The sequence below is a fragment of the Nomascus leucogenys genome, chromosome 20 (genome assembly GCF_006542625.1).
Source record: "Nomascus leucogenys isolate Asia chromosome 20, Asia_NLE_v1, whole genome shotgun sequence".
In the NCBI taxonomy this organism is placed as follows: domain Eukaryota; kingdom Metazoa; phylum Chordata; class Mammalia; order Primates; family Hylobatidae; genus Nomascus; species Nomascus leucogenys.
The window spans coordinates 80243053-80511539 of NC_044400.1; the positions used below are offsets into that span (position 1 = coordinate 80243053).

The 268487-nt window shown below is 53.5% G+C and overlaps 4 protein-coding genes and 1 pseudogene across 17 annotated transcripts in view; 1 reads left to right on the plus strand and 4 right to left on the minus strand.

Annotated features, from left to right (window-relative positions):
* Positions 1–8442, plus strand: part of LRPAP1 (LDL receptor related protein associated protein 1) — a 25451-nt gene extending 17009 nt beyond the window's left edge. The window contains exons 7-10 of one of the 4 annotated variants that reach the window (XR_004027212.1): positions 237–413; positions 2110–2209; positions 5889–5921; positions 8296–8442. Coding sequence is in view for 3 of the 4 variants with exons in the window: in XM_030800838.1 (XP_030656698.1) it covers positions 237–413; positions 2110–2172 (240 nt within the window). In the remaining variant the exon portion in view is untranslated. Of the gene's footprint in view, positions 1–236; positions 414–2109; positions 2578–3440; positions 4069–5888; positions 5922–8295 lie in introns of those variants that run through there. The other 3 variants (XM_030800838.1, XM_030800839.1, XM_030800837.1) reach the window with 3 other exon arrangements.
* Positions 8443–13115: 4673 nt separating this feature from the next.
* Positions 13116–54467, minus strand: DOK7 (docking protein 7). Of its 2 annotated transcripts, XM_030800842.1 has the most exons (10): positions 54344–54467; positions 54227–54272; positions 44156–44386; positions 41229–41429; positions 32254–32373; positions 28257–28376; positions 21137–21861; positions 17712–17754; positions 14167–14319; positions 13116–13912 (listed from the first exon to the last, which is right to left on the minus strand). In XM_030800842.1, exons 1-10 carry the CDS (start codon positions 54395–54397, stop codon positions 13779–13781), a joined length of 1827 nt encoding a protein of 608 aa, XP_030656702.1. In that variant the 5' UTR covers positions 54398–54467; the 3' UTR covers positions 13116–13778. The 2 variants fall into 2 exon arrangements, with proteins under 2 accessions (XP_030656702.1, XP_030656700.1); XM_030800840.1 differs by lacking the exons at positions 13116–13912; positions 14167–14319; positions 17712–17754 and having other exon boundaries at positions 20079–21861; positions 41240–41429.
* Positions 54468–68275: 13808 nt separating this feature from the next.
* HGFAC (HGF activator) lies at positions 68276–75860 on the minus strand. Of its 2 annotated transcripts, XM_030801115.1 has the most exons (15): positions 75684–75825; positions 74890–75070; positions 74656–74752; positions 74384–74463; positions 73644–73766; positions 73361–73492; positions 73070–73180; positions 72810–72984; positions 72454–72539; positions 71866–71886; positions 71468–71720; positions 70128–70267; positions 69726–69866; positions 69485–69633; positions 68289–68534 (listed from the first exon to the last, which is right to left on the minus strand). In XM_030801115.1, exons 1-15 carry the CDS (start codon positions 75795–75797, stop codon positions 68352–68354), a joined length of 1986 nt encoding a protein of 661 aa, XP_030656975.1. In that variant the 5' UTR covers positions 75798–75825; the 3' UTR covers positions 68289–68351. The 2 variants fall into 2 exon arrangements, with proteins under 2 accessions (XP_030656976.1, XP_030656975.1); XM_030801116.1 differs by lacking the exon at positions 71866–71886 and having other exon boundaries at positions 68276–68534; positions 75684–75860.
* A 1880-nt stretch (positions 75861–77740) lies between these two features.
* RGS12 (regulator of G protein signaling 12) lies at positions 77741–225043 on the minus strand. 8 transcript variants are annotated; one of them, XM_030801065.1, is made up of 18 exons: positions 224955–225043; positions 199891–201872; positions 174622–174738; positions 131615–131636; positions 103354–103523; positions 102761–102853; positions 101538–101681; positions 100605–100784; positions 100155–100308; positions 96997–97073; positions 95118–95312; positions 94528–94601; positions 93886–94012; positions 91652–91748; positions 89159–89238; positions 88616–88769; positions 86374–86922; positions 77741–78199 (listed from the first exon to the last, which is right to left on the minus strand). In XM_030801065.1, the coding sequence occupies exons 2-18, from the start codon at positions 201769–201771 to the stop codon at positions 77970–77972; spliced, it is 4344 nt and encodes a 1447-aa protein (XP_030656925.1). In that variant the 5' UTR covers positions 201772–201872; positions 224955–225043; the 3' UTR covers positions 77741–77969. The 8 variants fall into 8 exon arrangements, with proteins under 8 accessions (XP_030656925.1, XP_030656929.1, XP_030656927.1 ...); XM_030801069.1 differs by lacking the exons at positions 174622–174738; positions 199891–201872; positions 224955–225043 and adding an exon at positions 171302–171350; XM_030801067.1 differs by lacking the exons at positions 174622–174738; positions 199891–201872; positions 224955–225043 and adding an exon at positions 147303–147627.
* Positions 204777–205320, minus strand: LOC105738307 (annotated as a pseudogene). Its single transcript, XR_001114096.1, has one exon. The product of XR_001114096.1 is annotated as a X antigen family member 3 pseudogene (transcript).
* Positions 225044–268487: the final 43444 nt, after the last annotated feature.

The following is a 268487-nucleotide window of genomic DNA, read 5'->3' on the forward strand; positions in this document are numbered from 1 at the left end:
CCATTTGCAGAGACAGGGAAGGGGTCGGCTTAGGGCTGCCGAGGCAGCGCGGGCTGGGACCCGTTGCTGGTGTGATGGCCTCCCAGCTGCTGCCCCCTCATAGCCCATGTCACCGCAAGGCCTGTCCTGCCCCAGGTATGGCGCCGTCCCTTGGCGTTCTTGCAGTTCACCCGGGGCCACAAGATGGCGTGGCAAGCACGGGAAGGGAACGCTCACCTGTGGAAACCTTGTTCCAGGAGGAGCTCAAGCACTTCGAAGCCAAAATCGAGAAGCACAACCACTACCAGAAGCAGCTGGAGATTGCGCACGAGAAGCTGAGGCACGCAGAAAGCGTGGGCGACGGCGAGCGTGTGAGCCGCAGCCGCGAGAAGCACGCCCTGCTGGAGGGGCGGACCAAGGAGCTGGGCTACACGGTGCGCTCGGGTTCTGGGACCGGGAGGCCACAGATCCCCTGCAGGAAAGATGGGGCCGCCCACGTGCAGCCCAGGGCTTCCTGTAGACGGGGTGTGGGCCCCACGCCGTTGTCTTCCCTGGCCGAGTTGAACCCCAGGGCCGCAAGTGTGTGGGGCACTGAAGGCCACAGCAGCTGTGCCAGGGGAGCCCCACGGGCTTATAGTGCAGTCCCCCGACCCTCAGGTGTGAGCGCAGGCCCTGGCAGACCACTGCCTCGTCCTCCTGTGACCAGGATGGGGCATGACCTGGATACAGCCAGCCCACGAGTCAGGGCACTCTCCAGCCCTTGAGACAGGCGAGCCCCCTTCCCCACAGCCCCTGGGATGTGAGGAGAGGAGGGGCAGAGCCCAGGAGAAGCTGAAGCCAGCAGCACGGCCTTGCCACAGAGGCACAGAAAACCCTGGAAGCTCATGCCAGTTCCTTCTGGAGGGAGCTGGGGGTCAGGAACCCCATCTGTGCCTTTTAAACTTTGAACTACAGGCATGTGTTACCGATTCAAAAATAGGAAAGGCCTAAAAAATAAACGAAGGTAGAAGTTCTGATAGGAGAGGGTGGTGCAGGTCTGCCTGGAAGAACGTGCAGGAGAGCAGCCTGCGGCCCTTGCCCGTGGGCAGGAGCTCAGGTCCAGGGTGAGCACCACCATGTGGGGTTTGCAGGGCGCTCCCACGAGACGCGGGGATGGAATGCTAGCGTGAACCTACCTTCACCTGACCACGGCAAAGCTCGGTGTTGGTTAGGAAAGCTGTGTGGCGCCCACACCGTTGGGGCGGAGGTCAGAGGGCGGCTGAGAGGAGAGACCTTCGGCGAGTTATTCACCCTGAGCCATGGGCTCGTATGTGGAGAGGGAGGCGGCGCCCACGAGCGGGGTTTTGTGAGAATCTGGGAAGAGCTACAGTGGCCCTGGCCCAGGCTGGGCTGACGCAGCACCTGCTGCCACTGGGGTGGTATGTGTGGGGATGCTCTGGGCGGTTGTGATGTGAGGAGCTGGAGGTCCCTCCCCTTCCTCCCAGGCCCTGAGGAGGAAGGCGCCTTTCCCAGAGCTCTGTCCCAGTCTCTCCAGTCATTGCTTTTAAAAATAATACTGTGGGGCTGGGCGCAGTGGCTCACACCTGTAATCCCAGCACTTTGGGAGGCTGAGGTGGGTGGATCATCTGAGCTCAGGAGTTCGAGACCAGCCTGGGCAACATGGTGGAACCCCATCTCTACCAAAAATAGAAAAAATTAGCCAGGCGTGGTGGTGGGCACCTGTAGTCCTAAGTACATGGGAGGCTGAGGTGGGAGGATCACTGGAGCTTGGGAGGCAGAGGTTGCAGTGAGCTGAGATCATGCCACTGCACTCTAGCCTGGGTCACAGAGCGAGACCCGTTCAGTAAGTAAATAAATAATACCATGGGCCTATCACAGAGACCCTGAGCTTTCCACTTCAGCATGAACTGCTGGCTGGTGGCTCTTAGCATTCTTTGGTGGGATTTTCTAGTTAGCACTGAGCTGCTTTTGTGATTTGAGCATTTCTGGATGGGTGTGGAATTGGAAAGTCAGATGTGCAGGGCTTGCACCTTTTCCTTTTGGATCACGCATCTCCTGATGTGAGGCTGAGCTCACAGAGCCGGCCTCGAGGCGCGCTGTCCCCAGCTGATGAGATGTTTCCGTCCACAGGTGAAGAAGCATCTGCAGGACCTGTCCAGCAGGATCTCCAGAGCTCGGCACAACGAACTCTGAAGGCATTGGGGAGCCCAGCCTGGCAGGGAAGAGGCCGGTATGAAGGACTTGGGCTCTTGGCTGTGGCATTTCCGTAGACAGCCCGCCGTGAGGGTGGCTGGGGCTGGCACGGGTGTCGAGGCAGGAAGGATTGTTTCTGGTGACTGCAGCCGCTGCCGTCGCGACACAGGGCTTGGTGGTGGTAGCGTCTGGGTCTGAGATCGGCCCAGCTCTGACTGAGGGGGCTTGGCTTCCACTCAGCATCAGCGTGGCAGTCACCACCCCAGTGAGGACCTCGATGTCCAGCTGCTGTCGGGTCTGATAGTCCTGCTAAAACAACACGATTTACATAAGAAATCTTACACATCTGCCACCGGAAATACTATGTTCAGAGTCCTTAAAAAATAGAGTGCAGTGTTTAAACCACCCACTTGTTGGCTGGTCACTAAGTGTCCTGGCGGCTGGGGTCAGAGCCAGTGCTTGTGAAGGGGTCGCGTCATAGCCAGCTTCCCCTCTGGGCCCCATGAGTCTTTGCAGCCAACCTCCTTTTCCCGTGAGACGGCCCGGCCTGATTTAAAGCCAGGAGCACTTGAATTGAGTTTGAGGGGAAGATGGCAGAGAGAGGAGCGTGTGGTTCCGTGGACAGTCAGAGACTGTGGCCTGGGGGCAACATCTTTCAACTCTCACCTCTGCAGCTCAGGGACCTCGGGAGACCCCAGTGAACCTGCAGGGCCTCCGTGTCCCTAAGTGTGCCGTGTAAATGCCCCATCTCACGGGGGTAGAGACAGCCATGGAGGCCTTCCTCTGACCATAGCTGATGGGCTGGCCGTTGCTCAGGTCCGGCTCCCAGCATGTTCCCATGTTTGAGCCTGGAAGAGGCTCAGGTCCGGCTCCGAGCGTGGTTCCCGTGTTTGAACCTGGAAGAGGCTCAGGTCTGACTCCGAGCGTGGTTCCCTTCCCGTGTCTGAGCCTCGAAGAGGCTCAGGTCCAGCTCTGAGCGTTGGTTCCCGTGTTTGAACCTGGAAGAGGCTCCACCGGGCGTATTGTGTTTTGGCTGCAGCTGGATCTTGGCTTGACTGTTGAGATCTGCCAAACATTGGCTTAGCTATCATTTCTGAGAAAGGTCAAGGCTAGAGGCAGCATGTCGGGAGTTGGCACATCAGGGTTGGAAGGGCCCCAGCGTATGGCATGTGGGTGCCTGTTCCTATGTGGAGTCCTGGGAGGGTGGCCTTCTGCCTGGCCCAGTGGCACCGGCCCCAGCAGTACCCCTGTGTCTCCCCTCCGCATAGGATCCTAACCAGGCCGCCCCACGGTGTCCACCATACTATCCATCTCGGGCAGGGCTGGGGTGACCGTCCACTCAGACGTGGCCTCTGAGGCCCAGAGAAGCACTGTCTGCCAGGATCTCCACGTTGGTCCCGTCAGGGCTCTGAGCTCCAGGGCAGGAACCCATGTGCAGAGCACAGCCCTGGGACCTTCACAGTCATGGGGGCGGGGGTGCAAGGCCTAGGGTGGGGCTGGGCCCGGGACACAGCGAGTAGTGGAGGTCCCTTGGCTCAGTTTGCCCTTTTCGGAGTCGGCAGCAGAGGGGACTCCCTCTGCAGGAGAGACTGATGTGTCCTTCTGAGCTGTTACTGCCACCCACCGAGACAGCACCTGTGACTGCATTTTCCTCTAACTTCCAAATGATCATATAAAATAAAACGTGTTCATAAAAGCGTGCGAAACACACATGCAGCTTGGTGAAGTGAGCTGTGTGGGGCCCACAGCCCAGTGAAGTAGACCCTGGCAGGGCCCTGGCCGCCCCAGTGCACCCTGCCCATCCATCTCTCTTCCCTGGAGTGGAGTGCGCCTCTTGACTTGGGTGCAGTTCAGTTGTGCTGTTTGAACTTCATAGAAATGAAATGACACCGTGTGTGCTTGTGTGTGTGTGTGTGTGGCTGGTGGGGCAGGGGGTGGATTCTGGTTCTTTTCTTTTCCCCATTATCCTGAGAGCCTTAAGGTATCTGGTTCTTGTATTCAGTGTGTTGGTGAGACTCAGCCCTGTCATCTAGCAGAAGCGTGTTCCTTTTCATTGCTGTATAGTATTCCATTGCGTGATTTTAATGCACGTTATTGTGGGTGGATATTTGAGTTGCTTCCTTTCTGGGGTAATAACACTCACTTAGAAATAGCTGTGGTGGACACTCATGTGTGGGGGTGGGGGTGGGGGCCAGCTCTAGGAGTACCTAATGGATCTTGCGAAGTGTGTTGTCCAGGTATAGAGATGATTCCAAAGTGGTTGGACTGTGTTCCTTTCTCCCGGCTGGGTGGAAGGAGAACACTAGCAGATTGCTGAGACTTGGTGCTCGGTATTTTTTTTTTTTTTTTTTTATTATACTTTAGGTTTTAGGGTACATGTGCACAATGTGCAGGTTTGTTACATATGTATCCATGTGCCATGTTGATTTCCTGCACCCCTTAACTCGTCATTTAGCATTAGGTATATCTCCTAATGCTGTCCCTCCCCCCAGTGCTCGGTATTTTTAATTATGGACAGCCTGGCTGGCGTTTCGTGGTGTCTAATTGCGGAGTAGCGTGTCTTGTTGTATGACAGGCTCTTTTGTATGTGGGAGACCATGGTGTCGAGGGGAGGCAGTTACACAAAAAGCCCAGATACCCAGTGTTAGTTCCATGGGTGTGGCTGGTCATGGTGCGCACTCACAGAGGACATAGGTGACGCCCTCCACTCCGCAGAGCCAGTCCCACAGGGGTACCCGTTCTGACTCCCACCACCGCAGCTCCCTACCTCCCGCCTGCCATGGGTTCCACGTGCATGGCGCTGGGCAGTCTGTTGTCTTTGCGTGCGTCTGTGTGTATGTCTGCGTGTATCTGCTTATGTTCGCTCAGCATCTGAGATTCACCCAGGCTTTTGCGTGGCTCAGCGGCGGACGCCTGATTGCTGCGTGGCGGCCTGTCGTGTGGGCGTGTGCCGCGTGTGTATGCAGTCCCTACTCAGGAGCGTTTGCGTCTCCAGTGTGGGTTGCAGTCAGGATCCATTTCCCCCCTTACCTTTCAGCATTATTTGCTGCATAGGCTTTTTTCTCCTAATTTGGCGCCTTTGTCAGAAATCAACTGACCTACCTGTGTGGGTCTGTTTCTGTTTGTCCTTATGCTATTGCCATTGTCACACTTTAGACAAGGTCTTGCTCTGTCCCTCAGGCTGGAGTGCAGTAGCGTGATCTCAGCTCACTGCACCCTCGACCTCCCATGCTCCAGCAGTCCTCTTGCCTCAGTCTCCTGGGTAGTAGCTGGGACCACAGGCGTGTGCCACCACACCCGGCTAATTTTTTTTGTTTTGTTTTGTTTTGTAGGGACGGGGTTTCCCTATGTTGCCCAGGCGGGTGTTGATCTGGGCTTAAGTGATCCTCCCGTCTCAGCCTCCCAAACTACTGGGATTACAGGTTGTAGGTGTGAGCCATGGTGCCCGGCCACCACACTGTCTTGGCTATAGTTGGGTTTATAATAAACTCTGAATCAAGGTGATGTGCATTTTCCAACTCTTCTTTTTAAAGATTCTTATGGCTGTTTATGTCCTTGGTGTTTCCATATACGTTTTACAATCAGCCTCTCAATTTCTACCAAAAAAACAAGCCTTCTGGAATTTCAATAGCAATTCCCTTGAACGCATTTTTGAATACTTTTTCCGAATGTCTTAAATACACGTTGGGAAGAATCGGCGTCTCAACAGTGTCCAGTGTCCACGCGTTCACTGCCGTGTGTGACTCCAGGTATTGAGTTCAACTTCTCCTAACAATGGACTGGCGTTTTCTGTGCATGCGTCTGGCATGTTTTCCTTTAGGAAATATGCTGTTGAGGACTGGGTATTTTTATTTCATTTCTCACTTGTGCGTGGTGCTTTAATCCTGTGCCCTAAACTCCGGCCTTAGCCATGGCGGTGTTTCTGTGGACTCGCGGGGTTTCCTTGGGCGTACGCATGTCCTCTGTCTGACCATGGCTTTGCTTCCCCTTGTCAGTCTGTGCCTCGGCTTCTCACTGCACTGGCGAGGTGAACCAGCGCTTGCTTATCTTATTCCCAGTCTCGGTGAACATGGGCTCGGTCTCTCCCGGCTCAGTGTCGGGTTTGCACTGGTGCACTTACAAGCGGAAGAGCTTCCTCATTTGCTGAGGGCATTTCCTGAATCCGTGTTGAATGTGGTCAGCTGCCTTTCCCGCACCTAGTGAGATGCTCACGAGGTTGCTTCCTTATCGCATTACTGTAGTGAATTACGCTGACTTTCATATGCCAAGATGACGTGGTGTTTCCGGGTAAGTCCCTGTGGCCGTGGTGCATTGGCCTTTTCTCTGCATGGCCAGATGAGATTTGCTCATACTGGGCTAAGGACCTCCTGTGTAGGAATGCTCATGAGGGACACTGGGCTCTGATGTTGTCTTGTCATGTGATGTGTCTGTCATGGTTTGATATTGCATTAAGTTGGCCTCCTGAAACAAGTTCTGCCATAGTTTGTATAGGGTTGGCATTATTTGTTTCATAGAGATTTGATAGGTGAAGCCATCTTTGCCTGCCATTTTCTTTTTGCTTAGGTTTTTCATTAAGAACTTGATTTTTTAAAATAGAAATGAGGCCGGGCATGGTGGCTCACGCTTATAATCCCAGCACTTTGGGAGGCCGAGGTGGATGGATCACCTGAGGTCAGGAGTTTGAGACCAACCTGGTCAACATGGTGAAATCCCGTCTCCATTAAAAATATAAAAATTAGCTGGGTGTGGTGGTGCGTGCCTGTAATCCCAGCTACTCTGGAGGCTGAGGCAGGAGAATCACTTGAACTCGGGAGGTGGAGGTTGCAGTGAGCTGAGATCACACCACTGCACTCCAGCCTGGGCAACAGAGCGAGGCTCTGTCTCAAAAAAAAAAAAGGACATGAGGCTTTTGGATTTTCTGTTTCTTCCTTTGTCATTTTTTTAAAGATAGGTTTGTCGCAGAATTTCATCTAAGTTAACAAAACAGTTTACGTAAATCGTTCACGGTATCCTCTGGGCCGTTCGTGTTTTCTTCCCCCCCGATCAGACTAGCTGAGAGTTTATCATTTTCACAGGTATTTTCCCCAAAGAAACCTACTTTTGGGTTCGTTGATTTTTTTTCTATTGTTTTCTTTTTCATTGACTTTGGCTCTTATAAACTTCCTTTCTTCTACCTATTTTGTGTTCAATTTGCTGTCCTTGTTTTAGGTTCTTATGATAGAGGCTTAGATCATTGATGAAGAATATGAAAGAATGGGATAGTGCAGTTAAAAGCTTGGTCTACTTGTGCCCATTAGAGAAAACATTCTTAAGCACACATGGAATCTTTTAAAAATGGAGCAGGTACGAGGACCCGAAGCAAATGTCAGTGACTCGCAGACGATAATGTATAAATACATGATATGTAGGTAAATAATACAAATCACATTCTTTGGCCAGAGTGCAATTGAGGAGGAAATCAGTAACAGACAATTACATCCATTTGATTTTTTTGTTTTCGTTTTGTAGTAACTTGCACTTCCCTGGTGCCAGAGGCGCAACACCTTTTTGTCTGCTCTTGGCCATTTGGGCGTCTTCTTTGGGAAGGGCCTACTTAATTCTTTTGCCTATTTAAAAAACTGGGTCTTGGAAGTCTTGTCTTCTTTTTTTTTTTTTTTTTTTTTTGAGTCAGGATCTTTCCCGCACAGGCTGGAGCGCAGTGGTGCGATCATAGCTCACTGCATCCTCAAACTCCTGGGCTCAAGCGAGCCTCCCACCTCGGTCTCCTGAGTAGCTGGGACTACAGGCATGCATCACTATGCTCTGCTAATTAAAAGGTTTTTTTTTTTTTGTAGAGACTGGGTCTCGCTGTGTTGCCCAGGCTGGTCTCGGAGTCCTGGTCCCAAGTGATTCACCTGCCTCCCCCTGGCAGAGTGCCAGGATTACAGGTGGCGGGAGCCACCACCCCCAGCCTGGTCTTAGAGTTATTTCCAGGTCTAGGTGTGAGTCCTTCCTCAGATATGTGTTGTGAATAATTGCCGATCCTCTGGCTTGCTGTTTTACTTTTTTAATGGTTATCTTTTGGAAAGCAAAGGTTTCCAATTTCATGAAATCTAATTTTTATTTTTTATTTTTCCATTCTAGTGGTCTATTTTCTCATCAAATTGAGATTTTGGGGAAACTACACAGCAGCAAACCAGGATATATCCTCTTAGAAACAGCTCTAGCCGGCCGGGCACAGTGGCTCACGCTTGGAATCCCAGCACTTTGGGAGGCCAACACGGGCGGATCACATGAGGTCAGGAGTTTGAGACCAGCCTGGCCAACATGGTGAAACCCCATGTCTACTAAAAATAAAAAATTAACCAGGCGTGGTGGCAGGCACCTGTAGTCCCAGCTACTCAGGAGGCTGAGGCAGGAGAATCGCCTGAACCCAGGAGGCAGAGGTTGCAGTGAGCCGAGATCGCGCCACTGCACTCCAGCATGGATGACAGAGCAAGACTCTGTCCCAAAAAAAAAAAAAAAGCTTGAAAATTAAAACATATCTCAATAAGTATGAGATGCAGTGATTTTTTTTTCTTCCCTAAGCGGGGTTTCGAGAGATCTCTAGGTTCAGCTCCTCCAGGCTGGAAGTACATGAAGGGCAGCATCGCCCACCTTGACCACAGCAGGCTCGGAGCAGGGCAGTGGAAGAGCTGGGCCCAGCTCAGCCCAGCCTGCTGAGTCAGCATCCATCTGAAAGGTCGTCTCTACCCAGGAACTCGGTGGCTTCCAGCTCCACCCTAACAGAAACCTCCCCAGCATCTTGCAGAGTTGTAATCCAGGGTGGTGGTATAGACGGTCTTGGGGTAGCTGATAGTGGTGCTGAGGAGGCATGTGGGCTGGTGGTGCAGCTGGAAGCACACCTCAGCCATGGTGTTGTGCCAGGTGCAGTTGGGGAGGCAGGGGACCTTCCGGCCGCAGGAGGCCCCTGCCAGGCACAGGCAGCTGCACGGTGTGGAAGAAGTGCCGCTCAGAGTTGTGCTTGACGAGGAAGTACACCTCACTCCTCTCAGTGGTGAGGGGTCAAACCACTCCTTCCCAACGATGGGGCCAGCAGCCTGACAAGGGCTAGGCACCGGGGAGGGATGCTGGATTTGGAGCTGGGGGGAAGGGTCACCCTGCATTGGGCTCCAGTGCTCCGGGTGCCATGCCTTCTCCCCCACCACTGCCACCGCAGCCGCCACGGGACCCCAGGGGCTGGGGCTGAAGAGCAGCCTCGAGCCAGGCTGTCCAGGACGTGGTCGCCCCTCTTCCTCGTGTCCATGAGCTCAGGCACAACCTGCAGCTCAGCCAGCCCACCATGGCTGTGTGTGTGGTAGGGTGCATGATTATTTTCGCCTCTGGTATCGCTAGCCATCCCTAAAGTCTCCATTGGTCTGTTCCTGTCTTTCCCTCTGGTTCGGTTCACTTGTGGGGTCATGTTGTCTTCTGTTCTTTGTTATTTCTTATTTTTTTCTTGAGACAGAGTCTTGCTCTGTTGCCCAGGCTGGAGTGCGTTGGTGTGATCTCGGCTCACTGCAATCTCTGCCTCCCAGGTTCAAGCGATTCCCCTGCCTCAGCCTCCCAAGTAGCTGGGATTATGGGCACCTGCCACCATACCCGGCTTGTGTGTGTGTGTGTGTGTGTGTGCACACGCGTGTGTGAGACGGAATCTCACTCTGTTACCCAGGCGGCAGTGCAGTGGCGCAATCTTGGCTCACTGCAACCTCCACCTCCTGGGTTCAAGCAATTCTGCCTCAGCCTCCCAAGTAGCTGGGATTACAGGCCCCACCACCACCACAGTGGGCTAATTTTTGTATTTTTAGTAGAGACAGGGTTTCACCATGTTGGCTAGGCTGGTCTCGAACTCCTGACCTCAGGCAATCCGCCCACCTCAGCCTCCCAAAGTGCTGAGATTGTAGGCATGAGCCACCATGCCTGGCCTAATTTTTCTATTTTTAGTAGCGACAGGACTTCACCATGTTGGCCAGGCTGGTCTCAAATTCCTGACCTCAAGTGATCTGCCCACCTCGGCTGCCCAAAGTGCTGGGATTACAGGCATGAGCTTCCGTGCCCAGCCTGAACTGTTCAGTGTTTGTGAAGAATTATTTGGGGGCTTATTTGGGAGCTGTTACATGGATCATCCTCCTGGAGAGGGTTCTTAGCCTCTGAGATCGGGTTTGGGGCTGAGGCTTTCTGACCCACACGAGTCATGCTGAGCCCTGAAGGGCCGCAGGCCAGATCTTGCCAGGTGAGCACTTTCCCCGCTCACACTCAGGATAGGGCGAGGGGGTTGGTACCGATTCACCCTGAGGGCCTAGATTTGAGGGCTTCAGCTTGCTGCAGATAGGTGCTCCCTTCGGACTCTCACCTGAGGCTGGGCTGGAGCCTGGTGTCCGCCCCACCCTGCTGGTCAGCCCCCCAGGACCTGAGCCCCATAAGCCTGGACTGGCCACGCCCTGGAGCAGCAGCACTGGGTGCTTGGCGCTCACAACCTTCCTGGGCCCCTGCGTCCCTCACTTCTCGCTCGTTTCTACCTCCCTGGCTTGTCAGATTCCCACAGCTCTTGAGAAATTCAGTATGTACTGCAGCACGTCTGTTTTCGGTGTGATGGTTCGTCCAGGTACCCTAGCCTGTCATTGCTGGAATTAGAAATCTCTGTTGTCTGCTGTTGTTTTATGAAACAAGCATGTGAGGTTATAAGTTTCCCTCAACGTACCACGCTAACCACATTTCCCTAAGTTTTGATGTGTAGTATTTTCACTGCCATTCAGTTCAAAATATTTTCTCATTTCAAGTATGATGTCTTCTTTGATCCACGTGTATTTTTAAGTTTCTAAGGGTACTTACTTTGGCCGGGCGTGGTGGCTTACGCATATAATCCCAACACTTTAGGAAACTGCGGGGGAAGGATCGCTTGAACCCAGGAGGCTGAGGCTGAGGCTGCACGTCACAGGGAGAGACGGGCCACGGTGATGTGACGAGCTTCCTGTTGATAGGCATTTAAGTTGGTTCCGGATAACGTGGCCTGCCTGGCACTGGTATTCCCAGAGTCACAGATGCTCACCCGTGCCAGCGTTGGCTGCTTGGGACGTGGGGGACGGCGAGGTCCCCACACCCCACATGTGAGCTGCTGGTAGCTGGGCTGAGTCCAGGTCCCATCCGTGTGTGGGGTGTGAGCGTGCGGCGCCATCGGGTCTGCACGGGCCCCGCCTGGTCCCGAACGCTCCAGGCTTCCTGCGGCACGGGTGCCGAGAGCGGCCAGCCTGGGCCTGCTGAACAGGGGCGGTCTACGGCAGCGGCTCCTGCTCTGACAAAAGGGAAGGTGAAAGGCAGGAGCACCAGGAGGGGCAGCACGAGGACAGGGTGCGGGTGGCAGCCGAATGGGTGGTGCAGCTCGAGGGCAGTGGGCCGAGCAGGGGCAGGCTCAGGCCCAGGGATGGAAGCCCCGTGCAGGCACAGGTTGGAGTGAGTCCAGGGTGCCTGAGACACGATGGCCCGTGTGCTCCACCTCCTCACATCTTCAACAGTTTTGCAGAGATGACCCTGTCGGGCTTTGGCTGCTCGTCACAACTCCGGGGGAAGGTAAGGCATTTGTCCAGTCACAGCTCTGGCCTTGAGTGGCTGTCCTGGGCCAAGGGCAGCTGCCCTGAGATCAGAGTGACCCCGCCTTGGCCAGCATCATCCCTTCCCACGGCCCCTTCCCACTTCCCACGACCACACAACTGGGACCCACGGGTGCCCGATACAGCGTGGGCCATCACAGCCTCCCCAGGCACTCTGCTGGAGGCCTGGGTGTACCTGAGCCCCATACCACGCCCACCCGTGGTACCCTGGCCAGGTCTGACTCTGACCCCTGCTTCCTGGCTTCCCACAGCCGTGGGACTGGCCCCAGCCCCACATCCACACTCTTCATGCGGCCATTTCCCCAGGACATGGCCTGGCCACTCCATCGTGCCGAGGGGATGTGGCCCAAGGCACACCCAGACACACTGGGTCTAGGCTCCAAACCCGACCCCACGATCCCATCAGCAGCAGAGGGGCTGACCCTTTCTCCCACTTTGTGAACAGGAAGCCTGAGCTCCAGCAGGCCAGGGTCACGGGGAGGGGTGGGGCTGTGCCACCCAGGTTGCGTGTCTGAGCTGGTGCATGCAGCCAGCCCCGGAGGTGGACATCTCAACTCAACTCTGCTACCCTAAGGGCCCGACACGGCTGCAGCCCTGGATCAGGGTGCAGGCCATGCCTTGCCCCAACTTGCAGCCAAAAGTCTTGTCCATGGACCCTCCAGGCTGAGAGCCCAGCCCTGCCCTGTCTGTCAGAACGCTCCCCAGGGCCTTTGCGTCTAAGCAGGAGATCTCTGTCCTGGCCCCACCTGGCTCCGGGTTGTCCCTGCATCCTGCCACCTTGATGCCAAGCGTCTTCAGCAGTCACATGCGGAGTGGGGGCGCCAGGAGGGCCAGTGCTCTGAGCCTGCCCACTGAAGGCCCCGCTGAGCAGCAGTGGCAGCTGCCTGCCGTCCCCGGGGCAGGCCAACCACAGACTCTGTGGGTCCTTGGTGGGCTCCTGGAGTAGGGGAGGGGCGGGGGAAGGACGGGCAGGAAGATGAAAGGGACGAATATGGGTGGAACCATGCAGAGCAGAGAGCCCCATCTCCAGGAACAAGGCAGGGGGCCCGCCCGGTGCTTCCTCCTGCCACAGGGGTTGAGGGCATGCAGGACGCCCACCACCTATGCACGTAGCCCCATCGGCTCACCAACCCCCAAGCCACAGCACCGCACTGACGCAGGAGGAAGCCCCAACCCCGTGCCACCAAGGAAAGTATCTCTGCTCACCCCAACCCCGAGCACCCCCATGTGAAGACATGAGACCCGTGTCCAGGAGCAGAAACCAGGAGAGAGAAAATAGGCATTGTCAGAAACAACAGTCAGGATTGTAAGCTCTTCACATGACTGGCTGTATGTAATAGGTCCCAAGAAGTGGAGCAGCCAGGCGGCTGGGAGAGTCCAGGCTCCGTCCCCAGGTGCAGGGTGGCGGTGGCCCAGGCAGGATGGCCGGGAGGCGGGGAGGGGACGCCGGGAGTGTCTGAGCCGCCAGTCTCAGGAGCGGGCATGGTGCCGACAGTGGGAGCGGGCACTGGCTCCTGGCTCTGCAGGACCACAACACCCAGGTGAAGGGATGAGCATTTTGCCAGGACACGGCTGTCATCCGTGCAGTCACCCCCAGGGTGAGAGGGCAGTTTGCATCCCAGGCACCACAAATCATGCTCCCAAACTCACTCCTGGGCAGCGGCCTCTGCCTGAGACGCCACAGCAGCGACCAGAGCTGCCTGATGCCTGGAAGCAGGGCCTCAGTCGGCGTGGGGTCCAGAGCAACTCTTTCAGGCCAAAGGAAGGGTCAGCCCCAGGCACCCGCGAGGCGGGAGGCCTGCCCATGGGCCCTGGAGACTTCTTCCTGTTTGCACCATGGCCCGGAGACTGGCCATGCCCGCTCCTGCGACTGGGGGCTCCCTGGGGACCAGGCCACGGCCAACAGAAGGGGCCGGACTGCCAGGGGCTGCGGGGCAGCACAGCACGCTGGGTTTGCAGTCAGCTCCTGGCACTGTGACCTCACTGCGGGGCTGCCTTCCTCTGCTCCAGCTCCGACAGCAGCTCCTCCCGGGCCCGTGCATGCCGCGCCCCCACTCTGTGCGCCGTCTCGGTGGCCGTGATGTCGATCTGGGCGTAGAGGGAGGCGCCAGCCCCTGAAAGAAGTCTGCGGTGAGCGGCAGCCTGCACCCCCGAGCTGCCCAGTCCCGAGACCCTCCCCTCCACACCAGTACCCCAGCCAGGCCCTCGGAAGCATCTGAGTGGGAACACCCTCGGGGGATGTGGCCCAGCCAGGGATGGAGTTGGGGACGTTTGCCTCCTGGGGGGAGGCTGTAGGAAGAGCTCCCTGGCCAAGGGCTGTGGTCCCAGACCCCCACTGTCAGGGCCTCCACGCAGGGCGGGGACCCACCTCGGACACCCTCACTGGCCTCCTGGAGCTCCAGGCCCATGTAGTGTAGCTGCTTGCTGGAGGAGGGGCTGACGGGGATGTTCATGTACGTGGGCGACTCGCCGCGTGGCCTCTCTGGCCCTGGGCTGTCCACAGCCACGGGTCCTGGGGATCCTGTTGGGGGAGTGGCTGTGAAGCCCCAGTGGGGACCGAGAGTGTCACTGATCCCAAAGATTGTGCAGTAAAGAGCTGCCCACCCTGCCCAGCCCCTCCTCCCTGCTCCGCCTCTCCTGTGCCTTGGAGGTTCCCGCTCCATTTTCCTGACCGTCCATCTTTGGCCCAGTGCTGCCCCATCCTGAGGCCCCCCCACACTGTCCACTCCACATCCAAGTGCCCACAGAGCAGAAGGAAGCGCTGCCCCCTCCACTGTGCCACCTCTCCTGCAGGAATTGCTGACCCCCCATGGGCCCCCCAAGGCCCACTCCTCTGTCCCTGCGCCCCTCGCCCCGCACCTTCCCGACTCTCTTCCCCACCAGCCATCCCTCCTTGGCTGTCCCAGCACCTTCTCTCCCTAACCCTCCCGGGCCAGCAGAGCCCTGCTTTGTCCTGGCCCCCAGCACCTGCCCCTCACTGTCCTCCTGGATCACCCTACCTGCTGCAGGCTCCGGGGACCCCCTCCTGTCCTGCGCACAGGCCCACGCTCCCTCTGTGTCCCCTCCAGGACACCCAGGTGCCCCACACCCTCTCTCCCCTCATAGGAGCTACTCCCTTCCCCCGACCCCCGTCCTAATGGCCGATGGTTCCGTCTGCAAACCTCATTGGTGCTGGGGAGGGCAGAGCAGGAGCAGGATAGGAGGGGAACCCACAGGCCCGGCTGGGTGGGACATGAGGCAGGCTCCCACCTTAGGGGGCTGGACGCACACTGGCCCCTCCTCTGCAGGCCTGAGGGCTCTGCACCGTGGGCACCGAGGTCCTACAGGAAGGACCCCGTTCTCCAGTGCCTCCTCCCACTCCTGTCATCAGGACCTCATGAGGGAACGCACAGCCACGTGAGGCAGGGGAGGTGACAGCAAGTCCCCCACCTCATTCCCTGAGCCAGTGGCTGGGAGACACAGCCAAGCCCCACCCACGGTGACCTCCCCACCCCCAGCACACTCCGAGCCCTCAGAATTCAGGTACGGGCTGGGATCCAGGGGGTGACAGCCCTGCAGGTTGGCCTCCCTGAAACACCTGCCTGTCCAGGGGGAGGGGCCCGACTCAAGGCTGGGCCTGCCTGCCCCAGGGATGCATCTGCAGCAGACCCAGGTTCTCCTGTGGCCACCCACTGCCCGGCACCTGCAGCAGACGTCCACTCTGCCTGGCTCCTCTCACCCTTGTCCCTGTCACTCCCTGCAGCAGGGCTAGGGGTGGGGAACTTTCACTTGCTTGCTCCCAGTGGGGAAACTGAGGCCAGAGAGACCTGACTCGCTGGTTCTGCAGGCAGCAGCTGGGACAGAGCGAGATAGAGCCCAGGTGGACGCGGGTTCGCTCACCTAATTCCATGAACTAAAGCGACCAACACAATTCTGCCCCAACCCTACCTGGCCCCGAGGCCCTGGGGAGACCCCCACCCCCACTCCTGCAAATGTGTGGTCCTAGAGGGCTGGTCCCCTCTCAGAATGCCAGGACCCTTTCATCGAGATGAGCCACAGAACATAGCCGCCAAGTTCTGGTGCCCAGGCAGGCACCTGGGCCAGCAGGGACAGGGGCATCAGGGCCAGCTGCCTAGAGGAGGGGGCACTGCTGAGGGGCTGAGGCCAAGAAGGGGTGGTGGGAGAGGCAGGTGTGGTGAGGGCCTGGGGAGAGCTGAGGGAGTGCCAGGGCCTGGCGTCTGGAAAGAGGGCCAGGCCCCCTTTCAACGGGGACATCGAAGCCAAGGGGCAGGGCTGGGGCTTGCCCACGGCGGGGCTGGACATCCCCCTGCAGCCCGGTACCTCGTTTTAGGATTGCATCTGTTCTTCCAAGGTTGCTCCCAAGGGTGGGTGGTGAGAGGCAAGGGTGGAAGCAGGAAGGAGCATGAGGCCTGACTGCAGGGAAAGGGGACGAACGTTCCCACCACCACCCGGAGTCGCACAGGGGCTGTAAGCAGCGCTGGGCCAGCGGTGTGTCCATATCTGCATCTCCCCCAAGGCCACTGGCTCCAGGGACCTCAGTGCTCCTCCTCCCGTCCCCTCCTTGGGACTTGGATTTTGCTTCCGCTTGTGTGACCATCACTTCCTGTACGTCGGATACTCTTGGTGAAGGAGCAACGGGGAATCGGCTGGCCCTTCTGCACCCTCCTCCCAGACCCCGCCCTGGGTTGGCGGCCCAACACTACCACTCGGGCCTGGCTCACCTCTGTCCCATGACAGACCCTGGGCGCCCCTCCTGAGCCCCCGGCCTCTTGGAAAAGATTCACATCCTCCAGCAGATACTGGGCCTGTCCCCTTGACCCCTACACCTGTGTCCCAGGGCACCCCTGTCTGGGTAAAAGACATCTGAATGGTATGGGTGGCCTCGGGGAGGCAACAGCAGGCTGCCCAGGAGGACCCTTGGGGCAGGGCTGGCCCCACCACCTCTGGTCTGGTGGCCGCCTCAGCCCTCTGGACTGCAGGGATCGGTGTCCAGCCCAGGGCGAAGGCCAACTGACGGGGGCTTTCCCGAGCTGCCCCTGCCTGCCTGTGGCCCCGCCCCCATCCCTGGGTGTCCCCTCCAGGCCTGCCTGGACCCTGCCCCCCGTAGGTGCCACCTGCCTGAGAAGAAGGGATTGAGGAATCCAAGGTTCAGCCCTCAGTGGCTCCTACTCCACAGGGAAACTGAGGCATACAACTGGCCCTGATGCCACCCATCCACCCCAGGCCAGCCGCCCTCATCTCCAGCCTCTCAGCCTTGCCAAGCCTTCAGCAGGGCTCTGTCCCCAGTGACTGCCAGGCTTCTCTAGGGAGACCCTGGGGATCGGCACCTTCCCACTGCCTCCCTGCGTGGCCCTCCCTCCCCACCTGGCCCCAAAACTGCACCTGCCAGGGCACCAATGCCCTGCTCCTCACCGAGTCGCTTACCACCAGCCCAGCCTCCACAGGCCCCCTCTGCTCTCTGAGGACACAGCCCCTCCTACTGAACTGGGGCCCCTGGACCCCAACCCTGACTGCCTTCTCGCCATGCCCCTCCCAGGAACAGGTCCACACTCAGGGCTTGGGGGCCCACAGACCCCAATCTGTGTCTTCCAACCTTCAGTCCATCCTCCAGCCGCCCACTGGCCACTCTCAGCAGGTGCTCCTGAGACAGGCCACACTCATCCAGGCCACATGGAGCCAGCAGCCTGCCCTCTACCCACTGCCCTGCTGTCCACACCTGGGCTGGGACTCACCCCCACTGCCACCCAACATCCACTGTCACCCAACGACCACTTTCACCCCATTGCCCACATTCCCCGCTGGCAGTGGGCCCCCCACCCTCCCCATCTAGCCAAACTCTGGCTGCCATCTGCGCCCACCCGGACTCCCGCCTCCCTGTCCCCAAGCTCTGGGGGACTGGCTCCAGGTGCCTACCTGAATGTGCTGTCACAGGTCTCGGGGCTGAGGCGGCCGCTTCCTAGACCAAAGAGAACCCAGGTCAGTGTACCCATCAGTCTTCCCCTCATCCTATGCCCGGGGCCCCTGAGAACAAGGACACTACCCCCACAAGTGACACAGGCTGGGGGACCTGGACCACCTGCAAGGAGTCCAGCCCACCATCCCTGATGCCTTCTCTCCAGGGCCCTTTGCCCCACAGCCCCCACATCTCAGGCCCACCCACCACCTTGACCACCCAGCCTGGCGGTAGCCCCCATAACCACCCATGGGGGAGCTGGAGGCCTCGGCATCTGGGGAGGGGGTGGTTCCGAGCCCCAAGGCCCAGGCCAGCCTCACTATTTTGCTACTAGAGCTTTATCGGAGGAGGACCACGCCCATGTAAGGTGGTGTCTGGGCTCCGACCTCAGAACTGAGCGGCTGCTCCGAGGGCGGCTGTGATTTCCTTTCCCGTTCTTGAGGGTGTGGCCCTGCTCTCAGCAGCTGGTGGGGAGGGCTCCGCAGGGGGTGCCCCTGGAAAATGCCCCACGGGGAGGCCCCAGGTGAGATGAGCAAAGTTCCCTGACACTGCAGGCGACCTCCTCCTGGGCCTCTGAAGTGGGCCGTGCCTAATGGGGTGCCCCGAGTCCCTGGAGGAGCCTGGGGTGGGGTCTGAAGGCCGCTTGCTGGAGGGACGGCGGCCCACGGCTGAGCACAGAGGCTTCCTGCCCGCCTCCAGCCCAGATGAGCAGAAGCGGGGCCAACCCAAGAGAATGTCCCACGTGGGCTCCGGCGGCCAGCGACCAGAAAGAGGGCGCAGCACCATCCTGTTCTGAGGGGCCTCGTGGGTGGGGGCTGGGAGGCTGGAAATGGGGGCTCAGCACCTAGCTCTGGTCCAGGCCAGACTCAAGGGCAGTCAGTCACAGGACTAGGACCCTCACACGAGGCCTCCTGAGCAAACTGGGCTGGTCTAGACCTTGAGAACCTTCGACAACAGGCCGATACTCCCCGAGCTCATCACACACACAGACTCCTGAGGGGGCCCCTCCCCAGCTGCTTCCGGGGGGCCAGGCCGGCAGATACAGATGGTGCAGAGCCTGAACCAGCAAAGGTCCACCCTGTCCCCTGCCTGGCCAGGCCCAGGTGCTCCGGGGGCGTCAAGAAAACAGAACCAGTGTCTGCCCCATTTGGTTGCCCCTGGCCTGAGGAGAAGCCCCCAGCCCGTTGGCCACCCACCTGGGAACTGGGTACCGAGGCTGGAGACCCTGAGCTGCCGTAGCAGGCGGTGGCTGGAACCTTCAGACGCCTGGAGCGAGGCCCACTCACGAGCATAGTGAGGAGAGGCAGACGGCCCGGCCGCATCCCCACAGGGAAAGGCTGTCCAGGGGCCCAGCCCCTCCAGGCAAGAGGCCCCAATGACCCCAGGTTACCGTGGGGTGCCTCAGTCTGCTCTCGTCAGAGGGACCTTGCCCCCACTAGCCTTGGGCAAGCAACCCATGGGAACACAGAGGGCTGAGCGTGGATGAGGAGGACTCTGGCAGGAAGGGCCTGGCTCCCCAGCAAAGGAGCCACAGCCTCACTCGTCCTGCAACAAGACTGGCACGGCCACCTCCGGAGGTGACAGCAGCAGGGGCAATGGTGACGGGCAGCTATTGAGCGCCTGAAGAGTGACCTCATCAGACCCTCAGTGCAGCCCAGTGAGGCGGGGTCTGTCATCCCATTTGCAAGAGGAAACTGAGGCTCAGAGAGGGACGGGGCTTGCTAGGGTCACCCAGCCAGCAGGTAGTGGATGTGGCCCAAACTCAGTCCCCAAAGCCCACGCTTGCTCACCAGGCACTGCTGCAGAAGCCCTCCAGAACTCTCCTCTCAAGAGTCGGTCTCCAACAGGGTGGCAGGCAGGCACCCATAAAAGGGTGGCAGGCGAGGGGGCAGGCAGGCACCCACACAGATGTGCAGGGGTGACTGAGACAAGCCTGGAACTCGGCCCCATATGGGGGAGAGGGCAGGGCCCCTGGGCTCAGAGCCAGCCCCCTCCTGAGGTCCGCCCTCACCGGGACCTGAGGAGCCCCGTGCTTGAGCCTGAGGGACTTGCAGACCCCACTGTGGTTCCAGGACACACCCAGGAACGTGCCACACATGCACACACACACCACACATGCACATCCCAGCCCGAGGGCTGCCCGGAGCTGCCTCTCCGCACAGCACAGCATTCAGGCCCAAGGCTCACAAAACGGACGAGGCCTCTCGCACTCTCTGAGAGAAAGGCCAAGGAGGCCGGGCCCGGGTACTTCGGATCCAGGCAGAGGCCCCGTGTGGAGGGCGGGCAAGGAGGCGGAGAGGGCTGGGCAACGGATGAGGACAAGGTGGTAAGAAAAGAACATTTTATTTCCAGTCTAAGAATGCATTACAGTGTCTGGGTTTAGAAACGGCCGACAGTGAAGGGACAAAGTGAGGTGTTCACAGGGAGCTGCTGGGCCGTGGTCAGGGGAGGCTCCAGGCTGTGCAAGAGGAAGCCACCCAGGGTGGGGGACAATGGGCCCAACACAGCCCCGCCCCCAATACAGGTGAGCCGAGCTGCTGAGCACCAAGCGGGGCTGAGCCCTGGGCCAGGGGAAACACAGGCAGAGCCCAGAGCCTCCAGATGCCAAGGCAGCCTTTGGCCCCGCGAGGAGGTGCAGATGGGAGCCAGTGGGGCTCCCACCAGGGGCCTGGGGCACACGGCCTCTCCCAGTGGGGTCAGCAGGCGATGCTGCTCCGAGGACAGCACCCGCTCCCAGAGCCTTCCCACAAGGGCTGCAGTGGGGCCCAGAACCCAGAGACCCCGCAAGCCACGCAGGCTCCTGAGCTTCAGTTTCCTCCCATAAATGGGGATGAGGCCCAGCGCACACAGATCCCAGGGGGCTGGGCTGGTGGAGCCCAGGTGTCCAGAGCCTTTGTGGTGGCTTGGTGCTTAACAGGTGGTGCACCAAGAGGTGACTGCACCAGAGAGGTGATGGGGAGAACCGGCCACCCACGAAGGGGGCGTGAGGCCCAAGGAGGACAAAGCTAGCAGCGGGGCCTCCACCCTTGGCACCCAGTGTGAGGCGTGAGCCAGCAGAGGTGCAGCACTCGCCTGATCCTCAGGGGTGGGGGACACGAAGTGAAGCAGCTGGGCCTTGGGGCTCTGGTGACCCCGACCTGCCAGACCCAGGGCCCCTGCCTTCCAGAACTCACCTCCCCAAGTCAGCCCCTTCCTCCACTGGCAGCCACAGGGCGCTCCCTCCAGCTCCCCTCTCCGGGAGACCCCCCCCCCCCCGTCCCTCCCACAGAGCGCAGAGTGCCTGTCTGAAAGGAGGCCGGCGCCACCTCCTCTCCCGTCTGGGGGCAAATTCAGCCCCTTTGCAGCCGCGGGGCCGGATCTGCAGCTCTCAAGGAGGGGGATTTACCTTGAGTCCTCCACAGACTGGACATGCCGAAAAGAAAGCCGGGGGTGGCCCCGCGTGGGGGCCACCTGCTTCCCAGGGCTCGCCAGGGGCCGGGCTGGGCAGTGTGGCCTCGCTGCCCTGGGGGGCCTCCATCGCCAGGCCCCGCCGTCTTGTGCCCAGCCAGCCAGAGGGACACCCGGCAGACGTCTGGCCGCCTGAGTCCCCGGCCGCACTGTCGCCGGGGCTGCCCTGTGAGGCAGGGCTGTGGTCCCTGGGAGCCAGGCGAAGGCTGCGTGGTGTGTCGTAGTGGGGCCGCAGGGAGGTGGGCACCTGATACTCGACTGCCCCGGGCAGGCAGGCGCACAGGCTGAGCTCGGGGGCCCCCGCTGCTGGCAGGCTGAGCAGTGAGCCCAGTTCGTCCGTGGCCCGCCACACGTCGAGGCTGCTGCCCGCGTAGGACGAGAGGCTGCCGGAGTAAGAGGAGTGGCTGCCAGTGGCAATGCCGCTGTCTGAGGAGCTCTGGCGGCCGACCTCCTGCAGCTGCCGCGGCCGAAGCGGTTTAGAGGGTGGCCTTGAGGTACCCAGCATGGCTTCCCCGGGGGCCTGGACAGCTGCTGGTCTAGGCCCCTCCTGCGACGTGCTGGTCGACGACAAGGATTGCTCTGGCCATGTGGTGAGCCGGCTGCTGGCACTGACGTCCAAGTGGCTGGCCTCTGAGGATGAGCTGGACAGGCTGCAGTCATCCCCTGAGACAGAGCAGGAAGCCAAGGCAGCTGGGGGGGTGCAGGGGGCGGGGCAGGGCTCAGGGTGTGGCTGACACCTGGTGAACCCCCACAGGCCAGCACTCTCTGGTCTCGCCCCACCCCTCCCAGCCCCCAACCCCCGGGGGCTATAGCAGAAATCTGGCTTCACCAACAACAGCCCCTCTGCCCCTCATCCACTCCTGTTCTTTGTCCGTTCCTGCCCTTTCGCCACCTGTTCTCCTAGGGCCTGCACCCCTCCCTCTCAGCACCCCTGGCACTACCTTGGTGCCAGCCTCCTCCCCTGCCCTAGAGCTCCCCACCCTCCCTGCCTAAGAGACTTGCACTCCATACCCAGCCATCCCGACTACCTTCCAGGGCCACCTGGGGCAGCTTGCCCTCCGCACCGTCACGGCCCCAAGGCTGGCCTGGACGTCCCTTCCCTGAGAACTTCCCAGGCCCTGCCAGCCTGGACATGAGGCCCCAGCTCTGCCCACACATCTCGACTTGCCCCCTGCCCTCACCACACTGGCGTCCTTGCCTCATTCCCGGTCTCCCTTCCCACAGGGGATGAAAAACACACCCAATGCAGATCCCAGGCTGCCTCCCACCTGCCAGGCCGGGCCTCGCGCGCTCGTGGGAAAGCCACTTTCATCTCTGCTGCGTCTCTAAGCTGCCTGCTCTGCCTTCCAGGGCTCCCAAGCGGAAAGCAGTTGGGAGTCACCCTCAGGAAGGCACAAGCTCACTGCAAACCTGATTCCCCTCCTCCTGGGGCAGGGCAGGAGGGGAAATGACTACCATCTGCTCAGTGCCCTCTGGGGGACAGGCAGTGATCAGAGGGCACTGGCCGGACCAGCATGGCTCCTGCACTTGGCTCTGGGAACACAGGTCACACATGCAGCCACTCTTCTGGGAGCACAGCGGCCCCTCCTGCCTTGCCAGCCCCTTCCACCGCCTCCTCTCCCCACAATGGCAACAGAGCCAGAGCCACTGGCAGCTGAGGAGGTGCCTCTGCTCTTGGGCAGCCAGCTCACCTGCCTGAGAGCCTTTTGTCTGAGCACAGAAGGTAAAACCAACACGCAGGGCCTTGGTCTCCCCCGGCCACAAGCTGGTGGGCAGGAAAGGATTCAAAGGCTCTCAGAGCAGAACAACCCTTCCCATCAGCACCTCAGACGAGAGTTTAGTAAATGTGGAAACATAAGTGAAGGAAGGAATGAATGAGCTGAGCAGGGGGAGAAGGAAGAGATGAATGAACAGAGGGAGAAGGAAGGAAGGAAGGAGCAGGAGGGACAAGGAAAGAATGAGCAAGCGAGAAATGAAGGAAAATGAGCAGGAGGAAGAAGGAATGAATGAGCAAGAGGGACATTAAGACATGAATGAGTAGGGGGAGAAGAAAGGAATGAATGAGCAGGGGAAGAAGGAATGAATGAATGAGCAGGAGGGAAATGAAGGAATGAATGAGCAGAGGGAAAAGGAAGGAATGAAGCAGGGGGAGGAGGAAGGAATGAATGAGCAAGATGGAAATGACTGAAGCAATGAGCAGGGGGAGAAGGAATGAATGAGCAGGAGGGAAATGAAGGAATGAATGAGCAGGGGGAGAAGGAATGAATGAATGAGCAGGAAGGAAATGAAGGAATGAGCAGAGGGAGCAGGAAAGAACAAACGAGCAGGGGAGCAGGAAGGAACGAACAAGCGGGGGGGGGGAGCAGGAAGGAACGAACGAGCAGCGGGGGAGCAGGAAGGAATGAACTAGCGGGGGTAGCAAGAAGGAACAAATTAGCAGGGGTGGTGGGCGGTGGCAAAGGCAGGAACCAATGGGGGGGACGTGGAAGGAAGGAACCAATGGGGGGGGCGAAAGAAGGAACGAATGAGCAGGGGGAGAAGGAAGGAATGAATGAGCAGGAGGGAAATGAAGGAATGAATGAGCAGGGGGAGAAGGAATGAATGAATGAGCAGGAAGGAAATGAAGGAATGAGCAGAGGGAGCAGGAAAGAACAAACGAGCGGGGGAGCAGGAAGGAACGAACGAGCGGGGGGGGGAGCAGGAAGGAATGAACTAGCGGGGGTAGCAAGAAGGAACAAATTAGCAGGGGTGGCAAAGGCAGGAACCAATGGGGGGGGGGCGAAAGAAGGAACGAATGAGCAGGGGGAGAAGGAAGGAATGAATGAGCAGGAGGGAAATGAAGGAATGAATGAGCGGGGGTGGGGGGAAGGAAGGAAGGAATCAGCTGGCGTGGGGGGAAGGAAGGAATGAATGAGCAAGGGGAGAAGGAATGAATGAACAAGCGGGAGGGAAATGAAGAATGAGCAGGGGGAGAAGGAAAGAAGCAGGGGGAGCAGGAGGGAAATGAAGGAATGAGCACAGGGAAAAGGAAGGAATGAATGAGCAGGGGGAAAAGGAAGGAATGAATGGGGGGAGAAGGAATGAATGAGCAGGGGGGCGGAGAAAGGAATGAGCAGAAGGAGAAGGAAGGAATGAAAAAGGAGGAGAGGGAAGGAATGAAAGGAGGAGAGGGAAGGAATGAAAGGAGGAGAGGGAAGGAATGAAAGAGGAGGAGAGGGAAGGAATGAATGAGCAGGGGGGAGAAGAAATGAAGGAACGAGCGGGGGGAGAAGAAATGAACGAGCAGGGGGGCGAAGGAAGGAACGAACGAGCGGGGGAGGGGGGCGAAGGAAGGAACGAACGAGCGGGGGGGCGAAGGAAGGAACGAACGAGCAGGGGGGGGGACGAAGGAAGGAATCAATGAGCGGGGGGACAAGTAAGGAGTGAATGAGGCGGGGGAGAAGAAAGGAGTGAATGAGCAGAGGGAGAAGAAATGAAGCAGGGGGAGCAGACAGGAATGAATGAGCAGGAGGGAAATGAAGGAATGAGCAGAGGGGGAAGGAAGGAAGGAATGGGGGGAGAAGGAATGAATGGGGGGGAGAAGGAATTAATGAGCAGGAGGGAGATGAAGGAATGAATTAGCAAGGGTGGGGGAAAGGAAGGAATGAATGAGCAGGGGTGGGGGGAAGGAAGGAATGAATGAGCCAGCGTGGGGAGAAGGAAGGAATGAATGAGCCGGCGTGGGGGGAAGGAAGGAATGAATGAGCAGGGGGAGAAGGAAGGAATGAATGAGCAGGGGGAGAAGGAAGGAATGAACGAACAGGGGGAAGAAGGAAGGAATTAATGAGCAGGAGGGTAATGAAGGAAGGAATGAGCAGGGGGAAAAGGTAGCAATGAACGAGGAGGGGGGAAAAGAAAGGAGTGAATGAGGGGGCGGATGAAGGAATGAATGAGCAGGGGGACGGAGGAAGGAATGAATGAGCAGAAGGAGAAGGAAGGAATGAATGAGCGGGGGGAGAAGGAAGGAATGAATGAGCAGGGGGCAGATGAAGGAATGAATGAGCGGGGGGAGAAGAAAGGAAGGAATGGAGCATGGGAAGCAGGAAGGAATGAATGAGCAGGGGGAGAAGAAATGAAGGAATCAGCAGGGGGAGAAGGAAGGAATGAACGAGCAGAGGTCGAAGGAACGAACGAGCGGGGGGAGAAGGAAGGAACAAATGTGCAGGAGGAGAAAGAGGGAACGAATGAGCAGGGGAAGCGGCAAAGGAAGGAACGAATGAGGGGCGGGGGCGAAAGAAAAAACGAATGAGCAGGGGAGAAGGAAGTAATGAATGAGCAGGGGCGGAGGAAGGAATGAATGAGCAGGGGGAGAAGGAAGGAGTGAATGAGCGGGGGGGGGACAAGAAAGGAGTGAATGAGCAGGAGGGAAATGAAGGAATGAATGAGCCGGGGTGGGGGGAAGGAAGGAAGGAATGAGCAGGGGGAGAAGGAATGAAGCAGGGGGAGCAGAAAGGAATGAATGAGCAGGAGAGAAATGAAAGAATGAGCAGGGGGAGAAGGAAAGAATGAAGGAGCAAGGGGGAAAGGAAGGAATGAATGGGAGGGAAGGAAGGAATGAATGGGAGGGAAGGAAGGAATGAATGGGGGGAAGGAAGGAATGAATGGGAGGGAAGGAAGGAATGAATGGGAGGGAAGGAAGGAATGAATGGGGGGAAGGAAGGAATGAATGGGAGGGAAGGAAGGAATGAATGAGGGGGGAAGGAAGGAATGAGGGGGGAAGGAAGGAATGAGGGGGGAAGGAAGGAATGAATGAGCAGGGGGAGAAGGAAGGAATGAATGAGCAGGAAGGTAATGAAGGAATGAATGAGCCGGGGTGGGAGGAAGGAAGGAATGAATAAGCAGAGGGAGAAGGAATGAATGAATGAGCTGGGGTGGGGGGAAGGAAGGAATGAATAAGCAGGAGGGAAATGAAGGAATGAATGAGCAGGGGGAAAAGGAATGAAGCAGGGGGAGCATGAGGGAAATGAAGGAATGAGCAGGGGGAGAAGGAAGGAATGAATGAGCGGGGGGAGAAGGAAAGAATGAATGAGCGGGGGGAGAAGGAAGGAATGAATGAGCAGGGGGAGAAGGAATGAATGAGCAGGGGAGAAGGAAGGAATGAATGAGCAGGGGGAGAAGGAAGGAAGGAATGAGCAGGGGGAGAAGGAAGGAAGGAATGAGCAGGGGGAGAAGGAAGGAAGGAATGAGCAGGGGGAGAAGGAAGGAATTAATGAGCAGGGGGGAGAAGGAAGGAATTAATGAGCAGGGGGAGAAGAAAGGAATTAATGAGCAGGGAAAAAGGAAGGAATTAATGAGCAGGGGGAAAAGGAAGGAATGAATGAGGGGGGGAAGGAAGGAATGAGTGAGCGGGGGAAGGAAGGAATGAATGCGTGGGGGGAAGGAAGGAATGAATGAGCAGGAGGAGAAGGAATGAATGAGCAGGAGGGAAATGAAGGAATGAATGAGCAGGGGGAGAAGGAAGGAATGAATGAGCAGGGGAGAGAAGGAAGGAATGAGCAAGAGGGTAATGAAGGAATGAATGAGCAGGGGTTGGGGGAAGGAAGGAATGAATGAGCTGGGGCAGGGGGAAGAAATGAATGAGCAGGGGGAAAAAGAAGGAATGAATGGGGGGAAAGGAAGGAATTAATGAGTGGGGAAAGGAAGGAATGAATGGGGGGAAGGAAGGAATGAACGACGGGGGAAGGAAGGAATGAACGACAGGGGAAGGAAGGAATGAGGGGGGAAGGAAGGAATGAATGAGCAGGGGGAGAAGGAAGGAATGAATGAGCAGGGGGAGAAGGAAAGAATGAATGAGCAGGGGGAGAAGGAAAGAATGAATGAGCAGGGGGGAAAAGGAAGGAATTAATGAGCAAGAGGGTAATGAAGGAATGAATGAGTGGGGGTGGGGAGAAGGAAGGAATGAATGAGTCCACATGGGGGAAGGAAGGAATGAATGAGCAGGGGGAAAAGGAAGGAATGAATGAGGGGGGGAAGGAAGGAATGAATGGGGGGAAGGAATGACTAGGGGGAAGGAAGGAATGAATGAGGGGAGAAGGAATTAATGAGGGGGGAAGGAAGGAATGAATGAGCAGGTTGGGGAAGGAAGGAATGAATGAGCAGGTTGGGGAAGGAAGGAATGAATGAGCGGGAGGAAGAAAGAAGGAATGAATGAGCGGGAGGAAGAAGGAAGGAATGAATGAGCAGCGGGAGAAGGAAGGAATGAGCAGGGGAGGAGTGAAGGAATGAATGAGCAGGGGGAAAAGGAAGGAATGAATGGGGGGAAGGAAGGAATGAATGAGTTGGGTAGGGAAGGAAGGAATCAATGAGCAGGGGGAGAAGGAAGGAATGAATGAGGGTGGTGGGGAAGGAAGGAATGAATGAGCAGGAGGAAGAAGGAAGGAATGAGCAGGGGAGGAAGGAAGGAATGAATGAGCAGGGGAGGAAGGAAGGAATGAATGAGCAGGGGAGGAAGGAAGGAATGAATGAGCAGGGGAGGAAGGAAGGAATGAATGAGCAGGGGAGGAAGGAAGGAATGAGCAGGGGGAGAAGGAAAGAATGAGTGTGGAGAAATGAAGGAATAAATGAGTGGGGAGAAATGAAGGAATAAATGAGTGGGGAGAAATGAAGGAATAAATGAGTGGGGAGAAATGAAGGAATGAGTGGGGAGAAATGAAGGAATGAGTGGGGGGGAAATGAAGGAATGAATGGGTGGGAGGAAGGAATGAGTAGGAGGAAGAAGGAAGGAAGGAATGAGCGGTGAGGGGTGGGGAAGGAAGGAATGAATGAGCAGGGGGGTGGGGAAGGAAGGAATGAATGAGCAGGAGAAGAAGGAATGAATGAGCGGGGTGGTGGGGGAAGGAAGGATGAATGAGTGTGGGTGCACGGTCGGGGGGAGGAAAGAATGAATGAGCAGGAGAGAGAAGGAATGAATGAATGAGCAGAGGGAGCCAGCAGCCCCCACACATGCATGGACGCCTCCTGAGCTCTCCCGCTGGAGGCTTAGCCGAGGTCCCACAGCCCAGGTCAGCCCCTGGCCATACCTCCACTGCCAGGCCTGCCCGCATGCGAGAGGAGGCTCAGCCGCTTCTCCAGCTGCAGGGTTTCCAGGGCTTCCTGGGCCACACGCTCCTCCACGGTCGAGGGTCCCGGGTGACTTGGGTCTGCAGGAGAGAGAAGACTTGGTAGAGGAGGTGGCCCCCACCACCCACCCTCGCCCGCAGGCACCAGGCCCAGCCTGACTCGGTGGTTATTCCCCTCTGTGGAGTGACAGTCCCCTGGGAGTCCCCGCTCCTCCCGATGCCTCATCCCAGACGCTGGGCCTCAAATGCAGGCACCCACACCACCCCTATCCAGGCTACCATCCGCCCAGCTGGGTCCCTGTGCCCATGGATGGCCCTGCCACCTGTCCACTCACCAGGACCCCGCGCCAGCCAGACCCCTCTTCCTCACCACCGAGTTTTTCAATTTTCTGTTCCAAAAATGACTAGCCCCTCCCCCATCCCCAGGGCCGGCCTCGCTGCAAGAGGGGCTGCCTGCCCCTGATTCACGGTGCCTATTTCTCACAGGCTCCCCTCCACCTGGGGAAATGCCCGCCCACCTTGTGGCGGCCCCACCGTTCCCTGGGGTCTCGGAAGGAGACTCATACTGTGCCCAAGCCTCAGAGCATGCTGGTCTGCGGACCCTCAGCCCCACCCAGCCCCTCCCCTCAGGGCTGCATCCAGGGAGCACCAGCCTCGCCCTCTCTAGTCGTCATCCATGTGTCCTCTGGGACTGAATGGCAGGAAACCTCCCCTTCCTGCCCAGGCAGGGTGGGACCTCTCACTGGCCGCTCAGCACCGCTGCCGCCAGCCTCAGCATCACTGCCCTGGTCCCCAAGCCCCCGCCCATGCTGGGATGTCCCAGGCACTAAGTGATGTGAACACTGGGCCGAGTGGCTGCCTTGCTCCAAACAGCAGGGCTCAAGACCCTGCCCCTTCCACATCCACAGCACCCACGGCCACAGCCATCCCGAAGAGTTTCCCTGGCAGGGAAGCCACAGCCACACCCACAAGAGCAAACCGACCCCGTCCTGCTCCAGGTGGCCTCCTCTGGGCCTCCAGGACACACCTCCTGCCACCCACCTTGGGGGCACCTGCAGGACTGAGCCGAGACAGGTGCAAGGACCTGCTCTCCCCAAAGTCCAGGAGAAGTGGCAGCATGAAAAGTTTACACCAAATTCTGCAGCACACAGAGAACCAGAAGGTACAGTCCCCAGCCTGGGACACCTAGATCAGAGCGTCGGCAGACAGAACCAAGCCTGGCGGAGGCTGGAGCTGGATGTCCCAACCCCATAGTCGGGGTTCCAGAGAAACAAACAGAAAGCAATGGTGTCCCTGTCCAGGTTCACGTCTAGGCTGAAGAGGCCCCGTCCCTGATAGGACACTGTCCTCTGCTGACACCTTCAGCCCACACAGGTGCCCAGCTGGGGCCCTTGAGCACAACAGGAGGCCCCAGCAGGACCTCAGAACAGGGCCCTCCCCACGGGCAGGCGAGAACTCACAGCACCGGGCCCAGGAACGCAAGAAGGGCCTGGAGGAGCCTCCCCCAGCCTCTGGGTATGGCCGCTCCAAGGCACTGCCCCGGTCAGCCTGGGGCCCTGCCAGCCCAAGACCCTGTGGCCCCGTCTGTAGCATTGCCAGGGACAGGGATGGGGGCGGCACAAGCCTCTCTCCTGTCCCCTCCCTGCCTGTGCCTGGGAGGGTGGAAGGCGATGGCAGCCAAGGCTGTGCCAGCTCAGGCCCCAGTCCCTCCCGACACGGCCTGCTGGTGGCCGTGGAGCCCACAGGCCACGCGGCTTAGCAGCTTCTGGCACTTTCACAGACACATTCAGCCATGTGGGCAGGACAGCAGGCACCAGTCCTGGCTCCTTGGTGTGCTGAGGGTCCAGGCTGAAGACAAGCACAGTGACAGGACAGCACCACTGCCCCTCAGCCCTGGGACATTCCGACTAGGGCCACCCCCAAAGCCAATGCCCCACAGTTGGGATGAAGAGCGGCCCCTCGGTGACACCAGGGTCAGGACGCAGGACACAACCTCCCACCATTTCCCGTCCAGTAGCTGGTGGGCCAGCAAGACACGGATCGACTCCCAGCTCTACCATGCACCCCGAGCCTCTCACCCTCATCTGCAAAATGGGGTGCAGCAATGGTGCACCCCTGTGGAGGCCGGGCCAAGAAGGTAACATGCACACCGTGCTCGGAGCATGGTGGGCCCCGGACCTCTGAGCCCTTCCCTCCTGCTCCTAGCGGGTCTGAGTGCCTCTGGGCCTCGGTGTCCACATGCGGAAGACCAAGGGGCTGGACTTCCTGCATCTCTCGGCCCCTCCAGTGGGTCACAGCGGGCTCAGCACAGGAGGACGGCAGAAAGCCCGGAGCGTGAGGACGCCGCCCACAGGGCTCTTCTCGTGGGAACCCTGTGATCACGGGGCCCCAGTGTGCTGCCAGCGCAGGCAGACGAACCCATCAGCCCAGACCCTCCTATAAGTCCAGCCTGCGGGGGCTGGGCCCACGGCTTCTCTGGCAGGATACCGCCCAGCATAGCATCCCAGCTCAACCAGCACCTCCGGGTGGCCTGAGGCCCCCACACACCTGCAGAGGCACAGCTTAGGGGCACGGCTGCAGGCCGAGGCCCTGACAACAGAGCTTTCTGAGATCTCCCAGCTGACTCTGACAAAGACGTCCTGTGGAGTGGGGTCTGGGACTTCTGGTCAGCCCAACCCCCTCCGGCCGTCAGCAATGGCCCTGCCTGGGGCTGGCCCGCTTGCTGCCTGCGGTGGAGCCTGTCCCATCTAGTGGCTGTCCCAGGCAAACCCTCCCTGGCATCCTCTGCCCAGTACTGCTTCCCTGCTTCCCTCTGCTCCCCGGGAACCGCCTGAGGGGAGCAGGAGAGAGAAGGGAGCCCTGCTCAGCCTCCTGCTGCCCCTGCCCAGCACTGTCCCCGCCCTGCGTCCTGCACACCCTCGCCTTGCATAGCCAAACACGCCGACCACGTCATCCACGCCGACCACACCATGTACACCTGCCTGCAGCCGCTAGGCAGGAAGACACCTGCAGGGGTGCAGCCGCACCATCCAGCATGGCGGGGCAGCGGGGAGGGCGCTGGCCACAGGTGCCACCTCCCCATTCCCAGGGCTGCCCCCAACGGGACTTTGGTGTGGGCAGGGGGCTGTGGCCAGGAGAAGGGAGGCCCAGGTCCCGCGCCACATGCCGCTCGCCACTGCCCTCCCGGGGGTGCCAGTGCCAGGAGGCGCCACATGTGAGCTTGCTGCTCACCCGCCACATGGCCTAGGCCTTGGCCTCACTTGGATGTTGGGTCAAACGCTGCCCTCGTGGAGCTAGAGGAGCGTTCGAGAGAGCCCATGGAGGCACCTGGCCCAGCACCTGCCCCGACCTGGGGAGCCCCACCGTGCCCAGGCACCAGAGCCCCTCCGGGGTCCAGCAACATCCCTGGCCAAGGACTCCTGCAGAGAGTGCCGCAGCCACAGCCAAGGAAGTGTGGGTGAGACAAGACGAGACCCCACAGCCAGGGGACCTCCCGAGGTGGCCTTGGGCCTAAACACCAGGCTCAGGCAGAGCCAGTCCCGACCCCAGCTGCAGAGTCAGACCAACTGTCCCCGGGCCACCGAGCTCGGGCAAGGCCTTCCCCGCTCCTGGGCTGGAAGATGGTGGTGGTGGTGGGTCAGAAGGTCTCTTACTGCACAGCGGCAGCTGTGGCTGGCTGACCCAGCCAGAAAGCTCTAGGCCCAAGCATTCCAACAGCTCGGACCCCCGAGGGAGAGCACCTGCAGGTACGAGCCCAGTCCCTGCTGCTCTGAATCCCTCAGCAGGGCTTGCGGAAGCCCAGGCTGCAGTCCTGGCCTGGAAAGGCTCTGGTTCCTTAGCTGGGGGTGGGGAGGGCAGCCACCTAACTGGGCTGACAAATCACCACGGCCCCCGGCCCCAGGACATCGCACAGCCCGCCAAGCGCACCCTCCCCGGCCGGCCAGGCTCCCCCACGCACCTGGGAGAACCGGCCGCAGCCCAAAGGGGCCCTTGGTGGGGGAGATGCCTCGGACGATGCAGTCGAACAGGAAGCTGATCTGCTCCCCCTCAGCCGAGGACAGGAAGAAGACGCCAGCCCCTGCAGAGGAAGGACAGAGACATGTCAGCCTGGCCCGAGCACGGGCTGGGGACCCTGAAGAGGAGGAATGCAGGAAACCAGAGCAAACTCCACCAAGAGCCGACAACGACAGCCCGCCTGGCCCCGCAAAGCTGGGTCCCCAGAGCCTCTGGACTCCCCAGGGACCCCGCTGCACCCTTCAAACTTGGGAAGCATCTTGGAACGGCTTGGGCTGCTGGGCGCTGGGGTGAGTGCTGCCCCGCCCATCCTAGGTCCTGCAGCCCACAGGGCATGGGGAGGAGGAGGGAGGGGGTGCCCTGCCCTGGACAGATGGGTGCCCCCGTCCACAACCCTGCCTTCCAGGCTTGCTTGGGGGGATGGGGGGATGTGGCTGCTCTGCCCCCAGCAGGCGCTTGATCAGTCCCTCCTCTGCCCCAAGGTCCCAGCGACCCTGCCCCCACAGCCGTCTTGAAGGCAAATGAAGCAGCCAGGAGACCCCAGAAACATCAAGGAGGGTCCCCTCAGGGCTCCACAGCCACGGGAAGGGAACTGTGCCACCTGGAGCTGGGGTCACATCCCAGGACGGCTGCTGTGTGACCACACTTCCTTCCCCCGGGCTGTCGTGAGGGCTGCTTTTGGTTGTTTGTAAAAGGTGTAGCACGGCACCTGTCCACACATGCCGCAGCCGTCACTGCTGGCCAGCACCGCGTCCTCCCCACCTCCTCAGTCATCTTTCAGGGGGAAGCTGGAGCTGCCAATGTGTGGGTGCCGCCCTGAGGCTGTGTGCAGCATCCTGGGGCCAGCACCCACCCCTGCACCCCCACAGCAGGAGGGCCCCCGGGGACCAGCCCGGCGTCAACTGGCAGAGCGATGCGGCCTCCACCCGTGGAGAAGCCCCAGCTGCGAGTTACGGGGACACTGCCCTCCCAGCCAGGGGTGAATGAAGCCCTGGCAGCCGCGTGAATGGGCCACTGGGCGGGCGGCACCCGGCTGGACACTCGGACTGGCGTCACCTCACAGGAATCCCGCCCGCTCCGGGGCCTCTGCCCATTGCCCAAAGAAAGGCACGCAGGAGGGAAGGCGCCGGGGTGGGCAGGAGTCGGGGGGAAGGGAAATCTTGGCATTAGAACCCCCGATGCCTGCCTCCCAGTCACGCTCCGCCTTCACAGAACACAGGCTGTAGATTCCAGGGACACGGAACTCAGGCCAGCCCCGACACGTGGCGATGCTGCTGGCCCCTTGGCAGCCACCCCGGGCACACAAGGGCGAGTGGCACCTTGTGCTGTGGATGCTTCCTTCCACGTAGTGTCCCCAAACCAGGTCACGGGACAGCGCCATTCCTGCTTTAGCGACAAGGACACAGGCCCAGAGAGGGCATGCCACCTGTCCACTGTCACACAGCCACGAGGTGGACTCAAGTCCAAGTCCCCTGGCCCCCTGGGCACCTCCTGGCCCCACGGAGCTTCCAAGTCCTGCTGTGGGTGAGGGGTGCTCCTGACCAGAAGTGGAGGTGGGGCACGGAGGGGAGGCCAGTACCCACCACGATGCCATCCAGGAGGACGCCCCCAGAGGCTCAGGAGGGCTGTGATGGGGTGGGGCCCCCAAGCCGGGTAGGGTGGGCAGAAGAGAGCCCGCACCAGGCTCTGGGGGCAGGCAAGGAGAAGGCCGTCATGCTCTCTGCTGGCTGGCTCACTCAGTGCCAGGCAGTCGCTCCCCGTCCCCGTGGTCCACCCCTCCCTGTGAAGGGCTCAGCCGGCCCAGCCCCAGCTCTCACGAAAGGCCGGGCTCTCTAATCCTGAGCTTACAGACAGCTGGCAGTGGCCGCGGGACAGTGAGTCCCCCGACTATAAAAAACCGCATTACGGAAGGAGTGGAGCCGGCCCCGCATTCCACGGGGCGTCTGCGGAGCATCACTCACCCCGAAGACACGGTCAACCGGGCAAGGCCTGGAGCACAGCCCACCGCCAGCCGCCAGCCTCGGGCTCCCACGTGCCCGCGCGGCATCCTCGCCAGCCACCCCCATCCACGCCAGCAGAGCTGACATCAGTGGCCCTGGAGGAAGATGCCCATCTCCAATGCTGGCCTGCCAAGGTCTTGGGCCATGGCCTCCCAGGACACCGCATGGCTGGGCTCTAGCTGGGCCTCCCTGGGTTCAAGTCCACCCCTGCCCGCAGGCTCCCCGCTCCCACCCAGCCCCCCACAGTCTTGGGAATGCTCAAAGCTCCCTCTGCACACCAGATCTGCCTGCCATCTCCACTCAGGAGGCTGCCGTCCCCACCCTCCACACCCCTACATCTCCCCTCAGGAGGCTGCCATCCCCACCCTCCACACCCCTGGCCCCCTAGAACACCCCGGACCTTTCCAGACTCAGGCCACATAACGACATCTTTCACGATGCTTTTCTTGGCCCCGGCCCCCTTCAGTCCCCTGACCCCAACAGCCCCTCTGTGATGCTCTCACGGACGCCTCCTCTGGGGCAGAGCCCCGTCTGCTGCTGTCCCGGCCGCCAGGCTGAGCACCTTGCAGGCAGGGAGCCCGAGCCGTCTGTGGTCTCAGTGTCCACCCAAGCGCCCATAACCAGGAGACCCCCAGTGCTCAGCCTTGGGTGGAAAGACATAGGTGAGAGGCTGCTGACCGCCTGCCCCCCGCCACCCCAGCCCCTTCCCCAAGACAGCGTGCGCATGTTTCCTGTTTGCCTGTGTTTGGGGAAAGGGGGGAAGAACAGCACCTGCCCCATTTTGCCGTATCACACAGGTGTGGCTGCAGCAAAGCCGGCCACTGTTTCCCCTATCCCTGCCCTCGGAGGCTGCCCTTTCTCGAGAGGCTGGTCCACTCCCTCCCCAGAATCGGAGCCAGCAAGTGATGGCTCTGGCATAAAGTGTCACAAGGGATGCTCTCCCAGCCCTGCCCCAAGACCATCAGGGGCCTGGCAGCTTCTGCTTCTGCCCTCTTGGAACCTATTGAGAAGCCCAGGGTGTCCTATCGGAGGGTGAGGTTCCTGGAGGGAAACTGAGGCAACCCAGCCAACAGCCGGCACAGCACTTTCCTGGGCCTTTGGGCCCCACCATAGCCAAATGCCACTGCCTGAGGGACCCCAGGCAGCACCTCATGGGGCAGAGATTAGCTGCCCCACTGAGCCCCGTCCAGATCCCTGGCCCACAGAATCGCCAGCCAGGGAACAGCCGCCAGCCGCTAGGTGTGGCAGGGTGAATAGGAGTTAGCTCCGCTGTCAGAGAATAAGGGGTGGAGGGGGGTGAGAAGGGCACTTCAGACATCTTTGGGCACAAACGGGTGTCCCAAAGGGCAGTGTAGGAGCCCTGTTGGGGGGGTTAGGAGGCATGAGGGTAAGAGGAAGGAGCATGGGAGACGCAGAGAAGCAGGACAGAGTCAGCAGAACACAAGCAGAAGGCCAGGACCTGCGGGGGCTCAGGGTGGCCCCAACCCTAGACAGAGGCTGGGGTTGCTGAGCTGCAGGCAAACCTCACCCACGTTACAGACGCACCTGCTTCCTAAGAAACACGTCTCCAGTGAAAAAGCTGTTGCACTAACTCCAGGACTCACCGGCTTGAGAAAGAAAATGCTCTTCCACACAGACATTCAGTGAGCCAATTAGATCTAAGATGGTTTCCATTTGAATAATCTTGAGTGTCCTCGTGGCTTCCACGCAGACATTCAATGAGCCAATTAGATCTAAGATGGTTTCCATTTGAATAATCTTGAGTGCCCTCGTGGCTTCCACGCAGACATTCAATGAGCCAATTAGATCTAGGACGGTTTCTGTTTCAATAATCTTGAGTGCTCTCGTGGCTGCCCCTTGATGTCAAAATCTTAAGTGCTCAGAATCCCAGCTCCTCAGAGAACAAACATCGGGGTGACCAGGGTGTCCTGGATGGCTCATGCCAGGTAGGCATGGGCAGGACTGAGAAGTCTTGATACCATGACCCTTAGCCCTCTCCATCCCCCAAAGTGGCAGCTTCTTTTACACTTGGGAGTGGCCCCACCTGATGGGTCTCGGGCGGAGGAAGGCCTGGAGCCTGGCAGTGGGTATTGGCCCCCACCCCTCCTCTGCCCTCCTGAAGCAGCCTCAGTCCAGGGGCACCACTCTAGAAGGCCCCCCTTCCCGGGCCGCCCCTCCTTCCCTTGTCCATCACCACCTTGTTAACATTCCTGAAATCCACAGGGTTCCCATCCCCCAACCGGGCAGCTGCTGCCTGGGGCAGCCTCGCCCTCCATCTTCTGGACCTCAACCAGAACCTTCTCTGGCCCCTGCCAGCCTCTTCCTCCACGCTCATCTGCACCCTGGGGTCAACATTAGCATATAAAATACTCCCCCTGCTCAAGCACCTTCAATGGCTCCCTGCTACTCCAAGACAACAGTGCAAACGCTGGTCCAATTAGCCAACTCTCTACAACCCAGCCTGTCTCCTCCTCCTCCTCTACCCTCGCGCCTCCTATCTCCACCTAACAGGGCTCCTATACAGCCCTTCGGGACACCCATTCGTGCTCAAAGATGTCTGAAATGCCCTTTTCACCCCCCTCCACCCCTTACCCTCTGACAGCTGAGCTAACTCCTATTCACCCTGCAGAAGTCCCCTGAGGCTCACCCCTCCAGAGAGCTTCCCGCAGTGCCCCAGCCTGGGGTCTGTGCCCCTCCTGGCTCCCCTCGCACCCTCTGAGGACTGAAAATGCTTCATTCAGTCTCACACAGGCTCTGAGGCCGGAGCATCTGATCCCTAGGCCCAGTGCCCGGCCACAAGAAGCCGCTGAAGCACTCCCTGCTGCCTGACGGGCCAGGGCTCCAGCCAGCTCTGTCCAGGCTGCCCCCGCAGGCTGCAGTGGCCAAAGGCGGCCGGCAGGGGACTCTCCAGAGCTGGACTGCAATGGCGGGACCTCAGCTCACTGCAACCTCCAACTCCCAGGTTCAAGTGATTCTCCCACCTCAGCCTCTGGAGTAGCTGGGATTACCGGCACCTGCCACCACACCTGCCTAAGTTTTGTATTTGTATGAGAGATAGGGTTTCACCATGTTGACCAGGCTGGTCAAGAACTCCTGACCTCAGGTGATCCTCCCACCTCCGCCTCCCAAAGTGCTGGGATTACAGGCATGAGCCACTGTGCCTGGCCACATTCTTAATCATTTTTAAAAGTCAAAATGAGTTTCAAATGCTCCTGGTGGCCCCCAGAGGCTGGGCGAAGAGGCAGATGTGGTCCTTGGACTGGACCCAGCTGGAGAGAGCAGGTAAGGGGGGAAAGGGAGCACCTCCAAAAGCTTCCATTCACCCTCGAGGCCCAGCTCAAACGTCCCCCTGCCCCTCCAAAGCCCTCCCTTCCTGGACTCTGGGTGGGCTCACCCTCTCTGGGGCCCACCGCCCTCTGTGCTGCAAGCTGAGCCTGTCCCAGGGTGAGTGGCCCTCTCTGCATCACTCTCCACCACGCACAGTCCATCCCCGCAGGCGGGGCCCAGTCACTCGCCCGTGTATGAGGCTGGAGCCCGCAGCCCTGAGCTGTCCACAGACCGTCGCTTGTCATGTGCCAAGTGCGCTCAGGCCAAGCTCCAGGAGTTCACACTACAGGCCCGTGACCGACAGAGACAGGGAATTGGGCCACGCTGGGGACCCGGGGGTTGCTGTCACCAAGCCACCTCCTGTCCCATTCTGAACAGGCAGCTGTCCACAGAGAGACCTCCGCCCCCAGGCACCAAGCCCAGCCAGGCCTGTCTCCACCTGACCCCCACCAGGGCCCCTGTGATGCACAGCCATGCCCAGTGTCTCAGGATGAGTGAGGCGTGGCCATCGCCTTGGGCCAAGGTCACCCTCTCTGCTCTCTGCAGAGCTGGCTGTGGCGGGGCCAAGTGAGGCGGTTCTGGGGATCGGGGGCCAGGCTAGGACCTGTCCCTGGGGAAGGAGGGAATGCGAATTTCCTACACCCAAGACCTTCCAGGGCCTTTCCACGACTCCAGCCCAGCTGTGACCTCCAGACTGAATGTGACAACACCCACAGACTTATTGGGATTCAGATTCTGGATCTTTCTCCTTCCCAGTGGCCCCGGTTGTGGGCCAAATGGTGGCCTACAAAATGTGTTCACATACCAGGGCCTGTGAACAGGGGCCTCTGCGGATGGAATTGAGGGTCTCGGGATGGGGTCTCCCTGGGTCATCCAGGTGGACCCTAAGTCCACAGACTGCAAGAGACTGAAGAGGAGGCCCACGCAGGAGCCAGCAGGCTCAGGGGCCGGAGAGGCGCAGCCATGAGCCGAGGCCGCCGGGGCCACCAGCGGCTGGAAGTGGTGGGAAGGACCTTCCCATGGGTCTTCCCCAAGAGCTTTTGGAAAAAGCCGGCCCTGAGGACCCTTTGATTTGGGGCTTCCGGCCTCCAGGCTGCAGAAGGAACCCATTCTGGACACTTGGCCCTCTCTTGGGGGTCATTTGCTACAGAAGCCCCAGGAAGCTGATGCCGCTGCCCCTGGACCACCCAAGTTGCCGGCTCCCTCCCGCAGGAGGCCCAAGACTGCCCACACGTGCCGCAGACGCCCTGTCCCTCCAGCCACACGGCCTGCACTCCATGTTGCCACACAGGGTGGTGGCCACGCCTGTCTCCAGGAGGATACAGCCCAGCAGGGCCTGCTGGGAACAGGGATGGGCAGCTCGGCCAAGCCTTCCAGCATGGCCTCCAGAAGCCACCTGCCCTACGGGGTGTGCAGCCGTCAGTGACCGAATTCCCAGAGCCCTTCCTCTCTCAGGCCAGGGTCCCACCGGGTTCGAGAACATTCAGCACTGAGCTGCAAAGGCGGGTTCTGTGGGGCCAGCCCGGTTTGCAGGTTCTGTGGGGCCAGCCCCCATTTGCGGGTTCTGTGGGGCCAGCCCCCATTTGCGGGTTCTGTGGGGCCAGCCCCCGTTTGTAGGTTCTGTGGGGCCAGCCCAGTTTGCAGGTTTGTGGGTTCTGTGGGGCCAGCCTGGTTTGCAGGTTTGCAGGTGGGGCTGCTCTAACAGCTTGCCCCGGAGAGGCAGCAGCGAGACAGACGGCCCCCCAAGAGTTCCCCCTGGCCTTTGAGCAGCCCAGGAAAACGGCACAGCAGCCTCACCCTGGGGAGAAGCACAACCCCAGGTGTGGGATTGTTTACCTGCGGAAAAGGGGCCACCCACACCTGGGCAGGGATGTGAACCTCCACGGCCTCAGAGGAAAAACATCCAGTGGCCCCATTCCATTATAGTCCAGACAAAATAAGCAGGTCTCCAAGGAAACGGGTCCTCCTGCCGTGCCCTGGCTTAGAGGGTGAGCACGCGGTGCCACCCCGGCCAGCTGCCTGCCCGTGCCAAGGAATTCCACAGACAGAAAGGAAGGTATGGGTCCCCCTCCTCCAGGCACCCCCAAACCTAGCACACCACAGCCAGGACAGGCTGCCCGTGCCAGGACAACTACAGCCTGCAGCTCTGGCTTCCCACACGACAAAGGACAGGGATGCTGGGCCCACCCACTGTGCCCAGCCACCGCCAACCCACTCCCCAGTGGCTCCCGAAGCCCCAGAGCTGAACCTCCGGCCTACCGCAGGGAGGGCCTGGGGGCAGATGGGACCCCGACAGGTGTTCTAGCTCTCCCGGGAACCACCCCCCCCCACCCCGCACCAGCTCAGAGCTGGCATAGGCAGCAGCCCTGCCCATCCATACTGGCTCTCCAATCCCAGAGGGGCCAAGGCCCTTTGGACTCTGGCTATGGCCCCTGCCAGCCCCGGGGGCTGAGATTCCGGGCCAGCTCTGCCCCCCGCGCCTCCTGCAGCTGGCTGTGCACGCCCCTGCCTCCGTGGAGCCTGAGCCTCGCTGCCCTGTTCCCCTTTCAAGGGTCAGATGTCATCTCCTCAAAGGCCCCAACAGAGCTGGGTCCTGCCACAAGACCCACTGGGTTTGCTCCCAGCGCCCAGCGCAGAAGGTGGCGGAATGCGGTGCCCAGATGGGCTTGCGCCCGTGCCCCAGCTGGCCTATGCAGGATGACGTCCCAGGCGGCCAGTGTGGCCCATGTCCTTGCGTTTCCTCCACCCAGACACATCCAGGCTCCACCAGAGCCCCCGCCAGTGTGAGCCAGTGTGAGCCAAGTGCAGTCCCTCAGTCCTCTCAGCCCCAAACCAGGCCCACAGGAGGTCCCTCTGCCCGCCTTCAGCCCGGCCAACGAGCAGCTGCCCCTCCAGAGAGAAGAGAGGAGGCGTCACACCCTCCGTGGGGACTGCAGGTCCACAGGGCAACCTGGCGCGTCTGCACCCAACATGGAAGAAAGTGGAGGGGGTTGCTGGAACAACCTGCTCCTGCAGGAGCCCTGGCGGGCACCTCAGACTCTCTGGGGAGGGCCGGGTGCCTTCCTGCTCCCGTTTGCCTCACTCCCCTGGCCGAGGGCGGCTCTCAGGCCTTCACAGGCCCAAAGGACTCAGGCCATCCCCACCCATGGCCTGGCCACCTCACTGGGGACATTAGGGCAGCTCTGGGCGGCCCACCGGGAATTCTTGGTCCAGGAATGTGTTTCTGCGGTGCTCATGCGGGAGCTCACACTCCCCGCTGCTAAATGCGTTTGTTCTTTGTTTTTTCCTGTCCATGAAATCTGGATATGAGCGGCTCTGTGGCCTCAGGCCCCTCCTCGCATCCGTGAACTCCCTCCCTCCAGTGAGAAAGAGCAGAGGTAGCCGAGGCCCAGCCTCGACACTCCACACTGAGGTTCCTGTGGGCACAGGACCTCGGACATCGAGCACGGGGAGACTCCGTCCACCTGCCGGTGCGTTCTGGAAATGCCAGCAGGCCGGCCTGCACATGGGGTCGGTCGGCCCGAAGCCAGCAGTTCTCGGGGGAAGCGAGGGGTGCTGCTGCCGCCCAGTGACCCCACGCATCCGTACTTACAGTACCCACACCTGGTCCCGCCTTCAAAGATGAATCCGCTTGGCACGGCCCCGTAGCGCCGGAGGTCAGACAGCTTCCACTGCCCTGTGACAGCTGGGGGGATGTCCCTGGCCAAGACGAGGATGTCATTGCAGAGGTGCAGGGTAGCTGGGCCGCTCTCCAACTTGGTGCCTGGAGCCACTGTCACATGGAACCTGTGCACTGTGGGCGGGCGGGGCGAGAGGGCATCACGGGCAGGCGGGGCGAGAGGGCATCATGAGAGGAGGCAACAGGGGCCACTGTGGACAGGTGGGGTGAGAGGGCATCACTGGAGGAGGCAGCAGGGGCAGGGGCCAGGCTGGGGCAGGTGGGGGCAGCCGCCCAGGTGTCAGCCGGGGAGGCAGCGACAGCAGGGTGAGCAAATGGCACTCCTCACAGCCACGAGGGGGACTGGCGGCTGCACTTCTCTCCTCGCCATCCTCCCAGGAACTATCTTTGTTCAGGGGCAAGCAAGTCCCAGAGGAGCCTGACCTCGGACCTCCACCTCCTTCCCCTCCCACCACGGAGGTGCTGGGCAGGACAGGGCAGCTGAGTGCCCTGGCTGGGCTCCCGCCCCCAGCACCTCCTCTCCAGGAAGACTCTCTGCACAGCTGTGTGGCTCCATCACAGAAGGGGAAACCGAGGCTCAGGGACCCCCAGCCTCCAGTTTGGGTGTGGAGAGTCTGGAGTCTGCATCGAAGCCCCAGCCTGGCCACGGGAACCTCAGGGCACCACAGGCCCTCTCTCCATCCAGGTGGCCATTCACCCGAACCCTGAGCACCCCCATGGTCCTGTCCACTGGCTCTGCCCAGGCCCCTGCCCCGGCCCCTGCCCCCGAAAGCCTCAGAGAGGACAGTGGTCCTGAGTGCTGTCCCCACCTCCCCTCTCTTCCCAGGTCAGCACACCAGGCAGACAGCAGCCTACCCACCAGGGGCTCCACCTGCTCCATCTCCAACCCCCAGAGCCAAAGGGACCCCCGTTCCTATCCCACCTCCCCCTTCTCTGCCTCCTCCACCTGCTCCAAGCTGTGGCCTCAGGTGCATCCTTGTCAGGCCACGTTCTATCAAGATGAAGCTGCCTGGGCAGAGCCCAGCGGCCTCTGTGCGATGGCCCTGCCCCAGCGGATGAAGGAAGCAGACCCATGCCGCTGAGCCAGGCTGGAGGCAACCCCCAACGGGAGAACTTTCTGGAAAGATGCAGTTCTTCCCTCCTAATGTCTCCTTCCCCTGCGCCCTCCTGCAGAGCCGACCACACCTCCTCCCACTAAGCCCCCAGCTTCTCTCCCCCTCAGTGGAGCAGGAGGGGCTGCTGCCTTGCGGCCAAGACTGGGGGAGCAGGACACTCACCTCCAAGGCCAAAGAACCCAGCCATCAAGGGCCAGGATATTTTAATCAATACTTTAAAAAGTAAAGTTATGCAGAGTCCATGCTGATCAAAATAGCAAGTTTTTTTGTGTTTGTTTTTTTGAGACAGTCTCACTCTGTCGCCCAGGCTGGAGGCCAGTGGCACAACCTCAGGTCACCGCAACCTCCACCTCCCTGCTCTTTTTTTTTTGAAATGGAGTCTTACTCTGTCACCCAGGCTGGAGTGCAATGGCGCGATCTCAGCTCATTGCAACCTCCGCCTCCCAGGTTCAAGCGATTCTCCTGTCTCAGCCTCCTGAGTAGCTGGGATTACATGTGCCCACCACCACACCAGGCTAATTTTTCTATTTTTAGTAGAGACGGGGTTTCACTATGTTGGCCAGGCTGGTCTCGAACTCCTGACCTCAGGTGATCTGCCCGCCTTGGCCTCCCAAAGCGCAAGGTTTACAGGCATGAGCCACTGCACCTGGCCATCATTTTTGTATTTTTAGTAGAGACGAGGTTTCGCCACGTTGCCCAGGGTGGTCTGGTCTCTATCTCCTGCACTCAGGTGATCTGCCCACCTCAGCCTCCCAAAGTGCTGGAATTACAGGTATGAGCCACCGCGCCCGGCCTAAAATAGCAAGTTTTTAAAGCGAGGGCAGCTGGGGCTCCTGGGATTACTGGGTGGGTGCCAGTGTAGGACCAGGACTCGACTCAGGGGACATTTTACTGTTTACAGGTTTTTTGGCACTGATTTGGGTTTCTTAGGGGATGCAGGATTATGCTTGCTCTGCGCTGAGTGCCCAGGGCCCCATCACCACCCACCTCTGCTCACAGCCCCAGGGCAGCTTAGCCCCCAGAGGCCCCCAGGCACCCATTCGAAGCCCCTGCAGGGCTGGGACTGAGGTTCCACCTCTTCCAGGGCCAGCTCTGCAGGGGAGCACTCCCTTCCCCTCCTCTCCCCTCCCTCTATTCCCTCCCCTCCCTGTATTCCCTCCCCTCCCTCTATTCCCTCCCCTCCCTCTATTCCCTCCCCCTATTCCCTCCCCTCCCTCTATTCCCTCCCCTCCCTCTATTCCCTCCCCTCCCTCTATTCCCTCCCTCTATTCCCTCCCCTCCCTCTATTCCCTCCCCTCCCTCTATTCCCTCCCTCTATTCCCTCCCCTCCCTCCCATCCTGTGTGGGGGAAGCTGGGGTGGGACCGCCCAGCCTGGGGCTCTCCTTCCTACCCAGGCTCTGGGCTCCACTGTCCAGTGTAGGAAGTAAAGGCAGGGCTTTGAGAGGCCACATCCCTCCAAAGGCCACCAGCTTGGGTTAAAGGCTCCAGTTGTAACTAACAGTCAGGCTAGGGAGCTCTAAAGACACCATAGCCCAGCAGACTCCCCCTCCCAAACCCTCGTGGGCACCCCCAGGCTGGAGCTCAGTCCACCCTAAGGCACCCATGAATGTCCCATCTTCCTGCACAGTTCCCTGGAGCCGCTGCCGCCTCTGCGGCCCACTTTGGTGAGGGGCCCTGGCACCTGAGCAGGGAGCCCCCGCCCGGACCCGGCCCCCATCACTCACCCTCGCCGAGCGCATAGCGGATCCGGGTGTCCCACGCACACATGGCCTCGTGGCTGTCGAAGCCCAGCATGATGGCCTGGGACAGGCAGACGATGGCCAGCGTGTGGGCCAGGCCCTCGTAGGGCAGGCCGGGCTCCAGCCCACAGATGTCCTCTAGCGTCAGGCTGCTGCGTTCCCGCAGGCCCTTGGTGCGCTCCGACTTGTCCTTGTAGACCAGCATCAGCAGGCAGTCTGCAAGGAGCACGGCCGTCAGGGACGCCAGCCAGCGCCGCCTGCCCTCGCCCTTGGCGTCCCCAGGGAGGCCGTGACAGTGCAGAGACCCGGGCTGGGGTCATGACCTCAAGCCAGCCACTCAGCCACACCAAGGCTTCGACTTCTGGCATACAAAATGGGGCGATCCCCTCCCCTTGCAAGACCTACAGGCCGCAAGAGCAGAAACGAACCCAGAATATTCATGTCTGTGCCCGGCCCCCGACGCTGGCTCCCATGACTGGGTTCTGGACCTTCACCAGCGGATTCGCCCTGTCCCGGGCCCTGGAGCCCCCTGGGCCACACTGAGGACTGCAGGATCTGTGGTCAGGGGCTTGGGGGCCCAGTGTGGGGCCTGCCCGGTGGCTGATGGTTCTGCCAGCCCGCTCCTACCCTGCCACCCTGCCAGCCACACCTGTGCCTGCTCCCTGCCGCCTCGAGACCCACCGCCCCTCCTGGTTCCTTTAGTTCCCAGGGTGTGGCTGAGCTTCAGCCCCAGGGAGTGCGGGAGGTCAATGGGCCTTGGGTCCCACCCCCATCCACCCAGCCACTGCCCAGCGCAGCAGGCCCTGGTCTCTTCCTCGGCTGCTGGGGACCTGCCTGCATTCTGCCTCCCGGAGCCTCCAGGGCAATTCGGGTCCCCGTCCCCACCCCCACCTTCCCATTTTCCAACGTCATTGTCAACACAAGCAACCGGCGGGTGCCGCCCACTCCACCGGGCGCAGCTCAAACCCAGCACAGCACAGTCCCTGTGTGGCCTTGGGCGAACCACCTGGCCCAGGGACACTCCTGTGATTGGCGGGGGCAGCAGGTCTGCCCGAGAGAGGAGAGAGGGCGGCGCAGGAAGACTCCCGGCCCTCCCGGCACGGCTCCAGGCTTGACGACCAGGCCTCCTCCCACCTAGGCCCCAGCAGCTGGGCTCCAGGATACCCGGCTTCAGCGAGGGTGTAGGTTTTGGGACCACATGCAAACACCCCAGATCCCTGTGAGCATGCAGGAGGGGATGGGGCAGAATGTCCCCGAAGAGAATTGCAGAATGACGTGTCATCTGAAGCTCTGACTAGCAGGTGCTCACTCTTCACACAGGCCCCACAAAGCCACATGAGAACCAAAATCCCAAATGAATTTGACTCAGACACTCATTTTTGCAATGGAGTCCAGAGCAGACATGGTGCTCAGCTTCCCTCCCCAGCCGTGCCCACCTCCCCGGGCCACATGGCTGCAGCCTGCAGAGCCAGGGGGCCTATGTGACCACGGGGGCCAGTAGTCAGCAAGCTTCCTCTGCCAGGGGCCAGAGGGCAAGCATGCAGCTTTCAGGGCCACACGGGCTCTGCTGCCTCTACTCAGCACCTCCACCCTTGCTGCGTGAACGCAGCCTCAGACCGTGTGTAGACCCACGGGCACAGCTGCATGCCAGCAACCTTGATTCACAAAAGCAAGGCGCGGTGTGGGCGCGGCAACAGGGCGTTCACTTCCCTTTGGAGGATCTGTCCGCAGTGTCTGAAACGTTTACAGCTAGAAAAAAGCTAGGCATTCCCAATTTGAGAAAGAAGCCCCCGGATTCCCGCACCTACAGAACTCCGCCTGCCCAGCTGAGGCTTTCCAGACAATCTCCTGGCCCCCTCTGGAAACTCCAAGGCGGGAAGCAGGACGCCCGGCCCCGAGAGAGAAATCAAACACAGCGGCGTAATCAGAATTCGCCATAACAGCAGTGTCCCCCAAATGCGTCACCAGAGCACCCAAGAAATGACGGTGTGTGGGAACAGCATGATCACGGGGGTGGCTCCGCGCAGGACGGGGACCCCAGGGCCACTTGAGCCGGAGGACAGCCCGCAGCCCCCGACTCTGTGACTGCACCGCAGCCTCCACCCTCTGCAGTTGAAGTGTGTTGTGAGATCACTGCAGGGGCCCGGGCCACCTCTGCCTCTCGGGATCCTAAAAAGCTCAGCCACACCCATGCGGAGAGTGGCAGAAACTTCCACCGAGGATAATCACACACCACACAGACCATCCCTTCACTCCCTTCCCCTAAGGGCGAGGCCCCTGGGAATCCCTGCTCTGACCTCCCAGCTGCATGGCCTTGGGCCCTTGGCCTCAGTTTCCTCATCTGTGTCCTGGGGACAGTGGCACCCGCACCTGCAGCAATGCCGTAAGAACCACCTGCAGGAAGGTGTGGAGGCCCTGCGTTCAGTAAGCGCTCAATACATGCTTGCATATTCAGGTACACGTCTGTCTGCATTACCAGCTGTAAGGCCGGGCTGGCTTCCCTGCAATCTGGCTGCCCATGCACAGAGGGACCAGGTTGCCCGTGGCTCACCCTCAGCGCTCAGCAAGGGCTCACTGGCCAACCATCTGCCACCTTCCACCTCGAGGGCCTCAGCTTCCTCGGAGCCTTGGTGGGTTGATCGCCCAGAAGCCAGGCAGGGACCTTTCCTCCCCTGTGGCCTGCTCTGTGGTGGTGGCACCTTGGCCACACCCTGGCAGACAGCTCCGGCACCTGATGACAACCAGTTCGTTCCACTGCCCCCAAGCAGCGCCTCCTTTGTTCAACAAGTCACATTCCCAATAATACAGTCAGGACTGGGGTCAGGAGCTTGCCTGTAAAGAGCCCAACATCACCCTTTTGGCTTTATTGGGCTTAAAGTCTCCATTACGATCAGATGACATGTGTGGGAATGGCTGCGGAGCCAATAAAACTTTATTTACCAAAACAAGTTCTGGCGGGATTTGGCCCAGAGACCACAGTGAGCCGACTCCTGGCCGAGAGTTGATTCTGCCACGACGGCTTCTCACACCTTCCACAAGCCAGCCGGCCCCACCCTAGACGTCTACCGCTGCAAGGCTGGTGGTGGGGCGCATGCTGAACCCACGCTCGACTCTCAGACCTTTTTCTGACTCACAGACGCCACCCCTCGGCCTGTCTGATTTTTCTGGACTCTGTCTACAAATGCAGACTCACAGCCTGCACCTTGGGAACACCTGAGAATCCAGCAGCGCTTACGTGCAGGGGCCCAGCGTGGCCCCCAGCAAGATGTGTGCACTCCTGGAACCTGTATGTCCTTATTTGGGAACTCGTATGTAATCAAGTTGAGGATGCTGGATTATCTGAACGCAGCAGCAAGTGTCCTTGTAAGGGGCACAACAGGAGGCACAGACACAGGGAAGGTCACCTGAATGGGGACGGAGGCAGGGACTGGAGCGCTGAGGCCACAGCCAAGGGACACCTGTGTCTAGCAGGAGCTGGGAGAGGCAGGAAGGAGCCCCTCTGGGAAGCTTGGAGGGAGCGTGGACCTACGGCCCCCTCGACTTCAGAGCTCTGACCCCCAGGACTGAGAGGGCGAATTCTTGTAGTTTGAAGGCCCAGCTGTGGTGCCTTACTCTGTCGGCCACAGGAAACTGACGACCACCCAAACCACCGATTTCATTTTCCAACATGAACAGAAGCAGAGAGGTCAGAGCTGGGGGCCTGCTCGCCCCTCCTGCCTGGCGGAAGCTTCTCCGGCAGCTGACGCCCACCCCCTCATGCTCAGGCCGCCTTCTCCTCATCACAGTCAATAAATCGATCCTGTTTTTAAAGTGCATTTCTCGGGGAGTGCCAGGGGGCAAAGCGCTGAAGGAACTGGCACCAGAGAGACGGAAGCTCCAGGCCCAGGGCTGAGACCAAGCCAGGTCAGGGCCTGGACACCAGAGCTCCAGGACACAGGGGCCCTCCCTGGGACACAGCACATGTGCCGGGGAGACACGGGGCTGAGGGACTCAGGAGTGGATGGCCACGGCCAGCCTTCCGGGGGCCAGGCCCAGAGTACCCCAGCCACACCCTCCCAGGAGCCCTGGGCACCTGGGAGTCTCTCGCCCAGCGGCTGAGGAACCACCATCAGCCCTGCCCACCCACTCTCTGGCTGCTCCGCACCCTTGGGCATTGGCTGCAACCTGGCCAGGAAAGGCTTTTGCAGGACTTGGAGGGTCCCCGGGACTCTGGCAGGCAGCACTGGGCTGGGTGGAGGGCACCGGGTCATGATGGTGAAAGGAGACAAACGAGGAAGAGGCACCAGGAGAGGCCAAGGCACGGAGACCAATGTGAAGCAAGCAGGCACACACGCACACACACACACACACAGACACACACATACACTCAGACACACACACACACATGCACATTCATACACACAGGCACACACACGCACACACACAGGCACACTCATACATGCATATTCATACACACAGAGGCACACACATACATGCACAATCACAGGCACACACACTCATACATGCACACATACACACACAGACGTGCACACACACATACACAGACACACAGGCACACACGTGCACACACAGGCACATACACTAATACGCACACACAGGCACACACACTCATACACACACGCACACAAACATGCACATACACAAGCACACATACATGCACACACATACACACACATACAGGCACACACACTCATACACACATACAGGCACACATACACACAGGCACACACTCATACACGTGCACAAAGGCACACACACTCAGACACACACACACAGGCATGCACACTCAAACAGGCATACTCACATGCACACACACAGAGACACACTCATACATGCGCACACACACATGCACACACACTCCTACACGCATACACAGGAACATGCACACTCATACATGAACACACACAGAGGTGCACACACACCCATACATGCACAGACTCAAACACACACACACTCATACACACAGGCACACACACTCATACACACAGACACACACAGGCACATGCACACTCATACATGCACACACAGGCATGCACACACAAACATGAACACACACAGGCACACACTCATACACTCAGTCACACGCACACACTGGCATACACAAACATGCAGACAGAGGCACACTCATACATGCACACACAGGCACACACACACTCGTACACGTACATTCACACACAGGCACACACACTGATGCATACCCATGCAGACACCAGCACACACTTGCACAGACATGCAGACAAGCATTTGAGCTCACACATATACACACACTCACACAGGTATTCACATGCATGTGCACACGTGCACATGCACACTCCCACAGGTATTCACACGCAGGCACACACCCCCACACACAGGTATTCACATGCACACACACACACTTGCACACACACAGATATTCACATGCACGCGTGCACACACACTTGCACACACACCCACACACAGGTATTCACATGCACACACACACTTGCACACACACACAGGTATTCACATGCACGTGCACACACACAGAAATGTGCACTCATGCACTCAGTGCTGGGGTCTGAATCTGAAATTCCGGTGTTGAAATCTTCACCCCCAAGGCGATGGGTTAGGTGGTGGGGCCTTTGGGAGGTGATGAGGTCATCAGGGTGGAGCCTCAAGAATGCAACCAGTGCCTGATGAGGGGACCCCAGGGTGCTTCCTCCCCCTACACCATATAAGGACAGAGAAAGCGCCACCTATGCAGCAGGACATGGTCCTCACCAGACACCCAGGCTGCCTTGATCTTGGGACTCCAGCCCCCAGAACCATGAGCAATGACTGGCTGTTGTCTGAGCCGCCCAGGCTGTGGCATTCGCTAAGAGCCACCTGAGCTAAGAGAGCCACACAAGCGCACAGTCACACATTCACTCTTACACACCCAAATGCTCACACTTGCTCACACATGCACACGCTCCCACGGTGTGGACAGGTGCACATGTACATCCTCACACACACACGTGCACACATGCTCCCTCTGCATTCACCTCCACAGCCACAGGGAAATGAGGGATCCAGGATGAGTCCTGGGACTTGGGTGGGGGAGGGATGCTTGGGGACCCTTCTGGGGTAGGGGCTGGAGTGGGGGGTCTTTCCTGGACACGTGAGGCTGAGAACCCCACCAGATGCCGGGCGGCGATGCGCACAGGCAGTTGGACGCAGGCGTCTGAAGATGTAAAAATAACCGTGAAGTCATGAGCACACGGAAGGCCTCACAGCCAGGGCGGAGGGCCGGGGAGGGCGGGAGGGAAGGAGGAGGAGGGGAGAAGCCGCAGGGAAAATGGAGTGAGCAGGCGTGGTGGCCCAGGGAAGGCAGGGGCGTGTGTGGGCCGGGTACACAGTGGGGGAGTCCCCGCCCACACTGAACACGATGGGAGTCCGCAGAAGCGGCTGTGGGACAGCCCTTGGAGGTCACAGTGTCCTTGAGGCTGTGCCCTTGGCAGCGCAGGTGGTAGCCGCCTGAGGAGACCCTGCTGGGGGTGCAGCAGCCTGGAGCCACCCCCAGAAGCTGGGCAGGGGCGAGGGGGGCGGCCATCGACCAGGCTGGCCTGCTGGTGCCTCCTCGGGCCAGGCCACAGCCAGGGCACACAAGACCAAGATCCAGTGCCTAGCCCCGGACCAATTCACAATGTGGTTCGGGAAGGAAACACATGAGGGCGCCCCTGCCCGGCACAGGTGTTGCAGGTGTGGTGCAGGTGGACCCCCCCCAGACCACAGGCATCACCAGGGGCAGCCCAGGACGAGGCTCCGGATGCCAGGACCGGGCCCTCGCGCCCACCTCTCCATCGCCCTCAAGAGCCCTGTGAGTGGACGAGGATGCAGGCAGGGAAGCAGCCGTCCCAGGTCACCGCTCCCACACGTGGAGCTGAGAGCTGAACTCCAGCTCTCTGATTCCCTGTCCTGACACAGGGGCTGAGGGAAGGTCGCCCTGTTCTTGATGTTTCTATGGGGACAGGATAACTGGCCACCACCCACGCCCGGTCTTCAGCCCGCAGCTGGGATGTCAGCCCCAGTCCCTTGGGGAAGGAGGCAGAGGCACAGGAAATCCACGGCCAGAAGGCTCCGCTCAGGAAGGGCTGAGCCAGTTTCCACCCCCAGCCCCTCATTAGCAGAGCTGCCCACTGTGGAGGGCAGGGCCCCAGCACAGCACTAGCCGTGGGGCAGCTCCGGGGCTCACGGGGCACCTGCCAGGGGGCTCCCGGCTCCTGCGCTGTCTCCGTGGGGTCCCTTCTGCAGGCTGCTGGGCTCAGTCCTATCAGGCTGCCTTTGAGGGCGACGTGGAACTGGGGACCCTGCCCTCCAGGAACTCAGCGTTAGAACCGAGAGCAGGGATGGAGGGACTAAGCAAGCGCCCAGCCATCAGCCCGGGGGCAGGCGCGGAACTTCCAGCCAGCTGTGGGGGGCGAGGTTTGGGCTGGTTGCGGGGAGCTGGGCTCTGCCCATTAGTCTGTGTCTTGGGCCAGATCCCTCGGGTTTCTGCACCTCAGCTTCCCCCCCACGGTGACTCCAAGACCCTGCCAGCTCCAGGACTTGGGCCCTCCCGGTGGCTTTTCTGAGCTGGATGAAGCCCCCAGGGGCAGCCCCATGGGAAGCGGGTCCCCTGCAAGCGTCTGGCCTAGGGCCACACCCTCCACACAATGCCAAGAACACTTTCCTCGTCACCCCCAGCCGCCGCACCAGGGAGGAAGAAGAGAGGGGCTGCGCCAGGGGCCGGCATGCAGGGCCACCAGCAGTGAGTCCTGGGCCACGACCGGACACAGACCACCCTCCTCTCCCGGGGCCCTGCCCAGAGAGGGGACGCAGACACGCGTTCCGCAGTGAGGATGCGGTGGAGACCTCGAGGAACGTGGTCCCACTGCAGGGCACCCTACAGTCCCACACCGAGGCAGACGGCCCGACGTCCACTGGCCATGCCGGGTGCTGCGGCTGAGCAGCCCTTTGATAAAAGGGGTTTCCCTTTCATTCGCTAAACTTTGTCATAAGAGAAAGACGTGCTCATGATTGAGAAAAACGCGAGGAGAAAGGTGCCAGTGGAAACGGTGCACATCCGGGCCTTTCCCAGAAGGAAATCACCGCTGGTAACAATAAGAACCCTGCCTGTCTTACAAGGAAGCAGACGGGACCCTTCCTCTCTCCCTCACACCAGAAGCACGGGGTCTGTGCTGTCTGCTCCTCCAGGGCTGGGGCCTGCTCCCCCCACGCCGGGCCCATCCACAAGGGAGGTGGTCTCCAGCGCTGAGCGGGAAGGCAGCTGGGTGAAGGCAAAGGGGGTGGCATCCAGGGAGGCTCATGAGGGGCCGGGGGAAGAAGCATCAGGGCCTCTGTGCAGAGAGGAGGTGCCAGGCTGGCCTGGTCAGGGTGGGGAGGTAGGTGTGAGAACTCTGTTCTGTCCCATCGCCTCATCTGACCCACCTCTGGGCAACCCCACAGGGTGTCAGTTTCAGCCCCGGGCTGCTGGAGTGACCAACACAGAAAGCAGGTGTCCAAAGCAATGAGTCCCAGACCAGTGAGTCAGTGGGTGCTAGGGACACCTGGCCGCAAGGGTCGGAATGAACATCCACTCAGAGGGGGCATGGCGCCTTCCACTACCCCACATCACCTCCCACGCCAGCCCCACAAGGCTGCAGATCTCAGCTGCGCGGGATACGGGGTAACCCAGCGGACGCTCGGGAGCCACCACGTTCACGCACAGACTCACAGATTGTCCCACCTGGGGGACCCATTGCAAACTCCTGTCACTCCACTCAGGCACTCACCGGCCCGGGGAGCACACCCTCTTGAGGCAGGCAGGCCCTGCCTCCTGGGACTGTCTGATCCAGAAAGAAAAGCCCTCCAAGAGGGACAAAGACCTCTCCCCTGACGCTCCTCTTTGGGGGCTGCTGTCCCAGGTGCCTTCCTGGGCTGTGGCCTCTCTGGAGGGTCTGCACCAGCTCCAGCCCAGCACCATCCACCAAGCATCACCTGCCCCACCACAGCCCCAGCCCAGCCACAGCTGACTAAAGCCTGTCATCCGCCCCAGCCTGGCAGGGACTGTCACTCTGCCCAGATCCCATCCCTTCCTATACCAGGTCCCCTGCAGCCCCCGAGGACAAAGACGCCCTCCCAGGCTCTGTTGGTGCCCCCACAGCTCCAGGCAGGAGGTCTGGGCACAGAGGGCTGAGTGGAGAAGTGACCAGCGTGCAGCCCAGGCCCTGCAAGGGGAGGTGGAGGCAGGCAGGAAGTGCCTTCCTCCAGGACCACCGAGGCCCTGCAGAGGGGACCCAGAAGGGATCCCTGCCCCACACCCTCCCTGGGAGCCACAGACACCCATCCTGGAGGACGCTCTGGCAGCCCCACGGCGTACAGCCCCCCATGCACGCAGGCCGAGCATCCCACCCAGACCAGGGCCTGGCTGGCTCCTCCGCACCTGTCCTCTGGAGCAGCTGCAGGCCCGGCTCAGCCCTCCCTACAGGCCCAGCGCTGCAGGCGGCCTGGGCTGCCAGACCTGGGGGCTCCATGCTGGCCCTCCCCAAGCTGGGGTGCTGGCTCAGGGCAGGGACTGCGGGGGACCCCTGCCCCCTCCCAGAGGACTGTTCCCCCAGCAATGTCGCAGTCTCTCTGCCCTGCCCCACCGCAGCCCAGCCTCTCCTCTGCCTGGGAGGGGCCCAGGGTCAGCGCTCACCCACGCAGCACCCCTGGAGGCTGGGTTCCGGGGCCCTGCTCTGAGCGTTTCCACAAGCACAGCTCAACCCTCAGGCATGTGGGGCTTTGCTTCTGGGGGGCCCCTTGCTGCTCTGCTGGGGGGCTCAGGGCCTGCATCCCCTCCGCCTACAGGGCCTCCCAGGCAGCCCCTCGGGCCTCAATCTGCCCTGCTGGAAAGAGGGTTCTTCCGTCCTGGGCCCCCACCTGCGCTCCCAGGGGCGCCATGGGGTCCGGGTCCGCACGGGGCTCTCGGGTTTCCCGGCAGGGTGACAGCAGCGGCGATTTCGGGCGAGCTGGCATTACTGCCCCGGGCCTCTAGGCCCCCCACGCCCACCGTTCCCCACCCGCCCGGCTCACCTGCTACCGGCGACGGCTTGCGCAGCACCAGCCACCTACTCTTCCACTGCGGGGACAGAGGGGAGCGTGAGCCGCCGCCCGCGCCCGCGCCCCCCCGCGCCCCCGACGCGCCCCGACCTTCTTGCCGTCCCGCAGCTTGACCTGGCCCTCCACCAGCGCCGCCTCGGTCATCTTCTGTCATGGTTCCGCGCCGCCGCGCTCGCCCCGGCGCCCCAGCCCAGGGTCACTTTCAAAATAGCTCCCAGGGCCCTGGGCTGGGCCAGGAGGGCGGGACCGCAGGCAGGGCGGCGACACCGGCGACTCCAGGGCCGGCGCGGGCGGGGCCCCTTCTCCTGCAGGCGGCTCCCCCACCCCCACGGGCCCCTCTGGCCCCACCGTCCCGCGGCGGCCACCGGAGCCGCCCGCCCTCTGGAGCAAGCGCACCATCTGGGCTCAGACGCTTAGACCAGTGCCTGGGGGCGGGGGGTCGGGCGGGGGCTTGTTTTTCAAAAAGCAGAGAAAACCACCCAGCAGACATCCGCCGCGCTCTGGGCAGTGCTCCCAACTTTCAAGTTGGTCTTCAACCAATCCGGCTTCCCAGACTGGCATCTACCCCTCCCACTACCCCAGGGGTCACCAGACACCCCGACAACAGACTGGCCACAGGCAGCCCAGGCCTAGGATGCTCTCACGTCCCCAGGCTTCCCCCACACTGAGGTGACCCCTCCCCAGGCAGGCAGTAGGGGTCAGGGAGCCCCTGGCAGCCTCTGTCTCTTCCTCCATTTCTGTTCCCATTAAAAGGCTGCAGGGACCCCAGTGCGGGTGGGCAGGTCCAGGACCCACAGTGCCGCCTCGGGGCCCCAGGTCTCCACCTCTTCTGCCCCCAACCCCAGGCAAGAGCAGGCCCTGGTTAGGCCAGCCGGCTCCCATGGGCAGAGGAGCTGCCTGCTTTGTAAAGGACCCGCCAGCAGCCCTCCCAGCTGGGTGGACTTTGCATTTCTGGACTCCCCCTCCTTGACCCTGTGGCTCCAGTCCAGCTGTCCCCAAGCTCTGGCCTGGGCATCAGATGTCACACCCAGGTCCTTCTGGAGACAGGCCATGTGCTTTGGGGGACCTGGCAGGTCCATGCCTTGGGTGTCAGCCCCATCCGAGAGACGGCCTCCACCACCCTGGGGTTGGGGACACCCGGCAGATGCGGGTACAGCAGTGGGGAGGGGCGATGGCACCCTAGAAAATAAGCACCTGGACAAACAGCGAAGCTCCATCCACATGCCCTACCCTAGACCCCGTCCTCACAGGGCTGACAGTTCTCAGGGGAGAAGAGGGAAGGGGTAGACCGTGTCCCATTAGGGAGGAGACGTCTTCATTTCATCCCATCCAGACCCTAGGCTGGGCTCTGTCTGCCTCGTACTGAGGAGGAAACAGAATCAGGGCAGCGTGAGGCCTCACAGCCAGGACTGAGCCACATCGGCTGACCTCAGAGCAGGGCTCAGAGGCATCGGGAGCCCTGGGCGCCCCTCCCCACTGCCCCTGTGATCCAAGAGAGAGGTCTCTGGTGGGCCACAAGGGTTGGCTTTGATGCTTCGGTGATGTCTTGTCAGGGTCTCATACAAGGCGGGGGACACCAGGCCCAGGAAGCAGATCTTTGCATCCCCCACCCACCCCCGCAGTCACCTGTGCAGCCACCAGCCGCCTTCCGCGGAACAGTTGCTGGGCCACAGAGCCCCATTCATGCTCCCCACACATCCCAGGCCCCCAAGGGGCTGGCCCAGGACAGCCGGTGCGGAGGCGGGGGCCGTTGGGGCTGTAGCCGCAGACACATCCGCTGCCCTGGGCGCCTGGCACTTGCTCATCCCTACAGGGAGGGGCAGGGCCCCGCTGCATTCCTGAGTGCTGGCCCGGGCCCAGGCTCCTGCCATGCCTGGCAGCTGCACCTGCTCCCACACAGCCTGGAACACACAGGATGCCGGAGGGTAGACAACTCCCTTCCCTGCTCCATGCGGCTCCAGGGCTGCTGAAAGGTGGAGGAAGCTTCCTGCAGGAGGAGGAGGTGGCCTGGCTGCCACTCCCAGACTGGCCAAGAGCTCTGTGACCCTGGGCAAGCTCCTGTCCCGCTCTGTGCCTCAGAAGTTATAGCCAGAAGTTTCCCCACAAGTTATAGCCAGGGTTGCTTGTTGCAAATGGAGAAATAGGCTGGCCACTGAGTACAAAGGGGTTGATTGGAAGCAAATCAGGTCTCCAAGAACCAAGGGGAAGGCTGGAGAGCTGGTGGGCAGTGAAAACAGAGTCACATCCTGAGACAGGAGGACACCATAGCCTGGCCCCACAGCACGGCTGGGCTCCACACAAGGGGCAGGGTCATCACCTTCAAAGGAGCCCACAGTCTCAGGTCACAGCGGCACCCCTGTCTGACCACAGAGCCCTCTGCGGCTGCCATGCTGCTGCTGGACACTGTGGCCAGGCACACTGCCACTCTGCCAGACCCCATGGTCGTGGCGCACTGCCACCCGCCAGTGGCTCTGTGGCCAAGGGACCTGTCCCTGACTAGCCACACCACCTTTCGCCACCGTGTTATCTTACTGGTCTCAGCTTCCTCTTCTACCTTGATACTGTGAGGAGCCCCAATGAGATGACGTCCATGAGCGTCTTTCAAAATGATCCAGGGTTTTCCAAGGTGATTCCAAGGGGATGATGGGGACCAGGGGTGGGCTGCTTTGTCTTGCATCTCCAAGTGGCCTGGTGTGTGGGAGAGAAACACGTCAGCTGAGCGTGGCAAGCACCGTACCCTGTGGTCACACCCATTCGTGCATCCACGTTTCCCAGTACCACCCCCCCCCCCAATCAGGTAAGGCTGAATGAGTGAGTTCTGGCCAGTAAAGCATGGGTGGAAGGGGTGACCAACACTTCTGACCTGCCCATAGGATGCCTAATACAGTTCGGCTGTATCCCCACCCAAATCTCTAATATTAGCTCCTGTAATCCTCATGTGTTGTGGGAGGGACCCAGTGGGAGGTAATTGAATCATGGGGGGTGGGGTTTTCCTGTGCTCTTCTCATGAGAGTGAATAAGTCTCATGAGATCTGATGGTTTTATGAAGGGCAGTTCCCTGCACATGTTCTTTGCCTGCCACCATGTAAGAGGTGCCTTTGCTCCTTCATCTTCCACCATTTCCCTTTGCCTTCAGCAAGCACCTCAGCAGTTCATGTTTTTTTTTTTCCTGGTGGAGTGACCCAAACCTTCATTCCTGAAGGGTCTGGGTGATTTGTAGTCCTGCCTGGATTGGGCTGTTGTAGTTTCCCATTGACCTTAATCACAGGGCACGGTAATACTAACAGACGCCCTAATGGATCTTTTGTAATTCCATGCATACTCTTCCTTACCTCCTTTGTGGAGTTGTAGACTGATTCCATCTCGATAGTCTGGGTCAATCACTCCAGCCAACACCGTAATTCCTTCCTAGCCTGTTGACTTAAAGGTAGGAGGAGCCCAGAGTGTCCAGGTGGCAATCTTAACTTCTAGCTTAATGGAATAGTTGTGTCTCCTGGTGACACCATTCCTCCCTCTGGAACTAAGACCTCTAGGCCAGCAGAACATAATGTCATGGGAACAGGAAGCAAACATTTTGCTAGTGGATCACCAGGGGTCATGGTGAGTGGTGCCACTTCCACTTCAGTGCCTTGATTCCTGGACCAGTGAATCCTGGCTAAGGGAGAAACAATATCATATATTGGATGCTGATTCAGAGCATACATGGCCTTCTGGAGAACTTTGCCCCAGCCCTGCAAAGTATTGTCACCAGTTGGCGTTGTAATTCTGACTTCAAAAGGCCATTCCACCATTCTATCAATCCAGCTGCTTCAGAATGATGGGGAACGTGGTAAGATCAGTGAATTCCATGAGCATATGAGCCACTGCCACACTTCTTCAGCTGTAAAGTGAGCGCCTTGGTCAGAGGCAATGCTGTGTGGAACACCATGATGGTGGATGAGGCATTCTGTGAGTCCATGGATGGTAGTCTTGGCAGAAGCACTGCGTGCAGGATAGGCAAACCCACATCAGGAGTAAGTGTCTATTCCAGTGAGGACAAACCTCTGCCCTTTCCATGATGGAAGAGATCCAATATAATCAACCTGCCACCAGGTAGCTGGCTGATCACCCTGAGGAATGGTGCCATATTGAGGCTCAGTGTTAGTCTCTGCTGCTGGCAAATTGGGCACTCAGCAGTGGCAGGTCAGCCTTGGTGAGTGGAGGTCCACGTTGCTGAATCTCCATGTGTAATCTCCATCCCTGCCACCATGGCCACTTTGTTCATGGGCCCATTGCGCGATGACAGGGGTGGCTGGGGAAAGAGGCTGAGTGGTGTCCACAGAACAGGTCATCCTACCTACTTATTAAAATCCTCCCCTGCTGAGGTTACCCATTGGTGAGCACTACAGGGGATACAAATATCTTCAGTTTTTGACCACTCAGAGAGGTCCATCCACATACCTCTTCCCCAAATTTCTTGGTCACCAATTTTCCAATCATGCTTCTTTCAAGCCCCTGACCATTGTCTTCCAAGCCCATTCTTCCAAGCCCCATCCAGTCAAACCATTGTCTACAGTCCATGAATCAGTACATAATCACACACCGGGCTGATTCTCCTCCCATGCAAAGTGCACAACCAGGTGCACCGCTCCAAGTTCTGCCCACTGGGAAGATTTCCCTTCACCACTGTCCTTCAGGGATGTCCTAAAAAGGGGCTGTAGTGCTGCAGCTGTCCACTTTCGGGTGGTGCCTGCATATCGTGCAGAACCATCCGTGAACCAGGCACTAGTCCTCTCTTCCTCCGTCAAATGACTGTTGCAGGCCGAAAGAGTGAGGGTCATGATCAACTCAGTATACCACTGGAGGCTCTATGAGCAAACAGCAAACTGTTCTCATAAAAGCAGGTTGTTGCTGAACTGACAAACTGCATATGCCGCCCAGAAGGACTGCTGAGAGCAGTCACGACCCAGGCACAAGTGTTTCTTGTGATTAGGCAACTATGAAGCCTGTTAGCAATCATGTGAACCTGTGATCAGTTAAGGAGCTGACCAATCATTACCCCCTGCTCCCTGCTCTTTCTACCCAATATGAAGGGCTATAGAAGCTCAGGGTGGCTGCCCTTGCTCACTGGAAACTGGGCGCCTTCTTCTTCCCCTTGCCCTTCCTTTAAAATAGTTTCTTTTGTTTCTTGTTTTCATTTCTACATTCATCCTCCTTTGTTCAGTCCCTTAGTAACCATGGCAAACCGCAGCAAATGAACATAGGGAACTCCCCATGAGGCCATTGGTGCAGGCTGGGGGAGAGGAGGCAGGGTGGCAGGAGTGGAGACCATGGGCATTTGAGCCACTTCCTCATGTAAAACTTGCTTGTGCCTTCAGGACCTGCTCGAGCCCAGTCACATATATACCACTTCTCTTTGATGACGGAATGCTGCTGTGCATGACCCACTTTACAGCTAGACGGGTCAGAAAGCACCCAGTTCATGATTGGCAGTTCAGGTCGCATGGTGACTTGATGACCCATAGTCAAACGTTCAGTTTCCACCAAAGCCCAGTACACCAGGCCAAAAGCTGTCTTGCAAAAGGAGAATAGTTATCTGCAGAAGATGGCAGGGCCTTGCCCCAAAATCTGAGAGGCCTCTGCTGTGATTCACCTATGGGGGCCTGCCAGAGGCTCCAGACAGCATCCCTATCTGCCACCGACACATCAAGCACCATTGGATCTGCTGGGTCACATGGCCCAAGTGGCAGAGCAGCTTGCACAGCAGCCTGAACCTGTTGCAGAGCCTTCTCCTGTTCTGGACCCCACCCAAAACTGGCAGCCTTTCGGGTCACTTGGTAAACGTGCCGGAGTAACACACCCAAATGAGGAATGTGTTGCCTCCAAAATCCATATAGGCCCACTAGGCATCGTGCCTCTTTCTTGGTTGTAAGAGGGTCCAAATGCAGCAACTTACCCTTCACCTTAGGAATATCTCGACAGGTCCCAAACCACCGGACCCCTAGAAATTTTATTGAGGTTGAAGTTCCCTGAATTTCAGTCGGATTTGTTTCCCATCCTCTGGCACACAAATGTCTCACCAATAAGTCCAGTGTGTTTGCTACTTCTTGCCCACTGGATCCAGTCACCATCATGTCATCAATGTCATGGACCAGTGTGATATCTTGCAGAAGCGAAAAGCGATCAAGGTCTCTCCAAATAAGATTATGACACAAAGCCGGAGAGCTGATGTACCCCTGATGGAGGACAGTAAAGGTATATTGCTGGCTTTGCCAGCTGAAGGCAAATTGCTTCTGGTGGGCCTTATGGACAGGAATGGAGAAAAAGGCATTTGCCAAGACAATGGCTGCATACCAGGTACCAGGAGGTGTGTTAATTTGCTCAAGCAATGAAACCACATCTGGTACAGCAGCTGCAATTGGAGTCACCACTTGCTTAAGCTTACGGTAATCCACTGTCATTCCCCAAGAACCATCTGTCTTCTGCACAGGCCAAATGGGAGAGTTGAACGGGGATGTGGTGGGAATCACTACCTCTGCGTCTTTCAAGTCCTTGATGGTGGGTGGCACTAATCTCTGCAATCCCTCCAAGGATGCAATATTGTTTTTGGTTTACTCTTTTTGTAGGTAGAGGCAGCTCTAATGGCTTCCATTTGGCCTTCCCCACCATAATAACCCTCACTCTACCAGTCAGGGAGCCAGTGTGGGGGCTCTGCCAGCTGCTAAGTATGTCTATGCCAATTATGCATTCTGGCACTGGGGAAATGACCACAGGATGAGCCCGGGGACCCACTGGACCCACTGTAAGTCAGATCTGAGCTAAAACTCCATTAATTCCCTGACCTCCATAAGCCCCTACTTTAACTGGAGGACCACAGTGACGTTTTGGGTCTCCTGGAATCAATGTCATCTTAGAGCCAGTGTCCAGTAGTCCCCAAAATGTCTGATCATTTCCCTTTCCCCAACACAGTTACCCTGGCATAAGGCTGGAGGTCTCCTTGGGGAAGGATGGGAGAAAGATTAACAGCATAGGCCGGGCCTGGTGGCTCATGCCTGTAATCCCAGCACTTTGGGAGGCCAAGGCTGGCGGATCACGAGGTCAGGAGATCGAAACCATCCAGACTAACACGATGAAACCCCGTCTCTACTAAAAATACAAAAAATTAGCTGGGTGTGGTAGTGGGAGCCTGTAGTCCCAGCTACTTGGGAGGCTGAGGCAGGAGAATGGTGTGAACCCAGGAGGCAGAGCTTGCAGTGAGCCCAGATTGCGCCACTGCACTCCAGCCTGGGTGACAGAGCAAGACTCCATCTCAAAAAAAAAAAAAAAGAAAGAAAGAAAGATTAACAGTATAAATTGTCAGTAGTGTAGTGGAGTCCTTCCTCAAGGGGACCCAGCCTCCCCTTCATTCAAGGGGTTATGGGTCTATAAACTGTCTCAAGTCTGGAAATTGATTGAAGGGCTGTGATTCTCTGTTTTTATAATTCATATTAGTCTTTTGTCCATTTGACCTAAAAGTTTTCTGCTTATATAAATTAAGCAGGATTACAGTAGGCTCTGTATCAATTTCACTTTTAGGAACACCATGATTAATTAGCCAATGCCAGAGCTCTACATGAGTCAGACTATTCTGATTGCCACTTTGCCTCTGCTGTCCATTACAGTAGCTGTGCCCACCTTGCCTTTGACGGTTAAGTGCCGCCACTTGGCCCCTGCCACCTCAGGATCCAGTTATTCCCATCATCCCATTAAATCATATTTAAATTTTGTAGTTGAGTGACTGTGGTTCCCACTGTTAGATCTGACATACAGAGAAGAGCAATTACAGGGCCCTTCAAAGATGCAGGTGCTGCCCTCAAAAATCTATTTCACAAGGTATTGGTCAAGGGTATATCTTCTGGACCCTCCCAGCTGGGGTGAGTAGGTCTAAAGTGACTAATCCACTCCACCATCCCAATCTCCCTAAGCCTTTGGATCCCTTCCTCTAAGCCAAGGGAGATCAGGCATATCCGGCTCACTCGCAGTGGGCCATCTTTTAATCCATATTTCAGCCAACCAAGCAAATAAACTATTAGAACCTTTTTGAACTCCTGAGTTGTGACATTCAATGCAGAGTCCCTACTTAGTGGGCCCAAATCAATAAATCCAGCCTGATCCAACTCTATGTTCCTTCTACCATTATCCCGCACCCTTAATATCCATTCCCATGCCTGTTTTCCAGATTTCTGTTTATATCAATTAGAGAACTCAAATGGTTATTTTCGAGTGTAGCACACCTCCTCATGGGTCACACTCTCAACCTCACCTCTAGGCACCCACTGGGACTTTAGTCTAGTTATAGGTCAAGAAACAAACAGGGGTGTTAGGGGTGGCTCCTCAGGAGAATCAACATTATCTTGCCTGGCAACTGCCTCAGGGGAGGCCATCACTGTTGCCTCAGGCAGTGCATGATTTATTTCCTCAGACAAAGGTGGAAAGGCTGATGGCAGCCTGGGTTGGGGAGGGAATGTTGCCACTACTGGGGATGGGGAAGCTGTTTCTTCTGGTGAAAAAGGTTCATCAGAGTTTACAAACTCAGTGTCCCCAGCTTCATCAGGGTCCTCTCACACATCCCCATTCCAAGTTGCAGGGTCCTATTCTTTTCCAATCAATGCCCTCACTTTAACAGTGGGCACCTGGCGAGGCTGTGCACGTACCTTTCATTGCAGGTCAGTCACTCCCATGGTAAGAGCTTGTGTCTGTTTTTCCACGATTTCAGCTCTTTCTCTACAGGAGATAAGACTCTCACTGAGGGCAATCTTAGAAGATTTGAGGCTCAGTATCTGCTTCTGAAGCTGAGAGTGAGAATCCCTGAGTTCATCATTTTCTTTCATCACTTTGTCCACTGAACTTTAGGAGCAACCAACCAGCTTCATTAGTTCTTTGGTTCTCCACATATGGTCACAGATATTATGTATAGAGTCACTAAACTCCTCGCCTCTCATGAGTAGTGAATCAAGAGCGTCAAATGCATTGAGTTTGCCTAACTCTCTAAATAGTTCATGCCAAGGACTATCATTGTTCTCCATACCATTAGAAGTAGAGTCCTTAGCATTTTTGGGCCGAATCATATTAAGCAGCCAACTCCAGAAACCCCAAAACCAACAAAAGAACTCCATCCTTAATGTTCTGTTCTTCTAGAACCACTCCTGGTACCAAACTCTGTATTAGGGTTCTCTAGAGGGACAGAACTAATAAGATAGATATATACATATAAAGGGGAGTTTATGAAGTATTAACTCACATGATTGCAAGGTCCAACAATAGGCTATCTTCAAGCTGAGGAGCAAAGAAAGCCAGTCTGAATCCCAAAACTGAAGAACCTGGAGTCCAATGTACAAGGGCAGGAAGCATCCAGCACAGGAGAAAGATGGAGGCTGGGAGGCTAGGCCAGTCGAGTCTTTTCGTTTCTGTGCCTGCTTATATTCTAGCCACACTGGCAGCTGATTAGATGGTGCCCACCCAGATAAAGGGTGGATATGCCTTCCCCAGCCAAATGACTCAAATGTTAATCTCTTTTGGCCACACCTCACAGACACACCAAGGATCAATACTTTGTATCCTTCAATCCAATCAAGCTGACACTCAGTGTTAAACATCACAGTGGACCTTCCTGAGAGTGGATCTTCCTCTCCCAGTCCACTGACTCAATTGTTAATCTCTTCTGGCAACACCCAGAAACACCCAGATACACTCAGAAACAATAATTTATATCCTTCAACCCTTTAACTTGTCAATTAAGTCAAGTTTACACTTAATATTAACCATCACAACCAGGAACAACTTTATGTCAATGAATATAAAAAATTAGACAGATGAATTTTTTTTTTTTTGTGAGACAGAGTCTCGCTGTGTCTCCCAAGCTGGAGTGTAGTGGCAGGATCTCGGCTCACTGCAACCTCCGCCTCCCAGGTTCAATCGATTCTCCTGCCTCAGCCTCCTGAGTAGCTGGGATTACAGACACCTGCCACCACGCCCGGCTAATTTTTGTATTTTTAGTAGAGATGGGCTTTCATCATGTTGGCCAGGCTGGTCTCAAACTCCTAACCTTGTGATCCACCTGCCTCGGCCTCCCAAAGTGCTGGGATTACAGGCATGAGTCACCACACCTGGCTGACAGATGTATTTATAAAAGCATAACTTCCTGTAACTGGCTCAAGAAGAAATAAAACTAGTCCCATAACTATTAAAGACATTGAATCAGTAGTTAAATATAATCCTGTAAAGAAAACACCAAGACAGGTAATTTTATGGGAGAATTCCATTTAACTTTCAAAGGATAGATCCTTCTAACTATATAGAGAGTTTTCCAGTGAATTTTGATAAAAGGAGAACTTATTTTATGAGGCTAGGATAGCCTTGATAACAGTCATTCAGAGAATATAGGAAAGGAAAATTATAGGCCAATCTCATAAACGTACGTGCAAAATCCTAAATAAAATATAAATTTTAAAAAGTTTTTTAAAAAAAGTATCAGTCAGGGTCCCAATAGGTGGGCACACACGGTGGAACAGTTCAAGGAGGGTTTTTATGTCCACATTTTTGGTCAAAATGTGGACAATCACAGTCAGAAACTCGGGAGCCCAGGGCTGGTTAAGGTGGAGGGGCCACACCAGTTCTAGAATGCTGGCAATGGCGGGAGCGGACCCCGGAGCCTCAGAAGGAGAAAGTCATTTACATCTTGAGAGCAGCGCTGACCTTCATTCCCAGGACGCAGCCAACCTGAGGGTATTTGTTTGCTACGGGACCATAATAAACTACCACAGATTGGGTGCCTTCGACAAGAGAAGCTTCTCACCTCGCAGTTCCGGAAGCCAGAAGTCCAAAACCCAGGTGGCAGCAGGCTTGGCTCCCTTGGAGGCCGGCAGGGGGCACCTGCTCCCGGCCTCTGGCCCTGGTTTGTGGACGGCCATCTTCTCTCCAGGTGTCTCCCATCGCCTTCCCGCTGTACATGTCTGCGTCCTGTAAAAAGAAGCCCTTCAAAACCAAAGCTGTTGGAACTTTAAATTATTTTGCATCTTCAAGTAACATGATTATAGGGCCTGAGTTGCATATGACAGGCAGCTGTAGCTTAGGCAGCTGTAACCTTTATTCCTCTGATTATAGATTAGCCTTTCCTTTACCTACGTTGCTTTGTAAAGTGTTATAAAAGGCTACAGGATACCAGGGAAGACCCCTTCCGTCTTCATGTTGATCTTCACTGTGGATTTGCTCCCCTCTGACTTCTCTTACACAGAGACCTCACTGGCCACCACGTTGTCTAAGACAGAACGTTCGATAGACTCTTTCAAATTGGAAAAGGAAAAGAAAACAAGCTGATTAATCAAATTGCTGCGACTCATAAACCAGCCTTGCATGGGAAGCACTGTAACCCTGTTCAGTTTGTTTATTTTCTGCCTGTAGAAGCAGCACCTTCACTTTTTGGCTTTGGGGTGCGGGCCCGAATCCTCTGCAGTCTGTGTGTCCCACGTGGCTGTTTTCAGCTTCACGCCTGCACACGCTCTTTTAAACTGGATTCTGATCTTTTTATTTCAGGTGGACAGTCCAAATTTCCTCTTCTTATTAGGACACCAGTCATACTGAGTTAGTGCCCATCCTAATGACCTAATTCGAACTTGATTGCCTTTTTAAACATTCTATCTCCAAATGTAGTCACATGCTGGGCTACTAGGGGTTAGGACTTCAACATATGAATTAATTAATTTATTAAAACAGGATGCTGCTCTGTACCCAGGCTGGATTGCAGTGGCGTGATCCTGGCTCACTGCAACCTCCACCTCCTGTGCTCAGGTGATCCTTCCCCTTCAGCCTCCTGAGTAGCTGAGACTACAGGTGCGTGCCACCACACACAGCTAAATTTTTTGTGGGGACTGGGTTTCACCGTGTTGCCCAGGCTGGTCTTGAATTCCCACCTGGGCCTCCCAAAGTGCTGGGATGACAGGTGTGGGCCACTGCGCCCAGCCATCATATGAATTCTGGAAGGACATAATTCCACCTGAAACACTGAGGTGACCCCAAAGAAAGGGAGCCAGGAAAATACACGCCCAGTCTCTCTCCCCTGCCTCTGATCTCCTGCTGGAGCTCCCAGTAGCCCAAGAAGAAACCAGAGAGTGCACAGCCCACTGCAGACCACAGAGACCAGCCTCCCACGGCACAGCACAAGGGGAACAAGCAGGGAACACGCGGGAGGGGCAAAGGGAAGACCCCAGCTCGCACTCCAGCTCAATACCGTCCACTCCAGGAATGCAAGGCCAACCTGAGTTAGAAAACCTATCATGTGCCGGGTACAGTGGCTCACGCCTGTAATCCCAGCACTTTGGGTGGCCAAGTCGGGTAGATCATTTGAAGTCAGGAGTTCAAGACCAGCCTGGGCAACGTGGTGAAACCCCATCTCTACTAAAAATACAAAAATTAGCTGGGCGTGGTGGCAGGCACCTGTAATCCCAGCTACTCAGGAGGATGAGGCAGAAGAATCACTTGAGCCTGGGAGGCAGAGGTTGTGGTGAGCCGAGATCGTGCCACTGCACTCCAGGCTGGGTGGCAGAGCGAGACCCTGTCTCAGAAAGAAAGAAGGAAAAAGAAGAAAGAAGGAAAGAAAGAGAAGAAAGAAAGAAAGAAAGAAGAAAGAAAAAGAGAGAGAGAGAAAGAAAGAAGAAAGAAGAAAGAAAGGAAGAAAAGGAAGGAAGGAAGGAAGAAGGGAGGGAGGGAGGAAGGAAGGGAGAAAGGCCGAGAGGGAGGGAGAAAGGGAGGGCGGGAGGGAGGGAGGGAGGAAACCTATCGTGGAAGTCATCATGTTAGTAGAGCCAAAGGGAAAATGTGTACATTGATCTCAACAGAGGCGGGGGAAGCGTGTGAAAATGCTCACCGCTCATGGGGGAAGGGTCAGGGACGGCTCACATCGGATGTGGGTGAAGTGGGGCTGAAGCCGTGCGGTTCAGAGCCCCAGAACCGGCTGCTGGAGGCCCCCACACTCAGAAGGAAGAGCAGCTCCACTCTCAGGATCCTGGGGCAGGGGCGCCAGCCTCAGTCCCCCAGCCACTGCCCAGGCTGCACCAACACTGTGGCGGGGGCAGGGGTCTTCAGTGACGAGTTCGTTCCATGAGCTCGAAGGCTCTGAGGCCCGTGCACGGCAGCAGGGGCCGTGGGGAGAAGGGCCTGGCCGTGTCTCTCTTCCCTCTTTGCTCAGAATCGGGCTTTGCTTGGGGCAGTAACTGTGTGGCCCCGATGCCCCGTTTCCTGCCCTCCCAGCCTCCTGTGCAGCCAGGGTGGCGCCAGTCTGCTGGGGAAGGGGCGCCTGACAAAAGGGAACAGCTGTAACTGCAAACCACTGCCTCCCCGAGACCAGGACGCCAGGAAGGAGGTGAGGCCCAGGAAAGAAGGTCCTGGGTGCCTCGGAGCAGGGAGGAGACCTGCCCCCCACCCGCCACACTCCCGCCCTCTCTGCCCTCTGGCCCCACCTCCTCCTGTCTCCTGTCCTCCCTGGCTGGAGGGAGGGTACAGCCTCCGCCAGCCCAGCAATGACCCTCTAACTGGGCCCCATCTGGCACGTGGGCCCCTCCCTCAGCCTCCTCCCTCCCGGGAAGTGCAGCCCAGGCTCGGTCAGGCGGGCTGCCATCTGGAAGGCCAATGACGGCCTGCAGGTGTTCTCGTGGGGCTGCTCTTCTTCGGGTTCAATACTCCGTGCACCACGTGGATCGGACCCCTCCACACCTGGGGGCCTGGACTTGGTTTCCACTTCCTGCCCTGGGACAACCCAGGTGCTGAGCCCCGGCCTGGTGCTGGCCTGGGAGGGGGCTGGACTCTGCTGGGGCCTGAAGAGACCCAGACCTGATCCCCTGACAACTCTCTGGGCCGTGGGGCCAGACCCCGCTGTGGGGCCACAGGCTCCATCTCCACTGAGAACCGTGCGGGCTCCAGAACGGCAGCCTGAGGCCTGCTGCCCATAGACCTGGGCCCCAGTCGTGGCCTGGAGGGGAAGGCGGGGCCGCAGGCAGGGGCCAGGCAGCGTGGGCCAGGTTCTTGGAAATATCTTTATTGTCAGCAAGGCAGGGAATGGTGGGAACCAGGGTGTCCCGCTGGAGGGTCAGGAGGGAGCCACAAGCCGCCTGGGAGGCCGTATCCGGTCGTTGATCCAGTCCACATAGTTGGCCACGCGGGTGTAGACCCCTGGCTTGTGGAGCCGCCCGCAGCCATCTCCCCAGCTGATGATGCCGTAGAGATAAGCCACGCCATTCTTCTCGCAGGCCAGGGGCCCCCCTGAGTCCCCCTGGGCAGAGACGCTGGTCAGAGCCACCCTCCCAGGGGCCTGGCTCAGGGACCCCCCTCTCCCCCAAGTGGCAGCTTGCAGACAGAGGACAAAGGCATTTCTGAGCAAGGGAGCTGACCCACTCTCCCGAACCTCATGAAAAGTGTCTCATTCCCTGGGGAAAGCACTGGCTGGGCCAGGGCATCCAACCACATTATTCCCCTTCCTGAAGCCACGGTCCCCCTCTTCCCACCAGCACACACCCTGTGTGGACCATACAGCCACCCTGTGTCCCAGCACCTCCTGAAATGACTTCTTCACTCCCTGGCAAACTCCTACGCATCCCTCAGGACCAGTGCAAACACCCCCTCCTCCAGGAAGCCATCCTGATTTCCGCTAGTGAGGTCCAGTGACAAGCCCCACCCACTCTACCACCCCTGGGCTTTGTGGCCTTGGAAGAGTGAATTGACTGCCTGGGGCTCAGGCTCCCCAGCTATAAAACAGGGGATAAAAGAGCTTTCGCATGCCAGGGTTGCCGTGCCTCCTGAGCACACAGGCCTGCAGAGTCCAGGATGTGGTTGGGCTGTTGGGCTTATTGAAGGTTGAAGAGCTGGTTTGAGAGAACTCGGGGCAAAGGGGGCCTTTGGTGCCTGGTGTCACACGGACAGCACTGCCTTGGGCTGGACGACCGGGAACTGTCCGGGCTCTGTGGGACCCCAGGCCCCTCTCAGAGCCTGGGTCTCCTCTTGTGCGTGAGGAGGACGCCCTTCCGGCAGGGGTCTGGGTGGCCCGGGGGTACTGGCCACCGACAGTAAGTGTGCTCCCTGCCCAGGGGTCCCTGGCTGGCCCTGCCAGGTTGGGGTGCCACCAGGCTCTGGGCTCCCGAGGGGCAAGCATCTCGGAGACTCAGGACCAGCTGAGCCCCCACCGGTCAGGCCAGTCAGGTCCTGGTGGGGCGGGGACCAGCTCACCTGGCAGGCGTCGGACTTGCAGTCAAAGTAGCCGGCACAGAGCATGTTGGGGCTGATGTCGGTGCCGTAGACCTCAGGGCTGCTGCACTTGTGGTCGGCGACCAGGGGGACCAGGGCCTCCCGAAGGGAGCTGGAGTAGCCGCTCACGTCTACAGGACACAGTGCCCTCAGCGTGACACGCACACCGTGGCTGGCCACTGTCCACCCTGGCGGGGTGCTGGGCACCCCCCTCCCAACTCACTCTCGTCCAAGTGGCCCCAGCCTGCAATCTGGCACTTGTGTCCGGCAGGGAAGGTGCTGCCGGGCTCGGGCAGGCAGATGGGCTGCACGAACTGCGAGCGTGTGGCACAGCGGTCCCCTTTCTTCTTCAGCCGGATCAGGACTGATCAGAAGAGCGGAGGGTCAGCCTGTGGTGTGCAGGCTGAACGGGAGGCTGTCGGGGCCCGTGATGGAGGGAGGGTAGCCAGTGGCTTCCAAGGGGCAGCCTGGGAGATCTAGAAGGGAGTGGTGCCCTGTCCTCCTTGCCCTGCCCCCAGCTTCCCCCACACCACATGTCTGCCCAGCTCCTGCCCCTGTCTGGGCCTGGCCTGGGGGACACAGGGCCCACTTGCCCAGAGTGCGGCCACGACACGCTGGAGCTCACCGAGGTCGTGGTCGCTGGGGTTGAACACTGAGTACAGGGTGTATGGGATGTATTTCTCGATGCCGAAGGTCTGTGTCACGTCCGTCGTGCGGTTGAAGAAGTGCTGGCCCAGCACCACGGAGACACTCTCCCTGGGGGGGCTGTGCAAGGGGGGCTGGAGGCTGCATGGACCAGCCCTCCCCTGGCCACCAGGGTCACCTCTCCCCACCCCCTGTCAGGCCCACGGAGGCCAACGGTGTGGGACCCTGGTCCCGGGGAGAGGTCTGAGCAGGTGCCTGGGTGTGGGCTGTTGATATGGGGGAGACGGGGGTCACCAAGCAGGGGCTATTGCCAGTCACCCCCAGATCCGGGCATGGGAGCTGAAGTGCGGTGCCATCCCTCCGGACAACACTGGTCACAAGCCCTGGGGGGAGTCTCAGGCTAAGCCCAGGCAGGATCGGCTGCAAGGCCGGACCCGAGTGGGTAGAGACCTGGCCTGCTAAGGCCCTGCCCCAGCTTCCATCCACATCGTGGGGTCCCCAGATGCAGCCCTCACTCCTGCTGGGCACACAGCCCGGGCCCCAGGGTCAGCCTGGCTCCCATCTGCTGTGTGGAGGTTGCTCCACCCTGCCTCGGCCTCCTGCCCTGGGCTCCATGTGGGGAACCCCACTTCTCCACACTGAGGAGGGCTCTGACCCCATTTGCAGGCCCAGGAGCCGCCCACTGCAGGTTCCGCAGGCCACGCAGGACCCCACCCTGGGAGCCGTGGTCCTTGAAAGGCCGCCAGACCCTCGGCTGGCCGGACCCCTGCTCCTAATTACTGGGGTGCCCATCGAAGGTGGAAGGGCGTCTGGCCCAGGCTGCTCCGTCTCAGGGTCTCCCCACTGGAGGCCCACCTCCCAGAGTGTGCGCCTGGGTGGCTGTGCGCCCCCACTGAGGGGGGCCAGCTGAGTGGGCTGGGCCTCAGTTTCCCTGGCTGTGCTTGGGCTCCTAGGGCTCTGACGCGTTGTCACTGCGCTCCTTGGCTCCCTACTGACAGCCAGGACTCTGGGAGGGGCGGGGCCTGCGGGGAGGACAGGACCTGACCCACTGCACCCTCCACAGGCGCCGGGTTCTCTGTGGAAACACCCCGACCCCTGGGCTCCCTAAATAGGGACAGGGTTTCTGGAGTGTCCATCCATGCCCAGCTCAGGGCTGAGCCCCAAGTCCCAGAGAGGTCAGAGAGGGTGACCGGGGACCCCGGGAAGGGGTCAGCGGAGGCACCAGGATGGGGTCCGCAAGCGGGTGGGGACAGGAGCGTAGTGACACTGGATGGCGTGCGGGGCCTCAGGGCAGGTGACTGGGGCCCAGAGGAGGTGCACCTGTGGGAGAAGCAGTGGGCGGCCGACACCACCCAGCAGGTGTGGACCAGGCTCCCGGCACAGAAGCTGTCCCCGATGTAGATGGCGGCCAGCCATGGGTGCGAGCCGGGCAGCGAGGAGGAGCCGCCGATGATGCGTGGCCGCAGGAACGTCCTCTTCTTGTGCCTCCTGCCGCAGGCCTGGCGCCCCGGGGAGGCTGGCTCAGGGAGGGTCGCCAGGAGATCCGGTGACAGTTGGACTCTGGTGAGGGATTCTGGGAGCAAAGGTCACCGGGTCACACCCCTGGGGTTCACAGGGCCAGCCCCCTTCCACACACAGGCTCTACCCGGCAGGAGGCGCTGCAGAGGGCCGTGGCCGGACCCCCTGTCCACGCTGCTCAGGCCCTGGCGCCCGCCCACCTCTGCCCTCAGTTTCCAAATCTGTAGAATGGGGTTCAATGCCCAATCCCAAGGCTCTGTGAGAGCCAGAGGGGCTGGACACACGGAGGCCTTTGTGACCCCCTCAGCAGCCTGGAACCCCACAGCCAGCCCCAGCACAGTCAGAGACCCCCACATGAGAGCCCCGGGCTGGCCCCGCCTGGGTCCTAGGGAGCCGGGGGGCCTCTCCCCAGGGCAGGAAGCAGGTGGCCTCTGGGGGGGCTGCCCGCCCAGGGTCTGATGCCAGGGGTGCCTGTGGGGAGCCTGCACACTGTCCCCCCTGCACCTCCCTGAAAGGCTTCTGGGGCCATCCTGGGCATGGTCCAGGCTGGGCAGGTGTCACCCCGAGGCCGTCGCCTGGTGACCAGGCCCCTGCAGCGGGCTGCTTCCCCACTGTGACCCCAGTACCGACCCACTGCGTGACCTTGGACCAGCCTGATCCTGTGAGCTTCAGTTTCCCCATCTGTCAGAGGTGCAGTAGCCAGGTGTGGGGAGGGGCTAGGAGGATCACGGGGAAAACTGCTGTGACCTCGGTGGGGCCCGAGGCAGCACCCCCCACCAGCGGCGCACCGCAGGCCTCCAGGCGGCAGTACTCCCAGGAGAGCGCGCTGTCCTTCACCACGTAGCACCAGGGCCTCTCGTCATTGTCCGGATTCCTGCGGTGCATGAGCGGGGGCTGGCGGGGAGTCACACTGCCCCTCGAAGAGGGCATGGGCAGGGGGCATCGGAATCCCCAGCAGGGTGGCTCCCCACACCTGGAGCAGTGGGAAGGGCGCGGCCCTCCCTAGGGCAGCCTCCCAGGCAGAGGTACCGGGGCCTGTCTGGACGGAGCTGGCCCCGCCTGGGTCCTAGGGAGCCAGGGGGCCTCTCCCCAGGACAAACCCTGCCTGCCCCGCGTGCGGCAGCCTGAGTGGCGTGGTGCTGACCGGCAGTAGGCGTGGGGTCCCAGGCCCAGCAGGGCCGCAGTGCCCACTGAATCCACGTGCAGCTCCTGGTAGAGCAGATCGGAGTTCCAGGCCAGGCAGCTGAGGCCCGAGGCTGAGGTGCTGGCCACGCCACGGTACCCAGTGCCATTCCCCAAGAAGCAGCGCTCATCAGGCTCTGCGGGCAGAGGGGCAGTGAGGCCGGCCCACGGTGGGTCCACCCGGCACTGCCCCAGGGCACCCAGGGAGGCTGACCCACTCACTGATGTTGCAGAGCCGCCCGGCCAAGCCCGGTGGGCAGGCACACACGGTGGTCCCGGTGGCCACGATCAGGTGGCAGGTGCCCCCGTTCAGGCAAGGGCTGCTCAGACAAGCTGGGGGCAGGGCCAAGGAGCTGGGCCAGGGGCCACACAGTGCCCCACAACAGCGGAGTCGGGGCCGGGGTCCACCCCTTGTCCCTCGTTTCTGGGTGACCTCAGGCCATTCCTCCCACTCGGGTGGGGACAGGGACACCCGTCAGGGGTCAGTGGCACGGCTCACACCCCATGGCGCACCTGTATGTCGGGTGCCTTCGCACCGAGCCCGGCCCCCCAAGCACTCGCACTGTTCCACGTGGCCCTGGCGCACACGGACCCAGCGGTCACCCCCATCCAGGTACTCGTAGCGGGTCTCATCAAAGCATTTCTCTGAGGGGTGCACAGTAAGCCCTCACACCCTGGCCACCCGCTGTCCCTGTGCAGGGCCCCTGCCCTGCACTGGGGCAGCCACCTGTTCTCCCATCCTCCCGGGACTTGCTCCAGCCCCTGGACCCCTGCGGACCTCCGAGGCCCAGCTCACCCGTGCCGCAGTCCTTGCCAGTGAAGGCCCGGGGGCAGCTGCAGTGGTAGGACTGGGGGTCCTGGGTATTGGAGCACGAGCCTCCATTGAGGCAGGGGCCGGAGGCACAGGGATCCAGGGCAGCTGGGGACATGCGGGAGGGGCCGTGAGGGGCAGGCTGGGAGCCTCAGGGTCCCTCTGCGACATCCCCTGCTTGCTAAGGCCTCCATCAGGCCCCAGTGAGGGGTTCTGAGAGCAAAGGGGCCCTCTCCACGCCCCTCGGGGTGCAAGGTCCCTGGGAGGGGCACAGACCTCCCCTTCCTCCCAGCGTCCCCCACGCAGCACCTGGGCCACTGGCCCAGCTGTGCACGTGGCTTTCTGGAAGCCCGGCACCCACACTGTCAGGCAGCAGCCCCCTCCCATGTGTCCCGGGACCCGTGTGAGCAGGGCGGCTGGCACCGCACCCCACAGACCCTGCCCACCTGTCCCCTGCCCGGGGCACGCCTGTGTGGCTGCAGGGCCTGGCCTCACCACCAGGCGGCGCCTTGGCCCCAGCGATGGCCGCCCAGCCACCATGAGACGCAGGTCCGGCCTGGGAGAGGCTCTGGCCCTAAGTGGCACCCACCGGGGTTAACACTGGAGCTCTTCTTCTGCTCTGCTCCAGCCAGGACCCCTGCCCAGGTCCGCCCCATCCTCCCCTGGCCCCTCTGGCCTGGCCTAGCGCCCCCTGCCCGCCCCAGGCTACTCAACCCAGCACCCACCTGGGCCCCCTGGAGGCGGGGTGGCCTGCACACAGTAGCCCCAGGCCCTGTCCCGGTCGTAGTTGTGAGTTGTGGCACACCTGGGGGGCGACACCTGCGTGCATGGGGGTCCCAGGCAGAGGCCCCCCACCCCACCCTACCACCCTGGAGGGTCTGGGTTCACTGGGTCTGCCTGCTGCGTGGTGAGTGCCTACTGTGTGCCCGGCTCCCAGAGAAGTAGGCAGCGTGGGGCAGGTGACCCCAGCTCGGGTGCCCCGGCCGCCTGGACCCACCACTTCCTGTGGGCACTGCCCTCCGAAGTGCAGGCGTGGAGCATGCGGCCCCCGTAGCGGAAGGGGAACCTGCAGGGCCTCCCGTCCTCGGTGAGTGCTGTGGGGAGGGGGTGGCAGGGTCAGGGCTCCCTCGAGGGGCACCTGAGCCCCTCAGGACGTCCAGCCGCAGCCATGCTCCTCCCACCCAGCCCCAAGGTGAAGCACGACACCCCCTCCCGGGCCCACCTGACCCACCTTGGGCCTGGGGGCTACTGCTCGAGGGAACTGCCCTGGGCGGGGGCGGGAGCCTCCCACTTTGGGGTCCCTCTGCCTCTGGAGCACTTGTTGCTGGGGTCTCAGAGGTCACAGAGGTCACCAGGACAGTGGGGATCGCAGGGGTCGCTGTGGCATTAGGTTCTGGGGACTCCGTACGGTTCTAGGAGGAGCAGAAAGGGTGTCAGTGTGGGACGGATCCTCACACTGAGGTCCTGCCGGGCAGGAGGTCACAGCCCTGAGCCTGTTTCCATACTGGGGCCCCCAGATCTCGGAGCAGGTTCCAGGAGGACACACGACATTCCTGAGGCCTCAGCCAGGCCCTGACACCTTCCCCACCCTCGGCCCCTAGTTCGCACCTGCTCAGGGTCACTGCCCAGGCCCAGGCACTGCTACCCACCAGGCTTCAACCCTGACGTCAGTTCTCGGTGATGGGAGCAGCTAGGAGGCCCTCGGAGGTTCCCCCAACCTCACGCATCCAGACCCGACAGAGGCCCAGAGAGAGGGGGCAGCTCCCAGACCCATAGGGGCCCAGGCCAGGCCGCACAGGGATGACAGCCCCCAGGCGGGGCTCTGTGAGCCCAGGCCCCAGCCTCCAAGGCCAGCACAGCACAAACCTGCCCTGTGAGGGCCAGCTTTCAACGTGAGCCCCCTGCTCGGACCTCCGCCCCCTCAAATCCCCACGCTCTGCAGTGACCCTCCCTCTGGCCTCCTCCCAAGGACCCCGAGTGGCCACAGGGAACCTCTGGTCGCACTGCGACAAGGTCACTGCTCACCCCGCCAGGCTGGGGCTGGAACCCCCGCGGCAGCAGCAGCAGCAGCAGGAGGAGGAGGAAGGGGCCCAGCCCCGGTGGGGGGCAGGGGCTGGGGACCCAGGCCCAGCGCCCCATGGCTCCTGAGCTGGCCTGAGGGGCAGTGGGAGGCGGGAGCAGAGCGGCCAAGGCAGGAGGGGTCAAGGCTTCGTGGCAATGATTAACCCTGGCTGCCTCCCAGGTCAGGCGGGCCCAGCCGGAGAGGAAGTCCCCGAGTCCCCTGGCCCCCACACCTGCTGCCCACCTCACTTTGACCCTACCTGGAAGCCCAGTTGTCTCTCTGGCCTCGGCCTGCATGGGTCCTAGTCCTAGACCTGACATGGTCCTTGGGGCTCAGCTTAGAAGCCTCCTCCAGGAAGTCTTCCAGGATAATACAGATAGGTTGGGGCCTAGATGGTCTGGCACAGCTCCCAGTCCCTGCAGGCCACAGAGCTGGCCACCATCTGCCTGTGAATCATCCATGATGAGAGCCGCTACGGGTGCTGAACCTTGGAGGTGTCCAGCCCTGCGCCCAGCACAGCACAGACAGTAGCGGTGGGGATGGGACTGTCCCTGTCCCACAGACAGCAGCACTGGGGGCTCCTGGAGGGTTCGGTGCTGCCTCCTCTCGGTGGCCCCAGGGCTGGCCAAAAGGCCAGGCACAGGGAGGAGAGGGGCCATGCAATGGCTGAGTGCAGCACATGATGACCTGAGACCGGCCCCACCTGCCTATCCTGACTCTGGGGGTGGCCAGGGCCCCCCAGCAGCCCCTGGCGATGTTCAGAGTGTCCCTTCCTCCCCAACTCCCACACAGACCCAGGAGTTCACTCCAAAAGGCTTTCCAACCCCAGCTCCCCACCGCCACCTGGATGGTCCAGGCCAAGTCTGTGGAAGCACAACCCTGGGCCAGGTACGCTGGGGCCTGGGATGGGGACGCCACTGCCACCCGGATGGAGCTGGAGTCATGGAATTCGTGACTTGGGGCTGTGGGCAGAGCTGCCTGAGGAACCTCTTCTGCAATATTGGGGCAGCTGCCACGGCGCCTCAGGTTCCCCAAGTCAGCAGCCGCATCCCAGGGCTGCCGAGGTGGGAGGAGGGGCAAGTGAACCACTGTGGCCTGGAGACCAGCGAGGGCTGAAGGTGCCTCCCTGTATACCCTAAACCCCCTCTCTCTGTCCCCCATTTGCCTATCTGTGCAGAGGGAGAGAGAATGGACACCCACCGACCACCCAGCTTGACACCATGGGCCCCAGGGGACACAGTGGACATGGAGGTGTGGTGGGCCCTGGGAGCAGGGTGGACGTGGGCTCGTGGTGGGTCCTGGGGGCACAGTGAATGCAGAGGTGTGGTGGGCCCTGGGGCCACAGCGGGCACCGTGGTGGGTGGTACACACAGCTGGTACTGGGCTTCATCTTCCATTCCGACCCCTCCCCCAGCCCCCTTCCTAGAGCACCACTAAGTGGGGTGCATCCACTCCCTGGAAGCTTCTAGAACAGCCCCAGGGGACTGGCTGTGCTCTCAGGCCTCTAGGATGCTCTCAGGAGCTCACCAACCACCCTGGACTGAGGGTACTCGGCGTTAGGGGTTCCATCAAGGCAACCTGGGGAATGGCCCTGCCTCTTCTGACTCGACCCAGCCCCCATGGCCCCGGCCTCCCCCGCAGCCACACGGGGCTCCCTTTCTGTAATCAGACCCTCCTTAGCCCCAGGGCCTCGGCACAGGCCCAGGGCTCTTTCTAGACTTCCTGTGCCGTCAAGTTGCAGTTTACATGGTCCCTCCCCAGAAAGGCCCTCAGACCACCCTGCTAAACAAGGCCGGGGCAGGGTCCCCACGTGACGGCGAGAGCCACAGTCTCTGCCATCTGGTCCTGGCCCTCAGGCCCCAGGAGCCAAGCTTCCCTCTCCTCAAAGCCCCCTTGACCTTACCCTGGGGCACTTCTCCTCCTCAGGCCCCTCTGTCTCCTGCACGACCTCCTGGGGATGTGCTCGGAGTCCCCGAGAATGAGGAGTCTGTGTCCCCAGCACCCAGCACCAGGCCGACGCTTGGGTCCTCAGAAATGCTTTATTGGGCAGCAGGGGGCCAGGGCCAGAGAGCCCCATGGCCAGCATGGTGAATGTCCGGGGCCAGTGCCTCCAGCGAGGTCACCCCCTGCCCTCCTGGCTGGGCTCCTGAGGGTGTGGTGGCCGGGGTGGCCCCTCTGAGGCCCACAGAATCCACCTGGGCTGCCCCACCCCGACGTGTCCACAGGAGAGTTGGCCAGGCCAGGGCAGCTCAGACGAAGGTGGCGTGGTGCGCGCTGGCCTTGGGCTTGGCAGGCTCACCTGAGACGGGGCTCAGGCCAGGGAGGTCTGACGTAGGAGGCCCACCACTGGCCTGCGACCTCCCAGGGTCAGCCCGTGCCCCCGCTATGCCACCATCCCGCCCGGGCGCCGAGCCAGTTACAAGATCCACGTCGATGATTCTGTTGACCGGGAGGCCTTGGCTGCCATGGGTCCCACTTCCTGTCACAAGGAGAAGAGAAGCTGTCACTTGCCTGGCCGGGCCCTGGGCCCCCGGAACCCACCCGCTACCCCGAAGGCCCCTGCACAGACACTGGGCATGGGACGGGTTCCTGAAATACCCCCAAACACATCCCAGAGGCAGCTGGCCTCCCGCTGTGGGCCTCTGGGCTGGGGCAGGTACGCCCAGGGGAGGTGCAGTGTTCCCAGAGCCCTCCGCAGAACACCTGCCACCAAGTGGGGGAGCCGCCCCACTCAGAAACCCCACCACCCTGCTTCCCCACTGTAGCTCAGGAACAGAGCTGGGCCCCCGGCAGAGCCCCCGCCCCAAATGCCCCCCTAATTCCTCCTGGGGGCGTCCTCAGGGCCCACCCCCAGGCCGAGGGCCCATCTTCAAGGGCCACCCCCAGGGGGCTGAGCACTAGGGTTCAGTTCCAGATAGGCTTGACCCTCTTGGCCTGGTGGAACGGGCCCTGAGCCCTGCGTCTGCTGCCCCATCCCACCCTACCAGGCTGGCCACCTGCTCGCCCACCTGGCTCGCTGCCTCGGCACCGTCCTCACCGCACACACCCTGCTCTGGGCCTGCCTGTCATGTCCCCTCCCCCTCCATCCCTGACCCCCCTACTGAGGCCCCTCTTTCCGGCTGGTCAGTGACTCTGGCCCCACTTCTGGCTCCAATGCCCTCTCCAGCCCCAGGAGATCCCAGCTGCCTGAACCGGCCTTGGAAGCTTCTAGACCCAACATGGGTAGGCCATCTCCTTGCCAGCACCCCCAGGAGGCCTCCCTACCCAGGGCGTCACTGCTCTGCCACATCTGGTGACCTCCACGTGGATCCCTGGAGGACACAGTCGTGTCTACGCCAGGGTGGAGTCCCCAGGAGCCAAGGAAGGGTGGGGCCAAGGAAAGTGAACGGTACACGCAGAGTGGCTGGGCTTACGCGCTGCCCGGAGCTCCATGGCAGGACCCCAGGGCCTGGGCAGGGGCAGTGAAGCCCCCCGGGCTGGGAGAGCCCAGCCCTTCCCCGCCCAGTGACCCCACCTCCCCATCTGTACAGTGGGGGTGACGTTGCCGACCCACCCAGTGACCCCACCTCCCATCTGTACAGTGGGGGTGACGTTGCCGACCCACCCAGTGACCCCACCTCCCCATCTGTACAGTGGGGGTGACGTTACCGACCCGCCCAGTGACCCCACCCCCCCATCTGTACAGTGGGGGTGACATTACCGACCCGCTCAGTGACCCCACCCCCCATCTTTAAGTGGGGGTGATGTTACCGACCCGCCCAGTGACCCCACCCCCCCATCTGTACAGTGGGGGTGACGTTACCGACCCAGACGAGCGGGCTTTGGGGGCAGGTTCCTGCGTGCCCAGCGTCTCTCCCAGGCAGGGGTCCAGGAGCTCCCTTCCTCAGTGAGCCTGGGGCTGAGGCCCTGAGACAGTCACATCTATGCCAGGGTGGAGACCTTGAGGTGCCTATGGGGTGGCAGGGGCACCAGGCCTGGGCCCACAGCAGACAGACTGCAGGAAGAGCCAGCCCCTGGCAGATGAGAACCAGGGACAGGGTGTCCCTGTTACCAACTGCTGCCCTCTGCAGGTGAACCGAAGGCCTGGGAAGGTGAAGACCCTCCCCGATCTACAGTTCTGAGGTCCCTGAAATGGCCGCAGGGTTCTTGCTGCCCCAGCGGCTCCGTGGCCACCAAGGTCCCCAACCCCAGTGTGCCCCTCCTCACCCTCACTCCAAGCTTCAGGAAGCAGCCTCCATGAGGCACCTGTGAACAAGTCCGGGCTGCAGGAAGAAGGTGTGGCTCCCCCATTCAGCATGCCCAGCCCGTCCTCTTGAACAGGTCCCAGCAGTGGCCCCAGAGGCCCTCATTCTGGCCTCGATGCAGCAGCCCAGCCAGTGTGTGGGAGCTGCGTGGGGCCTGTGTGTGTTACTCAGCCAGGCCCGGTGGAGATGCCACCTGGGGGTGCACGGGTCCATGTGGAGCAGCTGAGACTAGAAACTTCTCCCAGTCAGGCCTCTGCTCATTCAGTAAGTGTCCTACTAGGTTCTGCCAGGGCTAGGAGCTGGCCCTGCCCCCAGGGGACAAGGGGACAGCTCTGCCCATCTCCTTCTTGTCACCAGGTCCCCATGGCTCCGGATGCCACGCTGCAGGGCTGGGAGATATCAGGTGTGGGGAGAAGCAGGGGTTTGCCCCCCCTCGCCGGTCAATACCACGGGCATTTGGGCATTTGCCTGGAGTGTTCACAGGGCTCTGAAGGGGCCTGCAACCCCACACATGTCCAGAAGCCCGGCTCTACCCCGCCAGCCCCACATGGACAGATGGGAGGACAGGCCCCTGTGGGCCCCAGGAAGCTAGCATGCTCAGGACGGGATAAACACTTGTTTCTGGAGACAGGACAGCCCTGTACGGACCAAGGATGTCCACATTACAAGGAGGGGGCCACAGCCAGGCCCTTCCTGCCTGCGGGACCCAGCCTCGCCCTCCTGTGCAGGGCAGCCAGCCCTGAGCTGCGCGCAGCCTCACCACCTGCATGCCAGGGCCTGCCCCAGGAGCACCTTCCTGCCCAGCATTTCCCTGGCAGGGAGGGCAACACAGAGGACCCAGCAGAGCCTGCACCGCCTCCAGAGGGGCCTGGCCTCCTGGTCTAACTCCCGGTGCCGCATCTCCAAACATCCAGACCTGAGGCCACGCTGGGATCTTGTTCCCTGTCGCTTGGGCCACCTGTGAACCTCTCCACTCCCTGGCACCCCACGGCTCCCTGCCCTCTGCTGGCTGGTCCTGCTGGCTCCGACTGTGCTGTCCAGCCTTCCCGGGAGGGGTTCCTGCTGGAGGCCCCACAAGATGCAGCAGGAAGGCCCCTCTTTCCGCATGGGCGGGCCCCTCACCGGCTGCCGGTCGCCCCCAGGCCTCCCAGACACTTGTCCATGAATGTCTCTGTGCCAGCCACTGCCAGCTGCTCTGGCCTAGGCCTGGGGCAGGACCCCGCCCCACCCTGGTCCTCAAGGCTGAGTCGGGAACCCTGGCAGGCACAGCGGGAGCAGGGGCACGGCCTGAGCCCTCCCAGGCTCTCCTTCCAGACCCAGTCCTGGCACCTATCCCACTGCCCTTCCTCCCCCCCAGAGGGACCCCGTCCCCCAGGCACTTTGCTCAGCCTCTGCCTCCATGCCCCAAACCATCTGTGCTGCCAAGCGCAGCCACCTCCTCTCTTAAGCCTCCCCAGCACCCCTTGCAAGCTCGCAGAGCACAAGGACACCCAGGCATGGCTGAGCCGGCTCACACTGAGAACATGGCAGGAAGAGGGGAGCAAGGGGAGCCAGAGGCTGGGACCCCACAATCCACTCTGGCTCCCAAGGCCCCTTCCCTTCCCAGCCTTATCCCCACAGCACACCCCACGGACTCCTGCCGAGGCCTGTGCACGCTGCTGATGGGCCCCCATGGGAAAGAGAGCCCCCCAAGAACCCTAGTTCCAGTGTGACCCCCCCCTCCAAGGTCCCCCTGTCCATGTGGGTCCCCAGCCAGGATCATGACTGTGTGTGACGGGCTGGGGCTGGGATAGAGCTCCTCAAATATTTGCTGGGCATTGGCGAGGGAGTGGACAGCGCCCAGCAGGGTGCACAGTGTGGTGAGCGGGGAACAGGGGAGTGGGGCTGACTCAGGGCACAGGAGTGCATGTGGCAGACCCCAGGGAGGGGCTTCAGGCTGGAGCTCCAGCAGTGCCAGCTGAGATGGGCACAGGGGGCCAGTCTTGGAGGGAACGTGGGGGTGGGCCAGGTCACAGTCACTTGCGCCTTCAAGAGACTTCCACTCTGCAAGACCTGGCTGGAATTCAGGTGGAAGGCAGCCACTTCAGGGGAGGAGGGGGGGCAACCTAGGGTGGCTTGTGGTGGGATCCAGGAGGATCACGTGTCACAACCAGGCTGGGGGCTGTGGAGGAGGGCCCAGGCCAGCTGGTCAGTTCAGGAAGCCCCTGGGGAGCCATGGAGCTGGGCAGGAGCCAGGAGGTGCTCTGGGGAGAGGGGGCTCTGGGGAGAGAGGGCTCTGGGGAGAGAGGGCTCTGGGGAGAGGGGGCTTTGGAGAGGCACCTAGCAGATGCCCTCAGCAGCTTTGCAGGCCTGGGCCCAGTGGCAGGCTCCCAGGGCTGTGTCCCCAAGAAAGCCAGCACTCTCAATCCACATTAGAGTGAGGGGGTCTAAGCTGCATCTGTTCCTGTGGAGGGCTGGGCACAGGAGCTGCCGAGGAGGCCTCTCTCACAGGAGTGGCTCTGGACAGAGCAGGAGCCAGGTGGGGCTGCATCCTCATCCGGGCCTCAGCAGGTACAACACAGTGGCCATGCCACGGGGGGTACTTTCACCCCCAGGGTGAGGGGGCGCGACCTCACTTCCAGGCTGCGGAAGCCCCGGCAGGCAAGCATCGCACACCTAGCGGGTGGCTGAGCTCCGGGCGCCCTGAGAGCAGCCACTGGGCCCAAATGTGTCCCTTGGGGACACTGGCAGCTGTGACACTGGGGCCTCCATGTTGAGTGACCCCTGCCCCCACCCAGTGAGCTGCCCCAGGGGACCCCAGCCCCAGGACAGCTATGAGGGGACCCCTCCTGGGGCGATGCCTAGCATCTCCCTGCCGGCAGGTGGAGTCTGTCCTCTTGGGACATCTGCCCCAGGAGCTCAACCAGGCCATGGGGCTGGGCACTCAGCCTTACCAAAGGGGCTGGGAGGAGCCACTGGCCTCCAGCCCCCAGCAGGACCCCTGTCACCTTGCAGCCAGCTGGGCAGCAGTGAGACCACCCAGCTCCCGGGCTTTCTGTTGGAAACCAAGCAGATCTAGTTAAGGCGGCAACTGGGAATTATTACCAACGCCAACTGTAAGAACCCGTTTTAAGACGGCACGTACGGAAGGAGCACTGTGCGTTGGAAACTCGGGTGTGGGTGCACGCGACCTTTTGAATGCCTGTCTCCTTTGTGAAAATACAAAGCGCAGACGTCTGCTTCAGTGCAGGGGTGGAAGATGACTGCTAAAGGCGGGACACAGCAGTGCTGGAGGGACAGCTGCTCCCTCCCCACGAAAACAGAAGGTAAGCATTTTCGAGGGCCCCTGTGTCAAGACACAGATATGCACAAAACATGTGCCATGCAGACACATGGCAGGTGCACACACTGACACATGCCACACGAACACACACCAGGCGTGCACGCACACGGGCATATCTGCCTGACACACTGGTATGGTTTGGCTCTGTGTCCCCACCCAGATCTCACCATGAACTGTGATGATCCCCAGGTATCAAGGGTGGGACCAGGTGGAGGTGACTGGATCTGGGGGTGGTTCCCCCCACGTTGTTTTCATGACAGTGAGTGAGTCTCAGGAGAGCTGAGGGTTCTGTAAGCGTCTGGCATTTCCTCTGCCGGCTCTCTTACTCTCTCCTGCCGCCCTGTGAAGAGGTGCCTTCTGCCATGACTAAGGTTCCTGAGGCCTCCCAGCCATGCAGAACTGTGAGTCAATTATACCTCTTTTCTTTATAAATGACCCAGTCTCGGGTATTTCTTCATAGCAGCATGAGAATGGCCTCATACACACAGCACCGTGTGGACACATGCACACCCCTGCCAGCATGCCCTGCAGCCTCATGAGGAGGGGTCTGGCACTTCTCCCGCTTGCAGCCTCTGTTGTGTGTGTCAGGCAGCTAAAGCTCAGGGCCATTAGATTGGGTGGCCAGGCAGCAAGTGGCCAAAGGGAAAGGAGACCCACCCACACGCCTCCGGGGATCAGACACGCATGGGGGCACTGGCCAGCCTGCAGGGCCTGACAGGTCTCGGTGCATGGTGCTGGGGCTACACAGACGGGGTGGAGTGCCGCGTGGCGTGTGGCGCTAGGGCCAGAAGCATGGGGTGGTGCAGTGCATGATACTGAGCTAGAAGGGCGTGGTGGAGCACCATGTGACGCTGGGGCTAGAACAGGGTGGCATGGCACTTGGTGCTGGGGCTAGGATGGGGTGGTGTGGCATGTGGCACTGGGGCTGGAATGGCAGGGGGGCATGGCACAGCTCTGTGGAGACTCCCCCTACCTCAGGGCTGTTGCTGGCAGCCCCCACGCGTAGCCGGCATGCTGCCCACCGTGGCAATGGGGAGGGCGGGAGCCCGTGGGCTTGGCTGCACCTCCTGTTGTGTTTCTCACCCCGGATGCTGGGTCCAGGGCGGCTGCCACATTGTGAGGAAGCATCCCACAGCAACGGTCAGCGGCGGAGAGCGTGACCCGGGATGACCCCCAAGCTCCTAAACCCTGACAATGGACGGGTCAGCACTCAGTCCAGGCTCGCCCCGGCCCACAGATGTGAAAGAGGTTCCATCAGGCCACCATGGCGTTCACAGCCTGTTTCCTTTGCCGCCATGGGCAGGTGAACTCTCCAATACAGAGAATCCCATTAGAGTGGGGGTTCCAGAAAGCAAGCTGCACAGAGCAGCTTCCGTCCCAAGGCCCCCCAGCAGGCTGAAGCCAACATCACCAGGAAGACTGGGCAGGTCCTCAGCAGTTGTCCTGTGTTGCCACCGACAGGCATGTGGAGGATACACACCTAGGACCTACGGCCAAAGCCACTCCCACCTCCTTCTCCCCCTACGTGGGTCTGTCTTGCCCTCCCAGGCAGCCTGACACACACCTGTGCACAGAACCAACCACAGCCCCAGGGCTGCAGGGTCGGGGTGTGGGTGCGGGACTGCAGCCCGAAGGCCAGCAGGCCAGCTCATCTCAGCACCCGCCACAGGGCCACCAGCTCTTCTGCTGTCCCGCCGCACGGCTGTGCTGCTGGGAGCACACTAGGTGCTCAAGAGTTCTGTTCAGTGGATGGTATACTTTTAAAAGCCAGTAGATTACGGTAAATCCACTTAATCTCCTAAAAATGTGTGATATTTCCCCTAGATTAAAATACTTTTATTATTTTCTAAAGTGGAAACAAAGTTTCAAACGAGAAAGAAAAGTTGTAAGCCAGTCCAGTGATGATGTCCAGAATTTATTACTCCTGGAAGAACAGACTCAAAACGCAGGTGAGAGCCACCACATGGGTGTCCACCAAGACGGATGGAGGGGGACTCAGGCCAGGGGTGGAGCTGCAGAGTGGCACTGGTGGGCACGCTGGGCACCTCAGGCTTTCTTATCCAGGCGTGTCCTGGCTGGGAAAGGGGCCAGGGAGCCCCTCCCATGCCACACGTGGCCTCCAAAGGCCCAGATATGTACAGATCTACGGACGTGCACTCCCTGGTCCCCCGACGAGGTCCAGGCTACAGGTCTGACAAGACCAAACCCTGTGGCCGGCCTCTCACTGCCATCAGCATCCTGGACCAGGGCGCAGGACGGAGAGGCACTCCCATCGCCCCCAGCAGCAAACCACAGCAGAGGCGTCCACGCACCCCGAGCACGCTCCATGACACGCACCCTGAGCGGCTCCTCTCTCCAGGGGATGGCCACGCAGGCCACAGAGGCCACGGCCCTCGGACCCCTGCAAACACTGTTCCCTACTGGCTGCTGGGAGCCTCGCCTCAGTTTCTGGTATTTGTGGCTCACGGAAACATCCGCACTGCCAGGCCATCCTGTTCACCTTCACACTCACTGAATCCCCTGCTTCCTTTGAGAAATGCCCGTGACACCCGCGGTCAGGGAGCCCTCCCTGCTGACGTCACCTCCACTCCCGAGAACCCACACCACCTGCCATGGGGGCTGCCGGTGGGTCCCAGCTGCACTCTCAAGGCTCTTCCGAGAGCCTGTGTCTGGGAGCCCTCTCCTGCTATGAACACAGGGGCCTTCACTTTCTCACTCAAGACAAACGCTATTTTTTCCAGTCTTGAGACTGAAACACTAAAAATGATAGCTGTCCAGATTTGGAAAGGAATGCCTCCATTTTCAGAAACCCCCAGGCCTCACCCAGGGTGTTCCCAGACCTGGCTGCAGGCACTGCCACGCATCATTCCTGCAAGAGCCTCTTGGGATACCAGGATGCCTGCCCGGAGCGCCTCGGGGGGACCATCCTGACAGACACTGGCCTGGGGCCCCACGAGCCCATCCTTTCCAAGAGGGCCAAGGAAGTCCCCAACCAGCAAACAGTGGCAGCTGGGGGCCCACTGTCCTTTCTGACTGAGCAGACCACGCTGACGGGGCCAAGGTGGAGGGATCAGAACCTGGAGGTACCTGGTCTGGAAGGTCCTGGCACGTCCTGGGGGGCAGAGGGCGGCGGCAGCAAGCTGCTGTTGGGGCTGCTGATGTCCCCCTCCCCCATCAGGGTCAGCTCGGCCACGTGCTCATCCTCCACTGTCTGGATGCCCCCGGCCTCCACTTCCTGAGACTGCCTCTTCCAGATCTGCGCAGTGCCCTCCTGCGCAAGGGAGACGGGGGACTGGGCAGTGCAGAAGGGCCCGCTGGGAGACTTCTGCCCAGGGGGTGTCGTCCCGGGAGGTCCAGGGGGGCTGGGGGCTGAGCCCGGGCTGGTGGACGGGCTGTCGCTGCTCTCCTGGGCTGGCTCCCACTGCTCGCTGGGCTGGGAGGTGCTCTCCTGGCCGTTGCCTGTGGCGCTTCTCTTGCTAAAGCCCTTGGCCACAGCAGCTGAAGTGGGGAGGGTGAGTTCTGTGGAACCAGGAGGTAAACGGAGGAACTCTGGCAACACCAGGTCTTCCTTCCTTAGCAGCCCACGTTGGTCATCTGCTCTGTTGCTCTGAGCTTTGGAAATAAGCTCAAAAAACTCTATTGGAAGAAAACCCAGAGTGACCGTATTTTAGAGAGTTTCACATTAATGCCCGTCACAGCAGAACATTCTAGAAAACTCTCATCCTGGGCTGTCCTAATGCCCTATCAGCTGTGGGTCAACAAGAGCCCTTTTCCGTCCACACTATCTTCCCACAGACAGCAGAAGGGACAGCCCTGGGGCTTCTAGCACACTCTGTCTTCAGGAGTCTGAAAAAGCTGTGTACTCCCTGAAAACCACGCTGTGTGAGGTCCAGACTTGAAAAAACGAGACACTCGACTCAACACGGTTATGTGCTGATGTCATCTGAGTGGGAAACTGTGGGACTCTCTGGCCTGGGCTTTCAATCTAACACTTGGGGCCCTCTGAGGACTGGCCCCCTCCTCCGGTTGGTCAGCATCTGAGGCACCCCCACCGAGTCCCAGCTGCAGCTGCAGTCCTCAAAGTCGGGAGCAGAATTAACCCAAGGAAGGGAGGAGAGGAAGGCCCTGAGACGGGTGGTCTGGGAAGGGGCACCCTCAAATCCACGCCTGCCTCTCGGGGTCACTGCCTCTGGGCAGAGGGTGGTCCTCCCAGGCCTAGGGCAGAGGGGGCAACACGTGCTCTCCCTCTCCCTGCCGAAGCTGCACAGCCCCGAGGGGCCAGGACAGGTACCCTGGGCCTCCCACTGCCCAGCCACTGCAGGGACCTGCAGGCATCTCCAGCTTCTTCACTGGCTCCTCCAGAACTCTCCTTTTCTTACCTGGGCTGGGTTTTCTAGTGTCGCAGGCCCCAAGACCACCATTCCAGGAAGATGGCATCTAAACTGGGCTTTCTCTAGCATTGGAATTACGCTCAGAGTTTTTAACAACTATAAGGAATCTCAAATGTCCGACTTCACTGGTTCTCAGAAACATACAAGCTTCAAAGAGGGCGTGTGATTTACTTGTGCTCGGTGGCCAACAAAGGCTGGAGGTGTGTTTTAGTTTTACCGTGAGGTCAGACTCCACAGCCAGCTGTGACAAAGCCGTGACAAGCCAAGTGGACTGGCAAGTACGCCCTGGATGAAAATTCAGGTCACAGTGACAGCTGTTGGTTTTGATTCTGTTTTCAATGCTTCTCTTTGTTATAAACTTCTGGAGAAAAAGCAGCTTCAAGAAAGGACTCATCTCTCCATCTCAGTTTTCCAGTGTACCTGTTGTCTCTCCCGGAGGCCAGGGGTGTGCAGGCTGAGCTTCCTCACTGACCCCCGTGGCCAAGAGAGCTCAGCAAGCCCACGGTCCTTCCAGGCCAGTGTGCTTCACCTCCCCTCACCTGGGCTCCCAGCTCTGCCTGGGGTGGACTCTCTAACTCTAACTGTGCCTCCAGCCATGCTGGGGACCCTGGCACAAGCCAGTGGTAGGGCCATAGGGAGAAGCCGGGGTGAGAGGGAGGCGGAGCCTGTGGGGGCCTCTGTCATCTCAGGGCAGACAGTGCTGCTCACATCGGCTGCCCCTGACGCCCTAGGAGGCCTGGCACTCAGTCTCAAAACTGGGGTTTCGGTGAAGTGATCCCAACAGCCCACAGACTGCCCCCAGGAGAAACATGTCTTCCAGGCCACAGGGACGGACCGCAGTCACCCAGATGCTGACAGCTCAGAGCAGATCTACTGACTATACTGGAAACTAACTGTGCATTTACTAAAAACGTGGAAGTTTTAAAAAGTTCACATACCCTCTGCTTCGTCCAAATTAATTTTCTGATATTTTTTTTTCCCAATCTTTGCAATAGATTCTTCTCTCTTTGAAAGCCGGGGATCCCTAGCATTTTTTCCATTTTCTCCTTTTATTTTAATAGAATTAGACTTGCCTAGTGTTCTTTCCTCTCCCTGCATTAGAAGGAAAGTCAAAGTTCTACTTTCATTTCAATACACGACAATATATCATTCATTAGTTAGAGAGTAGAAGGCTCTATGAAATAGACTGCATTGATAGAGAATTTACATGCATTGCAGAAAAACCATTGCAATGATAAAGATTACAAACAAGAATAGCATTTAAGGCACAACCACTCCCACCTCAGAAGAAAAGAAAGCCAGTCCTTTACAGGCAAGAGGGAGCTGGGCATCGGCAGGGACGAGAGAGACCCCACCAAGGAGCGTGGGGGAGACACACAGTGATAAGCAGGCGGTGACGAAAGCACCAGGGCACTGCGCAGGGCAGGCAGGGGACACAGCGAGAGGAGCGGGGCACAGGGTGGGCCAGGGTGGGGAATTACCGTAGCCGAGTGGTTTCTGGAGCTGGAATTTACAGCTATGTTCTGTTTGACTGGCACACCTTTCTGTTTATCTGTGGATGCTAAACATAAGAAAGCTTTATGACTTCAGGGACTCGCAAATCCATCTGAATGTTTCGCAGACAACCTGCTCCTACTGTCTCTGAGAGCAAAGCTGTAGAGAAGCCACAAGGCATCTGCTGCCCTTATTCACCACGCACAGCCCGGAGGGGAGGCCCCACGGGACAGGAGAGAGGGCCCGTCCTCCACGCGCACAGCTGGACTCCGTACATCTAACTAGGGACTTGCTGGAGGAGTGATGTTGAAATGGAAAAGCTCATTTCATATACTATTTGGCATAAATATTCTCTAGAAAGTCAGAGTCTTATATTTATGACATATTTTCTTTCTCTTTTCTTTTTTTCTTTTTTTGAGACAGAGTCTCATTCTGTCTCCCAGGCTGGAGTGCAGTGGCACGATCTCGGCTCACTGCAACCCCCAACTCCCGGGTTCAAGCGATTCTCCTGCCTTAGCCTCCCATGTAGCTGGGATTACACGCATGCGCCACCACGCCCAGCTAATTTTTGTATTTTTAATAGAGACGAGGTTTCACCATGCTGGCCAGGCTGGTTTCGAACTCCTGACCTCAGGTGATCCGCCCGCCTCGGCCTCCCAAAGTGCTGGGATTACAGGCGTGAGCCACTGCGCCAGTCCGTGACATATTTTCAAATACAGCCTTTGCCCCATGTCAGGGCCACAGTCTGGCCTCTGCTGGCACTAAGGGTCTCAAGCCCATTTCTGTGGCCCAGATGTGACTGGAGGAGTCGCGCTCCTGCCCCACACACAGCCCTACAAAAACGCTGAGCGCCAAGCTCCACCACAGGACTTGCCTGTACACAAACAGGCCCCGAGGCCCAGCAGGCCCTGGGCACAGAGGGTCAGCCAGGGCAGAGCTGCTGGCCGCCCTGCTGGGTTACACATGCTATGCCTGCCCCACCTGACTGGGTGTCAGGGCCCGGGGCGAGGCTTTCCCTAGAGCAAAGGGTGGGCTGGGGGAAGGGTCTCTGCTTTGTGAGGAGTTGGGGAGGGGAGCAAGAGTTGGAGCTCCAGGGCTAATGGCCTCAGCGCTTGCTTCTGACTGGGACCCATGGCCCAGGTCTCCCTGGGTGGGGACAAGTGAGCCACGTGCGCCCTGCGTGACATCATCAGGGCCAACAACCTGAAAAGCAGAGGGGCAGCCCAATGTCACCTGAAGTGGCTCCTCACAAAGTGAGCTCTCTACCTAGAACATCTGCAGGTGGGTTTCCAGAAAGCTCTTTCCAAGACACACCTCCCTACGGCACCTGCACCTGCAGGCCCCAAGGCCATGCCTCTGCCTGTCCCTGGGGACAGCTACAAACAGGACCCACCCTCCTGGGTCTGAGTAACCTTCCTCACGCATGGTTCTCAGCAAGGGCTCTAAGGAGGGCCGGCTCCTGCGCGTCAGGATGAGGTGGGGGCCGGGCAACGAGCCCATCTCTGAAGGCTGCTGGCTGGACCCCAGCTTCCCCAGGGCAGGACGGTCATGACCAGGGCAACATGTGGGAAAGAGCTCTGTCGACCACCCGATTCCCTGCACACAAAGAACTGCAGAACCAGCCCAAACGACCGAGCCTGCAGCCTCCGCTTTGCCGGGCAGAGCACAGCTGCCTACTGCCCTGGCTTCCTGTTTTGTGACCGGAGGGAAGGGCGCCAGATCAGGGCACCGAGGAGGAACCGGGGGCCCAGACCATTTCTCTTTTGTGTACTGACTCCAAAGCCTCCCCCTCCCCTGGGCCAGCCCCGCCTGCCCTCTCTCCTGCGCAAGCCCCATTCACCCTCTCCCCTGCACCGGCCCCGCTCGCCCTCTCCCCTATGCCAAGCCCACGGCCCCCTCCCATGCACTGGCCCCACCTGCCCCCTACCCTGTGCAGGCCCCACAGCCCCCTCCCCTGCGCTGGCCCCACCTGCCCCTACCAGGTGCAGGCCCCACAGCCCCCTCCCCTGCACTGGCCCCACCTGCCCCCTACCAGGTGCAGGCCCCACAGCCCCCTCCCTGCACTGGCCCCACAGCCCCTCCCCTGCACTGGCCCCACCTGCCCCCTACCCTGTGCAGGCCCCACAGCCCCCTCCCCTGCACTGGCCCCACCTGCCCCCTACCAGGTGCAGGCCCCACAGCCCCCTCCCCTGCACTGGCCCCACCTGCCCCCTACCCTGTGCAGGCCCCACAGCCCCCTCCCCTGCACTGGCCCCACCTGCCCCTACCCTGTGCAGGCCCCACAGCCCCCTCCCCTGCACTGGCCCCACTCACTCTCTACCCTGCACAGGCGCCGCCCACCCCTTCTCCTGCGCAAGCCCCACCCATACCTCCCCTGCACTGGCCCCACTCACCCTCTTCCCTGCACCGGCCCCGCCTGCCCCCTCCCCTGCACTGGCCCCACTTACCCTCTCCCCATCCGCTGGGCTGGCCCTACTCACCCTTTCCTCTGGAAGGATCCTTCTCCTCCAAGACAACCCGCTGTCCATCCAGACTCGATATAGGGGCGCCAAGGTCCAGGGGCTCCTTCTCTCCACTCTAGGGCAGAGATGGGCACTGAATAATTTACCCAGACTGGAACTTCAGGGAACAGATGTGTGTGATCCCACCTGACTGCACGACCGTCCTAGGCTCGACGGAGTCACGCAGGAGATGGCCCCGAGGTGAGGCCTGCCTGACTGAGGTATATGAGCTGGGACTGAGCCAGGCTCCTGACATGGGTAATGAACTCTGGACACCGTGGTTGGCCCTGGGGAGAAGTGCCCTGAGGAACTGAGTGGGCAGCGTCTCCCACAGCAGCTCCTCCAAGGCCCAGGGGCAGGGTGACGTGTCAACAGCTGAGGCACCTTCACCCACATATCTAATGCTATCAAATGCGTGTAAAATACTTGGAAATAGGAAGTAAAGCCCGTATGAGTCTCCACATTCCTCACAACCTGGATGGTGGCCTCCCTAAGAACCCACTCACTGACCCTCGGACACTCGAACACTGCTACGAGGGGAACACTGACCCTTGGTCGCTGCTACCAGGGGAACGCTGACCCTCCAACACTGCTACGAGGGGAACACTGACTCTTGAACGCCGCTGCGAGGGGAACACTGACCCTTGGACGCTGCTACAAGGGGAACACTGACCCTCGAAACTGCTATGAGGGGAATACTGAGAGCAGATGTTCCCCTTTGTAAACAAGGAAGCAAAGACAGACAACTTTAGGACCAGGTCTAAGGCTGAAATGAAGCACCACTAGCCACAGGGCTGGAGTTCTTGTCTCTGCATCAGAGCTCTCCTCTAGCAGAGAATCTGACTCTTCACCTGCCATAGTCACTGTTAAGAAAAGACATCTGAACGTGTTTGGCGTTCACAATCTGTCAGTCAGGGGAATGACAGCCGTCCAATGCCAGGCAGGAGAGGCTCTAAGCTCCTGAAGGGGCCAGTCTGCTGGGCAGGCGCGGTGGGCCCTGCAGGGGAAGCACAGAAGCCGCCCCAGGTCCCGCCTTCTCCACCACATTCGTGGGCACAGGGGGCCACAGAATTCACTGGAGAGGTCAGGAGAAAGCGTCCGTGGAAAAGCCACGTCCCAAACAACCCATTCCACACGAATCCTCCATAGCCCCCACAGCCCTAACCCTGCCTGGCCCAGAGCCCTCGGCAGCCGACGGCCACAGCTCACAGGAAACGAGCCTGACAGCAGCCAGCCCTTCCACCCTGGCGCCCCCCAACCACGCCACGAGCATGCTGCCACGACCAACCCCATTTTACAGTCAGGGAAACTGTGACATACAGAGACTAAACAACTGCGTAGCGTCTCCACAGAGTCGGCCAGAGGAGCACACCTGGGAGCCAAGCCAGGTCTGTCTCCGACCAGCAGACTCCAGGATGGAGCCTGCAGTGCGGGGAAGAGGCTTCAGGTTCCCCTCAGAGGTGGTGTCTGTAAATAATTTAATAGGTTCTTCTTGTTCACTTCAAAGCTCTTGAATAATTTTGAGTGTAGTTTCAGGGAAAATTAAAATCCTGAAAATACTGGAAATCATTGCCCCAATAAAGTTGACAAGGAAAGAAGACTAGGCGGACGCTGTGCCCTGAACCCCCATGCTCTGGAGCACACTCAGTGGGGCCCAGCTCTCCCTGTCTCGCATGGCCTGCCCAGCGCCTGTGGTCACCACCCCACGTGGTGTTTTCTTTCTTAACCCCATTCACATCATAATGGCGCAGCCTGGAAATGCCAGCTGAATCCTTCCATTTACAAAGTGCAGGTGAGAATCAGGACATCTCCACGTGACTGTGCACTGGGGGCATCAGCACAATACCCGGGCCCAGCAGGTGCGGTGGGGGCAGGGCCATCCGCACTCTCTTATCTGATCACATCTGCCAACAGCGGGGGATAGTCCAGGGTTGGTTGGTTTGTTTCTCATTTTGGCCTCCCTGGAGCAAAACCACATCTCAAATATCAATTCTTTTTGGAATGACCAAGGTACAAATAAACCATGATGGCTCCCACTGCACAGAATGAGAACCGGGGATGGCAGAAGCTGTGTCCTCTCCTCCAAGGGGGACAACCAGATCGGGGGAAGACACCGCTTCTTGGTGTGCCCTCTTCAGTGAACAACACAGAGGCTGCCAAAGGGAACAGACAGTGCCTGCAGTGACGATGCCCGGGCCCCATGCAACACTCACCAGCCTCACCAGCAGGCCACTGAGGTCCAGGCCGTACTTGGCCACCACGGGCCGCAGCACCTCCGTGACGGGCTTGGTGGGCTTGGCCTTGAGTCCCACTGACCGGTTAATTGGAACAAGATCCAGCCTGGTGGGGGATGAAAAAATTCACTACAAACTCATGTCAGCCCTCATTAGCTCAGTCTCATAAGCAGAACTATACAGCACAGCCCCAGGCCACCCTCGAGGCCTTGGTGTGCCCCCCAGTTCAGCCCCAGCTGATCAGAACGTGCCTTCCTCCACGTGGGAAAAGTCAGGCCAAGTAAGGGCCGTGGCCTCCTCCTCCCGGGACAGCAGCACCCTGCAGAGCAGCCTACAGAGAGCACTCCTGCCCCTCCCTCTCGGCATCTTAGGGGGCTGGGCTCACCAGGCCAGGGCAGTCCCTGTTCACGGGACAGGGAGGAGAGGGCCCCTCTCACCCCCAGGCTTATAGGGGAGGCTGCCTCATGTGGGCCTCCACCCTTCACCCCCCACACCGACACCCCATCGCAGCCCAGCATGGAGCATCCACAGGCTACCCGCTAAGTGCAGAGACCAGCAGGTGGTGGGCACACGGGGTTGGCTCTGGGAGCCTCAGGTGAATGACAGCGATCTTCCTCTTACCGAAACAAGGTACGCTTTTCTAGGCGCAGGTCCCTTGACTCCAAGATGCTACTGTCTTGGTGCAGCACCAGAGGCTGAGGAACAAAGAGACCAGAATCAACGTGGGCACAGCAGGCAGCCCCCGAAAGGCAGAACGATGTGCCCCAGGCGCACAGCTGTGCAGAGCAAAAGAGCAGCTTCGAAAATAGCCATCGAAAGAAAGCGATCATTCTCCACACCAACCTAGCACCCACATGCAAAGTGAAGCGATCACCCTTTCCACACCAACCTAGCACCCGCATGCAAAGTGAAGCGATCGCTCTTTCCACACCAACCTAGCACCCGCATGCAAAGTGAAGCGATCGCTCTTTCCACACCAACCTAGCACCCGCATGCAAAGTGAAGCGATCACCCTTTCCACACCAACCTAGCACCCGCATGCAAAGTGCTCCCAGCAGATAGCTCAGTTCAGATAATCCGGCCTCCACCCCAGGCGCTGTTGTAATGAGGAGCACAGGAGGGGGCAGCCTGAGGACTCTGACAAAGCTGGGGGTCAGGGAGCGGGGAGGTCATGGCCTGAGGGCAGTGCGAAGGTCAGGCGGGCCCAGTACCTTGTCCCCGCCCACCAGGAAGAGGTCCGCGGCTGCCCCGTTGATGCCATGCCGCTCACAGAGTCCGGACAGGATGTCTTTGATGGAGAAGCCCGCCCTGACAGCCACCACGCAGGATGTCCCATCTGGGAGGTGAATGCAGCAGTGCTTGGTGGCCTTGTCCTTCTCAGGTGCCAAAGTCCTGCAGGCCTCCGACTGGGGAGCGGGGAGACAAGCAGCCGTGAGGGAACCAGTGTCACAGGGGTGCGGGGCACCTCCCGGAGCAGCCCAGCTGGCCCAGGCCGCACGTGCTGGGGAGGCTGGCGCCCTGCCACTGTCCCACCTGCAGCTCCCCAGGTGCACACATCTCAGGCTCAGTCCACAATGCCTGAGGCGCTGGGTTTTGTGAATTAACACAGGAGAGCAGTCATCATTCTCTCAGCTCTGGGCCTCACTGGCCATCGTGCTCAGGACAGCACGGGCCCTGGCGCAGCTCTGCTCAGAAGGCACATTTGGGCTTCTCCACCCAGAAGCAGAGCCGTCCTGCGGGGCCCACTGAAGCTGCCCTGTGAGGACCACTCCCTCCTGGGGCTCTGGGTTCCAGCACCCTATCCTCTCTCTACACAGCTCCCCGTGCACGTCCTACCAATGGAAAGCTTGCCTGGACTGTGACTTCGTCAGCACTGCCTTCCGGTAGTCTGAGGTCTCTTTTCCCTGAGCATTATTTCAGGAAACTAGTTTGTACAGCGGTAGGCTGGCTGCACAAATGGTCCCAACCATCCCCTTCCCTGTATCTGTGCCCTTCATAATACGGCTTTGTGGCTCCTCCCATGAAGAGGTGGAGTCAGCCCCAGCCCAGACCTGGGTGGGCAGAAGGAATGGCTCCAAGCCTGGGCCTCCAGAGGCCGTCCTGCTCTGCTCACTGTCAGGGTCCCTAGACGGCTGTGGGACAGGGTGAACCGGCCTCTGCTGAGTGAGGCGAACGAAGGGTCCTGTCAGTGCTCCTTCCCCAGCCAAGGGCCAGCCACGCAACTGAGGACCTCCGGGACCAGCCAGCTGGCTCATGTGCCAGGTAACCAGAAACACAGGGGAAGGCCAGCCAGAATGGGCAGAACCACCAAGCTGACCCAGAGACCCAGCACAGCGGTAATTGTTTTCAGCCTCTGAGTTTGGGGGTGCGGAGGTATTAGGCAACAAGAGCTAACTGATACCTGGTAAATCCTTACAGCTTTCAGTGTTACTTGGAACAACTGAAGAAGAAATTATATTCTACATTCATTCCTGCCTGGAAATTTCAAATGACTAGGATGCTGGCAACCAGCGAGGTTTTCCAGAATTCCCATCAAACAACATCTAACGAGCTCACGAGTCCTGCCTGCGCCTGCTCATCTCCCTCATCTGCTGGAAACTGGGGCCAGGACGAGCACCAGCCAAGCAGTGAGCAGGCGTGAGAGGGTGTGGGTGAGACAGGCGGCCCGCAGGCAGAGGGGCAAATCCTGCAGTGTGGGAGTGGGTGGGCTGCTCACGCGCTGAGACGGAGAGCCTGCTCTCGACACCTTCTGTTGATTCTTAGTGGGAGTTCACAAAAACTAAATTACAACAAAAAGACTTAAGAAAGAAATCCAAAGATACTTTGAGTTCCCTCCCTCGTATAACTAATAGTTTTTCATGCCCTCTCAGGAGCCCTAGGCTGGGGGACCATGAGGCCGGGGCCTGATGGGGCTCTGGGCCACTCTGCACTTTGCCACTGTGCCTGGGCCGACCCCTGAGCCTCGTCCCCCAGCTTTACAAAGTGAATGCTGCGTTTTGTAAACACAGGTTTCCATGAGAGAGAGGTGTCATCAATCAGCCAGTGGGGACAGCCCTGAGGCCTGTGGGATGAGGGGAGACAGTGACTCACCAGGTCCAGGCTCCCCGCAGAGGACACAGAGCCCTGAGACTCTCGGCGACACAGGCCTCCATTGGCATGCAGGGCGTCTTGACGGGGAAACACAGTGACTCACGTCAATCAGAACCCTGTTTATTTGGTCACATCTCCCAACCCTCTGCCCCCTTTAGGCTGAGCAGACAGACGCCAGGAAGCCCCCACCCCCACCCCTCCCCTACCAGGCACCACCTCGCCTCGCCTGGTGGAGACAAGTCACATGTGTCTTCCTAACCCTGGAAGCCAGTCAGGGACCAACACGGCTCTACCCACCACACAGCAGAGATGCCACTCTCTGCCCTATCCACTGCCACATCCTGGCTCCAAAACATGCTTGGCTCATGGCAGGTACCCAACAAGTCACATCAGTACGTGCAGTTACACAGCACGGACCCAGGTGCACATCCCGGCCAGGGCCTTTCCTCCATTCTGTCTGGAGCTTTCATCCCCAAATGTAGTTTCTGGGCCTAACTGGAAACCCCCAGCTGTGGCAACAGCCAGCGCTCTCAGCCAGATGCAGCCTCCAGACCCACTCGGTCCACGTCCTTTTCCTCTGACGTCCTGACATGAACCATAATGAAGTGTCAATTCTCACCAACCTCAACTAACGATATTCTTAGGCTAATCTACAAATCATGAACATTCTGACACAGAAAGGACTTTTCAAACAGCACCTGCTCCCAAACCACGCCGCTGCGCATGGGCTCTGGGGCCTGAGGTGAGAGGGGAAGGCACCTCCCAGATGCACTGGCCTCCAGACTGCGGCCACCTTCCACAGGAACAGATGCCCAGGCCACATCCTGGGCCAAGATCAGAATGTGTTAGTTCTGGGAGTGCCTGCATCTGGGTTTTATTTTTTGGTTTGCTTTGTGTTTTTTAGAGACAGAGCATCGCTGTGTCCCCCAGGCTGGAGTGCAGTGGCACAATCATAGCTCACTGCAGCCTCCAACTCCAAGACGCAAGCAATTTTCTTCCCACCTCAGCCTCCCCAATAGCTAGGACAACAGATGCACCACCACACTTGGCTAATTTTTAATTTATTTTTGTAGAGATGAGTGTCTTGCTATGTTGCCCAGGCTGGTATTGAACTCCTAGGTTCAAATGATCCTCACACCTTGCCCCCCACGCCAAAGCATTGGGATTTAAAGGCATGAGCCACTGTGCCCCACTGCTATCAAGGTTTGGTTTTATTTATTTATTTTTTGAGACAGTCTTGCTCTGTCACACAAACTGTAGTGTAGTTCTCGGCTCACTGCAACCTCTGCCTCCCGGGTTCAAACGATTCTCATGCCTCAGCCTCCCGAGTAACTGGGACTGAAAGTGCCCATCATCACACTCAGCTAATTTTTTTTTTCTTTTTTTGAGACAGAGTCTCATTCTGTTGCCCAGGCTGGAGTTCAATGGCACAATCTCAGCTCACTGCAACCTCCGCCTCCCGGGTTCAAGTAATTCTCCTGCCTCAGCCACCCGAGTAGCTGGGATTACAGGCATGCGCCATCACATCTGGCTAATTTTTTTGTATTTTTAGTAGAGATGGGGTTTCACCATGTTGACCAGGCTGGTCTCAAACTTCTGACCTCAGTTGATCTGCCCACCTCAGCCTCCCAAAGTGCTGGGATTACAGGCATGAGCTACTGTGCCTGGCCCCTAATTTTTTTTTTTTTTTTTTGTATTTTTAGTAGAGCCTTACCATGTTGCCTAGGCTGGTCACCAACTCCTGAGCTCAGGCAATCCGCCCACCTTGGCCTTCCAAAGTGCTGGGATTATAGGCGTGAGCTCCCACGCCCGGCTCTATCAAGGTTTTAAAAGCCCTTTGCGGATCTGCCAGGTATGGGGATGGGCACGAGCGGATGGACTGTCTGAAGCAAACACTCCCATCTCCCAGGTACTCGGGAGGTCTAGCCACACCTAATAACGTAGTGTCCATCTCCCAGGTGGCCTCCGACAAAGGTGAACTCTACAACTCTCAGCTGCCTTTGCTTGGAGAACAGCACCTCACAGCATGGCCGGAAACTCAGGGCTGCCCACGTCAAGCCCTCACCAGTGCCTCCTTCAGCGCCCCGGGAACAACGCTCCCCTCTGCAGGTGGGGAGCAGCCATGCACAAATGTTTGGCATTGCAGGGCACACACAGCAGCCGCAGAGCACCCTGCTGACCTGCCTCCACTAGGGCCAGGCCGGCTGGTGCTAGCGCAATCACCTCACTGCCTGATTTAAACTTGGAGACCACAGGCTTAGTGCCAGTCCCCTGCCTTCAGGCAGGACACTAATTCCTGAAAACTAATCCCTTTCCCAAAAATCTCTACAGAAGAAAATCTTCCCAGTTCTCCCCTGTGTGCTTTTCAGCCCTGGTACAGAACAGCCTCATCTTCGCCAGCCTTCAGCATGGGCATCTCCATGCCCTCTGCCCTGCCGCCCACCAACACCACCCGGCTGGTGTCTGGAGCTCGGCCAGGAGCCGCCAAGGGCCCTGCAGCCCCACCCCTGGCCCCCTGGGAGCCGTCTCTCTGCCTAACTTTTGTTACAGGAAGTCTCAGACGTGCAAAGAGAAAAAAGGGACAGAGCACCCAGAATGGGCAGCCCCCAATATCCAATACCAATCTTAACTTGAAAAATGCTCACTACTCCACTATGCTACTACATTTTAAAAAACCACACACACGTAAAAGGCACATGGACCCTGACATCTACCTAGGAAACAGCCTCAGCAGAGAACCAAGCTGCCACTGGGGGAGACGCCCAATAGCACATTTGTGTGTTCCTATTTTTACTTCATTGTATTTTCCAAATTTTCTACCAAAAGCACCTATTACTTTGACAGCGAAAAGCAGGGGAGGACACAGATGTTCAGCTGCCACTGTGTGGGGTAGGCCTGAGGTAGGCATGGGCTGGAACGTATTGAGCCCTTTTCTCTGGCAGATTCTGGAGCAGCCCTGCTGCCCTCTGGCTGGCTGACAGGTCGTGTCCCCAGACACAGCGGTATTCCTTATTCATTCAGAGAAGCCTCCTCGACCCGCCCACAGGGCCTCTCACTGCACACATGGCCCAAGGTCACCGCCAACCCCCAGAGCAGCGCCGGGACGGGGACGCAGCTGCCTGGCCTGGACACCGCGGCCCAAGAGCCACCCCACAAACCGTCTGCGTGGTCCCCGTGCTCCCTCTTCTTCTGGGACCTCCCGGTGCTCCTGGTCCGTGACCATGAGAAAAACGCGCCTTTCCGCTTCTTCTCGCTGTCCTCATCCCCCACCTCTTCGTTCAGGGATCGGCCGGATTTTGATTTTCCACTTAACTGTCATCAAATGGAAACCTTGGTTAAAACAATGTGAAGTTATCTTTCTATTACATTAAGTGCAAAGGAGGCAATACTGAGCTGTAGACACAAGCACTCTATGGGATGATATCACTTATACAGGTCATGGTGTGGCCCTGACAGGACTCCAGAAACAGCAGCTGGAATTTTCCAGCATGGAGCGTCACCCACACTGGTGAAGACGGCGACAGGGCCTCTTTTCACTTCCCACAGAACAGCTCTCAGCTGATGACACACAACCCACAGGGGCGTGAGGCCAGCCTCGGGGTGGTCACCTTTTTTGGTGTGGACACACTGGAGTGGTCTGAACCGAGGCTGTGCTTAGAAGCCGGGCTGCTGGGGACCTGCTGTGAGTCCGGGAGTGCGCGGCCCTCCACTTCCGCCAGGATGCATTCCTGGTACAGAGGGGACTTCAGAAAGCGAGTGTAGCTATCAAACTTCATGAGATTGAAGATCTGGGGAGAAGACGTAAGGCAGGAGAGTCACAGGAGGGACCCGGACACGCAGCCTCAGGCGCAAGGCTGCTTGGCGACCTGTAGGCAACCACTGGCCCTGTCCTGAAAGGCCATCGTTTCAGTCCATTTTCCCCCGCCAGCCCTGAGGGTACTTAAGAATTATTTCTAGTGTGCCTCTATATCTGAGTCTTCTTTCTCATAACGAACCAGCCTTTATCACTCTTAAAATTAGTGAATTCTGACAACTTACAGAAGCCATCAGCACGAGCAGACTCCAGAGAACTTTTATTTTGTTAAATAAGATTAAAACCAAAAGCAACTAGAAATCTAACAGCAGACTGCTTTGAAAATGCCACCCTATGCTTCTGTGAATGTGACTCATGTGCCACAGCGACGTGCAGAGGCATGTCTCGAATAGCATGGGGCCTAATGCACATCACCACAGCAATGTCCTACAATGCAAAACTTCAAACGCAGATGCGCCATCACCCATGCAGGTGTGATTCCACACAGATGCATAGGCATCGAAACATGAGCCAGTGTGAACAGCCGGCTCATTGCAGACAGGCACAGTGGTTCGGGACTTATTTCATGGCCCTACTGAAAGCCCCACTTTCTGTCTGCGTTTCTCCACCTGCATCTGTGACGCTCTCAATCCACTGGCCTGCCTGATACCACATGTTCTTTGAAGGTGGGCCCTATACCCTGAGCCCTAGCCTGGACTCCCCACAAGCTCCCACGGCCTGGGGTTACCTGGAGCTGCTGCTCCTTGAACATGTCCGGGTGAGGTGCGCGGAGAACATCGTCTGCTAGCTGGGCCTGGCTGTCGATGTTGACCGGGGTGGTGGCTTTGCTGCAGAGAAACTTACTGAAAATCTCCCGGGCCCTGTAGGAAAGCTGACAGGAAAGGCACCTGAGCAGCCCAGCACGGCTTCCTCTCCCTGCACTCCTGCTGCCTGCCAAGGCCCGGCACGCCCGGGCACTAGAGATGTATTCTCACGGGCCCCAGTAAATACCTCTTGCTTGAATAAATAAATAAATAAATAAATAAATAAATAAATAAAAGTGCGGCCAGAGTGCAGCAGCACTGCACGGGCTCCTCTACGATTGTTTAAACGGATACTTAAAGTGTCCCAAAGACCCGGGCGATGCTAGCCCAGCAGCAGCTGCGCAGGCAATACTGCCGTGTGTCGACACGCGCCTGGTCTTGGCAAGGTGGGAGTGCAGGAGAGCAGCGCCCTCTGAGCATCGGGAGCAGATGAAAGCAGCCCCGGAGCCTGGAAGCAGGGCCACAGGCCGACTGAGGAAACAGCAGCCAGGCCAGGCCAAGGCGTCTCTCCCAGGCTTCTCCTGCACCTCCCACGAGGCGCAGGAGGAGAAGCTGTGAAACCATGGCCTGGGATGCCCTCCTGCCTCCCATTTGCTTTCAAATTCCCCTAAATACACGTTCCTCCCTCAGAATTCCAGCACACTGAAAGACAACCCATCTGCTGGTGAAAGCTGTGGCTGAGGGCGTTTATACAAACCAGGTTTAGGCAAAATTAAATATCATGTATGTTTAAAAAATTTATTCTGAAAAAGAAATGATTTTTTTCAAGCCACGTGAAAATATTTTAGCATCTACTTTCCAATTGCTCTAGATGCTCCCTGCACCGAGACAGCCTCGAATGAGGCCACACGGCCCTATCACACGCCGCCCTCTCACGCGCTGCTCTCTCACACACCCCTCACACACACCCCACACACAAACCCCTCACACACACCCCTCTCACACACCCCTCACACACACCCCTCTCACACACCCCTCACACACACCCCTCACACGCCCCTCTCACATGCCCCTCACATGCCACTCACACAGCCCTCACACTCCCTCACACACGCCCCTCACACACCGCCCTCTCCCACCCCCTCTCCCACGCCGCCCTCTCCCACGCTCCTCTCACACAGCCCCCACTTCCCAAGAGTGGACTTACCTCCTTTTTGTCATGTGCAGGAACATGGTTAAAATATTCACAGGCCTGCCAGAATAAAATGTTTTCTTCACTGAATTCTTTCCTCAGAAAATCCTAAGAAAGACACCATTTATTAACATTGACACAGGGTCCTCCTTTTTCCTACTTCCCCTTCTACAGAAACCACGGGGTCACCAGCTGCTCAGGGAGCTGCCTGAGGGCCTGGAGAGAAACCTCATCGCTGCCCAGCACTTTAGGGAACCGCGCTGCTGCTTCCAGCTGTTTCCCCAAAAGGGAAACATCTCTTTGAAGGGCTGGCAGCAGGCACCTGGCTTCTTAATGCACACAGGAAGCTCCAGTGCTGCAGGCTGCAGAGAGACCCCAGGAGACAGCGGAAGGCCGGGACGCTCCCTGGGGGCAGAACCAGGGGCAGGATTCCACCCACCCTCCTCTGAGCTCTTGAGAGGGGGGCGGTCCAGGGAGGGGAGACCCCTGCCATGGGGCTGCTCAGGGCCCGCGGGGTGCCGCTGTCACTAGGGCGGCCCACGGATCCTGCTCGGTATTCTCCGCAGAGCACAGACCGTTCCGCCACTCCTGGGCTCTTCCCTACTCACAGAGAAGTAGCGGACACCGACGGGGTCCTGCAGCAGGCGCTCGAAGGACACGGCCCAGCTGGCGACCCTCCTCTCACGCAGGCGGCGGCAGCTCTGCACGCTCGGGAGGCTGGCATTGCTGCTCAGGCTGTTGTTGCTGACACAGTCCTTCAGGTCGGCGCCCGTCAACTCTGCGGGATCAGCACAGACAGCACCTGCACCCCTGCCCTCCGCCGCAGCCCAGTGAGTGCTCTGCCTGCCCACGGGAGACCCTGGGACATGCAGCAAGCTCTGTCCCCTCCAACACCCATTCAGTCAACAACCATGCACGGCACACCTACCACCTGCCAGTGCATTCTACACACGGGGATGGAGTAGGGAACAAAACACAGACCCCAACCTTGAGTGGCTGCACGTGTGTGCACGAGCACACACATTCACATGTGCAGGCCCACACAACACCCTTGCACGCACACTCATACGCTCACACGTGCACACTTGCCCAAACAATAACAAACCACAGCCACAGGGTTGAACAGGAAAAGCAACTAACCTTACACGGGAACATGCACATAGAGCACTAAGACCATCATGGCAACGAGACGTTTCCCAAACGGACTTGCTAGAGCAAAAGCAGCCGGGCGCAGGGTGCTGTGTATCCACATGTGTTACATCCTGACCCGTGGTGCCCTCGGGGGCGTGCGCAGTCGAAGGGGGCACAAGGCTCACCTTCCGGATGCGGAGCCACACACCCGTGACTGTGCACTGCTCTGCACGTGGGCTCCTTCTCAACACGCAACTCTCAGGTACAGCGTCCAGAGCTAAGCCCTCAGCCACGCATGTCAGCTCGGTGGCTCATTTACAGGTGACCCGACGTGGGATATGGCACAGCACGCATCCCAGGACACTGGATCCTGCCTGATGTGTCTGCAAAATGGCCCTCAGTGGCCTTTGGTTCCCAGTATCTCTTGAGCTCTTGAATAAAGAGAAGGGAGGTCCCCAGGAAATCCCTGTTCATCATCCTTGTCCACCGGACACAAACAGTGTGGGGGGCACCCCCGTCCCTCCTGACATGAGCAGTGTGGGGGCACCCCAGTCCCTCCTGACACGAGCAGTATGGGGGCACCCCAGTCCCTCCTGACACGAGCAGTATGGGGGCACCCCAGTCCCTCCTGACACGAGCAGTGTGGGGGCACCCCTGTCCTTCCTGACGCGAGCAGCGTGGAGGTGCCCCTGTCCCTCCTGATGCGAGCAGTGTGGGGGTACTCCATCCCTCCTGACGCTAGCAGTGTGGGGGCACCCCATCCCTCCTGACGAGAGCAGTGTGGGGGCACCCCATCCCTCCTGACGAGAGCAGTGTGGGGGCACGGTGCGCAGGATAAGCCGCCCAGGCTGGCACTGCCGTAACGTCAAGGCCACAGGACTGATTCCAGTGGACGAGTTGATGGGCTCCAGCTCCAGGCCAGCAATTAGAACACATCTTATTAGCAGCAAGGGACCAGAGGTAGAAAGAGACCAGGAAGGGGTCAGTGAGGCAGCATCAACTCCTCTCAGGGGCAGAAGCAACACTAAACCTTATGGATTCAGCCCAGTCTGCAGACTTGCTCTAGGGGACAGGTAGAGGCCTGGCCGGAGGCTTCCAAGGAGGCCACGGTGTGGGCCCCACTAATCCAGAGAAAAGTGGAGCCCTAGGGCCCAGGAGACCAAACCAGGGATTTGATCCAACAGCGTCCCTCATGGTCAGCACGGCAGCCAGAGGCTACGCTCGGCAGGAGTCATTCAAAGTGCAAAGAGCATTTAGATTAAAAAAGAAAATTTTAAAGAATAATCAAATAATTTAAACTGCTGTAGAAAAAAATTAAAAGAAGACCGAAAGGAAGTTCTAGGATAGGATCAGAAACACACAGTGTTAATGTTTCCTTGAATCCACCATGCTGTCGATCTGTTATAGATCAAATGTGTGATCGCAGTGGCCGCCAGCACACACTGAAGTCTCAAAGGCCTGCGGCTGGGGCTCACACGGAAGCCCTGACTCCGAGCTACGGTGGAAGGGGCGGCACGCACTGCAAGAGGACGCGCACCGGCGCTCACACTCAGGACAGGGTGGCCAAGCCAGGCGCGCTGGGGCCAAGGACAGAAGGACAGGGGCCATGTGAGGCTCCCTCTGCACCCAGCACCTCTGCCACCATGTCGACAGAACTGTCTGGAAATGCCTTGCTTAAAGAATCCCAACATCCAAGGCTCCCCTATGTGGCAAGTGCCCCGTTCTGCATGTAAGCCAGCTGTGAAACTCTCACGCACTCACTTGCACACTCACTCTCTCTGGGGCAGGGGTCCTCGGAGCAGGCTGACTCTGTGCTTGCCTAATATCCTGTCACCAGGGAACTGAGGAGCAAAACATCACAGGCAGGAATTCTCCCTAAATGGACATATCACGCTGATACTTGCCTACGGGTGTCTTGTTAGAACCACACAAGTGGAGTGTGAAAGCTCCTGTGGAAAGCTACGCAGAAATGAGGGGAACAAACAAGACGAGCAAGACACCAGGCCAGGCCAGCCTAACACGAGAGCACACGCAGACCACGATCCCGAACACGCAGGGCCAGGCCAGCCTAACACGAGAGCACACGCAGACCACAATCCCAAACACGCGGGGCCAGGTCAACCTAACATGAGAGCACACCAGACCACGATCCCAAACACGCGGGGCCAGGCCAACCTAACACGAGAGCACACGCAGACCACGACCCCAAACACGCGGGGCCAGGCCAACCTAACACGAGAGCACACGCAGACCACGATCCCGAACTCACAGGGGACAGCATCAGTGTCACCTGCAGGACACAACAGAGTACAGAAACAGATCCTGAGTGTCTAAGTCACGATCAGGGTAGTGGGTGGGGTGCACGGAGAAGATGACCTCTGAAAAACTATCTAGTCGGATCTCTTCCTTCCAGCACCAACTGAAACAAATCCCGATGAATCAAATATTTAAGTGTAAATTAGAGAAATACCAGAAGAAAATGTGGGATAATTTTTTAAAACATAGGAGTGAGGAAAGCCTCTGGAAGGAAGACACCAAGCCCAGAGCCACGAAGGCAACGCTGATACAGTGCACGGCACAGAGGTGCAACTCTCAGTAGGGAAAAGCACCATCAGCCAAGTCCCCGGACAGGAAACTGTGGGGCACTGAAGACACATCACACAGGTGGCGGGCTGGCTCCCTTTTCTACATCAGAGCACCTACATGCCAAGAAGAAAACCATCAACAAGCCAAAAGGAAAACAGAAGGGTACAGGCGGCCACCAAGTAGGAGGAGGCCCCTGGACACTCGTAGGTGCACCAGCCTCATCACAGAACGCCAGCCATGAGCCTAAGCCTCAGGCTGTATGTAGCCATCCTCCTGGCCAAGATCACGATGGCAGTGAAGTCTGAGCCAAGAGGCACCTTCTGCACTGCTGGGAGGAGCAAACGCAGATCAACCCCTCTGATGATATTGATCAAAACATAAAGTATAAATGCCCAGGGCCAGCTACTGCTGCCGGGGTGCACTTCGTTCATCAGTCCTACGGTGAAGCTGTAGGACCTCCTGCCTGGTGCTAGGAGATGGAAGACCAGAGCTGGCTGGACAGCCCCCAGGCACAGAACGCACAATGGCACACCCTGCATCAGAAACAGCCTCGGGGGCCCATCCTGTTCTGTGTACATTCCAGCGTATGGGCACATACTACCTATTTAAAAAATAAGATCATGCAGGCTGGATGATCACTTGAGGCCAAGAGTTTGAGACCAGCCTGGGCAGCATAGTGAGACCCTATCTCTACAGAACATGAAAATAAATTAAAAATCAGGTGGGCAGGGTAGCACACACCGGTGGTGCCAGCTATTCCAGAGGATGGCTTGAGCCCAGAATTCAAGGCAGCAGTGTTGCTAACCTTGCTATATTTTACGCTGACAAATGCGGCGATCCTCATGAATGAAGTTTCTGCATTATGAGCACCATGACATTTTTCTTCTAGCTTTTTTTCCTGAGACAATAAAGGCTAGCTGAGAACTGAGGGAGAAACAGAAGTTAACTGGCCTCCAGGGAGCAAGGGAGAGCTTCCATGACAGGACAAGCCACGATGAGCTGGGCAGAGCAGAGAGCCAGCACGGAGCAGCACGAAGTTTGCCCTGGGGGACAGTGATGAGCAAGGGACTGCAGGGTCCCTCTGGCTGCCTGGGGGATGGCCTGGAGGCTGCCTAGGTAAGGCCCAGCTGAGGGGCCCTGGGAAGAACCAGGACGGGAAGACAGGGGAGGCAGAAAGGAAGCTGCCCCACTGCACGCTGTGGCCGGCACAGCTCAACCCCCCACAGTTGCTGACGCTTTTGCTCCTGGAACTAAAGGTGTTTCAATTCCAACACACAAGCACAGTGACGTGAACCGTCTGCCTCCCTTGCTGCCAGTGGAGGGGAGATGGGCCTCTCCCTGGTACCACGTGGAAGTCCCACACCAGCCCCCGGGCCCACCTCCCCTGTTCCCTGGCTACTCCCTAGGCCTTGCTGCCTCCCTCAGCAATGGGGCCAGCTACCCACAGGGCTGCTCTTCCCGTTCCTGCGCTGGTGTATTTGTGGAATGAATGAATGAATGGTGACTGATATAAATTCTGAGTGAAAGATGACTGGTATATTGACTAGCATCATATTCAAAAGCTTTGGCAGATACTAATTATTTTCTAAGACTCACAAATCAATAATTGATTCTTTAAAAGTCTAATCAAGAAAGAAACATGATTGTATTTCAAACAGCAAATGATTACCTGTCTGGTGTGCTCGGCTCCACTGTGCCAGGTGTGCCCGCCCAGGGAATCTGCATTCCCTCCCCGGTGTGCTCCTACTCCTGCCCTTGGGGTCCTGCAGAGGCAGATGCCATGTATAGGAACCCACATGGCAGACCCTCCTGAGAGAGCACAGCCTCGGGTACAGAGGAGCATGGCAGAGAGCAGATGCAGGCACGGCTTGGGGACAGTGTGGGCGCCTGACCCTCTCCTGGGCCTGCCCAGGCTCCGGGACCCACTAAAGTGAGAGTTGCTTTAGCTGCAAATAAACCATTTCCAAGGAAGGGAGAGAGGTTGCAGTCCGTGCTCTTCTCTGGTATTGCAAAGACAGGAGGCATGACCTTGCCAATTGCTCCCAGCACTGCTGGGGGTGAGAGCCACACCCCCTTCACATAATCTCACTTTGTAGCTTTGTGCTGACATAGGAATCGTGCTCCAGTAATTCCTCCCAGTGTGAGGCCACAGCAAGGTTGGGGGCGGGGGGGTTCAACTCAAGCATGGGAGCCTGGAGAGTGGAGGAAGCAGACACATTACCTGGAGGAGCCAGAAAGAGAAGGCTCTGGGCCACAGCCCCAGCTGCCCATGCCACCTCTGCCTAAGGATCAGGATAGAAAACTCATGACCCAGCTCCTCAGCTTCCCGAGGGCACAGACAGGACCTGCTGGGCACACGGACCTTCCTGAGTCCAGCCATTCGCAAAGGACAGTGGAATCTCCAGCAACACACACGTTTTTCAAAAACTGGCTACCGGAAAACGTCCACCCAGAATTTTTGTAATCATTAAGCTCTCCTGGTGAATTTTTATGATTCCATTTGGACAAAATTCATGCAGGTGACTTGCAGAGGAACACAGCAGAGCCAGGCGCGACTGCAGAGCCCCTTGAGCACCATTTTTCTTTGTGACATGGCTCAACACACACGGAAAGTTGTCTCCTCTCTGACATCCACTTTCAATTATGGATTTCACAATTCACAGAACTTTCATGTGCTCTGGAGTTGTTCTCATCACGTGGAAAATAGTGCACAGTCACAGAAGGCCTGACCTTGAACCCTGAGCAGCACTCACCTAAAATAAAATTCCTTGCAAAAGCCACCATTCCGACCCCAGCTCCAAGGCCAGAACGTGGGAGGGACGCCACCACGTCTGCAACTCACTGGCCTGTTCGCAGTGGCCTGCCTGATTCTCCAGTGCTGAGCATGCGAGTCAAACCCACACTTGTGATCTAAGCCAAAGAAGAAAAGAGATCCACAAAACACACCCCACATCCCAACACCACCTTAGAGAACACGGTCCAGTGTATGGTACTGTTGTGGGGTTTTGTCTTTCAACTGACCCATCTGAGTCAAAGAAATGCTTTCCTGGTGAAAAAGAGTTTAAAGTCTGTTCAGATTTGCTGCTAACTGGAAAAGCCGCCATATTTACATTGGTGGGTCAAAAATGTAGGTTACGTTACAAATGTTAATACCGTAAGATTAAAAGTTTGCAGTTCTGTAACACACGGCCTGGGCCCATTATTATCTCATCCAAACCATAACCTCAAACCCTCTGACTGTTTAAGTCACAACTCCAACTCAGGTCACGAAACGCGTCACTGCACAGGCACCCCACGGGCCCCTCACCCCCAACACAATCCCGCCGCAGCAAACATACCTGAAGACCACACAAGTCAGTGTGCCCCTGACAACGCGACAAGGTATGCAGATGGGGACAAGGGACTTTACCTGGGTAGAGCTGATAAGAGCCACTGTGATGCCACTTAACCAAATACTTCCAACCATGCACTGCAAACCACCCCTCTGAGTCCATACCAGGGTCAGCCGGCAGAGCCCGGGCGGCCCCGAGCAAAGGCCTGGGCCCCACACAGGGACATTGTTCCTGAGCTCACACTCCCAGGAGGGCAAATTATTGCAGTTTCTCCCGCGATCCCAGCACACGGCTGACAAAGACGGCTCTGCCCTGCCTGCACTCAGGCTCGCGGATGGGAAGCCAACGGGAGACGTCGCACGAAGCCTTGCTGAAGACGCATGCATAATTCACAGCAGCCCCTCGGCTGCTGCCGCCACGGAGCCTGAATTATTGAAGGCGGGCTGAGCACAGCTAGGTGACTGCACACGCGGCATAAACACTGCAGATGGAACCCCGGCCTCCCGACACGCTACTCCACTTCAGCACTTTGTGCTTTATTAAAAAGTACTTGTAGGCTTTTTGTATAGTTCTTAACTCTAATTTCCACAGGTAACTTAAATTTAAAAATTTTTAGTCCCATAAATATAAAACCTATCTTTTTAATAAGCAGGTGATCACTCAAACAGCGTGTTATCAGGAATATGTATTTAGTTAGGAAATAAGCAACTATACCAAACTGGACCACCTGTGAACCATAAGGAACATTTTTACCACCAAGCAAAACATGCCAACTCGCAGACATTTCTGAAGAACCCGTGGGCATCCTGGAGGCGGCCTGCCCCCTGCAGGGGGTGTCCCTTTCCGGGGTGGGGTGCCACACCCACCTCTGTTGCTCCTGCCCCCAGGCCGAGCAGGGCCTCATCTCTGAGAGGATCTCCTGGGTCATCAAGGGTTAGGAAACATCCGCTAGCAGCACAGGTGAGACCCAGCAAAGTTCCCTGGAGAGGGCGGGTGACACACAGTCTCCGTTTTTCTAGGACACTTAGGTCTCTGCAGTTAGGACAGAGGTGGCCTCTGACAGCAACTGCAGGAATGGGCATCGCCATCCCACTGACACTGCATTACACAAAGTTGGTGGGCAGGGTTTGGCTGGAGGTGCCGTTTGCTGACCCCATCTACTGACTCCGGGGTGGACACTTGCCACGTAAGCAGCTCTAACTTGATGGCAGCTCCACTAAAAAGGCATCAAATCAAGCTCAACATTTTCCAAGAAAAAAGTCCTGAAAAGGCTGTAGAAGGTGGAGCTTGGCCTCATTCGGCCCACTCTTCCATCATGTGCTTCTTGGCCTCCAGTTTCTGCGACACAGGAAGCCCTTCTCCACCGCTCACAGGGCGGCCCAGGCAGGAGGCGTGGGTGCAGGCTCTGAGCCCGCCTGGCCTGAGTTCTGCGCTCCTTTCTGGCTGGTCACCTCGGCGGGGCGCCACAGTCCCACGGGCCTCAGTCCCCGTGTCCATCTGAGGCTGGCAGGGGCTTGCAGGGCTGTTGTGAGGGCCAGGAGAATGAAGATGGGCGAGTGGCCGAAGCTCAGATGTAGGCACTATCAGTGCAGCTAAATGTGCCTATGGGGGAGCCAGGACATACAAGCACCGAGATGCCACAGGAAACCTTTGTTCACACCCAAACCAGCCCTCTCCTGGGCAACGTGTGCCATCCTTTTTGGGGGGCAACTTTTTATTTTGAAATAGTTTCAGACTTGCAGAAAAATTACAAGGATAATAAAAGGGACTCCCATATCCGTTTGCCCAGATTCACCAAATGTCCGCATTCTTCCAGCTTGCTGTATCATCCCATCCCTCTCCCGTCCGCCCATTCTCCCTTCCTCTAAACATGTTCACACCTGCACACGTGCAACCATTTTCCAGACTATCTGAGATTAAGTTGGAGACAGCGTGCCTCTTTGCCCCTAAACACGTCAGTATAGATTTCCTAAGAAGGTGGACGTTCTCTTTCATAACCAAGTACCAACATCGAAATCAGGAAATTTAACAAGCCATCTTCCAGTTTCATCGATCCTGTCCTTTCTAGCTCTTTTCCCCAGAGCAGGGTGGAACTCAGGGTGGCTGCTGCCATGTGTCTGCAGTCTCCTTCCATCTGGAATGTTCCCCAGCCTCTCTGTGGTTCCAACCCTGACAGAGGCCGGTTATTTTTAAGACTGCCCCTCAGTTTGGACTTGGCTGATGTTTCTTTGTAACTGGCTGGAATGCCCTGGAAGCCATGTGGTGTCCCTCCGGGACCTCCTCTGAGGAGGCACGTGGTGTCAGTTTACTGCAGGGTGGGTGACGCTGGCTCTCATCATGTGGCTGGGGCACTAGGTTTGTCCGCTGTCGTTTCTAGGGTTCCCTGGTGATAATAAGCTTCGTGCAGAACTACTCTGAGGCTCTCTAAGTGTCTTGCTTCACATCAAGCCTGAGTCCACAACTTTAGCACCCTCTGATGATTTCCTGATGCACTGTTCAGCTGTATTCTGCTCTAAGAGCCCCCCTCCTGTTACTACAAAGCCATTTATCTGTGTTAGTGTGGACTCGCTGGGTTTTTATTTTAGTCCATGGCTCACATCCCATGAATACCTTTCTTTTTTGGAAGCTCAGTCCCTCCTTCAGGCTGGCACCTGTATCCTGCTCATGTGTCCTCATCATGCCTTAAGCACTGCCTTATTTTCTGGTGTAAAAAAAAATAAAAGCGAAGCTCCAGCTTCATCCTGTGTTTTTCCCACTCCAGCCCAGGAATTAGTCTTTGCTCCACGGAGCCTGACTCCCTCTACAGAAAAGAGGTATTAGACACCAAAATCTGGACATGCGGGTGCTCACTGCTACTGGGGTTTCCCTGCCTCCAGCCCCACCCTGGTGGACAGAGCTGGGAAATGTGGATGCACACGCACACACCGCTATGTCTACTTCTCCATCCACACATCTCTCTATTGAAAGCCATCGGTTCATACTGACGCCTCCAATGCCAACCAACACCCTGAGCACATCCTCACCTCCTCTTCCATCTCTGTAACTCCCTGCTGGCAGTGGGGAACTGGCTCCCATGAGCTCTGATGTGTTTGCCCCTGTGCTCAAGCCTGGCACACACAGAAAGCAGCTTAAGAACGACTGACCCACACCCCTGCACAGACAGACCTACTTACTCGCCCAGCTTAAAATCATACCACCTACGGTTTAAAGCCTGCACTTGATCACCAAAGTGAATGTGTTTCCCCTTCGAAACAGCCAGGCCTTGTGAATACCTACCATGCGGTCACCACAGCAGCAAAAGTCAGTTTCAGGGAAAATCCACATGTGCAGACTTGTGCCTCAGGACAATCCTTCTGTCTCTGGCTGCCATGATGTGATCGATCACACCTTGGTTTTGTCATGGAAGAGAGCTAATCTTTGCAAGGCTTGGGGCAAGTGTAGACGAAGGAGCTTACCCCATATATCTAAATGCGGGAAAATGATAACAAAGGCTAACGCATTGTTAAATGAGCTATATTCCATCTCGCTACCCTCCAACAACCTGGAAGGCCAGGTTTAATTTACAATTCTGGAACTTGCCTAAGTTCTGCACAGAAGTGTGGTAGTGCAGGGAGGGCTGCCACAGCCCATAGCCCCTCCTCACTCCCTTAGCTTCACACCCCAGCCTCATACTGGGGTGTGAAATTTTGTATCCAAATTTTGTCACATCACCCCATGTCAATAGCCCCCTTTGGGTCTCAGAGTATCTATTTCATTCCCCAGTTATCAACTGGAAGATGCTTTTCAAATTTAAAGCAATGAGGCCTTTCTTCCCAGAGAAATCTTACGGGAATCCCGGTGAGGGGTTGGCTTGCGGAGGAAGGAGGACGTGTGGGGCAAGAACAGGTAGGGTCGGCTCAGGCCCCTTCTCTGCTTCAAGCAGCACAGGCTGTGGAGGCCGGCCCAGCTCTGCATCTCAGCAAAAGCCTGCCACAACAGCAGAGCCTGCTGAGGGTTAGAAAACAGGGATCTGGAATAGCACCTCCTCAGAAAAGAGTTTACATGCTATCGATCTCAGTCAATCAGCCCATTTTACAGATGAAGCTGCCGAGGTCCAAAACATTCCATGACCTTCCTGAGCTGACATCAGTGACTGTGCTGGGCCCAGACTCCACATTCTCCATGGTGAGGTCCCGGTGTCCCCAACAGCACTTCCTGGGCTCACTGTGAGTCTGGCCCCTACAGCCAGACCTCACAGCCCTGCAGAGGAGCTGCCACGCCTGGCAGGTCTCACAGACCCCTTGAGGTACAGTGTACTTCCTGTTACCTCAGAGGGCCAGAAGAAATGTGGGCCCAAACAGGAGAAATCTGAATTCTGGGTCTTTCCTGGAGTCAGTACTAGAAACGTGTGATTTATAACTATTCTGGCAGAGCCCAGCAAAACAAACTCTCTACGTCTGAAGTGACACCAAGTCCTTCTGGAGAGTGAAATGCCAACAGGCGGGGGTGAAATGCTGCCAGAGCCCATGAGGCCATGCGAGTGAGCAGAGCCGCTCCTGCGAAGGTCAGTGTGGGAAGTGTTAGGCGATGTGCAAAGACGAGTGAATTCTGTCACTTGTCACTCTGAATTTTTAGGATTCTAGGCTTAGAGCTACCAACTATGACCACAAGTAGTTGGTGAGGTCACATCTGACCACGGGGAGCCCTCAGGACGCTCCAAGAAAAGACACAGGACATTTTTCAAAGATCAACCCTAACGGACTTCATTTATTATGCTTACTTCAGCTGAAAAAACTTCACATTACTCATTTAGTGGTTAATTCCTTTGTGAAACTGATTTACTTCATTTTGATGAATAAAATATTTATACTTTGTGAAGACATTCTTCTTCTATTCTTGTGCCAGTGGCCACACAGGAAGTTCAGACCTTCTGGTTGTGGCTTGGCCCCACCAGAGGACACCACCCAATGTAGAGGACGCCACCCAACGCAGAGGACGCCACCCAACGCAGAGGACGCCACCCAACGCAGAGGACGCCACCCAGTGCAGAAGCCCAGGGGCCCCAAATGCTGACCTCATGAGGAAGACTCAAAAGTGGTCCTAAACCCTTCCCTAAACACAGAAAACTGAAGACACAGTCCTGGGGCCCTGTGCTTCAACTGAAAGAGTCCAGGGATGGAGACGACGAAAGGGCACCCTTCCCAGCAGGACTGAGGCCAGAGGACCAGGCTTCAGGGAAGGAGGAGGGGTCTGAGCATGTAAAATCATAAAGGATTTGTGACATTTAGAGGCCACCCCCACAAGCCAAAAAGAGGTAACACAAGACAAGGAAAAAAGGCCTACTCTACAGATCGGGGCAGACGGTGGATGCCTTCAGCCATGGTGGCCATATACATGGTATTTGCTGGGACTGTGGTGACTTCACATAATTTTAATAATAAATATAATATGTTAGATGTAAAACTAAGCACAATGCAATGTTTGTACCTTTTATATGACCTCTGATATCAAACAATCAAACTTAAAAAGTCATTTGTCCTAAACCGGGGTTCCAAAAATCTGGTCACCATGCTGGTCCCATGTCCACTGGCCCAGGGAGGTGGGCAGTGCTCACGGGCTCCAGGGCCTGCTGCCTGTGGTCTGGCCCCTTCCCGGGGTGGAGCTGGGGCTCAGGGGGCCACCTCTGGAGACGGCTTCTCCTTGCTGACTGTGGAGAGGCTCTACAAAGCCCCGGATTTTTACACAGCAGGAGACGAGGCTGAGGCAGGGCTCTCCTCCATGGGGGACCCAGCCATTCTGCCCATTCTCTTCCTAAAACCGGGTGGGCAAGTTTAAGGTGAGCATGCGGTAAATGCGGCCACCGCCTCCTTCTCACAATTCACAGGTGCTGATGGGATGTCTGCTCTATGGCAAGCTGTATTCTAGGAGATGGATCCTCAGCCTGGTGTTACCTAGCCCACAGGGTGCCGGTTCACGGCGTGGTTCCAGAGTTACGCTGTTTGGATCTGACTCAGAGCTCTGCTCCTCCTCACTGGGCAAGACACTCCCCCCCCTGTAAAACCGCAGTAAAAACCGTGCTCTGACTTCACAGGGATAGCGTGAGAACTCCCCTCCTCACCAAGTAACTTACAAGTTACTTAACTTTCCTATAAAGCTGGGATAATAACTATGCATTTATGCTGACATGATAGGAACACTGTGACAAACAGTGCAAGGCACATCCTAGGCATCCAATAACATGGATGACTAAGTGGATTGCTTGTCACAAATAACAGCTAATGAGAGACTACAGGCTGAAAGGGATATAAACTGACATTATAATGCATAATTCATAAAACATTTTCTTCCTTGAAAAAATGTAAATATAAATCTAAAATCCCTATTGAGCTTATAACCTAAAATTCTGGTCCTATACCCCCTCCCCAAAGATAATCCATCTTATTAATTTGGTGTTGGTCTGTCCAACTTTTAAAACATTTTTACCAACATACATATGCTCCCATGGAAATCATGTGTTTTGCTTAGGAAAGCCGCCAGGGTTGATCTCACTGAACTCTGCCAGGTTTAAAAGTTGGACCTGGCCATGGGCTATGCTTTCAGTTTTGTATAATAGTTAGATAATAATATTATTTGCAAATGATGATTATTTATCTTTTTTCTTCCCAAGTTTAATATTTTTTTTCTTGCCATGTAGTACTGGCCAGAATCTCAATACAATGTTAAAACAGTCACTGAGATAGAGAACATCCTTGCCTATTCCTGGCTCTAATAAGAATTCTTCTAATATATATATACTATTACTAATAGTATACATTATTATTATATGTATTCTATTAAGTATAACTTTTTTTTTTTTTTTTTTGAGACGGAGTCTCACTCTGTCACCCAGGCTGGAGTGCAGTGGCGCGATCTCAGCTCACTGCAAGCTCCGCCTCCCAGGTTCACGCCATTCTCCTGCCTCAGCCTCTCCGAGTGGCTGGGACTACAGGCACCTGCCACCACGCCCGGCTAATTTTTTGTATTTTTAGTAGAGACGGAGTTTCACCGTGGTCTCGATCTCCTGACCTCGTGATCCGCCCGCCTCAGCCTCCCAAAGTGCTGGGATTACAAGCGTGAGCCACCACGCCCGGCCTTTAAGTATAACTTTTTAAAAAAGGAATGAGTGCTTTTTCTATTCATTATCATATATATTATAATATATTACTATATATATTACTATATATTACAATATATATTATATTATATATAATATATATTATAATATATTACTAATTGCTAATACTAATGAGTATTACTAATTACTAGTAATTAGTAATTAGTATTACTAATTACTAGTAATTAGTAATTAGTATTAGAATCAGTATTACTAATTATAATTACTAATACTATTCATATTATACTATTAGTATTAGTAATACTAACTCTAATAGTAATACTAGTTAGTAGTTAGTATTACTAAAAGTAATACTATTACTAATAGACTATTATATAATATATAATAATTAATAGAGTACATTCATGTATTCTATTAAGTATAACTTTTTAAAAAAGGAATGAGTGCTTTTTATCAGTAATTCTATTAGATGCTTCTTTGGCCTCCAGTGTGGTAATAATACGATTTTCCTCCTTTAATCTATTAATGTAACACAATCCGTTGTTTTGCTCACCAATGTATCCCTAGTTCCTGCAAGAGTTTTTTGAAGAAAAGTGAGAGCCCCCCAAAAATCACTGTTGAATCAATGGTGGGATGAATGGAAAATTCCCTAATAGTGAACTATCTTTGCATTTCTTGTGTAAACCAAACTTCACAAAGATGCATTAAAAAATGCTACTGGATTTGATTTGTTAATATTTTATTTAGAAACTTCTGTATTTACTCATAAGTGAAACTGGCCAATAATTCAATTTTCCTGTGCCACCTTTCTCCAATATTGGTATCAGGAATATGCCAGTCTTGCAAACTGAGGTGAGAAGCTTCCCATCTTCTACGCCCTGCGTAAAGACAATATTAAGTTGGAAATGTTTGTTGCCCCTCCTTATGGAAGATCATTCAAGCCCTGTGTACTGACGTCAGGCGAACCATGTGTTATGCTTTGGCCAATGAATGTGAAACAGTATGGCTGAGAGCCATGACCTGATTCTGCCCTGCCGTCTTTTCCCTCTGCCACAAGGCCTGCAGTGCCCCATTTAGGAACCGCTCCAACAGCCTGGCTTTTGGAGGAGAACACTTAGAAGAAAAACAAAGCCAAACTGCAGTAGGCATGTAATGTCGTGTAAAAAACGAACTTCTGCTTTGTTAAACCCACCAGGATTTTTGGTGCTATTTGTTATTGCAATATTACTTAGCCTAAGCTGACTGATATACTCATCTGTATATTGGTTTGGGCATGGTGCCTATGCAGGGTTTGATCTTTGACTTCCAAATCATTTTTGCCTATGTTGATTTATTTAAGCAGTTTCTACTTCTTCTTAGGCCAACTTTGATCATTTATAATTTCCTAAAGATTGTCCGGTTACTCAAATGTACAGTATAAAGTTGTTAATGGAACTGTCCTATAGTGTTACTTCTTAGTCTCTAACTGTACTTAGGACCTGTTTTTCATTCTTGATGTTATCTTTGTCCTCTTCCTCTTTTTCTTTTTTTGTAGAGATGGTGTTTTGCCCAGGCTGGTCTCAAATTCCTGGGCTCAAGTGATCCTCCTGCGTCAGCCTCCCAAAATGCTGAGATTACAGGCATAAGCCACTGTGCTCGGCCTCCCTCTTTTTCTTGATTACACTTTTGTTCATACTTGTAGTTGTATACTGTTTGGTTTTTTCTATTTTGATAATTTCTGCATTTATCTTCATTTCCTTAATTTGCATTTCCTTTTTTCCCTACTTGCTTATGTTGAAAACTTATTTCCTATATTTTCAAACTTTTTTTCTAATATATACATTTAATGCTATCATTAAATCACTTTGATTATATTCTACTGGTGATGATGAATCATAAATGGTTCTAAATTGTAGGATAATTCCCATTTTAATTTCTTCCTTGACCCATGGATTATTTAGAAGTATGGTTTTAAACTTTAAAATGTATGAATTCTTTTTTGTTACCATTTTATGATTGACTTCTATTCAAATACACTGCTGTCAGGAGCTATTCTCTGTATGCTATAATTTTTTTAAATTTGTAGCAACTGCATGTGTGGCATATTGTACGCCACAACTTTGGTAAATGTTCCATGTACTTTAGAAAAAAAGTGTATTTTCTATTGGGTACAAAGCTCTCTATGTGTCTGTTAGATTTAATTTGTTCATTTTTCCATTCACATACTTTGCAATCTTACTATTTTTTTATCAGCTTGATCTCTTCAGTTTCTGAAAAAGGTGTGTAATAACCCCCCTCGGAGTACTTACCCATGTTGATACCATGCCATTTACTTCTGCTTTGCAAATCTCATGCTACTTTTGGTGCACATTGTCTTTGTTCTTTTTATTGCTTTTTCACTTTGTCTGATATTAATATTGTTATGCCACCTCTCTTTTTTCTTAATATTGCTTGTTGTATCTTCTCATTTAGTTGTTTTCAAACTTTTGTCACTTATTGTTTGTTTGTTTTCATAAGGGGTCAAACTATACTGCCCAGGCTGGTCTCAAACTTTTGGCCTCAAGTGAGCCTCCTGCCTCAGCTTCTCAAGCATTCCCTATAATCCACAGCTAGGATTACAGGTGTGCACCACTGTGCCCGGCTTAACATCGCTTATTTTAAAATTGGGTTTTTAACAATCTAAGTGGAGAGTTTTTCTCCTCTGATGCTCTTTCTCTTGTTGATCTTGTAAGCTTCTTCAGGACCTCCTGGCTTATTTTCTCTACCCAGTCCCTCTAAATAATTTTATTCACTTCCAGTGGTCAATTATATTGAAAATGCAATTAAAACAACATTAGTAATACTACAAATAATGGCAGTTGTCATTTATATAACTCCTTATTATGTACCAGGTATCGTCCGATGTACTTCACATATATTAAATCATTTACTTCCCATAAGAACTCTGTAAGTAATGGGTCCTACTATTACTCCATTTTACAGATGAGAGAAATGAGACCCACAGCTAGGAAGTAGCAGAATTAGGATGTAAACCTAAATAATTTGGCTCCAGAGGCCATACTCTTAATTTTTCTGTGTCCTATTGCCTCTCAAACCACATCTTCAGCATCTTCTGGTTTCCCATGTGTCTTACGGGTTTGAGACTCACCTTTTCTGCATGATCTCTAATTACTCAAGTTTACCAAGGCAATGAGTTTCATTGAAACGCTGATGACCCCCAAATTTCTACTTTCAAGCCCAACCACTTTTCTGCATTCTGTACTCATTTATCCAACTGTCTACACAATATCTCCAATAGATTTTGAATAAACATCTCAAAAACCCCATGTCCAAAGCAGAATTCTTGGTTATCGTCCCCCTGTCTGCTCCTCCCACCCTCGTCTTCCCCATCTCTGCAAACACCCTCATCCTCCGAGCTGCCTGAGGCAAAACCCTGAGGTTAGTCTTGGGACCCCTCTCACATCGTTCCACTGCTCCTCCCATGGACATGTGCACACACAACCGCTCTCTCTTGGGTTCCTCACGACCCCCTGGCTGCCATCTCAGCTTTTTCCTGGTTCTTCCTGTCTTCCCAAACTCATATGAGGGTTAATCCTGACCCATCTTTCAGGTCTCAGCTCTGCTCGGCCATCCTGACCACAGGGTGGGCTCTGGCCCAGCCACGTACTTGTACAGCTCCTTCTTCTTCTATCGTAGCCAATGTGGCATCCCACTGCAGCCCACCTCGGCACCCAGAGGCACACAGGGGCTTCCTACTGGCTTCTCTGATGCAACCAGTCCCTTTTTTCTCAAGCCCTTGCAAGGTCTTGTGTGTCCCAGGCTGCTCCCTCACCTTCTTTTGAACAAGAGTCTATTTGAGGGTGATGCATTAGCCTGAAATTATCTCCATTAATGCTAGTGTTAGATACTTATACAGGTCATTCATCCAGAAGAGATGGTTTTTTAAAAGGCAAACCAAGCCAGATTTAATATTTATTCCTGGGAGGAATGGTCTCAAGACTTTGAGAGCAAGAATGAGTAACTACATATTGAAGATCACATATGTATAATTACAGCAATTAAAAAAAAACCCAATTGTCCAAATGTCGATGGCTGCATGTGGCTTGTGGTAACATTTCCAGGAAAAGCATCAACACAGATTCCAGAAATGCTATGTCTCAACCAGCTTGGACGAAAGTGAAGATGACTCTGGAAAGCTGCCAGTGACTTGAAAATTGCCTCCAAAATATATAAGGAAATGCAAGGGCCAGGAATAGCCAAGGCAATCTTAAAGACAAGCAAAATGAAGACTATAGCACTAGATATCCAAATGCCAGGGACGAGAATTACGACATGAAGTCCTGATCCAATAATAGACAAACAGACCAATGGAACAGAATACAGAGGCCAGAAACAGACCCACAAATACATGATTACCTGATACAGGTGTTGCTTCAAGTTATTGGGAAGGACTGTCTTTTCATTACATGGAGCTGGGACAACTGAATACCACATAGAAAAAATGAATCTTACCCCTACCTCACACCATAGACAAAAACATCAATTCCAGATGAATCAGAGATTTAAATGTTGAAGATAAAACAAAATAGATTTACTTTCATGGTCTTGGGAAGGGCAAAGCCTGCTCTAAAAGAACATAAGCATTATCCTAAGGGGAAAAATGATAAACTGGATTATATTAAGAACTTTCAGTCATCACAAGATACCACTAAGAGAATGAACAGGTAAGGTATAGAAAGGCTTAACTACATACATAAATCTATCATAAACACATAAATCCAAAACACAAGGTATATCTAATACAGCCAGCCCTCCAGACCCACAGTTCTGCATCCACAGATTCAACCAACTGTGGATAGAAAATATTTGGAAAATAAATTAATGGAAAAAAATAAAAAATAACAATACAACAAAAAATACAAATAAAAACAATATACTATAACAACTGTTTACATACTATTTACATTGTATTAGCTGTTATCAGTAATCTAGAAATGATTTAAAGTATCCAAGAGGGTGTGGGTAGGTTATATGCAAACGCTACACCATTTTATATCAGGGACTCAAGTATCTGCAGATTTTGGTATCCTCAAGGGGTCTCGGAACCGATTCCCTACAGATACTAAGGGAAAACTATACATAAATCCACCATAAAATCATTTCCAGAATATATTTTTAAAATATTCTATAAATCAATAAGGAAAGGCAGATAACCAACAGAAAAACAAGCAAAAGTCTTGAACAGGCACTTCACAAAATAAGATATTCAAAGGGCCAAAAACATATGAAAAGGTGATCAATTCATAGTCATCAGGGGACTGAGAACTAAAACTATTAATACAATTAAAGCCCTATGTACGTGGCTACAGGGAAAGTGTTGAGAGGATGTCAAACACCTAGAATTCTTATATATTGCTGGTCAATGTGGACACTGTAGAAATCATTTGGAAATTGGCAGTATTTACTATAGGTGAATATATACAAACCCCCAGCCTATCAGAGCAGAAATGTATGCAGATGTCCACCCAAAAGACCTGTACAAGCATGTTATAGGGCACCACCTGTAATGGCCAAAAGTCAGAACCAACACGATGTCATCAAGAGAAGAATGGAGGAACGATGCCATATTTGCACCATGGACAGTCCACAGCAAGGAGAGTAAACAGCTCCTGATAGACTCACAGGAGCAAAATGCACCATCCTATGTTAAATAAAGGAAGTTAGACACTAAACAGCATACACTGCGTGAGTCTGTTTTTTTTTTTTTTAGATGGACTCTGACTCTGTTACCCAGGCTGGAGTGCAGTGGCGCAAACTCTGCTCACTGCAACCTCTGCCTACGACAACCTTCACCTCCCAGGTTCAAGAGATTCTCCTGCCGCAGCTACCCTAGTAGCTGGGATTACAGGCATGCGCTACCACATCTGGCTAATTTTTTTTTTTTTTTTTGTATTTTTGGTAGAGACCGGGTTTTGCCATATTGGCCAGGCCGCTCTTGAACTCTTGGCCTCAAGGAATCCACTTGTCTCGGCCTCCCAAAGTGCTGGGATTACAGATGTGAACCACTGTGCCCGGTCAGTCTTTTTTTTTTTTTTTAAGTTTGAAAACAGGCAACAGCCGTCGGGTGAGAGATCCCTTCCGGGGTTGGTGACTGAGGGCCTGCAGGGGCGCTTGGGCTGCTGGTAATGTTCTGTCTCTTGGTCCGAGTGCTGATAATACATATGTGTTCATTCTGTGAAAATCTCTCAAATTGCTTATTGATGGTGTATGTACTTTTCAGCATGTAAGCTATTCTTCAATAAAAAGTTTTCATTACTTGAAAAACAAGTGCAACAAAAATGCATCTTAAGTGTTTAAATAGTGTCATGAAATGTGAGCAGAATAGAGCCACCTTTCTACATCAGTATCATTGAATATAAAATGCAATTCCTAATAGAGTATTCTCATTAGATATTTGTTACCTACATTCCTTTCTAGATTTGTTATTTACATTTCACATATTCAGCTGAGCATGGTAGCTCACACCTGTAACCCCAGCACTTTGGGAGGCCAAGGTGGGTCTATCACCTGAGGTCAGGAGTTCGAGACCAGCCTGGGCAACATGGTGAAACACCATCTCTACTAAAAATACAAAAATTAGCCACGCGTGGTGTGCACATCTGCAATCCCAGCTACTTGAGAGACTGAGGCACAAGAATCACTTGAACCCAAGAGGCAGAGGTTGTAGTGAGTCAAGATTGCGCCACTGTACTACTCCAGCCTGGGCGACAGAGCCAGACTCTGTCTCAAAAAAGATGTGTTGAAGGAGCAGACGGATGAAATGCCACGGAAGGGAACCACGTTCAGAGAGATGCCGGCAGGAAGGGTCAGTCACAGGTGCTCTGGGGGCCAGGCAGAGGCTTGGTCTCTGCACCTCACCTGGGGAGCCAGCCAGGCCAAGTCCAACCTGGGCTGGGCACCTTCCTCCCCAAATTCCAGCCATTTCCCCATAGGCCCAGCATGGTGCTGGCCTCAGATGCTCCAGGGACAGGCCTGGGGAGAGGAGAACCTGCTCTTTCTGGGTTGTGAGGCAGCTTTTGGGAAATCAGTGAAGCTCTTTGTATAAGGTGCCGTCATGACCTGAGTTTTGTTCTGAACTTTACAGACCACATCCCACAAGTAAGTTGAAAAAAATTGTATCACAGAACCCTATCTGCCGTGGCAGAGCACCTGGGACAGGCCTTCCCCTCCTGCCAGACAGTACTAGAATAGTAGATAAAATACGCAGAGCATCAGAATGTGCGGGAAAAGACAGAAAAAAGAAAAGAAAAAATATGCGAAGCAACAGTTCCCAAAAATTGGACCACAGTCACAAGACTGCAATTCCTGATGAAAAAATTAATGAGGTGAGCCCTGTGACCACCCAGAGCTGTCTGCCCAGAGGCACTCCATGAACCACAGCACAAGGTGGGGCCCAGGTAGAACCACTGTCCAGAGCTGAGGAGATGGGTCAGAATCAGGGAAGGCCAGGGTGGCTGGAACTGCAGGTGCAGGAGAGACCTAGCAGGGAAAGTGCTCAGGGACCTCACAGGAGCCTCCATCTGTGGCTGAGTTCTAAGCTGTGCATGCACAGCCGAGACCCCATGAGGCAGGCAAAGATCAGCCAGGGGCTGCAGCCGGAACAGCTGCCAGAACTCACACAGGGTCAGGGGGTTCCCAAGTTCCGGCCAGTTCTGGGTGAATCTCCAGATTTTAGAGGAGTCCCCAAATGCAGCTTAACAAACTTCTGTATTTTTAAAGGAAGACAACAAAATTCAGCACTCGGTCAAGAAGTGCCAGACAAATGAATACTCAGAAAAATGTAACCCATAACCAGGAGAAAAATCAGTCAATAAAGGGACCCAGAAAGACAGAGATGACAGCATTGGCATCTAAGGGCTTTACATGTCTTATAAATATACAAACATTTTTGTTTTTTTTTTGTTTTGTTTTGTTTTGTTTTTGAGACAGAGTCTCACTCTGCCCCCAGGCTGGAGCGCAGTGGCACGATCTCAGCTCACTACAACCTCTGCCTCCTGAGTTCAAGAGATTCTCCTGCCTCAGCCTCCCGAGTAGCTGGGATTACAGGCATCTGCCACCATGCCCAGGTATTTTTACATTTTTATTAGACACAGGGTTTCACCATGTTGGCCGGGGTGGTCTGGAACTCCTGACCTCAGCTGATCTGCCCGCCTCAGCCTCCCAAAGTGCTGGGATTACAGGCATGAGCCACTGCACCCGGCCAACATTTTTGGGGTTTTAAAGGAAAGCGTGAAGAGAATCAGTAGAAAGAAGTGAAAAAAACAGAAGGAACTGCTAAAGATGAAAACACAGTCTCTGAGATGACAGGCTGATCGGCAGGAATTCCATCACAGGAAGGAATGAGCTGCATATCTGACGCCACAGTGACAGATCAGTGAACTGGAGGATAGAGCGAGAGAAACAATGAAATGGCAAGCATGCAGGGGACACAGAAGCCTGAACATGAAACGGCCTCCATGATCCGAAGGGAAAACCAGGTGGCCTAACATGTTTGCATAATTAGAGTCTCAAAAGTGGGAAGCAATGAAAAAAATACCTGAACCCCAACAAATCCCAAACACAGCAGACACAGAAAGACCAACCTGAGACTCATCATAATCAAATTGCTGAAAACCGACAATAAGGAGAAAGTCTTAAAAGCTTTCTGTTAGGTGGTCTGCCCAGAGGGGATCGCTTCCCATAGTCTATCTAGCCTGGGGGTAGGGGAAGGCTCTTCCTAAACTGCGTAAAACTGCACAGGTCCTGTCCCTGAGGAAAGCCGTTGAGCTCTCCCCACACTCAGGATCTACTTCTAGACCCTTTCCTTAAATCATTTTGGCCAATCCGATTTTCAATCCAATCTACATAATGCTTTCTTTCTGCAAACTTCATACATATTCTCCTGAGAGCAAATCTATTAACATTTTCAGACGATTTTGAAAGTCCTTAGGTTAAAAGTTCCAGAAATTTAAAATAATATTAATTATTTTAGTGAACTATTAAGATACACAGAAAAGTGCACAGATTGTGAGAATATGGCTTGGTGGAGTTTCGCAGGTGAACATCCTCCCAGACCAAGAAGCTGAGCAGGAGCAGCTCCCTGGAGCACCCAGGCAGCCCTCTCCGACACCCCCAAACACGCCAGGCAGCCCTCTCCGACACCCCCAAACACCCCAGGCAGCCCTCTCCGACGCCCCCAGACACCCCAGGCAGCCCTCTCCGACGCCCCCAGACACCCCAGGCAGCCCTCTCCGACGCCCCCAGACACCCCAGGCAGCCCTCTCCGACGCCCCCAGACACCCCAGGCAGCCCTCTCCGACGCCCCCAGACACCCCAGGCAGCCCTCTCCGACGCCCCCAGACACCCAGGCAGCCCTCTCCGACGCCCCCAGACACCCCAGGCAGCCCTCTCTGACGCCCCCAGGCAGCCCTCTCTGACGCCCCCAGACACCCCAGGCAGCCCTCTCTGACGCCCCCAGACACCCCAGGCAGCCCTCTCTGACGCGGCCTCCAGACCACCAAACAGGGTGGACACTGCTTCTCACGCCTAGGGTTGCATGAGAGGAGTTCTTGGTTTGTTTTATCTTTTCCCCAAGAATCTAACTAAGAAACTCCCTTGGTGCGGGAAGGGGTGGCACCTGCTTCCAAGTATGGCCTCTGGGGAGGGGATGCAGCCGCAGAGGCACCAAGGGCTTCTGTGGTCGCCCCAACCCTGAGTCAATTCTCAGGCACAGGCCCCCTGGCTAGCACACAACTCTGGAAGACAGGTAATGCAGTTAGTGGCTTTATAACCTTTGAATGTGTTTGCTTGAAAAAATAATTTCACGATATTAAAAATTAGTAATAAAAACTCTCCAAATATCTTGTAGAATTGGGAAGAAACAAGTACATCAGAAGGCATCCTGGCAGAAATCAAGTCTCCACACTTCCAAAACTGAAAATCTCCAGTCTGACTCCTGTTTACAAATGCTAATACGGTATTCCACACTCTATAAATTCACTGTGTGATTCTGAGCATCATTTTGAAGACCAAAAGCAAACCAAAAGAATGTGACATATTAAATCAAGTAAAGGGTTCTGGTTAAAACAACCGCTCCCACAATAGGGCATTACAAATTAACATTGTGTTTCTGCCATTTAGCAAACATTTTTGGAAAATGTGCAATTAGGCTGCACTGTTTTTCTGAGGAAGAAAATGTAAATTTATCAACTAATTCTATATAAGTACTGATGGTACTACTCTCAAGCTTTTCCCTTTCTCTTTCAAAATTGTTTAGAATACAAATTTTGGCATTTGCCAAAAATATCAACAATTATATTTTATATTTTAAAGAAGAATGCAGTTTAAAGTCCCCCAAGTTAATCCGGCAATTACAGTAACCCTCTACCATCAGGCAGCCATTTGTGACAGCTCCCCAGGCCTCAGTGCCTGTTCCCTAACAAGGACTGGCGAGATGAAGACACAAGACTAGGAGAGAGAAAGTGACTTGCCCCAAGAGATCGGCCTGTCAGCTGTGGAGCTGCAGGTGGAGCCGGAATCTTCGGCCATGGCCAGGTCTGAGCTCCGAAGGCCCGCGCGGCAGGTGAAGGCACTGGAAGAGCCTGGCAGGCGCGCAGAGCAGCCCAGGAGGAGGCGGCGGCTGTGGGTCCACCCCCCAACACCAGTCACACAGGAGTTTCTGCTTCTGTGCTGTTTCTACTCAGTTTGTGTGTGTGCTTTTTGAGAAGGTTTCACGACTAAAAGGAAAATCACTGAAAGCCACTGTCCCCGCCCAAGCCTCGCCCCGACGCTCTGGCTGATGTCTACTGAACACCCGATCATTCACTCAACAGACAGTTCTCGTGCCAGCCGCTGTGCCGGGTGCTGGGACAACTCTGACCTGCCACGTGGAGGTCACACCAGCTGGGGGGACAAAAGCACCAACACAGATGAATAATTAAAATGATGGAAGCTGCCCCTAGCACGGGCAGGAAATTGACAGTGGCCATCTCTCAGGATGGGGGCAGGTGGTCAGGATGGGAAGAGGGAAACCGCATGTGCCTGAGGCACCACTGGAGACCAGGGTGGGACGCAGGATGGTTGGGGGGACAGGGGCTCTGAGCTGGTGGAAGGGTCCAGTGCAGGGGCCGGGCAGATCACTGTTGCTGCTGTGGGGGCAACCGCCAGCGTTCAGGAGAAGGGAGCGGGAGGATGGCTGCAGAGACAGGGCCAAGACTGAGGTCTGCATGGAGGACGAGTAGGTGGCAGCTGAGTAGACAGAGTGGGGTCAGGGCAGAGTGGAGGCACAAGGCATGAGGAAGACATGGGGATGGGGGACCGGGACTGGTATGTGTCGGGGGTCCCCAGGGTGAGGCTGGCGAGAACGCAGTGTTTGTGAAGCAGCTGGAGCAGCAGGGTCATGTATGCGGGGTGTCATGTGGACCTGCCACTGTCCCCCAAAGCCAGAGCCGCACAGTTCCCCAGCTTTCCTGCTGGCACAGAGGAGGTGGGCGCTCTGGGAGCTCCCCGATAGTCTCCACGCCCCGACTTCAGAAGGTGAGGTGATCACAGCGGGAACATCCACCTCTGGAGGCTGCAGTGGGTGGGGGACCCTGGCAGGCCTCTTGGCACAGAGCCTGACCAACGGAGGAAGGCACAAGAACGGGCTTCTGTGAGGCCGTGGCGCCGGGTTCATGCAGAGCCAGACCAGGAGAGGTGAGAGGTTCCTTTTTCCAGGAGCAACCAAGCGTCTTCCTTTTCTCATTTCTTCACAACACCCCATCTCCCTCCAGCTCGACCTCACACTTCTTCTGAATAACTTCCCACAAGGCAGACCATTCCCCTGCTAAGCTTCTCTATAATGCTAGAATGTGCTTCCTTCTCTCCAGCTGGAATCTGCTCTCTGCCCCCACCCACAGCCCTGCTGTGCCCCTAGAGACCTGCTGTAACCCTTTTTCCCGAGGGCGCTCTTTGGCTATGAACGGGTGGCCACTATCAGCCCCTTTCTTCTGAAAAAGTGAAAAAACACATACTAACTTGACAAAGATTGCCAAAATAGCATAGTCCAACTTCCTTAAAACCAAGCCACAAAACTAAAACTCTCCAGCGGGAGCCTAAGCTATAAAAGCATGACACGTGCCACAGAATGAAACCGTGGCATGAACACAAACTCTCTCACTGGCATGGCTCGTTTAACACAAAATATTTCTAAGTGAGTGATTTATTAATCACCAAAACTAGACAGGATGACCAGGCAGAGACAGCCCAGCTGAGCAGGTTGCTCCCCAAGCCAACTCCTCAGTCCCTCCTCGGAACTCAGGGAGCATTTTTCCCATAGAAACACTGGGGTGCTGAGTTCCCAGGCCCACCTCAGTGCACTGAGTCTCCCACTGACCACGGCCTATAAAAAGATCTCTGTGTGGAAACACAGCCAGAGTTTCCCTGGGACCCCCAGGCTCCTGTCACTGCCGTGGAGGGCAGGGGGTGGGGGAGGGGGCCTCTTTCTGCCTGAGGCACCAGAACGGGCGGCAGGGACTGCAGGCGCTGAAGGGTCCAGGGCTGGAGCGGGGACTCTCCAGGACCATGGGGCTGGGCGTGTGGAGGCCCAGGGCTGGGGGGTGGGTGGGAGCCAGGGTGGAGGGGGCCTCTCAGCCAGGGCTTTCCCCCGCAGGCCTGAGTCTGGCCACCTCACTTGCAGTCTACTGTGAGCTGATGGATCTCCTCACTCTGCCTCGGTGCCCTACATGTAACAACGGCAGAAGGTGACACCGATCTAGAGCTCATGTGCACATTAAACAAGATAACTGGTTCTTTTTACTCTTATAAGCAAAGAAACTGAAGATGGAAAAATAACAAAAACACAAAAAGGAACTAAATAAACACAACCAGCCTGCCCACTGAGGTTCCTGAAATTCGGGGTGTGCTGATGACTGTCTCCTCCCTCCCGTCTCCTCCTCCCTCCTGTCTCCTCCTCTGTGACTGGGGCTCTCCAAGGAGGGACGGGCCTGTCCCAGCAGCCCCAGGGGCTGACATTGGGAAGAGAAGGAGGAGCAGGGGGTGGAAAGCCGCCTGTCCCAGCGGCCCCAGGGTCTGACATTGGGAAGAGAAGGAGGAGCAGGGGGTGGAAAGCCCTAGCGCCAGGGGATCTCCACGTGGCCAGGACACACTTCCTCAGAGGGACACATATAGCTAGTGCGGCGAGGAGCCAGGACACACTTCCTCAGAGGGACACATAGAGCCAGCGCGGCGAGGAGCTAGAGACTTCCCACCCTTGGGAGGTGCAGGTTTTTAAACAACTGTAAAATGGACACATAATACAACTCTGAGGTTCCTGCATCTATTGCTGACAGAAGCAATCTTTTGGAGGCAAATAAAACTTATTATATACGGTGAAACTAAACATATTAGGTAAATCTTTCATGTATAAATTGCCTGCAAGAAATGAATGTCTTCTGCCAAAAAGGAGAAGTGAGAACACGGCAGAAAGAGAAAGCGTGAACAGAATATTCAAAACACCGGTCACTTTATCCTGGATTTGGTTCCGGGTCCTGTTTCTTTTCATTAAGGAAGTTTATCCTCCCTCCATCTTGAGACTGATTAAATGACATGATTTTCATTGTACATAAAACAGGAAATAGAGTTCCTTTTATTCTACAAAATACATCTCAGCCACACGAGTGTCGGGATCCCTCTGGTCTCGGCTTCAGGTGCCAGTGCGTGTGTAACCCAAGATATGATCCTCCTCCCACACAGCGGCTGGCCCGCGACGGCTCTGAGCTCTGTCTGCCTACCTGGGGACAGCAGCCCTTTCAGGGGCTGACGACTGAGGCCAGCAGCTGCAGGACCACAGAAAGTGAGAGAACGACATTTGGTTTCTCTTTAATGCACAAATACGGTGGCACCTCAAACCCACCGGCCCCTGGGCAGCTTCTGTGGCACAGCCTGTGCCTCAGCCCATCCCTGGCCCACAGCGATGCCAGGCGCACCTATTCCAGCTCTCAGGGACAGAAGTGGGGACAAAAGCGTGAGGTGACGACGAAACCCGAGAGCCTGCGGACTGTCATGAGTGTTAGAAGGAAAGAGGAATATTTCGGAGGAACTCTCCTTACTTTGGAGAGGTTTTTTAAAATCATTGAACCAAAATGATAAGGATGACACCAGAGAACTCTTCGGTGAAATAAGACATTCCTGCCTACTTCCTTTTTAATCAGTCCATGAAAAGAATCCCTGTGCACAAAATTCTTTAAACACAGAAAGTAAGTTTTTGATTCCTCTTCATCCCACACTCTCAATTCATCTATTATACTTTTCCTGAGAAAATTCTGGGTCTCACCCAAATTTCCTGAATTGCTCAAATTCAGAAAGCACTTTGAAATCTTAACTTGCTGGTTTAAAAGCTGGTTATACAACAAGGGAAGAGCAAAAACACGTTTTAACTTGTCAGACACAGGCAGGCGGGTGGGTGCCCTCCTCAGACACACAGCGCTCTATCACACTGGTGTTCAGGGCCACGGCAGTTCTCTTAACAAACAGCTTCCAAAACACACGCCGAGGCCACCTGGGTGTCACAGAAAGCGCCCCCAAAATTAACTCACCTAGAACCCTCCCACAAGGAGACAGGGAAAGGCAAACAACCCGTCTTTCCTGAGGGCATCAAATGGCAAATACACTTTCACAATTTGAAAACTTTATGAAAAATAAAAAATATATACATCAGAAATTGTGACTTACCGCCATCAGACACAGTTGCAGACTGAAAGAAAAGAGAGAGAGACATGAGTTAATTAAGCCTCATGACAAAACTCCAGGAAACGAAAAGTCCATCTGAGGAACACAAGGGGCAGACTCTGGGAGGTTCTCAGAGGCACTCTCCAGGTGGAGGTGTCCCGGGAAAGCCAGACGGCCCGATGAGTCAGGAGTCACGGCTCCCACTCCGCCCAGACTAGGTGACACCCAACAAGGGGAAGTCATCCTTTTCATTTGAAAGGAACAGATCCCAACATGTCTGACATTATAGTCTTAGTAACAGCATCAATGAAACCAACTTCACAAACTTCAGTAGCGTCATGCCCTGTAAGTGACACACGCACTGGGGGTGGCCACCAACAGCCCGCTCAGTGCCCATGTGCCGTGACGCCACCCAGGGCCGCACACACAGGGGCAGCCACCAACAGCCCGCTCAGTGCCCGCGTGCCGTGACACCACCCAGGGCCACACTCGGGGGCAGCCACTAACAGTCCACTCAGTGCCCACGTGCCACAACGCCACCCAGGGCCACGCTCGCCGCCCCTCATGCTCTCCAGCATCACTGCCCTCCCACAGGGGTGGAACGGGGCCTAGAGAGGCGCAATGACCACTGGGGGTGGCAGCAGAGGAGTCAAGCCCAGAGCCAAGCACCGGATCTGGTGCCCGCCCACCATCAAGCAGTGCAAGAGCGGCCACCAGCAGGAGGGCTGGGGAGACGCCTCCGAGGAAGGGGCTTGGAACAGTGGAAGGGGCTGGAGGTGAGCAGGGTGGCTGGCTTAAAGGCACCAGGCACAAGAACAAACAAGTCAAGTTATGCAGGAGGGGTGGCAGGCGGTACCGGAAGGCCAGCGTGACCAGGAGGAGGCCGAGAGCTCGAGACAGTCAGCTGAGCCAGGAGGAAGCCGAAAAGAACAGGAAGCCACAGTAGCCCCAACGGGACCCTGATCAGGGCGACCTGGCGCTGCACTGGCAGGAGGGCCCAGGGCGCAGAGCCATCAGGCAGGTGCGGGACAAGCCCAGGACTCAGCCCAGGAGGGAGAGGAATCAGAAGGGGTGGGCTCACCAGGGGACACAGATGCCAGGAAGTGAGAGGGGCCGAGCAGAATGGAGCTCCAGAGGCTGGACAAACCAGTGTTTGATCTGATCCCCGGGCGGGCACTCTGCTGCTATCTAGGCAGGAACCCCTTCCTGCGGGGACCTCCCAGACGGCCTGGCAAGGACCCGCTTCTGTCCTCCTCTCTGCCAAGGCGAGGGCTGCCAGGGCCAGGGGAGCGAATGAGAAGGTGCTGCCGTGATGGGCAACCTGGTACCTCCTGGCCACTCCCGAGAAGTGGAGGTCACTGGGGCTTTAAGACCCCCCCACGCCAAAATCCAAACAAGTGAAGACCCAGAGGACCCTCCCAAGGGGGAGGGGACCAAGGAAAAGGAGCCAGGGCTTCCAGCTGCTGCCCCTACTGTGGCCCTCCACACGCGCTGTATGAGTTTTAACACGAGAGGCGCACCCACTGGAATTCTGCACATCCTGTCTGACCACCCCAAGCTCGGCACAGGGCCCCAGCCCTGCCTCCCGGCCTGCCAGCAACGGCAACCGTGCCCCGACGCAGCCTGGGCATCCGGGGCCCACTGCCACCCCTGGCCCGGCGACCTACACCAGCTACGCGCATCCTCCTCCCCCGCAGAGTCTGTCCTCTGGCACCCAAAGTAAGCCCCCTGACAGGCACTGTGTGAGACCACCTGGGGCAAGCTTCGGAGGGTCCTGCCACCCTGACCCACTTCCCAGTAGTGAAAACACACAGCAGTCTGCATCCACCTCTTCACTGTCCTCTCATTGGCCAGGAAGGGGAAAGAGCACACACCCCTCAAGCCAACATGTGGCCCTTGGCCCTCAGCCGCAGGGACTGGTTTTTATCAGAGGCTGTGGGGCAGCCACGTCACAGGTGCTGACATACACACTTTGGAAGGCTGTCATTCCTTCCATGCCCACAATAAATCATCCATGATCATGTTGCAATCTAAATAATATCACAGGCAGGCTGGGCACAGTGGCTCATGCCTGTAATCCCAGCACTTCGGGAGGCCGAGATGAGTGGATCACTTGAGGTCAGGAGTTCGAGACCAGCCTGGTCAACATGATGAAACCTCGTCTCTACTAAAATATAAAAATTAGCCCGGCATGGAGGCGGATGCCTATAATCCCAGCTACTTGGGAGGCTAAGGCAGGAGAATCGCTTGAACCCGGGAGGTGGAGGTTGCAATGAGCCAAGATAGTGCCGCTGCACTCCAGCCTGGGTGAGAGAGTGAGACTCTGTCTTAAAATAAATAAATAATATCACAGGCAAACTATACCTTTGAGATTATGAGAAGAAAATCCACAAGGCCATACACAAAATCAGAAATGCTGTCAATAAGATCTGAAAGATAAATCATAAAATGTAAACTTCATAAATATGAAGGAGGTGTTTCACTTCATGTCACGCTCATGAATAAAATTCAATTCTAGAATCTGGCAGGCCGAACAAAGTGCTCTAGAAAACCTCTACACACGCAGCATTTACATCCCCCAAATTAGCTGAAACTCGAGAACCAGGAGAGAGGAGTGTCCCAGAGGCCAAACAGACTGAAGGAGAAGGTGGCCAGGGAGCGCGTGATGCCCACCGAGAGGCCAAAGAAGGTGGGCATGGGCCATCGCCGCTCCTGTGATGGGCACAGGCTGGGGGCACGCAGGGCTAGACCAGAGCCTCTGGGAGGCTCCAAGACAGTGCATGGATGCAGGTAAAGTGTAGAGCTGTTTTAAAAGTAAACTTTACCTTTTCAAACAGTTTTAAATTTATGGAAAAATTTATTTTAAAGACAGTAGAAAGATACACATACTTTTTTTTTTTTTTGACAGTCTCGCTCTGTCACCTAGGATAGAGTACAGTGGCATAATCATGGCTCATTGCATCCTCAATCCTCCTGGGCTCGAGCAATCCTCCCATGTCAGCCTCCTAAGTAGCTGGGCTCCGGGGGGTTCACCAACATGCTCAGCTAATTTGTGTATTTTTTGTAGAGACGGGGTCTCACTACGTTGCCCAGGCTGGTCTTGAATTCCTGGCCTCAAGCAATCCTCCCACCTTGACCTCCCAAAGTGCTAGGATTACAGGTGTGAGCCTCCATGCCCCACCCAAACATGCTTTTTAATATACCGCTACTCCAAAAAGAGTAAAGGGAAATCCCTGAAAAGAGACGGGGAAGGAATAGAGGCGGAAGCAGTTAGAAAATGCCAATGCCACTAGGGCCGGGTAGCCCGCGGTGAGCCTCAGCCACAGCACGGTTGTCCCAACAACCTGAGATCCTCCATCCAGCTCGGCCATGGCCCTTGGGGAGTAGTGTTGTCCTAGGTGCAACACTCCTGGAAGCCACATATATTAATGCAAATCCTTCCAGAAAGAAAACAGCCCAACAGGGGCCCTTGGGAGTTCCAGATAGTGAGCCCACTTGAATATGAGTTCACTATGAAAAACCCAAGGAGAAGCCCAGCATGAGTGGGTATCAGCAGAGACAACAATGAGCAGAGTCTCAGACACGGGAACAATCAATGCCGAGTGTTGAATAAGTATCTGTGAAGCTGTAGAGAAACAAAGGCTGCAGCAGAACAAGAGCACAGTGCAGATCGGAAAAAGAACCATATGGAATGTCTGACAGTGAAAATACAATAGGTGAAGTTAAAGATTCAATAGGAAGGCTAAACAGAGATTAGGCAGTTGAAGAGGGAATTTGGGAACTAGAAGATGGAACTGAAAACAATCACACTGACCACAGTACAGAGGGATGGGCAGAGAAAATAAGGAGGAGTGAGAGAGAGCAGCAGAGAACTGAGGTGGTCTCCTCAGGATCTGAGATTCAGAAACGACTGTGGAGAACTCCTGAAGACCATCACCTACAAACGGTGCTGTGAGCAGGGCTAATGCAAGCCAGCAAGACTTTTCAGTGGATCCCATGATGTTGATCTCCCAAGGTGGTCACAGGAATCAAGACACCCACCACAGTGGCTCAGCACAGCATCCAGTCGGCACTCCGCACAGATTTACTAATCATCAGTGTCACTTCCAGGCCACGGCTGGGCTTGCCTGTGCTCAGGAGTGGAGCTGAGGAGGAGGCAGAGTGACTGAGGGCTTGTCTCAGCATCAGGAAGGGCAGGGAAGGAGAGGGCACCTTGCGGTTCCTTTCTTCATTTCAAAGAGGGACATTATATCTCTGACAAGAACTTTTAGAAGTTATGTCATCAATGCAAGTGGAAAAAATAATGCAAAATGATTTCACGGTATAATCACAAATATGTAAAATTTTCTTTAAAATGTAAGATCTGCGAAAATACACTCTTAAATACTGAAAAGATATAACCAGCCACAAAGGAACAATATCCAAAGCTAACAGCAGTCAACCCTTGAATGGTGAGGTTACGACTGTTTTTTGACAAATAAAACTTTGTGGTGTACAACGGGGTGCCGGGTGCTAGCAGGGAAGCCTCTGGCCTTCACATACAGGTGGCTGGACCTCAGTTTACACAGTGCACAGCTCTCTCACTCCCAGGTATACTCATTAAACAAAAACAGTAAGATTCATGGTAATTATAAATGATCTCTTTGCAAATTAAGTAATCTTGTCAGGAAAAGTCATCACCAATTTCTCTGAAAATATGAAAACTTGGAGGAGGACCACAGTTTGATGTCCAGGTAATATGGTTTGGTTGTGTCCCCACTGAAATCTCATCTTATAGTTCCAATAATCCCGTGTTGTGGGAGGGACCCAGTGGGAGGTAACTGAATCATGGGAACGGTTACCCTCATGCAGTTCTTGTGACCGTGAGCTCTCACAAGATCTGATGGTTTTATAAGGGGTTAGTCCCTCTTTTGCTCAGCACTTCTCTCTACTGCCACCATGTGAAGAAGGACGTGTTTCCTTTCCCTTCCGCCATGATTGTAAGTTCCCTGAGGCCTCCCTAGCCATGTGGAACTGTGAGTCAATTAAACCCATTTCCTTTATAAATTGCCCAGTCTCAGGTATTTCTTCATAGCAGCATGATAACAGACTAATACAGTAAATTGGTACCAGAAGTAGGGTGCTGCCATAAAGATACCTGAAAATGTACAAGTGACTTTGGAACTGGGTAACAGGCAGAGGTTGGAACTGTTTGGAGGGCTCAGAAGAAGACAGAAATATGTGTGAAAGTTTGAACTTCCTAGAGATCTGTTGAATGGCTTTGACCAAAATGCTGACAGTGATATAGACAACGAAGTCCAGGCTGAGGTGGTCTCAGACAGAGAAGAGGAACTTGTTGGGAAGTGGAGTAATGGTCACTCCTGCTATGCTTTAGCAAAGAGACTGATGGCACTTTGTCCCTGCCCGATATATCTGTGGAACTTTGAACTTGAGAGAGATGATTTAGGGTATCATGCAGAAGAAATTTCTAAGCAGCAAAGCGTTCAAGAGGAAGCAGAACATAAAAGTTTGAAAAATTTGCAGCCTGATGATGTGACAGAAAAGAAGAAAAAATTTTCTGGGGGGAAATTCAAGCCTGCTGCATAAATTTGCATAAGTAATAAGGAGCCAAATGTTAATCACTAAGAAAATGATGAAAATGTCTCCAGGGCACATCAGAGACCTTTGGGGCAGCCCCTCTCATCACAGCCCTGGAGGCCTAGGAGGGAAAAATTGTTTCCTGGGCTGGGCCCAAGGCCTCCCTGCTCTATGCAACCTCAGGACATGGTGCCCTGAATCCCAGCTGCTTCAGCTCCAGCCATGGATAAAACGGGCTAAAGTAGAGCTCAGGCCATTGCTTCAGAGAGTGAAAGCCTCAAGCCTTGGCAGCTTACATGTGGTATTGGGCAAAGAAGTCAAGAATTGAGGTTTGGGAACCTCTGCCTAGATTTCAGAGGATGTATGGAAATGCCTGGATGTCTAAGTAGAAGTTTGCAGCAGGGGTGGGGCCCTCATGCAGAACCTCTGCTAGAGCAGTGTGAAAGGGAAATGGGGGGTCAGAGTCCCCACACAGAGTCCCCACTGGGACGCTGCCTAGTGGAGCTGTGAGAAGAGGGCCACCCTCCTCCACACCTCAAAATGGTAGATCCACCAACAGCTTGCACCATGCACCTGGAAAAGCTGCAGACACTCAATGCCAGCCCGTGAAAGCAGCTGGGAGGGGAGGTGTACCCTGCAAAGCCAAAGAGGCAGAGATGCCCAAGGCCATGGGAGCCCACCTCTTGCATCAGCATGCCCTGGATGTGGGACATGGGAGTCAAGGGCGATCATTTTGGTTTAATGACTACCCTATTGCATTTTGGACTTGCATAGGGCCTGTAGCCCCTTTGTTATGGCCAATTTCTCCCATTTGGAATGGGGGTATATACCCAATGCCTGTACTCCCATTGTATCTTGGAAGTAACTAACTTGCTTTTGATTTTACAGGCTCATAGACAGAAGGGACTTGCCTTGTCTCAGATGAGACTTTGGACTTGGACTTTTGAGTTAATGCTAGAATGAGTTAAGACTTTGGGGGACTGTTGGAAGGGCATGATTGTGTTTCAAAATGTGAGGATATGAGATTTTGGAGGGGTCGGGGTGGAACAATGCAGTTTGGCAATGTCACTACCCAAACCTAATCTTGAATTGTAGTTCCCATAATCCCCATGTGTCATGGGAGGGACTCAGTGGGAGGTAATTGAATCATGGGGGCAGTTACCCCCTGGTGATAGTGAGTGAGTTCTCATGACAGCTGATGCTTTTATAAGGGGCTTTCCCCCTTTTGCTTGGCACTTCTCTCTCCTACTGCCATATGAAGAAGAACACGTTTGCTTCCCCTTCCACCATGATTGTAAGTTCCCTGAGGCCTCCCCAGCCACGTGAAACTGTGAGTCAATTAAACCCCTTTCCTTTAAAAATTACCCAGTCTCAAGTATTTCTTCATAGCAGCATGAGAACAGACTAATACAACAGGTAATATTAAATTTTTATTTAATGTATGCAATATGATATTTTAACATATGTATACACTGTAATATGATTATCACAATCAAGCGAATTAACATGTACCTCCACCACCTCACTTAGTTGCCTTTTTTGTGTGTGGTGAGAATCTATTCTCTTAGCAAATTAAGATTTACTCTCTTAGCAAATTTCAAGCATACAATAAATGCAGCATTATTAACTACAACCACCAAGCTGTACATCAGGTCTCTAGAACTTATTCATCTTATAAATGGAAGTTTGTATCCTGTGTCCAACATCTCTCCACCACTACCCCAGGCACTGGTAAGCACCAATCTACTCTCTGCGTCCATGAATTCAATGTTTTTAGAGTCCACATATAAGTGAAGCCACACATGTTTGGCTTCATGCATGCTGTTGCAAATGGCAGGAGTTCCTTTAAGGCAGAATATGCTATTCTCATTCTCTCTCTAAACACACACACACACACACACACACACACACACACACACCGCACATTTCCTTTATCCCTTAGGTTTTCATATCTTAGCTATTGTGATTAACACTTCCATGAACATGGGAGCACAACTATGAGAGACTGATTTTACTTCCCCTGGAGATATACCCAGGAGTGGATCATATGGTAGTTCCATATTTAATTTTTCAAGGACCCTCCATGCTGTTTTCCACAACGGCTGTACAATTTACATTCCCACCAACAGTGCAAGGGTTCCCTCTTCTCCTATCCTCACCCACACTTGTTATCTTTTGCTTTTCTGATAACAGCCATTCTATAGGCATGCAGTGACAGGTCACTGTTGTGACTGCATTTCTCTGGTGATGGGTGATGCTGAGACCTCTGCATATACCTGTTGGCCAACTGTAGAACTTCTTTGGAAAAATGTCTACTATGGCTCTTTGCCATTTTTCAATTGGGTTATTTGGTTTTTGCCACTGAGTTGTATGAGTTCCTTATGTATTTGGATATTAACCCCTTACTGGCTATACAGTTTGCAAATAGTTTCTCCCATTCACAGGTTTGTTTTTCATTTTGTTGGTTGTTTCCTTTGTTGTGCAGAAACTTTTTACTTCAATGTAATTCCACTTGTTTACTTTTAGTTTTGCTGCTTGTTCTTTTAGCGTCACGTCCAAAAAAAAATCATTGCCGAAACTGATGTCATGGAGCTTTCCCCCGTGTTTTCTCCTAGGAGTTTTTTTGGTTTCAGGTCTTAAGTGTCTTTAATCCATTTGTGAGCTGATGTTTTTGTATGGTGTGTGATGAGGATCCCATTTCTCCACATGACTTCAGGGGTAGCCATTCCCACATCTCCTGGCACGTGTGGACCACTGTAAACATGTTTATGAATTAAAGCACAGCATTCCTAATGTGTACTCTCATACACGGTACTATTTGTATTAATAACTTGTTTTCATTGGCCTATACTTCTTGGATTCTTCCCAAATTTCCATATATACACATTATACTTACAAAAAAAGTACAGCCACAAAAACAAAGCCACCCGTGGAAAAAGATCCCAGTAAGTCGGCATTTTTCGGTGCTTATAATTTAAACATATACCATAATTAAACAGCTCTAAAAATTTCTATAACACGCCTCCAGAATTGGAATTTACACTAAAGTAAATACATTTCTGTTTTAAAGAAACTGACAAAGTATTTTAAAATGTAACTTAAGTCTGCACAATCTCTGCTCCTCGGCGGGTCTCTTGAACATGGCGGCTCAGCTGACAAGGACTCAATTGCTCCTCTGCAGGAAGTCTGTCTGGGCCACACACATCCATGGGTATTTTATTTTGAAATTAATGTTTTGAAAGTTTTAAATTATTTATATGAATAGTGTCACATGAGGAATCTAACCTTTATTAAGGTTTATTCTGTTAGTAACACTAGACAAAAGGAATTATTAGAACATATAATTTCCAAATTCTATTGGTTTACAGTAATATACTGTAATATAAATTTTTCATTTTCAGCCACAGACAAAAGTTTTCTACCTTGAACATAAAAACTATTCAATCACCACATGATGTTCCTAAAAAAAGGGACCAAAGGCCTGCAAGTTGCTCAAATGCACTAGATGTTTTCAATACAAAGAGAAGAAATATAAATAAACGAATTAAGAATTTAATAATCAGCTGGGCATGGTGACTCATGCCTGTAATCCCAGAATTTAGGAGGCCTAGAAAGGAGGATCACTTGAGCTCAGGAGTTCGAGACCAGCCTGGGCAACATGGCGAGACACTGCCTCTACAAAAAATACAAAAATTAGCTGGGTGTGGTGGTGTGCGCCTATAGCCCCAGCTACTTAGGGGGCTGAGGCAGGAGGATCGCTTGAGCCCCCTAAGTAGCTGGGACTCTGATGGCTCCTGCACAGAGGGACCCAGTCTCTTCCTGCTGGAAGAAAGTCAAGCCTGCAGTGAGCTGTGATCACACCACTGCACTCCAGCCTGGGTGGCAGAGTGAGACCCTGCCTCAAAAAAAAAAAAAAAAAAAAAGAATTTAACAATCCAATTTGTACCTAATATATGCTTTATCTTTTAAAACTTCATCCTTTACAATTCAAGGCAATCTCTTGCTGGACTAAATGCAGAAGAGCACAGCATCCAAGCCAGAGGCTGAGGCCTCGGAAAGGTGCATCTGGGAGGGTCTCTGAGGCAGGCAGGGCTGAGTGCAGCACAGAGCGAGTGTTCAGGAGAGGATGCCCTGGCTTAGTGGCTCACTGTACTCCCACATGCTGGGCTGCTCTCTGCTCCACTGGCACAGAGGTCTTCAGACCCAGCCATGACCCTCCAAGGGACCGGCAAATCAATTCGGAGTCTGTGAGCAGCATTTTTTAAAAATGAAATGGGATGAAACAGAACAACACGGAAGGGAAGCATGTGGCATGTCTCCAGGCCCGTGCTGTCCGTGAACCCCACTTCTGAGCTGCAAGTCCGTGTGTGGACACAGTGCACGTGCATGCCTGTGAGCAGGGTCTTGAAGGGCACGTGTCTCCCCCAAGGGTGGCAGCACAAGGACTTCGATGGCCCCTGCACAGAGGGACCGAGTCCCCTCCTGCTCCATCTCCCTCTCCACTCCTCAGCATGGTGCCCTCCTCACTGCAGCCCAGCTCCCACGTGCAACCTCGCCTGGCAGCACAGCCACCATAGCCTGCGGGGAGGGCAGCACACCTGGGGCTGAGGCACAGACCTGTGCTTCTCCCTTTGAAGTGTGTGTGTGTGTGTGTGTGTGTGTGTGTGTGTGTGTGTGTGTTCCAAGGAGCTTTTCAACCTTGAATAAAATCAGAAGGAACTGAACCAGGGCAAAAACCAAAATGACAGCATCTTTCAAAGCAGCAGCAGCTAATATTCATTTCATATCCTTGGCAAAGCCTAAGATAATATGTTCTGACAACTTTTGAGCCCAAAGTAGTGCCCTCCTGGGGCAGCAGTAGGGGCCATCTGACTTTGGGATGCTCCTCCTTGTCACACCATAACCCTCTGTTGGGACAAACACCACACAGGCCTTTGCCCTCCTCAGCTCGCCCAGTCTCAGAAGCCAAAGGTCCTGATAGCACGCAGACAGGTGGCAGGCTGCCAGGCATCCAGGCCGACATTCGTGACTCAGGTTTCCAATGTGTCAGTGCCAACCCCCCACAAGGAAGGATGAGTGTAAAAGTCGGCTGTGCCGAGAGGCTCTGGACAGGGACTGGCGCTAACACAGCTCGTCACCAGGAGCCCATCCCGGGCTGGAGATGGGGCTGGAAATGAGGCTGGAGATGAGGCTGGAGATGGGGCTGGAGTTCACGCCCAGGGAAACGTTTCCTCATATGAACTAAGACTCAGCGACTGTCTCAAAATGACCTCCCGTGCAGCTAAGCCCTGGTCTCTGAGCCTCCTGTCTCCCTCAGTCTGGCCCCTGAGCTCCGACTCCTCCTGGCAGCCCCCTTGGCGGTCTCTGGCATACCCATGGGTTGGTTATGGGGTTATGAACTGCTCTGCCCACAGGGACAGGCGGCGCATGGCAAACGCAAGCTGAGAACGCTCCCACCCACTTGGCAAAGCATCTGCTGAGCCCCCATGACGTGGCGAGCCATCCTGAGATGCTGGATGTACAAAACAAACACGCAAACCCCAAACTGGCAGCCCCGCTCTGCAGAGCCCAGGCCAAGGCAGAAAGCATGGGGCACAGAGCAGGGGCAGCTAGGATGGCGCTGCTCACTCTGGCAGGTGCACGGACGGGGCAGGGCAGGGGCAGCTGGAGGCTCCGCGGTGCTCCAGGCAAGAGATGGGGACGAGGACAGGCTGCAGCAATGGGGGTGAGAAAGTGTAAACTCAGGGATTTTGAAGGCCGAGCCCAGGAGCTTGCTGACGTGGAGTATTAGTGAGTGTGGGCTCAAGCAGAAGGGACAGGGCCATCCCTTCCTGAGATGTGGCAGACTGAGGGAGGGGTACACGGGAGGTGAAGGGAGAATCCAAGTCTTGTTTGGAACTTAAGTCTGAGGGGCCTCCTGGATGTCCGAGGAGAGACGGTGAGAAGATGTGGACCTGTCACTGAGGCTGGGGCCCAGGGCAGAAGTGTTTGCTGCAGGGGCAGGCTGGGAGGGCAGCAGGCGAGGGACAAATCGAGCCTGTCGTGGAAGGTGGTAGGGGAAGGAGACCGGGCCCCGCCCAGCCCAGGCCTCCCCCAACCACTGATAGAGGTGAAAAGCCAGTGGAGTTGGAGGGGAGGAGGGGAATCCGGAGGGTGCTGCTGCAGAAGCCCAAGGCAAGGTGGCCCAGCACCCGGAGCGCAGCAGCTCCTACTGCCTGCGGAGGGCCAGGGTCCCTGCATCATGCGTAGGATGGCAAGCGTTGCAAGGAACCTTGACCAGCCTCCACATCCGCCCAACGGAGACAGGGATGCCTGCGTTCACAGAGCTGCGTGGGACGTGGTAGGAGAAGGTGCTGAGTGCTCAAGGGCCTCACCACGCGGGCTCACCGCCTTCCTCCTCAGGACCCAGGGGAAAGGGCTGGGGGTTTTTGGCCTGAGAAGGATACACCTCTGACTACGTCACATGGACGGACAGCTTACAGCATAAGGTGTCCAATTTCTTAATGAAAAGAAGGGGGAAGAGGTGAAAATAGAAATTTATTAAAATAGTTTTTCTCAAATATACTTGGATCTTTCCTTATATAGATGACAAGACCCAGAGCGTCAGAAAATGAGAGAAGAATCTGCAACCAGCACGTGAAGTGGGATGCGCTGATGCTCGCCAGCACAGACTCCAGGCCCTCCTGCACCAGGCTCAGGGCAACAGAGTTCTGGGGCGAAAGGTAAGCTGACGGACACAGCAGGACACAGGCAGGCAGAGGCCAGGCACACGGCCACAGCACACAGGGTGTGCATGCCCTGCAATCCCAGCACCAGTCAGCACTGCGCTTCAGGGTCCCGAAGGAGCGTGGGCACACAAGGGCCATTTGGGAGACGCGGTCAGTGACACTGATGAGAGAGACTGGGTTAATCCAGGCTGGAAAAGAGACATGGTAAAATGCAAAAACCTTCCCTGATGGCCCACGAAGCTCATGCTACAGAGACTCAGAAATGACCCAGCAGAGGTGTCCACAGACACGTCAGCCCCAGGTATGCCCCCGAAACCCTCTTGTGTCCTGCAGCGGCCATCAGCCATGCCCCACTGCCACCAGCCTCAGCCCCTAACACCACCTGGTCCTGCAGGGGCTGGGACTCTCTGTCGGAGGACCCTGGAGCCTGGCCCAGCCTGCCCGCCCGTGGCAGACTCGCGAGGGAAGAGCGAAGCTTCTGGTCAAATGGCATGGGGGCCCAAAGGCTGCAGCCAGTCACTGCTGCGTGTCGCCAGTGGCCACCGCCTCCTCTTGACCACACTCCGTCTTCCTCATTATCCTTTCACTTCCCCAGGCTCCGACAAGGGTCCTGCCCTCTTCCCTGCATGAGCGTCTGTCTGCCTCGAGCCTCACTGCCAGGTCTCATCGCATCCTCTGCGTGACCACAGCCACACCAGGCCACAGACTGCACCAGCTCCCACACCTCCTCCCTCCTGCCCTTCCTCAGCGACCATGGCCTCCACACTGCCTACAAGAGAATATTCCACGTTTTTAAACAGTGCAACCCTTTTTAAAGATTTTTAAAATATTAAACGGAACATCAATGCCTGAAGGGGAGAGAAGCCCTGTGGTCTCTAGGAAGTTCTTTCTGTCACACTCTGGCAGCCTGAAGACAACCCCGTGCTGAGAGAAACGAAGACAAATCTACACCACACCTCATGTGCTCCCAAGTCTCTAAAGGGCTTTGCCTTGAGAAACAAAGTTTCTGCTGAGTGTCTGACACTGCAGAACTTCTTTTCATGAAGGAAGGAAAGGACACCCTGAGACGTCACAAAACCACACCCTGATGGCCGCTGCCACCTCCATGCCGGCCACACAGGGCACACCTGGGGGGGGCAGCGTGGATGCGCCCGAGGAGGCCTCTGACAGCTGAGGACTAAAGTCAAACCCCCAGCTCGAGTACAGGAGGAACATCGGGGAAGCCAACAGCTCGGGCGTCTCCACGACAACTGTCATGCTCGTCCAGCCATGCGCCAGCAGGGCCTTCACCTGGGCACTCACTTGCAGTGGGGACTTGTTCCCACGACTTACAGGAGAGGTGGAACTGCCCCGGAAAGTCCCACCCAGGACCCTGTGACAGCCACAGGCTGACTGAACGGCTGCTGCCTGCCAGGGAGGCTCAAGCTGGGCTGCCCAGGGCTGCAGCAGCCCCCCAGCCCAGAGCGGCCACCCCACAGCAGGGCACCCTGGGAGGGGTGCGCAGACAGACCGCAAGGGCTCTCTTCCTCCAGGCAATTCCTATTTCTTTGAGGCTGGGATCTCGGTGCCATCTCTCAGCATCTAACTAGCGTCAGAGCCTGCAACACCTGACGCCACATGGTTTATGAAACAGGATGAGGTGCCCCGATTAGGTGACGGGCACGGGCATCTTCCCGGCCTGCCAAAGCCAGGGAACCAGGGATCGACTGATCTGGCCAGCCAGAGCCTCCATTCTCTCCAAGTGGAAATCCCAGCAGCTCCCCCGCCTGCTCTTTGAATGGAGTCGGGCAACAGCTCCTAGAAAGGCGGGGGCGTCCTCCCCCTCAAGATGAGGGGAGCTGGAGACGCACGGAACTCCAAAAGAGTGCTGCTGCAGACACGGACGGCGGAACCCCAGCATTCCCTGACCCTCCCATCTTTTAGAACAACTACCTGAGGCTCAGAAGGAGAAGCAATTCTGCCGACCCCAGAGGCTTTCCAGACCCTTGTCTGCTGGCCAGAGCCCAGCCAGGCAGAGCTGTAGCAGAGACGCCCACCCACCCGCTGTGCCTCTGACTGTGAGAGGGGGAGCTGCTCACTTCTGATGCCTGACGACCACATCAGCCAGATTCCAATACACTCGCGTGAACAACTTATCTGCCAGTGTAAGCATTTGCAAGAGCTTCAAAAGGAAGTCCAAATCATGTCAACAGACACTTACAGAGGCAGGTTTTTAATTACTTTACTCGGAATAAAAAACAAAATTTTCTACAACTTGCCTGGATATACACTGAGATGAAAGTGCTGCCTACACATAAGTACAAACGGCTGATTAAGTGGCCCATTAAACCCATGACAGCTCCAAAATTCACTTTCCGATGCAGGATATGAAACAGAGGTTACAGGAACACATTCCTCCTGCACCAAGACAGCCAGAGGCGGCCCGCAGCAGGCATGCCCCAAAGAAGACCAGAGCTGCTCCTCCAGCCTCGCGCAGCTTCACCTTCCGAGCGGCTTTCCAAACGCACAGAAAGCCGGTTGATTTCATCAGGCTCATGCTGGCCCTGCCCAGCGGACCCATGTCTATTTCCCACTTAAAAGGAAAGACGCAGCTCATTTTCCTGTTCCCAACCCCTCCATGCCCCTCATCTCTAAACTAGTAGTTTCTCCTTCGGTTCTCTACAGAAGACTTTAATTAGGTATTAGAAAAACATTAAGATTATACAATTCCCAGAAAAGAATGAATTCAAAATCAGTGCCCAGTAATTACTAAGACTTCTGTACATAATTTAAATTTATTTTTATCTTTGCATCAACACAGCCATAAAAGGAAAACAGAAATTATTTTTATTTCATCTCAAATCTTTTAAAAAGCCATTTTAGAGTAACTTCAACTTCCTAAGCTCATATAGTAATCACCAATATGATCTCCAGCAGCTACCTATATGCACATTAGCCAAATCAACTCATTACATTTAGAAATGTTAAGCTACCATCATTTAAAGAGCCTAAGATTTTAATATATTTATCTAGCCTAAAATTAATATTTCAACAAAATCAATTCACTCACATCTTTCAGATCTATGAGAATTACCATGATAAAGGAAAGAAAAACATCTGATGCTTTCTGTAAGTTCTGACTTCAAACCTGGCAGCTTGGGCTCCCGAGGGGTTGAGGCCGGCGGCCGGGTGTGTCCGGCCCGGGACGTGCTGCGGTCCCAGAGCCTCGGCTGAGCCTCCGTGGCACTCGCTTTGAGCTGTGGTGCAGACACACGAAAAACATTTCCAAAGCTTATCCTTACAAGCATTCGCAAGTCCCACGGCTGCCACTCGCTAAAACAGGATACCCAGGGTGCCACGCTTTCTTACCACTGATTAAATGAAAAGAAAAAGCCGGAACAACTTACCTGCTGGTCATTAGAAACGTGTGTTTCGTTTGACAACTCTTTCCCCAAATTCATTGTAAGGCACCGAGCCACACTAGGCACCCGGGTCTAAGACACACCATTCAACACCGCAGCTTGTGCATGCTAGAAAAGTTTAAAGGCATTTCCGATGAAGTTCCCTCTCGCTCCCTTCGTAACCCATGGCAACAGGACACTGCAGGAAGCTGTGGCTTGCCAGGGTTTCAGACTCTATCTCAATTGTCTCATCCAAAGAAAGAAACGCCGTTTACATAAATCACGCTGTGAGATCATTTTTAAACTATTTCCTCTACCAAATCAGAAGAATAAAACTTCGGCTGATAGGGGTAATTTCTCAGTCAGTAAAACAGCTGCAGAGAATTTGTTTTTTTTAGCATCGTGGTGCAGTTCACAACCTTAATTACAGTTGCCAATGATTCTATTCTAAGCCTCCACATGCACCAGCTTACTGGGTGGCAGCCAGCGGGATCTGGCATACGCCTAAAGCCCCCTCAGTGCTATCTGTATTCCGTGATCTGCTCTACCCACCCTCCAAATATATGAAACAATCAGAAAGCGAGTGAACCATGATGGATCCTGGCTCTAAAAAGGAAGGAGGAAAGAAAAAAGAAAACGATTTGTAAAGCCTAGGGATCACTGCAAAATCATCTGTTAATTTTCTAGAGATTTAGGGGTAAACTGCTCGTCCCAAAGTGCTTCCCTGCTGTCAAAATCATGCAGCATGGGCCATCTAGGGTCTCGTCCTAACGGGCTCTAGGAATCCTAACCCTGAAATGTTAGGTTGGGGGAAGCTTCGCCATTAGACCTGGGGAAGCTTCTTGCCCAGGAACTGCAAACTCAATGTCCACAGGGCCACCAGGCTAGGTCCACGGCTCTGGGGTCTGGGGTCGGGCTGCCAGCTGGGAAGGCACTGTGCCAGCTCTGCCTCTGCCTTTCTGTGGAGGGACATGAGCATTCCCCACACGAGAGTGCTCAGTGAGCAGAACCCAGTGAGCACTGGACACACGCTGCATTTCAGAAATGCACAATGGCTGCTTGCAGAATGCGCAGCAGCTCACGCTTCCTTAGAAGGCTTTTCTCAGGAGCTGTGCACGTACCGAAAATGTGGGGGAATCTGCAGGAGCAGGGAGGCAGACGCCCAGCCACACCCCCAGCAAGCGGAGGAATCACCCCAAGGCAGCCACACCTCCCTCTGCACAGCTGCTCCTCGCTGAAAGGAGCACCACCTCCGCTTCTGTCACCAGCCCAGGAAGGGGCTCCCGCCCAAGCTACTGGGACCCCTGGTCAGCCCCATAGGTCTGGAGTGGCCTCAGAAGCCCTGTTCCTCGATAGGGCCTCACCTCTAACTACCATGGCCCCACCCACTTCCCCTGGGCTCCGGGCCAGAGGGTCTACATGAGGTACAATAGGCATGGCAGGCAGTGTGACAGAAGGCGGAGCACGTATAGACCAGGCCCCCAGACCACATCACCATTCCTGGGCTAAGCCACATCTCTCAGACAAAACCAGCATCCTCGTCCCCTGCCCTCCCGTCAGCACCCACCCCACCACACACACACAGGCATCCCCCACACACACACAGGTACCCCCCCACACACACACATGCACCCCCCACACACGTACCCCCCACACACACAGGCACCCACACACACACAGGCACCCACACACACACAGGCACCCACACACACAGGCACCCACACACAGGCACGCACACACACAGGCGCGCACGCGCACACACACACACAGGCACACACATACACAGGCACCCCACACACACAGGCACCCCACACACACAGGCACCCACCCATGCACATCCACACAGGCACACCTTTAGAGAAAGCAATCTGAAGGTTCTGGAACAACAGCAAGGGGTTCTGGGGTGGCTGGGTGAGCCCCTGACGCTGACCTGCCCGTTACCCTCATTGGCTTCTGAGAGGCCTGCACTACTGACAGTTTACAGAGCTTTGAAGGAGACAGTGGTCTCCAGGTGGGAGCAGAGGACAACAGCATCCCGGCCCCCCAGGGCCCCCAGACCCTGGGGACAGCCACCAGCGCCCGAGAACTGAAGGCAGCTTGGGCATGCGTGGGGCCTTCTGCTGAGGGGTTATCACCTAAGTGCTGAACTGATTTCACCTCAATTCTTTCAGACAGAAACATCTTCATCCCAGTGTGTTCCCTCGAGGACCGAAAGGAAGAAACACGATTTCACGTTGTCGACGTGGTTTATTCCGCAGAGCCCACAAAGCAGCCCAGGCCACTAGGGGTCCGCGTGTGGCTATCCAGTCACTAACAACAGGGCCTCCGGGTTCTCCTGTCTCTCTCTAGGCTCCCCCCATCTCCTGTTTTGTGGGAGCCTGTCCTTTTCTGCAGCTGCTAACCTCCCCTGACTAGCCAGTAACTCCCCTCTGCAGATGGGTGAGGAAGGGGATGGGGCAGGCCCAGGACACGCCTGGGAGACCCCCTGTGACCGCCTGAGGGCCCCAGCAGCAAGTGCCCTGGGGAGATGGGGTGAGCGCCCTGCCACATGGTCAGAGGTCCAGGAGCTGCTGACAGCCACACCCCCAGAAGATTCTGGGCCCCAGCCCATCTCCCCTGCTTCGTGCTCCACCTCCCTTGTTTGGATGGATGTGTTTACTCAGTGCCTGGTGGCAGTCGGGTTCAGACCCCGGGCCCGGGAAGCCCAGCACAGCACTTCACAAACACATGCATGGCCAGTCTGGGCGCAGGAAGAAAGCACCGCAAGGCAGGAGCATCCGACCATGCGCTGCACAGGCACCGCCTCACCAGGATGGGGCGTGAAGAGAAAGTGGGCAGAGTGCTAGCTCGGAAAGGGCGAGCCGTTCTCAGCCCTCCAACGCAGGCCCGCCGCGGATCCCAGAGAAGGTGAAGCCCCCGTGTGGTGAGCTCGGCAAGTGGGCATGTGAGCCAGGAGGTAGCTGTGGTGCAGCGGGGGCTCAGGCCTGCATCTCACCGCCCAGCTGGACAACAGGACATGCTTCCTGAGTACCCAGAGGGAGCCCCTCACCTCCCCAGTGGTCTGTCCGGAGCTGGAAACCCAGGGTGAGCAGGCGGGCAGGGCTAGGTTGGAGGAGTTCGCAGATGGGAGCTCTGGGTCCAGCCAGGGCAGCACGGATGATGGGGGTGGCAGGGCAGAGGGCATTCTGGGCGGGGAGGAGCTGAGCCGGGCAGAGGTGAGGACCCATGTGGGCTATGTCCTGGGGCCAGGAGAGGCCTGGCTAGCTGGAAAGTTCCAGTGAAGGCAGAGGCCTGTGGGTGACCCAGGTCTCCAGGACCTGCCAAAGAGCTCCTCCTTGACTCTGGGCCTCCTTTCAGGCTCACCTGCCTCCCAGGCCCCTCTCACCAGTTCCCGCCCCACCCACACCAGTCTCTGCTGGAGGACACATCCCGTGATGCCCCAGCCTAACCAGGGCCTCCTGAGCTTTCCGGCCATTCCTGGGGCACAGCTCGACCTTGAGGGAACAGAAGCACTCTCTCCTGAAGGTTTCTGAACAGCAGAAAGGAGATGAGCGCAGAATATCCAAGCAACGGGACAGCCCTGGTGGACCCTGGCCACGAGCCCTGCTGCCTCCTTCATGGGGCCAGACCACCTCACTCTCAGCTAGGAGGGCATGGGAGGCAGAGAGGCAGGAACTGGAGGAGCGCCTCTGCTGACTGTCCCTGGGAGACACCTGCAGAGCTCACAGATGTGAGCACAGGCCCGGATTCTCTCCCTGCTCTTAACCCTGGAGGCCTCTGGTGGCCAAGCCAAAGGCCCGGGTGTGGCTCCTCTATGGGCAGGGCCCTCAAATCTCCCCCAGCTGGGCTATCCCATCCTCCTGCCCTCCACCCCTGACCCTGCATAACCAACTAGACAGCTGGCCGCCATATGCCAGTCTGACACTTTGCAGTCTGCCCAGCACCCGCCCCAGCCCTGCGCCTAACCCCTAACCCCTAACCCCTAACAGTCTGGCGGTCCTGCCTGCCTCCCTTCCTTCCCCATCGCCCTTCTCGGGTGGGTCATGGTGCTGCCCAGGCCAGCACCCCCGGGATGAGGTCCCACCCCTGCCTGGCCTGCAGCTGCTCTCAGCCGTCTCCACCTCGAGCACGCCCCATGCAACTGTGCCCCATGCAGCCCATCCAGGACCAGCTCCACAAGGCAGGGAGGCGTCAACACTGAGCATGTTCCCCACTGCCTCCCCAGAGCCAAAATAATGTCAGGCACATAGCAGGTGTTCAACAAACATTCACTCAATGAGAAGGCCCTGAAGCACTGAAGAATCCTATTACATGTCCGGAGTTCACAGGATCTTAAGGACAGTTCGGAAAATTTCCCTTATAATGGGTTTAAAAAGCAGACTGGTGTGTGAAAGACCAAGACAAGCAAAGATTTCTAAGTTAAATTCTGAAAATAGCAAAGTCGCAAACCTAAGAGACAGGGTAAAAGGAGCTTATTCTGAAAGGCCTGTGAGGATCTCATTCCTACACGATGTGACGTGCAGCATGTCACCCCAGAGGTGAGCGGGAGGCCAGGAAGAAGCCAACGTTATCAACCCAACAGCCAAGAAGGCCGCGTCCGCCTCGCACCAAGGCTTACGTCGGACCCGGGGCTCCGTCGGTTTTTGCTGGGATTTACAGCTCTGGATGGGCAAGATCACAGTACAGGCCTCAAGATGGAATCAAGGCAACTCACTGGGGACAGACGCAAAAGCTCCTGCCACCTCCCTCCCTCCCTCCTCCCTCCTCTCACCTGTCTCCCTCCTCCCTCCAGACTCCCTGTAAAGGGCCAAGAGTAGGGACTGCCCGCTGTGCAGGCGACCCCACGCACTCGACCCCACTCTGCTGCTATAGCATGAAAACAGCAGACGGACCTGCAGCCCAGGGAGACTCTATTTACGAGAACAGGCAGCGGGTCTGGCCGGGGACTGCGGTCTGCCATCCCTGGCCCTGAACATCCCCTCTCTGCCCAGTCCCTGAGTCCAGGTCTCTCCCAGGCTCCTGGCTCCAACAGCTCGTGGGGAACCTGCAAACCGCCGTCACCTCATCCTCCTGTCACCCAGGATGCCCCTTCTGCTCCCCTGGAAAGGTGCAGCTTCCGCCCTGGGTGCAGGAGGCTCCATCCAGTGACCACCTGGATTCTGCCTGCCTTGTGTAGAGTACGCCCCTCTGGGTCCCACACCGTGCCTAGCCTCCTCTCGCCATGGGGAGGGTCCTTCCAAGCAGAGGCGCCAAGCCTCCTCCTGCAGCAGCCAGGCCCTGGCTCTCCCAGGCAGCGCCCGCCGAGTCAGGTGATGGGAAATCAGCCAAGGCCCCCAAATTCTCCAAGCCACACACAGGGCAGTCGCCCTCTCCTTCAGCTCCCGGCAATAAATTTACCCAAAGCTTCTGTCACACTTAGAATATCTAAGTCCAGGTGTCAGCCCAGCTCTCCCTCCCTCTGTCCCTGGGACACCCAGCTGCCCCAGGCCCTGGGCCGTGTCCCAACACCTGCCCTGGCTCCCTCCGAGCGTCGGGCACTCCCCACATCACCAGGCCTCGTTTCCGGGGGCCACGAGCCCCTGGACAGTCTCTTGCTGCTGCTGTTTGTTCAACTCTCCCAAGTAGAGGGCAAGCTCCCAAGGGCAGGACGTTGCCTGGCCCAGCCCTGCTGAACCGCAGCTCAGGAGCAGTGCGGGCCGACCTCCGTGGGGACACCTGCTGGAGCAGGTTCTGAGGATACACCCGCCCTGCCAGGGCCCCGGGGTGAGAGGAGCCCAGTGCCAGGAAGCTCAGCACAGGCTGCAGGGGCTGCCCTCAGACACGGAGGCCCCAAGTCACAGTTACGGCAGATGGACGCCACGAGCCCAGGAGCCCCGACGTGCAGCCAGTGATGCGGTGCTAGTGTCGGATGGTGACATCCAAGCCAGAACTCAAGAGATGACAAGGCCATCCCCAGGGCTTACACAGTAACCCTTACAAACAGTTACATGATTCATGTAAGATAAATCCTGCTTATTTTCCTGGTGAATAGAGAAAAGCACAAACATGAATAAAATACAGTTCCTGGCCATCTCAAGACACGTGCAGAATTGGAGAGGGAAGCGTTTGAAACCACAGACGATGTGACCGAGCAGAGTCCCCGACTCCCAGGTGCCCGGCCTCTCCGGCAGCATGTCAGCAAGCCTGGGGGCCTGTGCCCTCCCCACCGCAGCACTGCACTGCCCTTCCCCAGCTTCCCCCCACCCACTCCGCAAGTACCTCCCAGCCCTCCAGGCCACTCTCAGCTTTCTAGTACCAAGCTTCCTTCCAGTCCCTAACCCCTGGGTCCCAGGGGTTCTGTCTGCCTCCCTTCACTCTGGTGACCCCACTCCCTCCCAGCTGTAGTTGGGAACCACTGTTGGTCTTTGGGCTGTTCCCGCCAAGCCTGCCCCAAACCAGGAGGGCCAGCAGGTCCACACGCTGCCGCCTCACTCCCGCATGGAGCCCTGCAGTGAACACCGGGTGAGCGGGACGCGGCGTCCATCTCCACAGCAGGCAGTGCTGTGGTTTCCCAAGCAGATTCTCCTACACGCGGAACCCGCACACCCCTGTCCGTCTCGCCTCTTGCCGCTGCACTTCCCCCCACCGCCAGCAAGCAGCAGTTCAGGCCCCGCAGCTCCTTACTGGGAGTCAACTGACTACAAGACTTGGGGTCTCTCAGGAAGGCTGGAACCCAAAACGAAAGTCACAGAAACAGAACATGAGCCAAGCTTAAACAGGATTTTCAAAAATTGTCTCTCTTTAAAATAGCTGAAACCCTTTGATGAGGGAAACAATAGAAAATTATAATCACTGGTCACTTTTTCCATTTTAACATAATGCAACTTTGCAGAAATAATTCCAAAAACACTAGGATTTATGGTGTAAGAAGAGGGCGAGAACTGCTAGTTCCAAATAGCCTTGCCATGCACACTCACTGACGCACACTCACACACACCCCCTCGCACACACACCCCCTCACACTCACTGATGCACACTCTCACACACGCACTCACACGCGCCTTCACACATGCGCACACACTATCTCACACACACACGCGCACACACTATCTCACACACGCGCACACACACCCTCGCGTTCCAAGTGGCCTTGCCATGCACTCACAGACGTGCACACTCTCACACCTATACACACCCTCACACACACGCCCTCACACTCACACACATGCATGCACACACACCTTCGCATTCCAAATGGCCTTGCCATGCACACTCACACTGATGCACACATTCTCTCACACACACCTTCACACACACACCCTCACACTGTCTCACACTGCCACACACTGACACACCCTCACTCACACACACCCTCACATCACACACACACACACCCTCACACACACTGACATCCTCGCACCCTCACACTCACATACACCCTCACCCTCACACAGCCTCACACACTCCCACACACTGACACATCCTCACACACCCTCACACCCTTACACACCCCCACACACACCCTCACATCTTCACACACACCCTCACATACATTGACACCTTTGCACCCTCACATACACCCTCACACACACCCTCACCCTCGCACTCAGCCTCACACACTCCACACACTGACACACCCTCACTCCCACATACATTCACACACCCCCACACAGACATCTTCGCACCCTCACACACACCCTCACATACATACACCCTCACATAACACACCCTCACACGCACCCTCGCATCCTCACACCCTTGCACAATCCTCACACCCTCGCACAACCCATACCCTCACAGATACACCCTCACACACCTTCACACACATCCTCACACACTGACACCCTCACACACACGCACACACTCTCACTCTTCATGACATGAGGACACACACTGGTTAGGACAGCTAAGGAAAAATGTGCCCCTCAACCTGGAACTCACAGGAGGTCCCGCAGACCCAGTCCTGCCTGGCTTGGGCAGGGCCTGGAACCCCACCCACACCCCATGTCCCCCACCTCAGTCCCCAGCACCCTACCCCTCCCTCACTGCCGCTGCCCTTTGAGACAGGGAACACAGGTGGAGAAACCTGCGAACAAAACCCAAGGGCACCAGCCCAGCTCCATCCACGGCGGACGGCTGCCCTCCATCCCCCTCGGGGCCGCAGCCTGCTGTGGGTGACGGTGACGAGGGGGAGGGCTACACGCTGACTCCTGGCTCCCAACACTGACTTCCCCAGGCAGGTTGGGGGCATTGTTCCCTGCAAGCCTCAGTCCCAAGAACACAGCTCCACCAGGAGCCTGGCCTGTGAGAGGCACCGATGCACGTGGGCCTGTCTTCTAGGCCCTCAGTGTAGCTCGAAGACATTTCGCCAACACTTCAGACCATCTCTGTCTGAACCTGACTTAACACCTGGAAGGCAGAGACGTTCCCGCTGACTGCATCCTTCCTCAACAGGCCTGTCGCTGCCTCCCTTGCAGAACAAACAAAACTTGCCCCTGCAATTCCCAGAGCGGCTATGTCATCCTCTGACCTCCACCTCTTGCCTCGGGAGCTCCTCCAGGTGCTCCCCACTGAGCGCCTTCCCTCACACCTGCTACCTAGCGCCAGTTCATGCCCTCGGTTTCCATCCCACCCGGCTCAGAGGCCAGCCTGTCCCTCGCCATTTCTGCTCATGCACCCAGGTCCCGGGCCCCATCTTGCTTTCAGGCCCACTTTCAAACCCTCATCCCAGATGCTAACACTGCCTGCTCCGGGCTGATGCCCTAGCCATTCAAAAGGGCTGGAAAAAAATACTCACAATCAAGCTGCCATTTTTGTCATCAACTATAACACAAATTCAGAAGAGTACAAAACAGAAAAGCATGGCTCGGTGGTTTATCATAAAGTGAAGCCCATGTAGCCCCCACCCAGTTCACAATGAAAACCATAAAAATGTTCTAGCTCTTCTCTCTGGTTCTACCACTGAAGCACATAACCTAAAACCATGGTTTTCAACAGTCTTGGCTGTTTTCAGATTTCTATAACTGGAATGACACAGGTGCATTCTCTTGCATCTGCCATCTTTCTGTGATGTTTATCCATGTTATTAAGACAGCCACAGTCCATTAGCATCTACAGCCATCGAGCATCCCACTGCAGGAGTAAACCACAGGCTATCTGCCCTTTCCACTGCTGGTGGGCAGTCAGGTTGCTTCCGTGTAGGGATCTTATGAATACTGCTATTGAATTCTTGCACGTGCTCTTGGTACACATGATGGAACTCCAGGAATTTGCCTGGAAACTTTCTCATATGTGACTTTGGCTAGCACCTGCAGTAAAACGTCTACTCAAATCCCTTGCCCACTGTGCATTTGAGCCATTTGTCATTCTCATGGACGTGCTGCATTCTCAGGGTCCATGGGCCTTTGTGGGTTAGCCGCACTGTCCTCTCGCCCTTCCTTCTAGGAACGGTATGTATTGATGAGTGCAAGTTCCTAATATTCATTTAATCAAAATTATCAGTCTTTGCCTTTACAGTGAGTGCCTTTTGTGTCTGTTTTAAAAGCTTTTGCCTCCTCAGTATCATGAAGATATATCTATAACTTTCTTTTGCCCTTCATAAGGAGAATTAGAAAATATCTGAGACAAATTAAAATGAAAACACAACATACCAAACTTATGGAACACAGCAAGAATAGTACTAAGGGGGAAATTTATAGCCTTAAATGCTTACATAAAAAATTTGAAAGATCTCAAATTAACAATTTAATTTTACAACTTAAGAAACTAGGAAAAAAAAAAACTCAACCCAAAGCTAGAAGAAGAAAGGAAATAATAAAGATTAGAGCAGGGATCAATGAAATAGAGAATAGAAAAACAAGAAAAAAATCAACAAAACCTAGTTGGTTCTTTGAAAGGATCAACAAAAGTGACAAATCTTTTGCTAAATGAACTAAGGAAAGAAAAGAGAAGACTCAAATTACTAAAATCAGAAATGAAAAAAAGGGACATTACTACCAATTCCACAGACATAACAATAATTATAGAGGAATACTGTAAACAACTCTACACCAATACACTGGATAACCTAGATGAAATGGTTAAATTCTTAGAAACACAAACCTACCAAGACCAAATCATAAAGAAACAGAAAATCTCACCAGGCGCAGTGGCTCAAGCCTGTAATCCCAGCACTTTGGGAGGCCGAGGCGGGCAGATCGCTTGAGCCCAGGAGTTCAAGGCAGCATGGGCAACATGTTGAAACCCCAGCTCTACAAAAAAATTAACAAGTAGGGCTAGGCACGGTGGCTCATGCCTGTAATCCCAGCACTTTGGGAGGCCAAGGTGGGCGGATCACCTGAGGTCAGGAGTTCAAGACCAGCCTGGCCAACATGGCGAAACCCTACCTCTACTAAAAATACAAAAATTAGTCGGGGGTGGTGGCACACACCTGTGGTCCCAGTTACTCAGAGGGCTGAGGTGGGAGGATCACTTGAACCCAGGAGGTAGAGTTTGCAGTGAGCTGAGATTGTGCCACAGCACTCCAGCCTGGGCAAAAGAGTAAGACACTGCCTCCAAAAAAAAAAAGAAAAGAAAAAAGAACTAGAAAATCTGAATAGACCTATAACTAGTAAGCAAATTGAATCAGTAATAAAGAAAAATCTCCTGATAAAGGAAAGCCCTGGACCTGATGGCTTCACTGGTGAATTCTACCAAACACTTAAAGAACTAATACCAATCCTTCTCAAACTCTTTCTAAAAGAAGAAGGGGGAGAGGGAGGAGGAAGAGAAGGGGGAGGAGAAGGGGGAGGAAGAGGAGGAGGGAGAGGAGGGGGAGGAAGGCGAGGGAGAGGAGGAGGTGGAGGGGAAGGGGGGAGGAGGAGGAAGAGGGGGAGGGGGAGGAGGAGGTGGAGGGGAAGGGAGGGGGGGAGGGGGAAGAGGAGGAAGAGGGGGAGGGGGAGCAGGGAGAGGAGGGGGAGCAGGGAGAGGAGGGGGATGGGGGACGGGGAGGGGGAGGGGAAAGGGGAGGGAGGGGGAGGAGGAGGAAGAGGGGGAGGGGAGCAGGGAGAGGAGGAAGAGGAGGGGGAGGAGTAGGAAGAAGGGGAGGGGGAGGAGGGGGAGGAGTAGGAAGAAGGGGAGGGGGAGGAGGAAGAAGAGGGGAGGAGGGGGAGGGGGGAGGAGAGGGAGGAGGGGGGGAGGAGGAAGAAGGGGAGGGGGGAGGAGGACGGAGGGGGAGGAGGAGGAAGAAGGGGAGGGGGAGGGGGAGGAGAGGGAGGAGGGGGGGAGGAGGGGGGAGGAGGACGGAGGGGGAGGAGGAGGAAGAAGGGGAGGGGGAGGAGGAAGAGGAGGGGGAGGAGGAGAGGGAGGAGGGGAGGAGGAGGAAGAGGGGGAGGGGATGGAGAAGAGGAGAAGGAGGAGGGGAAGGGGGAGGAAGGAGAGATGGGGGAGGAGGGTGGGGGGAGGGGGAAGAGGGTGGGGGGAGGGGGAGGAGGGGAAGGAGGAATACTTCCTCTTCTATGACAGTATTACCCTGACATCAAGCCAGACAAAGACAATACAAGAAAACTAGAGACCAATATTCATGATGAATATTTATGTAAAAATCCTCAACCAAATACCAGCAAACTGAATTCAGCAGCATATTAAAAGGATTATACACCATCACCAAGTGGAATTTATTCCTAGAATGCAAGGGTAATTCAACATATGAAAAATCAATCATTGTAATACACCACATTAACAAAATTAAAAGGGAAAATCACATAATTAGCTGATGCAAAAAAATTTCACAAAATTCAGTACCCTTTCGTAACTTAAAAAAAAAAAAACTCAATAAACTAGAAATAGAAGGAAACTACCTCAACATATAAAAGGCATTAGTGAAAAATTAACAACAAACATCATATCCATTGGAGAATGCAAAGCTTTTCATCTAAGATCAGGAACAAGGCATGAATGCCCACTCTGACAATTCTTTTCAACATAGTACTGTAAGTTCTAGCCAGAGCAATTAGGCAAAAAAAGAAATGAAAGGCCCCCAAACTGGAAACAAACAAGTAAAATTATCTCTGTTCACAGATGGTAAGACATTTTATGTAGAATATTCCACCAAAAAAAAAACCTACTAGAGCTAACAAATGAATTCTGCAAACAGGAGGACACAAAGTCAACACACAAAAGTCCGTTGCATTTCTACACTAACAGTGAATAATCTGAAAAGGAAATTATAGAAACAATTATATTAACAATAGTATAAAAAGAATACTGAGGAATTAACTGAACCAAGGAGGTGAACGACTTGTACAATGAAAACTAGAAAACATTGCTGAAAGGAATAAAGACATAAGTAAACATAACACATCCCATGCTGATGGATGGACAGACTTGATATAGTTAAGATGTCAATACCCCCCAAAGCAATCTGCAGATTCAGTGTAATCCCTACTGAAATCCCAATGACTTTTTACAGAAATAGAAAAACCCATCCTAAAATTCACTTGGAATTTCAAGAGACCTTAAATAGCCCAAACAATCTTGAAAAAGAAGAACAAAGCTAGAGGACTTGTACTTCCTGATTTCAAAGCTACAGTAATCAAAACAGTGTGGCACTGGCATAAAGACACACACATAAGACTAATGGAATAGAACAGAAAGCCCAGAAATAAACCCTTACATAAATAGTCAAATCATTTTTGACAAGGGTACCAAGACCAGTCAATGGGGAAAGGATAATCTCTTCAATAAACGGTGCTGGGAAAAGGATATCCACATGCGAAAGAATAAAAATGGACCTTTACCTAACACCATATACAAAAATTACTTCAAAATGGATCAAAGACATAAATAACACCTGAAACCATAAAACTTAGAAGAAAACAGGGTTTTCTTCAAGACATTGGATTTGGCAATGATTTCCTGGATATCAAAGGCACAGGCAACAAATGAAAAAATAGATAAATTAGACTTCATGAAAATTTAAGAACTTTGTACACCAAAGATAATATCAATAGAGTAAAAAGGCAACCCACAGAATGAGAAAACATTTGCAAATCATGTATCTGATACGGGGTTAATATCTGGAATACATACAGAACTTCTATAACTCAACAACAAAAACAAACAACCCGATTAAAAAATGGGCAAAGGACTTGAGTAGACATTTCTCCAAAGAAAATATGCAAATAGCCAAAAAGCACATGAAAAGATGCTCAACATCACTAAACATCAGGGAAATGCAAATCAAAAAAATGAGATACCACTTCACACTCCTTAGGATGACTACGATCAAAACAACAGAAAGTGCTGTTGTCAAGGAGAAGCTGGAAACCTTGTGCACTGTTACTAGGAATATCCAGTGGTGCAGCCACTATGGAAAACAGTATGGCGGTTCCTCAAAAATTAAAATAGGATTACCATGTGATACAGAAATTCCACTTTTGGGATATACCCAAAAGAATGGGAAGCAGGAACTCAAACAGGTATTTATACACCCATATTCATAGCAGTGTTATTCACAATAGCTAAAACACGGAAGCAACACACGTGTCTATCAACAGGTGAACAGATAAGTCCATACAGTAGAATATTATTCAGCCTTAAAAAGGAAGGACATTCTGACACAAGCTACAACACGGATGACCCCAGAACACTATGCCAAGTGAAATAAGCCAGTTACAAAAAGACAAATACTGTATGATTTCACTTAGAATAGTGAATACTATTCTAGTGATACCTAGAATAGTCCAAATCATAGAGATAGAAAGTAGAATGGTGGCTGCCAGGGGCTGGGGGTGGGGGGGGAATGGGGAATTAGTGTTTAACGGGTATAGAGTTTAACAAGACGAAAAAACTTTTAGAGATGGATGGTGGTGATGGTTGCACATTATGAAAGAGTTTAATAACACTGAACTGCATACTTAAAAATGGTTAAAATAATAAATTTTGTTGTATGTATTTTACCACAATTAAAATAAATTGAAAGGCCAGGCGTGGTGGCTCATGCCTGCAATCCTAGCACTTTGGGAGGCCAAGGCAGGTGGATCACTTGAGCTCAGGAGTTTGAGACCATCCTGAACAAGATGGTGAAACCCTATCTCTACAAAAAATAAAAAAATTATCTGGGCATGATGGCTCACTCCTGTACTCCCAGCTACATGGGGGGGCTGAGGCCAAAGGATCGCTTGAGCCCAGGAGGCAGAGGTTGCAGTGAGCCAAGATCACACCACTGCACTCCAGCATGGGTGACAGAGCAAGAAACTATCTCAAAAAAAAAAAAATTGAAAAAGATAATCTCGGCCCTTTATATGTCCATGAAGATTTTAGAATCATCTTCTTTAATCAAAAACCTCTTGGCATTTTGATTAAAACTGCACTGAACCTATAGGTCATTTTCTAAATGTATATACAATTGATTTTTGTATATTAACCATATATCTAGCAACCCTGTTGAATTAATTCATTTTAATAACTGGTCTATAGCTACTTTGGGATTTTCTTTTTTTTTTCTCCTTTTTCTTTTTCTGAGACAAGGTCTCACTTTGTCCCCCAGGCTAGAATGCAGCAGCACAAACACAGCTTACTGCAGCCTGGACCTCCCAGGCTCAGGCAATCCTCCCACCTCAGCCCCACAAGCAGCTGGGACTACGGGCGCATACCACCACACCCAGATAATTGTAGAGATAGGTTTTAGCCATGTTGTCCAGGCTGGTCTCAAACTCCTGAACTCAAATGGTCTGCCCGCTTCAGCCTCCCAGAGTGCTAGGATTCCAGGCGCGAGCCACCACTGGACTTTTGGATCTTCTGTTACAATCACATCATCTGAGAACAGTAACATTTTCACTTCTTCTTCGCAAGCTTTTTAAACTTTTGTTTTTACTTTCTTAGTACACTAACCAGGACTTCCGGTAACGATTTAAATTGAAATCTTTCTCTTGTTCCTGATGGCAAAGGGAAAGCTTAATTATGATGCCACAGAGTGTTTAGATATCCTTATCAGATTAAGGATTTTCCTTTTAATTCTTTTAACTTTGTTTTACCATAAATGGATACTGAATTTTACCAAATGCCTTTCCTGCTTCTGTTGAGATACTTTTTATTTATTCTGTTAAAATAGTAAGTTAAATTGATTTATTTTTAAATGTTAAAAAATAGTGTGTCCTTGAAACAAATGTGTATGTTACCCTTTTTATAAATTGCTGGAATCACCTTGCTAATGTTTTGTTTAGGATTCTCACGCCTATGTTTATTAGTAAGCTTGGCCTATGATTTCCCTTTCTTATGTCTTTGTCAGATTTTTTTTTATTATACTTTAGGTTTTAGGGTACATGTGCACAATGTGCAGGTTTGTTACATATGTATCCATGTGCCATGTTGTTTTGCTGCACCCATTAACTCGTCATTTAGCATTAGGTATATCTCCTAATGCTGTCCCTCCCCCCTCCCCCCGTCTTTGTCAGATTTTTGATACCAAGGTTATAGTAGCCTCATAAAATGAGCTGGGAAATAATCTTTCCTTATTTTTTATTAGTTTGTTATTTTTCTGTTTCATTATTTGATGTTTTTACCTTTTATTATTGCCTAGCTTTGACGTCCTGTAATTCTGTTCTACAACTTTTTGTCTAACTTCTTGAGATGACGTTCTATTTTCCTTCACCTTTAATATATACATTGAAAGCTGTGAACTCTCCTTTACGCAGTTTCAGCTATATCCCACAAGTTTAGATATGTAGTATTCTCACTGATGTTTGTTTCAAAACGCTTTCTAGCTTCCATTGTGACTGCATCTGTGAACTCTGGATTATTTCGCAATGGACTGCTTACTTAGCAAACACATTTTGCTGTTGGTTTACAGTGTACCTGCACTGTGGCAGGAAACAGTTTCTGCACGACAGGCTTGAATATTTTTGAGACTTGCTTTATGGTCCAGCACACATAATGCCCAGGTTCATCAGCTTTTGTAATGTTCCAAGGGCTTAGAAAGAATGCACTTACTGTGTGGCATCACAAGAAAGTCCATTTGTGAGACAGAGTCATCAACACACCCAGTATGATTAAGTACCAACTAAAGGCAAAATGTGAAAGGCAGGTGTCCCTGGCAGAATCTAATAAAGCCCTAATCCCCCACAGCCAGAAGGCAGACATGGCAGAGCCCCACTCAGGACTTGTAAAGGTGAGCAGAGCCTCCAATAAGTGGAATCTTAGCTCCCCCAGGCTTCCCATGTTGCGGGAGGAAAGCAAGGTGTTCCTGCGGCTAGATGGCTGGGCAGCCAGCAAGGGTATTGCGTAATTTACACAGCTTTAAAGAACCAAGGCCAAGGGCAGCAACCCCAATAAAGTCACGATCCTTTGTCCAATTTGAAAAATGTGAGCCATTTCTCAAACCTGGAAGCCATAATTAAAGGAACACCAGAACAGAATTAGGCAGGTCCCTGTAACACCAAGGCACGTGTGATCAGTAGTCATTTCCCCAGTCTTTCTCCATAGGGCTGTTGGCCACTTGCTTGGGAAGTAGTGTGTTAGGGAAAGGGGAGTGCCCAGAGCTTTCTGGTTTTGTTGAACTTAGGGTATGAATGGACAGTATCTGTGGACCCAAAGCACTACCATGTTCTCCCTATAAAGAGGGGGCATATGGAAGCCAGGTTATGAAGGGAGTCCTGGCCCCAGTCTAGCTCACAACAGATCCACAGATCCACCCATGGTCATTTCCCTAGTTCCCAAATATATACACGAAATGACCAGCAGAACCCTCACATTGGTTCCTTCACTCACTAGGTAAGAGCTACTAAGCTGGAAAAGTCAAGGAGCAGCCCATGGCGCAGTCTCCTTCCCTCAACCCAAACCATGACGGTTAGTGAAACACAATGCCACATCAGGGAAGAAACAGCCCAGACTGGTACCATCCTCAAAGACTTCAAAAAAGGTGAAAGTGGTAGTCCCTGTCATACCCAAGTTAACTCATACCAGTCTGGTCTTACAAAGTTCAGATGGATCACGGTGATGACAGTGAGCTACCACAAACTTAACTAAGAAGCAGCGCCAATCACGGCTGCCGTGCCAGATGTGGTACTTTTGCTAGAGTACAGTAACATCCCCCCAGGACGCAGTGTGCACACACTGATCTAGGAATGCCTTCTTTTCCATTCCTATCAGAAAGATGAAACTCAGCTTACTCTCACATAGGATAGGCAGCAGTGTATGTCTGTAGTCCTGCCCCAGCCCTCGGTAACCCTCCCACCCTCCAGCAAGGTAGTCCCAGAGGACCTGTATGATCTGGTTCAACTCAGAACATCACAGTGGCTCATTATACCTTTAACATCAGGCTAACTGGAGCAGATGAGCAAGAAGCGGCAAGTACGCTGGAGGCCTTAGCACGCCACATGCACTCTGGAGGGTGCGAGGCAGAACCTACAGAGACTCAGTGGCCTGCCCCATCGGCAAAGTTTTAGGAGTCAAAAATCCCTTCCAAAGAAAGGGACAAATTATTTTAACTCACAACTCTTGTCTGTCAGACAGAAGCCAATGTCTGGTAGGCCTCTTAGGGTTTGTGAAAGTTGTCAGATTCAAAACAAAGTCACTATGTTAAAAACCCTCATCAATAGAGCTAGGGAAGGTTAGGAAGGGAGGGTTCAAATGCCTGAGAACAAGACTTATCACAAAAGACTGGAAAACTACAACCTTGCACAAAGGCCAAACAACCTTACATACACACACAAATTACTTCTGCGAGGACATCTGCCTAGCAACTGCCTGTCCAGCCTCAGAATCATGCCACCCTTGTTATTGATCCTTGTAGCCATGAAAAATTATCTCAAATGATTATGTAATCATATTCATTTTTCCTTTAGAAACCTTTATCTTCCATTACTTCCCTGAATATGCACATAGTTTACCATAACGTGTATCCCATCACAATGCCTATTCCTGAATAAATACCATTTTCTTTAGGAGAGTCTCCCTCCCTGTTTGGTATTTAGGATGGCATGAATGGTGTCAGAAGTGGGACGTGGAGAAGGATCACCTGCGGAAAGAATCATCAATTCTTGGAACTGGTATGAGGCACTCAATTGAGCCCTTTGAGCTCTCTGCTTCCATGATTTGCCTCTTCAGCCCTTAAAAGTCTCCTCTCAAACCAAGCCTCCCATTTTTTGTTAGAAGCTCTTTTTTACTTTATTTGGGATCTGAGTTAATAAAGGACCTTCATAAAGGACCTTGCATCTGTCTGGGATGATAAAAGACCTTTTGTCTCTTCTGGCAAGCCCCTTCTGGTACAAGGACAATGTCCCTCTGGTTACTACAGAATTTATATTCTGTCTGGTTCTGCACACCCAGTTTAATGTTTTGTTTGGACTGCATGCCTGGCTTAAAATTTCTGTGAACACACTTATTTTTTGTTTCATTTTGATTTGCTTACACACATCTGTATATGATTTGGCTCTTTTTTCCCTTGCTTGATTCTGGCCATGATCTCAGAGCAAAAATAAAGATTCTAAATAATGGGTATGGGATGGCCAATTAACAAGGGCACTCAGCACCATATAAGGCACCAGTCTAAACTCCCTGACAGGAATTACAGGATTTGCTTTGCTCTTGAGAGATTAATAAGAAATGAAATGGGATTCTTAAACATTGAGGCACACAAGGTCTTCTGGGACTCTGGCCAGCTATACTGTGGTCCGTTCTTGTGTGGTGATGGGCAAACTACATCAGGAAAAACGCAGCACTGGATGGCCATTTTCTGTCTAAGCTTGTTAAAAACTGCAACTAACTACAGGGTTGACTCTCCATCTCTTTTTTCTGCCAACTTTGAATCTGATGACTTTTCTGCCAGCATTAAGATAAACTCATTGCTTATGGAAACTAAGATTTTCTTTTAAGTGTTAAAGGGCTTTCAAACTAATGGCTTTATAAATTATGCCAAATCTACGGCAACCAACAATGCAGACACCTTTTGGAAATGTAAATTTAGGTTTGTCTAACAATTGCTTAGGGTGGTGAAAAAGTTAATTGAAAAATCAATATTCTAAAAAAAAAATTTATAAATGTTTATATAAGCTAAGGGCTGTCAGATCAAACAGGTTAATATCTTAAGCTCAGAGCAATACTATAAGGTATCTCTGTCTGACATAAAAATTATTTTGTCTGACACTTAAGAGCCAGAAAAAAGCTAACAAATAAAAAGATTTGTTACTAATTCAAGGCAACTTGAAAATTTTGTTTTTTTTTTAATACAATTTAGCCATGCCTAGCTAAAATGTAAACATTTGAATATTCAACCCTAAATTCATTTGAATCAGAAAAAAAGGATTAAAAGGTTTTTAAAAGTCAAACTGCTATGAAAACTGCTTTATCCAAAATTCTGGTCCATAGCCTTCATTAATTACTTATCAGGGTAAACAGAACTTAGCCACAGATAAAAGTTCCATTTTGTCAAAAATATAATTTGATCCAACTATCTTTTATAAACCAGTGAATTTGTATTACTATGTTTTGCATGACCGAAATTCTAAAATGAAAGCCATAAGATCTTTATTGGTGTCTGTATATGCTTTTATGTATGTTTACACATATCGTATCTTGCATCTACATGATAAAATCTGACATAGTTAGCCAGAAATCCCTTAAGAAATTCTATTTGGATTGGCTTAAACAAGCACTCATATAAAATATATAGTAATTAACCCAAATGCTTTTTAGTTTGTGTGACTTATATAAATCTTTTCTGTTTGTTTTTTGTTTTTTTGAGATGGGTTCTTTCTCTGTCACCCATGCTGGGGTGCAGTGGGACAAACATGGCTCACTGTGGCTTCAACCTCCTGGGCTCAAGTGATCCTTTCACCTCAGCCTCTTGAGTAGCTGGGACTACAGGTGTGTACCATCATACCTGCCTAATTTTTTTATTTTTTGTAGAGATGGGATCTTGCCATGTTGCCCAGGCTGGTCTCAAACTCCTGGGCTCAAGCAATCCTCTTGCCTCAGCCTCCCAAAGTGCTGGGATTATAGGCATGAGCCACCACACCCTGCTGACTCAAGTAAATCTTGGATAAATAAGTTGGTTTTAAATTTGTTGATAAAATAAAAATAGAAGTGTCTTCAAAACTGTCAACATACATTTTTGCCTGGCTTTACTGGTCAGACAGGATTATATTTATCTCTGCTAGATGTCTTAAGGTTATAAAAGTATAAATCCAGACTAAACACACAATTATCTTTATTTGTGTAACTTTTTAATGACTAACACTGTTAGTTTAATTAAAATTGCTGTATCTTCTGTGTTATCAGCAAAATACCCCTATATTTAAGTTTCTCAGGTGAAAACCTGATACTCATAGGCTATACAAATGGCAAAAGGGAAATAACTTGAAATGAAGACTAGCTTTTTCTAATATCTCAGTTTTCATAAGTAACCTAGGTATAATTATTAAAAATAAATTACATAAACGTAGATGGGAAAGTGCTTATAAATAAACTGTCATGTAATCTGAAATCTTAAAGCTATGCTATGTTAAATTAAATGATACTCATAAAATGTCCAAGTCATTTCCATATAAGATAAAGTACTAAAACATACATTGCTGAACACAAATACAAGTTTGTTCTTGGCTTATTAAATTTTAGAGAAGGACTAAATATATTTTTGCCTGTTAATACACAAAGTAATTATGTTACGGGAAAACATGTTTCCAAAAATTATAAAATGGTTCTCATCTATAAAATACAGATTCCAAGGTTTTCACTAAAAATTACGGTTACTAAGAGTTAAAATTCTAATATATATATACATTTCAGTATACCAAGCATATGAAAAGTAAGGTATGTTTCTGATGAGAAAAATTATAAGAGAGGAATAAAAATGTGTTCTTTATTGAAAAAAAGAGTAATTTTGTCTAGTTTGGAGATTATTTAAAATTTGTTTCAAAATATGGATTTAGAAAGAAAAGAGAAAGAAACCACTAAGTAGGAGGGAGACAGATGTGAAGAAAGTTATAGGTACGTAGATGTATTTTAGTAAGGAAGGTTAAAAACAAAAGTGAATAATTTTGTATGAGAAAGACTCCTGTGTGGTAAATTTTTGTCCTAAAGTAAAATGCCTGTTTTTTTAAGAAAGAAGTAGTACAGAACAAAGCAGAAAGGCTTAAGGATGTCATCGAAGGCCTATATCAGTCATAAAAGTCTGCGACAGATAAATTTATGAAATAAATTTTATATGATTAAGTTGGTTATAATTAGAAGAAAATTATGTGTAAGTCTTTCTAAAGACCAAGCTTTAATATTAAAAATACACTAATACAAAGCAAAAAACATGGTCGCTTATGTTAGAACAACAGGGTTTTCTTGAAGTATTGATCGGCTATTAGTAAAACTGCAGGACGTTTTGATCTTTAATTCCGAAGTATGTTTATAAAACAAGCTTCTGAACTGCAGCTTTTTTCTATTTTAGTCTCCATCTAATTTCCCTCGTTTGAGGTTAGAAATGCTGTGTTCATTTAGAATGGCAATTTCATTTCTGCAGGCAGAGTCTTCCTCTCGATGTGAATCTGAGAGTCTCGGCTTGGGCTTGGCCTTGCTGCGTGTGACCTGCTGGCCGCATATCACTGCCTTCCACTCTCTCCCCTTGAGAAGCTGCAGCTGCTTGCTTGGCTAGGGCAAGGACTCTTTCCTTAACTTTTTCGTCAGCTCCTGTAACTTTTTTCTCCAGTTTTAACTCTGTTATTATGGTCTGACGCACTGTTTTCCACCTGTGTAACTCGATTCTGTACATTCGGCTTTTCTGGATGTGTCTGAATTGTTCCATGGAACCAGAAAACTTCCCATGCTGTGACTTAGAGCTCTGTACTGCCCTGCTCAAGCTACTAACTGTCACATTTACATTCCTCTATAATGTGGTGCGCACTCATAACCTTGGACACACTCTTCCTATGTCTCATTAAATTCAAGTACTTTTCGTCAGGTTCTACTTCCAGGCAAACCAAATGGGGTTCCCATGAGGAGAAGCAATCACACCACAGGCGGTTTTTCTTTACCTTTTTGGTAACTGGCCTACGAAACAAAGATTTCATGTTTTATCAAGATAATTTCCTGTGTTGTCTTTACTAAGTTTTTTATTTTTTAGGAAAACTGAGCTTTGAGTGGGTTGTTTGCTTGTTTACATTCATGGAACTCCCTGTGTTGCTTTTGAAGTCTTTCTCATTCTGGTTAAATGAATGACTATTATCTAATAATGACCTGTGCTCCTGTTTTGATCAGGTGTTTTAAATCTTTTGGCATCTTTGATGGGCTTCCCCAAGACATAAATTCTAAATTAAATCTTTTTGACCCATAATTAGCTTTAGTATTTTCCAGTCAAGCTCCTGGAGAGCCTCAAAGGACATATCTCTCATCTTATAAAGACAATAAATGATTAGGTTTATCTGGTAAATTGTATAAAAAACACTAAAATGATATGTGATGCTAGCTAGACCTTCTTTCAGTTACATTTATGGGTGTGTTTTTATAGGAATGTTCCAAAATTGTATAAAATTCTTAGAAACCTAATATGCCATAACTCTGGGTATTATGTTGTATTCTACAAAAATAGCCAGATTTCCTTGTCAATTGCTAATTATAATGAACTTCCACCAGATTTTAAACCATGGCTATTCTGTTTTTCTTATCCATTGTTATTGTTTTGATTTTTCTCTAAAAGCATTTGCAATCAGATTCATGGAAAAGAATAAGAAGTACTCTTAAATACAGGTTTCTAATAACTTTAAGATTGACAGACTAAATGAAAATTCTTCAGAACTCTAATAAGGAAACAGGTAAATTTGTGAAACTACTTATCAAAATCAAGCAGAACAAAAACTAATTACATAAGATTAAATAACTGATGAGATGCTTTTATGACTTTTATTTGAAACACTGTCGGTTCTTAAATGTTTTGTTTTCCAGATCTAAGGATGTTTTCTTTCTTTTTTTTGAGACGGAGTCTTGCTCTGTCACCCACGCTGGAGTGCAGTGGTGCGATCTCGGCTCACTGCAAACTCCACCTCCTGGGTTCACGCCATTCTCCGGCTTCAGCCTCCTGATTAGCTGGGACCACAGGAGCCCACCATCACGCCCGGCTAATTTTTTGTATTTTTAGTAGAGATGGGGTTTCACCACGTTAGCCAGGATGGTCTCGATCTCCTGACCTCGTGATCTGCCCACTTTGGCCTCCCAAAGTGCTGAGATTACAGGCGTGAGCCACCGTGCCCGGCCAGAATGTTATCTTTCTTAAACTGTCTATATAGCAATCTGCTAAAGTATACTTCTGTGAAAACAAAAGTAAAAACATTTGCTTTTTCTCCCTACTTGATCCCTCCAAAATTTGGAAACTGTTCACAAGTATTCTTATGGCAATGTGGTTATTTACAAAAAAAAAAAAAAAATCTGTTCCCTCTTTATAGCAGGATACAACTGAAACCACTGGTTTTGTTCCCAACGCCTTGTCTGGAATCTCAAATTTGAGAACGTGCATAGAATACCCTGCTTCAAGGGTTCTCAGCCTTACATCGGGTAAGTAAAAACTGTCACTTCCTATCAGGCCCAGAAACCTTAAGACTGTAGGAAAAATCTATAGTCTGCCTTGGTTTGGCTTCCCAGCCTCAGGAGGTTGTTAAAATCGGAGTGATTTTTTCTTGTGTGATCAGTGTAGGGAGAAGCAGCCATGTTTCTGAAGAAAAGCTGCAATACTCCTGTTACTAGACTGGAACACTGTGCACTGCTTCCAAGCTCCTCCATTCTTCCAGCTTCCTCCCATCCAACTTTCTCCCATACAATCACTAAAAGCAGAGAACTACTCTATTCCTGAAGCCCTGTAAGCTGAAACCAAATGAATGTTAAGGGACAAATCTCATTCCTGATGCGTGGGCCACATCAAGAGTTCACCAAACCACTGATGCCACAACCAGAGACACTTAGACCACACGACAGGACTAGAAGCTGACAGCTTCATGCTGTGGGCAGCTTCTCCAAGGCACTGGAACAAGACTCCATATTATAAAGAGACATTTACCCCTCTTAATGCCTACCTTTTTGACTCGGCAGAACAATGGTGTAATGGAAATTTCACAACCAGTAGCTTCTGCTGGGAACTAGATAGAACCCTGAGAGATCCGTGGGTCCACCTAGTGGGCGACTTGGGCAACATCCCTAATACAACGGGTGCTCACTCTGCTTTAATCCAACTCAGTCACGGGACACCAGATGATAAAATTGCTCTACATTATCCATTGCGTAAAGAAGGAAATGTCTGTGCTACTGCTGATACTACGTGCTACACCTGGATAAATTCTTCTGGGAAAATTAAGGCCTATATACCCAAAATAAGAAAACAGGTCTGGGCATGGTGGCTCATGCCTGTAATCTCAGCAGAGGCGGGAAGATAGATTGAGCCCAGGAGTTCAAGATCTGCCTGGGCAACATGAGAAACCCCATTCTCCACAAAAAGGAAAAAATGCACACACACCAAAAAAGGAAACAGGCCGTATATTATAAAAAGTCTCACCCAATTCCCCATGGTCATTTGATTTATTCAACTGGTTGTCTTTAAGCCTATGTTCATGACTCAAAACATTATGCAAACTGGGATTGTCATATTATTATTAATTTCACTCTGCATCTTCCCTTTTTAAATTGTTTATCTGTTGCTTAAGTCTCTGCAGAAGTACAACTCCTAACAGAATCATGCTGGCGCAGCGCGTTGAGATGGTGCCAACACCCATGGAACAGACAAAACCGTACTTAACAGTGGACTCAGGTAGACTGCGCCTGAGGGCCACTCCCTCCACACCTCCCTGGTTGCTCAAATGTGGCTAAATGAGCTCTGACGCTGACTTCTGGTCACCAGTCACTTCCTGCTGATGTGGAACCAGACCACGCCAAACTGGGACAGCTCCATCCCAGCACCAAGGGGCAATCAAAGCCTGACTGCAGGATGACTGGTCAGCTATGCTTTTGGAGAAAGATCTCAATTAAAAGGGGGAAATGCGAAAGTTGTCAGAAAGAAAATGGAGTCACTTGTATTAAAAACCTTAACAAAGTGTTACAGAGCCAGAGAAGGCCAGGAAGGGAGGGTTCTCATGCTCACAGACCTGATAACAAATCCCTCACAAAAGACTGCAAAACCACAACCTTGCACACAGGCCATCTCAGCCTCACATACGAAAATATTCCTCTGAGGACATCTGTCCCACAACTGCCTGTCCAACCTTGGGCTGGTACCATCTTTGTAAGATAATTATCTCAAAACAATCCTGTGATCCTCCTCATTTTTCCTTTAAAAACTGCTGTCTTCCTTGACCTCCCTGAATATTCAGTTTACTACAGCATGCATATTCTCATTGCAATGCCTATTCCCAAATATTAATACATATCGTTTTCTTACAGAGAGCCTTCCTCCATGTTATTCAGGACGATGGGCTCAAGAGGCAGACCACCCCTCACTTGGGAAGGCTGCTCAGATCCCTCTCCCAGGAGTCATGGAAGGCAGCCAGCAGCGAGCAGGGCCCATGCAGAAAAGGACAGGCAGCCCTGCCGCCTGGGCCATCCTCCTTGGCCCCAGTAAGAGATTGACAGCCAGGAAGTTTCAGGTGTGGGGCAAAGACAGCAGGGGCCACACGCCCTGTGCAAAGCAGCAGGGCCCTGGTGGAGATGGAGCATCCACTGGGGACACCCAGTGATTTGACACTGGAGCTGTCTGTCAGGAGCATGGCACTGACCCCGGCAGGGGGCACACCCGGCAGCCACTGACCCTGGCAGGGGGCACACCCGGCAGCAATCCACCACGAGATGGAAGTTTACATCCAGCAGGGAAGGGGCAGGTTGTGCAGAGCACGTGGCCCAGACCCACATATCATTCACCAGGGCACCAGCACAGCTCCGTCAGCCCATACCCAGGGCCACATGGTGAGTTCCTCATGACCAACAGAAAAGGAGGAAAATGAACAGGACTCGTGCACAGATGGTCAGCTGAGCATGGCAGTATGAGCCAAAAATGGCCCCAGGGTCCTCAGCCTCAAGCTAGGCCCTGCCTTAGGCAGCACACACACCTTTTGAGTCTTCAGCAGCAGTATGGACACCCCATCGCAGCCGATTCTGATTGTTGCCCGCCCAGATACAGCACGCTAGCCCTGACCTGCCCTCGAGTTCCCCGGAGAGACCAAAGCTAAACAGGCCATCCAAGGGCAGATTCCTATTTGCAGTCACAACGTGCCAATCCCCAGGACCCCTGCCATCCCTGAAGCCACCTTTTCTCCTGGAAGAGCAGGAGCTGGAGCATTCAATGTGGACGGAGCCTGGCCACACCGCTCACGCAGATCCTTCCCGGCTAAGGCCACTCTCGCCCGTCCCACACGCACTGAAGGAGACGTGTACAAGAATGCCGTGAGGGTAGACTCTCTCCCACTCCCACTGAGTGTCTATCAGTAGCGGAAGGCATCAATCATCGTCATGTACTCATAGCAGAATGCCATACAGCAACTAAAAGGACTGGACTGAAAGTCCAGGAGTAAATCTTGAAAACTGACACGTTCTAGAATAAGACATTAATAAGAAGACATAGAATACTGCTGCACCTGTATAAAATTTTAAAACATGCCAAATCAGACAGTCAAAGGATCAGTGGTTGTCAGTGTTCAAGGGGAGGGTGCAGGGTAAACAGGTGGGGCACAGAGGATTTCCAGGGTGGCAGCTTTCTCGGTGATACACAGCGGTGGCTGCAGGGCACGGACATTTGTCCAAACCCACAGAGAGGACAGCACGGGCAGGAACCCTCGTGTGAGCTGTGGACCTGAGCTAATAATCAGATGTCCACACTGGCCTGTCAACTGTAACAAACACCCACACCAATGCAGGACGTAATGCTCCTGACGGCGCATTTTTAACAAGTGGGTGGGGGCATAAGAGAACTCTCTGTACTTTCTGTAAACCTAAAACTGCTATAAAAAATAAAATCTTTTCATTGTTCTTTATAAAAGAAACACAGATAGAAGATCCACACAAAATGACACTTATCCATGTCTGTGGATCACACCCCGTCTTCAAGGGGGCAATGACAGGCCCTACCTCACAGAGTTTTTACGGGGATTAAACCAGCTCATTTCTAGAAGTGTTCACTGGAGTCTGGCACACAGAAGAGCACCCCAGGAAGCCCTGTGACAGTTCAGACACATTGCAGGGTAGAAAGGTCCCCAAACGTGCATGGGACGCTGTCCCCAAGAAAACAGGGGTTACCACTACAGAGGGGGAGGGGAGGAGACCACAGGGACTCAAGAGCCAGACGTATCTGCAAGGTGGACTTGCATTTTTTAAAACTTGAAGGAGAAAAGAAGAAAAATGAAAATTAAATTACCTCAAGATCATCAAGGGAGCGAGTGATACTGAATCTCTTGGACCTCCCAAATGACCTCCGAGCAGATGTGCGTTGAGAAGGCTGAGTGAGTCCAGTTCCCCGCCCAAATTTTGAGCCCTAAACACGAAGAAAAAAGGCATCAGGTTATTCTTTTGGAAAGAGATGTTTAGTCTTGTCCAATGCATGGCATAGCAGAAAATCAAGGAATACTGTGGAACAAAGACTTTTTAAAAAGAGAGATTTAAAAGTCATCCCAGGGTAAATCTTATGTTAGGTATATTTTATACAAGAAAAACATGCAAAATTGAAAAAACAAAAAAGAGTCATCCCAGGATCGTCAAGTATTTGCTCTGCCAACTGCGTGCCTCTGACAAAGCCTCCACCTCTGTAAACACAGAACAGGATGACGGCAGCCCACCCCACAAGGCTGTTACCCAGATCAAACGAAATCACGTGCAAGGGTGCTTGGAAAGTGGACACAGTACATTAAGAGTAAAGATGATTAGTATGATGATTAGTAAAGATGAAGGCAGGTTTTCAGCAAAGTCGTGCTTTTTCATGATTTTGTAAGCACTTTAGGAAATGGAAGAATTCCTAAGCATTCCGCTGGTGTCTGAAGACCCAACCAACTCCGGCGCAGGAAATAACCGGCTATTAAAACATCCCGTCTCTCTTCCTCCAGGAAATGACCAGAATTAATTCAATTCGACAGACATTTATGTTGTGCCTGTCATTATGCTAGACACATCCCCAAATGAGAAGCTGGCTCCAGCAAACCAGTTGCCACCTCTTAAAAACAAAAAGCATCACAGTTGGGAGCTCTGCTTCCCTGAGGACTTGGAATCCTAAGTGACCAATTTCAGGCTTGAAGGAAGGGAACCTGTTTATGTCAAGATTTTGAGGCTCTGCAGCTACTTTTGTCTCCCCATCTGCATAAGAGTCTTGTAGAAAACCTTGCCGCAATTCCTTGAGAGTCCCTAGGGAAACCTACAGCATACCTGCACCTTCCTGGAAGCAGATGGAGCAGGCCGCCCTCCCACCTCTCCCTTCTCCTTGCCCACCACGCTGACACACCCCACACACCCCATCATGTCCTCAGACCCATTCCCGCCTGGGTCTCCCTGCACTGGGCCGCTCCTCCTCAACTGAAAAGTCCTTCCTACCCCACCCATTGTCATGGCCCAGCCCCACACCACCCCACACCCCAGGGCCTCTGCAGCCTCCTACCCTCCGCCCACACCTCCATCCTCCACCCACCCTTCTGTCCACACCCCCATCTCTCCATTCTCCCTCCCCCTGCACCCCCATCTCTCCATCCTCCCTCCCCATGCACCCCCATCTCTCCACCCTTGTCCCCTCCCCACACCCTCATCTCTCCACCCTCCCCTCCAGCCACACCGCCATCTCTCCACCCTCCCTCCTCCCACACCATCTCTCCACCCTCCCCTCCACCCACACCCCCATCTCTCCACCCTCCCCTACACCCACACACCCATCTCTCCACCCTCCCTCCCCCCGCACCCCCATCTCTCTACCCTTGTCCCCTCCCCCCATACCCCATCTCTCCACCCTTGTCCCCTCCCCACCACACATACCCCCATCTCTCCACCCTCGTCCCTGCCCACACCCTCATCTCTCCACCCTCCCCTCTGCCCACACCCCCTAAAGACGGGCAGAGGGGCGGCACTATCCTCTTGGCAGGTGAGAGGTCCAGGACCCAGGGGCTGTGGCTGCCGGGAACACGCGAGGATGCTCGGGTAGGGACGCCACCACTGGGCCCCCGCGAGGCCGAGAGAAGGCTCTGAGGCTGTCATCCTGAAAGTGGCGATGCCCAGCAGAGGGCAGCCGGCAGGCAGAGGCCTAGAAGCACAGTGGCCAGGTGCCAGATGGACCGGCCAGCACAGGTGTCAAGCACACACCAAGCTGAGGCACCACAGTTGCCAGCTCACTCCAAGGCACTAATGGCACAACTGCTTGTTTTCAAACCGAGGAGCAGGCCCCCGTGCACACCGCACCTCCGAGGCTGGAGAACGCACTGCACTGGCCAGCACCTGCCTGCTGCTCCCATGGGGCTCAGCTCAGGCTCCCGCCGGCTCCTGACTTTTGTAAATCAGCCTGTAATACACTCCTTGGAGGGAACCTGTGGTCCCATTCAGACACAGATGTGGCTTTCTGGTGTCTCTGCTCCCAATGGCAGGCACCTTGAGCATCCTGTCAGTGCGCTCTTCTGTGGTGACTGATAAATTGCCACCCCCACTCCCTCCTGCTTAGGCCAGCATCCGTGTCCACGCTCTGGGTCCACACCCTCCTCTCACCCCTCCGGCTCGCATTCTCTCTGAAGCATGCACTTGTTTGGTCACCTTTTGAGTGCCTTGCTAGCAAGTTAATGAATCTGGCAGATTCTTGAGAAAAACTTAGCTAAGAAATTTTTTTCAAAAAATGTGCCCACAGCTGACCCGAGCTGTAACATGTACCTGGAACACAGCAATCCCCTTGCAGACCCATGACCTGCACATCTGGCCTCCCCACTGGTAGTCCTGTTTCCATGCCCGCCCCGTGCTAGCCAGGCTTGGTGCCCTCAGAGGCTCCCACGTGATGCTCTGTGCTGCTGGCGGGGGCTCCCCTGGGCGCCCGCCTCATGGCCTTTGTGCATGTTCTTCCCTCCCCTGACCCCTCAACCCAAACAACCCCTCTTTTAAGAGACCTTTAAGCCCCTGTCTAAGTTAGACTCCCCAGCGTCCTCTCTCCCAGTCTTTGGGTCTTTTCCTTCCCATCAGTGACACTGCTGTCAGCCATGAGGAATCTCCCCCAGGGGACTGCTATGGGACGACAGCAGCAGAGCCCTTCGCTTCGTCTGATGCTGTCTGAAAACTTACTGCCCAGCACAACGCCCGGCTCCTGGCAGGTGTGCGGCCCCGGCAGAGGGGAGGCCCGAGAAGGTGCTCGGCAGTGCTCGGGAGACACACGACACGGAGGCCACAACACGGGGGACTGACTGCCCAACAATGGGGAGCACAGGGCGCCTGTACGGCATGCAGACGTGTGTTACGGCAGCAGCAATAACAGGGGAAATGTTCAGTCCACTGCTAAAGCAGTGAGTGACTTTGTTCTCATTATAGATTTGCTATTCTGTATTTTCTGCTCTTGGGAAGGGTGGGGAATGAACCCATGGCTTTGTGAGATTAAGGCTGTCAGAATCAAAATGAGTCACTTGTGTTAAAAACCCTAACAAACAGAGCTGGGGAGGGCCATGAAGGGAGGGCTCGCACATTAGTATGCCTGGGAATAACAAATCCATCACAAAGGCTGCGCAAACCACAGCCGTGCACACAGGCCATCACGGCCTCACGCAAAACACGCTGTGAGGACATCTGCCCAGCGACCGCCCGCCCACTTCCAGCCTGGTATCATCCTTGGTGCTGATCCTCGTCGCAAGGATAATTATCTCAAAACAATCCTGGGATGCTCATTTTTCCTTTAAAAGCCTTTGTCTTCTTTGGCCTCCCCAGCGATGCACTGTGGACCATGGCGAGTGCTGCCCACTGCAACGCCCTGCTCCCAGATAAACATCGTTTCTTTCAGAGACCCTCTCTCTGTTATTTAGGTGGACAGAGATAAGACAGTTTAATTTTTTTTTTGAGACTGGATCTCTTTTTAATCTCTTTTGAGACTGGATCTCACTCTGTGGCCCAGGCTGCAGGGAGAGCTATAATCATGGCTCACAGCAGCCACGACCTCCCAGGCTCAAGCGATCCTCCCACCTCAGCCTTCTGAGTAGCTGGGAGCACAGGCATGTGCCACCAGGCCCAGCTAATGTTTGTATTTTTTGTAGAGACTGGGTCTTACTATGTTGCCCAGGCTGATCTGAAACTCCTGGGCTCAAGCAATCGCTCACCTCAGCATCCCAAAGTGCTGAGATGACAGGTGTGAACCACCACACCTGGCAGCCCTGACCACACCCCGGGTGAGCGGCCCTTCCACAGTCAGCCTTGAAACTTGCTCCCAGCACAGGCAAAAGAAAGGATGTCTGACGCCTGGCCACACGTGGATGTGCTGTGCGCTTTGGAGATGTAAAGGAGAAAGGAAAAGTGTAACAAGCAGACAGAAAACAATTCTTGCAAAGAACTAAATCAACTCATGGAATGGGGCCAGTAACAGATGTGACACTTCCACAGCAGGGAGAGACCAGCGTTTATTCGTGTTTCTCAAATTGACAAAGTTCTGTAAATTAATAAATTCAGATAATCACCGCCGATTTAACACCCCCTGCTGGTGTGACATAATCTTGACTCTTCCCCAAAGAGTACTAAACAGGGAAGACAACAATAAAAATGGCCTAAAAGGCCACTTGTTTCAAACTCCAGCTTTTAAGTTGAGAAGACTCCTCACAACTGTCTGAGAAGACAGGTGGCCCCCAGGGCACCATCTCCACCACCCAGCCTTCGGCCACCACACCCAGCACTCAAGGGCACTGAGTGGAGCAGACACCGCCCGCCACCCACAGAGCCCGGTCAGCCTGGCTCCCAGGCATCCAGGATGCAGTGGGCCAGCATGAGCCAGCCGGCTTCAGGGAGAATCAAGGGCCTCAGGCCAATCAACCTGCCTGGCTACAGGGTCCCAAGGGACAGCCGGTCAGCTGGCATTACTATCACAGACAGGCCCAGAAAAGCATCGGGTTCCCTCGAAAGTAAAACCACTAGAAATGAGGGGAGGGGGAGGGTAGAACCTCACCCACTGCTCAGGTACCAAATTTCTCGGTCACTCTCGGTGCCAACAATGAATTGCTGGGCACAGTGGCTCACGCCTGTAATCCCAACTCTTTGGGAAGCCAAGGTGGGTGGACCACCTGAGGTCGGGAGTTCGAGATCAGCCTGACCAACATGGAGAAACCCTGTCTCTACTAAAAATACAAAATTAGCCAGGCGTGGTGGCGTGTGCCTGTAATCCCAGCTACTCAGAAGGCTGAGGCAGGAGAATCACTTGAACCCGGGAGGCAGAAGTTGCAGTGAGCTGAGATCACGCCACTGCACTCCAGCCTGAGCAACAAGAGCAAAACTCCGTCTCAAAAACAAAACAATGAATCATTCCATGCAACCATCAGTTCGGAGCGAAGAATCATTTTGGCACAAGAACCGTTCCAACGCCTCAACCCATAGATGAGAACCGGGAAGTCGGGGAAGCAAGTCCGCGCAAGGTCACACAGCTTGTGGCTGACCTGGGACATTACCCAGCTCCTGCTGTACTACTGCACTGCCGCTTTTTATTAAACTTTCAAAATACTTATTCAATCTGACTTTAAAATCCAGATAACATAAATTTACCATGTTAGCTGGCTCAGTAGCATTAGGTGTGCTCGTACTGTTACGCAAGCATCATCACCATCCTCCAGACCTTCTCATCTTCCCAGAACAATGCTCTGCCCCCATGTAACACGCACTCTCCGTTCCCCTCCCCCAGGCCCCGTCTCCCACTTTCTGTCTTTATAAATCTGACTGCTCTAGGAATCCCATGTAAGTGGAACTGGATAGTGTTTGTCCTTCTGTGACTGGCTGATTTCGCTGAGCATGGTGTCCTCAAGGGTCATCCATGGTGTAGCCTTGTCAGAATGTCCTTCCTCTTCAAGGCTGAATAATATTCCACGGTATGGATGGACCACACTGTGTTTATCCATCACCTGATGATGGACATCTGGGTGGCTTCTGCCTTTCAGCTATTGCAAATAATGCTGCTATGAACATGTGTAGAAAGAGCATCTCCTCAAGACCTTGATTTCAATTCTCTGGGTATATACGCAGAAGTAGGATTGTGGGCCATGCGGTCATTGTACTGTTCGTTTTTTGAGGAGCCACCACACTGTTTCCCACGGTGGCTGCAGCACTTGGCATTCCCAGTAGCGTGCCAGGGTTGCAACTCCTCCGCATCCTGCCCAACACGGGTCACTTTTCTCTCTTGTGGTGGTGGTGGCAGTTGTTTTACAGTAGCCATCCCAAGGGGTGTGAGGTGCTGCCTCACTGTGTGTTTAGTTGGCACTGGCCTAATAATTGATGATGGTGGGCATCTTTTCATTGCTCATTGACTACTTGTGTATCTTCTTTGGAGAAACGTCTATTCAAGTCCTTTGCTCATTTTTTAATTTTTCTTTTTCTTCATGTTTTCTTCTACTTCACAGTTTCACACTGGATCTTTGCCCATTTTTTTTTTTAATTTTAATTTCTCTTTATTTTCTTTTCTACTTCACAGAATTCACACTGGCCTTTTGCCCATTTTTTAACTGGGTTGTTTGTTCTTGTTGCTGAGTTATAGGAGTTCTCTATAGACTCTGCATATTAACTCCATATCAGATACATGGCTTGCAAATGTTTTCTCCCATTCTGTGGGTTGCCTTCATTCTGTGGGTTGCGTTTTTTAATGCATAGAGTTTTCACATTTGATGTAATGCAATTTATGTATTTTTTTCTTTCGTTACCCCATATCAAGTACTCAATGAATACTTACTGAACAAATAGACTGTACGCAAGAGAGTACATAGCTTAAAAGAGAGACCAGATCATCTGAGGTATTTCCAAAAAGAGGCAATATAAAGACTTACAAGGAGTCAGATTTCTAGCTCACATCTTTGCATCTCCTGCTATATTCTTCAGGGTTCACTCAGGAGACAGAAACCACCCGTAGTTCTAACAGAGTTCTGTGTAGAGAAGGGGTAGCTTGGTATTGAGGGACGGAAAGGCAGAGGGACTCTGAGATGCCATGGAGTAGCAACCTCGGGAAGCCACTGCCACCCCAGGGCTGGGAAAATGCAGGGAAGCAGAGGGGATTACTCTAACTTGGCAGCCCAGAAGAAAACAGCTGGTGGAGCTGGGGACCAGACCACCGAGGGACATGACATGGGGCTCCAGCCCTCGGGTTTTGTTTGTTCATTTGTTTGCTTGTTTGTTGAGACAGAGTTTCACTCTGTCACCCAGGCTGGAGTCCAGTGGTGGGATCTGGGCTCACTGCAACCTCCACCTCCCAGATTCAAGCAATTCTCCTGCCTCACTCTCCCAAGTAGCTGGGACTACAGGCACGTACCACCATGCCCGAATAATTTTTTTGTATTTTTAGTAGAGATGGGGTTTCACTATGTTGGCCAGGCTGGTCTCGAACTCCTGACCTCAAATGATCCGCCCACCTTGGCCTCCCAAAGTGTTGGGATTACAGGCATGAGCCACCGTGCCCGGCCCAGTTTTTTGGGATTTTTAGAGTTGGGGGTCTCACTCTATCTCCCAGGCCAGAGCGCAGGGGTATGATCATAGTTCACTGTAACCTCCAATTCCTGGCCTCCCAAAGTGCTCGGATTACAGGTGTGAGCCATGGCGCCCAGCCCATCCATTGTTTCTGAGGGGCCAGGAGGTTGGCACAGTGAGCTGGGCAAACTGCAAACTGAGAGGGGAAGGAACTGCCCCTGTGAGGGTGAAACGTTGCTATGGTGACACTCCTGCCTTGCCAGCTCCGGGGAGCGCCCCTGGGGACAGAGCCTGACAGGGATGCAGCTGTGAGCAGGAAGGTGGTGTGGAGACCCCATCGGTGTCATAGAGGGTGGGCTTAGGGCTGAGGGTGGTAAGCTGAGCAACCGGCACACCTGGTTAAATCTGTTACAACAAAACTCTGTGCAGCAGGAAGAATTTCAAGCCCAAAAGCAAAACTATTTTAGAATCAACAAAATTCCATTTCAAACATAAAACTAGACAAACTTACAGCAATGGTTACGGAGTAACGTGTAAGGAACCAAAGAAAGGTTTCTGGGTCATAGCAAAGCACCTTCTGTGAAAGGAAGGAGAAAAATGTGCACAAAGACTGGGTGTCCTATTCAAGAAAGAAAAAGATGAATATTATACATGAAAAGACATTTAAGTAGAGATATTAATTCAAATTATTCCAAAATATCTTAGGGCCTATGATGTCCCAAGCAATTGACTAGGACTAGAACCTTTAACGACAGAAACAAAGCACATAATTTCTTCACCAGTAAAGGAGGTGGGTGGAGACTAAGGAAATAAACCAAACAGGTTTGAAATCAAAACAAAACAAAACATAAGGCAAGAAAGCAGGGAGGGAGAACCTAGAAAAAGTGGATTCACAGGAAGAATGCAGTAATATCCCAGAGCCAAGACTCAATGTGCCAGTCACCCAACACATCAGTGACCTGCATCTGCCAATTCAGCCTGATCTTCTTGAGCTGTCAGAAGAATCTGCCACTTACAGTAACAATTTGAAAACAGAAATGGAAAAGCTTAAATAAAAAGACGAAGTGCTGACTCAGAAAAAGCTGCTTTCACTAGATTAATAATAGACAAAACAGGCTTTATCCCTAATTTTAAAATTTTTAAATAAAAAATTATTGAAATCCTCTGGAGGGAGGATAAAAATAAAATGTAAGATTCAATATACGAGGAAAAGGAGAAGAAAGGGAGGGATAAGAGAAGGAAGAGGAATAGAAAAGTTCTACCATTAATTTTTTATGTTTTGTGAGACTACAGTAATCTTGATACCAAAACTCGACAAAGATAATGAGAAGGGAAAGTACGAGATAGTCTCACTCAAACACAGACTTTAAAATTACACAAAAATAGTAGCAAACCAAATACATCAGTGTATAAAAAGATGGTCATAAGTTAGGTTGATCTCAGGAATGCAAGTATGGTCTATCATTTGAAAATCGATCATTGTAATTTGCCATGTTAGCATCAAAAGGCAGAAACATGATCTCAATGAATGCAAAATAACAAAGAAAACAGCTAAAATTTAACACCCATTCATGAAAACAAATATTAACAAGTAGTAATGAAGGGAACTTTCTTAACCTTAACAGGGTAGCTAGATATAAAAAGCAACTAGTCAATTATACTTCCATATATCATAAGAGCTAGCATGTATAATTCTATTTTAATTCCTTTTTCAATCAGCTTCCTCAGGTTGAAGCATTTATAATTTTTAAAAGGTACCATTTATAATGGCAAATAAAATTATAAGGTACCGAGAAATAAATCTAGCTAGAGAATAAATTGAATTAAAGATGTTTATGAAGGAAATTACAAAGTTTTACTGAAATAAGCCAAAATGAGAGAGAAGAGAGATACTATTTTCATGGATAGGAAGGCTTGATATCCTAAAGATATCAATTCCCTCAAACTGAGCTACAGATTAAAACACAAAATGTCAATAGCATTTTGGGGAATTTGTAAACTGGTTGTAGAATCTACATAAAACAGCAAGGCCCAAGCACAGACAAGAAAACCTGCCCTAGAAGACATAAAGACTTATTATAAAGCTATAGTAATTTTTAAAAATATAGTTGGAGATACTGACTAGGAAGGAACAGAGAACCGAGAAACAGACCCACACATACATGAACACATGATCCATGACAGAAGGAGCACTGCTGATCCACGTGGAAGGACGAGATTAGTGCTAGAACCACCAGTTACCCACAGAGAAAAAAATTAACTTTTGTCTCACCTCATTCTTTTCATAAACTCCAAGAAATTTTGGGGGGAAAAGGGAGAAAATCTTTTTTGACCTCGGTAGTAATAAATGTATTAAATAAGACACAGACTGGGTGCAGTGGCTCATGCCTGTAATCCTAGCACTTTGGGAGACCAAGGCGGGAGGATCACTTGAGGTCAGGAGTTTGAGACCAGCCTGGCCAACATGGTGAAACCCGTTCTCTACTAAAAACATAAAAATTAACCAGGTGTGGTGGTGGGTGCCTGTAATCCCAGCTACTCGGGAGGCTGAGGCAGGAGAATCACTTGAACCCGGGGAGACGGAGGTTGCCGTGAGCCGAGACTGCACCACTGCACTCCAGCCTGGGCGACAAAGTGAGACTCCATCTCAAAAAAATATATATATATAAAAGACACAAAGGGTAAACCATAGGAGAAAAGATTACACATCTGGCTAGAAGAGTGAAAACAGGAGTCATGCCCAGGGCAGGGACACGTGCGATGTGCACACTAAGCCAGGGACTAGCAGCCAGCATCTATCATTCCCGCAGTCCATGAGGAAAAGACAGCCCAAGAGGAAACAGGGACCAAAAGGTGTGAGTAGGCGCCTCAACAGAGAGGAAATGCAGAGCCTTATAAGCAAGGGAATGCAAATCAAAGCCACGTGAGATACCACTTTACAGATCCCAGATTGGCTAAAAATTTAAAAGTCTGGCAAGCCTACCTGGAGACAGGTACAAGAATTCACTAGCGCGTTATTAGTAATTTTTTAGTGGCTCTGTGTATGTAGCAGTAGATTCACGCAATGGATTATAGTGTTAAAATGAACAGACTGTGACTACCGATAACATCATGGATAAACCACTGAAATAACATGAAGTGATTAAAAACAAGATGCAGACAACTGTGTTATTAAGCCATTTCTATAAAACTGAAGCAGAAGCAAAACTAATCAATACACCGCCACTGATTCCAACTCTTCAGACACTTCTGGTTCTGCAGGGACGTGGCGGCCACCTTGCTCTGAACAGTCTCACTTTCCTGGAAACCCCAAAGAATACGAGCCAACAGTGAGGGGGCCACACTGGTCTCTGCCCCTTTGCTCAGGGATCCCCTACCTCCACGGCCCCCGAGCCATCTGTCCTAGTGATCCCAGCTTCTCAGGGAGCCCCTGCCCTATTCCAGGATGGTGGGGGCTTCTGTCCACTGCTTCCCAGCCCCTCCACAGGCCTGAAGCTGTTCTCACTGCGATACCATTCCCCAGAGAGCGCACTCGGTGGCCCTGGTCAGGATGAACCCCATGGGCAAAGGCTGCAGGGACTAGGAAAGGTCACCTGGTGCGGGCGCCACAAAGCCCCAGGCCCCCAGCTCTGCCGCAGGCCCGTGAGGCTCCTCTCCCTGGAGGCGCCGTTCCTTCCCAGGACCGGGTGGACTCGGAGTGCCGCTGCCCAGTGTCTGCCTCCCTTCCTTCCGCTGGGGACGGAGAGCAGTGCCATGCTGGCCCCAGGGATCCCTGTTTACACAGGGTGATGGCCAATGCCACCCTCCCCAGAGAGACTTACATCATGGGGCCTTAGCTGTGACCCTTTTAGAATTATCCAGACTTTTTTTTTTTTACAATCTATTTTGAAACTTCCTCTCATTGTACTGGAAAAACAGCATAAAATCTATGTGCTGAACCTGAAACTCTCTTGGCCTGCAATCCATGGAGCCTGTCACTGGCTACGCCATGTAAGTACAGTTTGTTTCCAAGGCCATCTCTCACTGACTTTGTTCTAATTAAAATCATTTTTTTTAGTAATTTTTACTTTTCCTTCAAAGGAAGTTTTTTGTTTTTTTTTTTTAGTAAATATGTTCATATTCCCATCATAAGAAGTTGAAACAACACAAGATAAAAATTCCCTGGATTCTTCCCAGTTTTCATTTACTACCTCTGAGATAACTACTATTACCCATTTGGGGTGTTTCATTTGTATTTTTTCCATATATTTACATATAAACACATGTGCACTTTAAAATGTATAGGTTTCTTTGAGGGGTGTTGGAAATTTTTACACAAAAACAGGATATTAAATATATGTGTTTTTGTGACTTGCTTTTTCCACTCAATATGCCCTCAGGAGCCTTCCCTATCAGTAATGTATTGATCCGCTTTGCGTGACAGAGGCTGCTCGCCATTCCTGCAATAACCAGTCTCCCCTTCTTCCACAGGAATAGAAATCTTAGCTAGACACATGGCTGTCCAGCTAAGGACTACATTTCCCAGCCTCCTTTGCACTAGGCAAAGCTATATGACTAAGTCTGTCCAATGAGATGCGTGCAACTTCCAGACTGTGCCTCCACCTCCCTCTTCCTGCTGATGGAAATGGGGAAATAAAGCTAAAGGAGCTATCTCAAAGTTCAGGGCAAAAGCCACATGTGGAGAGCAGCAACGACACAACAGAAGGCACCCTGGGTTCCTGATGAGGGTGGAGCCTCCACACCAGCTCTGGAGGGTTTACTCAAACTATACTTCTTATATCTAAACCCCTATTATTTTAATTTGTGCTGTGACAGCATAGAAACTCGTATTACTTTAAAATGAGTGTATGGATCCCATAGTATGGAAATACTACATTTTCTTTACTCCATTGTCAACAATTTCATTCAATCAAAAAAGTATTAAGTGCCTTCTAACTGCCAGGCACTGTTCTAGGTGCTATTGTTGCAAACACGCTGCCAATAAAGATCCTGGATCACAATTCTTCACGCCTTTCTAGTACAGGTATCTTCTCTCCCTGAGTGAAGGAAGAAGGCAAGGAGGAGGAGCCTGTAGTCCATTCTCTCACTTTAACTGGGGTTACCCCAGAAAAGAAAGGTGATCTAATCAAATTTCCTTGTAAACTTGCTAATGAAAGACCTCCTGGCAAACCCAACGATATTTGCTAGCAGGAGAATCCTTATCTGTGGAATGTTTTCAGCGGGATGTACTTGGTGTGTCTAGGATTGCTCACAGTAAATAAACTTGGAATCCTAGGAGTTATGGAGTACAGATCCCTGAAAAATGCCATATAAACTATGCAGCTCTCAGAGTACAAAATGGAGATACTTCATGGTCAACAGCTTCCTCCGTGTAACTGATGTAAGCAGGTGCATTTGCTTAGAGACCTCCCATGTGAAATCTGGGCCAGAGCACATCCTCACAGAGCAAGAAAGAACCAGGCGGTGTAATTGGCAGACAACTTCTCTCTGCTTCTATAAAGCCTCACAATTACATGTGTCCTAGAAATTATTAGGAAGCTTGATATACAATAAGATCAGTGACTCCCAAAAGTTTAATCTAATAGTTTTATCACTGTGTTCTCTTAAAGGGAAAATTTGTTTTAAAAAGGCAAAGGAATTCCTTCTCTTACTCCTTCCTCAACTAAACGTAAGAGACTGAAATTTTGCATTCATGGACTCAGGTTTGTAAGACATTTAACTTTAAAATGTACTTTTATTTTATATAACCCAATCTGATTTTCTAACTCTAAGCCAAAATTACACCTGCTGCAGATTTAATTCAGTCATTTCTAAGTAAACAGTCAAATTAACTTTTCCATCAATTCTGCTCTTTAGTGCTTCAGTCGCATCACATTCAAGCCCCCTTGGGTGCGCCGCACTGTTCCCCTCCCTGCAGTTTCAGTGGATGAGGGAACATTTGTGTAACTGTTGCTTCAACATCACAGGGTGAGGCCACCAGCTTCTCAGGTGTCACTTGGTTTGGTCCTGCGCTCATCTCATTCTCCCACTGCCTGGCCTGGGTGTAGGCCCATAACCACATTCACAGCCGTGTGCAACACACTCTCTCAAGCTCTGTGACCCCCTGGGAGCCCAGAGGAACTTCTTATGCCACTCAGAGTCATCTCTTGCCCTGACCCCGCTCCCACCTTCTATGAGGCAGTCCCCCTCCAAGTTCTAAACACACCAAAGAAAACAGATCTTTTGCACTCCCGAGTCCCAAACATGAGGGCAGCTTCCATCGGGGCCATCATGGAACTCAAAGTGGATGTGAAGGCTCCTCCCACCCACCTGACCCCCTGGGGCTCTCCAGTTCTCCTCTTCTCACCCCACAGCTCAGGCGTTTCTCACAGGGAGGGTGGGGAAGGAAGTACCGATGCTCACAGTGTGCAGCTCAGTCTTTGTGCCTTTCATCGGAACCCTCGGCTCTTCAACCCGGAATCCAACAGCTGAGCCTCTTGGCCTGACAACTTCCCCTTGGGGTTAAAGGTGATCCTGTGACCTCCCATCCAGACTGGACATGGTTAGTAGACAAGGGGGAGGAAAATTCACGCCAGGTAACAGATCCCAGAGGGCCACTCTGCTCACAGAGCTGCCCACACACCCCATGACCTTGCCTCCTTTAGGACACAGTCGCATGTAGTTTGAAGAACCAGGGCAGCCAGGTCAAAAGTTTTCTAAGTTTACAGGAGAAAATTATAAACCAACACTCCCAACACAGCTCCTGCTGACTTTAGGTCCCTAGAGTAAGAGAAATCTCACCACCATCTGCATTATTACTTAACTGCAAAACTACTACATCTATACCTGTATCTCTCTTTCCCTACTGTGTGTATATATATACAGTCATAGTCCATTTTCTGTTGCTGTAACTGAATACCTGAGACTAGGTCATTTATTTTTTTAAAAAAGAAATGTATTCATTACCATCCTGGAGGTCAAGGGACTGCATCTGGTGAGGGCCTACTTGCTGGTGGGGACTCTACAGAGGGCATCATATGTTGAAGGAGCTAAACTGGCTCTTAACAGACCCACTCTCTATTTTTCTTAGATATGATTAAAATGTATTTGTTTAAATGTATGGAGTACAAGTACAATTTTGTTATTATACATGCATAGACTGCACAGTGCTGAAGTCTGGGCTTTGAGGGTATCCATCACCCAAATAACATACGTTGCACCCATTCAGAAATGTCTCATCACTCACCCCTCCTCCCACCCCCTCACCTTTCCAAGTCTCCATTCTCTACCATTCCACTCTACATCCATGTGTACACATCATTTAGCTCCCACTTATAAATGTGAACATGTGGGACTTGTCTTTCTGTATCTGACTTGTTTCACTTAGGACAGTAGCCTCCAATTCCATCCATGTGGCTGTGAAAGACAAGATTTCATTCTTTTGATGGCTGAATGGTATTCCATTGGGTATAGATGCCACGTTTCCTTTATCCATTCATCCAGCAATGGACACTTAGGTTGATTCCATACCTTTGCTACTGTGGATAGTGCTGCAATAAGCAGAAGAGTGCAGGTATCTTTTTGATATAATGATTTCTTTTCCTATGGGTAGATAGACACCCAGTAGTAGGATTGCTGGCTCGAATGGTAGCTCTATTTTGAGGACTTTGAAAAATCTACATACTGTTTTCCATGGAGGCTGTACTAACTTACCTTCCCACCAACAGTGTATAAGAGTTCCCTCGACAACATCTGTTATTGTTTGAGTGAGGTAAGATGATATCTGACTGTGGTTTTAATTTGCACTTCTCTCATGATTAGTGATATTGGGCATTTTCTCATATGCCTGTTGAACATTTGTAAATCTTCTTTTGAAAAATGTCTATTCGTATCCTTTGCCCACTTTTTAATGGCGTTATTTTGTTGCTGTGAGTTGTCTGAGTGCTCATATATTCTGGATATTAGATCCTTGTCAGGTGCATATTTTGGAAGTATTTTCTTCCATCTTGCCGGCTATGTGTTCACTCTGTTGATTATTTCTTTTGCTGTGCAGAAGTTCTTTAAGTCCCACTTGTCCAGTTTTGTTTTTGTTGCCTGTACTTCTGAGAATTCAACAATAAATTATTTGCCTAGACCAATATCCAAAAAAGTTTCCCTAGGTTTTCTTCTAGTATTTTTATAGTTTCAGGTTTAAGTCTTTAATCCAGCTTGAGTTGATTTTGTATATGGTGAGAGATAGGAGTCCAGTTTCATTCTTCTACACAGGGCAATCCAATTTTCCCAGTACCATTTATTGAAAAGGATGTCTTTTCCCCATTGTATGCTCTCGTTAACTTTGTCAAAGATCACTTGGCTGTAAATATGTGGCTTTATTTCTGGGTTCTCTATTTTGTTGTCTAGTTTTATACCAGTAACATGCTGTTTTGGTTACTACAGCCTTGTATAATTTGAAGTCAGGTAATGTAATATCTCCAGCTTTGTTTTTGCTTAGAATTGCTTTGGCTATTCAGGCTCTTTTTTGGTTCCATATAAATTTTAGGATTGTGTTTTCTACTTCTGTGAAAAATTACGTAGGTATTTTGGTAGGGATTACATTGAATATGTAGATTGCTTTAGACAGTATGGTCACTTTAATGATATTAATTATTCCAACCCATGAACATGGATGTTTTTCCATTGGTTTGTGTCATCTACAATTTCTCTCATCAGTATTTTGTAGTTTTCCTTGTGGAAATCTTTCACTTCCTTGGTTCAATTGATACCTAGATATTTTATTTTTGTAGTTATTGTAAATGGGATTGCTTCCTTGATTTCTTTCTCAGCTAGATTATTGGTGTAAAGAAACACTACTGATTTTTGTATATTGATTTTGTATCCTGCAACTTTGCTGAATTTGTTTATCCAATCTAAGAGTTTTTCAGTGAAGTCTTTAGGTTTTTCTAGATATAAGATCACATCTAGCCAGGGGCGGTGGCTCACACCTCCCAGCACTTTGGATAGCCGAGGCAGGCAGACTGCTTGAGCCAGAAGTTTGAGACCAGCCTGGCCTACACTGTGAGACTCCATCTCTACAAAAAAATTTAAAAATTAGCCAGGCATGGTAGTATGCACCTGTAGTTCTAGCTACTTGGGAGGCAGAGGCAGGAGGATCTTTTGAGTCCAGGTGTTTGAGGTTACAGTGACCTAGGATAGCAGCACTGCACTCCAGCCTGGGTGACAGAGCGAGACTTTGTCTCAAAAAAAAAAAAAAAAGATTATGTCATCAGCAAACCAGGATAATTTGACTTCCTCTTCTCTAATTGGTATGCCTTTTATTTATTCCTCTTGCCTGACTGCTCTGGCTAGGACTTCCAGTGCTATGTTGAATAGGAGTGATGAGAGTGGGCATCCTTGTCTTGTTCCAGTTCTTAGAGGGAATGCTTTCAACTTTTCCCCTTTTGGTATGATGTTGGCTGTGGGTTTGTCACAGATGGCCCTTATTATTTTGAGCTATATTCCTTCTACACCTTGTTTGTTGAGGGTTTTTATCATGCTGAATTTTACCAACTGCTTTTTCTATGTCTATTGAGATGGTCATATGGTTTTGTTCCTAATTCTATTTATGGGATATATCATATTTATTGATTTGCGTATGTTGAACCATGCATCCCTGGCACATAACACATCATAGCGTATTATCTTTTTGATGTGCTGCTTGAGTCAGTTTGCTAGTATTTTGTTGAGGATTTGTAATCTATGTTCAATAGAGATATTGGTCTGTATTTTTGGTGTTGTGTCCTTGTCTGGTTTGGGTACTGGGGTGATACCAGCCTCATAGAATGAGTCAGGAAGAACTCCCTCACCCTCCATTTTCTGGAACCGCTTCAGGAGGGTTGGTACTAGTTCTTCGTAGGTTTGGTGGAATTTGGCTGTGAATCTACCTGGCCCTGGGCTTTTCTTTGTTAGGAGATGTTTTTGTTACTGATTCAATCTCACTGCTCGTTATTCAGACCCACTCTTTTGATAACTAATCCACTCCTGTGACAACCTAGCAAGGATGAATGGATTATGGATTCTGCCATTCATGAGGGCTAAGTCCTCACGACCCAATCACCTCTTAAAGGCCTCACCTCTTAATACTGTCACATTGGGGATTACGTTTCAACATGAGTTTCAAAGTGGACAAACAATCAAACCATAGCGTATCCCTAATATGTAGCTTTTAACCTATATAATAAATTATAAAAGTAACCAAATTTACTAATTGATTTTATGCCAAGGTTCATATCAAATAAATCAAAATAAAACTTAAGCTGCATTTCTGAACCAAGGAATCCTATCCTTTACCCTCCAAGCATGCATAAATCACCTTTCAGAAAACTCCTCCCAAGAAAATTCCCACTCTCTATTTGAACTCCAGCTACCAAAAATTCATTTATTTTCAATTTTTCCCCTTTGGCAGATTTTTTTATAACTAGTTTAAAATATTTTGACCAAAGCACTAATTTCTTTTATATACAAAGAGCTCTTACTAATCAATAAGAAAAAGGCCTACAATCAGGTAGAAAAATGGCCAAGGTACATGAATCAGAAGTAGACAATAAAAGAAATATTTATGGTCAATTAAGATACAAAATTGCTCAATTTAAGAAATTAAATAACACCATTTCTTTCCTCTCATATTGGCAAATAAATAAAAGACTGATAAAACTCTAGAGCTACACGGGTAGGAAGAAAAGGGCCTCTTCTCCAGCTACCTAAGATGCTGAAAGGGAAGAAGGCCAAAGGGAAGGAGGTGGCCCTGGCCCCTGCCACCATGCGGCAGCAGATGGCCAAGAAGATGGACGTCTGAGGAAAGGCCTAAGATTTTCTGCACTGGACAGGACATCCAGCCATTACAGGGACCTCACCCACTTTGTCAAGGGCCCTGCTGTATCAGGCTGCAGCGGCAAAGGGCCATCCTCCATGAGTGGCTGAAAGTACCTCCTGTGATTGACTGGTTCACCCAGGCCTCAGGCCACAGGCAGCTACCCAATGGCGTACGCTGGCCCACGGTACCAACCAGAGACAAGCAAGAGAAGAAGCAGAGACTGTTGGCCTGGGCTGAAAGACAGCACTGGCACAGGGGACATCCCCACTAAGGGATGGACCACGTGTCCTTCCAGCAGGGGTTGACGCTGTCACAACCTTGGTGGAGAACGAGAAGGCTCAGCTGGTGGTGATCGCACATGACGTGGCTCCCACTGAGCTGATTGTCTTCCTGCCTGCCTGTGTCCTAAGATGGGGGTTCCCTACCCCACTGCCAAGGGAAGGCCTGACGAGGGCGTCAAGCCCGCAGGACCAACGAGTCTGCTCCACTGTCACCTTCACACAGGTTAACTTGGAAGACAAGGGAGCTCTAAGCTGGTGGAAGCTATCAAGACCCACGACAACAGATATGACAAGATCTGCCATTGCTGGGAAGGCTAGCTCTGGGACCAAAATCTGTGGCTCACGTTGCCAAGCTGGAAAAGGCAAAGGCCACAGAACCTGCCAATAAACTGAGTGAAATGAACACTGTTGAGTTTTCTGTATATCAAAATAACACAAATTCTCCTTCAATAAAAAGGGGGCATTCTCTCTCTGTCTCACACACACACACTACTGACAAAAATATAAACTGGAAAACCTCTTTGGTGGGCAATTTGGCAAACTTTAAAATGCACATACACTTTTAAAAACAGCAATTCCGCATCTAGGAACCTACCCAAAAGAAAACTCACATATATACAAAGATAGAACCCTAAGAATTTTTACTGCAATCCAGTTTATAATGAAATATAGAAACAGTCTAAGGTCGCCATCAGCTGGAGACTGATTCAATAAAAAATGGCGCAGGCATATGATGTAACACCACGTGGCCACGACAATGAAGAAGAGTTTTTAAAATTGATATACAACTACGTACATGGGAAATTTGTGTTAGAAAAAAGTAACTCACAGCAGTATGTCGCATGTATTTTCAATAAAGGGAAGGAAAAGGAAGAGAATATCCAACAGGCTGTGCAAACAGAGTAACTCCACGAGAGGAAGCAGACTCTGAACCGCAGCTCCCCGCGTGGAGCGGGGCAGAGGCAGCGGCAGCATCTAAGGCTCTGACCCTTACAGGGCTGTTCGCATTGTGTCTGTGATTGTACCTTTGGGTTTGCTATTACGAATAAACGGCGGAGAATGAGATGATGAGCACCCACCAACACACCGCACCGCAAGAAATAAAACTGTACCAACACGAGCGAGGCGCCGCGGCACCCCTCCCGGGAGAGGCCCTCCTGGCCTGGCGCTTGCTCGCCCTCCCGCTCGCCCCTGGCTTGTCCTCCTACCTAGGGACACGCACCGCCCTGGACAGCAGACTGCGCTGCTCACGGCCTTGAGGCTTCTGTACTTTGCCTTTTTTATGAGCGCGGTTTTCAGATGTACTTCAGGTGGTGCAGGTACCACTATCTCACTCAGATGTAGCTCTTGGGTATTCCAGTGCACCCATAAGGTATTTCTCCATTCTCCTGTTAATGGTCTTATCTCAGTAAGAAACAGTTGAGAAGGAACTCACTCCCGCAAATCCACCCTTCTGCGGGCAGCAGTCCTCGAGTGCTGTGGTCTCAGGACTCCCGGGAGTACCTACAAACAACTGAGCACCTCAGCCAGCCTTTATCTTTGTAGGTTTCAGCTACTGATGTTTCTCATACCAGAAATTAAACTGAGGAATTTAAAAATATTTATTCATTCATTTCAAAATTACACCAATCAATCCTTTACATATCACAAATAACATATTTTCATTTTTAAAATTTCCAAAATCCATTGTATGGAAATTTTAAGAATTTGGGTGCTGCTACTTAACCAGGTATTTTAATTAATATAATTAATTTAATTGATTAATATAACTTTGAGTCAGTTTGCAGAGACACAGAATTAAACACGCTTGCCTTAAATGAACACAAGGCAATCATTTTTGATGACAGAAGCATTTCGAGATCCTGGGTTCTCTTTCACATCAACCCCTTTTGTTAGTCGCAGGCCTGAATGCTTATCTCCATGAGAACCAGCTTGTGCTGGCTACAGACATTAGGCAGAGACAAAGAACAAACTACACAAAAGGGAAAGCAGTCCACTTCCAAACATCATCTCACCCACTTCAAGAATTTCAGACCCTCGGCGAGTCTACGAGTAACTCAGCTCCCATTCCTTGCTCCTCCCCAGAGGAGGGAGAAGCTGACAAGGATGAGCTGGCACAAGGTCATCACCTGGGACGGTGTGCAGGGGGTTAAAGCTTTCCATCTCACCAAGGAGAGGTGGAAATGCTGAGCAACAAGGGGTCTGGCTCGCTGGTCTCCAGGCTTCCACAGGAGCACGTGGCCACTGAGGGTGGAAACCTGGGCTGAGCCTGCGGACAGCGGGATGGAGGCGGCAGTAACAAAAGTGATGGGAAAGGACAGCAATGGAGAATCTAGTGGCAGTTAGGACACAGAACTGTTGGCCTTAGAGACCAACTTGTGACTAGATGCAGTATTATACTTCTTCTAATCGTCAGCTTTTTTTGCATACAGGTTAAGAAAGGCTGGTGCCAGTAATTTAAAAGGGAACATTTAACATTCATGGAACCAGTAATAACTATGTAGAGGGAATGCTGAAGATTCTTCTAGGGCTAAGAGCGAGTGCCTAAGCCAAGGACACCGTCGGCAGGGGCCCCTCCCCAGGCCTGGGCCACAGAGAGTGCTAGAAACCACGCGCCTGCAGCCCACTGGGGAGAGGAGCTGACGGGGCTGTCCAGGCCAGAGCTGCTCCACAGCCACAGAAAACCCCGCCCTGGGGTGCAGGCAAGCCAAGGCGGGCTCAAAAGGAGAAGCTGGGGGTGAGATGCCCTTGGGGGGTGTTGAAGAAGGGTGCATACAGATGCTGGGTAGCCTAACGGGGCACTATGCCAGGCACCAAGGCATTTCTTCTCAGCGCCAAACCCACCCTGCCGTGCCCAGCTTCTGATCCTGGCACTGGGCCTTGAAGACCACGTGGCTCCTGCCCAGGGGCTCAATATTCAGCACTGGGCACGGGCACTGCCTCCCAGGTGGTGTGGGGTGGACTGGCGCGTGACGGTCCCACAACGTTTTTCCTGGGGACTGGGGACAGCCACCAATCCTCACCCGGAGCTGCTTCACTCTCTCACAGCTGCGATGGACTCACGGTCCTGTCAGATAAGGCCCCTACTCTGGGTATCTAAGCCTCCCACGCCCACTTTTCTAGACTCAGCCCCTTTCCACACTGAAGACCTTAGCCTTTCTTTTCTGTCTTTCAGCAGCTAACCTTCTTTTCCTTTGTTAACAATTCTGTATACTGAATTTTTCCTGTTCAAATTACTGCTGCGTTTCCTGTCTCCTGGCTGGATGCTGACTGATTCCACCTGAGTTTGCGCAAAGTAAAGCCCTGAAGTCCCCGTCACTAAGAATCCGGAGTCACGTGAAGCTTGCCGCCTGACACCGCAGCACCCTCCAGGGGCCTCCTCTGCTCTCTCCCTCCCTGTGCCCACTCTGCTGCTTCTTCTAACTTCCAGGCACTTCCTGCATCCCTGCCGGCCCCTTCTCTCAGCACAGGCCAGCGTCCAGGTGGGACCCTGATCGCTGCGGACGGTCACGGCCACCTTCAAAGCTCTGCAGACCTGCCCACAGCGACGTCCAGACCCATCTTGTGGCCACCTCATGACCCCTGGAAGCTTCTGCTGCTCTAACGGGGGAGGCTATGGGATCAGATTCACCTAACTACGCAGGGAGGCCCACGTGGCAAAGTAGACAGCAACAGCTAAACCTCAAGAGATTATAGCAGGAACCCATAAAACACAACACGTTCCTACCTGTTTATTTTTAGATAGTGTGTCACGCCACATTATGAAGGCCACTCCAAATCCCACATAGGAGTGTCTCTGTGGGAAGCAACACGGAGCGCCAGGGCTGTCTTGGTCCCAGCACTCACATGCCCTGTGACTGAGCAAGTCACCTGACAGTCAAACCTCAATCGCCTGGCCTGATGGCCTCGGGATTCCTATCAAGGTAAGGATGCACTCTGCAAAGCAGTGACCGCCGCACCGTTATTTCCAACCCTGAGGACATGCTGGCTCCCCTTCTGCTGTGCTCCAGTGTGGGTGGGAACAGCCAGGACCCTCATCTTCATTGCAAAGAAGCCCAAGGCTGGCATCACAACCCCGCCTATTCCCCCATGTCACCCGCCCCAAGGAGGAGTCCATTCACTGGTGGGATGCGGATGACAGCGTTATCTGTCTCTCAGGTCCACTGAGGACCATAAGCACCACTGTCAATCATCTAAAATGGCATCATACTCCCCACTGTCCAGGTCATTTTGAATTTCAAGGAGAAGGCAGGTGAAGGTGCCCTGTAATCCACAAACAACCACATAAACACCAGTGTCAACCTTCACTACACCACAGCAGTGGAGAAAACACAGTTTTAAATATGTACTCAAAGAGATGAGGAATCTCCTGATTCCAAAGAACATTCTCACCACTTTCCAGGGCCCTTCACCTCCCCATCCCTGCACAATACAGGCAGCCCACACTGAGGCCAGCTCCCTGGCAGTGGCCCTGCCCCACCACCTACAGGCTCCATGGAGAAGTGAGGTGAGCTCAGCCCAGGGCGGGCAGGAGGGCCCCTCCCTGAGAATCCAGCCCAGGGCTCAGATCAAGAGACACGGAAAGGCCCGGCGCGGTGGCTCACGCTTGTAATCCCAGCACTTTGGGAGGCCGAGGCGGGCGGATCACGGGGTCAGGAGATCGAGACCACGATGAAACCCCGTCTCTACTAAAAATACAAAAAATTAGCCGGGCGTGGTGGCAGGCGCCTGTAGTCCCAGCTACTCGGAGAGGCTGAGGCAGGAGAATTGCGTGAACCCGGGAGGCGGAGCTTGCAGTGAGCCGAGATTGCACCACTGCACTCCAGCCTGGGCAACAGAGCGAGACTCCGTCTCAAAAAAAAAAAAAGAGACAGGGAAAAACAGCAGCAGCCCACGCAGCTGCAGAACGACTCCTCTAAGGAGGCTGAGGCCAGGCGCATGTGGCTCATGCCTGTAATCCCAGCACTCTGGGAGGCTGAGGCAGGAGGAGGATCGCTTGAGCTCAGGAATTCAAGACCAGCCTGGGCAACATGGCAAAATTCCATCTTTACAAAACATATAAAAATTAGCCGGGCATGGTAGCAAGTGCCTGTAGTCCCAGCTACTCAGGAGGCTGAGGTGGGAGGATCACTTGAGCCCAGGAGCGGGGGCTGCAGTGAGCTATGATCGAGCCACTGCACTTGAGCCTGGACAACAGAGCCAGACCCTGTCCCCAAAAAGAAAGAGGAGGTTGAAAATCCGTAAGATTACAAGTGTTTTTAAAAAAACAAAATTCTATGCTTACATGCATCAAAATGTTATCAGTGATCATTTTGAGGAGATAAAACGAGAAGTCTGTTCTTCCTCCGTTTTTTAAATTTTATTTTATTTTAGAGTCAGAGTCTCGCTCTGTCACCCAGGCTGCAGTGCAGTGGCTGCAACATGGCTCACGGCAGTCTTGAACTCCTGGGCTCAAGCGAGCCTCCTGCCTCAGCCTCCAAAGCACCGAGTTACAGGCATGTGCCGTGGCACCCGGCTCCTTCCTCGCCTTTAAATGCTCTCTCAGGTGCCACATTTCATCATGGAAAACACTAGCCCTGGGAGGGGGAATCAAGTAGAAATATTCATCAAACACGGCCTTTCCTACTCCCCGGCCCTGCCTACCCAGCCAGCAGCCTTAGAGGGTCTTCTTAGGACAGTCTCAGGATGTGAAGAAACACTAAAAAGGTGTCTTTACATCGTAAACGGCCGGAGTAGTTTCTCTGAAACAAAGGGAGCTAAGTGCCCACCCCCATCACCTGTCACAACGGCCCTGGCTCCAAACACAGCACCCGACCGCACAGCCCCACACGGCAGCGCCGCCTCCTGCTGGAGGAAGTCCTTCCAGAGGGTTCCCTGCACCCAACCGCACAGGCACAGCCCCGCACACTCCCACATGGCAGCACTGCCTCCTGCTGGACAAAGTCCCTTCCAGAGGGTTCCCAGCTTTGCTCATTTACTCTCTTTCCTGCTCCAAACTTAGCTCCTAAAGGAGGGCAGGGCCCCCAAAAGGATGCTGATGGGTCCAGGTCTTCGAGGCAGCACTACACACCTTGAGGTACCCCTCAGTGAGCAGGCGGCGTGTGGCTCCCCAGGCCCACTGCGGAGTCCAGCTGGTGTTTTACACAGCAGGATATTCCCCATGGAGGAACCAGCACGAGGAACTGGCTTTCGGTGCTTCAAGAATATTCTCACCTCAAGAGGGGTGTGGGACACTGGGATGAAGATCCTGGGGTCAGACCTAAAATGGGCTTCAAGGGGCCACAGGGACAGAGCAAGGGAGGAGCAGGAAGGGGAGGAAGGGCCTTATCCTGAGCTCTAAGACGACAACTTCCCTTTCGCCACCACCTGTCCTACCCAGATGTCCTGCCCAGGACCAGCCATCAGAGCCAGAACCAGAACCAAGGACTCGAACAGGGCAGGGGGCAAGGGGTCCCAGCCAGACACAGTCCACAGCCCAGAGGCAACTCAGACACCCTGTGATGGCCACAGAGGCCACAGGGCCAGCAGGAGGAAGCCAAGACTGTGCAAGCTGGTGACTGGGAGTCGCCTCCCTGCGACTGCTAAGTGAGGAGGCCAGGCCTCCGTGCTGAGGCTGCTAAGTGAGGAGGCCAGGCCTCCGTGCTGAGGCTGCTAAGTGAGGAGGCCGGGCCTCCGTGCTGAGGCTGCTAAGTGAGGAGGCTGGGCCTCCATGCTGAGGCTAAGTGAGGAGGCCAGGCCTCCGTGCTGAGGCTGCTAAGTGAGGAGGCCGGGCCTCCATGCTGAGGCTAAGTGAGGAGGCCGGGACTCCGTGCCGAGGCTGCTAAGTGAGGAGGCCGGGCCTCCGTGCCGAGGCTGCTAAGTGAGGAGGCCGGGCCTCCGTGCTGAGGCTAAATGAGGAGGCCGGGCCTCCGTGCTGAGCGGCTCCTGGCAGGCTTACCTTTTTATCTTCCTTAGTCTTTCGAACATTTCGATGGGGACCAAAAATGCTTTGCATTCCAAAGGCCTTCCTGGACCACTCCCTCTTCGGGGCGCTCAGCGGGGGCTGCGCGAAGCTGCCCTCCACCCTGTAGCGGTCTGCGGGGATCTTGCTCATAGGAGGGGGCAGTGTGCCGCAGTTAACGCTGGACCAGCCGTCGGTGGAATCTGTGTAAGAGTCCTGGTCACTGGCGTGTCCGCACTGCCACTCCCGGAGCACGTGGACCGGGAGCCAGCGCTGGTTGAAACCACAGCCAGCGCCCACGGTGCCCCTCTTGGAAGGCGGGACTGAGCTCCTCAAGGAAGCTGGGGGCACCTCCACAGGAGAGGCCGGTCCTAGGTGCTTGTTTAGGTCCCGGAACCTGTCAGTCTGATGAGTGGCCTCAAATGGGGGGCTCCCTTCGGGGTCCGGACAGAAGGGCCCAGTCCAGGGAGCACCCCAGGGCTGGGCACCCCTCCCACCCACACCGTCCCACGTGCTGCCTCCAGGGCCGTGTCTGCTCGAGCTCCCACCCAGGTCCACCACAAGCACCCTGTTGCTCTTCTCCTCCTGGTGGAAGTTCCCGATGCCGCTGTCACTGTTGCTGCTGGTGCTGTTGTTCTGGTGGGCGTCAGCATCCCCGTCCAGAAAGGCGCGGGCCCGCATGCCTTCAATCAGCTCACCCATGTCTCGGTACAGGACGGAGATGAACTGCAGGACGGGCAGGGAGGACGCCGGGAATTCCAGACAGCCATTGGTGTCCGGGTCGGCCGTGCACTCAAACCCAAACCGCCGAGCAATGCCTTGGTGGATCTTGTGATTAAACAAGTCTGGGTCCACCATGAACACATGGCAGGAAGTCCGCAGGGCGCCCTCTTCCTCCTGGGCCAGGCTCCCGTCGTCATTCGTCTGCATGGTCACCAACCCGAAAAATCGCCGGTCGTCCGGGCACACGGCGCTGAAGGCCAGCTTCTCGGCCGGGTACTCAGCCACGACCCCAGCCTTGTCAGTGCTCAGCTGCACACAGTCGTGCATGATCTTCATGGTCACCAGCGAGTGGATTTTCTGCTCTGCCCGCAGGCGCCGCATGCAGCCGCGGATGGCTTGCAAGCTGTCAGACTCCAGGTTGGAGCTCGTGGAAGGAAGCTCAATGGAGCCTAAGTAGCCCACGATCATCGCCACGTTTAAAATACCTGCATCCAATGCAAAATCGTCCTGACTTTCTAGTCCAATGTTGAAAACCGAATCATCATGAATAACTTTTGATATTTCCTCCTTAGAAAGCATATTGGGATTTGGATTATTTAAACCTTCATGTCCAACATCAAATCGAGTTGCGGCCGACTCCGAAAGGGATCTTTGTTTCAATTTCAAGGGCTCTGAACTGCTCGCACAAAGGCTCGGGTTTTCAAAAATCATATTGAAAATTCCACCAGACTGCATTTCCTCCACGACTCGCTCTGCTCTGTTTATACCTACTGCTTTAGAATCCAGCTTGGGCTTCAGCCAGCCTTTTCCTTCATAGAGTCCCCCTTCTTCGTCACTGGAACAGGATTCCAAGCGGCTGGCGCCTTCAGCAATCACCATGTGCAGGACACCAGAGCACTTCCCAATTAATTTCACTACATCTTCATGAGACGCTTTTTTCACGTTGATTTCATTGACAGCAAGTATCTGGTCTCCAGCTCTGAGGCCCACAAAATCCGCAGGGCTCCCTCTCATGACGCAGCTGAGCACACAGGGCGCCTGTCCTGAAAGCGTGAATCCGTAGCCGGCCCTCCCCCGGGCAACCTCCACACTCCGCACCCTCGGGGGCGCCGGCCCAGGCAATGGGCGTTTGGACGCCTCCCCAGCTCTAAACATTCTGATGAGCTTCCAAGACCAAGAGCACGTCTCATTGTTCCCTTGGAGCCATATTTCAGGGAATGCTTGATGCTACCATGTTTGCTTCTTCAAACAGTGCCCTAAGAAAGAGAAATGAACAGCTCATTATTAAAGAGCCCATCTTTCTCCACCACTCACTGGTATTACCTAAACACAAAAAGATAATTCATAATAAAAACCACCACAGAAAGAGCCTCTAAGTGTCTATAGATAATAAATCTTCAAGTCAGGCTAAGAAACTTCCTTTCAGAGTAGAAAATGTCTCCCACGGGCATGAGGATGCAGGACTGCTTCCCAGCGCTGCTTCCACACCCTGTTTGGATGGAAAGAGCCCCTTGCTAATCAAAGTGTGGTCCGTGGACTGGCAGCCTGTCTGAAAGGCAGACTCTCAGGCTCCATGCAGAAGAAACACACCCAAACCCACGTTTCACAGGATGGCGGAGTCCAAGCTTGAGAAGCAAGACCTACTACAGGCTTCAGGTTCAAAGGCACCTGCAGAACACTGAGTCTAACCCTTTAGTTGATCACAAATCCCCTCACATAGAGTTTTCCCTCAGGAGAGGGGTCACCTAATATTCCATGACCCTCCCACATTAATTTACTTTGAATATACTGTGTGGGGGAAAACGTATTAACCTGAAACAACCTCAATCAATACTGCAGAGGCCACCCAACAGGCTAGATAAAAACCACCACCAAAAAAAGCAAAGAAATGTCATATTAACTCAATTCTTCCAGAGGGTATAAAAGTAGTGGCTGTCATTGAGAACAAGCTTGTCAGGGGTCCACGGATCACCCCCAGGCCAGTGATTCCCTAGGATTCCCAGGACTTAGCACAAAGGTGCACTCACAGCTGAGATTCATTACAGCAAAAGGATTCCACACAAAATCAGCAAGGGCAGAGGCCCGTGGGGCGATGTCCCAAGGAAACCAGGCTCGAGCTTCCAGAATCCTCTCCCAGCGGGCTCGCGCAGGACGCACTTAACTCCCCGCACCGGGAGCCGTGACAACGCGTGTGCAGTGTCGTCACCAGGGAAGCCCACTAGAGACTCGGTGCCAGGGTTTTTACTGGGGGCTGGGCACATGGGCACCCTCTGCCTGCCTTGTGCCCAGACTCTGGACTCCCAGAAGAAAGGAAGGTTCTCAGCACAAACCTTGTTGCCCACACAAGCAGCTGAGCACAGGAAGCCCCTCCTCATTGAGGGTGGTGGGCACCGTCCTGACACCAGCCAGGGGCCTGCCTTGCACACAGACCTCTCAGGATGGTCTCAGGCCTGCTGGGTAGTCTCTTCTGCAAGACTCTTTAAAGATCACTTTAAAAAGCAATACAGTAAGCGATTGTGAAGATGCAAAATAGAATAAAGGGTATGTTTTTTAAAGAAATAATTGTTTTAGGCCAGGCGTGGTGGCTCACGCCTGTAATCTCAGCACTTTGGGAGGCTGAGGCAGGCGGACCACGAGGTCAGGAGATCAAGACCATCCTGGCTAACATGGTGAAACCTCGTCTCTACCAAAAATACAAAAAAAAATTAGCTGGGCGTGGTGGCGGATGCCTGTAGTCCCAGCTACTCAGGAGGCTGAGGCAGGAGAATGGCGTGAACTCAGGAGGCGGAGCTTGCAGTGAGCTGAGATCATGCCACTGAACTCCAGCCTGGGCGACAGAGCAAGCCTCTGTCTCAAAATATAAAATAAAATAAAATAAAGAAATAATTGTTTTAAAGTTAATCACTTCTAATAGAGGAGATTTTTGTGTCTTGGGATAAAGTTTCCAGCAATAGGATCATAAACAGATTTGAAGTAATTTACACACATAAAAGCTACAGAACTAGATAAAGTGGAAAGGCTATTACTAGGTGACTCCAAAAGTGGCTTCAGTGATGACAAAACACGGACATACAACATGCGTACTTAGTAAAATTATGTTTTGATGGAAAAGAGTAAAAAATGAATATAAATTACATTACTCAATATCTAAGTAGTACTGTATTAATAATTTAAATATTAGGACTGGGCATTTAACTATTTAATGTTCATTATTAAAAAATAAATAAATAAATGTAAAAGTTGGCTAAGAAACACGTCTGGGGATCTTCTTAAGAGGTGTGACAGGCTGGCTGATGGCCCCGATACACTCACATCCTCACTCCCAAGCTTTTGGATGGCTCCTCCCATCCACGTGACCGCATGAAGGCTCTAGAAATGGGGAGAGTGTCAGGTGCGCCTGTGTGAGCCTGGGGTCAGAGCCAGAGGGGACGGCCACGTGAGGAAGGATGCAGAGACCACAGGGATTCAAGGATGGGTCTCGAGCCCAGGCAGACTGGCAGGCGGTCACCTCCAGAAGCTGGAAAGATGAAGGAAGCAGACTGAAAGTCGCCAGAGGAACCAGCTCTGCCACACCTGCCATCAGCCAGGTCACACTGACTGCAGACACGAGGCCCCTGAAAACGCAGGAGAATGAATACGTGTTGTCTTAAGCCCCCCGGTTTGTAGTAATTTCTTTCAGCAACCCTAGGAAACAAATACACGGGGGAATCACTTTGTCACGGGTGAGGGGAGAGGGAAAGCAGGACATGCGTGAAACGGTCTCACTAAAGCATGCTCAGAAAAGCATCTGGCTCGTGGTAGATGTCACACAACAAAGGTGCTGCTGTTCCCGTTACGGCAAGTGCCAGCTATCACTGTGATCGGCCCCAGGACAGCAGGTCATGAAGCCTTGATGGCTTCCTTGGGGAACAGAACATCTCTCGGCTTTCTCTTCCAAACAGGAATACACGCTGCCTCAATGAAAGACAGGACTTCCCAGTTTATTCGCACCATCCGCCTCACACTGTGTGACATAATGATGGACGATGTCTTCTATGCAAGCCACTCAATTTTTCTACTAGACTCTTACTGTCATGGGCCTCTGCTTATTAAAAAGAAATGGTTTGTAACTCATGTAAGTAATATCTTATTATCTATAATCACGTTTATTTGTTTTTATTTTTTAGAGACAGGGTCTTACTCCATTGCCCAGACAGGGGTGCAGTGGCACAGTCATTGCTCGGTGCAGCTTCAAACTCACTCCTGGGCTCAAGCCATACCGAGCACACCCCCATACTCGGCTAACTTTTTTTTTTTTTGGAGAAAACTGTATTGAGATATTTTAAGTCATTATCTAATATAAAACCAGTTTGCATTGTTTCAGCTTGTCTTCCTTGGAACCTGTGGTTGCCCTTCACCTCCTTCTGGCAATTTAAATTGCTCTGATTTCGGCAGAATCTTCCCCGGACATCAGGACCATCTCCACATTCATCCCAGTCTTTGAGACAGCTCCCGGAGATCAGCTTCCTGGTCAAGCACAAGAATCTCAGCGGCACCGTGATCTTCCTCTCTCTCCTGGCCAGGTGTAGGACCCCGACTTTCAGGTGGTGGTTCCTCTCGTTGAGGCTGTTCATCACTGGGCTCAAGCACAGGCCCAGTTAGCTCAGGAGGCTGCAGATACCGTCTTGGTCTAAGCCTACCTGCTGATCTTCCTTGCCAACTCATATTTCACACAGCTGCTTCTCAGTAGTGGGTAAAGAGTCCAGAACGCAGGAACGCAACCCTCACACCCTCGCAGGTCCACAGTGTTCACCACGTGGGCGAAGGGGCCAAGGAGAAGACACCCAGTGAACCTTGGCTAATGTTTTAATTTTTCTGTAGACGAGGTCTCACTATGTTGCCCAGACTAGTCTCAAACTTCTGACCTCAAGCAATCCTCCCACCTTGGCCTCCCAAAATAATCACTTAAGTTCAGCTTACAGTTTAATTTTTCTTTAAACTGTATCAATTAATAGTAAAGCTAGCAGAACAGACAGTGAAATTCAGAAGACCACGGGGTACTGGATTCCAGCTGAACTTCCATTACACCATCAGGGCTACCAGTAAGAACACCCGCTCCCAAGCCCCTGCACCTCCCAGGGACTCGGACTTAGTAAGTCTGGGGCAAGGCCAGGAAGCTCCAACTCCCCCCCACACACCTTCCAGCTAACTCTGAAACACCCTGAGTCGAGATCATCTAACCTAGCCTCTTCATTGTGTGAAAAAGGGAACAAGGTCCAGCCAGAAGTAATTCATCCAAGCCCTGAGGCACAGATGGGATGTGACACGAAGGTCCCCACTTGCCACACAGCACTGCCGCCTCCCATCAGGAGTCACCGACCATGTCACACAGGCTGAGTGTCCCTTAGAAGAGATTTTTGGGACCTGAAGTGCTGTGGATTTTTTCTGATTTTGGAACGTCTGTATATACGTAATGAGATATGTTTGGATAGGACCCAGGTCTGAACAGGAAATTCATTTATGTTTCATATACACCTGATACACACAGCCTGAGGGTAATTTTGTGCAGTATTTTTGATAATTTTGTGCATGAAACAAGGTTTGTGTACATTGACCCATGAGAATGCAAAGGTGTCACTAGCTCAGCTATGCCTGAGGCGTCACATTGGTGTCAAAAGATTTCCGATTCTGGAGCATCTGGATTAGGGATGTTCAACCCGTACTGTTGCTCCTTCACTCATTCATCATTAAAAACTCACGGTGTAAAGAGGACAGTAAAACAAAACAAAGAAAAAAACCTCAGGGTGATCTAGAAATAAATATTGCTCCCATGACACTTTTCTATTCCTTTCCAAAGTTAAAACCTCCTATAAAAGGTCCTATTCTGATAAACTCCTCCACTCATGCCAGGCAGCACCCCAGACCTGCAGGTACAGAGACGGGTCCTAGCCCTGAACTACGATGCAGCAGGCCCCGTGCGAGGCAGGGCCGGAAAGACCAAGCCAGCACCCATCCGCACCGACCGTGCACACAGTGCGAGGTGAGAGAGAAGCCGTCCTCCGAGGGCAGAGAGAGTCTGGGCGCACCGAGGAGAAGAGTGAGGCACAAGAACAGCACAACATCAGCAATCACAGCCTCCAGGGTGACCCCACGGGCTGCAGTGGTGGCCGCCACTGCCAGGACTTGCTGTGCAGCGCATGTCATCCTAAACACCATCACTCTGAGGAAGGCTCTGTTACAATTCTCGCGTGCAGATGAGGGAGTGGGGGCACAGAGAAGCTAAGTAACTTGTCTACCAGCACACAGCCAACTAACGGCAAAGGTGGATTTGAACCCGGGCTATTCTTGGCTTACCCACACTTACGTGGATTCACAGAGGAAGGGCCTGAGACAGCAAGACACCACGCCACCTTCTCCAGCTGGGACCTGCCCCCGCAGGCGCCTGCCCACCTCACACCCTCCCATAGTCATCATGTCCCAGCAGCCTCCCACCACCACCACCTCACAGTGCCCACAGCTGCCAAACACCCACCCAGCACCCCCTCTTCCACCACATCAGGGACACACACACCAGATGATCTGACGCCTGCCCCCCAAGACACACCCATGCAGACCCGCACTGGCCATCCCCGCATCCAGTCACCTCCACCATGCACCTGAGGGGCCCTCCAAGTCCCTGGCCACTCTTCCCAGACCTTCCCTGGACCCAGACCAGCGTGGACCTGCCCGCCCTGGACACAGCAGGACATGGTGCCAAAGGGAGTGAGCTGGCAGATTCTGGAATCACCAAGGCCACTTCCAGGCCATTTTACTGAGCCACCGGTCAATACCTCTCCATACTTCCCTTCTTGGGGTGTGGCGTGGACTGGAGACAGCCCTTGCCTTGGCCTCCCAGGCTCCAGTTCCTCTCCTGCTCGGTTCCCCTCAGAGGACACCTGCCATTTCCCGGGTCCCAGCTCCTCCCCTGCACGGTTCCCCTCAGCAGACACCTGCCATTCCCAGGTCCCAGATCCTCCCCTGCACGGTTCCCCTCAGCAGACACCTGCCATTCCCAGGTCCCAGATCCTCCCCCGCACGGTTCCCCTCAGCAGACACCTGCCATTCCCAGGTCCCAGCTCCTCCCCTGCACAGTTCCCCTCAGCAAACACCTGCCATTCAGCAGTGTTGCGAGTGCCGACCGCATTTGGGACTCCACGCAGGCTCAGGCTGCAACATAAGGAAAACAGTCCCTTCCAGGAAGACCTCTCAGCCTTCAACAAAGGGCCTGGAAGGGCACAGGTAACCCGGGACACAATAGATGACAGCACAATCCTGAGAGAGCAGCTCCCAGCCCTGAACAGCGCCAGCTGCTTCCCAGAGCCAAAGGCAGACAAGAATCTTTGAATGCAAAGGGCCCACCAAGCCCCGAGCAGGGAGATGTAAAAAGTCCCACAAAACTTTCAGAAGAAAAAGACAAGTCTCACACAAAGGCATGAGAATCTGCCACCAGACCCCTAAGAACACAGAGCCTGCAGGTGCATGGGCCTTAGGCAGCCAGGTGGTGGCCTGGGGAGATCACCACAGGGCTGCGCAGGCCACCCAGAGCACGCAGCACCACAGACCAGCTGTTCTCCCCATACACCTCGCACCCCAGCTGCCCGCGGAAATAAGTACGAATCACTAGCCCCGCTCCAAGACTTACAATCTGCAAACGGGGAGGGTGCCTCACCATTTCCGTGCCACGGCCCGCCTGCAGCAAGGGGAGTGCCGAGCCAACACGCTTCACACCTAAACCTGCCCCGAGCCCTGTGACAGTGAACAGAATCCCTCGCATCGAGGACACAGCCTCTTACTAACACCGGCTGTTGAGATCGTCACATGTGTTTCTTTCTGTTCACCTCCTGAAGTGCACAGGCCCTGTCTGGCCGAAAATTGGGGTGCTGCAGGCATTGGGAGGAACACAGCAGACGCAGACCTGCAATTCCCCAACCAGCTCAGGGCCAGTGCCCTAGCAGCACCAGATGGACAGGCACTCTGTGCACACGGCTCCTGGGCCCAGAGCTGCCCGCACACCTGACTGCATGGTCCTGGGGCAGCTCACCAAGGCACCACTCCAAGAATCGCACAAACATCAGTCATGCTTCCTAACCCCCACATGCTTCCTCTGCCCAGGCGCCCTCAGACATCCTGGTGAGTCTGGCTGGAGCCCAAATACACCAGGTAAGGAAAATATGCCCTGCTCTTTCTAAAAGACTTTTTGGAACTTTGGGAAGAAAGAAGGAAGGACCCTTTTTAAAAGGACTGTTTGTCAGGCAGGACCTTCTGAGTGTAGAATTTCACGTCTCCTGCCCAAATACCAGGGCACTTAGAAGAGTTCTGCTAACACAAGGAAACGGGCTGCCATCTGCCCACACATTTCACAGTGGGGAGCGCCCTCTCCATGCCAGGCACAGTTCTAGGCATGAGCAGGGGCCGCGAGGCCTCGAGGCTGGCACACCCACGGCCCGGGGCAGGTGCGCGATCCACGCCTGCCGAGTGAGGGAAGGAGGGAAGGGTGCCAAGAACTTATTTGGCTGAAACATTCTTGACTTTCTCAAGTGTCTGAATGTAATTATTTCTGTGCATGTTTTCTACATTTTCTAAAAAGAACTCTTTTGTACTAAAAAAGCAAAAGTAAGAGGGTTGATGAGGTTTTACATGAAGGCCACCGTAATCATGAATAAAATAAATAATTCCTACTTTTACAAAAATCTACCTGGCCTTCTCTCTTCAGACCCACGGCAATCCCACCCCAGGCTGGCTTGGTGAAGACGGACCTCACGCCGTGTGCACACGCTGCTGCAGCATGGCTTGTCCCCAGCGGTGCACGGGCTCACGTCCAAGACAGTCTGCCTAAGAGCAAGGCACGTCGGCAAAGGCCGTATCCCAGGACCAGAAAAGCAACCGGCGGCAACACATCCCATAAAGCTCCTAAGCTTGTGGGGGGAGGCAGTTAAGAGGTGTGAACGATGGGCTCACCCCAAACCCCACATCCATCAACAACGAGCTTGGTCAGCACCAACTCAGAAAAGAGAGTGATGTGATGAGAAGGAAGCCAAACATCGGAAACTGACGAAAACCCACCCTGGCACATTGCTTAGTTGCCTAAAGTGAGGGGCTAGAAAGAAGCCTCCAAAAAAGCACCTGGAATCCACCGTCACTCCCTGACCCCAAACCCCATCACCCCATCACCCCATCATCCAATCACCCCTCTACCCAGCCCAACCCAGCTCCTCCAGCGAGGGCTGTTGCTACTTGCCGGGTTCACAAGGCAAGAGCTGTGTTGTTCCCACCCAACAGCGTCCCCCAGGACATTCCCTACCCAAACAGAAGCAGAGTGCCACAGAGGGTGGGCTCAGATGCCCGGGACCACTCCCTGCTCCCTGCTCGGTCCCCTGCACCAGTTACTGCCTCCCCAGGAGCCCATGCGGTGATCCTGAGTCTTCGGTGCCAGAGCAGACCGACAGCTATTTGTGTTTAAGGAAGGAAATGTCATCAAGGCCAGTGCCTGATTGACGAGCAGAGGGTGCCACATGTCCACAAGCAAGGCAGGACAGGAGCCCAAACATTCAACTCCAGTTATGCTAAAGAAATCTAGATGACACAGGGGTGGAGCGGCTGTGCTGCTTAGCAAGCGGGACTTCCCAAGTCAGCCTTTGCCCCCACACTCACACTCCCCATGGTGGAGTGATGCCTGCACCCGTCTCCTCGTCTCCACACCCTCCTCTAAACTCATGTCATCGTCATCGCACCTCCTGCCACCGACTCTCCTCTAAGCAGCCCACTGCCCCGTGGCCCCAATGCTCCAGCCGGCTCCTTCTTCCGCTTCTGTCCAAGGCAAGCCTGCTGTGCATGTGACATCAAGGGAATGGTGCCGTGTGCTGAGGTACAACAAGATGGCTGGAGCCCCTGTAAAGAGATGAAGCGTGGGCCTCACAGCCTCTCATGGAACAGCCAGGCCCCGAGAAGCTTATGGGCATTAGTCCTCACCCTTCAGGACCCCGAGGCAGAGCAGGGCTCATCTCAGAGGGATGCCAGGTATGGCTTGTGCCTGATGGAATGGACACCAGTGAAACTCCCAGGAGGCCCATGAAGTTAGAACTATCACTGCCAGCTTGAACTACAAGGGTCAGAGGCAGTACAAAATAAAAAGTGGGTGCTGGACCCCAAAATCCTACCGGCAGGAAGCAGGCTGAGAAAACAACTCAACTGCAAGCAAGTGCTGTATTTCAGACAAAGGGAAGCATGAGTCAGAGAGAGGAATCAAAGCCTCCGAGGGCAGAGGGACAGTTATCAGTCCCAAATCATGACACTTGAACAAGGAACTGCCACCATCTGCCATGCTGGGTCTCGGAAGTGACGCCCACCTGAGGCTCCTTCCTGCCTCCATTTTCCCTCATTTTGAACAGGAAGGTCTGGCCTGTGGTGCTTGCCATGATGGCACCGTGGCTGTGGTTGGATGAGCTGACAGCGTGTCTCTCTAGTTCAAGTCAACAGACCGGGGTACCGTGCACCCCAGGAGCTGCATCTCAGCCCACCTAGAGCCAGTTTAGAGGATGATGCGGGACTCTGAGCAGATGCTGTCATGGAAGGACCTTGCGGGGAGTGGATCTTGTACATGGGAGGGACATGAATCTCTGGGACCAGCAGGTGCACAGTGACAGGCGGCCTCTGAGATGGCCCCCATGACACCACCTCGTGGTCATCCTGCCCCTGCAGTCCCTTCGCTGGGGTGTAGGCTGGACCTAGTGACTCGCTTCTAACATACAGAATGTGCAAAAGAGACAGGATGTCACTTCCAAGATGAGGTTACCAAAAGACCATGGCTTCCGTCTCACTCATGCTTTCCCTCACTCCCTCTCAGGGAAGTCACTGCCTGGCTGTGAGCTGCCCAAGGAAGCCACCCACGTGACAAGGAATGGATGTCTCTGGCCAACAGCCAGCAGGGACATGAGGTCTTCCAACAGCGATATTAGCAACCCTGGAAGTGGATCTTCTGAGGCTGCCAGCAGCCACACGAGTGTGCATGGAAGCGAATCCTCATCGCGCAGCCCTGGCCAACGCCTTGATCACAGCCCTGCGTGAGCCTCACCAGGACTCCTGACCCCAGAAGCCTTGCAGCTACAGACGCAGTGTGCTGCACAGCGGCAGCGAACCAACGTGCCATGTGATGCAAAATAGCTCCAGGGTCGTTTGACTTGCCACCGTCCCTGCTATAAGCACAAAATGGTGCTGTACTTACATCTAGGTGGCAATGTATAGCAGGTAGTTTCCAAAATGGTCCCTGAAATCTACTCTGTGAGGAGGTGATCAAGGAAATCACGCCAGATACACCAGAGACAAACCCTACAGAATGGGGAAAAGTGGCTACAAAGAAGCCAAACTGATCATCATCTCACAAGCGAAGTCTAATTATCCCGTTTTACAGATGAGGAAACCCAGGCTCCGGCACCACGACTGGAGGCAGTTAGGATTCAAAGCCAGGCTGGCTGACTGCAGTCCGGGCTCCACGGCGCAGCCCCGGCTGCCTCCCTCTCCACCAGCACACTCCCGGGAGAAAGCAGCCTCCCTCAAAGCCCACATTTCCACTAACAAAAACTACCTGGTTCTCAGAGTCTGTCTCAGTTCCTGGGTAGCTTTAGTCTCCTGAATCTGAATACTAATAACCTACGTTTAGGCAGCAGGTCAGCAGCCACCAACATTATGAGTAGTTTTTGAATAAATACGCGTAGTTTTTGAATAATATATCAGGCTGAACTGAAAAGTACGATACATAAAATGTCCCAGGTCAGCATTTTGTCATCATGCATAGTTTTGCGTGGGGTTTTTATAAATGTCACTTCCCGAGGTTTTAACATTTCAAATCCAAAGAAACCAAGAGGCTGAGCATCAGGGACATACATTAAATGCCTCAACTCCGGCTTCATGGAGCAAATGTGCTTTCTTCCTCTTCCATTGTCAGTCTCAGAAAGATCCCACACATTGCTAGGCAGCAACACGGCGATTCAGTGCTTTGAAGAGAATTCACTCGAAAAATAATGCAGTTTTTAGAATTCACAAGTATGGCAAATATGAATGATTAGGGGAAAGAAATAAGAGGTAAAGAAGAAATTAAAGACTGGCAACTTTCAGAATGCTTTGTTTCTTTGAACACTTGAGAAAAAGGTATATACTCTTACAGTCCAGCAACAGTAAAAGGAAGTAGCATTCAGAAAGTCATATAAAGTTGAAGAAATAGTTGTGCTAACATCACACTAATACTAATCACATGAAGTGTGAACACTGGCTTTAGCTTCTGTAGCTTTGTTTTACTTCCAGAGAACACATCAGGGGCAGGTCTGTGGGACGCGGGGAAGCCAGGCACCCAGGGAGACAAGCTGGCTTAGTTCCTCCTGCCTCTTGTTCCCCCCACTACCAAGGCAAGCTCAAGTTGCTGAGGAAGAGGAGGGGGCTTCTCCCAAGGAGGAGAAACTCTGCAGGATCCTCCAAGGACCCAGTGTCCATGAAGCAAAAGAGCCTCCAGGGACAGAGTATCTGCACAGATGCTGAAATACAGCACTGCTGGTTCCAGTGTCCTCCAGCAAGGGCCACAGAGGTGAGACTGGGGAAGCCAGCAGGCGGCCTGTGGCTGTCACCTGTGTCCCCATCCAGTCGGAGGCCCTCCCACATCCTCCCTGCCTAGGTCGCCATACCGAGGCTCACCTTGCATGGTGGCCACACCTCCTGCTGGACTCCCCGCTTGTACCCCATTTGCCAGCCCACCCTGCCCTCACCCTCCTCCTGCCCACAGCTGCCAGCGCTTTGTCCTTCCCCACTTCCTACTCCCTGCCCAAGCACCTGTCCCACTGGGTCCAGCCTCTTGAGGCTCCCTCACTGGGTCCCTCCCCAAACCTCAACATCCCCCTCAGTCAGACCCACTTCCTCGCGGCCCCATGATTTTCCTGCTCACTCATTCATTCGTTTATTCATTCAAGAACTGTCTCATGGCTTCTGCAGCAGCTCCAGGTGGGCAACGACGAACAGGCAACTGGTGACGGTCCCAAACTCCCAGGGCCAGCTGCCCCGGGGTCACAGACAGTTAGACAGCCCAATGCCACAGTGCACAGCAAGGCCAGGCCATGCAGGAGGACACCATTTGCAAAAATCACTCTCTCCTGAAACGGGCCCACTCTCCTCCCTCCACGACTCTGTGGCTCAGCTCACAGCCCACCTCCTACCTGAGGCCCCCAATGACTCCTCCAACACCCCCAGCCCCCAGGCTCTGAGAACCTAGCCACAGAGCAGGGGCCCCACACTCCGGCTGTGCCTGTTCACTCCTAGGTCGCCTCCCTTCTCATGCACAGAGACATCACCCCACAGCCTTCCGGGGCTTTCTGATGTGGTGCTGTGGGTGCACACACAGGCCCCCCCGCAAGGGGCAGGAGGAACCACTTCTGTAAGCAGGAGGAGCAGAGCCCACCAGTCACAAGGGCTGGGAGGGGCTGAGCACAGCAGGCCCCACCTGCCTGTGTCTCTGTGGTTTTGAAGGCCACATAACGTGAACTCCAGAAACTCCAATCCTGCAGAAGCACCACATCACAAAAGACACTCAGACAAGAGCAGGAGCCAAGACCCCAACCCCACCCACCCCAGACCACAACAGCCAGGGCCCAAAGCCACGTCACAGGCGCCAACCTGACCCTGCGGTCAGTCCAGCGGAGCCTGCCCTGTGAGCTCACTCTGGGCACCGGCCTGTTGATGACCTGGCTTCGGGAAAAGTGAACAGGACACATGGAGGCCACAGCCCTCCAGGAAACCCCCGTGCCCCACAGTTGATGAAACTTTCTGATTCCAGAAACAAACACTATTTCAGTATCTTTGGAACACTGAAGGTCAAACCTCCTCAGTTCTTCCTTTCCATTTGTATTTGACTTTCCTTTTTATCTCTACTTCATATTTACTTCTGTTTGTGGTTTTTAAATCTGCGCAGAGTGAGACTATAAATGGAGTTGCCAGACTTAGAAAAAAAAAAAAAAATACAGGATACCCAGTTAAATGTGAATCTCAGATAAATGACAACTTCTTAGTATGAGTGCACCCCAAATGCTGCACGGCAACACTGTACCTGCCAAGTCTAGCCCTGGAGAAAGGCTGTGTTTAAACCTGGCTCATTCCAACGTCCATGTTCTTCTCCTCCTCCTTGCTGGCGCCTCGGAGGTCCCCCATCACCCCGCCTGGACATGTCACCTCTGCGCCCCCAGCCCTTCATTCCCTCATACCTGCTTCCTTGGACAAAACCCACAATGGCAGGTAAAGGACAGGAAAGGACAAGCACAGCCCAGACCCCAGCCTCACTGTCCATCCCCGGCCCTTGGACCCCGGCCTCACTGTCCATCCCTGGGCCTCGGACCCCGGCCTCACTGTCCATCCCTGGGCCTCGGACCCCGGCCTCACTGTCCATCCCTGGGCCTCGGACCCCGGCCTCACTGTCCATCCCCGGCCTTCAGACCCCAGCCTCACTCTCCATCCCCAGCCCTCGGACCCGGCCTCACTCTCCATCCCCGGGCCTCGGACCCCGGCCTCACTGTCCATCCCTGGGCCTCGGACCCCAGCCTCACTGTCCATCCCCGGCCTTCAGACCCCAGCCTCACTCTCCATCCCCAGCCCTCGGACCCCGACCTCACTCTCCATCCCCGGGCCTCGGACCCTGGCCTCACTGTCCATCCCTGGGCCTCGGACCCCGGCCTCACTGTCCATCCCTGGGCCTCGGACCCCAGCCTCACTGTCCATCCCCGGCCTTCAGACCCCAGCCTCACTCTCCATCCCCAGCCCTCGGACCCCGGCCTCACTCTCCATCCCCGGGCCTCGGACCCCGGCCTCACTGTCCATCCCTGGGCCTCGGACCCCAGCCTCACTGTCCATCCCCGGCCTTCAGACCCCAGCCTCACTCTCCATCCCCAGCCCTCGGACCCCGGCCTCACTCTCCATCCCCGGGCCTCGGACCCCGGCCTCACTCTCCATCCCCGGGCCTCGGACCCCGGCCTCACTCTCCATCCCCGGCCCTCGGACCTCGGCCTCACTCTCCATCCCTGGGCCTCGGACCCCGGCCTCACTGTCCATCCCTGGCCTTCGGACCCCAGCCTCACGCTCCATCCCTGGCCCTGGCGGGCCTCTCCTTAGCCCAAAACACCCCAGAAAGACTGAAATCAATTTTTCTCATCAACAAATGGGTCTTATTTCCAGCCTCCTACATGTGATTCTCCTATTTACCGACACCTGGTCACCCACCTACAGGATTCAAGGGAAAAAGACACAGAGGGTTCCGCCACTGTTTGTTTTGTGTTCACTAGGCCTGAAGGGGTCCTTTTGCTTTTAGTATCTTACCCACTCTCAGAAAGACAATAAAATCATTGCCAATGTTCACAGTACTGTGAGCCTCTTCAGCACCAAGCGTGTTAAGGACAATCTGTGCACCTGTCCTGCCCACAGGGCAGCCAGGACGGACCCCGTGTTACAGAGGAGGGCAGCTGGGACAGACCCCGTGTAACAGAGGAGGGCAGCCAGGGAGGCTCCTGGGGCCTGAAGCGCTGTGCCCTTGTGACCTCCTCACATGGCTCCTCACCACCCCCAGGTCTAGGCGGGTGCAGTGGGGCAAATGGCAGCCCCAAAGATACCAGGGCCCAATCCCCAGAAGCTGTGATGGTGACCCTATTTGGAAAAGGATTACGTTAAGGATTCTGAGACGAGGCAATGAGCCTGAATTTCCCAGGTGGGTCCTAAATGCAATCACAGGTGTCCGTAAAAGAGGAAGGCAAAAGGGAGACACAGACCCAGAGAAGGCCATGTGAGAGAATGCCACATGGGGATAGAGGCAGGGCCTGGAGCGATGCAAACACAAGCCTAGCAATGCCGGGAGCCCTGGCAGCTGCGAGTGGCAGGAAGGGTCTTCCCCTAGAGCCTTCGGAGGGGTCACGGCTCTGCCACACCTTGACATCAGGCTTCCAGTCTCCAGAACTGTGACAGGACCAACTGCTACTGGGCTAGCCCCTTGCTGGTGATAATTTGTGCCAGCAGGCACAGGAACTCCTAGGAGGGGTGGGCCAGGCAGTCCTCCTCCTCCCAGGCAGTCCTCCTCCTCCCAGGGCCAACTGCCCCAGCCTCGCAGGGAGGAATCTGGCTGCTAAAAGCTGGAATCCACAGAGCTGTCCCTCTTGCACACCATCCTCTACTAACTCCCAGGCTGGACTCCAGGCCCCTGGGGTGCAGGGGGCTCTGGCAGGCAGGGCAAGCCAGCCCCTCACCCTGCCTAAACTGCCTTCGCTACACTCCAGCTCAGCAGAGCCCGCGGCACTGCTGTCTCCAGCAGCCTGGCACACAGTGGGGGCCAGACCCAGATGCACTCAGTGAAGGCCTGGGTGCCTCCGAGGCGAGCGCCTGTTCCCAGCAGCCAGAGTGCAAGCCTGCAGCGATGCCACCAGCACCATCGCTAACGCTGACCAGGACTCCCAGGTATCAGCCACTGCTCCTAACCGTTTTCCACACATCATGCTATTTAAACCTCACAACAACCTTATTTTATAGACAAACTGTAGCACAGAGTTAGAAAAGATTGTGGGGGTGAGGTGAAGACCGAGGAACAGCAGCCAGAGGCCAGCCTGAGCCTTTCCTGCCACCCTCAGTGAGCCTGGAGGAGCCCAGCCTAGCACACCTGCGTGGGGTCCAGGGGTCCAGGGTCATGGGCCTTTGGAAAGTCAAAGAAGAGCCCATAGGCCCTATCCTTACGGTGCTCACATCAGAGGAAGGCAATAAAGGATGCACAGTCTCTCTGTCACCAGGCTAGTCCGGTTAGTTGACCTATCCAGGAAATGCATCTATTCTAGGCTAACACTTAAGATATGGAAGTCAGGTGTTGTTAGGGGAAGAACTTTCTCTTAGCTGGAGTGCTCACTCCCTGATCACTTGAACTCTCTATGAGAAAAACAAGCATACCGCCAAAGACCAATGCCTGGCTACTAATCCAAGTGCCAGCAGCTCTATCCGTAAACTGACAGTCTCCCACATTCTCCCATGCTGCTAAATCAAGTTCCAACCAGACACAAAATACAAAAACCAACTCTGGGAGGTCCTGGAGAGCTATAAAAAGCAGGCAGAAAGTGGAGGGGAGTTGTCCCCTGAAAGGAGAGAGCTGCACCAACTAAAACATGTGTTTCTAAAAATGGCTAGAGCACAGGTAGAAGTCGTAATCCTCCCAGCTTAAAGAGTCCAAGATAGGGCTTGGTGAGGGCAGGGTGGCTGAACAGTGAGGGGCATATCTCAGAAAGGAGGTCACTGGGGAAGACGCAGTCCTGAGATCTGTTAGTAAATTCTGCGTAGGTCCTGGCCAGTGGTGAGCCATCCATGCACAGAGAGACCCCAGAGTCCAGTAGAAGGAGGCGGCCGGAAGGTCAACAGCACCAGAGACTGCAGCAGAGATTTTCATTTGAGTCCAGACAAATTAACTTCCAGAACAAAAATCAACACTCTTCAGAAAAAAGAAGAAGTCGGCCAGGCGCAGTGGCTCACGCCTGTAATCTCAGTACTTTGGGAGGCCGAGGCGGGCGGATCACCAGGTCAGGAGATCGAGACCATCCTGGCTAACATGGTGAAACCCCATCTCTACCAAAAATACAAAAAGAAATTAGCCGGGCATGGTGGTGGGCACCTGTAGTCCCAGCTACTTGAGAGGCTGAGGCAGGAGAATGGCGTGAACCCAGGAGGCAGAGCTTGCAGTGAGCTGAGATCGCGCCACTGCACTCCAGCCTGGGTGACAGAGCAAGACTCCGTCTCAAAAAAAAAAAAAAAAGAAAAGAAAAGAAAAAAGAAGTCACTACAGTCATCATCTACAATGTCCAGTACCCCATCAAATATGACTAGATGTTCAAAGAAACAGGAAGATATGACCCATAGTCGGAAGAAGCCAACAGAAATTGATCCTGAGATAATGCAGGTGTTGAAATTAGCAGAGAAGAACATTAAAGCTGCTAGTATGTGTTCAAAGATTTAATGACAATATGATCACAACAAACAAATGACAGAGCAGAGAAATGGAAACTATAAAAAATAAGTGAAAATTCTAGAAATAAAAACTACTGTAACTGAAATTTTAAAATTCACTAAACAAACTTAAATAGCAGTTTGAAGATGGTGAAAAATTACATATCCAAGAAGTTCAACAAACCCTGAGCAGGACAAATACAAAGCAAACCCTCCTAAGAACATCACAATCAAACTGCTGGAAGCCAAAAATCCGGAGAGGAGCTTGAAAGCACATCACCATATAACACAAAGGAGCAACGCAGCTACCAGAGTGACTGACTTCTTAGAAACAGCAAAGGGGCAACATGACGAGACTATGAAAAAATAAAATGAAAAGTAAAAATTGCCAGGTGTGGGGGTACATGCTTGTGCTCCCAGCTACTCAGGAGGTTGAGGTAGGGGGATCGCTTGAGCCCAGGAGTTTGGGGCTGCAGTGAGCTATGATTGCACCACTGCACTCCAGCCTGGGCAAAAGAGTGAGACTCCTTCTCTTAAAAAAAAAGAAAAATTGAACAAACATCAAAGAGATCAACAAGATGAGAAAAAAGAGAATTAGAGGAGCAACCTAGGAGGTCCAACCTCCAAATAAAAGTTCCAGAAAGAGAAAACAGCAAAACTGAAAGAAAATTATCTTTGAAATTTAAAAACTTCTATCCTCAGACTGAAAGGGCCCACGGAGTGCCCAGCACAATAAACGGAAGCAGATGCCATGATCAGGTTTCTCCGAACACTGAGGGAAAAGAGCCGCTTCTATGAGCTTGGGGCAGGAGAGATCACACACAGAAGAACTGAAATCAGAATGGCATCAGACTTCTCAACAGCACGGAAACCAAATGCAATGAAGCAACATTTTCAAAATTCTGAAAAAATCGTTCAGTCTAAAATTTTATACCCAGCTAAGTTAAGAGGTAACCAGAGAGTAAAATAAAGATGTTTTCTAAATCAAGGACAAAAAAAAATACCTATGTGATGTTTCTTAGGTATCAAAAGAGTAGGACTTCAGCAAAATGAGGAGTGAGCCAGGCAGAGAGAGAAGAGCAGGAACCAGTGCACAGGGAGCCCCACAGATGGAGGACAGCAGGGGGAAATGCGGGTGACAGCAGCGCAGCAGGTCTCCTGGAGACCAGGGCAAACGGGAGCAGAAGAAGGCTCCCAATCACAAAGGGGTGGGGATGGGGCTAGTGTCCTGGATGCAATGAAAAACAAATCATTTTGATAGGTGGGTGATGAGAAGATGCTAATCCTCAGGGCTGTGAGAGAGGACCTGTGCTCAGGGCACTCCTTGGCTCAATAATGAGCAATGCTTAAAGTCACACAGGAGCAAGGACTGTAGATGTCACCAAAAATGGTGATGTGATTATGATGGCACATAGAGGGACAGCAAGGCTGGTGGGACAGAGGAGAGCTAAACCTCCCCTCGGCCTTTGGGAGAAATAAAATGTCTAAAACTTTAAAGGAGCAGCTTCAACAGCAGTAAATGCCTGAGAAAACAGGCCACTTAGGATCCCGCCTCTGGGGGCTGGGGCCAGGCAGGGCAGGAGAATGCCTACGACTGGACGCTTCAATCCACAGACTCAGCCCTTTTTCAGCCACGCTGGAAGGACAACTAAGATCACTGCTAAGGGACACAAAGATGTAGGAAAAGATATGTGAGTAGAGAGTGTATGCGTATCAGGTATCACCATGATTACAGAGTTGCAGACAGCAAGTCCACGGAAAAGCAGAAAGAAAAGAAAAACAGAAAGAACTAGATGTTTCTTTTCTCTTTCACTGAAGTCCAGACCTTAAAATATATGGAAGAAGGGAACTTCTAACACAAGAGTTCCTTGCCTAGAGCCCGAGGCAAGAGGCTCCTTCACGGAAGACTCTAGGCAACTTCTGCAACAGCGGCCCCCAAAAACCACAGGTAAAACTGCATGAGCACTGTGTACCGTATCTAGTTTGGAACTGGTAATGACCCCACCTCCTAAAAAGGCACCGCATGAGTGACCTCCCACAGCCTCTCATGACTGGAGCTTGCATCCTGAGCAAGGCTTATCTTCCTTCCCAGGACACCTGTTTCCAGGACGGCTCCCGCCTCTCTCCGAGGGCAGGGAAGTGAAACCACAGGGACCTTCCCTCGACAAACCCTGCCCATCCCGGGGAAGATGCATGAGATGGCTGCTCCTCGCACAAAATGGGAAAAGTGAAGTCGTTTCGAAGACAAGTGAGGAGCCTGCTGTAGGCTGAATAGCAATCCCCAAAGATATCCAGGCCCTAATCTCTGGGACTGTGAAAGCTATACGACAATATGGATCTGCAGATGTGAGGAAACTAAGGCTCCCAGGAGGAGGAGATTATCCTGGACATTTGAAGATAGCAGAGGAAGCCAGAGGCTAGGCGCGGTGGCTCCTGCCTGCAATCCCAACCCTTTGAGAAGCTAAGGCAGGAGGACCACTTGAGGCTAAGAGTTCAAGATCAGCCTGGGCAACATAGTGAGACCCCATCTCTACCTAAAAAAAAAAAAGACAGAAAATATTAGCTGGGCATGGTGGCACATGCCTGGGGTCCCAGCTACTCAAGAGGCTGAGGCAGGAGGATGGCTTGAGCCAGGAGTTCAAGGCTGTAGTGAGCTATGATTGTGCCACCACACTCCACCTGGGCAGCAAAGTGAGACCCTGTCTCTAAAAAGAGAAAATAAAGAGGAGGAGAAAGACAGAGACGTGACAATGGAAGCAGGGCAGGAGCCGGGAGCCAAGGAATGAGGCGAGCCCCCAGAAGCTGACCAGGGGGGCAAACAGTTTTCCTCCAGCCTCCAGAAACTGACCAGGGAGGCAGTTTTCCTCCAGCCTCCAGAAGCTGACCAGGGGGGCAGTTTTCCTCCAGCCCCCAGAAGCTGACCGGGGGGGGCAGTTTTCCTCCAGCCCCCAGAAGCTGACCAGGGGGGCAAACAGTTTTCCTCCAGCCCCCAGAAGCTGACCAGGGGGGCAAATGGTTCTCCTCCAGCCTCCAGAAGCTGACCGGGGCGGGCAAACGTTCTCCTCCAGTGCCTCGGGAGGGAGCTTGGCCAGCTGACGATGACACCAGTTTCAGCCCAACTAGGGGGAATAAACTTTAGCCATTTTCAGCCACTAAGTGAGTGGTGCTTTGTTACACAGCAATAGGAAACTCATACAACTGGGAAGGGAAATGTTTCTAGGAATTCCACCAAATTCAAATAAAATGTAAAATGCTCTGGGCTTTAGGATTTTGTGTGCTTGAAGCCCCGCAGGCGTTAGGTCGTAACTAATGAGTTGTTTATTCTTTCAGCCTGTTTGTTGTTGTTGTTGGTTTGTCTTTGCTTTAGAGATGGAGTTTTTTGTTTTTTGGTTTTTTTTTTGTTTGTTTTTTTTTTGAGACAGAGTTTTGCTCTTGTCACCCAGGCTGGAGTGCAATGGCGCAATCTTGGCTCACTGCAACCTCCGCCTCCCAGGTTCAAGCGATTCTTCTGTCGCAGCCTCCCGAGTAGCTGGGATTACAGGTGCGTGCCACCACACCCGGATAATTTTGTATTTTAGTAGAGACGGGGTTTCACCATGTTGGCCAGGCTGGTCTCAAACTCCTGACCTCAGGTGATCCACCTGCCTCGGCCTCCCAAAGTGCTGGTATTACCGGCGTAAGTCACCGCACCCAGCCCAGCCTGATTGTTTTGCTTGTCCAGTCTCAGACAAAAATAAAGGTCCAAAGACAACGTGATCCGCACACTGCCAACCAGGCCCGCAGAGCCCGCTCAGCCCCCTTCCATCAGCCTGAAGCGCTGACTTCCAGCAGCCTCAGCCCGTCCTCACCTGCTCTACCCCCCGACCTTCCCACAGCAGCAGCCAGGCTAGCTGGCTCCCCAGCCATCACCTCTGGACCCTCACCACTTCCAGGACCTCACTGAGTCCCAGCTCCCAGCGCCACAGGTCTCCTCGGCCTGGCCACCCCTTCTTCCCCAAGACCCTCATCCTAAACAGGGCAGAAAGGGAGCCAGCCCTTGACCCTGGATTCCCTCCTCTTTGCAGTCCCTGTCCAGTGCCTCCCTCCCACCTCCTGACCCTCCCCATGACATGCCCTCAGGCCACGCCCACCCCTGCCCTCTCCTGGGCACTCCACAGATCCTGAGCAGTCCACATCGAGGGACCTTTCCTCCGCCCTTGTCTTTGTCAACCTTCCTGAGACCTCCAGTCACCACTGCCCTGTCGCTTCTCCCTCTGCTCTGCCAGTCACAGAGGCATCCGCATCATTGCAGTTACCAGGGCTAGAAATGTAAGCCTGTCCGAGGGCAGGTTCCAGCCTCAAGAGGTCTCAGAGACAAGGCTGGACTTGCAGTTTTAAGAAAAAGACCCAGACAGGGGTGCACCAACTTGTGCAGGCTCAGCCACCCCACTGCCCTTGTCTGAGCCCCTGCCCTCAGCCAACATGGCCTCTCCCACCTGCGGAGCATCCAGCTGAGGTACCACGCAGGGCCTGGGCACCCGATATCCATCATCTCAAGTCCCCAAAAGCACTGGCCACGATGGACCTTTTTATATCGCTTTTTCAGGGGAAGAAACTTCACACTGTGACAATTACTTTGTAAAGTGAAATATAAACTGCTTCCCTCTTACTCAGAATCGCTCTGCCCTCCCCACGTCGCCTTCTCTAGGGGCAGGCCTCAGCCCCTTCTCTAGGAGAAGACCAGCAGGACTCCACTCCAGCAGCCCTTGCTGCCCGAAGCAGCCTCTCTGCCCTCCTTGGTAGTCTCCTTGCTGTGAATGGTGGGGCTGCTGCCTTGCCTGGGAAGGCCCCCAGGGCCCCTTCTGTGCAGGCCTTGCCAGCCATCCTGCACGTCCCTGTGGCCTCACAAGGGCCCTGCACAGGACAGCATGGACCACGCTGAGGACTTCAGACAAAGACACTCTTTAGCCCTTGCGGCAGCCCCAAAGACAGGTCCAATGAGGAAACTCAGGCGCAGAGAAGGTGGCCACCTGCCCAGGGACACATTCCCAGCAAGTGACCAGGCAGGTGAGAGGCCAGGTGGTCCTCTCTGTCCACACTCAGGGCTCTGGGCCCCCTCTCTGTTCACCCTCCACTGTCTACACTTCATGGCTCGGGGCCCCCTATCTGTCTACACTCCACAGTCCACACTCCACGGCTCTGGGCCCCCTCTCTGTTCACCCTCCACTGTCTACACTTCATGGCTCGGGACCCCCTATCTGTTTACACTCCACAGTCCACACTCCACGGCGATGGGCCCCTTCTCTGTCCACACTCCACTGTCTACACTCCGCGGCTCTGGACCCCCTGTCTACACTCCACAGTCGACATTCCATGGCTCTGGGCCCCTTCTCCGTCTGCATGGCTATGAGACTCTGTCTACACTCCACAGCTATGGGTCCCCTCTCTGTCTACACTCCATGGCTCTGGGCCCTCTCTGTCTACACTCCACGGCTCTGGGCCCTCTCTCTATCTACACTCCACGGCTCTGGGCCCTCTCTGTCTACACTCCACGGCTCTGGGCCCCCTCTCTATCTACATTCCACAGCTCTGGGCCCCTCTCTGTCCACACTCCACAGCTCTGGGCCCCCTCTCTATCTACATTCCACAGCTCTGGCCCCCTCTCTGTCCACACTCCACAGCTCTGGGCCCCCTCTCTGTCTACACTCCACTGTTTATACTCCACGGCTCTGGGCCCCCTTTCTGTCTACACTCTACAGCTCTGGGTCCCCTCTCTGTCTCCACTCCATGGCTCTGGGCCCCCTCTCTGTCTACACTGCACGGCTCTGGGACCCCTCTGTCTACACTGCACAAGCGCGGCACCGCGGCTCAGCCGACCCCAGGTCGCCGCAGTGGGTCTGGAGTTCGGGTCTCGGGAGGCAGCTTCTGCCCTAACAAAGCGGCCGCTCGTGGAGTCCGACGAGGGAACCTTCCCAGCGCTCCCGGGCGCTCCTCGCCCGCGGGACTCCCTGCGCGGCGCTGCCCCCGCGGGTCCCGCCAAGGGCCCGGGCGGGCCTCACAGCGCGGGGCCCCAGGAGGCCGCGCACCCGCCCGGCCGGAGGCCCCACAGGCCCGCGCCCCGCGCCGCCCGCCCCCGCCCCGCCCCGCCCCGCGCCGGGCCCGGGACCAGGAGCCTGAGTCAGGCCGGCGAACAAAAGGCAGGGCGGGCGGGCGGCGACCCCGAGGGGACGGGCGCCGCGCAGGGCTGGCCGGGGTCGGCCGGGAGGCGGAGGGCGCGCGCGCGCGCCCTGGAGACGAAAGAAAGAGCGGAGGCGGCGCGCCAAGCCCCCGCCCCGGCCCCGCACACCTACCCTGCCGCGCCGCTCGCTCCCGCTCCAGGCGCTTCGGCCCGCGCCACCGCCCGCGCGCGCAACGGTCGCCTCGGCAGCCGCCGCCCCCCGGGGTCGAGGCGGGGGCGGGGCCGGGGCCGGAGGAGGGGCGGGGACGGGAGGGGCGGGGACGGGGAGGGGCGGGGCGAACTTAAAGTGAGGCGGGGCCAAGGGGGTGGGGTGGGGCGGGGTGATGCGGGGGCGGGGAATGCGGGGGGGCGAGGGCCTTCGCGACGGGACAGCGTGGTAACGGGACTGCCAGGGAAGCAGGAATGGGAAGAAGCGAGGGGCGGGGCCTCCATAGCCGGGGGCGGGACTTCCGTTGGGGGCGCGGCGGCCCTGGTACGCACGGTGTGGACTCCCACTGGCCCGGCCCTGGCGCTGGCAGCGACTGCGTTCCCGCAAGCTGGTTTTCTCTGCCTCCGCCGGCCCGGGACACCCTGCGAAGGGCAGGTCGGTGTGGCCGAGAGGAGCCGCCCCTGCCTGGGCTGTCTCTGTCCTTCGCCGTCGGTGTCCGAGGAAGTCCCGCTCCCGTTGGGTCTCGATGCCCGGGAAACCTGGGTGTGGGGAGTCAGGCCCCGGCGCCCTGGCTTTTCAGCTGGGCAGATTCCCGGAGCCGGCGGCAGCCTCGGGGGCGGCGTGAGTTCCCGCAGCGAAGCCACGGGGACAGCCAGGAAAGGCCGTTCCCTCCGGCCCCCGGGACGCCCGCGAAGGCGGCGCGGTGACTGCGGCGTCCAGCGGGTCTGCCCCTCCCGGAGCGCGGGCGGCAGCGGGGGCGGGACCGGAGGCACCGCTGGCACGAGAGGGGGAGCTGCCCGGCCCCGGCGTACGCCTCTGGCCCTGTCCCAGCCGCCGCCTTCCCCCTTTAGGCCGGGGTTCCTTCCTCACCCTCTTCGTGTCTTCCTTCCCCAGCGCTGGGTCTCCCTGCCTCTTCCTTCCTGCCTTCCCCTCATTCTCTCCCGCCGCCTTTTTCCCTCGAGACGCATCCCTCGCTGCTGTTCACGCTCCAGCCCTGCCGCCCGCCCAGGGACTCGGCCCCTCTCGGGTTTGCTTCTCTCCTGTCACCTGCCTTGATCGGCTCAAAACGCTTCCCCTCCGTCCCCGCCACCGCCCCATGCTTTCTTGGCTCTCCATCATCTAGTCTTGTGTGATTAGTTTGGATCCCAGGAGGAAACCAATGGCATCCTCAGTGGGACAATTAAGAATCCAGCAGGGTTGCCGCTGGCAGAGGCGCCGTCCGGGAGCCGGGAAGCCACAGGGCGGTGCTGAATTGGGACAGGTGACAGCAGGGAGGGAACTGTTTTCACCTGCAGGGCTGAAGGAGCGCGGCCAGAGCGGTTACGGGAGGCCAGACAGGGAGAGAGAGACACTTAACAGGAGTTGTGACCTATGGCCAAGGGACACAGCCAGCCCTTGATGACCCAGCAGAGAGAGCCAGGGAAGAGGCCAGACGCGGTGACTCGCGCCAGTAATCCTAACACTTTGAGAGGCTGAGGCGGACAGATCGCCTGAGCTCAGGAGTTCGAGACCACCCTGGGCAAGATGGCAAAACCCCATCTCTACTAAAATACAAAAAATTAGCCAAGCGTGGTGGCACGCGCCTATAGTCGCAGCTAGTTGGGAGGCAGAGGCAGGAGAATCGCTTGAGCCCCGGAGGCGGAGGTTGCTGTGAGCCGAGATCATGCCACTGCACTCCAGCCTAGGTGACAGAGTGAAACTCCATCTCAAAAAAAAAGAGAGAGAGAGAAAGAGAGAGCCAGGAAAGAAACTGCCCCCACCCTGGCCCCCCAGCAACTGTCAACCTTCTTGGCTCCTGCCTATGTGCAGATGCTGGAACCTTCCAGAGCAGCGCCAAGCCAGAAGGAAGCAGGCCGCAGAGCCCAGCCTCCTCAGGCTCCAGGACAGGGACAAGTGGCCCTGAGTGAGAGATAGGGAAACACCACCTGCAGGTCTCTCCTTTCCCTTTGGCTTTTTCCTCTGCACTTACCCAGCCTCCAGGTGCCTCATCGACAGGGGTGGGGGAAGAGGACGAGCAGCTCGTACGCGGGGTCACCGAGCCTGTGAGAGAACTCATGCCCAGCAGGGGGGTGGCCCAAGAAGCTGTTTCTGTGGGAGGAAGCACACTAGTCCATCCCCGTGAGAGCCAGGGCCCCCAGAAGTGGGGAGAAATTGCCTGAGATGGAGAGAAGGTGTCAAGTGTCATGCTGGAAGGTTTTGAAAAGGTAGGTCTTGCCAATTAAGCAAAACTCATTCAGTCCATCTGGAGGGGCTAGACACAGAACCATGCCCAAGTCTCTGGGTGGTCAGTCCCTGGCCCCTGTGGTTCTGCTCCTGTAGGCTTCACTCGTGGGCCCAGACTGGCAGGGTGGCCTCTGTTGGCGCAGGGAGGGCCATGGAGAAGCGTGCACCTGCTTTTCCGTGCCTGCCAGGCAGCGGCTCAGCGGCCCTACCCACAGCTCATCGGCCACAGTTGCTCAAGGAGGCACTCCTGAGTTGAACAAGTGGGATGGATGATAATTCTTCCACAGGACTCGGGGTGTGGGGGCGTCCCTCCACATTCCAACACAGGCTACAACACGGATGACCCTTGAGGACACTATGCTAAGTGAAATAAGCTCGTCACAAAGGACAGATACTGTCTGATTCCACTTATGTGAGATTCTTAGAGTAGATACATTTATAGAGACGGATAGTAGAAGGGTGGGTGGCAGGGGCAGGGGAGAAGAGGACAGAAGTTATTTAAAGTTTCAGTTTGGGAAGATGGAAGCATTCTGGAGATGGGTGTTGGAGATGTTTGCACAACAGTGGGAATGTGCCTGATACCCCTGAGCTGTACACGTAACAATGGTTAAGATACAGCCATTATGGAAAAGAGTATGGAGGTTCCACAACAAATCAAAACTAGAACTACCGTGTGACCCAGCAATCTCACTGCTGGGTATGTATCCAAAGGAAATGAAATCAGTGTGTCAAAGAGACGTCTGCACTCCCAGGTTCACCACGGCACCACTCACAATAGCCGGGATGTGGAACCCAACTGAGCGCTCGTCGATGGATTAGTGGATAAAGAAAACATCGTGTATTACTGATACTCTGGAGCCTTAAGAAGAAGGAAATGTGCCATCTGCAACAACATAGATAAACCTGGAGGACATTATAAAAGTGAAATAAGCCAGGCACAGAAAGACAAATATTGCCTAACTTACATGTGGAATCTGAAAACGTCCAAGTCACAGAAACAGAGAGTAGGATGCAGGTTACCAGAGGCTGTGGGTGGGTAGGAATTGGGGAGACTTTGGTCAAAGGGCACAAAGTTTCAGCTATGCAGGATGAATTCAGTTCAAAAGATCTATTGTACAGCATGATGACTAGTCAATAATAATGTACCCTTGAAAATCTCTAAGAGTAGATTTCAAATGCACTCATCACAAAAAATGGGATGTGAATGATGGGACACATTAATTAGCTTAATTTAATCATTCTGTAGTGTAAACATATATCAAAGCATCAGATTGTACAATTTTTCATTTGTTAATTAAAAATAAAAATATACTATGGGATTTGCACTAATTAAAAAAGTAAAAAATAAAAATTTTAGGCCAGGCACGGTGGCTCATGCCTGTAATCCCAGCTCTTTGGAAGGCTGAGGTAGGTGGCTCACTTAAGCTCAGGAGTTGGAGACCAGCCTGGGCAACACAGTGAAACCCCGTCTCTACCAAAAACACAAAAAATTAGCTGGGCGTGGTGGTGTGTGCCTTGGGTCCCAGCTACTCAGGAGACTGAGGCAGGAGGATCACTTGAGCCTGAGAAGCAGAGGTTGCAATGAGCCAAGATCGCGCCACTGCACTACAGCCTGGGCAACAGAATGAGATCCTGTCTCCAAAAAAAAAAAAAAAAATTGTAATGCTTAAGTTGGTAAATTGTATGTTATGTGTGTTTTACCCCAATAAGAAAACATGTAAAACAATGTTCTCTGAGGGGCCCACACCTTACTTGGGGACCTGGTGGTGGGTGTCCTCAGCAGGTGGAGGCTGATAGGGGGAGGTGGGACCTCGGACTGGGTCCCTCCCACAGCGGGGCAACAGGATCCTGATGGCACAAGCAGGTAGATGCACTTCCTGGGCAGGGAACAGCAGGCAGAGTGGGCAGCCAGGCCAGGGCTGGCCCGCTCCAGGGGCTACACCAATGGGGCTCGCAGGGGCGGGGGGATGGTGGCTCACTCAGGGTTGACGGCGTCCATAATTAGAGACAAGGAGAGCTGGGAGCTGGGGCCACTGGGGCCCCCAGCAAGCCACATGCCTCATACAGTCTCCATGTGGGAATCGGTGCAAAGGCCCAGAGCCCCTTCACGGGGACCGGACCCCTTTGCAGAAGGCCCTGGAATGCCCTGTCAGCCTCTAAGCAGGTGTTTCCCTAGCCTTCCCCTGGGCCTGTGGCAACATGCCAGGGTCCATACGTCCCGGAAAGGAGGAACACCCAGGCTTCGGGGGGGCTTGCTTGTGTCAGGGTCTGAGCTGACCCAGGCACCAGAGTAACCCAAACCCCATCTGTCCTCCGGAGAGAGTTGGGGTTCGTCAGAGCTTGACCAGGTCTACCTCAAGGGATACCCATGGGCCTGCATGTACCCCGTGAGTATTTCCCTGGCCCCAAAATGTGGGGTAAGCTGCACCTCAGGAGCTGTGCCAGGAAGCCAGGCCCGGAGGGGAGTGCTGGTGGCCAGGCGTCCAGCAGGCCTCTGCACAGCCCACACCCTTCCTGCCCAGTGGGGATGCTGCCTGGACCCATGGGGCCCCCTTGTCAGCTGCCCCTCTTCTGTCAGGGCCCAGCCCTGTGTCACAACCTTTGTGGAGCTGGTGCCCCCACCCCAGCCCCAGCCCTCCCACACACCCACCAGACCCCACACACCCGCCGGGCCCATCACTCTTGAGGGTCTGTGCACATACCCCACGCGGCAGTAGTTTATTTGCCATCGAATCCTTGTGTGCGCTCACAGCAAGGAGCACGCAGGCTCAGGGAGCTCAGGGCCAGCAGGTGCAGACCCACAGTGTCTCTGGACGGCTCAGCCATGGGAGGGGGAGGACCCAGAGGGACTCTGGCGCTGACACTGGGAAGCAGGGCAGGGATGGAGCGAAGGGGCTGGGGTGCCCCCGAACAGAGCTAAGGGGACAGGTTTGTGTGGGGCCCGGTGAGTTTGGGGGAGATGTGGGAGCTGAGGGCCCCCGCCCAGGCCCCGTGGGACAAATGAGGCTGCCAGCCCCTTGCCCACACTTTGCCACATCTGAAATGCTCTGTCCTGGGACTACCTTCCAGGTGGGGCAGCCTCCTGTGCTCGTGTTGTGGAATTCACCATCAGTGAGCAGATGAAATAAATGAAGCATAATGTTTTTTACCAGAACATGCAAAATTAATTAAATAGAGCATATTGTTACTAAGTAGAGCTCATGGCAATTAGGTATGTTGTCACCAAATGGGATATGCATTAATTAAGTAGACCATATTGTTCCTACACAGAACTTCCTCGGGCCACCAGGGCCAGGGGCTGGGGAGGTCCCAAAGGCCAGTGGGCAGGGGCAGGTTCAGGAATCAGGAAGGCCTTGGCCACGTGTGTGGCGTGAACACCGCCCTCCTGTGGGACCCGGCTTTGAAATGTCTCTTCTTGTCAAAGAACCGAAGCTCGGCGGCAACAGAGCTCCTCCAGCTGGAGGAGTACCAATCTGGAGATGTCCTTTTTTTGTTTTTTTTTTTTCAGACCCTGTGATGTGCCTTGAGAAAATGTGTGTTCAGGAGAGTGTTTTCCTTCACGGAAAATAAACGTGAAATAAATCAGAAAGCATCGCCTCAGGCCAGGCGCGGTGGCTCACGCTTGTAATCCCAGCACTTTGGGAGGCCAAGGCGGGCAGATCACGAGGTCAGGAGATCGAGACCACAGTGAAACCCCATCTCTACTAAAAATACAAAAAATTAGCCGGGCGTGGTGGCGGGCGCCTGTAGTCCCAGCTACTCGGAGAGGCTGAGGCAGGAGAATGGCGTGAACCCGGGAGGCAGAGCTTGCAGTGAGCCGAGATTGCGCCACTGCACTCCAGCCTGGGCAACAGAGCAAGACTCCGCCTCAAAAAAAAAAAAAAAAAGCATCGCCTCAAAACAAGAAAATGACATCAGAAATGTTTTAAATGTTGCTCTTCGAGTCCCCCTTGAACAATCGCGCAAACGCCACCCTCCTGGGGCTCTGCACAGCGTCAGGGCCTGGGCACTGCTTGCTTTTCTGCTGTTCAGTGAGCAGGTAGCCCTCAGAACTCACCTTTTCCCGCAGGATTGTAAAAGAACTAGGTATCCCTTTTTCTCTGTCTTCCTCAGTAATTCCCTAATGTACTCCAAAAGCTGATGCTGGCCCCGACACATTCACCCATCAAGGCCCAGATCACCATCACAGCCAGGTCCCCGAGGCCTCCCCAGCCCGAAGGAGCTCCCGGCCTGTGCAGAATTCCACTCAATCCTGCTGGAGCAGCGTTGGCTCCTGCAGGCACCGCTGACCGGGCTCCCACTCGGTGCCCAGCAGCGCACTAAGGGCCTGACAGGGGCTCTCTGACCCTCTCACAACCCTGCACATGCCCGTTTACAGATGCAGAAACTGAGGCCTGAGAGACAAAGTGCTCAGAACACACTCCCACTGAGCCTTTCCCCGGTGTGCAGCACTTGCCCCGCCTGGCTGCCACAGGCTGCCTTTCCTGCCCCGTCGCCCCGAGCTGTGCTGGCCCCAGGAATGTGCTGTCTACACCACGGAGCCACAGAAACCACAGAGGGCAGCTGGGCAAAGCTGCAGAGCGGAGCAGTTGAGGAAAAGGAGAGGCGGCACAGCTGGCCGGAGTGGGCACCTGTTACCAGCATCCATGCCATGCCCTCCTCTCTGCCCCCCACCCTGAGCTCTGCATCCAGTAGGGAGACTACAGCACACCAGCATCCTTCTCAGGCTACGGGAGCCACAGCAGGTTGTGAGCAGGTGGTCATCAGGGACGGATCAGGGCTCTAGGAAGCTCCCACCAGCAACAGGGATTGCAGGAAGTGGCACTGGGCGGCCGCCGTCCTAGCTGTGGCTGGGAACACCTGTGGCCATGGGGAGGGAGGGTGGCCAGCCAGCAGCTGGGCTGGAGTGAACAGCGCGTGATGAGCAGCCCCAGCGAGGGCAGCTGGCTGGCCTGGAGCCCTCACCCACCGTCCAGGCAGCCGACCCCTCCGATGAGGACCCGGAGGGCTTTTCCACCTGTGTTCCCTGACCTCATGGTGAGCAGTAAGGGTGCAGTGTGGGGAACTTCCCCACATCACTGTAGTTAGCCAGCCTTGTAAAGTGGGTATAATTAATATCCCAATTTTCAGATGGCGAAACTGAGGCTCAGGGGGTAAAGTGTGTCCCCCTGGACTCCCGCCAGACAGCGGCAGAGCCGGGGTTTAACCAGCTCTGTGGGACCTGCACCGATGTCGCGCCATTTGCATATCTGGCTTCTCCACCACAGCAGAGTCTTGGTGTCAGCACAAGGAAGGTTATGAGGCGCTGACCTGGAGTGGCAGTGAAGGGTGAGACCTGACCCCTCACTCACTGCAATCTCCTGAAGGGGCAGGGGAGGGAGGGGGCAGGGGAGGCAGAGGGCAGGGGAGGGAAGGGGCAGGGCAGGAAGGGGGCAGGGGAGGGAAGGGGCAGGGGAGGGAGGGGGCAGGGGAGGGAGGGGGCAGGGCAGGGAGGGGTCAGGGCAGGGAGGGGTCAGGGCAGGGAGGGGGCAGGGGAGGGAGGGGGCAGGGGAGGCAGAGGGCAGGGCAGGGAGGGGGCAGGGGAGGGAAGGGGCAGGGGAGGGAGGGGGCAGGGCAGGGAGGGGGCATGGGAGGGAGGGGGCAGGGCAGGGAGGGGGCAGGGGAGGGAGGGGGCAGGGCAGGGAGGGGGCAGGGGAGGGAGAGGGCAGAATTTGGCAAGAGATTCTTGGGGGTGCCATGCTGCAGGTCTGCACCACAGCATAGGGGGAGGCACTACTGAGGGGACACTGGGGGCCAGGGGCATCGGGGTGGCTGGACTGCAACAGACAGGCCTGGCTCTGGGTCTGTGGGGACACGGGGTGCCTGGGCTCCCATGGGCTGTGCAAGCGGGCCGGTGGCAAAGCATGAAGTCATCCTGTTCACTTGCCCCGCAAGGGTCGGAGGCCCCTGGCAAGAACAAGAGTGGACCCACTCCTCGGGTCCCAGGAATGGGCGCAGGTCCCTGCCAATGGGTCACTCAGGGACCACAGAGGCACCACAGTGGTGAGCCCTGCACCCACCAGGCTCGGCCTGCGGGAAGCCTGCTCACCAACCTCGTGCACGAGGGTCCCCCCGACCCTTCATTCCTCCTCACTCCCTCACCCTGCATCCACCTGTGGGAGGGAGGAGAGCAAACCCCACACTGCAGCCCCCAGCACAGGCTTCCACCCCAGGAGGCCGGGGGAGCAGGGCCCACAGGGACTGGCTTTCAACCAAGAATGGAGCTTGGATTAATATCTCAGGTTTGGGGTAATGGATTTGGACTGACTCTGAATGGAGACTGCATTTGCCACTTGAGTGACAGAAGCTGCTTTTTATGTAGGAGCACACAGAGAACCCCCAGGCAGCCAGGAGCTTTCAGGGCCGGAGGAGGTTTGCCCATCGCATATGCAGTAATGGGGAACAGAAACAGAGCAGGCTGCATTTGGTGATCTCAGGAGAAAGCCTTTCTCAGTGTGTTGAAAGAAACCACACGAGGTCTGGGGCAGAAGACCTGCCCTTAGGGTGGCCGAGTGGCCCCTCCTGGCTAAGCATCAAAGGTCCTGCGTCCCTGGAACCCCCTCAGTCCTGGGCAAAACAGACAGTTGGTCACCCTCCCTGTGGTGGCCTCACGAATAACCAGAAGGACGTGCCAGGCTGGACAGAGGCACTGCCTTGCTCACCTTAGGCATCTGGGCTCCTCTCCACATTCCCTGGGCTCCGTTCTTTTGGTGGCGGCCCCAGCTGTCCCTGGAGCGTAGCCCCGCACACTGGCAGGAAGTGGTGGAGAAGCCATGGCTCCCTCCATCTGGGCTGGTATTTGCAGGACATTTTCCTCACTGCGAAGCTGAGGGGTGACAAAGGACTCTACGTAGCCCTGCCCCCGGCACGGGCGCTCCCCAGGGAACCCAGAGTCCCGCCCATGCACGGCTCCTGTGCCAGGACATAGCCTGGTGGCTCTGACCAGCCGGTTGACAGAAGTCTGCTCTGGAAGGAGACTGGGGTGGGGGACGGAGGGGATGAGGAGGAGCCAGGAGGCACCACCTCAAGCTGACCACCAACAGTGACAGTGGGGCTGGGGCTTGTTCCGGGGCAGGGCAGCCTGCCGGACCCACCCCACAAGGTTAAGCACACTGCACGGGTCCTGGAGGCCACCAAGTGGCCTGCGTCCTTGGGCCCTGGGAGCTTCCAGGGCTGAGGAGGCCACGATACAGGACTTACAGGACAAAGGGAGGTGTAGCGGAGCGCTGGGCACAAGTCCCCCTTCCTTCCAGGCCCCCACGCTCCCAGAGGCCCAGCCACGCCACCTTGGCGCACCCTTGGTCCCTCACATTGCTCTGGTCACTTCAGTCATGACCCCCAAAACGGGCTCTGCTGGAGCAGAAGCACTTGCTGTGAACAGGGAGCGGGAGCTGGAGGAACAGTTTCCACGCGCTGCCTGAGCGGCCGCCCCGGTCTCCCCTTACTGCAGCCAGCCCGCAGGTCAGGATTCCCTGCCTCTGCTCTCCCACCACCCAGACAAGACCCACTAGCTAGGCCACCTGTCAAACCTCAGTGGGGGCCACTTTTCTGCAAGCGCCCCAATAATGCTACGGGGTTCTCCGTATCAGTGCTATCCAGAGAAACAAAATCCAGTAGGATCTGCAGGTAGACAGAGATACAGAAAGAGAAGAAGGAGAGAGACTGATTTTAAGAAATTGACGCATGGGCTGGTGGGGGCCGGCAGGTCTGCATTCTACAGGGAGGCGCCGGCTGGAGACCTGGGGAGGAGCTGATGCCGCCCCTCAAGTCCAGAGCACCGTGCTGGCAGCCTTCCCTCCTGCTCGGGAGCCTCTGACTTTCCTCTCAAGCCCTTCAACTGCTCAGATGAGGCCCATCCACACCGTGGAAGGTCATTGGCCTCACGCGCAGTTCCTTGACTTAAATGTTAAGCTTATCTAAAAAAGACCTTCACAGTGACATCTAGACTGGCATTCGACCAAACACTGAGCACCGTGGCCCAGCCGAGTTGACGGAACACCAAGAGGCAGGGGCAGCACCAGGACTCAGGCTCACCCCCCCTCCCTCCTTAGCAGGCCGGGGACCCACAGGAGGGTCTGGCTGCTACCTCTGCCTCCCACTGGATAATTCTTTTTTTTTTTTTTTTTTTGAGATAGGGTCTTGCCCTGTTGCCCAGGCTAGAGTGTAGCAGTGGGATCACAGCTCACTGCAGCCTCGACTTCCCAGACTCAAGCCATCCTCCTACCTCAGCCTCCTGAGTGTTGAGATTACAGGCATGCACCACCGTGCCGGCCCTCACTGGATGCTTTTTTTTTTTTTTTTTTTTAGATGGAGTTTCGCTCTTGCCGCCCAGGCTGGAGTGTAGTGGCGTAATCTCGGCTCACCGCAACCTCTGCCTCCCAGGTTCAAGTGATTCTCCTGCCTCAGCCTCCTGAATAGCTGGGACTACAGGCACCTGCCGCCATGCTCAGCTAATTTTTGTGATTTTCAGTGGAGAGGGGTTTCACCATGTTGGCCAGGCTGATGTTGAACTCCTAGCCTCAGCCTCCCAAAGTGCTGGGATTACAGGCATGAGCCACCGCGCCCGGCCGGATGTTTCTTAATGTCTCCCAGGGGGGCGGCGGGGTAGTTTAGGGAGCAGCTGAGCACAGACGCACCCCCACACCCGCGCTTCAGCCCTCCCCTCCAGGGCACCCTGCTGGCGCTTCCCATCAGGCCAGGGTGAGCCCGGCTTCAGCCAGCCCAGCAGATTGCTCATGCCGCCTCCGGGGCTCAAGCCAACAACCCAATTCCCAAATCCAGGTGGATGCCATCAGCCAGTGCAGTCCCGTGTGGCTTCCTGCTTAGCCTGGCCACCCCTGGAACCCCGTTCCACCCGTGTCCCCAAACACCTTCTCCTACAGATTGGTGACCTTGGCTCAGAGCAACCTTTTGCCTCTCTGTCCAGATTATGCTGGGATGCAGCAAATCCCGGTGGGCAGGGGGTGGGCGTTGAAGTCTTTGAAAAAAAGGGAAGGCTCATCCTCTCAGGCTGGAGTCTGGGCTGCCTCCTGCAGTGGGTTCAAAGTTTAATTTCACCTTTCTGTCAAGATGTCCCCACCCCATGCCTTGGGAGCCCACTCCATCCCCACCTGTGCCCTGAACCTACCAAGAGGGTTCACCTGTGCTGCCTCTTCCACGAGGCCCTGCACCTGACTCTTGCCCTGTCTGTCCTGTGGCTCTGGGAGATGAGGAAACCCTTCCGCACTATCACAGAGGTCTTCTGCTTTTCCATCTGTGCCTTCTGCTGGGATTCAAGCCCTCCAATTTGTCTTCGTCTCAATGGATGTTCTATCTTGACCCAATATTCACATCTCCATTGTCGTCATAGCTTCTAAGCGCCACAGGCATCTCCCAACGCCATGGCCTCACCCATGCCTACCCTGGTAGTCATCTGAGTGATGGTGATGCCTGTGTGTGCAGTGAATTCTTAATGCCCCAGCTTCCCCATTAAGGAAGTTATTATGTAGCCATCAAATATGTGAGCAATCCAGCCTTCGAATTGGGGCCTTTCCTGGTATTAATTCCTCTATCAATCAAGAAACAGCGCACTCAAAAGGGGTGATTAAGGTTTGTTGAATGAGGGGCTTGTTTACAAACCTGTGGAAAGGTTAAGGGAAATGCTGGGGGCAGTGAGGTAGCCCAGGTCGGGCAACAGTAGAGCGCTATGGGCCGCCGAGGCTCAGGGAACGAAGGGCTATCAGACTCCAGAGAGAGCACAGCCCTCCTGCTCCCATCTCTGCTGGTGTCTCCCACTGGCCAAAGCCAACCAGAAGCCAGAAGGAAAGGGAGCCTGGTGGCTGCAGCTCGCAGAGGTCGGCCTTCGGGCACAAAGCAGAATGCAGAGCAGCTCTGAAGAAGGGAAGGGGGGTCCCAGCACAGGTGAAAGAGACCCAGAGGGTCAATGCAGAATTTCATAGGCAACATACATGGATTTACGAAGTGAACCTACTCACACACCCGTGAGTAAGGGAATGGGCTCAGTGTGACACTAAAATGCACTGGATACTGCATAGCTGGGACGGCAAATGACAGGCTGCTGTAGACGTCACCACGGATGAATCACGGAAGAATGCTGAGGGAAAAAAGCAGAATACACCAAAATGATTCTATTTATAGAAGGTTCAAAAACAGATGAAACGAAGTATGTTTTTCCAGATACATATACATGTTGCCAAATTGTCTTTTAAAAAAGCAGGCCAGGTGCGGTGGCTCACACCTGTAATCCCAGCACTTTGGGAGGCCAAGACGGATGGAAAATGAGGTCAGGAGATCAAGACCATCCTGGCTAACATGGTGAAACCCCGTCTCTACTAAAAATTCAAAAAATTAGCCAGGCGTGGTGGCAGGCACCTGTAGTCCCAGCTACTTGGGAAGCTGAAGCAGGAGAATGGCGTGAACCCAGGAGGCGGAGCTTGCAGTGAGCCAAGATTGCACCACTGCACTCCAGCCTGGGCAACAGAGCGAGACTCTGTCTCAAAAAAATTAAATAAAAAAAAAAACAAAAAAAGCAAAGTTGTCATTTTATTATCTTCTGACCACTATTATTTCTGATGAAAAGTCAGCCAAAATATGCATCATTGTTCTTTTCATGTAAGGTCATTGTTTCTGGCTATTTTCAAGATTTTTTTCTTTCTGTTTGGGTTTCAGCATTTTGGCTATGATGTATCTGGGTGTGATTTTCTCTCTAATAATCCCGTGTGTGGTTTGTTGGATTTCTTGGATGTTTAGTTTATGTTTTTCACCACATTTTGGAAATCTGTCACCTTTATTTCTTCAACCATTTTTTCTACCTCATTTCTCTCAACTCCTTCTGGAGTCCCAGTACCACATGCATTCTGCCACATGATGGTGCCCACAGGTGCTCAGGCTCTGTTCATGCTGCTGCAATCGTTTTTATCTAGATGCTTCAGACTGGGCCATTTCTATTGCTGTATCTTCAAATTCACTGATTTTCTTTTCAGCCATATCCAATCCACTTCTAAGCCTATACAGTGAAATTTTCATTTCAGTTACTGTACTTTTCATTTCTTAAATTTTCATTTGATTATTTTTATAGCGTATGTTTTTCTTCTTAAATTCTCCCATCTGTTCATTCCTTATAAGGATGTTTTTCTTTAAGTCCTTGAACATACTTAGAACAGCTGTGTAAGATTCTAGCATTCTGGGCTGGGTGCAGTGGCTCATGCCTGTAATCCCAGCACTTTGGGAGGCCGAGGTGGGTGAATCACCTGAGCTCAGGAGTTCAAGATCAGCCTGACCAACATGGTGAAACCCTGTCCCTACAAAAATACAAAAATTAGCTGGGCATGATGGCAGGTGCCTGTAATCCCAGCTACTTGGGAGGCTGAGGTGGGAGAATTGCTTGAACCCGAGAGGCAGAGGTTGCAGTGAGCTGAGACTGCACCATTGCACTCCAGCCTGGGCAACAGAGCAAGACTCTGTCTCAAAAGAAAAAAAAAGAAAAAGATTCTGGCATGCTGATTGCAATATGTAGGTCATTTGGGGTCAGTTTCCATTGTCTGCATTCTCTCTAGAGAACAGGTTACATACCTGTTTCTTCACACTTTTTACTGTATGCTGGATATCATTAATGATATGTTGTAGAACTTCTGGATACTATTATCTTTCTCTGAGAAGTGTTGATTTTATTCTAAGAGAAACTTATTTTCACTGGACTCAAATCCCAAACTCTGTCTCCTCCACGATGGGCAGCAGTTAAAGCTCTGTTCAGTTCTCTCAGCTGTTCCTGTTAGACCTGGACTCTGTCTTCTGACTCCTCAAGCCTGTAAGGCTGCAGTCTTCTGCCACCCCAAGCCATGTAAAGATTAAGATGTGCCCTTGGGGAAAAAAATTCATAGGCTCTTCCATCTCCCCCACTTGCAGATCCAATGTTACAGGGTAGACTTTCATGCAGTTTCTTCCTGAGGGGCAGGGAGTACATTGGGTCCCTAGGCCAGGTAGTGTCTGCCCTGGGGAAGTGAGGCCTCCTGGTGATGTTGCCATTTGTCCTTCACTTTGGAATCCACCCCCTACCCACCTAGCTGCCAACGTTTCACCATACCTACTCCATTCCTCCAAGTTCCTGATCTTGATCCTTGCGTGCCATTCCCTGGGAGACCGAGGTCAGTGTCTCACCCCTATCCCAAGGGGTCCCAGGCCCTCATTCTCCTTCTCTCCGAGGCTCCCAGCCACAAGCCTCCTCCAGGACCCTCTTGAAGCCCTGCTGGTCAGTGCTGCCTTGGGCATGAATGTCAGTGTACTGAGATGGGTGGATCTCTCCAGCTTTCCTACACCTTAACAGGTAGATCACATGAATTACTCCAGCTGTGGCTCACACACAGCCAGGCATCCTACGTGGTTCAGTGTTCCCAGGCAGGATCTGTTCCAGCCTCAGCCCTTCCATGGCACCCCCAATATTCATGACTCCAGAGTAAGAGCTCCAATGCTGGCCACACATGCCCAAATACAGAATAAATATAAAGCTAATAAAATGTGAAATAAAATGTCTTCTATCCACCCACCTTGACACAAATTCCTCTAAAACAACAAAACTGAAAAATAGAGCTAAAGCTATGGCTTCTCAGATAACCACACAAAAGTAAAATATTAAAACTGACAATGTTTGTTGCCTGTGTCTGGGGAACAGTGACTGTCAGCTGTGCCTGCCCGAGTAATAGCAGAAGGACACACACTGTTCACAAATGATTACATTTTATTCCCCAAAATAACTTTTCCTGCATTCATTTCAGCAAAATCTCTATAATTATGTTGTTATAATCTAGATTTCCATATAATTTATGTTCTATTTTCAGTTTGGAAGAACTTTCCCCTGATGAAGCAGAAGCAAACATAACTGTCAATAAAATTTTTCAAGCAAATATTTATCGTTGGAAAAGAGCCACAAATTTTATATATCAATTCTAACATTATTATGGTGCTGCCTATAATACATTATTGTTATCACAGAAAATATTGCAAACTCCTTACTTTTTTTTTGAGACAGGGTCTTGCTTTGTTGCCCAGGCTGGAGTGCAGTGTCATAAACTTGACTCATTGCAAACTCCACTTCCCAGGCTCAAGTGGTTCTTCTGGCTCAACCTCCCGAGTAGCCGGGATTACAGGCGCCCACCACCACACCCGGCTAGTTTTTGTATTTTTAGTAGAAACAGAGTTTCACCATGTTGGCCAGGCTGGTCTTGGAACGCCTACCCTCAAGTGATCCACCCACCTGGGCCTCCCAAAGAGCTGGGATTACAGGTGTGAGCCACCGTGCCTGGCCCAAACTTCTTAAATTTCATCACAGAAATCACTGTGATGTATAGCAAGATTTTCACCATCTCTTAAAGCAACACCTAGATTCATACAGTATTTCTAAAGCCCTTCTTTCAAATTTGTCAGTGCTGAGATATTATTTTTAAAATACCAGAATATCACTCAGTTTAGTCAAATCTCTCTTCAATTGAGATTATTCCTTAATCTAAAATGGCAGAAAAGAATCTGTATAGAATCATTAAAGATTATTTATATGTGAATCTTTTTCATCATGGTATCAGTCTGTTCTCATGTGGCTATAAAGAACTTCCCTGAGACTGGGTAGTTTATAAAGGAAAGAGTTTAATTGATTCACAGTTCCACATGGCTGGGGAGGCCTCAGGAAACTTACGATCATGGTGGAAGGGGAAGCAGGCATGTCTTACATGGCGGCAGGCAAGAGAGTGAGCAAGAGCAGGGAAAACTGCCTTATAAAACCACCAGATCTCGTGAGAACTCACTATCACGAGAACAGCATGGGGGAAACCACTGCCGTGATCCAATCATCTCCCTCCCTCAACACGTGGTGATTATGGGTCCCTCCCTGGACACACGGGGATTACAATTTGAGATGAGATTTGAGTGGGGACACACAGCCAAACCATATCAATCATCATACAAATGTTTTCATTTCTTTGTTCTGCTTTCTTTAGATTTTACTAGAATGCTATTTTTATTGCTTATTTTACATGAGGTCTTTGTAGTAGACAAAAGCCATTTTCTCTCCAATTAAAAAATATATCTAAAAAAATTTTAAACATAAAATAGTCAACCTTCTTTTCTTTCCTTTTTTTGGGGGTAAGCCTTTGCAAATGTTACCAATAACAATTAACATATCAAATGACTAGAACAGAGCATGCCTAGAATTAATTTCATTTTCTTCTGAAGACCACAATTTATTTTTATCTGAGAATATTCTGCTGTTTCCTTTAACTCTTCTAATACATCTTGAATACTGTATAAATTCAATCTAATTGCTTTAACAGCATTTAGTTGACATTCTTTTGTGGTTCTGAGGGTGATTATAAGGTCAAATATGATACACATTGAGTCAAGATGTCCCATCTTTGGGAAGATGCAGAAACTACCAAATATAATCCTCGGGGTATTCCAAAGCACATCGTCACTCTTGGCATCCTCAAAACCACATCTCCTGACAACAAATTCAAACTCTGTGCTGTACATGGCCGAAAGGTGGCTTCTAGGCTTCTGGCTGCTCTGTTTTCTCGTGTACCTCTTCCCTTACCCATTGTGACAGCACCATTATCACAGCCTCCACAGCCTCCCCTTGACAATCTTTTAAAATAAAAAAAAACTAACTAAATCGGCCAGATGCGGTGGCTCACCCCTGTAATCCCAGCACTTTGGGAGGCCGAGGGGGGTGGATCGCCTGAGGTCAAGAGTTCAAGACCAGCCTGACCAACATGGTGAAACCCCGTCTCTACTAAAAGTACAAAAATTAGCCGGGCATGCTGGCGCGTGCCTGTAATCCCAGCTACTCGGGAGGCTGAGGCAGGAGAATCACTTGAACCCAGAGGCAGAGGTTGCAGTGAGCCAAGATGGCACCATTGCACTCCAGCCTGGGCAACAGAACAAGACTCTGTCTCAAAAAACAAAAAAAAATCTAAATAAATCTAAAATTGTTTTTATTTGATTTTTGAAAATTTAATTGACTCATTAAATAAAATGGCCCACTTGCTGCCAGTGTGAAAGTGAGGAACTCTGTGATGTGTGAGTTCTGGCTCTGCCTGCAAGTAGAGGTAAGAACCCCAGTCTTGCAAAATACTCTTCCACTGCCCCACGATCCTGTAGTGACTGCTCTGCTAATGTGTGAGAATCTCTGGAAACAATCACAAATAGAAATATGAAGAAAAACAAGACAAATAGACACTGGTGCTATTAGGAAACCATATTTCATTATGTGAGACTGTATGGCATTCATGCTACCTGAGAGGAAGAATGAGATAAGTTCATTAATTCTTCTTTTATCCTTAGCTGAGCACTTTCGATGTGAAGCCTAATGAGGGAAAGAAAACAAGACTTCTTCCACCTAGGGTATAGAATGATGGAAAAGACTTTCACTCCCATGGCAACAACCAGAAGAACCCAGAAACAATAGTATACATTTCTATGAGATTAGTAGTCCAGTAGATGCAAGGAAATTTTGATGACCTAAATTCCCAAGAGAGACGAGCCCTTCCTATAGAACAGCAGCTTCCATCCCCGGAACAGGAGGCTGGTCTGCATGTTAGCAGATGAAGGAGCAAGCCTGACACAAAATGGGAGACCACGGGGATGAAGAGAAAGCAGCCCAGTCATAGAGGACGTGTCACTCAGCCCAACCAGCCTACCGGCTCCCAACCAGCCTCCATTTTTGCCATGAAAGTAGTGATGGAGGAGAGGCTGGGAAGCAGGCAGAAATCACTTAGTCCTCCACATTGTCACAGTGCTGCGATTCCATTGCTGTGCCAGAGTTAAATCTAAGTTGAACCAAATATACCTGAAGCTCAACCCTTCCTAGCTCAAATACTGACAAGATCTAAAAAGGCTGCAGTGGAATGGGAAGCAGAGGGTTAGGCTAAAAACATGGGTAAACTCAATGTAATTAATTTGTGGCCCAGCCCCAAGGATGACTTGACTTTTAGAGGAATCTGAATGAGAAGCCCCTTACCCAAACTGAGGAAAGGGTTTACATTATGTGGGAAACATGCATAACAAAATCAAAACAGAACAAAATATGACCTATCAGTTTCCACTGTTTATTTACATCCAATGTCTGGAATGAAACAAAAAATTACAAGACACGTTAAGAAGTAGGAAAGTTTGACCCGTAATCAAAAGAAAACACAATCAAAAGATGCAGACCCAGATGACCCAGTAATGGAAATTAGCAGACACATAATGTAAAGAAATATTATGAATACATAAAAGAATGTACCGATAAAGATGCATAAATACAAAGCGATAGGGTATACTAGAAGATAAGTAGAAGCTCTAAATAAAATATCAAAAAGAAAGTCAAGCCAAAAATGACACTATCATAGTATCTGAAATAAAACATGTATTGGTGAGGCTTCTGTGCACTGCAGAAAAAAATTTTTCAACATAAATAATCTAAACAAAATCATAGAGCACAAAATGGAATGAATAAAATGAAAAGAGCACCTGTGACCTGTGTGATAATATCAAGTGGGGTAACATATGTATAACTGGAGTTCCAGAGAAAGAGTACAGGTAAAATGGGGAGAATCTAAAGAAACTGTGGCCAAAATTTTCTCAAATTGAATTAAAAAAAATCACTCATAGATCTCCAAAGCTCAATAAATCCCAAGCAGAACAAGTACAAAGAAAACACACCCAGGCACAAATTGTTGAAAACAAAAACTAAAATCTTAGAAGCAGCCAGAGGAAAAAAAGATAGATTACATACATTAGTACAATAATAAAACTGATGGCAGGGTTCTTATTAGAAACAATGAAGCCCAGAAGACAAAAGAACATCTTTAAAGAACTAGGAGCATGGGAGGAGGGACTGTCAACTGAGAATTTCTATATCTAGTGAACACATCCTTAAAAAATGAAAGCAAAATAAAGGTGTTTTCAGATAAACAAAAGCTGCAAGAATCCATTGCTAGTGGATGCACATTATAAGAAATGCTGAAAGAAATTCTTTAGGCTGAAGGGAAATAATGACAGAGGGAAACCTGGATCTACACACAAAAAAAAATGAAGAACAGAAGAAATGGTAAATCTGTGTGTATATATAAAAGACTTGTTTTCCCTTTCTTAATTTTTTAAAAGAACAATTGAACACTTTGAACACTTACAGCAAAAATACTAACAATGTATCATGAGGCTTATAAATACATGTAAATTATATGCAACAATAGCACAAAGGATGGGAGGGAAATGGAATTACATGTTGAAAGGTTTTTACATTATATATCAAATAGTATAATATGATTTCAAAGTAAATTGAGGTAAATTAAGGAAATATATTAGGATCCCTAGAGCAATTTCAAAAAGATAATACAAAGATTGTTGTAAATTAAAACCCAATGGAGGAGATAAATTTTTTTTTTAATGTTAAAAAGCCAATCAAAAAGAAGGCAGGGGCTGGGCACAGTGGCTCATGCCTGTAATCCCAGCACTTTGGGAGGCCAAGGCAGGTGGATCACCTGAGGTCAGGAATTCAAGACCAGCCTGGCCAACATGGTGAAATCCCATCTCTACTAAAAACACAAAAAAATTAGCAAGGCGTGGTAGTGGGCACCTGTAATCCCAGCTACTCAGGAGGCTGAGGCAGGAGAATTGCTTGAACCTGAGAGGCAGAGGTTGCAGTGAGCTGAGAACATGCCATTGCACTCCAGCCTGGGTGACAAGAGTGAAACTCCATCTCAAAAAAAAAAAAAAAAAAAAAAAGGCAGGAAAGGAGAAACAATAGTATAAATAACAAACATAAAAAATTGAAAACAATTAGCAAGATTACAGGTAGACTTAAACACAACTATGTCAATAATTATATTAAATATAAATGGGCTACATAGTCCAATTAAAAGACAGCATGTCAGACTGAATTAAAAAACCAAAACTCTCTATATTCTGCTTAACAGAGACACACTTAAAATATAAAAACACGTTTAGGTTAAAAGAATTTAAAAAAAATACCATGGAAAAATACCATAAGAAAGGTGGGTGGCTATATTTTCAAATATTTGAGGCAAAAATTGTAAGAACTAAAAAAAGAAAAATAATCAGAAATAAGGCCACACCATATAGTTGAATATTTAACATTATTCTATTATAAATTGTTGGGAAAACCAGACAAAATAATCAGTAAGAACATAAAAGATTTTTAAAACGCCATAAAACAATCTAACCTAATTAACACATATAGAAGACTACACCCATCAGCCGGGCGCAGTGGCTCACGCCTGTAATCCCAGCACTTTGGGAGGCCGAGGCGGGCAGATCATGAGGTCAGGAGATCGAGACCATCCTGGCTAACATGATGAAACCCCGTCTCTACTAAAAATACAAAAAATTAGCCGGGTGTAGTGGCGGGCATCTGTAGTCCCAGCTACTTGGGAGGCTGAGGCAGGAGAATGGCATGAACCCGGGAGGTGGAGCTTGCAGTGAGCCAAGATCATGCCACTGCACTTCAGCCTGGGTGACACAGCGAGACTCCGTCTCAAAAAAAAAAAAAAAAAAAAAAAGAAGACTACACCCATCAACTACAGAATACTCTTTTCAAGAGCAGGTGGTACAATTACCAAGAAAGAACATTTACTGGGCCATAAAATAAATCTCATTAAATGCTAAAGGACTGAAGTCATACAGCATGTATTCTCTGACAACAACAGAAATCAGTAACAATGTCTAGAAAACCATTCACTTTTGACGACGAAGTAACATAATTCTAAATAACTTAGGTCAAACAAGATATCACAAAGAAAACTAGAAAAATATTTTTAACTGAATAGTAAAGAAAACAAAATATATCAAAATTTGTGGTATATAACTAAAGTTCTTATAGAGATACTTAAAATTTTTAAATGTTTATATTTAAAAACTAGTTTGAAATAAATGATCTGAGCTTCCACATTAAGAAGCTAGAAAATAAAGAGCAAATTAAACCTAAAGTAAATAGAAGGAAGTGAATGATAAAAATAAGAGTGGAAATCATTGAAACAGAAAACAGCCAAACCACAGACAAAAACAAAAGAACCAAAAGTTGGTGTTTCAAAATGACTAATAAAATTGATCCACCCTTAGTAAGACTAATGAAAAATAGAGGGAAAATACAAGTTACAAACATTAGGCTATCACACTGAGCCTACAGATATAATAAAAGGATAGTAAGAGAATAATAGTACAAACAACTTTATAACAATACATTTGACAACTGATATAAAATTTTAAAGTTCCTTTAAAAACTGCAAAAACATTACACAAGAAGAAATAGAAAGTTTAAACAGCTCTATTTCAATCAAATAAATTGAATTAATAGTTAAGAACTTTATGGCTCTTCCCAGCACTTTGGGAGGTCAAGGTGGGCGATCACAAGGTCAGGAGTTCAAGATCATCCTGGCCAACAGGGTGAAACCCTGTCTCTACTAAAAATACAAAAAAATTAGCTGGGCATGGCAGTGCATGCCTGTAGTCCCAGCTACTTAGGAGGCTGAGGCAGGAGAATTGCTTGAACCCAGGAGGCGGAGGCTGCAGTGAGCCGAGATCACGCCACTGCACTCCAGCCTAGGCGCCAGAGCGAGACTCCATCTCAAAATAAAATAAAATCATAATAATAATAATTAAGAACTTTAAAGGGATGCATCAAAAAATAAGATGGAATGATGTATAGATGGATAGATATGTGATAAGGAAAATATAATAAAATATCAGTCTAGGAAATGGGCATGACTATTCATTATACAATTCTATTCATTTTTGTGAGTGGCTGAAATTCTTCATAATAAAAATTTTGGGGAAAAGCTAACGTTTTCCACAAGGAAGCTGATCCAGAAATAAAACCCCAGGACCATGTGGTGTTGGAATGGATCAACTATTTAAGGAAGAAGTAATACCATCCTTACACAGTTTTTTTTCAGAAAAAAGAGAAAGATGGAACACTCTTGCACTTATTGTATGAAACCCATGTAACTCTGATATCAAAACCTGACAAGGACATAATGAGAAAAAGAAATTACAGCCCAATGACCCTCATGAACACAGACACAAAATCCTTATCAGAATATTACTAAGTTGAATAGCACACCATGAACAAGTGCAGTTTATCCAAGGAATGCAAGGTTGGTTTAACATTTGAAAAGCAATTCTTCAAAGTCACCACATTAATAAAAATAAAGGAGAAAAATCTTATGGTCATGTTAATAAATGCACAGATAGCATTTGTTAAAATTCAACATCCACTTATGATAGAAACTGTACATAAACTAAAATTAGAAGGGAAGTTCCTCATTTGATAAAGGGCATCTATGAAAAACCTACAGCTGGCCAGGTGCAGTGGCTCACGCCTGTAATTCCAACACTTTGGGAAGCCAAGAAGGGTGGATCACTTGAGGTCAGGAGTTTGAGAACAGCCTGGCCAACATGGTGAAATCCCATCTCTACTAAAAACACAAAAATTAGTCAGGCATGGTGGTGGGTGCCTGTAATTCTAGCTACTTGGGAGGCTGAGGCATGAGGATCGCTTGCACCTGGGAGGTGGAGGTTTGCAGTGGGCTGAGATCACGCCACTGCACTCCAGCCTGAGGGACAGAGCAAGACTCCATCTGAAGGAAGGAAGGAAGGAAGGAAGGAAAGAAGGAAGGAAGGAAGGAAGGAAAGAAAAAGAAAGAAAAAAAAAACCTACAGCTAATGTCCTACTCATTGGCAAACAACTGAATACTTTCTAAGATCAGGACTAAGGCAATGGTGCTGCTCTCAGAACTTCTTTTCAACATTGTACGGGAGCTCATAGCCAGAAAATAAGGCAAGAAAAAGAAATAAAAGACATAGAGATAAGAAACTTGTCCTTATTCACACACAGATAAGAAGCTTGTCATCAAGATGTTATTGTAAACATGGAAAGTCCTAAAGAATTACAAAAGAAAAAGCTGTTAGGATGAATAAGTGAGTTGAGCAAGGTTGCAGGTTACAGATACAAAAATCAACTGTATTTCTAGATACTAGCAAAAAATTAGAAAATGAATATACTGATACATAAATTTAATAAAGGATGTATTAGACAGCTCCAAATGGTGAGATACACCATGTTCACAAATTGTAAGATACCATGTTCATAAATTGTAAGACATGTTCAACATGTCAGTTCTTATCAAGTGGGACTATGAATTCAATTCCATGTCAATACAAATTTCAGCAGGCTTTTTTGGGGATAGAAATCAATAAGCTGATTTAAAATTTATACAGAATGGCAAAATATATGGATTAGCAAAAACAATTTTGGAAAAGAAGAAGTTTGGAAGACTTACACTAGGTGACCTGAAGACTTTCTACAAAGCCACAGTAACCAAGATAATGCAGACATGCAGACCAACAGGACCGAATGGTGTCTCAAAATAGACCCACTCGGCCAGGTGCAGTGGCTCACACCTGTAATCCCAGCACTTTGGGAGGTGAGGCGGGCGGTTCACCTGAGGTCAGGAGTTCAAGACCAGCCTGGCCGACACAGTAAAACCCCATCTCTACTGAAAATACAAAAAAAATTAGCTGGGTGTGGTGGTGGATGCCTGTAATCACAGCTACTTGGGAGGTTGAGGCAGGAGAATTGCTTGAATCTGGGAGACGGAGGTTGCAGTGAGCCGAGATCGTGCCACTGCACTCCAGCCTGGGTGGCAAGAATGAAACTCCATCTCAAAAATAATAATAATAATAATAATAATAATAATAATAATAGACCCACTCCTGTTCTGTGAATTGCTTTTTGACAAAGGCACCAGCCACAGGTGATAGGGAAAGGGCAGGCTTTCTAACAAACAGTTCTGGAATAAGAGGAGAATCACATGGAAAAAATGGCTCTGATATCCATTTCATTTCCTACAAAGCAATTGAGATGGACAGAGACCCAGATGTAACCACAGCTTCTAGAATACAATATGGGAAAATACCCCCATGGCCTTGGTGAAGATTTCTTAGGACATAAAATGTTTTAGCCATAAAAAATAATAGCTAATTTTGATCTTATCAAAAGCAAAATCTGCCCAATTGAAACACACCATTAATTCCACTTTCCACCAGGATGGAGTGGCAAGCTCTGGACTCACCTCTTCCCTGTCCCTGCTTCAAATGACTGGAAAACTGGACACAACATGGGGAATGACTGTTTCTGGGCCTCGGACTGTAATTCTAAGGACGAGAGGAAGGAGTGAGGGCGCCTTCCTTCTGAGGGCCTGGGGCTCCCCAGGCTTGCAGATTTGCTCAGAGTGGAAGGTCTTGGCCAGCCCAGGCTGCCGAGGCCCAGAGTAGGTGGGCTCCCCAGAGGGCACCGTCTGAGGTTGCAGGCTCAGCTCCAAGCCCTGAGGCCGTGGCTATGGGGCAGGCGGACCTGGGGCTGCACTGCAGGGGGAATGTGCTGACCTTGGGGTCCAAAGTCCAGGACACAGGTCTCCTCCACCTGACCAGGACGGTCCCATTTTCTCCCTTACAGGCAGCTGCGGAAGGTTCACCCAGGGCCTGCCTCCCGCAGCCCACACCAGGTGCTCCTGCTGCCTGGGCACGGCTCCCACATGGAGGCTGGCGCCCACTCAGGGCCCTGGCTGCAGCCGCTCGGTGGAGCGCTGCTATTCTTAGCTGTAACCTAAGCAGCTGCCCATTAAAATTCCATTAGTTGCGAAGGCTGAGCGGCAGTTGATATTTCTAATTATTGTGAAATTAAAATTGTCCCTGTAATTTAATGATAATTGCATGAGATGCCAGCTGGCACCCTGGGGAGCCACACTGTTCCCGAACAACACTTGGAAAGTCTCTTGAAAGTTCTTTGAACAGGAAAAGACAAAGGCGTTTTGGAAAATGAGGGAGGTGGGGGGTCAGCCCGAGCGTGAATGGGCTGTCCAAACCAGGGCCTCTGCGCCAGGCGGCCGGGTGGGGAGCAGGGGGGCTGTTAGGGGAGGCCGGACTCCAGACCCCACCCTCCCTGAGCTGAGGATTAAACAAGGGACTAAGTCAGGAGTCTAACCCTGCGGGGGACTAAGGAACGCGTGGTCAGTGCAGCACTGTGGGGAAGGTTCTAGAAGCTGGCAGAAGCCCTCTGTGGGGTGCAGGGGCAGCGCCTGCAGGAGGAGGAGCAGGAGGAACCCACTGCCCCTGCGCTTCCCCTTCCCCGCTCCCCTGTCGCAGGTGAGAACAGGGTTCCCAGGCGCACCTTGGAGCTGTGCTTGTTTCAAAGCCGCTCCCCGGGGAGCGAGGCTGAGAGGTGCTCACAGAGGACAGAGCCCCAGACCCTGGACCCCGAGCAGTAGGACACAGCCAGCCCCTAACAACCCTGCGTGGCAGGGCGGAGCCAGCACGGCCCAGTGCCTGGCTCCACTCCTGGCCTCCTTCCTCCTGACTTGGAGACCCTGTGCAGGCGTGGGGCATGGGGTACAAGGGCCACAGCCTGGGACCCTGTGTCCTCTTGGGTGGCCCTGCTGCTGTGGGGTCCTGACCTCACCCCACCACGTTGCAACCCTGGGTGTGGGGTCAGAGCCAGTCTAGGGCTGAGGAGGACCTGAGCCCCGCCCTCCCCTCCTCGGGGCCCTCCCCTTACTCACCCCTGCTGCCAGGATCTACAACCAACGCCGGGCTCCCAGGCTGCCCTGCCCTCCTCATGGATCTCCACAACGCCACCCCGGCCTGCCACCCCCATCTTCCCCTCCTGGAGGCCCAACCCACGGCCCCTCCCCCACAGGCCCAGGGCACCCAGACCTGATCTACGCTGGCTTGAAGGCAGGATGGGGTCAGATTTGACTCTGTGTCCGCAAAGTCCGGGGACTGGACAGTCCCCAGAGCTGGGGCCCCGTGGAGCCTGGCGAAGTGACGATGGTGTGTGCCTAGGACTGGCCACCTACTGCAATGCCAGCAGCCTGGGGACAGCCCTGCAGAGCTCGAAATCACGGGGGCTTTCATAGCAGGCCACGGGCGGAGAGCGCTCCCTAGCCCAGCTGCAGCTCCTGCCACTCCACCCGCTGGCTCTGCCCCGAGGCCATCTCCTTCTTGGGGAACTTCGCAGACAGTAGCACCAAGTTCTGAAGGTTTTTCCTGCCTTTCTCCTCAGGCTGCCCTCCCGGCCTGTGGGTGGTCTGCTGGCCCAGGAGGCCCAGGTGACAGTGTGACCCCACGTTTCCCACCACATCAGCTTTCCAGCCTGCAGCGGGTGGAAGCTTACCTCCTCTCCATGCCCCATTCAGCAGCCTCACGAGCCAATGCTATGCTGTAGGAGTTGAACCTGTCATTTTCAACACTCCCTCCCCTTTTGGGCACTAAATTCCCTCTCAAAAATTGCATTTGGCTGCAAACGTGGAAATAACGCTGGCATGGTTGGGAATTTTATTTCTGTCTCCCACAGAAGCAGCCAGGCCCAGGTGACAGCCCACAGTGCCCTCAGGCCCAGTTGGCCACCTCCGCTCTGGTGGGCGTGGCCCTCACCCTCAGGACTGCCTCAGGGCCCTAGAAGGCTGCTGGAGAGCCAGACACCTCCTCCACCTCATCTGTTTGCGCAAGAAACAATATGGAAAGGAAAAGCCTACCTGCTTGCCCCTTGAAGGCAGTTTGCCAGATTTGGCAGGAACTTTCTCGGGTAACTCACTTGTCTCATGGGACCCTGCAGCCTCCTAGATAAGATCGCTGGATCCCTCCGGCTGGCTGCCCTGGCTGCCTACCTCTGTGCACCTCAGGGCAGCCTGAGGTCAGGGCTGGTCAGCAGGGCCCGGCGGGAAGCAGGCTGCACACAGCAGGAGGAGCCGACAAACCGGCACCTGCTGGATGCCTGCGTCCCTGTCCTGCTGCTCCTGACCATCAGTGGCCTCTCGCCAACCATGGCCCTGACCCTGACCTCCCGCCTCCCAAATCCCCGCTGCCTCACCTCTGACCCCATCTGTCTGCCCTAGAAGCACACAGGTGGGGATTCGGGGAAGTGTGGGTCCTGGCAGACGGTGTCAGTGGAACACTCCAGAATGTAGTGTCAGAAATTGGCCTTGGACACTCAGAGGCAGCAACTGCTTCGAGAAGGAAGAGCAGAGGCCCCTAGAAGGAGGGCCTGGGCAAGGGGTGGTGAGAAAGGGGTGCCCTGGAAGGTGAGGCCCTGCCTGGCTTTTGGGGTGGGGATGGAGGCCCGTCCTCCCAGGATGCTGGGGCTGCACACCTCCAGCCCCATTCAAACGCTGGCCCTCGGATAACCATTGTCCAGCCTGCATGCAGCTCAAGTGTTGTTACCACTTATGGTAGCTGTCTCACCATTTTTTATTTTCCTGAGATGGAGTCTCACTTTTGTCACCCAGGCTGGAGTGCAGTGGCGGGATCTCGGCTCACTGCAACCTCTGCCTCCTGGGTTCAAGTGATTCTCCTGTCTCAGTCCCCCGAGTAGCTGGGATTACAGGCATGCACCACCACACCCAGCTAATTTTTGTATTTTTAGTAGAGATGGGGCTTCACCATGTTAGCCAGGCTGGTCTCAAACTCCTGACCTCAGGTGATCCGTCCACCTCAGCCTCCCAAAGTGCTGGGATTGCAGGCGTGAGCCACCGTGCCCAGCCTCTTTCACCTTTTTAAAGCCCTTTTGCTATACAAAAACTTTTGGAATATTAATCAAGTTAGACACTGTATTTTCACCGTATGCACTCAGAAAGGCCTCAGACCCGAGGCTTGCATCTTTCCACACTTCCTCTAGAAGAGCTCCATTTTTTTGGTGTTTGTTTGTTTTGTTTTGTTTTGTTTTTTGAGATGGAGTTTCGCTCTTTTTTTGCCCAGGCTGGAGTGCAATGGCGCCACCTTGGCTCCCTGCAACCTCCGCCTCCCGGGTTCAAGCGATTCTCCTGCCTCAGCCTCCTGAGTAGCCGGGATTACAGGTGTGTGCACCACCACACCCGGCTAATTTTATATTTTTAATAGAGATGGGGTTTCTCCATGTTCGTTGGGCTAGTCTCAAACTCCCAACCTCAGGTGATCCACCTGCCTGGGCCTCCCAAAGTGCTGGGATTACAGGCATGAGCCATCATGCCCAGCCAATATCTCCATTTTTTACATGAGTCTTTAATCCACCTGACACCAACTTTGAATAAAGAGCCCATGTGGAAAGCCACGTGGGAGGTTATACAGGTCCTTATTTTTTGCACCAGTACACCTACACACCGCTAGACATGAGGGTGACCCTCGTGGCGAGCTGGGCTGTCCCCGTGTGGCCATGCGTGCCCCACACCGTTTGTTCTGTGGCAGCGCCACGTGGCTTTGAGTGCTGAGAGCTGACACAGGTTTCTCTCCCTAGTGAACCGGCCCTGGGGCCACTGTTCCTCTTTTCCTTTCTTTTCTTCCACAAGAAGCTTAAAATCATTTTATCCCACTTTTCTTTTCAGGTTCAGACTTTTAAGTCAAGCCAAGGACCCACTACTTGTTTTTCTGATCCTTTCCCCTCCCAGCCTCCCCTCCAATAGCCCCAGTGTGTGTCCCTCCCCTCTGTGTCTTGCATTCTCATCATTCAGCTCCCACTGTTCAGATGTGCCAGGTTCTACTTGGAATTACATTTACATCCTGCCTCGGGAGCTTGGCATTTTCTTCTAATCCTCCCACACAAAAACATGGCGAATCTCCTTTTCTGTTTTTGTTTTGTTTTGTTTTGTTTGAGAAAATGTCTTGCTCTGTCACCTAGGCTGGAGTGCACGACGCAATCTCGGCTCACTGCAGCCCTGACACCCCAGGCTCAGGTGATCCTCCACCTCAGTCTCCAGAGTAGCCAGGACTACAGGCATGTGCCACCATGCCTGGCTAATTTTTTGTATTTTTTGTAGGGACAGGTCTTGCTATGTTGCCCAGGCTGGTCTCGAACTCCTGGGCTCAAGCGATTCACCTACCTCGGTCTCCCAAAGTGCTCGGATTTCAGGTGTGATCCACCGTGTCTGGCCTGTTTTGTACTTTTAAAAAATCAGGTTTTGGTATTAAGGCTTTGATTGGTTCATAACATGAATGGGGACATTTTTCTCTTTTTTAGGATCCGAAATTATTTAAATAGCATTTTGAGGAGGCATTTTGACAAAATCTATTAAAAATCTAAATGCGTCCTCCTTTGATCCAGAAATTCTGTATGTAGAAATAGTACAAAAATGTTTGCTACTGATTCCTCAAGAAGTTAAATGTAGATTTACCATATGACCCAGTAATTCCACTTCTAAGTATTCCCACAAGCACTGGACGTAGGGTCTCTAAGAGACATTCGTACACAGCCCATGTTCACAACTGCACTATTTACATTAGCTCAAAGGCGCAGCAACCTGAGTGTCCATCAAAAGATGAATCAAGGCCAGGCACGGTGGCTCACACCTGTGACCCCAGCACTTCAGGAAGCTGAAGTGGGCAGATCACTTGAGCCCAAGAGTTCCAGGAAAGCATGGGCAACATGGCAACACCCCGTCTCTACAAAAAATATAAAAATTAACCGAATGTAGGGGTGAGCCCTTGCAGTCCCAGCTACTGAGGAGGCCAAGGTGGGAGGATCACCTGAGCCCGGGGGAGTCAAGGCTGCAGTGAGCTATGATCACACCACTGCACTTCAGCCTGGGTGACAGAGTGAGACCTTGTCTCAAAAAAAAAAAAAAAGAAAAAAAAAAAGAACAGATAAACAAAACGTGGTGGAAGACAGTGGAATATTACTCAGCCTTGAGAAGGAAGGAAACTGACACGTTACAGCATGGGTGGGACATTATGCTGAGTGAAATAAGCAGCACAAAAGGACAAATATTGTGTGATTCCACTTATATGAGGTCTCTAGAGTAGTCAAATGCACAGACAGAAAGAATGATGGGTGCCCGGGGCTGGGGAGTTGGGGAGATAATGGGACTTCGTGTTTAAGGGGGACAGAGTTTCCATTTGACAAGACGAGAAAAATTCTCTGGAGGGATGGTGGTGATGGTTGCATAACGATGTGAATGTACTCAATGCCACCGAACTGTTCTCTTCTAAATCATTAAAATGGGCCGGGCACAGTGGCTCACGCCTATAATCCCAGCACTTTGGGAGGTCGAGATGGGCGGATCATTTGAGGTCAGGAGTTTGAGACCATCCTGGCCAACATGGTGAAACCCCGTCTCTACTAAAAATACAGAAATTTGCCAGGGTGGTGGCCCATGCCTGTAATCCCAGCTACTCGGGAGGCTGAGGCAGGAGAATCGCTTGAACCTGCGGGGCGGAGGTTGCAGTGAGCCGAGATCGAGCCACTGCACTCCAGCCTGGAGGACAAAAGCAAAACTCCGTCTCTAAATAATTAATAAATAAAATAATTAAAATTGTAAATTGTATATTGAGTGTATTTTACCACAACAAAAAAGAATATGAGGACATGCTAAAGACTTTAAAAATATCCAGTTTCTAAAAAGAACAATACAGTTGAAAGATTTATTAGACCAGGTTTCAAGACTTACAGTAATCAGGACAGTGTGTACTGACGTGGGGATTGACGTCATTAGCAATGGACAGAATACAGATTCCAGAGTGGGCCCGACACATCCACAGGCCATCCATCTTCAAGAAAGAGTCCAAAGCCATTCCATAGCGACAGGACACCCTCTTCTACAAACGGTGCTGTAACAACAGGATATCTGTGTGGAAAAGAAGTAAATCTCAACCCGACCTCACATGTGAGCCATTTGTAGCCTGACTTTCCCTTTCCTGCACAACTTTTGTTTCCCCTAGAGTTAGTGTTTTGTCTCATCCTTCAAAACTCGCTAGTGTACACAAGTACACAGAGAGACATCCGCTGCACCACGGTTTATTGCAGAGAAAGCCTGGAACCATCTCTCCATCAGTAAGGGACCCACGAGACGGCCGTGCATCCACACACTGGAATCCGATTCTCCCGTTGAAGAGGAGGAGGGCATTCTGCCAGCATTAGCAAGAAGCAAATCTTTTTAATGCAGGTATATTGCCGAAAATGGCAAGCTTCAGAGCAGCATGTACTTGTGCGAGAAAAGGCTGGGCAGGGGACAGAGGCAGACTGTGCCAGTGCTGGTCTTGCAGCAGACCAGGCGGGCTGGCATGAGCTGAAGGGGGTCCTGAGAGCGAGCAGCAGCTTGCAGCATCTCTGTGAGGTCGGACTCAGGCTGAGAGGTGCACACCCTAAAAACTGTTTCCAAAGGAGAACTTCCCAGTGCTGGTGTAGCTTAGTTCCACAGCTGCAGGGCCTCCTCCGTGACCTCCTGGGAAGAGCTGTCCAAGACCCCAGACATCCCCTCTGCCCAGCACGCCCGGCAGCAGGAGTGCACGGCTCACGTGGCAAGGGCAGCCCAGAGCCCCGCAGAGTCTTCTCTCGCCCCAGGCGCACCCTCAGCGGTAGCCTGTGGGCTGCCTGAAAAAGGATCAGGGAAAACATCCAAATGAGGCCTACATGTGGCTCCAGCCCCAAAGGCGTTCCCCAAACGTCACACCCTTTCTTAGGGAGTGCAAGGTGTGGACACTTGGCCCCAATGGGGAGGGCAGACCTGAGGCACGTGTGGGTTTTACCACCTACCCAGCGTACCTGCTACCTCCTGTCCTCTAGGTCCTCTAGGGGGTAAATATGACATTCGTGGGGGATGAGGCGCTCGAGGTCTGGACACGGTGGTGCAGAGCAGGACAGCAGATTAGCCTTGACGGAAAGCAGTGAAGCTGAGCTAGTGCCCGGCAAGGCGGAGATAAACAGAGGACGGCGAAAGGCGCCAGGTGGACCGCTGCATGCAGGGCAGGGGCTGTGCAGGGGTCCCACTTCCCTGAGCTGAGGGGAGCTCGTGATGGTCCCTGCACAAGCCACAGATGTGCCAGGAATCCACATGTGCACAGTGTTCACGGCTTGGCTGGTCGTGTCCCCCACAGAGGTGTCAGTTCTGGGCTTCTATTTTGGAAGGTAGGGTGGTCCCAGGGGCTTCCAACTGGCTTTTTCTACTGTAAGATGCTTGTGTTCTAGGGGTAGGGTGCCCTCTCCCCCCGGGCCCAGCTGAAATGAACTTGGGCTGAAACCGCAGGCAGCACTTCTCCCACACGCTCCACCTTGAGCGCCTCTCGCATGTTCTGAGTCCCGGAGATGACCACGAGCGCAGAGCCAGCACACAGGGGTTCCGGTGTTTCCCCATGCCCAGGCAACAGCCAAGACCTGTGCCAGTCCCCCCATTCTATCCTCCCCCAGGCCAGGATGCTTCCTGAGCCCCCCTCACCCACCTCCCAGGCTCCACACCACGCCGGACCCTCCCTGCTCCGGGATTCTCTCGTCCCAGCAGAAAGCATGGTGTTCCTGTCCAGGCCCACCTCGCCCTCGGAGCCAGCTCCCGCCTAGACAGTGCAGCTCCCAGTGCTCAGGTGAGGGCGCCCCTCCCACTCCATCTGTTCACGTGACATTTTGTGGAGCCTTCTCTCTCACCCCACGGCTCCGATCCCCCTACAGCCGTACTTCCCTGGAAAGCACTTGTCTTCTAACATACTAGATATTTACGTGTTTATTGTTGGTCTAGCCCCACCCTCAACTCGAAACTCTGTAAAGACAAAGATTTGTATCTGCTTTCCACCTGACTCTATCCCCAGTGCCTACAAGACAGTGGGGAGTCCCTCTGGGCCCTCTTGGGGGCACAGTTCCCACACGCTGTCTGTGATGACGCCACTCAGTCACACGGAGGGCCCCTTTGTGTGACAGCGCCTGTGCGTCCACTAATCACCAGTGAGCCGGCTCTGGGTACCAGGCAAGGACAGGCAAGGCTCGCTCAGGTCACCTGTGTGCCCGCTGCAGCACTCAGGCAGTGGTTCTCAGGTCTCGGCCTATGGGTCCCCAAGGGTCCCTGAGGGGTGCAGCTGCTTTCCTCATGGTCTGATGAACACGGGGTCTTCACCGAGCTGACGTGTGCACTGATGCAGCAAGACCTGAGCAGGAACCCAGGCCGGTCCCGAGCCCTGGTGTAGCCCTGAGGGGTTTTCGCACCACACAGCTGCAGTGTGAAACGCCAGTCACTTCCAAACGTCCTTGATGGAGTGAAAATGGTCGAGTGTGTGAGGTCTTGACCCCTGAGTCCACGTCTTTTCAACGTCCTGCCTGAGCAATTGGAAGGCGCACGTGCCCCACGCCCACGCTGAGGAGATGCATGTGTGCGATGGGCTGAGCTGCCATCTGGGTCTGGAACACACGTATGGAGCACACTTTCTACTCCAAAAAGGATGTGCAAAAATTCTGGTTGTTCAGCCTTGGGTGTCCTGGCAGTGAGCCTGTCTCATTCAAAGAAAATAGCTGACAGCATTTGTCACCAATGATAAAATTCAAGCTTTCATGCAAAAATCAGAATTCTGAAAAACACCACCATGAGTTCACCACCTTTCCAACTTAAAGACTTTTCTAAGATTGGTGATATCACCAAAAGTGATTTAAAAATACTGATTAAGGAACTGTGTCAGCATTTGGAATATCCGCATAACTTAGTGAACCAAAGGCCCAGCGTGTGAGGTCACAGAAGCATGATGGACAGAGTCCTTGAAGCACAAGACGGACCAATGGATTCTCCTGAAATGAAGTGGAAGTTCATTGATAGGGTGTCAGATTCCATACACAACCAGCCAGTAAAAAACCACCACCTGTCGGCCGGGCGTGGTGGCTCACGCCTGTAATCCCAGCACTTTGGGAGGCCGAGGTGGGTGGATCACAAGGTCAGGAGATCGAGACCATCCTGGCTAACACGGTGAAACCCCGTCTCTACTAAAAATACAAAAAATTAGCCAGGCGTGGTGGCGGGCGCCTGTAGTCCCAGCTACTCGGGAGGCTGAGGCAGGAGAATGGCGTGAACCCAGGAGGCGGAGCTTGCAGTGAGCTGAGATCACACCACTGCACTCCAGCCTGAGTGACAGAGCGAGACTCCATCTCAAAAAAAAAAAACAAAAAAAAACCACCACCTGTCCAGTGTTGGAATAGGATCAAGGAAGAATATCCCGATTATTTGCAAAGGTTATTAAAATGTTCCTTTTGTTTTCAAATACACATCTGGGTAAGAATTAGATTCTCCATTCACCCCTATACTTCACAACCAAAACACCCCCACAGTGGACAGACCTGGAGCTTGATGAGAGGCCAGCGGGCTTCTCTTAAGCCAGAGATTTACAACAATGTAAAACTCTGCCACACTTCTCCCGAAAACTTTTTGTTTTGGAAAATACATTTTTCATACAATTGTTATTTATGTTAATATGTCATGGGTTTATTGCTATTTTGAAATGAATACATGTTTTCCAAAGGTCTCAGGTTTAATTTCTAATAAGGTATTCTAATGTGTATTAATATTCGTCATTAGAACTTACATAAGCAAAAGTTCTTCGGCACGTTTAATGAATTTTATTTTATTTTTTATTATTTTTTATTTTTTTTGAGATGGAGTCTCACTCTTTCGCCCAGGCTGAAGTGCAGTGGCATGATCTCGTCTCACTGCAAGCTCCGCCTCCCAGGTTCACACCATTCTCCTGCCTTAGCCTCCCGAGTAGCTGGGACTACAGGCGGCCGCCACCATGCCCGGCTAATTTTTTGTATTTTTAGTAGAGACGGGGTTTCACCGTGTTAGCCAGGATGGTCTCGATCTCCTGACCTCATGATCCGCCCGTCTCAGCCTCCCAAAGTGCTGGGATTACAGGCGTGAGCCACCGCGCCTGGCCCACTTTTAATGATTTTTAAGAGTGTTGAGGGGTCCTCAGACCAGTTTGAGGACGGCTGCCGCAGGGTGGCCTGTCTAGGAGTGGCACTGCCCAGAGGAAATGCGTTTCTTCCGCTTTAGGAGGGGACACCCAATTGTTCCTGGAAGTGGCTGCACCACGTCCCACCAGCAACGCAGGAGTCTCCATTCCCGAAGTCCGTCCCGGCCTCCAGCAGCCACACGATCTCAGTCTGCGGTTCCAACTCCCCGACTCCGAGGGAGGCCGAGCGGTCTTCTCACGCAGACCAGCCTTGGACTTTTGGCCCCGTTCTTTTTTCATATGAATTTAAACATCATCGTGTCCATTTCAAAACCAAAAAGCGATATTATTGGGACTATGTTTGGAATAACATGAGTAAGATGGTGACATTGACTTTGGAGGTTTTGGGAGTGTGCTAAGTTTCTCCAGCGCTCAGGTATTATTTAGATTTTTCAGTAAGACTGCATAGTTCTCTTCAGTATAGGTCCTGTTCCTTCTGGGTGAAATTCATTCCAACTCTGAATGGGATAGTTCTTTATCCTCATTTTCAACAAGTTTAAAGAGCTCCCAGTCTTTTGTACATTTGGCTTTCTGGGTATACAAAAATGAGATCTGAAAACAAAGTAACTCTACTTTCTTCATTTCTTATCCTGCTTATTTTATTTATCTTTTGTTCATTTATTTATTTTTTTTGAGACCGTATTTCACTCTGTCACCCAGGCTGGAGTGCAATGGTGCAATCTCAGCTCACTGCAATCTCTGCCTCCCGGGTTCAAGCGATTCCCCTGCCTCAGCCTCCCAAGTAGCTGGAATTACAGGCATGGGCCACCACGCCTGGCTAATTTTGTATTTTTAGTAAAGACGAGGTTTCTCCATGTTGGTCAGGCTGGTCTTGAACTCCCAACCTCAGGTGATCGGCCTGCCTCAGCCTCCCAAAGTGCTGGGATTACAGGCGTGAGCCACCGTGCCCGGCTTTTGTTTATTTATCTTAATGCATTAGCTAAAAACGTCAAAACAACATGAAATACTACAGGCGAAAAGCAAGCACATCTGCCTGGCTCCTGATTTTAGTTTTCAATGTTAACATGCTGCTTTGCTGAATCTTATCAAACATTTTGGCAATGGCTGACATCATTTTTTTCTCCTTAATGGACCAACAACTAAGGAAGAAATCAGAAAGTAGTTAAGCACATGCTGCTGGTGAAAGGCGCCAACCCCACGAGATTCTACAGCTGAGTTCTGCTGACCCGAGATGATGCTGCTCCAGCCTGGAGAAGGACGGGCAGCACCTGCCCCTTCTCTTAAGGTGGTGGAAGGGCATGAATCGCCGACTCTGATTAGAGAGGGCGAGAAGCAAACAGACCAAACCACTTCTAACCCAAGCACAGCAGCGACTTGCGGTGTGCCGTCCCGGATGCCTGGCAGTTACCGAAGTACCAGTGCGTCATGGCTGACTCTAGAGCGGTTTCAGGGTGAAGAAGTCGCTACATCACTTAGAACCTCCATCTGTTACAGCTTGCGGGAGCGTCCAGCCTAACCCTCCTGCCAGGGCCACGGGCACCCTTCCCTCTCGAGGGCTTAGGGCTGGCTCCCTGTTAGGAGGCTGGGGAACCCCACACTGGCCCCATGGGAGCCAGCCTCAGTGGTCAGCAGCTGGGGGCAGGTGCCTGTGTCATGGCTGGATTCCCAGCATCTAGGGTGGCACAGGTGCCCAGTGGGAGCCCAGTGCCTTTGTTAAGCAAATGATTTCTTGGGCGGTGTCTTGCCTACGAGGCGGGTGGGTCCCTGAGCTGGAAACTGGGCAGAGTAAAAGCTCCCAAAACTCAGGCCCGCACCACTAGATGTGCCCACATCCTCTGTCCTCCTGGGGCCACCCTTCCTTCTGCTTCTCGGCAGGTGCTGTGGCAGCCACACTGGCTTGCAAGAGCCAGCTCTGTGCATCGCTTTCCAACCACAAGGTCAGCGGCGTCATCTGGCAGCTGGAAACTGGCACCGTAGCGTTGGCTGCTGCCCCCTCCTCCCACCACTGCCGCTCACAACACTCTGCCTCTCATCCCACACCAACATGGGCCGAGTCCTCGGCACACAGGCTCTGGGGAGATGGCTGAGGAGGGTGGGAGCTCCAGGACCCTCAGAGCGAAGTGAATCCTGCTTGCCCAGCTCCCCTTTGGGCTCCACAGAACACGCCGGCCTCTCCTTCACACAGGCAGGCCTAGGGCATCCTCCACACCACCAAGGTCCACAGGCTGGTCCCACACCCAGTGGAGCCCAAGCCACTCTCTTGCCTGGCTGACCTCAAGACCCCCTAGAGGGTAGGATGAGCTGCTGCTGCCTGTCGCAGGATCACTGCAGCACTGCCTGGCAGGCTGCCTGCCTCCACGCCTGCCTTCGCACCTGTCTCCATGGCCTGCTCACTTGGCAGCCAGAGGGAGATTTTCTGAACCCTGAGTCAAACCATGCTGTTCACCTGCTGACCCACCTGCCAAGAACCTTCTATTTGGGCAGCAACTTGCCTAATTCCAGGAGGTGACTCAAACACACCTGGCCCCAGCCTCCTTTGCAGCCAGGGCAACCAGACACCCGAGTCCTGGCCAAGGAGGCTCATAGAGAATTCAGCTTTGGGAAAGCTGGAGCTTCTGGAAAGAGTTTGCAACTGGTGGAAGGGCCGGCAGTGAGGTGAGCTTGCAGCTGTGGCCGCTCCACCACCCCGCTGTCCCCCGCAGATGTCAGACCCAGAGCTGCACTGGCCAAAAGACTCCACTAAGCTTGAAAAACACAAACACTCCTCCCCATGGGCTGCACGGGCCTCCGTGGCCTGGCTGCTGGCCACCAGCCTCCTAGCTGCTCCTGGGGCTTGCTCCAGTGTCCTCTGCCTCTGGGCCTTCGCACTGGTGATTCCCTGTGTGGCCACTGTTCCCAGCTCCATGTATATCTGGCTCCTTGTCCTCAGGCCAACCCCTCCCTTCCAGCACTTATCACAACCTGCAACCATTTCTCTACTGACCCATTTGTCTTCCCCGCATGGCAGCATAAGCTCCAAGAGGCCAGCGCCTTTGCATCATCCACCATGACACCTCCAGAGCCCAGAACACTCAACAGGGCCGTGCATGCGAGCAGGTGTTACGACTTTTATTAGTGTCATTGCTAAGGAGGCAGTGGAAACACCTGATGCTCCAAACAGAGCTGAATAAAAGCCTCCCGGAAGGTCCCTGGGGTTTTCATTGGGCGTCGGAGGTCATTTAAGGACAGACGCAGAGGTCCTGGTGTGGGAGGACATAGAGTTCCCTTCAGGAGAGAGCTTCCCCCAGCTCCAGCCTGCCCCGACCCGTTTCCATCTGCTTTCATTTTCGGGATCCATCAATTAGGGCATCCTCACCAAGCCAGCAACAGCAAACCGTGTGTTCCAGGCAAGAATGAAAAAGTATACATTTAATATCAAAGCCACGTCAAGCATCATTGATAGTAACGGCACTGGACAGTGGCTCTAGGACGTTCTTACTCGGAGTGAACCCCGGAGGCCCTGGCCTGTGTCCGAGGAAGGGCATTCATGCTGGAGACTGGAGCCTCTTGGTCCCCAGGGCCTGGGGGTTCCTCAAAACACCCCTCAGAAGGGACATCCCGCCAGAGGCCAGGTGGAAGGCGGTCTCTGCTCGCAGGGCGGCCCCCTTGCCTGCCTGGCCCGAGTGGCCTGTCCTGGGTGGCCTGAGCAGCACCACCAGCCACCCGGCCCCGCCGCCGCCGCCTGCTGGCCTAGACGCTGGACTTGGTGATGATCCTCTCCAGCAGACTCATCATGCGCTCCTGCAGCTGCAGGCTCTGCACCTGCAGGATGTGCTGCTGGTCCAGCACGCGGCGCACCTCGCGGCAGGTCTCCTCCACGGCGCGGCTCAGCCGGCGCTGCTCCTCCACCATGGCCTCCAGCAGTCGCAGCTGCTTCTTCTGCAGGTGGCAGCTCTGCACCTTGCGCGTCTTCACCGGCCGCTCTTCCGCCCTGGAAGGACAGTGCCGGCTGTGGACATGCTGGCCACAGAGCCTGGGCACACCGGGGGCCTCACCGGACCCTCCCGATGATCCTACTGGGCAAATGGGAAAACTGAGGCCCCAGGGAGTCAGGTCACTTACTCGGGGTCTCATATTCCATGTGCAAAGGAGGGGCCAGAACCCACTCCCTTTGACAGTAAGAAAGTAACAGGGGTGGCCGGGCGTGGTGGCTCATGCCTGTAATCCCAGCACTTTGGGAGTCTGAGGCAGGTGGATCGCCTGAGGTCAGGAGTTCAAGACCACCCTGGCCAACACGGTGAAACCCCATCTCTACTAAAAATACAAAAATTAGCCGGGCGTGGTGGCGGGCGCCTGTAATCCCAGCTACTCGGGAGGCTGAGGCAGGAGAATCGCTTGAACCCAGGAGGCGGAGGTTGCAGTGAGCCAAGATCGCGCCACTGCACTCTGCATAAGAGCAAGACTCCGTCTCAAAAAAAAAAGAAAGAGAGGCCACAGGCATTGCCGTCCTTTGCGACTAGCGGATGACCCCAATGACCAGGGTCCCAGGACAATCCACACCCCTGTGGTCTGGAAAGGGTGGGATGTTCTGGGCTGCAGAGGGGCACATCCTGCCAGGAAGCACCCCTCACCCACCGAGCTGGGCAGGTGGGGGCTCGGCCCAGTTGGGTGGAGAGGCCACCCCCAGGGAGAGACGAAGGCAGGGGTGGGGGGTGCTGGGTACTGCGGAGTACTCAGGACCCCTGTAGGGAAGCCAGAGACCACCAGCCCCACCCGGCCTTAGGCAGATGGGGAAACTGAGGTCCCAGAAGGAAGGGCCTGAGATGTGAGCCCCTTTATCTCCCGGGGGCCTAGAAACGGGGCCAGCACACCTTGGTAGAGAGGCAGAAGGACAGGCACCTAGAGGGTGTGGGGCCCACAAGAGGCCTGGGATCTCTCCCCAGGACCTTGGAGCTCTAGTAGAGGTGGCAGGTAAAGGCAGTCCAGCCCTGTGGGCGCCTCCTGAGCACTCTGCTGCTGGGATAGGGGCCACCCGTGGTCTCAGCAGACCTCACTGAAGGGCAGGGTGCTGCCAAAACCCACAGACCCCAAGGTCCCACTCCAGTGCCTGCTCATCCCTGGCCCACACTCTGCTCTGAGCTGAGAGGGTGCAGCCAACCTCAGGGGCGTGAGATTAGCACTTTGGGGCTGATCAGGGAGGGCAGCCCCCACATCCCGGCCCTGTGCAAGGCCCCAGGCAGCTAAGTCTGGGAACTGGGCTCAGTCCACAGGAAAAACAGCCATAAATCTCAGGCCTCCTGCTGGTTCCTTCTAGCTGCCAGCAAAAGCGTTTTTGTCTCAGGTCTTCAAAGAGAAATCCTGAGTCAAGCAGCGGCCCCCCGCATGAGAGGGACCCTCCTCGGAGACGCCTTCCTCACCCCACCTCCTGTCGGAAAGACTCGAAGACCAGGGCAGGGGAGAAGCTGTGACTCAAATCCACAGTCTTCTTGTTCTTGCCTCCAAATGGCCAACTTCTATTTTACCTTGAAAGCCCCACCCCAAATGTCCCCTCCTCAAAAGCACCTTCTCTGGGCTCCCCAGGCCCACCCCACAGGTGTCTGTCCTGCATGCTGCCTGCTCCCAGCTGCCCTGTGAGCATCTTGCAGGCACAGTCATGCGGCCAGCACAGGCCTGGTCTGAGGTGTGGGATGGACGGCAGAGGGGATGGGTCATACCCACGGCAACATGTGATGAGGCGCAGCCTGACACCCTCCCCAGTGCTGAGAGGGCAGCCAGCCTGTGAGGGCGGGGTCCGTGTGGGCTGAGGGAGGCCAGGGGGCGCATTCTGGGGTCTGGGGCTTGGTCTCCCTCCATGTGCTGGGCCCCGTGCTGCGTCTTCTCTCCTGTATGCTCCCAGCCACCCTCTGGAAAGGTACTGGTTTATCCCCATTTTATAGGAGGGAGACTGAGGCCAGAGAAGTCAAGGAACTTTCCGTGCAGCTCAAAAGTGATGGAGCTGGGAGACAAACTCGGTCTGTCTGTGGACACTAAAGCCCTCCCTGGTCTGAGGCCGCCTGTCCCTGGAGGCACTGCCCATGGCCACGGCCTCTGCAACCACCGCGGCCGCCGCCGTCGCCCTCACCACTCCCAGTCCCTTTCTCTAAATGGTGGGGGCTGAGACACCCCAGGGCAGGGGAAGGACAAGCAGACACACTACCTGAACTTAAGGGACAGTAAGCTGGAGGAGCTGTCGGAGCGGTCATCCTCGAAGCGGCCTTCATAGGAGCACTGGTTATACGGGAAGTACAGAGGGGTGGACTTAGCGGGCGGCGACAGGGACGCCTCGGTCTGGGACGTGGAGGGCCCCGGCGGCTGGCTGTCCGGCAGTCTGCCATCACAGGACTCGGGGACCTTGGCCAGAATCCCATCAATGGCTAGGTAATAGGGCCAGTCGGGCGGGGCGGACTCGCTATCTGTCATGCATTTTAATTTCCTGAAACGAGAGACACAAGAGCCAAGGGTGAGAAACAGAGCTGGCCCAGCCCCTGTCCTGCCCGGCCTCAGCAGAGGGGCGCACCACGCCGGCACAGGCAGGAGCCGCTCTCGGCCAGCAAGGGCCTCCCCAGCAAAATCGGCCTGGCTCCAGGGTCAAGATGACATTGGACTTAGAAAGAAGCCGGGCTTCAGGACCTACATGGGCTCAGATGTTAAAAAGGAAGCACGCGTCCCAGTATTACGAAGGTTATCTGTGCATGCTGGGACCTTAGGGCCGGTCCTATGCTTTTCTGTAGTTTCTACACTCTCTGCAATGAGCAAATACTGCTTTTTGAATAAGTCATTTTGAAAGGTAGAGTAATAAGGTATTATTGTAATAATAAGGTATTATAAGATATATAAATATAGTGATAATATTTTGTAATATAATAACTGTGTTGTTCGGGAGAGAATGCCTCAGGGAGCGACAGCCACTGGCATTAGAGCACAGGCTTCAGTGTCCACAGCCCTGAGTCAGTATCTCATCTCCACACTTTGCTGTGTGACCTTGGGCAGGTTCATTCACCTCTCTGAGCCTCTATTTTATATCAATGATATGGGGATGATCAAAGTAAGCCCCTCCCCCAGCTGCAGGGCAGATTTAATAAAGCAAACAGCAGGCTGGGCTCCCATGCCATTCTTGGTCTGGGCAGGAGCCTAGATCCCCAACCTGCCCGCGGAGGCCCTGGGGTGGGCCGGGTGGACCCCTTCCCACACTGCCTGACGCCTCATTACCACTGGGACCCCCTGCACCCATCTACTCCCGCAGACAGGTCCTGCCCTCTGAGAGACTAAGTCCCCAGGCCTCCCCTGGGCCTCGGCTGCCCTCTGGGAGGTCAGGGCAGGGGAGACAGGGCCCCAGGGCGGCCAGACAGCTCTGGCCAGGCCAGGGAAGAAGCCACAAGGTGGGGGTGGGGCAGGGGCGTCTCTGCCTCATTGGACCCAGTACCTCCTAAGGCCAGTGCCCACCCCCCACTCTGCCTTTGAGTGACAGAGTGCCCAAGGCCAGGCTCCAAACCCACCCTGTGCTCAGAGTGGGCGTCCCTCCTACTCTTGTTACCGCCAGGGTGTGGCCATTGGCCACTGGAAACAATAAGCTGGCTTCTGATGAGGTGCCCCCAGCAAACAGGCACAGCCAGATGGTGAGCAGGGGCTGCTGCCCAGGGTGCACGTGGGCTGTGAAGACACCAGCACAGAGCGTGTGAGGGCAGGTGCTGGGTGCCCATCCCTAACCTCTGCCCCAGCTTCTCTCTCTGCCCTACTTGAGCCAGCCCACTCTTTGGAGAAAACGAGAAAAGGCCTATTCTCAGCATAGGAGGCCCCCAAACTGTACTCCAGCAAACCATGCTCCACAGAACCAGCCACCCTCTCAGGCTTCTTCAGCCCAACAGCCTTAATATATAAAGAGCTCTTGTAAAAAAAAAAAAAAAACAAAAGAGAGAGAAAAGCCTCTGCTATGGGGAGGCTGGGGGTATAAAGAAAAAGGACAAAATCAAGTCACCCAGCCACAGCTTTCTCTGCTAAGGACTATGTGGCCTTGGGCAAGTCCCTCTCATAATCTGAACCGCAGCTTCCCCCTTGGTGAACTAAGGCTGACTGTGGCAGCTCTGAGGGGCTGCGGTGTGGAAGTGCGTCATCAACCGTGATGTGCTGTGCACCGGCGCAGCCCTTGGCCCGCCCAGACTGCAGGGTCTGGAGTGGAGGCCCCCACTCTGCTGCACCCTCATCTCCCGGCCTCCAGGAATGGAGACAGAAACCCTCCCCTGGGACTCTGAAGAGGCTTTCAGCATAAATAATGAATAACCTGGCCAGACACCAACCAGAGCCAGCCGGGGAGGCGGTGCCCGTGAATTCCTGAGTCAGAGGGGAGCCTGCTGGAACAGTCGTGGCCACCTCCCACCGCCCCCTGCGTCCCTTCTTCACCAGGTGCCTGAGCAGGACTAGAAAGCCACGGGAACGGTGGGGCCGTGGGAACGGTGGGCCGCCGCGGGAACGGTGGGGCCGCGGGAACGGTGGGGC

Excerpts from the sequence above, each read along its gene's own strand:
- DOK7 (XM_030800842.1), bottom strand. The coding sequence starts at position 54,397 with ATGACCGAGGCGGCGCTGGTGGAGGGCCAGGTCAAGCTGCGGGACGGC. Across the intron at positions 32,374-41,228 it reads CGGGACCAGGTGTGGGTACT|GGGCTGGCGTCTTCTTCCTG; the intron begins GTAAGTACGGAT and ends CTTCCTCTGCAG. Across the intron at positions 28,377-32,253 it reads GCTGCGGCCGGTTCTCCCAG|ACCCAAGTCACCCGGGACCC; the intron begins GTGCGTGGGGGA and ends TCTCTCCTGCAG.
- HGFAC (XM_030801115.1), bottom strand. The coding sequence starts at position 75,797 with ATGGGGCGCTGGGCCTGGGTCCCCAGCCCCTGCCCCCCACCGGGGCTG. Across the intron at positions 73,181-73,360 it reads CGAAGGCACCCGACATACAG|CTTGTCTGAGCAGCCCTTGC; the intron begins GTGCGCCATGGG and ends CCCTGCCCCCAG. Across the intron at positions 72,985-73,069 it reads CGGGCGGCTCTGCAACATCA|AGCCTGATGAGCGCTGCTTC; the intron begins GTGAGTGGGTCA and ends CTCTGCCCGCAG.
- RGS12 (XM_030801065.1), bottom strand. The coding sequence starts at position 201,771 with ATGTTTAGAGCTGGGGAGGCGTCCAAACGCCCATTGCCTGGGCCGGCG. Across the intron at positions 101,682-102,760 it reads CTGCACATGACAAAAAGGAG|CTTTCCTACAGGGCCCGGGA; the intron begins GTAAGTCCACTC and ends CTTTCCTGTCAG. Across the intron at positions 78,200-86,373 it reads GCCAGGACCTTCCAGACCAG|GAAGTGGGACCCATGGCAGC; the intron begins GTACCTCCAGGT and ends TCCTTGTGACAG.